This window comes from Molossus molossus, unplaced genomic scaffold, assembly GCF_014108415.1.
Source record: "Molossus molossus isolate mMolMol1 unplaced genomic scaffold, mMolMol1.p scaffold_m16_p_6, whole genome shotgun sequence".
Lineage (NCBI taxonomy): Eukaryota > Metazoa > Chordata > Mammalia > Chiroptera > Molossidae > Molossus > Molossus molossus.
The window spans coordinates 96,491,181-96,750,858 of NW_023425399.1; the positions used below are offsets into that span (position 1 = coordinate 96,491,181).

General features: G+C 49.5%; 2 protein-coding genes across 4 annotated transcripts; both read right to left on the minus strand.

Moving 5' to 3' along the window:
* Positions 1-10,939: 10,939 nt before the first annotated feature.
* On the minus strand, positions 10,940-160,012 carry LOXHD1 (lipoxygenase homology domains 1). Of its 2 annotated transcripts, XM_036245259.1 has the most exons (41): positions 159,883-160,012; positions 153,938-154,052; positions 140,408-140,488; positions 138,529-138,713; positions 121,172-121,270; positions 114,485-114,633; positions 106,614-106,737; positions 104,151-104,401; positions 102,906-103,041; positions 102,187-102,347; positions 101,232-101,318; positions 100,666-100,801; positions 92,921-93,075; positions 91,305-91,465; positions 86,154-86,230; positions 85,095-85,291; positions 82,316-82,508; positions 78,027-78,187; positions 75,263-75,746; positions 74,659-74,810; positions 73,203-73,336; positions 66,157-66,323; positions 63,528-63,632; positions 58,429-58,557; positions 57,179-57,343; positions 54,279-54,460; positions 49,742-49,858; positions 48,883-49,045; positions 45,775-45,929; positions 43,791-44,000; positions 43,549-43,684; positions 41,682-41,890; positions 40,646-40,831; positions 37,869-37,996; positions 34,582-34,699; positions 33,507-33,681; positions 31,796-31,981; positions 25,128-25,298; positions 18,675-18,807; positions 17,232-17,390; positions 10,940-11,517 (listed from the first exon to the last, which is right to left on the minus strand). In XM_036245259.1, exons 1-41 carry the CDS (start codon positions 160,010-160,012, stop codon positions 11,037-11,039), a joined length of 6,843 nt encoding a protein of 2,280 aa, XP_036101152.1. In that variant the 3' UTR covers positions 10,940-11,036. The 2 variants fall into 2 exon arrangements, with proteins under 2 accessions (XP_036101152.1, XP_036101153.1); XM_036245260.1 differs by lacking the exon at positions 40,646-40,831.
* Positions 160,013-182,103: 22,091 nt separating this feature from the next.
* ST8SIA5 (ST8 alpha-N-acetyl-neuraminide alpha-2,8-sialyltransferase 5) lies at positions 182,104-225,391 on the minus strand. 2 transcript variants are annotated; one of them, XM_036245090.1, is made up of 8 exons: positions 225,256-225,386; positions 215,962-216,069; positions 201,395-201,487; positions 192,364-192,450; positions 188,790-188,934; positions 184,821-184,933; positions 183,969-184,061; positions 182,104-182,880 (listed from the first exon to the last, which is right to left on the minus strand). In XM_036245090.1, the coding sequence occupies exons 1-8, from the start codon at positions 225,384-225,386 to the stop codon at positions 182,412-182,414; spliced, it is 1,239 nt and encodes a 412-aa protein (XP_036100983.1). In that variant the 3' UTR covers positions 182,104-182,411. The 2 variants fall into 2 exon arrangements, with proteins under 2 accessions (XP_036100983.1, XP_036100984.1); XM_036245091.1 differs by lacking the exon at positions 215,962-216,069 and having other exon boundaries at positions 225,256-225,391.
* Positions 225,392-259,678: the final 34,287 nt, after the last annotated feature.

The following is a 259,678-nucleotide window of genomic DNA, read 5'->3' on the forward strand; positions in this document are numbered from 1 at the left end:
TTGAGTTTCTTGTTTTGGTGCCTGACCGAACCAACCAACGACAGCCCAAACCTTCCCGTCTTTATGAGAGAAAAGGGAAAAGGAATCAAAAGTGAAAAAAAAAAAAAAAAAAGCCAAATCCTGTTTACGATGTAAAAAGGATGATTTTTTTTCACCCAGGTTGGGAGGTGGTGGTGGGGCAGGGGGGTGTCCTTGTTTTGTTTTCTGTTTTGGCTTTTCCCTTTGCTTTGGTTTTTCTCATGTTTACAATGCACGGAGCATGGCAGGGGGCATCTGGGAGAGGGAAAGACTAGAGGAGCAGCGGGTGGGGGTCTTAGATGGGCTTTGAGGGGCTCGGTTGGGGTCAGGAAGGGAGGTTGAGTAGGCAAGAGGAGAATTCTGTCTTGAAGGAGGAATCCTCCGTTCCGGAGCCCATCCACCTCGCTCCAGCCATCCCCCTGGTTCCACACTGAATGGGGGGTGGGGGCAGCCTTCAACTAAAGTTGCCACCAGGTTCCTCAGAGCCAGGATGCCCTTGCTCATGCCACCTCCTTTTCAGCTGTGCTCCTGCCCTGTCACAAAGAGACAATTTGGCCACTGCCTCCCTATGCAAAAAATGAACCAGATGATGAGGATAAGATGGCATAGGGGATGGAGAGCTAGTCTTGGCTGAAGGGCTCTCAGCTAGCACTCAAGGGCTGAGGCCAAATACTGCGGACCTTGAACTTCCTCTGGGATGGCTCAGATCTTGATGGAGTCCTTTGGAGATGGCCCTGGCCCTGAGACCCTGTTGGCTGGGTTTGGGAGGCACTGTGTACATAGCCTCTGGCTCTTTCTCTGCCTCTTTGATAACCTTGGGCAAGTCCCTTTCTTTCTCTGTGCCTCAGTTTCCTTCTCCTTAGAGTGAGGAGAAACAACAGTGCATCCCTATTTCCACTTCCTCTACCTCACCTAGCTGTTGTGAGGATTAGCACTATCTGCCCAGCACATCCACGCTCTCCTGGGAACCTCCTTGGGGTTTAGGGATGGGGGTGGTGGGAGAGACAGACTTGGGAGTTTCGGGTGACATCACACAGTGTGTCTTTCTGCACCACACCACAGTTTTTCGGAACCTCAACAGGAACAGAGAGATGGGAGAACAGAGGGATGGAGATGGGAAGAGGTACCAAATTCCACCAAATCCACCAATCCCAGTCCAACTTTCTTTATCTACAGGTGGAAAACACCAGCTCAGCTAGAATTCTGCTCTCTTCCTTTTCCCCTGCCCCTTCTCTCCTTCATTTGCACTGCTCTCAAAGCCCCCCCCCCCCCCAGTCTCAATGCTATTCTATCGATATGGGAAGACTAGGGGGGGGACAGGATATTTATCACATATATGAAGAAATTCTGGAAGGTTAAGAAAATTGAAGTCTGCATTGCTACTACAAAGGGTAAAACCAGGAGGCAGATTTTGGCTTGAGGTAGAACCTTCTGGCACAGCTGGAGAGATGGCCGCTCTGAACCCCTGCAGGCAGAGTGGGGGAGCTGGCTTCTGGTGGGAGGGCCACACAAGGATCTTAGACGGAGGCAATCGTTCCTGAGTGCCTGTCAATGCAGGTGCTGGGACAGGCACTAGCAGAGAAGACAATATTCCTGCTTTGAGGAGCTTGCACTGTAGCTGAGGAGCTAAGACACAAAGACTAGTCAAAGATGGCGAATAGTCTAATTCAGGGTTAATGGCAATGAGCTTGGCCTTGTCCTTTCGGTGATTCCAGTGAGTAAACTGTGTCTCTGGGGCTCAAGGCTGGAGACCCCACCAGTGTGGAAAGTACTTCTGAGTCAGGATTCCGGGGAAAGCTAGTTACCAGTTGCCCTGGGAATTTGGGAATTCTCCTCACCTTGCTTTGACCCACAGGTATCGAGGGTGGTCTAGGTCACTCCCCTCTTAGTTTGGGGCTCTTGTTCTTCTTTCTAAGGCTGGTTTGAAAGCTAGCAGGCAGAGGGAGTCAGTAGGGAGGCCAGATGGAGTGAGGCTGGCGTCCTGGGTTGCAGCCTCGACTCCTCACCCACAAAGCAGGTAGTGCTGGAATCCTGCCTATGCCCCGGCTTCGGCTCCCTCAGCTGCAACCCAAGGAGGCTGGTCGGAATGGATGCTTGCTCAATTTCCCTCCAACACCACGTGCTCTGATCTCCCTAACAGCGATACATCGCTCCAGTCACTAGAGCTGTGTGCCAACTGAGCTGTCGAAATGACTCGCTGTGGGCACCCATGCCATCTGCTTTAGAGGCTGAGAGTGGGATGTAGTCTCCTCCTCCTCCGGGTCATCTGCAGGCGCCTTGCGTGCCCCAGGCTAACTTCAGGCGGTGGGTGGGACCACCTGGAGAGAAGAGGTCAGCCCCTGGCTTTGGGGGTAGAGCCCGAGGCCCCCTTCCCCTCCCCATCTCTTTGGGGCCCTCTTACTCTGCAGGTGGGCGCAGGAGGTGAGGCGGACCCAGGCACCTCGCAGCTCCTTTAGCGGGGCAGCGGTCCAGCTGAGGGAGGACAGGGCGGCTGTGCTTCTGCTCCCTCGAGACCCCCTCCCCCATTGTCCGGGAGCCGGGAAGAGCGGAGAAGAGGCAGGCTCAGGCCTCAGCATCTCTCACCCACCATCTCCAGGAGGGGAGACCCCCTGTCCTTCTCCTGCTCAACTCAAGGGACTCAGACCCTTTCCTGACTGAGACGCAATGAGTGCCTTCTGAGGCGAGAGCTGCCCCAGGACCAAGCTGGGCCTCCTAGCCGCAGGCAGCCCCGGCTGCCCTGGGCCCACGAGGACACCGATCACGAGACCAACGCCACAAGCCCGGCCTGGTGGGCGGAGGGCGGGGCACAGGGCTCCTCCTCTCGCCGGACCGTGGGCCCTGCCGCCCGTGCCCACCACCTGTGGCAGGACTCTAGCTCCTCTTCTGCAAATGTTCCCAGCCTCCGTGCAAGTATTCTTAACTCTTTACGCCTAATGAACAAGCACAGTTTTTTCAATGGTGAAGAAAAAGCACCAGATTTTTTTTTTTTCCTGAAGAAATCCCCAAGCCCCCCGCCGGCCGGCGGGACACACACTCCCGCGTGGGGCTGTAGCAACGTCCGTCCGTCAGGTTCCCCCCTCGTGTTTCATCTCCTGCGCGTGCGTAGAGCAAATGCTAGAGCGATTTCAGCTGATAGAAAAACAAAAATGAAAAAAAAAAAAACACAAAAAACAAAAAACATGGCACGTTGCTAGTTTACAGGGTTTTGTGAGTTTAAATGCCTTATATTTAACAATCATAATTTATGACTAACTTGTAGATATTGTGGGTTCTTATTTAATTATTTTTATAGTTGTTTTGCATTTTTAATTATAATTTATTTATTTAGAAAGGATACTAATTTTTTTTATTACTCCTATTACCTCATTTTGGCGTTGTTTCTGGGAGTGGAATGCTTTGCATGCATTGGTACGATGACAAACAACTACGAATACAAAAAAAAATTTAAATTCCGCGAACTTTATTTCGTCCAAACTATCAGGGTGTGTGATTGCAAGCTGTCCTACTGTGGTGCTGGCCTCTTTGGATACATTCCATACGAAATGCAAACCTTTGATTCTGTATGCTGTGATCTAGTGAAAAACTCCAATATAGTGACTGTATTTAGCACATATATAAATATAATTTGCACTCGTCAGCAGACTGGGGTAATCCTTTCACTTGCTACCCTTACCCCCCTAACCCCGCTCCCCATCCCTAACCTGTTTTTCTTCTTCCTTTGCCCTTCCCACAACCTCAGCCCATCCTGCCTCCAGCATCTGAGGAGGTTCTGGGGCACTGGATGTCACTCTCTCCACCTGGGCTCCAAATCTCCCTGGTTCCAGAATGTTCCCTTCAGACAGGACCAGCAGGAGCCTCATTTATTAGAACGAGCCCTGACCACGGGATTAGGACGCTTGGGTATTCAGACCAGCTCTATTGCAAACTTCCCTGAGACCTTGAGTAAGTCACTGGGCCTCCCGGTGGCCCAGTTTTCTGGGCTGGGGGGCGGGAAGTGAGCTGGAGGGTCTCTAGGGTCCCTTGGACTCAGAGAGACTTTAACACAGATTGGGTGGGAGACCACCAAGCTGTGCTATCTCACCCTCGCAGGAGAGAAGAAAGGAAGGAAGAAAAGAGAGGAAAGAAAAGAGAAGAGAGTCGACAGAATATATCCGTGGATTTGCTCAAAGGAGACATCCGGAGAGTTTCTATCCTTTTACAGGCAGCACCCTGGGGTGACAGGGAGACAGGACAGGTGGATTCATCCCTGGACACGGGGCATGTGCTTTCCGTGTCTTGTTAGTTATGGGGGTGGGGTAAGCACCAAACCATGGTGTTTGCTATTGGCACCCCATCCTGTCACCTCTTGGAGACTTTGTTGCTGAGGCATCACCCTTGACAACAGATTGGGAGCGGATTTTAGACTCATGGTTTGTCCTCCCCAGCATCTCCTCTTTCACTCTCTGCCGCTGCCCCACGCCCGTGGGCCAGGGGGCTGCTGTGGAGGATGGGCTGCGGGCTCCAGTCTCAGCACCCCCAGGAGTGCTAAGGGAGGGTTTGCGAAGTAGTGGCCTCAAAGCCTGGCACAGCTGTGAGTTCAGATGCCTTTGAGCTAAAAGGAGAGAGGGGAGGTCCATGCCCCTAAAAGAGCCTCTGAGCGGGCTCAGACCCTGGCCCGAGTGGGAGGAGCAGTCCTTTCTGTGTGTCTGCCTCTCCCCTCCTCCCCTCCTTTCCGGCCCAGCTTTTCCTCTCGCCTCTTGACATCACTGCCTTTGCCTGGTGGAGAAGTCCACCCTCCACATGAGGCCCCCTGGGATGGTGCTGATGGGGGAGGAAGTGGATGCCCAATTCCACACTGCCTGGCCAGGCTTGGAGAAGTGGCTGGGCCGTGCATGGTCCCTAAGCCCCAACTTTGCTCCAGCCGGACTCTGGGACTCATTCCCTGGGCTTCCTGCCTGCTGCCTGCCCAGCTTCCCTTTCTGCCTCCGCCCTGGAGCCTTGTTCTCCTGCTTTCCTTGGAGATGGCCTGTGGAGTCACCCTCCGGGGTGCACAGCCACCCACTGCGGGGCCTGGCAGACACTGCCCTCTTGGCAAGGCTCCTGGACAGACATGCCTTATGCTGCTCTGCAGGGTCAGAGTGGGAAGGAGCCCTTTGCCCTGGCTGGCCTGTGCCTCCACCCCTCCTCACCCCTCCCCCACCCCTCCCCCACCCCTCCCCTGGCCTTGGCTGCAGCTCATTTATCAGCTGTGGAGCCAGCCGCACCTGGCCCCCCAGGGGGTAATTTGGTTGCTCCTGGTAAGTGAAAGGATTATCCTCAGTGTTGATTGTCCTTTTTTGTAATCCTCCTGCTGTTCTGTTCTGTTGTGCTGTGCAACATTTTGCTACATAGACTATTTTATAGCAGAAAGCTAGAAGAATATTTATTATGAATATTAAAGCAATAGTGCATCAATGAAAAGGCGGAGACATTAGGAATTGTGTAAATGCTTAGATTCACTTTTGGTGGATTTTTTGTACTTTATTTATAACTAATAAAAATGAACTGCATTGCTAACTACACCTCAGTCGTGCAAGGTGCTTATTTCTGGGCAGCCCCGGCGTGTAGGAGAAAGCCTCTCAGACCTCTGTCTTTGTCCAAGATCAGGGGTGGTGGGAGGTATCACTCCCCTCTGGTTTTTCTCATCCTCTCTCTGTCTTTCACCTGCTTCTCGTCTCCCTTCTCCCCCTCCTCTCCCCTTCTTCTTCTTCCTCCTCCTCCACCTCCTCCTACTTCTCCTGTCTCATGGATTATCTTCTTCAACCACTTTAGCTCCCAAAGAATCTATTTGTGTTGTGAACCAAACATCTAATCAATCTGTCTCCTAAACTTTATTTGAAGGGAAAGTTCCCATTTTTTAATCAATTTTCAAATGTAACCTCTTGTGTTTTTGACTGGAGGGCACCTCAGTTTCCCTGTAGGGGAGAAAGAATTCGATTTTTGACAGTTGGCATGGCTTTCTTATTCCACTGGAAGAGTTCAACTCAGACACTCAGCACTGAGTCTGCTCTCCGTGTGGGGTCAGTGCGTGGAAAGATGGCCTTCCTTCCTAAACTGCAAACAGAACGCACATCAGGGAGCTATTTATGAAAGTAACAGACTTTATTTCAAACTGCTCTTTAAATCAGAGCAGTTTGAGGTTTACAGAAAAATCAGCAAAAAGTACAGGTTCTAATACAGTTGCTCGCCACCACCGGTTTCTCCGGTTTTCACGTCTTGCCTTCCTGTGGCTCGTGGTTACAACTGAGCCACCGAAATCGGCACATTGTTAACTAACGTCCATGGTTTACATTAGCTTAATGAATATTTAAGTCCCTAGTTTTTGCTCAAGGGACATGACCCCGAATGCTCTGTCACTTTCCACATATTTCCATCTGTGTCCCCTGGTCCATGGATCGGGCTCACCGGCCCTGGCCCCAGTGCTAACCAGCGTGTGGATGTGGGAAAACACGCTGCCCCTCCCTGGCTTCCAACGTGAGAATGTGGACGGCACACAAGGCTCCGCCAGTTTCTCCATTCCCCAGGTCTTTATGCACAGACCCACCCCCTCTGTTATCCTTATGTAGTTACTCTCTGTTCACACAGTGGAGGTTCCCTAGGAGGAAAGGCCAGAGCTATTTTGGGGGCTGGGGAAATGGTTCTCTTTCCTTGGATTTTGTCTTACCCCCCTACATGGGCAAATGTAGCCTTCTTAATCTCTACCCCCACCCCCACTTTCCCATTGCAGTGCCCCGGAAACATGCAGGCTCATCCTGGGGGTAGGCTGCTGACACCTCATCCCCATGAAGATCCCCAGGGGGTTAAGGAGGAATAGAGTTGTCTGTATTAGTCAGGGCTCTCCGGGGAGACAGAACCAATAGGAGATGACAGATAGATAGATAGATAGATAGATAGATAGATAGATACAGAGATCGCTACCGCTACCGCTACCGCTACCTCTCTATCTCTATCTGGAGATTTATCAAGAGAAAGAATTAGCTCCTGTGATTATGGATATGGAGGACCTGGAGGCCCAGGAAAGCTGGTGTGTAATTCAGTTGGATTCCAAAGGCCTGGGGACCAGGGGAGCCGATGGTGTACGTCTCAGTCCAAGGGCGGGAGGAGACCGATGTCCCGCTCAAGCAGGCAGGCAGATAGGGGAGCAGCCCTCCCTCCCACTCTCTTCTCTCCAGGCCCTCAGTGGATGCGACGAGGCCCGCTCACGTCAGGGAGGGGGTCCGCTTATTGAGCCCACCGGTTCAAGTGCTCTTCTCACCTGGAAATGCTGTCATAGACACACCTCGAAACGATGCTTAATCGGGGCTCCCAGTGGCCAAAGTGACACGCAAAATTAACCATCACACGATCCTCACCTCACCCTAGGCCCATGGCGGCCTGGAGGCTGGAAGTACAGAACCCGTCTTCCCTGCAGCTCATGATCGACACCACCTCCCCCACCATCTAGGTGCTACCACTCCACTCCCTGTTGCACTCTGAAACGCTCTTTATCCTGTAGAAGGGCACTCACTCAAAGCCCGTCTGTCCCCAACCCCCTCCTCTCCTGCAGGCTCTGTTCATTCCCTTCTCTGAGGCCCAGCTTCCCCATCTGTCCCTGAAGCCCTCACCTTGTCCTTGCTCAGAGTGTTTGGGTGCCTGCGAGCGGTGGGGGCCTGAAGCTACGCTCTGCCAAGGGACAGGGCACAGGGCTCCACAGGCAGAGGGGCACCCACAGTACTTCTGACCTCCTCTAGAGTGACCCCACATCATCAAATTCTTAAAGGTTGTATCTGAACTGGCTGAATTTGCTTCTATCAAAATCTTGGACGAAAGGGGTGTGCAGTCAGAGCTGAGAAAATGACAAGGGGAGGCTTTTGTTTAACCTACTTCAGAGCAAAGTGTTTTTTAGACTGTGGTGCAACAGTTTGTACGTAAATAGCTCGTGCTGATTGCAAAGGAGTTTGCATCCTTTCTTTGCTGTAGACCCCTGGAGACACTTATTGGGAAGTCCTTGGTTAGCGGTTACTCGAAAGCAACACAATCAAGGTTTTTTCCAAATATTCTGTCATGTGGACTTGTCTCTAAATCAGGTGAGGACAAATGGAGCTGACAGAGAGCTGTCACTCCAGAGGCCATTATATAGGAAGGTGTCTCTGCCCACGGCAGCAGCTGTCCGTGCTGGGGGCGTCCAGGGAGGACTGAGCAGCTCTGGTGGGGACGGCAGGAGGGAAAGGAGGACCTGGGGAGGAGGACACCACTCCTTCCTTCACCCTGGGCCCGAGTGGGGGACTCGAGGAGAGGTGACATTCCAATAGCACCTGCCCATGGCCGAGGGCCCAGCAATGACCAGGGGCTCTGTCCGCAGCAGGGGCATTGGGGTGAGATGGGGTGAGGGGGGATCTTCGCGAGAGGAGATTGATCACCTTCACCATGGCTGGCTGTTGGGCCTCAGCCCCGGAATTCAGGTTGTTGGGGTACAGAGCTTTGGGGGGGCTTTGGTAGAAGAACATCTTTCTGCCAGGGGAGAAAGAGGGAGGCAAGCACGTGCCCTGGTGAGGGAGGCCGGCTCTCAGGTGCCCTGGTGAGGGAGGCAAGCACGTGCCCTGGTGAGGGAGGCTGGCTCTCAGGTGCCCGCCCTGCCTCTGCACAAGCCCGGGGCTGAGTGTCTCCTTCAAGTGTAGCCCCGGGCTCCTTGCTTGCTTCTCCCAATCCCAGCTTTGCTTTCGGTCCTGTCAAGAGGGTGTTTCCCTAGTGTGCCTGCAAGGAAGAGATGGGAATTGAAAGGCTGCACCCTGACCAAGGGCTGCTGGGGTGACATTTGGAGGGAGGCCCCCTCCCGGGGGCTCCATGGGCAGGCCTGGGGTAACAGTCTTTCCCTACCCTTCTCCCCGGTGACCTTGCAGTGGTTCTCCCCCCTTTGCCCACAGCCTCTGCACAGCCTGGGTGGAGAAAGGACGACTCTAGGGTCCTAAACAATACACCCTGCCACGGGCCCCAGCACCCCCTTGGGAAAGGCATTGCCCAGCCCTAAGTAGAGATGTGGAGATGGGACTGGACAGATGTTGAGTCCTCCAGGACTCCAGCCCTGCCTGTCGCTTCTCCCTCACCATGCACATCTCGGAACCTCCGCAGAGTGCTCAGTGTCGGAGGCCCTCTCTGCTCCTGCTGTGAGGCAGGGAGTTCGGACTAGCATGGGGCTCACAGCACGGTGGGTGGAGGGGCGGATGGTGTGAGGAGACATCAAGCAGAGGGAACAGCCCCAGCTGTGGTACCGCAGAGGGTCGTGCGCGTCACAGCTGGAGGGTCACATGCTGGGCGTGGAGCTGTGGGCAACTTGCCCATGATGGAAATGGCCCAGGTCCCGGGAACTTGGGGAACCAGGCAGTGGGTGTCTCAGATCTGAAAGAAGACAGAGTGGAGGGTGGCAGGACTGAGAAGGAACCCACACAGTGAAGGGAGAGGAAGGGTCTAAACACCCACCAGTCCAGAAGGAGAGACGCCCACCATAGCAGTACCGAGGGGACTCGGTTCTGAGTGTGACATTTTGGAATTTATATTGGAGCCAGACATTTAAATTACAGAATCGAGATAGACTTTGTGACGTTAAGGGGTTGTTGGACTTCTACGACCTGAGGGAGTCTGGAAGAGCTGCAAGCTTGCCTACATTTTCATCCAGGGACAGAGGGAGAACCAGTCCACAGAAAAAGGTACAATAAAGCTGTTTGATGATGACTTCTCCCAGCACAGCTCAGCCCCCTTGAGTTCTGCTTGTTCAACATGATGGGCACACTCACTCCTCAATGTGAGTGTGGGACAGCACCTGTCTGTCTATTAACCCATTTAGCCCTCAGGATAACCTACGTGGTAGGTACCACCACAGATGAGGAAACTGAGGCCCGAGAGAGGAAACCACGTGCCCACGCTCTCCCAGAGGTGAACGCTGGAGCCTGTGCTTTCAACCTTGGTGGCTCTCCAAGAGTCCCCTGAACCCCCCAAAGCTTGCCTCAGCCATGAAGCCTTGCTAAGAATTTCCACCTGTACGGGCTGGAGGGCACAGGGACACAGCAGGGCGGCGGAAACCTTACTGGGGTGCCCTCCTATAGAAGACTTGGGCTCAGGCCCCCCACTGTAGGAAAATCAGAAGTGGGGTGCTCGGTTCTGCTGCACTCCTGCTGTGCAATGTCCGATCCCTTTGTGGCTGTCAGTCAGGAGTGGGGTGGGGCCAGTGCACGAGTGTGGGGTTCTCCTGCGCCTCTTCATCAAGGTCATGGCCCCCTTGAGGGCAGCTCTCAGTCCATGTTGCCCACTGAGAGCCATAGGCGACAGGTGCTAAATAACCCCAGGCCCCCTTCTCCCTCCCAGCCAGAGCGCAGCAGTGACCAGGCTGCTCCAGGCTCCGCCCGCCTCGCCAGGGCGACCGGCGGGCACTTGGCAATGCTTTCTCTGGGAAGTGACGGAGAGAATCACATACATCCTCACAGGCTCATAAATCCCCCTGGCAAAAATACTTCCTCCTGATGTTTTTCTCCGTTTGCGATGGATTTACTGAAACTGGGGAAGAGAGTGCATTTTTAGGGAGCAGATGTCAAAATGAGTTCTTTGCAGGGTGTGGTTGGTAATAATTTAATTAGCCCAGCTTTTTTTTGCGGGGGGGGGGGGAGTGTTAATTAGTTTTTGCTTAAAATACACTGTCTTGATGGCCTCTTCTTTCCCACTTCTGTCCCTTGGGTGAAGCCCAAATTCCCATCCACACCCGGCAACAGTCAGCCTGGTCACCACTGTTATTGGAAAAGAAAATGCAAAGAGTTATGACACATGTTGATTGATTCCTGGAGGCCCAGGAGACTGGGGAGGGGCAGGACCCCATCGTCGTCACCCAGAGTGGCCTCCAAAAAACCGTGAAGTTCTGGTCCAGTCTCAGCTCCAGGAGGCTTCGGGGAGAGACTGCCGAAAGCCAGAGTGGGGGTAGGAAGGTGTGGTTGGGAGCCGCTGGGTGAGAGGTTGGAGGGAGGGCCCTCAGCCCCTCAGACAGAAGGGAAGAGCTCTCTCCAGGTGAGCCCATCTCCCCGCTTCTTGTCCAGCCACCTGCCACAGCTGAAGATGGTGGCCACGCCCGTGCTGGTGTTGGTGACCTCCACCTTGTCCACCAGCCAGCCCGAGCAGTAGCCGCTGCTGTCGTGCTCCACGCGCACCTTGCGCAGCTCGCCCAGGTCCAGCGTCTCCAGGAAGAAGTGGTCGGTGCTGCCTCGCTCGAACAGGTTGCGCATCTTCTGCTTTAGCTCCCGCTTGCCCGTGTCCCCGTTCGACCCAAAGATGGTCACAAAGACGTTGGCGTCCGTGCCTGCCCCTGGCTCGTAGCCCGTTGTCACGATGACCTCGTACTTGACCGGCACCAGGCTCTGGATCTTGCTGGCAAAGCTCTCGGTTGTCTTGGTGACTTCGAATACCTTGAAGTACTTCCTCTTCCTCTTGAGGGGGATGAGCATGTCACAGTTAAAGAAGTACCTGGGGGGGGGGGGGAGTGGGGAAGCTCAGTGCACACCAGCCAAGCTCACACCCTCCCCCAGGACCCCTGCCCATCCATAAATGATTCCTTCCCAGGAGACAGGATATTGGGGCTGGAAACATCTGCATTAAAATATGGAGGGAGTCTTGTTCCTCTTAAATTCACAGAGTAGCATCTTCCAGCTGCCTTTTTCTTTTTTCCTTTAATTTCCCCTCTCACACTCTATCTGATCCACCAGCCAATTCCAATGAGCTGCTCTTTAAAACAGAACCAGAGCCAGCTCACCTGGACGTAGGCGGTCTGTCTGCCCTGCTGCCCTCGGTCCAAGTCACCGCTCTCTGCCACCTGGAATGTATCAGCCTCCCGACCAGTCCCCCTGTTTCTTGTTCCCTGTGATCAGCTCTCTGTGCAGCAGCCCAGTGACCCGTGGAGATAATAGGCCCAAGAACGCCATTCTTCTGCTCAGAACTCCCCCGTGGCTTCCTGGGTTTCATAAAAATCACCACTTTACAAAGGCCGGCAAGACCCCCTTGATCTGACCCGCCAGTGACTGCCTCTCTGACCTGTCACCTGCCCCCCTCCTCTAAGCTCACCGACACCAGCCATGCTGACCCCTCGCTCCCTCAAAGGGCCTGATGAATGTTTGTACCTGGTGCTGTCACCTCAGGGGCAGCTGCGGGATTCAGAGTGACAATCCTTGGCGAAGTGAAGTGTGAATGTGGCTGTGGAATGTGCTCCCAAATACCTCACACTTGGCTGAGTTAAACTGTGAGAGATTGAGTATCTGTGAGTGTGTGAGTGTTGTGTGTGTATGTGTATGTGAGTGTATGAGTGTGTGTATGTGTGAGTATGTGTGTGTGAGCATGTGCGAGTATGTATGTGTGTGTGTATATGTGTGAGCGTGTATGTGTGAATGTATGTGTGTATATATGTGTGAGCATGTGAGTGTGTATATGTGTGAGTGTGTATATATGTGTGTGTGTAAGTGTGTGTATGTTTGAGTGTGTGTATATATGTGTGAGCATGTGAGTGTGTATATGTGTGTGTGTATATATGTGTGAGTGTGTATATATGTGTGTGAGTGTGTGTGTGTATGTTTGAGTGTGTGTATGTGTGAGCATGTGAGTGTGTATATGTGTGAGTGTGTATATATGTGTAAGTGTATGTGTGTGTATATATGTGTGAGTGTGAGTGTGTGTGTGTGTGTGTGTGAGTGTGTGTGTGTACATGATCATGATCTGCAGAGTGCGAGGGTTAAGAGAAAGTGCTCTACTGAAGAAGCCACCACAAGCAGAAGCCAAGTTCAGGGCCCAGAGACACGGACTTGGACAAAAAGCTCCTCCCTAACACCACCCCAACCCCACACTCCTCAAGTTTGGCAGTGAGTCCAGTAATTACCAAGGAGGAAGTCAGAGGGCAGGGCAGAAAAACACTGCCCAGGGTGTCAGGAGGGCTGGAGTCGGCCTGAGTCCTGCCACCTGTGTGACCTTGGGCAAGTCACACCCCCTGCCCGGACCTTGACTTTCCCACTGGCAACACTCAGGTTTGGGTTGAACTGCTCTGGCTTCTTCTCGCTCCCGGAAGGAAACAGTTCTGGACTGGATAATGACTTCAGGGTTGCAGCCCTGAGAGGGCGTGCCCAGTGGTAGGAAATCAAACCCATTTTATTCCTTTTAATCTTCACCCGAGGATATATTTTTATTGATTTTAGAGAGGGAGGAAGAGAGAGATGTGAATAAGAAACATCGATGTGAAAAAGAAACATCGATCAGTTGCCTCCTGTATGCATCACGACCAGAGATAGAACCTGCAACCTAGGTGTGTGCCGTGACCAGGCGTCTAACCCCAAACCTTTTGTTGTCCGGGATGACACTCCAGCCAACGGAGTCACCAGGCCAGGGCGAAAATCAAACCCATTTTAGATGAGAATCCAGAACAGCAAAAAGACTTGGTTTTCTTTAAACGTACTAAATGCCAGGGCTTTGCATTCTTGCATCTCATTAACTCCCACAACAGCGCAGAGTCTCAGGCATTGTCCTCTCATTTCACTGACAGGGACACTTGGGCTTGGAGAAGAGAAGACACTGCTCAAGGTGACCCAGAGCCGGCCTGCCTGGCCGCTGAAGAAACAGCTATTTAAAGACTCTTCTCAGGACATCGTTCTGGTTGGAGCTCTGCCCTCCCCCACTTACCTTGATAAATCTGGATCGTTGTTGGGAAGCACACTCTCTTAGTGGGTGAGGCACTGGCATTCTTTTAAAATGCATTTCTTTATGCATATGCTCACTAATATACATAATTCTATATAAATGCACAAATCACGTGATCTGAAGCATGCTTTTCTAAATTCATTCCTTTTTGCTTGGCGCTAACTCCTTTCTTCTACCTCATCTCCACTCCAGCATCCCACGGTCACCTCGGATAACCTGTCACAATTGCGAGTGGATCTTGCCAAATTCCCTCCTGCGTCACCCACCCCTGCACAGACCCACACCCACAGACGCACGTGGGCCATCGGGGTCCCCTCCACCAAATGGGAGCGTGCGGTCCACGTTTCTCCATAGCTTGCTCTGCCCTCTCAGCAGTCCTTCCTGGGACTTGCTCCAAGTCATCTGGTACGCATTTAATTCGTTATTTTTAATGGCTGAAAACTATTCCCTGGTGTCGCTATGAGGAGATGTTTTCTAATAGACATGATTGTAGGATCACCAAGTCGTGGGACCCCAGGGCTTTGTGGAGTCAAGACTCTAGTCGGGGTAGGACACGCGCCGGGTTGTTCCCGCTGAAAGTGGGGGAAGGCCCTCGGCAAGAGCAAAGGCAAAGGGAGAGAACGAACACAAAGGGAACCGAGTACATGAAAAATGACACAGAATATGATCTCACGTTTGGGAACAGTGGGGGTGTGAGATATTAGAAAAACGCCAGAGAGAATGGGGTCACCAGACGCTCACGGTGGCTGCCTCTGATGGGTAGGGCTTTAGGAATCTTTACTTTTGTACACCTTTTTGTGTTATTTGAATGTTTATAATGATTGGGATATTGGGATAGAACCATAAAGCTGTTGGGGTCTTATAAAGAGACACACAAGCCTCTCTGTGTATCCTTCCAGTGAAATCCTGAGGATGTTAGTGACGAAGGAGGACTGGTTAGGCCCTGGCTGGTTCGGCTCAGCGGCTGGAGTGTCGGCCCTCAGACCGAAGGGTTGCAGGTTCAATCCCTGGCCCACTGGGGCTGTGGGAGGCAACTGGTCGATATGTCTCTCTCACATCCATGTTTCTCTCTCTCTCTCTCTCCCTCCCCCTCTCCCCCCTTCCCTCCCTTCCACTCTATCTAAAAAGTCAATGGAAAATTATCCTTGGGTGAGGATTAACCAAAGAAAATAGAACCGGTCAGTGAAGTAATGCACAGTGCTACTGTCAGATTGAAAATTTGAGATGATCGTGTTCACAAGATCTTGAGATTCGGTTCATTTGCAATTTGTGGGAAGCCAAATATTATGGTTAATGCGGTTATGGTTAATGCAACGGCCGGGAAGGAACTGTGTATCCAGGGCTCTGTAGTGGTTTTTATACGGCAGAATGCCGGTACGTTCTAGAACGGCGACGTGGCAATTGTCATAAGGATTAAACATGCCCGCACGACGTGATATTTCTGGGGGAGAAATACGTGCCACCAACCACAGGTCTGAGACCTGCACAGGCAGTGGGCTGGAGCAAGACTTCTGGGAGCCCCCGGCATAGAAAGGTGATAGGTTATTGCCCCACAACAGCTCTAGTATCCGGGGGTCTGGATTCTCTGCACCCCCTGGCCCTTGGGAAGAGCCCTACCCAAAGACCTCCGTTTGTCCTCATCCAGCCTGAGGAAAATGGACGAAAGGCCACACTCACGACAGTGAAGGAAAAGAGGCTTCCCTGGGGGCGCAGCCTCCTGCTGGATGAGAAATCCCACATCTCGGCCCCAGGACACTGACACAGGAAGTTCATGGGCTCGGCCTCCACTTCCCTTCCTCCCAAGACTGGAAGCTGCAGGGCTGCTGAGTCTTTGGTTGTCTCTCGTTCACAGCCAACATGGTCCATCTAAAGCTAACTCAAGTGATGACTGCTTTGTTACTGTATCATCGAGCAGTATTTTGATAATTTGGGGGTTTTGCAGAGGAGCAGAATCAGCAGCCTCTGTCCCTGTGGCTGGCAGGCAGTAACCTCTGCAGGAGGAGCTTCGACCGGACCCTGGTTTGCTGGGTGAGTCAGTGGCTCTTCTGGGCCTCTGTGTCCCAGCTCCCAAGTCCTCACTGGACCGCTCCAGCACCATGCCAGTGACTCCTACAGGGTCTATTATACCCCAGCTGGCCCTTCTCTAAAAGAGCAAGAAACACCATGGCAGCCCCAGAGGGAAGCGACTGTAGCCTGAACCGTATCCCCTCACATGTTGAAGCCCTAACCCCCAACGTGATGGTCTTTGGAGATGGGGCCTTAGGAAGAGAATTAGGCTTAGACGAGATCATGAGAGTGGGGACCCCAGGATGGGATTAGCACCCCTAAAAGAAGAGAAAGAGACACCAGAGCTCACTCTCTCTCTCTGCCAAGTAAGGACACAGCAAGCCAGGAAGAGAGGCCTCATCAGAACCCAAAGACGCCAGCACCCTGGCCCCGGCCTGCAGCCTCCAGACTGGGAGAAAACAGTGTCTGTGGTCTGAGCCACCCGAACTACTTGGTTATGGCCGACAGTTCAGAAGTCAGAACCCTTTCTCTCCTGCCCAGTTCCTGAAGGGGACACTTGGCCAGAGCGGGCCCATTCCAGGGGCCGCAGGCCGCAGGTTGAGCTCGGACAGGCATTGCTTTGAGAAGCTGGGGCTCCTGAAGGCTGGAGCCTGCGGCCGAGGCACCTGCCTGGGTCGGGCAGGCCTGCACCTGGCCCTGCTTCTGCCTGGTGTGCTTACAGTGAAGGCAGGGCCGGCCTCAGAAGTCAACACAAAGGGTCTTGAGGGACCAGTCTTGTGGGGGCATCTGGCATGAACTGTGACCTCGGCTCTCACTCCTCAGACCCCCCGCCCCCCCCAGGCCAACGGTGCCCTCCGCTTCCCCTCCTCCTCCCCGCTTCCTTTGCAGTCCTTCCTGCCTTCCAGAGCTTCAGGCTCTTTCTGGCTTCCAGTGTGGTTACCAAGTGGCTTTAATTAGACAAACTGATAACTGTGGATGGTTACCCAGGTAACTAAGACTCTTAATCCTCCCAAAATGCCTGAGTCCCCAGGAAGTCCCTGGTGGGGGAAACACAAATCTCCTTATCTAGGGTCCTCAGAGGCAGGTGTGCCAGGACAATACCCCAGCTGTCTCTGGTCCCTCCCCTGTCCACACGGATGGCAGCCTTACACTCCGGCCGGGAAGCAGCAGGCTTCAAAGCTGTATTTCTTTGTCATGATGCAGCGATGGGAGGGGAGGGGAAGGAAATTCTCTGCTGTCTGGCACTGTCTGACTTGCTCGGCATTCTTCCAAAGCGTCCGTGGAATAAAAAGCGGGAGCACCTATGGTCATTTGGTCTAGTCCCCTGCCCCGGGAAAGGCCTATGGTTCAGATCACTCCAGACCAGTACCCCCGCCTCCTGAGCCTCCTGAATGAGACGGCCTCAGCCTCGAAGGGGACGCCTGCCTGTGCTGTGTGGTCTTGCCCGAGGTCCAGCCTCAGCCTTCTGCGGGGGGAGGGCGGAGGCACATACGTACACATTGCCATACTCCATCTCGGTGATGGTGACGGTCTTGACGTGCCAAACCAGCTCTCTCTTGGGGATGAACCGGTCCTCCCTGGTGAGGTGGCCCACGCAGATGGCCGCAAGGTCCCCCAAGAAGACGCTGTCAAACTCAAATGTGTCTGTGGTTCCCCTGCAGGACGAAAAGATGTGGCCAATGAGAGCTCCCCTGCTCAGTGACGAAGGGAAGCATTTATTGAGCACCTACTGTATCCAGGCTCTGGTCTGAGGGAGAGGGAGAGAATGGCAAGAAGACCATCGCTGCTGTTAGACAGTCCTGCCTGCTGCCTGGTCCTGGCACCAGTGGGTGGTAACAATGAATGGAGCTGAGAGATGGGTGGGGGCCTGGTCCTGGGGCAGAGGGGCGGTGGGATGGGAGAGGCAGGGAAGAGTCCTCTGAGGGTCCTGACTTGATAAAGCCACGGGATGGGAAGGGTGGGGCGGGGGTGCTGGCTTGGCCGGAGGTTGGGTTTGGTGAGGGAAATGCATTGGGAAGGAGGCGGGGTGCAGCAGTCTGTGGTGGTCTGTAAGTGCCAATCGAAGGAGTCCGGACTTCGTCCTGACGTGGAGGGGCTTTAAATAAAAGGCATAGTGGGTTATGGGAGGGAGAGACTTATTTCAGTAATTTCAGAGAGAATGGGAGATGAAGTGGGCAACTGAGCAGTTCAGAGGTGACGCTGAGGTAGGGGAGGAGGTGAGATTCTCCAGGTGTGTCTGCCACCCAGGGGTGCTAGGTAGAGGCCCCTTCACATGAGACCCAATTTTGATTTTCCTATAAAGAATCTTCGAGGCTCTCTCTTCCCCTCCTCTTTCTAACTAGAACTTAATTCTTTGCTGTCTTCTATGATTCTTTTGCAATTTTATGGGCAGTGTCTTCCTTTTCCACTGGCCTGTGAGTTCCTTGTCTGCATGGACATGGGATAAAAAATGCTGGCAGTGATTCTGGGGCTCGCTGCAGAGTGGGATCCCTTTAATTAATCAAATAATTAACTAATTGTTGTTATAGCTTTCCATTCATTTTTTAAAAAATGGGAACATATTTGATATATGTTGTGTAAATTTAAGGTGTACGACACGCTAATTTGATAACATATATTGTACAATGATGGCCACTATAATTAGCACCTCAATCACGTTATGTAATTGTCCTTTCCTTTTAGTGGTTGGAATAATTATGTTCTAGTCTCTTATGGTGGGTGCTCTTTAAATCCCAGCCCCTCCTAGCTTTCCCTTTATAAATCTCCTGTTTCATCCCTGGGAGCTCCCATGGGGTCAGCACATAGTAGGTACTCAATAAGCAGTGGCAGTTTAAGCCCATTAACATGCTTATGGCCCCCAGCAGGGCTGTTGATCCTTGGGGTCCCTCTCTTACCCACCCCACCCACACCCATTACCCCATGGGCACCCCTCTTCCTACTTCCTGAACGCCCGCTGTCTAGAAGAATTTTCCACAAGAAACTCCTTGGATCGGTTCTTCCTGCCCTCCAGGATGAGCCAGACGTTCTCCCTGGTTTCGCCTCCATTGCCCGTTTCTATGACGATCTCGTAGGCTGCAGTGGAGAAGGGGGGACAGGGTCAGCAGAGGGGAAGCAGCACCCACATCAGGGCAGGAGTCTGATGGCTGCTCCCTCCAGGTCCTACCCTCGATCTTAGACCAAGCCTGGGGTGGGGGTGGGGGTGGGGGTGGGGGGCAGGTTAAAATGGCCACAATTGAGGCACTATAAATAGAACCTGTCTTGAATGGGGGCTAGAATGGGGGTCCCAAAGAGGCGGCAGCCTCTTTGCCTGGGGAAGATAGTAGCCGCTGGGAGTGAAGAGCCCCGGCTGCCTCCAGGAAGCTGGTCTCCACAGGTGCTGGGGCCGGGCTCTCAGGGATGGGGGAGCCCCTGACATGCAAGGCAAGATTATATGAAAGAATAGGGAGGAGAGCCGGGGCCCAGCGACAGAAAGGGCCTGGAAAGCCTCAGGCAGGCAACTGTAGCAGAGCAGAGCCCTGGCAGGTGGCTCAGATGGCTGGAGCATCATTCCCGGGCAGGGCACATATCTAGGTTGCAGGTTCAATCCCTGGTCAGGTGCTCAGGGGAGGCAACTGGTCGATGTTTCTCTCCCACATTTATGTTTCTCTCTCGCTCTCACTCTCTCTCTCCCCCTTTCTCTAAAAATCAATGAACACATCTTTGACTGAAGATTAAAAAAAAAAACTCTAGAAGAGCTTCAACTCTCTCTAGCACGCAGTCCCCATCCCCACCTTGTCTTGTCTCAGTGTTCACTCTGGTGGCTGGCTCAGCCTCACAGCCTCCCCCAACTTCAAACGTCTGCGTTCATTCATGCGACATTGGTTAGACGGGTGCCAAGTGTCAGGACTGAGAGAGACTCTGGGTGATGCTGGAACTCAATTTCTAGCCCCCTAGAAATGATAGAATGCAGTAACCCTGCCACCGAGGGCCAAAGCACCACGGGGCGAGAGGAAAACCTGCCTCCTTGTTACCTTCCTTATGGCCTAGAACTTTCTCCCTTGCTCACAGCCACTCTGCCTCCCTCTGTGCTATTCCCTGAGCACTGAGGTACACTGCTTCCTGAGAACTCTGCAGCGATGCTTCTGTCTGCCCTGCTTCCCCGCCCCCACCCATCCACCCACGTTGGTTTGGATCACTGCCTCACCTGCTTCTGTTTCTTTCTTTTCTTTTTTTTTTTTTTATCCTCACCCGAGGACATTTTTCCATTTTTTTGTTCAGGTAGAGTGGGGGGTGGGGAGAGAGGAACAGAGAGAGAGAGAAACATCGATGTGAAAGGGACACATCGAGTGGCTGCCACCCGCACAACCGACCAGGGCCGGGGACAAACTGCAACCGAGGTACATGCCCTTAGCGGGAACCGAACCCGGGTCTCTCAGGACCGCAGGCCGACGCTCTAACCACTGAGCAAAACCGGCCAGGGCTGCTTCTGTTTCTTACTCAGATGTCACCACCTCACTGAGGTCTGCCCCAACCACCACCATTAACATTGCAACCCAGTTCCGCCAGCACTCCTGGCTTGCTTTACCTATTATTTTCTCTTGTCCCTGTCACCTGGTACCTTCTAACATGCTGTGTGATTCACTTCTTATTTTATTGTTTCTTGAATCCCCCCTCCCACCTGAATGCAAGCTCCATGAGGTCAGGGGTCTTCATTTTGCTCACTGATGGATCCCACGTGCCCAGAACAGTGCCCAGCCCAGAGGCACTCGATAAATATTTGCTGAGTGGATGGAATGAATTATTGGGCTAATGAATAGGAATCTTCATGAAGGAGACGGCATTTCATCTTGGGCTTGAAGAGCCATGACTATTATCCGCAGAAGTGGAGGAATGTTCTAGGCAGAGGGAGAAGCTTAAGAAGATACTGAGGGGTATGACAGGGGCTTGAAGTCCATGTGATCCAGACCAGGTCCCCAGGGGCCAGGCCCGGGGTGGAGCTGACACACAGGAGGACACAGTAAATATCTGTCTGGAGTGTCCCTACACATGTAGCTCTCACTGCAGTAAGTTAGTCAGTGAGGATTTGGGGTTCTGGATCCAAAGAGATAGCTCTATTTCTGTGCCTTTATCTCAGAGATAAAGACAATTTGAAGGCACGCTATGCCTGCTGCTCAATGGAATGTCCATCTCTGCCTCAGCAACCCTTTGCCTTTGTGGCTTTTCTCAAGGAGAATCTCTGTTACTGGAACAAATAGAATGAGTCTGAGCACAGAGTCAGGTAGCCCACAGTGGGACGGGACGTCCAGAGAGCAAGTAGCACCTGGGAAGGGCGGGGCCTGCAGAGCCCAGCCTAGGACAGTGAGAAATGTAAAGTGGCTGAGCCACCACAGGGCGGAGAGTGACAGAAGGCGAGGTGTGTTCTGCACCCCAGTGGGTCCTGGTGTTGGTAAGGACATGGTTTGGAGCTGGAAGCTCGAGGAATCTCCACGCTCACTATGACGACCTCAAGGAGGAGATGTGAGAGATGACGCAGACAGAGGGATGTGGACTGTAACACACTCTTTTCTGAGGCTCCTGAGGGTAAGGGACAGAAGCAAGGTGTGCAAGCGAGGGCATTTAGGTAGATTAGCAACAAATACTGCTGGTCACATCATCGGTCTTTTGAGAAGACGTTTCAACTAACACATTTCCACCTTGCCCTCTTTCCCAGTTCATTGGTGGCTTGATACCGTGTGGAGGCATGACTCTCAACTGTGTTGACAGGTTGCTGGGAGCAAGCAGAGGCGACGGAGGAGGGTCGGGGGCCTGAAAGGACAGGGCAGGTAGGAGTGGTGAGCCCAGCGCAGTAGGGGTCAATGTAAGGCTCACTGGAGAGCCAGCAGACCCACAGGCCAAGCCCAGGTGGAGAAGGGCAGCCCCCATGTGAGGCGCCAGCATGAAGGGCCCACCAGCAAAGCTCCCCTGAGCTCAGGAGTCATGAATGGGGCTCAAGTGGCAGGAGAGGAAGGAGAGAGCAGACCACCCCTGACCCTAGCCTGTACTGTGGGCATGGCAGCTGCAGAGGAGATGGACAGGCAACCCAGGATACCAAGAGGAGCCAATATCATATCCTGTCAGCAGGTGCTGAATAAACAGGTGTGTCTTGAGGCAGGACCCGTGATGCTGTGGAGGAGGGCCTGGACGAGGACAGCTGGCCTTCTGGCCGGCACCTGGGACTTCCTGCTCCCGATCCGTCCCCACCTCGTGTTGGCAGGACCCCTCTCTACTCTGGAGCTGCTACCATGTGGTTTGGATGCGGCTGAGAGTCCCCACCTGGCCAGTCAGAACCTTCCTCTGGGGGCTGCTCTTCCCTTCCATGGAGGCTGTTGAGCTAGAAGGCTGTGGGGTGGGGTGGCCCGCAGCCACCTGCCCACAACGTGGAGAAGGAAACAGCTGAGAGGAAAACGGGGGTGGAGACACGGAAAACGTACTGAAATCACGCAGCCTCGAGACTTCTAGGTTCCGGGAACCCGTACACACCCTTTGTGCTGGAGCCAACTTAGCGTTAGGGTCAGACACGTGTGACCGAGAGTCCTGGCCACTGCTAAGGTTTTCTGTCGGACCTCACTGGGATTGCCCAAGAGTGGACGCTTCAAGAACACGGACGTGAAGATGGGTTTTCCCGCAGGGCTGCCTGGTGAAGGGTGAGTCCTTCAACGCCAGGGAGCTGGCCATCGGGCTGGACTGCACTGGGCTGATGGAACAGGCTAGAGGCTTCATGAGAGGGGGAAGGGAAATGGGGAGCTGCAAAGAAGGACGCATTGGCCCTGCTGGAGGATGTTCCAGCGGGAGATCTTTCTTGTCCTCACAGGTGTGTGTGAGTGCTCGTGTGTGTGCATGCATGGACATGTGTACATGCAGGTATGTGCACACATGAGCACGTGATCCTGCTGTCCAGGCTTTACCCTGTATCAACTACGATAGAATCCTGGGGGCAGGACCTGGGCGTCAGCATCATTTAGAGATTCCAGTGGTTTTCAGCTTCAGCTGCACATTAGGATCAAGTGCAAAGAGCCGGGAGCAGCTTCCTGAACTGCTCACGAGAACTGGAGGTGAGGCAGGAAGCAGGAGGGTCAATGAGGCAGGAAAAGCGATCAGTCTGGAGTGCCAGCCAGGCTCTGGAGTGACAAGAACCCCTGCGGTGGTTCAGAGTCCTGGGCTAGGAGTCGGATCTCCTGGGTCATCCTAGCTACGCATGGCTGTAGGGGTGTCACGTCACCGCTCTGGTGGCTTGTTTTTCTTACCCACGGGAGAGACGTGTGCCTGGTTCACGAGGAGGGAGTGGGACAGCAAACCTGACCAGAACCAGGGTGTGCAGTGCTTCCCACATATGAAGCTCTGTCCCAGCACAAGAGGGTGTTTGCTGTCACAAGCTGAGTGCCCAGAGGTGCCCCTGGGTCACAGACACCAGACGTAAATGCCACAAGGGCAGGGTCTCTGTGTTATTCATTGGTGTGTCCCCAGAACTCAGAATAGGCTGTGGCACTTAGCAGGTGCTCAGTAAATATTGGCCAAATGGGTAAACAAGGTAGCTGAGCATTGGCTGTTTGGCTCCAGCTGTATCCTTGGTTCTCCCCAGCATGAGCTTTCATCTGAGGACAAAGCTGTGGCTGTGTGTCCCGTGATGGGCAGTGTAAGAGGGTCACTCTGCCCTCTTCTGGCTCCTGGTAAAGACAGACAAATGGGGTGTCTCCTGGGCTCTGGGTTCCTGCCCTCCCATCTCCAGTTCACACACACGCGCTGTCTACCCTTTGCAATCTCCCTGCCAACCCAAATCCCACACGTCTTAGCAGCTGTTAGGCAGGAAATCTGTGATGGAGACTCAGTGATTATGCTCCAAAGCTCACAAATCTCTCCTCCCCTGAATGCCAAAAGCCCAAGGGGCCTCTGTTGCTCATCTTGGCACTGTGTATGGGGCTTAAGTGTGCCTGTTGCATAAGGGGCTTAAGTTTCTCCTTCTAACAAGAGTGTGAAGCTCTAAGGAAAAGGAGTGCACCTTTTTCCATTCACTGAGCACTAACTAGCTGCACACCTGTGAGGTCCCAAAGCCTACAGAGCTGCAGAGGGCTGCAGACATGAGTGATTCTGGCCCTGACTTCTAGGAGCTTACGGTTGTGCAGGGAGACTAACACGTGAACCAGGAGTTGTAAGCAGTGTGTCACTCACAACATCTAAATTAAAACCAGGCACTCAGCAATGCCCCAGTAAGTGTAATTACAGAAGCTGGGAGTTCGCCCTCTAAATTAGTGCAGATAACTTGACATATGGGTGCTTGGCCCTCGTTTGAATACTCCCAGGGACATCAGGGCTCAGTACCTCAGCTAATTTCGTCATCCGGTAGTTTGGATGGCATGGTAAAGATGGGCAGCTGGTGTTCCACCGAAGATCCATGTTTCCCTTCCACCGTGTAGTGTTTGCCAGGGACTACATTTCCCAGGTGCCCTTGCATGAGGTGGAGCCACATGACTAGTTCTCACCAACAGAAAGTAAGTCATTGAGTTAGAGAAGGTAGGGGAGTAAGCCTTCTCGTTTCCCTTCTGCAAGAAATGTGGGAGCCCCATGTTGAAAATGGCAGAGACACAGAGGAAAAGAGCTTGAGTCCCTGAATCACTGTGTGGAAGACTTCCTGCCAAACACCAACACTGGACTGTTACACCAGTGAGAAATAAATTTTGTTGTGTTAAGCCACTGAGATTTGGGTTTATTTCTTACTGCAGCCAGTGTTACCTTAATAACTACGGTTGGAAAATCCTTTCTTTACATTGGGCTCTGCCTTTGATAAGCCTTCTTTGCTCTTTTGGACTCAGACACTGGCATCTGTATTGAAGAAACACCTCCCTAGCTCCTGATGGCCATCCCCCTGATGGAGCAATCGCTCTTCTCCTTTAAACATCCCCCGAGGAAGGGACCAAAGAGAAAGTGGCTGATGGAGATGCTGGCTCATCCCACACGTTCTGTTTCCAGGGAGGCTGGATTTGGCAGCTGTTGCCATAGGCATCAACTGGATGGAGTCCATGATATAAAAATAAACCACAGAGAGTTTCACACAAACTTCCCAGCCTAGCCCTGAGGACAGGGTGAACTTGTCCCCAGTGGGTTTTCCCCCTACCTAATTAGTCCCTGAGATTTAGGGCCATGATCTGGTACTAGTGTCTTAGCTGCTCCAGGTTCACCAAGCAACATTTAGGGTTTATGTGCATACCTCCCCAACAGTATTTCCCACATTGGATATCTGATTCCCCTCCAGCTGTAACAGTCTCCTGTTTAGATTTGTCAACATCACTTCCCATCTCCCTCCTAAGCTAATTCTCATTTAGCTGAAGATTCATCCCAGGCATCACAGCAAGGCTGAGCCCACCGGTGTCGCCACGTACTGGTCTCCTCCAGCTCATCACGGATCTCGTTGTTGGCACAGGCAAAGTCGCGGACTGTCTGTCCGTCGCCCTCACTCTTGGAGAGCCAGCAGTCACACTGGAAGCGGAAGGTCTCGTCGCGGGAGTTGTCCTTCACATCAACGTAGTTTAGGTGCCAGCCGGAAAACAGCCCTGTGGGAAGGTGATCGTGGGACTATGAATGTGCTCTCCCTCCCCTCACAGATTCTCACTCCCCCAGCCCTCTGGTGTGTGGCCCTGGACAGGTTCTCTGTCCTCTCTGGGCCTTGGTCTCTTTGTTGATGAAATGAGGGGTTGGGTTAGATGATCTCTGAGAGCTTCTGTAGCCCAGAGAATATAATTCTCCTGAAAAAAAAAAATCCTTAACTTGGGGTTCACAAACCCTCAGAGGATTTGAGTATGGGATTTAAGCAGTCCATGGGCCCCAAGAAATTGTGTTATAATTATACAGGGACATTTTACCAGGGATAGGGATCATTGCTTTATCAGATTCAGAATGGAGTCTCTAACCCAAGAGATAGACCTTTGGAGTTCATAAAGTTGAAGGATGAATCCTTTGACTTCTTCTTTTTTTTTTTTTTTGTCATTTTCTTTTTAAAAATTTAAAAATCTTCATTGTTGAAAGTATTACAGATGTCCCCTGCTTTCCCCCCATTGATCCCCTCTACCCGCTCCAATCCCCCAACTTCTTGACACCAGTATCCACCTTGCTCACACCCATTACCCTTACAGATTCAGTTCAGGCATCTTCTCCTCCAGTACGCATTCCTCAACGTTCCCTCATTGCCCACTCGGCCTGTACCAGGTGTCCTCCTTGCTTCCATAGCATCCTGAAGCTGCCTTGGCCATGCCCTCACCACTCTGTTTACATGTGTCTGTTCCCCTAGATCATGAGCTCTTGAGGGCAGGGCCCAGGTCTTATTTGTTTTTGTTTCCCCAGTGCCCAGCATAGCAACTGGCCTGCAGCAGTTGCTTAATGAATTCCAAATGAGTATGTTGTGATTTTGAGAATATTTGCTGTTTGACAACCACAGGAGGGATCAGAGCTGCTATTTCTTTAGGGTATGTTGCTAAACCTGACACAGCTTGCTCTAATGTCAAGTAACCACCTGCTTCCTTTGTAATGGGCCAGGATTCCTTTAGAAGTGTTCCCCTCAAATTATCGCCATCACACATGGATCGATGTGCATTTCTTTGGGAGCTGCATGCTGTCTGCACTAGGCACTGGTTCCGTTACTCTCAGCACTTTGATGTCCTTGAGAACTCAAAGGGCCAAAGGACCACACATGGGGAGAATCCCAGGGGTGTAACAGGTTCTGAAGATGATTATTTCTGAGGCCCCTTATATTTCTATGAACTTATATTACTCAAAAGAAAACATATACATCCGTTTTGTGGTAAAAAAAAATCGTTATTTCAGGACAGTTTTCATTTCAGAGGATGCAAGAAGAGTGAGATGAATTAGAAAATAAACACTCTTGTGTTACAATTTGTTCAGTATTATAAGAGCTATCTGGGTAACTAAAATTAAGGAGAAGAATTAGTCATTTATCTTAATTTTCCTCTGTGAACTATATTTCATAGTAATCAAATAGCCCGGGAGACCATTTTTATTAACAGAATTCTAGCTGATAAGTGGATAAGAAGGGACAATTAGAAAATCAACATTTGTAACCCTAATAGATCATCACTGGATGAAGCCATTAGATGAAAACGTGTCAGGGAACTTTACAATGGAGAAACCAGGCTGACAGTCCTCGAATCTCCCATGTGAGTATCAATAAGAATGTAACATGAAATATACAGGTCCCATTTTAATATACTTCTGACACCACCTTTAAAGTATCCTTGCCAAAGAAAGTTGAACCTGAATCTAATCAAGCCTTGAGAGCTAGCTTCCATATTGTAGAAAATATAGGGAAAAAAGAGGCAGCAACACCACAAAGAAGCAAACAGACAGGTCCAGAATGTGGAAATTCTATAGCTCATTGGATCCAATTCCTTCAAGTTAATGGCACAGAAAAATAAAGGGAGTTGGCACCAACTCTGCACTAAAAGAGACTAAGGAGAAACAACAACAAAATTTAGTGTGTGGACCTTGTTTGCATCATAATTCAAATGAAGCCAAAATTTTTATGTTACCAAGAAAATTTTCATATGGAGTGAAAATTGGATAACAAAGAAATCATTGTTAAGTGTGATAATGGCATTCTGATTTCATAAGAAAATGTCCATGTTTAAAAGAGAAACACACTAACTATGTTTGGGATAAAATGACATGAGGTTTAGAAGTTGATTTTTTACCTTCCAGCAACTAAAAGGAAACTAAGAAAGAAAAATAAAGAATAAAAAGGGTAAAGCAAGTATGACAAATCACAACGGTTGAATCTATGTGATGGGTACATGGCTCATTATACTATTCCCTTCACTTTTGTGCATGTTTAAAATTTTTTATAGAAAATAATTATTGGATAAACAAAAATGATAGAAAGGTAGATTCAGGGAGAGATTGTTATGCCATTAACTAAGCATCTGTAAGCTGACTTACACAGTAATTTTTCAGGATCCACAGCTTTTTTGTATGTGAAAAACTCTCAAACAAAATATATTTGTCCTCATAAATATCTATGCAAGGGAAGCATAATGTAGCTTGAATATTTTAAAACTAAATACAAAAAAAAATGTGCCATAGAGAGTACTTAAGGACATGTTTAGCTGCCTTAGCTTACATTAACATTTAAACTTCCATTCCTGGAGGAGAAAGTTACTATAAAGAGGGAGTTAGGCACAGAACTTGGACCTCCTGTCCCTTGCCTGATCCTAATATCCCAATCACCTGAGTTTAATGAGGATACAGAAATATTCTTTTCCCTGCTAGTGATACAGTCCTCCTTTCAGATTCAGTCTGGTTGAAGGGAGGAGGCCCATTTCTCTGCCTACGAAGGGAAGAGAATAATACAAATGCCTTGGGATTTCTTTAAGTCAAAGGGTCATTATGAGGCCAACGCAACCCCTTAGTCTTGGGCTATAGCGCAAGAGAGGAATCAAGGTCTTTGAAGAGCCTGGCACCTAAAACACTGTGTGTATAGCTGTCCATGGTGCTGAACTACCTTTTTTTTTCCCCTTCTTTTTAAAAAAATCCTCATCTGAGGACATTTTTGCATTTATCTTCAAATAGAGCAGGAGAGAGAGATGGAGGAAGAGAGAGAGAAACATCGATGTGAAAAACACATCGAGGGCTGCCACCCACACGACCCCAACTGGGGCCAGGGACAAACTGCAACTGAGGTATATGCCTTTAGTGGAAACCGAACCTGGGACTCTCCGAGACTCTCTGGTCCTCAGGCCCAAGCTCTAACCATTGAACCAAACCGGCCAGGGCTGAACTACCTCTTTTCATTCAGGGTTTTGACAGTCAGTGATGAGACAGAAAGAACTGACTATTGGTTGTTTTGCATAGAAGAAAAATACATCAAGAAGGATTGAGGAAAAAAAAAAAGAGAACTCTTGGACATGGACAACAGTATGGTGATTGTGGGGGGTGGGGGTCAAGGGCAGGGTGGAGGTGAAAGAGGGCATAGAAGGGATAAATAGTGATGAAAAATTAAATAAATAATAAAAATAAAAATAAAGGAGAGAGAGGAAGGGGGGGAGAGAGAGAGAGAGAGAGAACTGAGAAAGTATAGCTATGCACACAAGTGTCAGAGACTGGTAGCCAATATTAGAGGGCCTAGTCAGGACCCCGAAGTTTATGGCCAGGACTCATTTTTTGAAAGTACTAAGGTACAAGGAAACACTCTGAGTATGAAGAAATGTAAGTTCTCTGTGACTGAGTCATAAAAAGACAGAAATGGATCTGAGGAACTGAAACAGGGATATAAATAAATTCTATTAAAACTATATTAAGTCCCTACTATATCACAAGCAGTGTGATAGGCATTCAGGAAAGAACAATGAAGAAGACAATGGTACTTGGGGAGCTGATAGTCAAGTAAATGGGACAAAGAATATGCATGTAGTTAGAAATATGTGACTGTTCTGGGAAGGGTTCTAGTTAGGAAAGGAAACAGGAAGAGTTTTCAGTAAGAATGTAAGGACAGAGAGAGTTTGCTAATCATAAGCAGGGAGATTTAATCATTCTGGGGTGCATGCTGGGACTTGGGTCACAGGCAGAGGTCCAAGTACCTGGAATTATATGAAAGTCCAGAGCTATGACAGGAGCTACTCTATGATGATTTTAGTTTTAGATTCTTCTTAGTTTTTCTGTTTAGAGGAATATAGCTGGTTTCTGAGCCCCAGTGACCACTGAACTGCCAGGGGTATGGAGGCCCAGCTGAAAAGTTAAAGAAATGAATTTGTCACCTTGAGAATTATAACTCTGGGCCACCTGGTATCACTGGACTTTAAGCAGTTGCAGTTAACCCTGCTGACATTAGGCTCTCTGATGGGACTACATTCTGATTTGGTGTGTTTTACCTTGGCCCAGTGGCCTTGAATGCTTTTCTATCCAGCAGCAAGTCCCGAGACAGAGTCTTTCTGTATGGCTTCTCTGCTCTCAAGAGTACTAATATTGTGTTGGAGTGCACTGGTAGCCTGATAGAGAGTTGGAAGTCCATGGATACAATATGCTTCTTTCTGATGATGGCAAGGGCCCAATTCCTGGGAATATACTTCCTATGTAATGACTTGCCTCTGATGTGGTCACTGCAACAGGAGACTGTATGCATGGCTATTAGAGTAGGCAGACCTCATCCCCACCCCACCCCCCATTAATCTGATCAGGCAAATCCTTCTCATAAGGCTTGTGGTGACACAAACCATGGTGCTCAGTGTTTTTACTGAGCCACTGGCCGCCCATTTAAACACTGCAGTGATGGTCTTGACTGAGTGATCCATTCATTGAGTGTTATGGGCAGAGGCTCATCCTGATCTTGTGAATTATGTGCAGCAGAAGATGGTCTTAATGATTATGACTCTTGTTATTATGTCAGACTTTCAACCACCACCATCTTCTACTAGTCCTAAGATCATCATAATGGATGAGAAGAGGGTGGGGAAGAATTCAGGGGTCTTGCTTTGTTTCCTTCTTGGGAAAGAGGAGAGATTCATTATGGGTATTTTTACAATGTTCTGCAGCATTTTTCCCCCCATAATGACACAAGAGTGGACAAGTGAGGAAGAAGTATCCCGTCCACTACACCCTTTTCTAGATAAAACACCTCTACACACCCTTATAACAATCATATATGGGGGACACAGTGAACAGAGGTAAAAGAATCTGCACTCATCTCCTCATCTTTTTTGACCCACTGGCACATGGCTCGGTGAGGGTACAGATGGGATGGCAGAGTGGGCTGGCACACAGCATGGTGTACCAGAATGGGCACAGATCTGGCCTCAGGAGACCTGGATTCATCTTGGTTGTGTCCTTTCCTTGATGTGTGGTCCTGAGTACGACATTCAAACCTCACAGGGCCTCAATATTTATTGGTTGTTCAAAAGAGAGATAACAAGGTGCTTTTGCTGTAGTGATTCACAAAGATAGAAGGATCAAATGTTTTTATCTTTAATACCTAACAGAGCATCAGATATGTAGTGACCATTGGAAATGTTTGCTAAATGAATGACCAAATGGACACACTGAGATTTGAAAACTGTGGAGGGCTATGCAAATATTTGTCATTTTGTTGCTTTGAAGACTGGATATTTTCTCTGTGTCGAATTTGAGCTTATTCTCTGTTATGGAAAATATTTAACTGTTTAACCCATGTTAAAGCAAAATAGCCTAGCTCCTTTAGGAAAAGAGGTTTCAAAGTGCCATGTTGGGTTTCATCAGTCACTGCAATAGACATATTGGTCCCCAGTAGGGACTTGGAAGAAGTGAGGACAAACCAAGTCAGGATGGCTCTGGGCCACTTGTGGGAGAGACTCAGAAATACTGGAGACGGCTTTGATCAGATAGCTTTGCAGAAACTAGTTTCAATGGTGGACGGGGGCAGGGGTGAGTTAGAACAGTAAGAATTAAGAAAGAGTATGTTCAAGGAGGTGAAATTTAGTATTTAACAACTCTTCTCTAATAAATGGAATAGAACCTAAAGGCCCAACTCCAGAAAGAAATGGTCAGTGTGGCCTGAAAACAATAAGGATGACCAAAGAGATGTTGAGACAATGAACTTCCTCACACATAGATATGGCAAAATTCCCTTAGGTACTTCGAAGTTCAAAATAAATTTCTCACTCGGCTTGTATCCTATTCCACCATTTATATTTATGAGCAAATTTGATTAATTTTAGACTTGCTATTGTAAATAAGCAAGCATAATCCTTTATTGAAAATCCATGGGAAGTGAATTTGGTGATGTAGCCTTTTTCTTTTTTCTTAATTTTATCTGAACTAGGAAGACAGTGCTCCAATGTCACAGGAAATTAAGAACCACGCATCACCCTGGGAGAAAGCAGAAGGAATTAAGGTTCATCTCTAAAATCTGTCTAGAAACATTGGCTCTTTTAACTGATGGAAGCATCAAAATGGTGGCAATTAACCTTTTTCAGTTGCCTGCCACCCTGAGGTAGCAGAGTCAACATGCTCTAGGGAGGTGGAGAGGGGCTCAGGTGGAGACCTGCCCCCCCAGCACCTGATCCTGAGGTACCTTTGCTGTCATGCCAGACCCTCAGCTTGCAGAGGTGGCCCAGGCTCAGCATGTCAGAGAAGTTGAATATGTCCGTGTTGTTCCGCTCAAACTTGTTCCAGTTGCCCGACTGCTTCAGGGCCAGGGTTCCGCTGTCCCCATTCTCCCCGAAGATGATGATGAACACGTTGGCATCGGTGCCCGCACCTGGGAGTGCACAAAATGAGGGTTCTGGGTGCTGGCCTCTCCGACATGCCGCCCTCTTGCTCTGGCCTCCATCCTCGGAGGAGCCAGGTGTGCAGACGGCACGTTCAGAGTCAGAGGCCGGGGTGAGGTCGGAAAGAGCTGGTTAGTGTCCTGGAACTCGTGGGTCTCCTACTCTAGCTTTCACTTATCTCTGTGCTTTGCACACGCTGGCGGGCTAACTGCAGTCGTGATTAGCAAGTGTGAGTGGTTTACGCCCACACTTACAAGGCATGCCATGTAGACTGGCCTGACAGTTAAAAATCCAGGCTCTCTCTTACACACTGTGGGTTCAGAGGAAATGAGTTTCTTGTTCCCCAGGTCTACCTTCGATTGACATACTGCACTAAAGTTCATATCATTTGCTTAAGCCAAATAGAGGCATTGACCTCAGTTCAAAAGAAAATGCTTCTGGAAAAGATACCCTGTGGAGCTTTTTTAATATACACCCTGTGGTTATCAATAAACTTACCAATTATTCTCTGAGTGTGCATCATGAGGGGATAGAGGGGCATGACAACCTGTGGATACTTGGAACTTTATGCAAAAACCCTGAAGTCTCCTCTGTGCGGAGGAAAGAAAGAAGGGAGGTGCCCCAAACAAACTTTACTGGTTGTACTGACCCATCAGTTATGCCTGAGATTTTACCATGAGAGCTTTATTTCTTTGGCTAAATACTTATCTGTTGAAAATGTAAACTACCAGGGCCCACAAGTTCATCCTGAAGTAGTACTTTGCAATCAGTGTAAATGAGTTTGCCAGATTCCTTGCTAAGCTCCTGGAGAACGGGCTTGGTATAGGGGAGGGGAGGTAGGAGGCCTGCCTCCATGATGACAGCGTGTTCCCTCTCAGCTCCAGGCCTTGCAAACACTAGTGCTTTTGCTTAGAAGGCCTTCCCTTTGGTGTACCCCTACTCCAGTGGCTCCCATTTGTCTTTCTGGACTAGACTGTGGCGCCACCTCTGGGAAGCCCTCCATGACCCTTGTCTCTGGTCCCCATGTAGGTAAGGTGCCTTCCTCTGAGTTGCCCAGCATATGTGCGGAAGAACTTCACTGTCATTGCTCCATGAGGCTGTCAGACCCACCAGGGCCCAGGGTCATATCTCCATCTAAGACCTTAGGCTAAAGCCGGCACACAGAAGGTGGTTGCCAAGCGCAGGGATGCATAGCACCGGGGTGAGGGGCATTAGGAGGGGCAGCAGGAAGACAGATGACCTTCCAGTCAAGCTTCATTTTCAAAAGTGCTGACCACACTATTTGATAATGTTCTCCCCCACTTCTCCGAGGGAGGAGGAAGAGTCAGTTTAGCCACTGGGAGGAATACTTCTGTCCAGACAGAAAGTAACACACTGTGGAAAGGACTTGGACTAATTTTTGGAAGGCCATCTGAAAAAAAGTGATTTGACCAGAGCCCAGGGCCTGAGCCAGAACTTGTGAAGGGGCAAGAGTAGTGGGAGGTGGGAGTGGGAGATGGGGGTACCCCGACTCACCCAGGATGTCACTGGTCTTAACTGAGACGGTGTAGGAAGTCGTCTCCATCATCTCTTCCCCATTGATGACGGCACACATTTCACACACCAGGGTCTTCTTGCCCTTCCGCTGGGACAGCCAGTCTCCATAGTAGAACATGGTCAGGTCTCCAGAGTTCATGTTCTTCAGGAGGATCTGGGTGAGAGGACCCAGTGTGGGAATGCTTGCCACCTGCTAATGCAGCCCCCTTGGCTGAAACCCAAGGACCCAGAATCCTAGTCTTGAGACGAGTTCTTCTGACTTAGACTCAGGCATGTGGAAAGGGCCTCTCCAAGATAAAGACCCGGCCCTGTGTGCCTTGCACGGGTTCTGAAACCCCCACCATGACCTCTCTAGTTTAAGAATTTGAAAATAGGCAATTTATCCAAACACGTTTCCAAGACTGTGCACAAGAAATGTTCGCTGAATGAAAGACAGAAAACGGACCGACCAAACTGTCAGCCACAAACACCTGGGAATAGTGTACTGAAGGTGGCCAGCTTGTCCTTGGCATGGGCACCGTATTGTTGGCTCAAGAAAAACCTGCTAATGGCTGAAGAGGGGTGTAGGAGCCTGAGGGGTCTCAGGATAGAAGGCCTCTGGTGGACAGGGGAGGAGAGGACTGATTTGGGGCCGTAGAGGTCCAAGGTGGAGACAGAGGCAGCCACCTAACTAAGTGATCGAGGGGACACCAAGAGCTCCCTTGCTGTGCTGCTTAGAGCTCCCACCATTGAGTCTCTCGCTGTCCCAGCTCCTGCTGCTCCTCTTCCCCCTCCCAACTCACTTCCTCCAAGAAGCCCGCACCAAGTGTCTGCACGCCACAGCGCATGCCGCGCTCTCTGGCAGTGGATTTGCTTTTGACTGGACGCACGTAAATAAAACTATGTTCTTGGATTAATTCAGATCAAAGGGGTCCATTGGATTATACAGGCCGGGATTGTGTAATAACCCTCTCAGGTGACGTCTGCACTTTAATAAGGTCCACTGACAACCCAAAAGAACAGGAAGAAGGGGTGGGCGAGGGTGGGAGGGAGAGGGCGGGTGCCGACGGTTTACCCTCTCCAAGAACCACTCAGGCCGGCTGCCCAGGCCGTCGATTCGGATCCGCATCTTGGTGAAAGGAGCAATGTCCAGGATCTCCATGAGGAAGGTGTCATTCTGCTCCCGCTCGAACCTGGGGGTGGAGAGCAGGGGCATGAGAAAGGGGAGCTGGCCATGGCGAGGGGCTCAGGTTGTGCCAGATTCGGGGAAGGGAGGGAACAGGTTTTACTCGGCCCCTCTCTCAGTTCCCACGGACTCCCCAGTAGCCTGTCTCTTGCACCCAAGATGTGTTCCCAAAATATGGGTTAAGTGAGTTTGACTGGTAGAAATGGTCCTGAACCAAGACTGGCCAGTTCTGGGTCTTCAGCTCATTCTGCTGGTCACCTGAGCAACCTGGCGTCTCTTGGGACTTGGTTTCCTCGGCTGTGGTCTGGGGAGAACGACGTGAGCCCTGCAATCTCACAGGAGTGTCACAGGACCAACGGATGTGAACTCAACTTGAAACATGAGGAATTACCTGCCTGCACAGCTTTACGGGGTGCCATGGACAGCGGTGCAGGGTGTGCCCTGCGCGACTCCCCACGGCGCCATTCACGTTTTTAAAACATGCAATTTGCACGACCTGAAGGCAGAGGCCCTGGGGTGGCGGGGAAGTAGAAAGCAGCATTGCTGTTGTTGCGATGACTATTTTTCTGCTGAGTGACCTCATCATCTCAGGGATGCTCTGTCCTGTTCCTCACTAATCTTCCCACAGTGCTGCACACATAATGCGACCGTCGGAGCCGACCGATCCCTGCTGCTGCTGCTAGGCCCCGGGGGCGTGCAGGGGCACCGAGGGTATGACACCGCACGGCAATTGTCATGCCTTCTTGAATACAAGGCGTGTTTTTATTTATTTATTTGTTTGTTTGTTATTTATTTATTTTTTATCTTCAGATAGAGTGGGAGATAGAGGAGGAGGAAGAGAGAGAGAGAGAGAAATGTTGATGTGAGAGAGACACACTGACTGGCTGCCACCCACACAACCCAACCAGGGCCGGGGACAAACCGCAACTGAGGTCCGTGCCCTTAGTGGGAACCGAACCCGAGACTCTCTGGTCCGCGGGCTGACGCTCTAACCACTGAAACAAACCGGCCAGAGCAAGATGTGTTTTTAAAAGCAGGGGCCACAGCCAGTGGGTGCTGGGACTGCAAGTGCCACAGACCACTTGCTAACCACTCCTGCTCTTGAAGGCAGTGGGGGAAGGGCCGTGCAGCTTATGTTCGTGAGGTAACACTCATGTGCATTTTATGATGATTAAAAGTAAAAATGTTTTCCCAAAAGTCCGCCCTAAATCCGTCCTGCTCCAACTGAAGCCCAGTCTGCCTGTCCCCCTGGCCATGTGGAAACTGAAGGAGGTGTTCACGAAGTCCCTTGTCAAGCCCATGTCATACACTGGAGATTCCTCTCTAGTTGTCTTTCTTCACACTGGATTCCCTGCCAGGCGTACAACGTTGCAGATCAAAGGAACGTCAGACTCCTTGGCTTGTATTTCTCTTTAATTTTCACTCTTTGAATTTAGCCAAGTGTCTCCATTGTATGGTGGGGCAGGTGACGGAAAAGGGAGAAACAAGCTTGCCTTCTAGAAGATGGAAGAGTGGATCACTTTGCCTACACACCCCTCTCTAGAGACCAAACCCCCACTACACCAGGCTGCACCTCTCCTCGGGGTAAAAGGCCCGCACCCAGCGGGAAAGCCCCCCATTGGCCCTTCATCCTGCTCCAGCTCACCAGACACATGTTTCTGCTGCCCCAGACCCCCAAGGCACCTCAGCTGGTGCACAGTGGACTCGAACACTGAGGCGCTGCCAGCTGGAGAGATGGTCAGCCTCTGGTCCACACTCCCTAGGGCCTAAAATTCTGCGACACTGTTGCCCTCCCAGCCTAAGGCTTTGGCCCTGGTCAGCCTCAGGCTCTCTCAGTCCCAGGGAATATGTAACTTACGTGTGAGAGGGTGTTGGGCACTTTCTCCAGCATAGCCTTTGACAGGGGTGGGGAACAAGAGAAAAGCAGACTAGAAAGGGAATGAGGGACAGCAAAGGCCATGCTCCCAGATGTCACCTCTTCAGCTGCTGAGTACAGAGGCTCCTCTGAGCAGATGAGCAGGGAGACCCGGGACACTTCTGAGCAGCTCTGTCCTTCTGAGCAGAGGCTCCCGAGAGTCACGGTGCATAGCACTATCGACTCGTCTGCAGCCTTATGGTGAACATTTTCTAGTGACAGACGGGTGGATGGAAGGGAGGGAGGGAGAGGGAGTAAGGGAGGAAGGAAGGGAGGGAGGGAGGAAGGAAGGAAGGAAGGAAGGAAGGAAGGAAGGAAGGAAGGAAGGAAGGAAGGAAGGGGGAGGAAGGACGGAAGAGGGAGGAAGGAAGGAAAAGAGGAAGAAAGGGAGGGAGGGAGAGAGAGGGAGGGAGTAAGGGAGGGAAAGAAGGAAAGAAGAGCCCTGGCCAGTTTGGCTCAGCGGTTAGAGCATCGGCCTGCGGTCCGGAGAGACCTGGGTTCGGTTCCCACTAAGGGCACGTACTTCGGTTGCAGTTTGTCCCCGGCCCTGGTTGGTCATGCGGGTGGCAGCCACTTGATGTGTCCCTTCACGTCGATGTTTCCCTCTCTCTCTCTCCCTTCCTCTCTCTCCCTCCCACTCTATCTGTACAAAAAATGGAAAAATATCCTCAGGTGAGGATAAAAAAAAAAAAAGAAGGAAAGAAGGAAGGAAGGAAGGAAGGGGGAGGAAGGAAGAGGAAGGAAGGAAGGAAGGAAGGAAGGAAGGAAGGAAGGAAGGAAGGAAGGAAGGGAGGATGGAAGGAAAGAAGGAAGGAAGGAAGGAGGAGGGAGGAAGGAAGGGAGAGGAAGGAAGGAAGGAAAGGAGGGAGGGAGGGAGGGAGGGAGGGAGGGAGGGAGGGAGGAAGGAAGGAAGGAAGAGGGAGGGAGGAAGGGAGGGAGGAAGGAAGGAAAAGAAAAGGAAAGAAAGGGAAAGGAAGGGAGGATGGAAGAACAGGTGGGCTATGGGATGAAGTAATCAAGAAAGACTTCCTGGAAGAGGTAGATTTGAGATGGACTTTGAAAGAGAAAGGTCTTGAAACATAGGAGAGTGAATGAAGGGCATTCCAGGAGAGGGGAATCATGGGGACAAAGGTGTGGAGGCTGGCAGGCCCCAAGGTATGAGGGGAGGGTGAGGGAAGCCATCTGGTTGAAGGCAGGGTGGGGACAGAAGGTGGGGAACTGGGTGTGCAGAGGGGAAGGGGCAGAGGTGGCCCCTGGATACCTGGCCTTCTTTTTGTCCAGCTTCATTTCCTCTGTGCTGCCATTGATGCCGTAGAGGGTCATAAAGATGTTGGAGTCGGTGCCACCACCAACCACGTCGCCTGTCCACACTGTCATTTCATAGATCTCCTGCCATGAGAGGGTTGCAGGTCCTGAGCTTTGGCCTCACCCACCCCCTCCCGACTTGCCTCTTTCTCACCAGGGCAAGCTCTGTGGCTCTGAATAGAGTTCCCCCTCCCCAATTAACTGAGTGACTGGGGAGCAAGAGTCAGGCTTTGTCATTCTATGTCCCCCACTGTGCCCAGTCTAGTACTGGAGGGAATGCCATTTCATATACAGAACACGTGATTGGCAGGAACACGGCTGAGAGTCCCAGCATGAACAGACTCCTTGTGAATCAAATATGCATGCTAGCAGCACATGGCGACAGGACAGTGGCTTTGGAAACCATCCAGGGCTCTGTTTGATTCCCAGATGTACCACCTGCTAGCTGTTGGGCATGGGCAGATGCTGCCCCTTGCCAGCCTCTGCTTTGTCCACCGTGAAAGGGGGACAAACAGTTTGCAGAGTTGAGAGAGCTGCAGACATCGAGCCTGCCACATGGTTTGGCCTCAGGAGGCAGCAGCAGCTCGGGGTGACTGTCTCTCTTTCATGCTGCAGCCAACAGACACCCTGCGCGAGGGTGAGCAAGGAATTCGTCAGGGGTGCTGTTTCAGGGAGCTCAGCCTCCGTTCGCCTGTGAAGTGCAACAATCAACGATTCCATCTGATTTTCGCTTTAGCTCGTCCTTTGCCTGAGGTTTGCTCCAAAGAGGATATATTCCCTTCGTCTCCACCAGAGGGGAAGGGAGCAGCCTGCTCTTTGCGGGACCCTCCCTGAAGCCCCTGCCTTGGTTCTTCCTCTAAGAGGCAGCCTCGTGGCAGAAGGGGACATCATTACCCATGATCTGGGGTGTCTTACTCCATTCCTTCTCACCAGGTGCCCAAGGAGTAGCAATTAAGCCCTGCAGGTTCAGGAGGGGCTTGCACACATGGCTGAGACAATCCCAGGCCACACACCTCCTTTGCACAACCCTGGCCCTTCCCCTCCCACGCGGCTGCCATGGTACTCTCCCCTGTGCAGGTGGCTGGCACCCGCTAACCAAAAGCTTTAGAACTCAGAACCCAAGTTACTCATCACAGTGATCGTGCCACCAGTGTTGTGCCTGTGGGATGCCCTGCGCTTGTCGAGCAGCAGCCAGGACCTTTGCCATGATTAGAAGTGCAAGATTAGAAGCAGTGTTTCCAGGCCTGGCCCAGAGGATGGGTTTGCAGAGGGAGTAATTGAGAGCCCTTGCTTTACCAGGAAAATCCACTTAAACCATCTAACGAGGGCACGGCGCTGTTGAGAACGAAAGCAGGAGCCTGCTGCTCCTTTGCTCTTGTTCAGACAGGCATGAAACACAGAATGGTCAAAATGAACGCTTCGCGGTGCCACGGGGTCTGGCGCCTCGGGCTGCTCCCTCCAGACTCCTGTGTTCTCTGTGCCCATATTTCTCTCCTTTACGTGGACACGTCTCTTTTTACATCACAGGTGTGTTTCCAGAAAGAAACACAGAAACAGGGCTGTCATGATTCTGGTCTGATACCAGACGTCCCGCGGAGATGGCCATCCCAGAGAATCCTGGGGTTCTTTGAAAAGTGACAAACCCATGTGCTTTTGTAACACGGGTAACCAGGATGTGGGTCTGGATTTCCATGGACTAAAAAGCTCAGAGGGAGATGCAGCTGCACTGAGTGAGGTGTGCATGTGTGCCGGGGGGAGGGGGTGCACACATAGCACACCCACCCACATGCATGCTGGGAACTGGGTCAGGACAGAGGTCCCTGCATGAATTGTGTGCTCACCCACACAGACCGTCTGGCCACAGATGGAGATGTCTGGGGAGGGGCGGGAGGCTGTCTATGTTGTAGAAAGTTCTGTTCTCTGGCTCTCAAGCAGGGGAGGGGCAGGCATCCGCTCTCCTGCCTGGTGAGGTTTTCACAGCCCACAACTCAGCCCTTCCTTCTGTTTCCAGAGACAATGTAACAGCGCACACTCAGGCCCAGGGCCCTTTCTTCTCACCTTTGTGAAAAGCTTCTGACTTAAATCTAGTAGCCCATTGGTTTGGATTCAGGAACAGAGATAAGGACTAAAGCCTTCTGTTGACCCCACAGCTTTTCAGCTGCCCAGCACCGACCTGTGAGTTTCTATATGTCATCCCAGGTCATTTGGCCACTTAGAGGTGGAGCCAGGACAGGAGCCCAGAGCTCCTGCCTTCCAGCCTTTACCTAAGGAGGGTCTTGTGCAGACAGCTCTCACTACACTCTGAGACCCAGAGGCTTACAGAATCCCAAATGCCATCTGTGCCCATCACTGTCCTACTGGTGTTGATGGAGCATACTTGGAGAATAACTACTCTGAGCATCTAGGTAGAGCTGTTACTTTGCAAAGCTCATTGTGGACTGTTCATGATTGCATTAAGATCTTACGTGGAAAACATTATTTTCATGAGCTATATGAGAAGACCAAGGCCCAGAGAGGCCAAATGACTTACCCAAGGTCACACAGCGTCAGACCAGAAGAGACTCGAGCCTCCTGGCTCCAAGCAAAGCACCTCAAGCTGGTATACCAGGCTGCAGATCCAGCTAATGCCCAGTGGTGTTTCCTGCTTCCCTCACATCCATCTCCCTACTGCTCCTCCACCCCAACTTGCACTCCTCTTGCTGTGCAATGCACACACACAGGCCCCCTCTATACCTTCACCCCGATGTTCACCACCGTAGCATCCAGGAGGTCAAAGACCCGGGAGGTGACGCCATCTCCTCGATCCTTGGCGAGCCAGCAATTGCAGCGCAATGTGTACTTGGTGCCCAGGGTGGGCACGGCCAAACTCAGCTCGTCCACCAGCCAGCAGCTCTCAGGGGAGGCCCCGTCATGGCCCAGCTGCACAGGGACACATCGGGGCCGTGAGTATCTGGGCACTACTGGGAAGAGAGCCCTCCTTGACCTGCTCAGCATCCCCTCACCATTCTTCAGCGTCCTCCCTCAGTGCTTACTTCCAATGTGCTCTGGACTCCCCGATCCAAGGTTTTACAGATATCATTAAGGTCTGTAGGCAGACGTCTTTGAGTTAATAAAATGATTATTCTGGGTGGGCCTGACCTAATCAGATGAGCCCCTTTAAAAGAGGGTCTAGATGGCAGGGATGGAAGAAGTCAGAGAGATCTGAAGCAGAAGATGTCTTCTATTATTGGCCTGGAAGAAATGGGCTGCCACGTTTTGGAGGTTCACATGGCAGCAAATGTGGGCAGTCTCTGGGAACTGGAGGCCATGGTCCTGTAGCCACAAGGAAATAGATTTCACCAACCACCAGTTGAGAACAGGATCTCAAGCCTCAGCTGATACCACGGCCCTGGCAGCAACTTGATTTCGGCCCAGTAGCATATTGGGAGGAGGAACCAGCTAATTCACCTCTGGATTCTTGACCCAGGAAAATTTGAGATAATACATTTGTGTGCCCTTAAGTTACTAAGTTTATAGTCATTGGTTATATAGCAATAGAAAACTAATACACAAGGTATCCCCATTGGGTGGATGGAAAACTGGGACCTGGAGTGTTGGGTGACTTACCCAAGGTGATGGCAGAGGCCAGGAGGTCTTCCCCTGGCCTGCTCTGAGACGGGGCTCAGGTCAGTTGCTCTGTCCACCCTCTACTCCCCCTCCCACCTGTGTACAGGCCAGTTCCTTCCTCCCCTGGAGGTGGTCACCCTCCCAAGGCCCCAGGGGCCAGCACCTCTATTTTCTTGATGACGCCTACATCCAAGCCTCCGACGTAGAACTCCTCCACGGAGCCGCAGCTGAAGCCCTTCTTCCCTCGGGGATAGTCCAGCCAGATGCGGTTACTGACCTCGTCGTCCTCCCCGATGAGGATGATGAAGGCCCGGCTGTCGGTGGCTGCATCCTTATCCTTCCCAGTGGTGACCGACACATAGTAGGGAACAACTGCAAGAGATCAGGGGGCCCAGCCTCATAACAGGCCAGGTGAACCAGAACAGGCTCGTAGACTTGGAAATGAGACTTGGAGACTGTCTCCCTGCCTCCTAGACATTGTATTAGGGAGCATTCCAGACTGGCCTACTCTCCAAGGAATGAGGGAGTTGGTAACTCCCAGTGAAGATCAAAGAGTGTCCTTGCAGCTAGTGTGGGTCATATGTAAGCAGATGTTGTTGGGAACATTTCTTTTAAAGGGTCTGACTCAACAGCGAGGAGCACTCTTTTGCTCTTTCCCCTTCTATTCATTCTGCTTGGGTGTGGATGTGATGGCTGGAGCTCCAGCAGTCATCTCGGAACCATGGGCAACCTTTAAGATGGAAGCCACCTGTGAGGTTGCCAGAGTGATTAAGTTGAAAGGAGCCTAGGTTCCTGACGTCATTGGCGTTGTCATATCAGTACCAACTGCCTACCTTGAACTTCTTTGTGAGAGAAAAGAGAAATCCCTCAATTGTTTAAGTCACTGTCTCCAGGTTTCTGTCACTTGCAGTTACTAACTGATACAAGTTGGAAACCCTTCTCCTGGCTCATCTTCCTCAATAGCCTGGAAGCACTTCCCTGTCATAGTGGGTTATGGGTTATGCGATCTGTATCTCTTTGAAAAGTTTCCAAATTAGACCTTCCTGGCTGGAGTTACCTGCATTGTTTTCTGGACCTGCCATGACCTTGTTTCATCTTTATGAAGAGAGCCCTTTTGGTCTTTCCACAGTTGGTCACAGCACTTAATTAAGGAGAGGCACTTTCTTGTGGTCCCTGTCCCTTACTCTCATAAAGAGAAGGTAGACTATAAAATGATTGACACCCTCTGCCCAATCCCATAGACCCACCATGTGGTCTCCTGGAACAGTGGTGACACGCTCTATATGTAAGAGAACTGAACAGAAAGGCAGGGCGCATTTAAATGTCCAATAGACAAATATAGAACTGCCTTATCTCAAAAATCTGGTTGGAAAAAGGAATTTGTTAAGGGATTACATACTGTTTTATGGAGGAGGGGAAAACAGAAGCCAGAGTGATTTGTTTAAGGCCCCATGTATTATTGTCAGAACCAGAAATGAAACTCAAGTATCCAAAAAACCAGCTCAGACTTCCTCCCCCACCCCCACCACGTCACGCCTCCAGTTTGCACAGCGAGTCCTGCGGGTGACGCTCTCCTCACACTCCGCCGCTCAGCTCTGTTGGAGGCTTGTCCTAGGTCCCCTGGGCTGACCTATGTCCTGAGAGTCTGGGTAAGGGCACAGTCTTCGACGATACCCTCCTGGTGGTGGGTCAGTGGATTAAGGACATCATCACTCTACCTTCTCGTAGCCTTTGTTTCCCCATCTGTACAGCGGGCTCATCCCCGGCCCCTCACCTCTCGGGGTTGTTATGGGGGTGGAAATAGGCAACGGGTGTGAAAACTGTGTGTGAATCATAAGTCGTCAGACAGTAAGTCAGACACCTTCACCAAGGAGACCACCTTCAGCACCAAGTCTGCGCACCACGTGGGGTTGTCAGGGCTGAGCTTGTAGAAAGTCAGACATCGGTGGGCTAACGCATGGCCTGTCCGAGGACGTCGTACACGCACTTCCACGTGCCTGTCTGTCCTGAGAGCCCTCTGCTTGGCTTACCCCGGCCCTCCTGCACGTAGTTGGCCATGGGCCCGGTCACCGTGGCGATGTCCACATCGGCCATCTTGGAGCTCAGGGCGATCTCCCAGAAGTCAGCGGGGCTGCTGCAGTTGCTGCTCCGGTCCCCGGTGTACTCCTGGCGGGAGAGCATGACCCAGGCCCGCGCCACCTCCGCCTTCCGCCCGTGGTCCCCGGTGAGGACGGTGAGGGTGCCGAGCCAGCCCCCGCTGCCTTTCACGCACCTTCTCGTAAAAGAGCCGCTCCAGCCGGCCGTCCTCCTTCTTCAGGGACAGCCAGCGCCCACACAGGAACAGGAACTCGTCCTCGTTGGTGTCGTTCCAGATCTCCACCTTCTCCACGTACCAGTCTGCGTACCACTTGGTGTTGTCGTGGCGGAGCTTAATCTTGTAGATGACGCCCAGGTCGGCGGCCTCAATGATGAAGGTGTCAGCCTGGAGAGTCCAGATGTGGGGACTTGGGTGGGGGCGCTCCCCACCTCTACCCACTCCAGCCCCATCCATCCACACCTTCCATCCCCCTCAGCTGTTGAGCTCAGCAGACCTTCCTGGCTGGGGAGCCCTCCGGGCCCGAATGTCTGATGCGGTACGTTTGGTATTCCAAGGCTTACGTGCACAATGGCCCTGGATTGCAGTCCAGTTTCTTTGGGAGAAGCCCTGTGCGTGTTTGGAAGATGGACTCTGATGAGCTAGCTGTGTGAGTGGGGGTGGGACAGAAGAAGGTGCTGCACCCTGTCCTGGTAACTGCACATCCTTGGTTATGTGGAGAATGTTGGAGGCCGGAGGGTAAGAGCTGGGAAGAGGTAGACTCCTTCTGCATGATGGGAGCAGCTGACACTTCCACAGGGAAGCTGGAGGCAGATGGAGGAGCCAGCCAGCTGGGCTGCAGGCTCTGGCAGAGGTAAGGCTGAGGAGAGGGCAGGGGACAACATCAGGAGTGTGGGTTCAGGAGGGTTTCGTGTAGGGTGTGACCAAAGGCCCTCCTCTGTGTCCCTGGTTATACCTTCAGTAAAGTGACATTGCACTCTTGGGTCATGGATTCTTTGGGGATTGTTCAGTGAGATGTGCAGGTCCTAGGCCTTGGGTAAAGTTCACTCAAAACACAAGTTGAATGTGGCAGGTGGGGGCCGGGGAGGAGGAGGTGGAACAGGTAACCTTGAGTGACACCCACTTTTCTTCTGAAAGATGTGCTGAGTCATTGTGCTGAGCACTGGGAACCCAGAGATAAATACTGCAGGATGCCCTCTGCTCCTCCCTGCGACAGCCCAGGTGGAGGAAGTAGCCACCTGTGGCAGGACTAGAGGCGGGGCTGGGAGATCCTCCAGGTGGTGGCATTAAGCTGAAGATGGGGGCTGGGCCTTCCAGGCAGCCTGGGCAGGTCAGTCTTCGGGCTGAGGAATCGCAGGTGAATGGTGCATGGCTGAGGGCGGGTGTGGACTCACGCAGGCCCTGGGCCCTGGAAAGTGACTGAGTTCATCAGAGCAAAACTGGTGGGAAGGGACCTCTGGACAGATTTCTTCCTTTTTGTAAAACCACATAACGTCAGAGCTGGTAGGGCTGTGGACACGTAACGTCAGAGCTGGTAGGGCCGTAGACACGTTGGGCTGCGTGGTTTCAAGCCTTTCTTTAGCTGCAGGGCACTGTGCCTAACAGAGGGCTGGCTTGGCCCCCAACAGAGGCCAGGTCACATGGAGCAGCCTGTCTGCTCCCCCACCTCCGTGGTTCCCAAGGACCTTGTGCCGCCCAGCTCTCTGCACACTGTTAGACCGGTTCCATCAGAGCCATCTCACAGCTGCGGGAAGTGAGGCCAGAAAGATTCGACCAGATGAAGAGTTGATGGCAGAGCCAGCCTGCAGGCCCCAGCTTAGGCCTCTGTGGATGTAGCCTCACTGCTCTGCACGCCCCACTCACGCCCCGCCCACAGTGGGCTGGGTTTTCTGAAGATGACCTAGTCCCTTACAGCCAGCGGTCCAGGGCGCAAACAGACCTCTTGGCTTGCTTGAGCCCCACCTGCGCCCCATATGCTGCAGGACCCAGGTCTGGGAGAGAGGACCGGCCCTTTGCAGGGGGAAGGGCAAGGGTGAATGTCTGCATGAGGGTGCATGACACCCTCAGAATTCTCAGACAGCCTCGGGGACCAAGAAGAGCGGGCCCCCAGATATCTGGCCCCAGGGAGAAGAGGGGGGTCAACTCCGTGTGCCCCTCCTACCGTTCCTTTCTCGAACTTGTTGGTGCGGTTCTCTGACTTGCCGAGGTATCGCTCCCCAGTGTCCCCCAGGTCCCCATAGATGGTGATGTAGACCTTGGCATCCGTTCCTGCCCCGGGAACATTTCCTGTGACGATCTGCACTGAGTACAGCACAACTGGGTGGGCACATGGAAAGACAGACAGACAAAGGGAAGAAAAGAATGGCACTGCTTTAGGTCTGGGAGGTATCAGGCTTCCAGCCCGGGCCTCAAGGAGGAGTGAGTGTTTCCCTATTACTTGCTCAATTATGCACGTTCTGCTACAGTTTCGCTTGGATTCACCGGTGGGAAGTTCACCCATCTGATCTGGACACAGGAGGCCTCTAAGACCCGAAGGATGGTGGCTTCTCCCAGCGCCTCCCAGACCCCCCACCCAGCCACTTATGGTTTCCTGGGGGAATGACTCCGGAAACGCCCGACCTGTGTGCACCTCGTAGTCACAGCCTCCGTGTTCTTGTAAGGCCCTGGAAAGGGGATTCCCTTCCCTGCCGTGACTGGGACGGACTTTCTTACCAACCTTGCAAGTGGGCTCAGAAGCACCTCTAATTAAATTTAGCAAAGTAAGGTGATGTGAATTGCTTGTACCCATGGTTATGGAGCACCTCCGCACCCACACGTGGTTCCTATTACTTTCTTTCTTTCCCCTGGATTCCACAGCATCCCCTGCTCTCCTCCTGCCTCTCTGATGCTCCTTCTGGAGCAGCTTCATGGCTCCTGATCTTTTGCCCTGGCCCCCAGGCTGCTGTCGCCTGTTCCGTCCACTTCCTTCAGCTCTCGCCCTGCAAGTCCTATTCGTTCCCTGGGTCTGTATCTCCAACGCAGTGGAAGACCCACACCTCTGTCACCTGGGGGACACATCCACCCGGACTAGACCACAGTCACAAACTCACATTTGAACCTGAGATCCACCCTTCCCGCACCCCTTTCCAACACCCCCCCCCCCCAGCACTCTGCTCTCCGAACCTCCCAGGCGCCCTGTGAGACTCGCTCTCCGAGGCTGTTCCCATGGGCAGGAACCAGGACTGGTCACACTGCCCGCCCCCCCCCCGCCCACCTCACTCAGCTCGTGCAGAACCCCCTCAGCACTTCACGTACTGCATTACACACAAAATCTTCTCTTTGGTGTTTAGAAGAGTCAACGTTACCCAAGCCTGTCTGGTTAATACTGACATGAGTGACAGTGGGGGTTTGGTCACAGTGTAGACATAACTGCGGACTGTCCTCCCCTCCCTCCACCCCAGTTTTTCTCTCCATCTGTTTCCCAGTTGTGCCTTCAGCCTTGCTCCACACCTGGGCAGGACCTTTTCTAGGTGCCCTTGTCCCAGAGTGGGTGCCCTGTCCACAAGAACTGTGATTAAATGGCCTTCCTGTTCCTCCTCTTCCACCCCCACTGGGCTCTCTGGTCTTTTGGGAATTAGGGAAACTGATTCAGCTTCTGGGAGTCGAGCAATGCGGCTGCAGTCAGATCTGACTATTTCTGGATCCTCCTCCCTCCCCGTCCCACCCAGGCCACACAGCTCTCCAGGGGAAGATGTTTCCCTAGAAACACGACCGAGCGCGGAGCAGATCTGTGGCATGTTTTCCGGGGCGTCCTCTGGGGTCCAAGCACAAAAGGGAATTATCCCCCAGATTTAATGACAAAGAAAATTCAGAGAAAAGGATATGAATAGGAAAAGGCACGTTGTTGAGGTAGCACTTGTTTTTATCTCTAAGCAGTGGCAACGCAGATGAAAGAAAATGTTAGAGCTATTTTCTATCCTCCTGGCTCCATATGGGGTCTAGTTTTTTCCAAGAAGGCAGTGTAACAAATACAAACTGGATTTCCAAGGTTTTGAAGCATCTCTAATTTCTAATCGAAGATAAAATATAAAAGTATTCCTTTGTGTGTCATCAGTGATAGGAAATCTGTTTTTGCAGGCGAATTTGATTTAAAAAATTTTTTTCTTTATTGATTTTCAGAGAGAGAGGAAGGGAGAGGGAGAGAAAGAGAGAAACATCGATCAGCTGCCTCCTGCATGCCTCCCACTGGGGATTTGGCCCACAACCTGGGCATGTGCCCTGACCAGGAATTGAACTGGCGACCTATTGGTGCATGGGTGGACGCTCAACCACTGAGCCACACTGGGGGTAGACATGGACAATGGCATTGCTGGTCTAACCAGTAGTTCTCAACCTTCCTAATGCCACAACCCTTTAATACAGTTCCTCATGCTGTGGTGACCCCCAACCATAAAATTATTTTTGTTGCTACCTCATAACTGTAATTTTGCTACTGTTATGTCTTAGGCGACCAGTGAAAGTGTCGTTCGACCACCAAAGGTATCGTGACCCACAGGTTGAGAACCGCAGAGGCGTGACTCTGTCCATGTGGTCCGGGAAGAATGCGTGTGCGTGCGTGTGTGCGTGCGTGCGTGCGTGTGTGTGCGTGTGTGTGTAGAAAGGAAGGAGAAAGGAAAACAGGATTCAGTGGGCTAATCAGAGAGGGAGGAAGAGAACCAGAAAAGGGTGGCACAACAGCGAATGAAGAAGTAGAGTGTGAAACCATAGCCATGAGGAATGGGCAAAGTTAGCTGGCACAAGCAGAAAAGAAACCCACGACCTTGCACGCTCTGAAGCTGCACCCAGCCCCTGAAAACAAATGCACAACAGCTCCACTTACAGGTTAATCCAAGGTGCTTCGGGAGGGCATCTTTGGTTGGAGCACCTGGATCTAGCAAGAGCAGAGAGGACCAGCCTCGCAGATTGCAGCCAAATAAACCAAGAGAAAAGAGGGAACCAGGACCAGGATAATCCAGGTGCAGGAAAAACACGTATCTGGATGTATCATCACACTGTCGGACCAAGAGACGATTTGAGTACAAACCTTGCAGTGAGACAGCCGAGACTGAAGAATAGCCCTGCCATTTATTAGCTGTGTGAACTTCGGCAGGTTATGTAAACTCTGGGAGACCAGTTGCCCCCTCCATGGAAGGAAGATAATAATAGACTTCCTCCTGGGTGCCAAGGCTCTGCCTGGCCCAGGGTAGGTGCCCTACAAGGGAGGTGATGAGGGCGACTGCACCACACTTACTGTCCAGCGGCGCCTCCACTTCCCTGTAGATCTGCCTCAAGGTCCCATCTTTCATGTATTTCTCAGTGAAGATGTCAAAAGGGACCAGTTCTCGAACAGTCTTCTTGTCATCCTCCGAGGTGGCAAGCCATCGATCACAAGCGAAAGTTATGGTCTCTGTACCCTGGGGTGAGGAGGCGAGAGAAAAATTAGCCCTTAATGTGGAAACTGCCAACTTCAGTGGTTCATCAACATGTCAATACTCATGGGGACCAAGGACAAGGGTCATGGAGCCCCATAAATAATGCAAAAGCCAGAGCCCTGTCCCAATTCTAGCAGATCAAGTCTTATACAACAATATCAGGGGTTGGTTCTTGAGGGCCGGGGTTCCCAAAGTCACTTAAAAATAGATATCTGAACCCTGTCCCGGAGACTCAGATTCAAAGGGGAAGGGGAAGGAACCTGTATTTTTACATTTCTCCCAAGTCACTCATATCACAGCCATGGCTGAAGGCTGCCTCCTAGGTTTAGAATTCTGTAGTTGCTGGCTGTTTTCCAAGTTGTTCAGGTGGATTTCTTCCTGCGGGTTGACCTTGAGTACCAGGAAGGGCATGCTTGGTCACCCACTAGTGGTATGGACTTGGGGTGGGGAGCAGAGACATGGCTGCCCAGACCCTCCTCCTTGACCCCTAAACCAGGTTCTAAAAGATTCTGCCCAGGACCTGCACTAGTTTCTGCACTCTGAGTGAACTGGGGGAACTTGACTCAGAAGGTTTTATCTTGACTTAATAAGGCTGCATGTTCTTATAATGAATCTGCCTTGACTCTCTTCTGGAAAGGGGGTAAAAGAAACAGCCGGACAGACCCATCCGAAACTCACATCTTTATCTGGGAGGAGCCTGCGGATTTCCACGTAGGCGCAGTGCCACCCGGGATTTATGCCCGTGTTATCGTGGCCAATCCGAATTTTTTCAATGATGTCTCCCACGTCTTCTAACTTTGGAAAGGAGAAAACACATCAGATGTTGGTAGACAGGTCGGAGAAAGTACAACTTGAGCAAATCCTTCCACCTCAGGGCTTCACCTTTGAGTCCTTTTGAACTTCCAGGGGTCACTTTCTCCCGATATGTCCCACTGTCCGGCCAAGCCAGCCTCTACACATGCTATGTTCATGCTTCCCTCCCCCTCCCCCCACTTAACATCAGCCTAGTTTCAGTTCACTCGCCTCCATTCGATCAACCCCTGGGAGGCTGTCCCCTCTTTTCATGACAGAGCCCACCTCTCTGCCTTTCATTATGTATCATGTAGCAGCTCATTTCCTGCTTGAGAACTTAACTTGGGTATCAGAAGATGAGTTCTGTTCTGCCCATGCCCTGCCTTGCCAGCCTGACCTTCTCCTTGGCCCCACAAGAGACCCCTTCACTTCTAGCCACTCCTATATCCCTCAAATTCCAGTCCCTCAAATGTGACATTTTCTTGCCACAGGGCCTTTGCACATGCTTCCCCTCTCCTTTCCTCTTCCTTACCTAAGCCAGTGTCTGCTCCACCTTGTTATTCAGGTCTCAGCTCAAGGATCACCTCCTCAGGAAACCCCCTGACCCCCTTAAGAAAGTCAGATCCCTTCATGATGGGCTCTTATAGCACCCTATAGACTGCCCCCGACCCAGAGCGCTTCTCACAGTTGGAAGTGTGGATTTATTTCCTCCACCACTGAAAGCCACAAGGGCAGGCTCCCCAAAACCTAGAAAACAGCCTGGGTACTAAATACGTATTGACTGGAAAGATGAAAGAATGACTATTTCCTCATCTGCAAAATGGATATGATAAAGTCAGCCAGGTCCTCTGACACGCAGTGTTGAACTTTAACCACGTTAGTGTGCGTGAAAGTCCCACTGACCATTGACACGTGTGGGCCATAGTGAGCTCCTGACAGGCAGGAGCTGTCATCTCTCCGCTCTCCCTCCTGGAGCCTACGGTCGAGGGCACGAGGGAAGGACTCAGTCAGGAATGAGCGATGCTTCTCTTGGAGCCTTCTAAAGAAGCAGTGAGGGCAGGGCAAGGTCACAAGGCAAGGTCACGAGGCAAGGTCACGAGGCAAGACCATCCAGTCAGCTGGCCCCTGCCTCTCTGGCTGGCTCTCTGCCACGCTGCCTCCCCAGGACCCCAGGAGCCTGTGGGGTCTCTCCCGGCTCTCATCTGTCATGTTCCCCTCTGAAATGGTGCTGCACGTGTCCACCCACATCCTGCCCCCTCCTTACGCGCATCTGGGCAATAACAGGACAGGAAATCGATGAGGAAATCAACACAAAGGGAAAATACCCAGGTGTCCTGGCTCACGGTTGGTCCATGGAATCCCTGCCTGGTAATTGGGGGTGTCGAGGGGAGTGTGTGTGTGCAGACTGGAGTTTCCTGGCGGCCCCTCTGGAGCTGCCTGCCTGGCCGGCTCCACCAAGTTCTCAGTGCCACCAGGAAATGCCATCGTCAGCTCTGGGGGAGAGTGGCATCTGAATGATCGATCATTCATCAAGTGTGAAGCCTCTGTAACCCAGAAGTGACCTCTGGGGGAACTGGTACAGCCTCCAACCAGGTTTCCTGCTTCCTCCTACACCTGCCCCAGCTGATGCCTCGGGGAGTCCTGTCACCCCACCCCATCCTTCCCAGCTGTGACCCCAGCTCTGCCACCTGTGAGCTGCGTGATCTGAGGCAACCCACCTGACCTTCCAGGTCTCAACTTCCTCCTCTATAAAATGGGGGGACTAATGTCAGCTGAAGGAAGGGGCAGGGCAGGGTAACCCCTTGAGGTCACTTCCAGGTCTAAGATCGCAGCCACGGTTCTTTTGTAAACCATCCTGTCCTTCTAGGTGACCAGCTCAGCGCGTCCTGGGAACCGTGGATTGCCAGGGTGCTCCAGCAGCTGGTGCTTCTGCTGCCCTGCGTCACAGCCCAGCTCCCCACTGGCCAACTCGCCAGCGTCATCAGGGAGGTGGAGTCTCTTGCGTGCCCCCGAGGGGCTTTCTGAATCATTAAACAAACACCAGTGATGTCAATGCTACGGACATTTTTAAAGGAGGGTCTTGTTCTTTCCTGGCAGGAGAAACACAGGCTATGGGTGAAATCCTTGGCTCACAGAATCTCCACTTGAGGACACTGAGCTGCCCGGCAGAACCAGGGAGTGGAGACTTGTCTGCTTCTCCCTCTGTCCAGGTTCTTCCTCCTCCCTGTCCCGTCTGTCCCGTCTCTGAGGCTGAGATGTGTGAACCACGGCTTCAATGGCCCTTCTATAGCCTTAATCATCCAGCCACTCAGTCAGTCACACAGGCCGCGCCAGGGAGGCCATCTCAACCACGACCCCTCAGAGAGCAAGGAGGGGGCCACTGACCAGACAGTGGGCCTCAGGAGTGACTCAGACGGCGTCAGAATCAGAAGGGACGCCAGCATTCTCCCAAGAGGTGAAAGAGTTAAGCAGAGAAGGCTCGGGAACTGAGCAGCTTGAGTCTAAGCCCCGGCTCTGAGGCTCTGACGTTCTACGATTATGACACCTTAACCTCCCTGTGCTGTTTCAGGGTAAACTGGGTCATCAGCCCACCGAGCTCTTGCAATGGTGATGAGGATTCATCAAGCTGACACACATCAAGCTGTAGAACAGGGATGGCACGTGGGAAGTGCTCCATCCATGCGAGCTGACCTGGCTCTTTCCCCAGCCAAGTCCCGTGTCTTAGGATGAGGCCACAGAGAGGGTGTGGGGGGCTCGCTCATAAGCTAGTGGCTAATCTGAAGCCGGAACTAGAACACAGGTTTCTGGGCTCACAACCCAGTGCTCATCCTCTTCTCTGAAGATCAGTCAGAAAAGAGAAAGGGAGAGAAAGGGACACAAAGCTTTTTCATGTGTTTCCAAGTTCCCATAGTCCCCTAACACCCAGAGAGGTTTGAGAGAAAAAAGTAAAAAGATAGCAACAAATGATGGGCAAATTACAGCTGCCTGCTAGTGAGGACTCCTTGATAAGACTCCCGGAAGTCACACTGAGGTGTCATCACAGCCCGGCCTCTGATGGCATCAGGCATGGGTGACTCACGCACCACGTCTCGGATGGATGAGATGTGGCTTTGTGTGGATAGATGAATCACTTTTGAATTTTTCTTGTTAAAGGATTCCACCAAGGTTGCAACCTTCCCACAAGTATTGTCTGCTTCCAGAGAAGGTGGGGAGTAGGGAGTCCCCGGCACGGACACTGGCCAGGGAAGGAGGTTAGGGTTCTGGACTTGTTTCCTATCAGAAAATCAGGGCCACATCTCCAAAGGTCCCCACTGCCCAGAGAGTCCAGGCTCCTGAGACTCAGCTCTTCTCCCTCAGAGTCGTCCCCTTTAAGTCCTGCCTCATCTAGCCCTCTACGCTAGTCACATCCCTCTCCTGTCCCCTTTGGTCAAACCTCAAACCACACGTGGTGTATATTTTCACCCGTGGTCCTTGGCCACCATGTTCTCCTGGCTTTGGATACCTCCCCTCCTTGTCCCTGCTGATGCCCACTTTCATGACCAGCTCAAAGCTGCCACGTCCAGGGAGCCTCTCCCTTCTCTGAACACCCACAGCAGGCTCATTTGGCGCCACCATGTACCCTCAGCCCCATGGGCTAATGCCCTGCAGAGGCTAAGAGCCCATAGTCTGAGCCAGTCCCCTGGGTTGGAATCCTGCTTCCTCTATTCCTTAGTTGTGTGATTTTATGTAAGTTACTAAACTCTCTGTGCGTCAATCTCTCCATCTTTAAACAGGGATAATCACAGCACAGAACTCTTATGAGGCTTGCGTGAATACAGGGAAAACCCTACAGCAGTGCCTTCTTAGCCACAGGAGCAGTTATGATGATCACCAGACTCTCTCATTAGCTTTGTGTGGCACTCAGGGGTCCCCCAGACCCTCACAGGCAGAGTCTGGGTTCCCTCTTCTCTTAACTCTCCCACCCAGTCTAACACACAGTGGGTGCGCAGGGGAGGCACTGAGCTGAAGTGTACAAGATACCAGGGTGCTTTGACCTACGTCCATATTGAACGTCAACCAACCAGGGCCCCGAGAAGCACACGGAGTGTTCTGTATCGGGTTGTTGGGCCACAGCTTGGCGGATGAGTGGGAGACTCAGGTGTGTGACGGGCGAGTCTGGAAGGCAGCTCTCCCCACGGATGCATGGATGTTGTTGTTGGCAGCACTGGAGATGGCCCTACACCAGTTCTGGAGGGACAAGACGGGGCTCACCCTCGTCCTGATTTCTCGGGTGGACTGAGCCCCAGAGCAGTCGATCAGCTGCCATGTTCCTCACTGGTGAGAACGTGTCTGCCTCTGATGCAGGGCTCATTCTCCTTGCTGCTCTTCTGGGCCCCCCGCCCCCCCGGGTCCTGGCTCCTGGCAGCCTGCTGAGCCCACTTACCTCCATAATGAAGCGGGAGGCGGACTTCCTCTCAAAGAACATCTTCTGCTCCCTCTTATTGGTGCACAGGTATTTCTGCTCGGTGCACACGCCATCGCAGCCATAGATGACGATGAAGATGTTGGCGTCTGTCCCGGCGGCAAAGATATCGCTGGTGTAGAGGGTGATCTCATAAGGGACAACTGGGGGTGGGGGACGAAGGGGAAGTCAGAGGGGATGTGAGAATAGAAAACAAACATGGCCGAGGCCAAGGTCACAGCACCGCCGCCCAGACTGCTCCCCAGGGACCCGGGCCTTCACGCGGTTACCTCACACAGTGAGGTAAACTTGTTTTGTGACATTTTAATTTGTCACTTTTGTATGTAAATGCGTATACTTACTACGGGTCATAATTAAAAAATTGAAAACTTGGAGAACAGTTCAAGAGGAAATTCACACTCTCCTGTGATCCTGACCCTCTAAAGAAGTCACTTTAGAAATCACCTTCTCACAGGTGGCCACAACCATGTCCAGGGGAGAAATCTGCAGTTCATTTCTTATCATTGTTACCTTGCTATAGACTGTAGTGATAATATCTGTAATAATAACAGTTGTCACTCACTGAGTACTTGCCATGTGCCAGACTCCATACCAACATTCTCCATTCCGAGTGCCCCTATGGAGGGGGGTTGTACTCAGGTTTACAAAGGAGAAAACCAAGGTTCAGAGAGGTGAAGTAACTACCCCCAGGTCATCACATAGCCGGTTGGTGTGGAACTTGAACTTGAACCCAGACATGTCTGACCCTATCTCCTGTGTGGCCAACCTCTGCAGGTGCTGTTGCCATGACCTGGAGGTAGGGGGAGCGGCCTGTGCAGGTGACCGCTGGTCCCACGGGGGCCCGATCAGGGCCCTCTCCAGTGGGTTTAGGGGAAGAGAGTCCCAACTCTTCTAGGCCCTCTGGCAATAATGGAGGTGCCCTCTGCAGCCCAGGGCCCTTTCTTTTTATTCCTCTGGGGTTTCTTCGTGGCGTACAGCCTGTGAGGCCTTGAGAAGCGAAGCTGGCAATGGATTTGAGTTTTCCTGAGACTGGTTGGCAATGGGAGAAGCCCTGGAAACAGCCCACCCTTCACCCTCATTGTCCTGGGCCTGGGCTCCGATTTGCTCCCTGGTTTCTAGTTCTGCATCTGCCGTTGAGTCGCTGTGTGTCCTTGGGCAAGTGGCTATCCTTCTCTGGGCTTGTTTCTTTGCCTATAAAGTGAGGAGGTTTAACTACATCTGTAGTTTTCAGTTTCTTTAGCTGCAGGATTCTTATAACTACAGTTATCAAGAATGTTCAGGAAAAAAACCTTGACTTTTTAAAGCTAAGGTGCTCTCTGATGGCCTGAATTGGGGGGCGGAGGGCTGTCCCTTCTCAGCCCTTGCCCCCCACCCACCAGCTGCCCTCAGACACTTACTTCAGCTACCTGGGGTTCCTAGAATATAGGGTGAAGACTACGGTTCCTCCCAGCCCTGACACTGCACGATGCTGACATTCAGGGCTCCCTGCCGTGCCCCACCTCCCCCACGAAGCCTGTACGTTCAGACATTTCAATAGCCCCCTTCCTCATTTATACGCCCCTACCATGTGGTTCCACGTGTTTGGGAAGACTTGAGAACGGCCTTGATTCCTTCTAGGCCCCTGATGATGATGGCTGGGCTGTTTCCACCATTCCTGAACCACAGCCCCCGCCCGCCCCTGGAGCTCCCGGCTTTGGGGCCCCAGGAAGGACATTACTTCTCAGGGAAGCAGGTTCGAGGCAGCAGACCCCTCCTCACTGTGCGCACCCCGGGGAGAGCTGCACTTCGAAGGTGCCTCCATCGCCCATCAGTCCGGAGGCCAAGTCCTTCCTGCCCTCCCCACCCCCTTTTGACACATATGAATGTAAGACAAAGGCAGATGGATTCGTTTTAGGTTTGAGCTGTAAAGAGCAAGGCCTGTCCCAGGGCATGAAGGGAGAATCGAGTGTTTCTGTCCTGAAGGTTCCCACCCAACACCGCCGCTCTGTGTGCGCCCGTCAGGCGCGTGTCCGTCCTAGTCTGCAGGCCAGTCCTGGGGGCAGAGGCCGGATCTAGAATTTGTTTTATATCTGCAAGGGCTTTACTAGAAGAAAATGTCACTCTCTCTTAGGCTTTGGACTGATAAGTATTTTGATGATCTGGTCATTGCCAGTTTAATTGCTGTAGGCAAAAAAAAAAAAAAAAAATTCTGTTGATCATTGATTTGTACTAAGTATGAGTTGCTTGGGGGAAATATTTTGATACAGCTAATAATTGGCTAAAAAAAATGGTACTCTCTGGGTTTAGTTCAGAATTTAGCATATTCAGTCAGATTTTTATAGTTTGGTTGACTTCAGTCTGAGTTTCAGTACATAGTATTTACCTATGTGTATAGAAACAATTATTCTTTTTCCTCTGGCTGCTAAAAAGATTACATTTACTTCATTTTCAACTTGTCCCCCAATTTGTCCACTGCTACAGCAGTGATTCCTCTGGCACGCAATGACTGGAATGGGGACAGGAGATGGGGCTGATAATGATATCTCACAGTTAGACTTTATCTTTCTTCCTTTTGGGGTCTTAACAGCCATCTTGCTTTAATACATCTGTTTTGCAGATGGGGAAACTGAGCCTCAGAGAGGCCAGGCTTGCTGCCTATTGTCACCAGCTAGTTTAGAATAAGTCTCATGTTTTCTTCCCCGAATCCAGGGTTCAGCCCACTGCCTGCACAGGACTCAGGAATTTGGAAAAGAAGCAAGAGACCCAAGTCTCCACGGTCAGCCTGGCCACGAGTGGACGCTAGAGGAGGGATTGGAACTGAGTTGCGGTGGAGGGTGGTAGGAGCTGGAAATAGGGCCAGCCTTGCCGTGTACGGTTCCTACATGGCGTGTACAGCCTCGTTTGAAGCTCCTCGTGGAAGAGGTCCCTGACGATGGCCCCGTCGTCTTCATTCTTGGACAGCCAGCGGCCACAGGGGAATGTCATGCACTTTCCAAGGCATGGGGCATCCACCTCTACCCATTCTACAAACCAGCCTGGAGCCTTGCCTGGAGGGAGAGGAGACACAGAACCGGTCAAGGACTTCTGCAGGGGGCTTCCTGGGGGTAATGTCAGGGACTTTAAGCATCCTTCCCTACTCAACAGCTGATGCCTACAGCTCTGCCATGAGCATGTCATCCCTTTTGCTTACAGCTCTGCTAAAATGATCCCTGTGAAAACATGCACCCAGCTCACGCTGCTGTCAGTGAAATCAGCAAGCGCAAAGGAGCGTAAAGAAGAGGGGCCAGGAGAGCAGAGTCTGAGGGGAGGGAAGCAAGGACACGGTCTGGAGTGGAAGGTGCTCCAAACAGGAAGCCCAGAGTCCTCGTGTTAACAAGGACTTTATAATTCTACCCCGTGACAGGGATGACACTCTCAGCTCCCTGGCCTCGTTTTGTGATTCATGAATGGAAGGGAAATCAGTGAAGGATCAATGTTCCTCCTGGGAAAGGTGTGCTCAAGCTTAATGAAGGCGATGGAAGCCAGGCAGAGAGCACTGTCCCTTAGACCCAGTGCCAGGAGGAGAGCCTTCTTCTGTGGGTTTAGAAGACATGGTTTGAAGACCAAGTAAATGAGTCCATTTTACTCATTTACTTGGGCACATCCTTTGGCAGTAGTGTCAGTGGTTTCTAGAAAGGATTGGTTAGATCAGTGGTTCTCAAAGTGGGGTTCCCAGACCAGCAGCCTCAGCATCACTTGGACCCCATCCAGACCTACTGAATCAAAGACTCTGGGGATGGGGCCTAGAAATCTATGTTTTAATAAGTCCCCCAGGTGGTTTCGATATATACTCAAATTTGAGAACCACTGAGCTAGATCAAGGACTCTCAAATCTGACTGTACATTAAAATTACCGGGGGTGGGGGTTTAAGAAAGGCTTTTAAAACCACCAGTATCCAGGCCCCACCCCAGATCAATTGGATCAGAATCTCTGCATGCAGCTAGGGTTCCACTGAGCTGAAGGGATTTAGGAAGTTGCGTCTGTGGAAGGCAGATGACATTCAAGTTTCCCCCAGGTTCTTTCCCAGACACCCAATGGGACCTGTCTGCGGTCCTCACATTCTCAGCAGGGACAGAGGGGAGGAAGTCACACCTGTGTTGTCATGGCCGAGCCTGACTTTCCATAGATCTCCCAGGTCCAGGGTCTCCACGGTGAAGATATCAATGCTGTCCCTCTCAAACTTGTCGCTGTTGGTCTTGGAGGATTTCAGGAGGGTCATTCCTGCCAACCAGATGACCTCAATGTGAATGGATGGCCCCGAGACCTTTCAAACCTAGTCTGCCCACCCCTCTCAGTCTTTCCTCATAATGACCAAACTTTATGAATTTTCATCAGTTTTAGACTGTGCAATTACCATCCACTGGGCACTTTGGCATATATTATTTTGGTGTCTTTATTGAGCTTCACAATAACCCTCTGAGTATGTATTTTTACTTCCAGTTTGTATCTAAAGAAAGGAGACACACCAAGAGGCCGAGTGCCTTATCCAAGATCGTCCAGGAGGAAGTGGTGGGGCCCAAGGTCAGCGTCTGCTCTCCTTCCATACCTGGTATGTTTCTAACATGGGGAGGAGCCAGTGACAGAGCCACCCTCCCCGGGCTCCCCGGGGAAATGGAGGCCTCCTAAAGGAGGGGCCTATGGAAGAAATGGCTTCCAATGCTCCCCTCAACTGGTCATCTTACATATGCAGTCTGTCCTGGGACCTTGGCTGTGGCATCAGTCTGAAATTTGATGTGGTCTCAATGTCATTGCCATCCCTTACCCTTGTGAGTCCCAGCTCTGAGCCCACTCCAGGTAGAAAATCTTCTGATGCTCATGGACTCATTACAGACAGTGCACAAAAATCAGACAGACCTTGGTTCAATGGCTGGCCTTGCCACTTAACATCTGAGTGGTCTTGGGCAAATTACTTAATTCTCTGAGGCTTGGTTTCCTCAGATGTCAAAAGGGGTGGTCTTGGTGCCTTTCTACTGAGCTGTGAGAATTTCGTAAGATGAAGGCTGCTGAGTGCTCAGGAACGCCCCTGACACAGAAATCCCTTGGCAAACACAAGTAGTTGTTAAAGATCCTCAATTCCACGGCCCATGGTTCAGTAACTATCACAATGACATACATCTTATAAGTTATGACCTAATTCATTCCTTATAGATGATCTAACTTATTAAGTAATAATAAATCTTTATGAGGTCATTTTGTCTCAAATATTTTACATGTTCAATTTTTTTAAAACTTATCTTTATTGTTGAATGTATTACAGATGTCCCCCATTTTTCTCCATTGACCCCCTCCTCACTGCTCCCAACCCCTCCTGCCTTCCCCACACTATTGTCTTTGTTCATTGGTTATGCATATATACTTATAAGTTATTTGGTTTATCTCTTCCCACCCCTCCCCCCTTCCCTTTGAGGTTCCTCAATCTAACAACCAATTTGTATTTAATCCCTTCACCTTTTGTGCCCATCCCCCTACCCCCCATCTGGTAATCAACAAAAAGTTCTCTGTACCTATGAGTCTGTTTCTATTCTACTTGTTCATTTTGTTTGTAGATTCAATTATTGATGGATATGTATTTATTGTCATTTTATTGTTCGTATTTTTCTTCTTCTCCTCCTCCTCCTCTTCTTCCTCCATTATATATCCATCAATAGAGTAATCTTGGTTGTAGGTTCTTGCTTTTCATCACTCTGAATATTTCTTGCCACTCCCTTCTGGCCTGCAAAGTTTCTTTTGAGAAATCAGCTGACAGTCTAATGGGAGCTTCTTGTAGGTAACTAACTGCTTTTCCCTTGCTGCTTTTAAGATTCTCTCTTTGTCTTTAACCTTTTGCATTTTCATTATGATGTGTCTTTGTGTGGGCCTCTTTGGGTTCAACTTGTCAGGGACTCTCTGTGCTTCCTGGACTTGTAGGTCTGTTTCCTTCACCAAGTTAGAGAAGTTTTCTGCCATTATTGTTTCAAATAGGTTTCAATTTCTGTTCTCTCTCTTCTCTTTCTGGTATCCTCAAGATGTGAATGTTGGCACACTTGAAGTTGTCCCAGAGGCTCCTTACACTATCCTCATTTTTTTGGATTCTTTTTTCTTTTTGCTGTTCTGATTGAGTGTTTTTTGCTTCCTTATATTCCAAATTGACGGTTTGCTTCTTGGATTTACCTACTCTACTATCAATTCCCTATAAATTATTTTTTATTTCAGTTAGTGCATCCTTCATTTTTGACTGGTTATTTTTTATGCTCTTGAGGTCCTCACTAAGTTCCTTGAGCATCCTTATAACCAGTATTTTGAATTCTACATCTGTTAGATTGCTTATCTCTGTATCATTTAGTTTTTTTCTTGGAGTTTTGTTCTTCTCTTTCATTTGGGACACATTTCTTTATCTCCTCATTTTGACTGTCTCCCTATGTTTTTTTCTATGTATTAAGTAGAGTTGCTACGTCTCCTTGGCTTCCTAGGGTAGCCTATTGTAGTAGGTATCTGGTAGGGACCAGTGGCACAGCCTCACTGGTCACCCAGCTGGGCCCTCGAGGTGCACCCCCATGTGGACTGTACACCCTTCTGTTTTAATTGAGTCTTGAGGTCCCTTCATTATTCAATGATGCTTGGCAGAAGACTCTGGACCCGCAGGGTTTTGAGCAAATACATGATGCTTTCTTGAGGGACCGATTCTCTCTGAACTCACACAGAATGGCTGGACAGGTAGCCCAAGTGGATGGCTGACCCCAGCACAAAGTGTCACCTTCTCTGAGTACCTGGGCAGAGTCTCCTGAATGACTCTAAACTCCCTGAGCATCTCATATTAAGAGTAGCCTGGAACCCCACTGTTTGTGAGGTTGAGAAGTGCCGGGATTTTCCTTACTGGGGTGGAGTTAGAGTTAGAATTTCTGCTACCATTAGAACAGAAGGAGAAAACTGGCAGACGACACGTAGAAGGGATCACTCTCTGTCTGGATTGGGAAAGCCTCTTATGCTTTTATTTTTTATCCTCACCCAAGGACACTTTTGCATTTATCTTCAGATAGAGCGGGAGGAACAGAGGGGGGAAGAGAGAGAAACATCGACATGAGAGAGACACATCGACTGGTTGCCACCCACATGACCCCGACTGGGGCCGGGGACAAACTGCAACCAAGGTACGTGCCCTTAGCAGGAACCGAACCCAGGCCTCTCTGGTCCGCGGGCTGACGCTCTAACTGCTGTGCCAAGTCAGCCAGGGCTCTTAACTATGCTTTTAAAAGACAAATAGAGAGATGTCCCCAGGAAGAACACAGGAAATGGTAAAAATTTTAAGACCTGGAAGATGACTGACCAGAGGATCGGTCACCATTGCCTGAGGTGAGGACACAGAAAAGAAGATGACTCACCTGGCTTCCACATTGCCCAGGGCTGTCAAGGCGGCAAGGGGGCTGTCTGCCGCTGGATGCAGCGGGACAGCCTTAGTAAGGCCTAGGAAGAATTTCCAAAGTAAACAGTACTCACAACCCAGGTAGACAAGTCCCCTCACGCAGAGATTTTTAAGAAAAAAGCAACTGCCTTTCTTGGATGAGGCCACTTGCATGCAACCTGTCATGAGTCGGAGACATGCAAGAATACGCAACAGGAAAGGATACTCTCTTCTGGGAAAACTGGATATTTACATGTGAAAGAATTGATCTGGGCCCTGATTTTACACCATACACAAACACAGATTAAAAATGGATTAAAGACTTGAACATAAGCCCTGAAACAAACTGTAAAACTCTAGGAAGAAAACATAGGGCAAAAGCTTCATGACATGAGCGTTGGCAATGATTTCATGGTATGACACCATAAGCAGACAACAGAAACTAAATGAACAAGTGAGACTACATCAAGCTAAAAAGTTCCTACACAGCAAAAGAAATGATCAACAGAGTGAAAAGGCCACCTACAGAATGGGAGAAAATATTTGCAAACCATGTATAAGGGGTTAATCTCCAAAATATATAAGAAACTCCTACAACCCAATAACAAAAGACGAATAACCCAATTTAAAAAATAGGCTAAGGACTTAAATAAACATTTCTCCAAAGAAGACATACAAAGGCCAACAGTATATGAAAAAGTGCTCATTGTCACTAATCATTAGGGAAATGAAAATCAAAACCACAATATCACCTCACACCTGTCAGGATGGCTGCTATCAAAAAAGCAAAAGACAAGTGTTGGTGAGGATGTGGAGAAATTGGAACCATTGCATACAGTTGATGGGAATGCAAAATGGTACAGTTGTTATGGAAAACAGTATAATAGTTTCTTAAAAATTTAAAAGTATAACTACCATATGGTCCAGCAATCCCTTTTCTGAGTATAGATCCAAAATAATTGAAATCAGGATAATAAAAAGATATTCACACTGCCATGTTCATTGCAGCACTGTTCACAATAGCTAAGATGTGGGGGGAAACTTAAATGTCCATTGACAGATGAATGGAGAAAGAGACTGTGGTATATACATACAATGGAATACTATTCAGCCTTTAAAAAGGACAATCTGCAATATCATAGATGGTCTTTGAGGACATTATGTTAAGTGAAATAAGTCAGACATAGAAAGACAAATACAGCATAATTCAACTTCCATGAGGTATCCCATATAGTTAAATTCATAAAATCAAAGACTGGACTGGTGGTTATCAGAAGCTGGGGAGGGGCAATGGGAATTATTAATCAACAGGCATAAAGTTTCAGTTTAGTGAGATTAATAAGCTCTGGAGATCTATACAACACATACCTTTAGCCAACAATAATGTACACATAAAATTTACGAGAATAGATCTCATGTTAAGTGTTCTTCCCAAGATAAAATACAGTAAGACAATAAAGGGGAATTCTTAAAGTGATGTATTTTTTGTTTTGTTTTTATCCTCACCTGAGGACATTTTTCCATTTTTTATTCAGGTAGAGAGAGAGAGAGAGAGAGAGAGAGAGAGAGAGAAACATCAACATGAAAGGGACACATAGAGTGGTTGCCACCCGCACGACCAACCTGGGTTTCTTGGGACTGCCGGCCAATGCTTTAACCGCTGAGCCAAACTGGCCAGGGCAAAGTGATGTTTTTTCAAGAGAGAGAGAGTGGGATGGGGAGACAAGCAGGATTTCCTTGGAACATGCTGCTGAGTGTTCTAGTCCCCCTGGGGACAACGTGGGCAAACCCCAGACCTACATTATTTTCTTACCAGTGTTGTCGTTTGTGCCAAAGAGTGTGATAAAGACATTGGCATCTGTGCCTGCGTTCTTCTTGTCCCCAGTCTTTATGGTCACTTGGAATGTGGTAGATTTATCTGCAGGAGAAGAGTGTGGAGAAATGAGTGGCACATTGCTCCTCCCATGCAAGGAGAGAGAAAACATACTGTGTTTCTATGTTCATGCTGACCGTTCCTACGAATTGCTTTACTGGCAGGGTGCACTGCTCTGCAGTTGCCTTTAGTATGGAAACTTCCTGAGGCAAAGATGAGGTCTCCCCTACCTCCAACCCACACAGGAAGCGCTCAACCAATAGAGTTGTAGGATGCTTAAGGGAGACTTGGGGTGACTGTGAAGGTCAGGGGCTCATCATCCAAGAACACTAGTCTGATTCCTCCAGGTCTGGAAGACTTTTAGTGATTTGAGTTTCAAGGAAGGGAGTATAAGCATCATAGAACTCTTGAAAGTTCATTATTTCTCTTGACAAAAATATATTGAGAGCCTCTAATGTGCCTGGAAGGGAGAACACAAGGCCAAGTCAGAACCAGGTACAACTTAACTTAACTTTCCTTTCCTTTCCTTTCCTTTCCTTTCCTTTCCTTTCCTTTCCTTCCTTTCCTTTTCCTTTCCTTTCCTTTCCTTTCCTTTTCCTTTCCTTTCCTTTCCTTTCCTTTCCTTTCCTTTCCTTTCCTTTCCTTTCCTTTTTTCCTTTCCTTTCCTTTCCTTTTCCTTTCCTTCTTCCCTTCCCTTCCCTTCCCTTCCCTTCCCTTCCCTTCCCTTCCCTTCCCTTCCCTTCCCTTCCCTTTCCATTTCTTTCCATTTCATTTCTTTCCATTCCTCTCCATTCCATTCCATTCCATTCCATTCTATTCCATTCCATTCCTCTCCATTCCATTCCATTCCATTCCATTCCATTCCATTCCATTCCATTCCATTTCTTTCCATTCCATTTCTCTCCATTCCATTCCATTCCATTCCATTCCATTCCAGTCCATTCCATTCCATTCCATTCTATTCCATTTTTCCATTCCATTCCTTTCCATTCCATTCCATTTCTTTCCATTCCATTCCTCTCCATTCCATTCCATTCCATTCCATTCCATTCTATTCCATTTCTTTCCATTCCATTCCTTTCCATTCCATTCCATTCCTCTCCATTCCATTCCTCTCCATTCCATTCATTTCCATTCCATTCCTCTCCATTCCATTCCTCTCCATTCCATTCCATTCCATTACATTTTTCCCCATTCCTTTCCATTCCATTTCATTCCATTACTCTCCTCTCCTCTCCTCTCCTCTCCTCTCCTCTCCTCTCCTCTCCTCTCCTCTCCTCTCCTCTCCTCTCCTCTCCTCTCCTCTCCTCTCCTCTCCTCTCCTCTCTATTCCTCTCCATTCCATTCTATTTCTTTCCATTCCTTTCCATTCCATTCCATTCCTCTCCATTCCATTTCCATTCCATTCCATTTTTTCCCATTCCTTTCCATTCCATTCCTTTCCATTCCATTTCTTTCCATTCCATTTCTTTCCATTCCATTCCTTTCCATTCCATTCCATTCCTCTCCATTCCATTTCCATTCCATTCCATTTTTTCCCATTCCTTTCCATTCCATTCCTTTCCATTCCATTTCTTTCCATTCCATTTCTTTCCATTCCATTTCCATTCCATTCCATTTTTTCCCATTCCTTTCCATTCCATTCCTTTCCATTCCATTTCTTTCCATTCCATTTCTTTCCATTCCATTCCATTCCATTCCATTCCATTCCATTCCATTCCATTCCATTCCATTCCTCTCCATTTCATTCCATTCCTCTCCTCTCCTCTCCTCTCCTCTCCTCTCCTCTCCTCTCCTCTCCTCTCCTCTCCTCTCCTCTCCTCTCCATTCCATTCCATTTCTTTCCATTCCATTTCTCTCCATTCCATTCCATTCCATTCCATTCCATTCCATTCCATTCCATTCCATTCCATTCCATTCCATTTCTTTCCATTCCATTCCATTCCATTCGATTACATTTCTCTCCATTCCATTCCATTCCATTCCATTCCATTCCATTCCATTCCATTCCATTCCATTCCATTCCATTCCATTTCTTTCCATTCCATTCCATTCGATTACATTTCTTTCCATTCCATTCCTCTCCATCCCATTCCATTCCATTCCCATTCCATTCCTTTCCATTCCATTCCATTTCTTTCCATTCCATTCCTCTTCATTCCATTCCATTTCTTCTCCTCTCCTCTCCTCTCCTCTCCTCTCCTCTCCTCTCCTCTCCTCTCCTCTCCTCTCCTCTCCTCTCCATTCCATACCTTTCCTTTCCATACCTTTCCTTTCCATCCCATCCCATTCCATCCCTTTCCTTCCCTTCCCTTCCCTTTTCTTTCCTTGTACTGTACACTGTACTGTATATACCCAGCCTATGGTAGACATGTAGGAACATGCTCACCCACCTCCCCGTTCTTGCCATGGAGGAATGAGAGGGAAGTGCAGATAGAATGCCAGAGGAAGAAGTATCCAGAACTCCTGGGGGAGGGAAGGAAGATGGAGACCTAGGATGGGAAAGAGGCAGAGGGAAGGGATGCGGGGGTGGGGGTTGGGGGGAGAAGTCAGCCCTAGCTGAGGAAACCTTTCTGCTCCAGGCCCATGTTGTCGAGGGCGTTGTTTTCAGCACCACCCCCACCCTCCTCGTCCTCCGGCGGCAGCACATAGGACTCATCCACTGACAACAGCTCCCTGGACAGCTGGCCATCATCCTCCTCCACGGCCAGCCAGCGTTGGCATGGGAAGTAGTACCTGTGGGATGGGGAATGAGGAGAGGTTGGGAATATCTCCTTGGAAAGGCCTGTGATGGAGTAGTCATGGGCTGAGAAATTAGAGGCCCTTGGGGGACCCAAATGCTCCCTTGTCTGCCCTCCGTGACATTGCCCCCATCCTCCCTAGCCTGGCAATCACGCCTTCAGAGTCACTTGCCTTGAGCAGAGAGCAAATGTGGGGACGAGTCTCCAGACGAGCCATTGAAAATGGCTGTGTGACAGAGTCTGGAGCACAGCAGACCCTCAGTCGGGGTCATACTGGAGGGACCTAGAACAGGGGCTGCTGGGGACTGTTCCAACCCTTGCTGGAGCTAATCTATCAGGCAGAACTACTTTAGCAGAGAGGGCTGCACAATACATAAGAAGGTGCTCAATACGTAAGTGGTGAATTTGAATGGAATGACACAATTTTGCTTATAAAAGGTGTGGAGTGTGGCTAAGGAACTGGAGAGTTGGAGTCTGAGGTAGGGAGGACCACGTCGGACTCCTCAGTGCAGAGGCCAGGCCTAGGGCAATGCAGGAGCCGGGAGGGAAGGGAAGGCAGACCAGGCCCGAGAGAGGCAGCGGACCAGAGTAATTAAGGACTCGCTTCCAGAGCCAGCCTGGGTTCGAATCCTGACTCTGCCACTTATAGTCATGTGACTGAACGAGTTTCTTCACCTCTCTGCTGGAGTTGCCAGATTTAACCAATAAAATCACAGGATCCCCAGTTACATTTGAATTTTAGATAAGCAACGAATAATGTTTTAGTGTAAGTATGTCTAATTCAATATTGGGACATACTTATACTAAAACATTAGTCATTGCTTATCTGAAAGACTGAGGTTCAGAGTGACTTCCCCAAGACCACACACGCCAAGAGTAGGAGAGAAAGGCACTAACCCTAACACATCTACCTCCTACCTCTTCACAGCTTTCCACAAAGGTGGAGTCTGAGCCCCCGCACTTAGCATGACATGTGTTTGCTGAGCTAATGAATGACTCAGTACATCAGGCATAACTGTTACTCATTAGTTGATTTAATAAGTATTTATGGTGTGCCTATTGTGTGCCAGGCACTCTTCTAAGTGCTGGGGAGGACACAGCAATAAACAAAACATGACGTCCCTACCTTACGCACAGACCTTCTGTTCTATTGTGGGGAGAGGAACAATGACCAAATACAGCAGTTTATTGGAGGTCAGATGATAAGTGATGGGGAGAAAAACAAGCAGAGGAAGAGGAAGAAAAGGTCCAGGGGTGGGAGTGGGGCTCCCTGAGCAGGTGACAGCGGAGCAGAGACCTGCGTGGAGAAAGCATGAGGGTGAGCCGTTGGGGAAAGCAGCACCAGGCAGAGGGGCCGCACGTGACAAGGCCGTGAAGTGGGACCATGTCTGGTGAGCTCAAGGCAAAGCCAGGAGTGAGCAAGAGGGGGATCGGGACTGAGGGATAAGAAGGGGACATGAGGCAGCCACCAGAAGGGCTCTGGGTCTTTCCCTGAGCGAAATGGGAAACTCAGCAGGTGGTTGAGTGGAGAGGGGACATGACCCTGAGGGCTGAACTGCTGCAGATAATGGGAGGACCCAGGTGAGGCAGAGGGACCAGTCATGAGGCTTTGACCAGGGGGTGTAAAGATGGGAGATGGGATCTGACTCACACTCCTCTGAAGGAAGAGGGTGGGGTGTAAGGGTCAGAGAGGGTCAAGAACATCCAATTTTCGTGGAGGGAGATGACTGGGTCCAGGGCAGCAGCTGTATAAAGTCAATGTCACACAGACACCACAGAAATACAAAATATTGTTAACAACTACTATGAACAATTATATGGCAACAAAGTCGACAATCTAAGCGAAATGGACAAATTTCTAGAAACACATAGTCTCCCAAAACTGGACTGGGAAGAGATAGAAAACTTGAGCAGACCAATAACAACTAAGGAAATTGAAGAGGTAATCAAGACTCTCCCAAACAAACAAAAGCCCAGACCCCGATGGCTTCACGGGGGAGTTTTACCGAACTTTCAAGAAAGAACTAATACCCATTCTCCTCAAACTATTTCAAAAAATTCAAGAAGAAGAAAGACTTCCAAACTCGTTTTATGAGGCCAGCATAATTCTAATTCCAAAACCAGAAAAAGACACTACAAAGAAAGAAAACTACAGACCAATATCCCTGATGAACATAGATGCCAAAATCCTGAACAAGATACTAGCAAATCGAATCCAGCAATACATCAAAAAAATTATTCACCATGACTAAGTGGGATTCATCCCAGGGATGCAAGGCTGGTACAATATTCGCAAATCAATAAATGTGATACACCACATAAATAAAATGAAGAATAAAAACCACATGATCATATCAATAGATGCTGAAAAAGCCTTCGACAAAATCCAGCATCCATTTCTGATAAAAATGCTCAGTAATGTGGGAATAGAGGGATTATATCTTGACATAATAAAGGCCATATATGAAAGACCTACAGCCAACATCATACTCAATGGGCAAAACTAAAAGCATTTCCCTTAAGAACAGGAACAAGACAAGGATGCCCACTTTCTCCACTCTTATTTAACATAGTACTGGAAATCTTAGCCACAGCAATCAGACAGGAAGAAAAAATAAAAGGAATGCAAATTGGAAAGGAGGAAGTAAAACTCTCATTATTTGCAGATGACATGATACTATACATAGAAAACCCTAAAGACTCCATCAAAAATCTACTAGACTTAATAAATGAATTTGGGAAAGTAGCAGGATACAAAATTAACATCAAGAAATTGACGGCATTCTTTTACACCAATGATGAACTCACAGAAAGAGAAACTAAGAAAACAATCCCATTTACCATTGTGGCAAAAAAATTAAGATACCTATGAATAAACTTAACCAAAGAAATAAAAGACCTATTCGCAGAAAACTATAGGTCATTGAAAAAAGAAATAGAGGAAGATATAAAAATGTGGAAGCACATACCTTGTTCATGGATTGGAAGAATTAACATCATTAAAATGTCTATACTACCCAAAGCAATCTATAGATTCAATGCAATCCCCATTAAAATACCAACGACATACTTCACAGAACTAGAACAAATACTTCAAAAGTTCATATGGAACCAAAAACACCTCAAATAGCCACAGCAAAAGAAGAACAAAGTTGGAGGGATCACATTACCAGATTTCAGGTTATACTACAAAGCCACTGTAATCAAAACAACTTGGTACTGGCACAAGAACAGGCATATAGACCAGTGGAACAGAACAGAGAACCCAGAAATGGACCCAAGGCAATATGCTCAATTAATATTTGACAAAGGTGGCAAGAGCATACAGTGGAGTAAAGACAGCCTCTTTAATAAATGGTGTTGGGAAAATTGGACAGCTACATGCAAAAAATGAAACTAGACTTTCAACTTACACCATACCCAAGAATAAACTCAAAATGGATAAAAGACTTAAATGTGTCCCGCGAATCCATAAAAATCCTAGAAGAAAATGTAGGCAACAAAATTTCAGACATCATACACAGCAGAATTTTCACTGATACATCACCTAAGGCAACAGAAACAAAAGAGAAAATGAACACGTTGGACTACATCAAAACTCAAAAGCTTCTGCACAGCAAAAGATACAAACATCAAAATGGAAAGGCAACCCACTGTATGGGAGAGCATAATTGCCAATGATATATCAGATAAGGGGTTAATTTCCAATATATATATAGAGAGAGAGTGCTCATACAACTCAACAAAAGGAAGACAAAGAAACCAATTAAAAAATGGGCAGAGGAACTAGACACCTCTCCAAACAGGACATACAAATGGCTAAGAGACATATGAAGAAATGCTCAACATCACTAATCATCAGAGAGATGCAAATTAAAACAACAATGAGGTATCACCTCACACCTGTCAGAATGGCTGCCATCAACAAATCATCAAACAGCAAGTGTTGGTGAGGGTGTGGAGAAAAGGGGACTCTAGTACACTGCTGGTGGGAATGCAGACTGGTGCAGCCACTATAGAAAACAATAGGGTGTTACCTCAAAAAATTAAAAATTGAACTGCCATTTGACCCAGTGATCCCACTTCTAGGAATATACCCTAAGAAGCCTGAAAAACCAATCAGAAAGAATATATGTACCCCCATGTTTGTAGCAGCACTATTTACAATAGCTAAGATCTGGAAACAGCCCAAATGCCCATCAGTAGACGAATAAATAAAGAAGCTGTGGTACATATACACAATGGAGTACTACGCAGCTCTAAGAAAGAAAGATCTCTTATCTTTTGAGACGACATGGAGGAACCTGGAGAGTATTATCCTAAGCGAAACAAGCCAAACAGAGAAAGACAAATATCATATGATCTCACTTATTTGTGGAATATAATGAACATAACAGTCTGAGGAATGGGGTAGTCCCAGAGACGTGGAAGTGGGGTACAGAATGACAATCCCCAGAAGAGGGGGTGGTAGGGGAGAGATAAACCACAGAACTTACATGCATGTGTGCATGAACAATGGACATGGACAACAAATCTGGGGACAGGGCGGGGAGGGAAGGGAAGGGGGGGCATCAGTGGGGGGAAAAGGAGAAACATCTGTAACAAAAATAAATAAATTAAATAAATAAATAAAGTCAATGTCACTTATCCTGAGTTAATCAAGGTCACAGGTGGCCTCCAACACTGTCAAGGAAGATGGTGCCTCTATAACAGAGAGAGGAGATACTACTCTGTGTTGCCTTGAACTTCCATAATTTTGTCGGCTCCCAGAGCAGCCTTTGCTCAGAGCCCCTCTTGGCTGTGAATGGTTGGAGCTGGCTCATCCCAGAGCCCTTAGTGTTGCTTCAATACCAAGGGAACCAAGATACGTAAACACACAACACCACAAGAAAGGATGGCGAGGAAGAGGAGCAGATAAGGGAAGGAAGGAAAAAGAGAAAGGATGGGAGGAAGAGAGATAAATAATAAGGAGGTTCCATTCACAAGAGTAATAAAAATATAAAATACTTGGTTGTAAACTTCACAGGAGTGTGTAGCAGCTGTGTGCAGAATATTGTAAAGCGTTAGTGAGAAGCCTAAAGGAGCTCTTGGGTAAATGGAAATGTGTACCTTGGGGGTAGCACTTAGTATTCCAAATATGCTGTTCTCCACACATACGTTTAATGGCATGACAATCGAAATTCCAATAGGAGTTTTTCAAATCACTTAATGTCTTAATTTGAAAAGAATAGCTAATATTGTTAAAGGAAAATGAAAGTGGCCAACTAGTGACAGATATTAGGACTAGATTATAGAGCTACAATAATTTTAAAATTGTGGGGCTGGCCCAGAAATGCTAAATCAATAGAACAGACTTAACTGACCCTAATTGAGCTGCAGGGGCAAGTAGCGGCATTCACGGTTCTTCCCTGGACTTAGGTTTTTCCTTTTCAACTTTATCCTTTTCAACGTAAATGCCTGCCTTGGATTTTCAGAACATCTTGACAAGTAAGCTGGGCTGGCATCATTACGCCCATTTATTAGAAGATCAAATAAAAGCCCAAGAGGATGAAACAACTTGTCCATGGTGACCTGGCGAGTTTCTGGTCAGGACCCTAGATCCCAGCCATGGGGTTGTCTTATGGCTCTTTGGCACCATCACAATGACCTCATGGAAATCCATGACATCAGATCATGTGTGAGCTTTGCCTCAGTATCCCCATCTGGAGCAATCTCTGGGCTGGTGGGGCAGGATGGAGATGAGAGACGGGCTGAGCCTCAGCACCCCTGCCCTGCACAGAGGGGAGCCCAAGAAGAGGGCCGGCTCCAGGAGACACCAGGCTTTGGCCAATAGGTTGCTTAATTCAACAAATATATATATATTGGGTGCCCATTACATTCCAGGCCTCATGGCAGGTCCTGGGCAGCTCCACAACCCACTTAGAATCATCCTTGCCTTCCCCTCTGCCTCCCACCCCTACCACATCTCAGGGTCTTCTTTCACATCTATTGCCCTTTGGCCCCTTTGGCCCAAGAGGCAATGTGGCCTAATGGTAGAAATACAGTATAGCAGATTCATCACTGATGGTCTGGAGTTCTGGTCCTGGTTCTGGCACAATTTGGGGTTGTAGTTTTACTTTCCTTGGGAGTGATTCCTTCACCTATCGGGAGGACAGTACCCTCTTCCCAAACTAGGTCATGGTAGGCGTCAGCAAACTGTGGGCCAAATCTGCCAACCACCTGCTTCTGTACATCCCATACGCTGAGCACAGATCTTACATTTTTAAATGGCTGGGGAAAAGTCTAAAGAACAATAATATTCTGTGACATGTGACAGTTACATGGAACTCAAGTGTCCATCAGGTTTCACTGGAGCACAGTGCAGTCGCTCCCTTAGGTCTCATCTATAGCTGCTTTCCTTCTGCACAGGTCAAGTGGAGTTGTCATGACAGAGACCAAAAGGCCCCCAAGCCTGAGATATTTACTATCTGGCCTTCACAGAAAAAGTTTGCTGATCCCTGGTCTCGGACATTAGAACGATGTACTGGAAGTCCCCTTACACGTGGAGAGACGGATGGGTGACTAAGTCTGGGCACGGAGAGTGGGCCAGTGAAGTCTGGCAGGGAAGCAAAGCCCACCCTTCTGAGTTGATGGACCTGCAGAACTGGCTTGGATGTTCCACCAGACTTTACCTGACAGGGCACGGAGCTCCGGGGGCTGCCAATGACAGGAAAGGGGGAGGGCGTGCCCACCTCGCCAGTTATGTGGGCCGAGCCTCCCTTACAGCTCACCCCACATCCACCCTCAGGCTCACAGCCACCCCACCTCAGCCCTCATTCCAAGACCATCTTCGTGGCAGACTCATCTGCCCTCCTTCCCCGCCAGCCCCACTCACGTGGTCTCGCTGTTCATGTCGGTGACGTCCACTCTCTCCAGGAACCACCCTGATTTGTTGCCTGCGTTGTCGTGGCGAATCCGAATCTTGGTCAGGGCCCCCAGGTCGATGGCATTGACGGTGAAGGTGTCTGTCTGGGAGGGGCCAGAGTAGCACTCAGAGGAGTGGTACCTTCCCAGGAGCTGAGGCTGCTGTGCGATCCCAACTGGCTAGGGGCACCCAGATTTGTGTTGTGGGATGTGTGTGTATGTGTGGGGGGTGTTGCTCAGGTTTGTGCTGTGTGTGCACATGTGTACATACACTCCTTCAACCACAGATTTTAATTAAGTACCTGCTATGAGCCAAAGTGTAAGTCCAAAGTGATTTACAGAAACAGAAGTACTGGACTTGCTCGCGGTTGAGGAGGGAAGACAGAATGTGTCCGAGTGTATGTACAGGCACTGGACGAAACAGGAAACAGACACGAATGGAGAAGTGAACGGGATCTCTTAGCTACAACTTTCTAAACTCATTAATCCCGAGTCATAGTGGCTCTAATTTTTCCAGGAAAGTACTGAAACAGAAGAAACCATGATCCTCAAGCCATGGGACGGGGTTTTGAAACAAACACCAGAGGCCTCTGTAATAAATCAGGCGATGAGGCCAGGAGTATTTTAATGAATTTAGTCTCTTTCTCTCTTCCTCTGTGTTGACGAGGGAACCCGGCTTTAGGATAAGGGCAGGAATGGGAAAGGTGAGATGAAGGACAGTCTTCTAGCCTGAGGACATTGTGCAGTTTCTAAGGACAAAGATGACAGCTGTGTTTTCCAAGCGTTTCCCCCTACACTAGGAGCGGGAGTTGGGAGCATTGCTTTCAATGCTCAAAGCTTTTGGGGCTTCACTGACTCAGGATCAGATTTCTCAGCCTGTCTTTCCACACCCCCATTCTCCCCACCCCTTGGGTTGGTTTCATCAAGCTTCCCAGAAGCAGAGCTCACCGTGGCTCAGCACTGACCACAGCCCAGCTGGAAGACTCGCTGTCCTCACACTGCCTTCCACATGTGTACCCCCACGTCAATGTCATGAGGTCCTGTCGTTGGAGAAGCCCTCTCACGGCCATCGTTGGTCCTCCACACCCACTGCGTTCATCCACCAAGGCCATTTCCTTCCCACCGACTTTTCCCCAAAGCGCCATCTTGTGGTCACGCTTCCTCCCTGAACCCTACTCCACCCACTAGGTCCTGGGTGTCTGCTACCTCTACTCTTTCTGGTGAGTTCCCGCGAGCTTCATGGAGCTGGACCCCCACCCAGGCCTTCTTATGCCCCCACCGAACAGAAGGAACACTTCCACGAATAAAGCTGGTTGGATGGAATAAAGCTCGCTGCTGGACACAGGAGTCATTGTGGGAGCCACCAGAAAGTTCTCTCTGTCTGAGTCCCAACCACCCTCCCAATGGCCAGAAAGCCCAAACCCTACCTGTCCCGGCTGAAACTTGCTGGACTTGTCAGAATTCTTCAGGGGACGCTCGCCTGTGTCCCCGTACTCGCCGTAGATGGTCAGGAAGACGTTGGCACCGGTGCCAGCCTTGGCTACATTCCCTGTGATAACCTGGACCTGGTAGGTGTTGGCTGGAGACAGAGGACGATGCAGCATTGAGGACCCCCAGGCCTCTGAGTGGTCCTGAGGCTCAGTCTCCCAGATTCAGGTAGATGGTGGAAGCTGGAAGTATCTACAGATACCTCCACGCTACTAACCTGGAACTGAATTGGCCCCTCCTCTCCATAAAGCCCAAGAGGTTGTGAGTCTTGGGAAAATGCACCCTCAGCAGCCCTCCCTTATGTCCTCAACACAGTTCTATCAGGGCTCTCCCTGAACCATGCACTCCTCCGGAGAGCCTGGGACAAAGGCAATGCTAACCCCAGACAGGGAACTGTCCATGGTGACAAGGCACGCGTAAGGAGAGCTATTTGGGAACCGTGATGCGTGCCCACCTATGGGCTTCCGCGCGAAAGGAGAGCTAGGCACCTCCCCTCTCCCTGGGCTCCCTTCAAGGGACTGTCTGACCCCTGCTCAGGCTTACGTTCAGGACCTGACCGGCCAGAGGGCGCCAGCTCCACGACAATTTCACTGTCCTCCTTGCCTCGCGCCAGCCAGCGGTTAACAGCAAACTTGTACTGCTCAATCACCTCCTGCATCCCCGGCCCGAACTCCTCCTCTTCCTCCTCCTCCTCCTCGCTCTCCTCCTCCTCCTCCTCTTCCGACGAGGACTCCTCCGACGAGGACTCCTCCTCATCCCCCTCACCCTCCTCGTCGCTGCTCTTCTTCTTATTCTGCTTCTTCTTCAACTTCCTCTGCAGCTTGGCCTTCAGCCGCTCCTTCTTGAGCAGCTGCTGCAGCTTGTCCTTCTCCTTCTTCTTCCGGGCCTCCTCCTCCGGGGTAAGCTCCACCTCCTGCACCAGCAGGTGCCGCAGCCACACCATGTCCACGAACCAGCCGGGCGAGAAGCCCTCGTCCGTGTGCCCCAGCCGGATCTTGAAGATCTCCCCCACGTCAACCGCCTCCAGCTGTGCAAAGTGCAGGGCAGTGGCTGGGGTGGCCCCTACGTCCTCCCCACACCCCCCACAGAGCCAGGCATGGCTTGTGTGCAGAGTCATGGATGGAGAGGCTCGGAGCCTCCAAGCCCACCAGCTCCCGCTCTCCTACACACCCAGCCTTGGTTTCTGGGCCCACCTTCCAGGACCTCTTGCTAACCCCACCCTCTACCCAAATGCATTTCCTTCTAGACCCCTGTGATGGTCAAGGCGACCTACCTGCTTCTTTTCTTCCTTCCATCTTCTCTCTCTCTTTCTCTCTCCCTCCCCCCAAAACACATCACACTAGCCAGCACATCACACTCTCTCTATTATTCCTGTTTTCACATCTTTACTCGTGCAGTTCCTTCACCCAGAGCGCCTTATTCCACCCTCCACCTCTCACGACAACCTCTTCATTCACACTCGTGAGCTCAATGATTACTTTCTTGTTCATCGGTGCTTTCCTGGGACCTCTTTCCTAAAAATTTTCAGCATTAATCATATATAACTTTTGTTATAAGCAAAAAAAAAAAAAAAAAGTGTTATTTTTGGAAAAACAAAAATCTCCCCCATGCTCCCAGAGGCCCCAGGAGAGCTCAGGGGGAGCCCAGAGCTCAGCTGAGGTCCTGGCCTGGCTGGCCTCTCTGTCCACAGGAGCTGGTCTCTGCCCACTCGAGTGGGAAGGCCTCGGAGCAGGGACTGTATGTTCCAGCTTCTCTTCCCCTCTCAAAGGGCAGTGTGGACCAGCTTCGCTTCTCCTCAGGGGTCAGGTCCTAGGCCTTCCATCAGCCATTCAGTTCTAAGCCTTACAGCAGAGCTCAGGGGGGCTCACATGGAGCCCCTGACAGTTGGGCCAGTCTGTTAGCATCCTGCCGACAGGTCCCGCTGGGTGTTTGACACTCCTCAAAGCCCAGTCTCACTAGTTCTCCTAATTATGTGCTGGGGACACTGAGGTCCAGGGCTGTCCCATGAGTTGCTCAGTGTCCCACAGCTGGAGTCCAGACCTAAATGAGAATGCAGGTCTTCTGATTCTCTGTTCATGAAGCAATAGTGCGGCCAAAACCACCTTTGTGAGAAAACTGGCAGCCCACGTGGAGCCCAGGATCCTCGGGAAAGAGGAATTTCTTCTTCTCGGAGACTTAGAGGCCCTGGACCTGCAGACTCCCTTCCTCAGTACATCGGATCTCCCGCCCCGTGTTTTCCGGGTCGCAGCATCCCCACTAGGCCCAGCACAGGCTCAAAGGGCGGTGTGGATGAGCCAACAACCTGTGGCCAACCTGCCCAGGGAGGCCCTTGCTGCCCCTCCCCCACCTGTCTGCCCTGTGCGAATGCATCTGCCACATCCAGCCGGTCGCTGGGCATCCAGAAGGTGTGCTGCTCTGTGACATCTCCATGACTGGTCAGCTTTCCAAACATGTTCCCTGACATTGGCTATTTTGATCCTTCCAGGGCCGTGAAGCAGGCAGGACAGGTATTATAGAGCTGGGTTTGAACCGGTGGAGAATCTGAGGCTCAGAGAGGTACAAGGCTAGGGCCTCCACCTCCTCAGCAGCGTGTGGGGGTGGGCCGCAATGAGGCCCCACCCAGCACTGGCGTTCTGTACACCTGCAACCCTGGCCCAGCTCAGCCCGGCCCTGGGCACTGGGTTAGGACTTTGGCTGAGGGCCCAGCCGCTTGTAACACACAGAGCACCAGCCTGAACCTGCTCCCTACACACGCACACACACACTCGCGAGTGCATGCGCATTCGTGTCCCGTATCAAACATTCATGTGTCCTCCAATGGGCACCAGCCTGCATCCCCCTTTCCTGCCAACAATATGCCCGTATTCTCGTTTCTTTTCTCCTCTCCTCAAAGGGGAGTGTTGAGGCCCAGGGCACTCATAGCATAACCCAGAGACCCCAAGGCCTCCTGTGTCCTGCCTGGGAAGCCGGGCCCTGCCCTCAGGCCGACAGAGCTGCAGCGCCGGAGGCCACGGGGCTGGGAGGGGATGCACTAACCAGGGGCCCAGTGCCATATTCTGCTAAATTAGATTTATCTACTCCAGCGGTTCTCAGAATTGGCAGCATATTAGTATCACTAGTAGGGCTTGTCGAAGCATCCCCAGACATTTCTCACTTAACCAATCAGGGTATGGACCAAATTTTTTTTAATGCGCCTCAGGTGATTCTAATAAAAAGCCAGAGAACCACTGATCTACTCCAATCCCCTCAATTCCGGGCGTTTGCTGGGCCCTCTGTTGACACCCCCACTGCCTCCCCTCCAACACACCTGGAATATGTCCTTGGATGCCCGCTCAAACACCTTCGAGCGGCTGGAGAGGAAGAGCACCTCCGTCTTGCCCTTCTCGCCGTAGATCTGTACGTAGACTCGGGCAGTGGTGTTTGCGCCGCCCACATCTCCCGTCCACACCTCAACCTCGTAGTGGACCACTGGGTGGGCATGCGGGGGAGAAGCGGGACATTGAGTGGTCATTACAATCGCAGTGATAGTCACACAAACGTTTCTCAAGCCTGTTCCATGTGTCTGGTGCTTCATGGGCATTATCTCGTCTAATTCTCTCAATATCGTGCGTAAGTATGAACACCCCCAGTTTACAGGTGAACAGACTGAGGCATAGAGGACCTGAGTAGGTGGCGGGAATGGCAAGGCCAAGCACTCAGACTCCAAAACCCAGTCAGCCACTGCGCCACACGAGTCCTCTGGAACCAGGAAGGCAGTTGATACCCCAGCGGGCATTCGCCACTGTGTGGCCCCCCCACCTGGGCAGATGCCACGGGGCAGAAAGAAGCCAAGGCCAGCTTCTTGTCTCTTGTTTTTAGTAAAGCACAAGGGGTTGAAATTATAATTTTTATTTAAATATATGTACCTCTCAAATGATACCAACAGATACATGTGCAGAGAGAGAAAGAGAGAGAGACAGAGAGTTGTCTGTATTTTGAAGAAATACTTGATCAAACCCTGCAGGGGTAGAACCTGTTTTCTGTCAAAGGCCATTTGGATGTTTACAACATCATTGGCAGGCCATGCAAAATGATCAACTTAGAAATTAGCCTGCTATATATTTGGTCAGGCTAATTTGCGTGAAGTTAGCTGGTATTGATTTAATGGGCTTTATATGGCCCACAGGCTGGACGGTCCCCACCCCTGTGAGAGGGTGGAATGTGTTACAGGTGCGCACCACTAGAGGGCACTTCCTACTGGAGAGTGAAATACCTTCCAGAACGAGGAGGCCATATTTTTTCAAAGTGACTATTATAAGACTTGCCCTCTCCGCAATGATGTTTGAAGACTTTTATTTTCAACAAGATGAGGATCTCATTACCATAGCAATGTGAGAAACCGGGGGCTGAAAAACAGAAGGACTAGCTGCGAGTCCGAGGAAGTTAAACTAGAAATGCCGGGCTCAGCTGGGAGTGAGGGTGGGCTATGGACAACAGGGGATACATTCTGGAGGGCAAGGACCCCCAACCTCATTCCGTCCCTCAGTTCTCAGGACAATAGGCAGCCAGGATGATACAGAATTAGGATGGATGAAAATGGGCAATCAGAGAACAAGAACCAGCTATAGGAAACTAACATGTGGTCGCCGAACTGAAATACTCCACAGCGAGGATAAAGTCAAGGGCAGCTCTGCAGAATGAGAAGGGAATTTCCCAAGAACAAAGTGACAAGTGATAGAAAGGTAAGAAAATCAGAGGGAGTCCAATATCTTACTAAGGGTTCAGTCCTAATGAAAACAGAGGAAACAGAGAGTTGGCCATTGTCAAAGACAGAACACAAAAAGGTCTCCCAGCTGAGAAATGCTTCTGGATTGAAGAAGCCCGTGAGTTCCAAGAACAATGGGTGAAACGAAAATCACAAAAGGCAGTGAAGACATCGTGAACTTTCAGAATGCCAAAGATAAAAAGAGGATCCTACAAGCTTTTAGTGAGGAGAAAAGGCAAAACAAAAGGTTTGAATCACAGAATGGCATCAGACTTCTCAATTGCAACAGAGAGAGCTGGAAGATAGAAAAATCCCTTCTAAACTCTAAGGGAAGATGAGTTCAACTCAGAATGCTATAGCAAGCCAAACTATTGATCAATTATGAGAATAGACTAAAGACATTTGCAGACCTACAAGGTCTCAACATTTCTCTTTCATGCACCTTTTCTCGGGAGCGACCAGTGAAGAATGTGTTCCACTGAAATGTGGAAATAAACCAAAGACGAGGAAGACATGAAATCCAGGAAATGGGGCATCCAAAAAAAGAGGAATTTCCAAAAATATGGCAAAAAAGGAGTTCCGAAAGGACAGCTTTGTAGCAGCCTCGAGAGCGGGACAAAAGTTCCTAAAGAAATGTCTTAAGACAGGAACTGGGGGAGAAGGAGGTAGAGAGGAAATCAACAGAATTCCTGTTGGGTTTGGACATGTGCACGCATTTTTACTTCTATTAGAGACATGGAGATAAGATGATGTTATGGGAGAACTGTGTCTCCCCAAATTCATATGTTGAAACCCTAGTCCTTAGTATCTCAGAATGTGACTGTGTTTGGAGATAGGCCTTTAAAGAGGTGATTAAGTTAAAATGGGGCTGTTAGGGTAGAGTCCGATCCAATAAGACTGGCGTCTTTACGAGAGGAGACTAGGACACAGACATGCCCGTGCACAGAGGAAAGACCATGTGGACTCGTAGTGAGAAGGCAGCCATCCGCAAGGCAAGGAGAAAGCTTCACAAGAAACCCAACCTCTGCACACCTGCTGGTGGACTGCCAGCCTCTGGAACTATGAGGAAACAACTTTCTGTTGTTTAAGCCACCTTGTCTGCAGTATTTTGTTATGACAGTCCTAGAACACTTACATAAATAAGTGGGTTTATAGATGGGCAAATAGAAATACAGATGAGTATATAGAAAACCATGCAAGGGAAAAAAATGAGGCTATCACTAACTCCAGGAAAAACAGAAAGTTGTACAAAAGATGAAAAGCAATCATTGTATAGTAGGTATTGCAGCAGTGGATAATGTGTGCATAGTCATAATAATGTAAAATTGAACGCTGATTTAATTTTAGTGAAGGTTGGAAGGAAGAGACGTGTGTAGGTGCACACTCACACACTTGCACATACACATGTGTTAAAAGAGCTAAATGCTCCTTTTCCACAGTAGGAAGTCAATCGTTAATGTCAATGACTGAAAAATTAAGAAGTTGATAAGCAGATTGTTTAAAATATGGAGATAAATTTCAGAAGAAAAAGCTAAAGTAATTTAAAAGTTGTTACCTCTGGCCCTGGCCAGCCTGGCTCAGCAGTTAGAGCGTCAGCCCATGGACCAGAGAGACCTGGGTTTGGTTCCCAGTAGGGGCACATGCCTCTGTTGCGGTTTGTCCCTGGCCCCGGTTGGGGTCGTGTAGGTGGCAACCACTCGATGTGTCTCTCTCACATTGATGTTTCTCTCTCTCTTTCCCTCCATCTCTCCCTCCCACTCTATCTGAAGATAAATGCAAAAATGTCCTCAGGTGAGGATTTAAAAAAAAAAGTTGTTACCTCTGAAGAAGGGGGTGGGTAGCGGGAAGAGAACTACAGCTTTTGTCCTTTTATGTTAACTGTACCTGCATTACTCTGTTGGAAAGCAAGTTCTAATTCATAAAAAGAGGGAAGGAGCTGACTCTTCACGCTAGTAGGTACCATTACAAAAGTACATGACATGCACTCAGGGAACCTTCAGGTTAGCTGGGGACAGAAAATGCACACACGAAAAGACAAGGTTTCTGGAAGAGAAAGAGGTGAGTTTGTGTTGGGGTTCCTTCTCAGGGACGCTTCCTGTGGCAGTGAGCCCTGGGCAGCTGTCTCAGGCAGATATAGAAAGGCAGAGGTGAGGAAAGTGACATTCTCTGTGCCAGGTTTTGGTCCCACGGTCTCCCTAACCCTGTAGATAACCCTTGTGTCTCTGAGCCCCACCGTAATCTGTGGCTCCTGCATTATGTACAATGGGTGGCCAGATCACCTGGAACTTCACCTTCATTCACAGATGTCACCACGCTGTTCACAAAGGTCCCCCGCCCCATGCCATTTTATGTCACAGCTCTTACTTGGCACTGTAGCATATATCTGTCGTTTGTCTCCCCCAGTGGAATGTAAAATCCAGGGCGACAGGATCTTATCTGTTTTGCTCATGCTGCCCACACAGAGCCCAGGGCAGTGCTGGCTCAGAGAAACAGTCGATACATATTTATTGAATAAATGAAGAGTAAAGCTTTATATCCTCAGCCAGTCTTCCCGGGGAGGACATGGACTATGTCCTCTTGTACACAGGGCTGAGAATGTACATGTTTTATACGGTATTTGCTGCCTTTAGCCCAGAACAAAATGCTTCATCCTTTGAGTCCTCAGTTTCCCCATCGGCACAAGGAGCCCTTCCTCCCTCCCGGAAACATGGCACCAGAGGCCATTGGAAGCCCCCATTTTCTCCCCTCAGCCCCCCCCCTTGGAGACAAGACTTAAGTTGCCCCATAGTCCCTCCTCCGTCCCCACTACCCCACCCCACAGTGTTGATATCCCACCCCTGCCAAACCCATACATTTCTGGATCTCCACGACCTCGCTGGGATAGAGCTCCGCCTGCAGGCGCCCGTCCGCCTGGTTCTTGTCCAGCCAGCGGTTGGCAGGGAAGGTGTACTGTTTGCCTTGGCGGGGCACACGGATCTGCACACTGCCCAGGAACCAGCTGGCATTCATGCCCGTGCCGTCATGCCCAATCACCAGCCGGCTGATCTGGAAGGAAACCCGGGCTGTGGGTGAGCAAGGAGCCGGTGCCTAGAAACCTCCATGCCTCTATCCCTACCTCCCCAAACACCTGTGCAGGCTGTGACTCAGCCCCGCCTCCAGCTCCTCACTGCCATCAGCCAGCAGGGGGCTAGGGCACCACCTCTCCTGCCCGGAGTCTCTGTGTGCCTTCCTCTTCAGTCCAGCTCACCCCCCCCCCCCGGGGAAGTTGTGAGAAGCAAGTGGGGAACAGGTGTGGCATGAACTCCCCAAGCTCCAGTATCCTTAGTAACGTCAGGCGGGTATTTTATATGCACTTAATAATGATGTGTTGGCTTCACAAGAAAGCAAACTTTCAAAATGTTAGCCTTCTGCATCTGGTAGCCGTATTACTGATGTGGCTTTGCTTTGTTTTAAACAATACACTGTTGCATGTATTTCTGCATTTCTTCTCTGACACATCTCTCTGATACGTGACAGAATATGTGCACAGCCTCTCAGGGTGCCGTCATTTTGTGTCTAATTTCTCCCTCCCTCTTGGACCTGGGCAACATTGTTCTCTCTCCACTGACACTCAGGACTTCACTTGCTTTACTATTTTACATTGTGATTGTAACATCTTTGCCCACAGGCAACATAGATGGTGTAGGTGATCACGTTACCATCCTTATATATACTTGGCTCTTCAGTGTTCAAACTGCTTTTATGTTTGTTTGAAATGTTGTTTACTGGGGATTCTAACATCAGATGGAGTTATCAGATAGCCTTCGAGGTCCCTCCCAGCCCCCCACCACCCCCAGATTCTCCCTGTGATGGTTTGGAGGGGTGATGCTAGCCCTGAGTCCTGTGCCAAAACACCGGATTTAGACAATCGTCAGTGTTGATCCTGAGCTCGCTGTTATGAGTGCTCAGTGCCTCTTTGCAGCCAGTAGTGAAAACATCATCAGCACTGAGTGCAGGTAGCTGGGTCCCCTGGAATCACTGGAAGGAAACCAACGATGTCTGCAAACAGCCTGAGAGCCTTTTGGGTGCATGCCAAGGGACATGGAGAGCTTCACTGTCTTTCAGTGGTGCTGGGACTGGGACAGTCCTAGGGAGGGACTGCAAGAGAGTAAAGACAGGGACAGGTGTCTTCTACCTGATGTGACAGAAGGCTCCTTAAGGCCAAGGACTGTCTTTCAATTCCACGCGAGGCACCTGACTTGAAGTAATTGTTGACATGGAGCACTAGTCAGTAACAGCTAGTGTTTATTGAGCATTTACTATATGCATGTGGGTATAATTTACACTCGGGAGGTAAGTGGAAACCTTGGGCCTCAGATCAAGGCAGTGGGCAGCCAGAGCCCATACCCCCACATCTTGGTCACACTGCTTGCGGAGGGGGTTTCAAAAATACAAGGATGGGCTCAAACACCTTCCTCCTCCCCTCGGATGTCCAGTTTGTCTTCCGGCTGCTGCCAGAAATCCTAAGTAAAGGGACGAGCATTTCACTCTACAACTATTAATTCAACTTAAAATGTAAATACATTTTGATAAAAAAATCTTGATTGAAGCTCATTATCTTTAAGATATATATGACTGCCCTGGCCTGTTCGGCTCAGCGGTTAGAGCGTTGGCCCGCAGAACAAAGAGTCCCGGGTTCAATTCCGGTCAAGGGCACGTGCCTCGGTTGCAGTTTGGTCCCCGGCCCTGGTCGGGGTTTTGAGGGAGGCAACCAATCGATGTGTCTCTCTCATGACATCGATGTTTCTCTCCCTCCCACTCTATCTGAAGGTAAATGGAAAAAGTATCTTCGGGTGAGGATTTAAAAGATATACATGACTGACATGAGCTCTTTCCCCAGAGTGAATTTTGATGGAGCACTTAGAATAGGGTGAGGTTCCCCAGGGTGGGCAGGAAAGGTGAGGTCGCAGATGAGAAGCTTGTCACCAACTGAGTTTCCACAAGCCACACCCTGAGAGGGGCAGGTGATAAGGCAAAGTCCAGCTCAGAGAGTCCTAGAAACGTTTCCAATCCTAGGTCCGGGGAGTTAGGCCTGTGCTTCTCCAGATGAAGCCCTCAGACCCCTTGCAGCAGGGCCACTGGAGCCCTGACAGAGCGACTCTCAGGTCCCCTCTCCTAAGGCAGCGTCTCTCAGGGTGGCCTGGAGTGTGCACAGAACCACGCTTCCTGGGCATAACACAAGCACACTCAGGTTTGCACCTGGGCAATGTTTTCAGCCCCTTTCCAGTTCTCCTTCTCCTCTTCCTTCCTGCACACCAGTGTCCCCTTCTCCAGGGTCTGGAACCCAGGCTCCCTGCTCCTGGCTATAGAGGTAAAGGAAATGCAGGGTCTACAGCCACTAAACACACTCATCCCATCCCCAGGGAGACTCTGGAAGCTTAACCACTGTGCACACATCTCCTGCTGCTCTGGTCACAGCTGAAAAACAATGTACCTCGATAACCCCACGTGGGCCATTTTTCTTCAAAATTAGTTCATCTATATGTACATGAGTGGTGTGTGTGTGTATGTGTGTGTGTGTACCCATGTGTAGATAGATGTGTGCAGGGGAACGGGTGACATGATGTCCCAGGTCCCAGGAAGGAGACTTACAGTTCCAATGTTCAGGGTCTCGAGGGTAAACTCGTCCACCCGGCCACGTTCAAAATAGTCCTTCAGGTTGTTGTCCGAGACAAGAAGATTTTGCTTGATGGTGTCAGACTTATCCCCATAGAGCTTGATGTAGACTATGGCATCTGTGCTGGCCCCGGGGACGTCCCCCGTCTTCAGGCTGATGTGGTAGCGGTAGTCTGAGCAGCCCGAGGCAGGGGACAGGAAGGGGGGGTTAGTGCAGGGCTGGCAGGAAGCAGTGGGGAGCAGGGCGGTGGTCTGCAACCAGGGGTGCACTCCTGCTCTCTCTACGTAGCCCTGGGACTTGGGACAGGGCTCCTCCGTCCCTGTGGGGTCCCCTCACCTACAACATCGGAATCCTACCTGCTCGGCCCGCCCCACCAAGTGTGAACGTGCTAGGAAGAGGAAAGCATGCATACTAACATGTAAGAGACAAAGGACTGAAAGCAATTTCTCCTCTGATGGCGGAGGAATCTGAGGCAAAGGGAGCACCGGCCTTTGCCAACAGTGTTTAGTGCATTCTGTACACAGTACTGTTGCTGAGTCTTCTGACCTTGGCTGTATGAGTGAGGATTCGGAGCCTCAGAAGCTTATGTGTTTGGCTCAAGATGTCAACAGCTGGTCGACGGCCAGCAGAAGCAAAGCCTAATGTGGACCTAAAGCCCTTGAGTGGAACCCTGTGCTGCTGTGACTCCATTTTATCACCCAGAAAGTTTGCATCATCTGTGCACAAGGGAGGACAAAGCATCTAGGAAAAGAATTTTAGCTTTAGCGTTATTGCTTCTGTTACTCTAATCAGCAGAGATCCAAATGCATTCAGGGCCCCATGCCCACGGCCACAGAGTCTGTGTGCCAGTACAGACACACAAGAGATTTCCAGACCCTCCCTCAGAGCCTCTTCCTCTCCACCCTCCCCGGCGCTGCCTCCGTGGGGTGACGTGAAGAGCGCATGCGTTCTCCAGGGAGTGCTTCTGTGTAGCCAAGGGAGGGCACCTGTTGTGCCCAGGACCCAGCCATCGCCTGGTCACCAGGACAACTTACTCTTCAGTGTTGCATTGCTGTCACTGGGCAGCAGCTCTCGGACCAACTGCCCATCGTCCTTATCTTTGTCCAGCCACCTGGTGGGCAGAGGAAGGATTGTGAGCTCTTTGAGTGGGGCAGGCAGACAACCCACCATCACGCAATTTGTGCAGAGTCACACAAAGAAAAATGGTTCCACTAGAGCTCAGAACAAAGGACCCCAACCCAGACTGGGGAAGGGGAACCGCCCAGAGGAGGTGATATTTGGCTCAGATTGGAAGGGTGACAAGGAATGAACCGGGGGAAGGGGAGGTGCATTGCAGAAGGACAGCATAGTCTGGGGTAAGCTGGCTGAAGGCCAGTGTGGATGGAATGCAGTGAGTCAGGGGTGGGCACTGGCAGATGGGCCTGTAGAGGTGGAAGGGTCACCCAATGTGGGACCTTGGCAATCATGGTAAACAAGTTTGTCCCAAATGCCACGAACACCTGGGACATTGTTATCATCAGAACAACCACCTTTTTCCCTAAGAGCCCACCTTGTGTGTGGCACTGTGCTAAGGGCTCTGGGGTGGGGAGGAGACAAGGAGATGCACTATGATAAATAAGACACAACCCAGCCCTTAGAGGACCTCCAGTCTAGTTAAGAAGACAGGATAGACTGGCCAAGGCATTGAACACCAAGATGGGGATGGATGTTAGATCAAAGTAGGTACAACAGGAATTTAGAGAATGGAGAAAGGGTCATAGTGAAGGGGCTTTGATCAAAGGATGAGTGTGATTTGCCGACAAGGAGGAGCTGGTGTGGACCCTGCAGGGCTGGGGCTGGATAGCTGTGACTCATCAGTCTGTCGCAGTGGGCGACGGATGCAGCTCTCTGCCGGGTATTCACCAGCAGTCACTGAACAAATCCACCTGAAAAGCACCGTTCCCACTGAGCACAGACACCCAGCCTGAGAAACCAGATGCTCTACAACTCAGGTTGTCTCAGCCCCAGTACTCGAGAGGGTCTGTGATACGGGGTGATGGGCAGACACCTTTGTTGTTCTCCAGGGCAATGAGGAAATCAAGACCCTTGCACCTTGACCAGGGTGTCTCCACTTGCCTACGCCTTGGCGCTTGTTTTTGCAGCCCACCCGAGAGGGGGCAATTCCTGAGCCACAGGAGTATCTAAGGGAGCCCAGGCACTGTCTCCTCCCCTGCCCTCTTGACACGGAGCTGAGGCAGACCTAACACAGTCCACTCATCCAGTGGACTGCCCCTCCCTGGGGTCAGTGCAGGCAGCACGGTGGTTGTCTCATCCCTTCTCTCCTTCTCCCCTCCGTCCCCAAGCCCATGACCTCACATTCCCGTGGACCTCGCTGTCAGCTGGTCGTTAGCTAGCATTAAAATGTTAGCTGACCAGCAAGTTGATACATTTCCCACAGGCTTTGGTGCCGTGAATCTAGAACACCAAAAAACATTTGCTATTCCAAGACGTGAAGATCTAGTTGGGGAATTCTAGGCATTGAGGACGCACTGGAGGGAAAGGGGGGGATACTTGAGAGCAGGAGACTGCTGGCCACAGACCCTCAGATCAACCCGTCAGGAGTCTCCCCCTCCGTCTGTGCTGCTGAGGTCTGGCTGGCATCTCCCACAGACAAGGGGACTGCAGAGAAGGGCGTGAAGCAGCCCCCGGGCACACATTCCCAGGGATGGAAAGGATGGAAAACCAGTCAGCCCTCGGCCACTGGCCATCCCACCTCTCTCCAGTCTCTCCACCACCTGTCCGCCCCCAGGCCTTCCCCAGCGGTAAAAGGAAGCTGTGACTTGTCATTTCAGTTTCCACCTAAATACGTGCAGGGTATTAATAGGTATTTCCAAACACAGCCTTTTCTTTCAGCGTCAAACAATTCAGCCCAGTTTCAGAGCGAGGTGCTGCTAAATGGACAAGCCAGTCTGCTGGTGGTTTTGAGACTCTTTCCCAGGGCTCCCAAGAATGTGCAAGTATGCACATATCTGTGCGCACACACACACACACACACACACACACTTGCCATAGCTAAAACACTTACCACTCCCTGATCCTGGCAGGGAGATTTTGATAAATTTTCCCCTTCTCCCAGCAGCTAGAATAATAAATAGCTCAGGTGCAAAAGAAGCAGTGTGTGAGCTCGGGCTCTTCGAAGTCCTCCTCCAAATGCCATCTCCACATGCCTCAGCAAGACATAAGAAAGCATTTTCTAAAAGATGCATGGAATATTTGGGGCCAGGAAGAGCTCTGGGGTGTTTGGGGGCCTCGGCTCCCATTCTGCCCTGCAGTCAACATCATCAGCATCGCCTTCAGCAGACTTGGCTCTTCCACAGGGCCACCCTCTCTCACCCTCACCATCACCATAAGACACTGCTGGCTCAGAAGGCACAGAAGACCAGCTCAGTGAGGAGATTTTCCCAAAGTCACACAGCAGGTGGGTGGGTAGACTCTTGGTCCCAAGCTCCCCCTGCACCCTGCGTGTGGCAGTCTGGACACCACAACTTTGACCCCGCTCCCTTTCCAGGTTCCCCCTCCTCTTCTTGATCTGTCCCAGGGCTTAGTCCGCACCGTTATCTTTATCCACATTCTTCCTAAAGGATCCCATCCATTTCTCTGGCTTTAAATTTTATCTCTAAGCTCATTTCCTGAATTTATTTCTCAAGACCGACTGCCTACTCAACTCACAGGCACCTCAAACTTCACACACGCCACCTAGCCCTCGAGTCCAGGCCATCCCCAGCTCTCAACCCTTCCTTTCTAGACTCCCCTTTTCAGTAGAGAGCACGCCACCTACCCACTTGCCAGAGGCAGAGACCTGGGTCCTCCAAGTCCTCCCTGTCAGCAAGTCCTGTGAACTCTGCCTGCAGAACACACCTCGGTGCAGCTCCTCTTCCCCACCGTCACTGCCGCCACCAAGGGCCAGGCTGCCATGGTGAGGGTTGAATTGTGCTCCCCCAAGTACATTGAAGTCTTAGCTCCTGGTACCTCAGACTATGACCATATTTGGAAATAGTGCCTTTACAGAGGCAATCAAGGTAAAATGAGGTCCTTCGGCAGGCCCTAACCTAAAATGACAGGTGTCCTTATGAAAAGGAGAAGTTTGGACAGAGACGGGTGTGTGCAGAGGGAAGACAACGTGAAGAGACACAGGGAGAAGATGGCCATGGCACGTCTGTGGCCATCAGAAGCCAGGAGACAGGCCCAGGGCAGAAGCTGCTCGGGGCTCCTTCATGGAACACGGCCCTGCTGACCCCCGGATTTCGGGCTTCTGCTTCCAGAACTGTGAGAAGACAATTCCGTTCTTTCAGCCACTCAGCGTCTGGTGCACTGTTACTGCGGCCCTGGCAAAACGACAGACCCCTGCGGACCCTCACAGCCCTCTACTGGTCTCCCTGTCTCCTCACTGGACCGCTACAGCCTGTTCTCCACCCACACCCCACAGGGAACTTCCTACAATGGAAGATCCCACCAAGCCATTCCGACGCTGGCCTCTGTCCACCTCTGGCCACACCTGGTGGCCCTCTCCTTTGTCCACCTGCTTTGGTCTGGCTGCAGGTCTAGAACCCTCAAGCTCTTTCCCCTGACACTCTTCTTTCTGTTCCTCCGGGAGTCAGTCTAGATGTCCCTTCTGTAGACGGACCTCACCCAGCACCCCATCTCGCCCACCCCGTCTCAGTGTGGCCGCTCCCACCAGCCTCCGCCACCGCTGTGCGCTCCCTTCATCCCATTTGCCACCGTGTGTAATTGTGGTGGTTTTATTCAAACGCTTAATGTTCAGTTTAGTTTAGTTTATGTTTTAGGCTATAAACGTCATGAGAACAGGAAGCGAGTGTATAGTAAATGCTTAATAAATATCTTTCTAGTCAATGGGAATGAAACAACGAATGCTGTTCTATCCAGCATCCCAGACAGGCAGCCTCCAGGCTCAACAGGGCGCACACTAGTCAGTGATGGACCGAAGCGAGGCCAGAACGCTCCCACCCCATCCTTCTTCTCGCTCCTTCGCCACGTGTCAAGGCAGCCCTCAACAGCCCCTTCGGTCCCATGCCCCGTGCCACTCCTCCAGCCTGGGTGACCCACCCTCCCTTCCCACCCTCCACTGACCCTCTGACCCTCTGACCTTCCTTCCAGGCCCAGGTCCAGTTCTGCCTCTTCCTGGAAGCCTTCCCTGGTCTCCCCAACCCTTCCACCTGCTTGGGGCTGCTACATCATTACTTATCTTTTTAATGTAATCCCTTGTAATACTAACAGTGGCTACACTTTGAAGACTCTAGAGACCTTTGTGATGGACACAAAAGTTTCACATGGCTGGGAAACTGCTCTTCCTGGGCTCGTGGGGCGGTAAGCAGTTCAGCTGTAGCAAATGCGTGTCTGCGTGCATGTGTGTACACCTGAGTGCATTTGTGTGCGTGGACAGAGAACGAGGAACACGTTCACGGCTGGGCTGTCTTAGCGCAACCACCGTCGGGAAGCCGGGGCTGACCCTAATGAGGTGAGTTTGGGCACAAGCACCTCATCCACAGGGGCAGGACTAGCCTGGACCCGGGATCTGCAGACCCCAGCAGTGGGAAGCCTCAAATTAAGCACACGGCGTACACCTCCCCGACGGCGCGGCAGGTGAATGTGGGTGGCCGACGTGACAGCACACGCCTGTTGCTCCTCGTGTTAAAATGTCTCTGTCAGGAACTTCTGGGAGCCCAGACTAGCTGTGAAAAATTCCCAGTGCTAAAGGGAAAGACAGAAAAGGAACTTGACCTCGCTAGGGAGCTGGGGAAAGGAAAGGAAAACAAAGGAAGGTCTTGAAAGATAGTAACAAGGAGGAGATGTGATTGGAAGGCTATCCAAGTAACAAACACCTTTGACTCCAGAGTTTGGTTCGGCGTGTAAGTAAGGCACCTCTCAGTTAAATCCTGAAAGTGTCACACTTGATCGTGAAAAACACGCTGACATTCTGGGACTTGAACACAGAGTAGCGCACACAGGGACGCCGCGGGGCACCCCCTGGGGGTGGGGCGGGCCAGCAGCAGCAGCAGGGCCGGCTCTCTTTTCCACCAGCGACATCCTTAAACCACCATTGTACTCCCTGGTCCTGGCCGTAGGCCCGCGTCTTCCCGAAACGGGGCCCTGGGCTGGGAAAACGAGAGGCAGGCAGGACTGTGTACCTGAGACACGGGAACTCCATGTTGTCACTCTCCGGCTGCCCCTCCTCTCTCAGCAGCACCCGGTCCAGGAACCAGCCGCTGCCCCCGCTGGTGCCGTCGTGCCTGATCCGCACCCGCCGCACCTTCCGCATGGTGACGGACTCGATGGTGAACTCGTCGGCCTTCAAAGGGGGAGGACAGCAGGGCCAGCTGGAAGGGGCTCCCCTGGGACCCAACACCAAGGGAAGACACAGGCCCAGGATTCAGCCAAGCCCGAGCCCCAGCTTCTCCCACGGGAGTGTCATTCATTGCCACATTCCCAACAACTGAGATTCGTGTTTTTTGGATAAACAATGACCATTCCCTAAGATCCCCCAAAGGCAGACCCCACCCCCACCCCTGGAGGAAGAACCTGGGAAGCTGTTACAAGGCACTATCCGGCGGTTATGAATTAATTCCTTGGCTGGCCTCCTCAGGCTCCCTGCTTTAGGGGGACACTGGCCCCCTTTAAGAAGGGGGGTGATTGGAATCGGCAGGGGAGGGGAAGCCAGTGGTCTTGTGAATGTACACGTTTTGCCTGCCAATGAGGCAGCAGAAATACAGTAGGGGCTAGAGAGGTGCCCAGCCTACCTGAACGCACCTGGGGGTTTCCAGGGACAGGGACGTGGAGGGTGGGATTGATGGGCAAAGGAGTCTGAAGGAAAAGACTCGAAAAGTGTGGACAGAGACCTACACCCACATCAAGGCCTTGCCCTGCCCTGGCCAAGAAGAGAGCAGCAGAGGAAGGAGAGGACAGACTCATGTGACAATAGTCTGCAAATCCCCTTCACCTGGCAAGTGACCTTGAGCCTCACGTTAGGGCAACGACTTCCCTGTGTGCCTACTGTGTGCTCCGGGCCAGGTCTGCTGGCGGCCGTGTGCCGGCGGTCCCCAGTCCTCACGGCAGCCCGCCCCAGCCAGGCCTCCCTCCCCACAGTTCCGAAGTGAAGAAACTGAGGCTCAGGGAATGACTGGCCCCAGGCTGGGTTTGCCTCCAGATCTTCCTGCCCCGTTGCCTCACAGTCTCCCTGTAAACCCACTTGATGGCTAAAAACAACAGAGGGAAATGCCCAATACGTGTGTAATGAGGCTGGGAGCGGAATCCAGTTCCTCCACCCCACGTTTAGTGTCTCTCCTGGTTTCTTTGTCAAAAAACAAAAAAGGCGCCCCCAGTGGTCACACCTAGTGGAGGATGCAAAGTTCCCACGCTGGCCTCGGATGCCCCAGCTCTGCACCAGCCTGTGTCCTCTAGCCCACAGGTGAGATGCCCCGCCTCCTTCCCTGCCTGCCCACCCCTGAGGACAGACAGGTGTGGTTCCTACCTCCCCAGTGTCCTCCTGCTCTGCCCTCTTCTCAAAGCTCAGAGGTGGGGAGGGGACAAGACCCCTCTAAGGTGGTTCTGTAGCTCCCAGCTGGATAGGCCTGGGAGCCCACCGAGTGTCAGGCATGCTAGTTCCCCATTCCCCTCACCCAGAGCAAGCCTCTGCTGGCTCAGTACCAGCCGTCAGCTCTACGTAACAGCAGGGAAGAGCGGGGAGTAGGGATTGGGTGGGGTTGGGGTGCAGGTGGGGTGGGGGTGGCACATTGCTGCAACTTACATTGCCTTTCTCAAACATGTTGTCGTTGTTCCTGCAGTTGTACAGCAGCCGCTCCCCCGTGTCCCCCACGTCGCCAAAAAGGCAGAGATAGACGTTGGCACCTGTTCCCGCACCTGGAAGATCTCCCGTGCACACGGTCACACGGTACCGGACCACTGGCGGGCAGAAAGAGGGACACCACTGGCTGACAGCCCCCTGCTCCCCAGCACTGGCCTCCTCCTCTCCCCTCAGCTCTCATCGGGCTGACCTTGCTCCTTCCCAGCTACACAAATCCCACCTCATACCACCCAAGTGCCTGCAAATCTGCAAATCCCTTGTCCCAGACAGACCAGAGGTTCCCATTCTAGTCGTCATTAGAATTCTCCAGGGAAATGTATACAAATTCAGATTCTTGAGCCCCACTCCAGACCTCTCAAGTCTTAGTTTCCCGAGGGGGGACTCCTAAAACTGCATTGTTTACAAGCTGCCCCAGGGGACTGGAGTTGTCAGTGTTTGGGGACCACAGGTCTAATGCAAACATTTTGGCATTTGATTTCATCCAACCCAGTAGGCTCTTCTGCCTTAGGTTTTTCTCCCATTCATGCATGTCCTGTCCTCCTAAGTAAGATGACTTGACTTTGTGAACCAGAACTGAGCCTCTCCTTATCTTTGGGACCCTCCAGAGCTAAGGACATGCCAGGAAGACAAGCGGAGAGAAAGGGCACAACACGCAGCCACCATGGGACGGGCAGCAGCTTCTTCCTCTGCTGAAAATGCACCATGAAGGAGGCGCCCCTGCATCTTGGCAAATCACAGCCTTTCTGTCCTTTTCACTTTAAATAAACTGGAAAGTGAAATCCACTCCCTCATTCATTCATTCATTCATTCATTCACTCACTCCGTAGCTGTTTGCTGAAGCCCAGTTGGTGTGAGGCACCATAATAAGTATAAAAATTCAGCGGTGAGCAAGACAGACAGACTCCTGCCCCCATGGAGCTTACGTGGGAGTGGAGAGGAGAGAAGCACAGTAAAATCACAAACAGATTATGAACAGGAACGTTTCTGAGTGACGTCTGTCACAAAGATCATGTCATGGGGTGATGCCACAGAGTGCGGTGGGAGTGGGGAGCAGTGCGGGGAGGGGGTGAAGATGATTCAGAGGTGCAGGAAAGCTTGGTGCAAGGAAATAACATCAGACTGGGGATGTTGCAATGGCAGCGATGGGGTCAGCCACGGGGAGCTCTGAGAGTGACCGTGCTGGTGAGTGCGAGGCCCCGGTGTCGGAGGAGCAGAGGAAGGGCCAGTGTGGCTGGAGCAGAGGGACTGGGAGTGGGACGAGACGAGGCCCAGAGGTGGACAGGGCCAGACATGTTATGTGTGACAAGTCAGGGTAAGAAGTGTGGCTTTCTTGGTTTGTTCTTGTTTTTTTGTTTTTGTCATGCACCAGGAAACCTTTAGAGGGATGTAAGCAAGGCAGTAACTTGATCTGATCTATGCTTTAAAGAGCATTCTGGCTGCTGTGTGGAAAGTGGATTGTGGGGGAAGAAGGAGCGAATCAGTCAGCAGAATAATTCCAATAGCCTAGAAAAGAGAGGAGGGTGCCTAGGACGAGGGATGCAGTGAAGATGGAGATAAGTCCGTAGATTAGAGATACGTTTTCAAGGTAGAACCAACAGTACCTGGTGATGGATTGAACAGGTGACTGAGAGACAGAGAAGAATCAGGGATGATTCCTAGGTTTTTGGTTTGGGCAAAAAGTTAAACAAAGAGTTACCATAGAGCCAGTGATTCCACTCATGGGTATATATCCAAGAGAACTGGAAATATGTGTCCACACAAAAACATGTACTGAATGCTGAATGTTCATGGCAGCATTGCTCATAATAGCCAGAAAGTGAAAACAACCCAAATGTCTAGCAATAGTGGTATATCCACATAATAAAATATTCTTCAACAATAAAGAGAAGTGAAGTACTGACATACTTCAATGTAAGTGAACCTTGAAAACTGTCAAAGTCAACAGTGGTATATCCACACAATAAAATATTATTCAACAATAAAGAGATATACATATACACAATGGAGTACTATGCAGCTATAAGAAAGAAAGATCTCTTATCCTTTGAGACAACTTGGAAGGACCTGGAGAGTATTATGCTAAGCGAAACAAGCCAAGCAGAGAAAGACAAATATCACATGATCTCATTTATTTGTGGAATATAATGAACAAAACAAGCTGATGAACAAAATAGACCCAGAGACATAGAAGTAGAGTATAGATTGACAAACCTCAGAAGAGGGGTCAGGAGTAGGGAAGAGATAAACCACAGAACTTATATGCATGTATGCCTAACCATGGACATAGACAACAAAGCTGGGGATGGGGTAGGGAGGATTGGGAGGAGAGTGTCAATGGGGGAAAAAGGAGAAACATCTGTAACAAAAATAAATTAATTTAAAAATTAAAAGAACAATAAAAAGAAATGTGAATGGACCTTGAAAACATGCCAGATGAAAGAAACCAGACACAAGAGGTTACACTTTATCTGATTCCATTTAAATGAAATGTCCAGATTAGGCAAATCTATAGAGACAAAAAAAAAATAGATTATTGGTTGTCATAGACTGGGGAGTGGGGTGGGGAAATAAGTGTGGCTGCCAATGGGAACAGAGTTTCTTGAGGAGGGGGGCAAAAAAATGTTCTGAAATTTGATAATGCTAGTGGGTGCATGATTCTATTACCATGCTAAGAGCCACTGAATTATACACTTAAATGGGTGAATTGCATTGTACATAAATTACACCTCAACAAAGCTGTAGTTTTTAAAAAGGGACATACTCATTGGTGGTCCGTCAAAAATGAAGATAAAGTACATCCAGAATAAAACAACACAGCAGGAAGTTTAATTCAATGTACAAGTGGTTCTTTCTCAGCATTATGCACACTTTTAAGTGGCGACACAAAGACAGCTGAAAAGAAATCTGACCACCAAATATAGGATCTACGAAGATACAGTGTCTTCACTTGTTAGAAAAAAGCGAAGTGAACCGCATGAGCTGGAGTAAAACAGGGGCACAGAGGGACGGAACCAGCCTCACTTTTGTCTTAATTTTGATGAAAGTCAGTTTTGCCTTTTTAGCTGCAACTTTTAGGCAATTCCCAGAAGCAAACTGCTGAGGGAATGTAGAAACCCCTTTGCCCGTGGACTCCTGCCCTCTTCATTCAGAGCTCTGAGGTCCACTCTGTTGGAAGTTCTCAGGGGTCCTGAGCCTCTGTAAGGGGTCCCTCCCAGCCCACCAGCCACTGGTCCTAAGCTCCTCACTGCCAAGAAGTCTGTGGACAAGGAAAAATCATTATATTGTTAGCCATCAGCAGTAAAAGGCTTGAAACAGATGGGTAAGTACCAGAGACTCTTGTACTTTAATTGAAAAATTACAGCTCAGCCTGATTAGCAAGAAGCGATGACACTCGGCACTCCAGTCCGAGCCTCTTGCCCACTCGTCAGGGCTATGCACTCGCTCTGCACGGGAGAATGCTGATCTCATTGCTTTTACCACGTCCCGTGGCTCCTGGGGACAGCAAGGTGGAGATAAACTGTGAGCCTGTGTGTTTTGTCCTCACCTCCCTGCCCGTGTTCACCAGTCCAGAGCCTCTTGGTTCTCAGACACGGCATTCCTTGCTTTCTTCACTGGCCCTTATTTTTTAAGTAAACCAGGAACACACAATTTCAAACTTAGAGAATTGGTTTTTACTCATGGTCCATGAGTCCAAGAGTCCACTTAAGGAATTCCCAGGAAGTCCTGCACATTGTCCCTTACACCCTGGTGTCAACTGGGGAGGTGGGGTGTTGCCACCAGCTCTATTTACTGTTCCAGAGAAGCATCCAGACCAAGGAAGGAGATCTATGTTCCTAGAGGTGAGTGAGGACAGAGTGTGTTCCAAGCACAAGACAAGAATATGTGGATCGGAAAGAGCAGTGGAGAAATCCAAGCGGGTATGGGCACCAAGGTACTGCTACGGACCCGGAAGGCACCAAGCATGCCTGGCAAACCCCTACCCCATGAAGACTGAGCTCAGACGCCACTTCATCTACCAGGTTTCTCCCGACTTCCTGGCCAGGGAGCTTGTCCCACCGCTGTGTCTCCACAGCATTCGTTCACCAAGTCCTGCCAAATGGTCCTTGAATCTATCTTCTCCTCTCCAGTCTACCTGATTCCTGCCAATTTCAGGACCTCTTGTTTTCTTATTTTTCAATTTTTGTTACAGATGTTTCTTCTTCCTCCCCACCTAGACACCCCGAGGACCTCTTTTTAAAAAATTTTTTTCTTTGTTGATTTTTTTTTAGAGAGAGAGGAAATGAGAAGGAGAGAGAGGTTGAAACATCATCGAGAGAGAACATCAATTGGCCGCCTCCTGCATGCCCCCCACTGGGGATCGGGCCCACAGCCTGGGCATGTACCCTGACCGGGAATCGAACTGGCGACCTCTTGGTGCATGGGTCGACACTCAACCACTGAGCCACACAGGCTGGGCTCAGGACCTCCTTTTCTCTCCCCTGGATGACTGCTTATAGGTTTGCCCCTAAAATCCACCCTCCACACACTCACAGGTGGGTTAGTACCTGACAGACCAGGAGAAACGTGGGGAGGAAGGCGCTGGAAGGAGGTCAAGGGTGAGATGGAGTGTCAGCAAGGTCAAGAGAAGGCTGGGAGGGCAGGATGTTGGGTCAGAGGCAGGGTCACCGAGTTCAGAGGAGGATCAGCTATGTGGGGTGACCCTGAGTGAGGTACTGGGGAATGGCTGGTTCAGGGGGAGAAAGGTTAAGGTCAACCCAGTGGGTAAGGACCAGGACGGGGATGAAAGAAGGAGGACAAAGGCCCTGACGTTTTGATATGTGTAAAAATTACTTGGTCTGCTTGATAAAAACAGGCTATCAGGGAGTCTAATCAGCATATCTTCAGTTGGGCCCAGGAATCCTCATTTTAACAAACACCCGAGGCAATTTTGATATATAGTGGGCCCTTAACCACCCTTTGAGAGATACTATTTATTATAGGCTGGCTGAATTGTGTTCCCCTCCAAACCGGTATGTTGAAGTCCTAAACTAAGAATGTGTCTTTGAAAAGTAGGGCCTTTAAAGTGTAATTAACATAAAATAAAGTGAAATGGGTGGGTCCTAATGCAATAGCACCCACACAGAGGAAAGGCCATGTAAGGACACAGCGCGGAGGTGGCCATCTGCAAGGCAAGAAGAGAGGCCTGACCTGCCAACACCTCGATCTTGGCCCTCCAGCCTCCAGAACTGTGAGAAAATACTGTTCGGTCGTTGAAGCCGCCAGTCTGCAGCATTCTGTTATGGCAGCCTGAGCAGGTTAATGCACCATCCTAGAACAATGGCAGGAGTTAGGCGCCTGGAGAATGACCAAGGGACACATTGTACCACCTTCAGCAGAAGAGGAAAGTGACCAGAGGCCCACAGAAGATGGATCTGAGCGGGGGCAGAGGCAGCATTGTGAGCTGGCCCGACCCTCGAGCCTGAACGAGCAGAGAGTCAGAATGCCCCTCCCGCTGGCCCCAGAGTGCTGAGGAGGGAACACGGGGTTTTGGTGGCAGTGGGGTCATGCTTTGGTCCAGGCACATAGGAAGAAACGGTAAAGAACATTCCAATCATGCCCTGGCTGGTTTGGCTCAGCGGTTAGAGCGTCGGCCTGCGGTCTGGAGAGACCTGGGTTCGGTTCCCGCTAAGGGCATGTACCTCGGTTGCAGTTTGTCCCCGGCCCTGGTTGGTCGTGTGGGTGGCAGCCACTCGATGTGTCCCTTTCACATCAATGTTTCTCTCTCTCTCTCTCCCTCCTGCTCTATCTGAACAAAGAATGAAAAAGTGTCCTCGGGTGAGGATAAAAAAAAAAAAAAAAAAGAACATTCCAATCATTCTAAGTCAAAATGGCAGATTTCTCTCTGGGGAATAAAAAACACTTCACTAAAATGACAATATATAGACTCTTTAAAAATTTTAAGCCAACACATAGGGTTCCACCAATAAGGCGAGGGGAGGGGACCAGCACACACAACAGCAGCAACATTTTGGAGGCTGGAGCACAGCTAGAACAGTGACTCATGCCTCTCACCACAGTGATGCCTCCCAGCAGCACCAGCACCACCTAAAAATTTGCTAAATGAACACATTCCCAGGTCCCACCCAGACCCCCTGACGCGGAAGCTCTGCCGGAGGGGCCCAGTTCTCTGTGTCTTCATGAGCCCTTCGGTGATCACGCATGCTGAAGTTTGAGGGTCCCTGACTGAACAAGCAGAGAGAACTCATTGGGGCTGTCAGCTGCAAAATCTGAGAAGCAACCCCACGGAAAAGCCCAGGAATGACGGCACCAGGTGCCTGGAAATGGAGAGTGAGGGACCAAAAGCAGACAATTGGCTAGATGGGTTTAGAAAGCAGTTAGGTCCCAAGACCCCTCCCCAACTGTCTATATCTGTGGGCTAATTCTGGCACACAAAGGGGACAGAGCGGGTAAGAGCAGGCGTATTTTGGACTTGGTGGGCTATGTATTACATAAAGTCCCATTGGGGGGCAGAATCATGTATTATTTACAGAGAGATGATTGCCTTGTTTCTAAGAAAATACTACTGAACGTGAAAAGGCAGGGTACAGCCACTGACCAAGGAGGCAAGAGACCTTGTTCTCCAACTCTGTCTCTAACCAACTGAGAATCGGGGCAAGAACTTCTGTTTCCTTATCTGCATCAGGCTGTCTTAAGGCCCTTGAACACAAATATTCGATAGCCATATATTTTAATTAGAAATGAAGAAGAACCATAAAATAGTGTTAACTGCAAGCGTTGCCTAATTAGACTAACAGACTGGCTAATCTCTTTTTAGATATTGGCTGCTTGCGGTTTCTGGTTTTGAGTATTTAACTGTTCAAATCATTTCAACGAGTATATACAGAGCTTCTACTGATGTGTAAACGCCTGAGAAGCGACACTATGGAAATCTTTCTAAGGGCTCCTAGAATTATGAGTGACATCATTGTCTACATATTCTCAACTCTAATTTTGCAATATTACTTTACTACTAAACAAATTAAGGACTACCACAAGGATAACAAATAGGTTAATTATATTAAGTGCCAATTTTGATCCATTGTTAATGTCTGCTTGGAGTGCTATGAAGCTCATTTCAGACTCAATGGCAGAGAATGCTGTGATCGCTCAGTAATGTCTGCCAAGGACAGGGCATTCGCTCTGTGTTCAGCAACACTCTGCTACTCTAACCTAGAGGCAAAAAGATCTCCCTTTACCCCTTTGAATGGACTCTAGATTAAAAGCTTCGTTCCTCTCCTACTAGCCTTAAATAGAAATAGAGCAGCCAAGCATGGCTACCAGATCCAGCCTTCCATTTTGGGGAAGCATCTTATGCATAATTTGAAGAGGATGTTTCTTTTCATTTCCGGGATTCTCTAGAGAAATATTGTTCGGTGCAGATTCTTCTCATCTCTGCATAACCATGTTAAGGCCCATGAATCTCTCCCTCTATCCCCCACACTCATCACCACAGAGCTCTGGTATCATCCCTTGGAGATGACTCCTTCAAGATGATCTTGAGGCTGGACCTCTAAACTCACCCTGACATTCACAGGGAGCCTGGTGATGCACAGTGGACAAGACTATCAGCTCATTGGCCAGACCCCCATTGGCACACCAAGTAGATGTCCCACTGCCTCCCCCAGGACAGAGAGCTGGTGAACACGTACTGCCCATTATCCTCCGTGCAGATGGCCCCTCTGCGGTCATTTCCCTCACGATCTCATTGTCATCTTCATTGGCATCCAGCCAGCGATTGCAGATGAAGTTATATTTGTCCTTGGTCAGAGTGTTCATCAAGGTCATCTGGAATGAAGTCCAGGAGTGAGCAAATGGGTATACCAAAGATCTTCATCCATGCCCGGTGGTCCTCGTTCTGCTGTCTGATCTCAACATGGCCAAGGCCGTTCCCTAGAGATGACTCTTGTGGAAGATGGAATGCCAGACGAACACTTATCCCCCTGGTCCCGAGACCCACACTTGCCTGGCAGCCGGGTGCTGGGGCAGAATGCAAGTCAGGACTAAACACTGGAGCATTTTCTTAGTCTACTTTGGAGGTCCCCTCCCCATCAGGATGTCCCTGTGTCCTGTGTCCAAATTCATGTCTCACTGTAACCCTTTCCTACCCTCACTCCAAACAGATACAAAGCAAAACTTAGGTGACAGGTTCATGAGAAAGGGATCATTCTGGCTCCTCTCCCAACCACCTCCCAACCCCCAAGATGGTGCATCTCACCTTTTCTAAATGCCATCCAGAGCCAGGACTCTGCCTATCATGCCATGCCCGAATCTTGTAAAACCTGCCGAGATCCGGAAGCTCAAACTATGGTGAGAAATAACAAGGTCTGAGTGGGTGTAACCAAGTTAAATGTGTTTATCCTCCTAACTGTCACCCTGCTAGGAGGGTACCTGCTTTGGGCTATTTCTTTAGCAATGAGAATGGGTTTGCTTCAAGCCACCCTCATATACTGTATCCTCTTATGCCCTTATGAGGGCGAGACAGCCATGTAGAGCCAGGGTTCAGTCAGAGCTGCTGAAACTGAACAAAAATAACTGACCCACAGTAGGACCCAGACTAAAGAAAATCTTCCAAGCAATAAACTTCCAGGAACAAAATCCATATGGCAGCCCTGCAAATTAGTACATGCCCACCGCCCCAGAGCTCTGCTGGGCGTTGAAACAGACAAAAAGATCAATACAGCAGCCATGCCCTTACCCTAGGGGCTTGCAGTCTAGCCAGGAAGACAAATACAGAAAGAGCGATGAACTGAGTGGTATAATAGAGGAACCGGTGGGGTGCTCTGAGAAGTGAGCAGCAAATTACAAATTATTCTTACCTAAAGGTCAGAGCCACGCTTCTGTTGGCGAAACAAGCCTTGCTCTAGTTATATACATACTGGAAATTTAAAGCTAAATTCCCGGATGCTCACGACCATTCCATACTTGCGTTTCCCCCCAGGCTTGGTTCTGAACTGTCGGCTTCAGACGAAGGGCCAGAGTCAAACCATACCCCATTTAATACATTACCTACAGATCAAATGTGGCACTCCCTGTAGGGACCTAAAGTCTCCATTGTGCCTTTTTGTCGTCAAACTCATCCAACCCTGGCTCAGAAAACCAGAATCCTATGACAAATACTCTTCCGCCCCTTCTGCCTCCCTCCCTCCCACCCGGTCACACTTCTCTCCTACCCTAAACTTCTCAATTATGCCCGGTCTTAACCACATGTCGTTGGGGTTCAGGAGAAGCTCATCCGTCCGCCCCTTCTTCCCATAAATCTGGATGTAGATGGGAGAATTGGTACCAGCTTTCTTTAAGTCAGTCGTCCAGACCCACAAGGACCAAGAGAATTCTGCAGAAACAGGTCAAGTTGCACCAAAAACTTCAGTAAGTAAAGATATTTTCATGGTATCCATGGGGAAGAGGAGCAAATCAACGGCGATCAGGACTGAAGCATAGGTTATACATGGGTGTGCCCCATTCTCAGAAGCCCATTATAACAAGTGCCAATTTAAAAAAGACAAGGATCCCTTGCTATTTGAAAGAGGGTGCTCATGCTCCTTTCAATGGAGAAAGCATATTAGTGTGTTCTACACAGGGAGAAGGGTTGACTCCACCCACCCTATGCCCAGTGCATTCTGAATGCACTGTGTTGAGCCATTCAGCTTAACATATAGCTCATCAGGGCAGCTTATTCAACTTGGGGACATTGGAGTAGCACTTGGTGCCAGGTGTGTGGCCTCAACCTTGGAGAACTAAGCTTCCTGGGGAGACCTTTCTCTTCCTTCCCAGAGGAGAATTGAGAAGCTGGAGTGAACCCTCTTCAAGCTTTTGCCCAGTGGAGTCTGACATCCCGGCCTTTCCTGGCCCTTTCTTGGAGGCCACCAGGCTCTGGGCCCTTTCCACCTACTCTTCAGCCTCTTCTTCCTGAGAGACACCATCTCGTAGAGCTGCCTCTCGATCAGCCCATCCATCTTCTTCGCATCCAGCCAGTTGCTGCAAGGGAAGGTCTGCTGGATGCCCGTGAAGGGGCACAGAATCACCACCTGGGGGAGCAGACCACAAGTTGGGGCCACCTTGTAATGCTCAGTAGCCTCCTCAGCCCCAAGTTAAGTGTCATTAGGACCCTCAAGGGATGGCACCTTCCTCCCACTGCCTGTCTCGTTAAATTTTAGGTCAAGAAATACCTCCTCTGAGAAGTCTTCCCAAACAGGTATCATCCATCCTCCAATCTACCAGCCCAAGTCTCAAACCTTTTCCTCTGTACTCAATAAACGTTATATTTCTTTCTGCACATTGTAAAATCTCAATCTGAACCAAACTAACCAGGATGTTAGATTAATTCCCTAGATTTGTCTTGTGGGAAAAAAGTTCAATCATATGAACGGTAATTAATATCTGGAATTTAATATGAAAACTAACTGCCCTTTTCTGGACTTGGGCCTCATTCAACCTTCTCTCCTATACCCCGCCCTCCCCGCCCCCCAGCCCCCGCCATCTGAACCCACTCTCCAAACTCATGGGTTCAGAACATGCAAGTCTATCTAGCCCAGGCTGCTCACATTATAGATGTTCAAAGGAAAGTTCCTGGAACACTGTAAAATCTTCTATCAGCGTGTACTTAGACAAAATTCATAACAGTGTATGCTTTTTTGGGGGAGAGAGAGAATTGTATGACTGGGGAAGGACACAGAGGAGTTTCAAGAGCATTGGGAGTATTCAATTTCTTAAGTTGGGTGGTAGACAAAATTGACTTTAAAAAAAATAATTCTCTAGATCTCACTTTTGTTATAAATATTTTTAAAGCATTAACATCCACAATACAAACATATACTTCAAAATACTCATTGATTGAGAAATTTATAAACTGAAGCAAAATACTACACCAAGAATCCGGATGGTCTACAATCCAGAGCACATCTGGATCCCTACTCTGTGTCTGGCCTTTGGATGCATGTACAGATCAGCCCCCATTCAGCAAGACAAGGTGGATGGGCATGTAACCATCCAAAGTGTCCAATGAAAGGGATTGCCCATGTGCCCTGTTACTGATCCAAAAAACATAGGAAGCAGGAAGCAGGTTGAAGTTTATGTATGAAAGTTAAAGAAGAGAGGGGTTGAATCAGGGAAGGGTCCTCCCAGGAGCATCCCTTACCTTCTCACAGTACCAGCCTTTGTTGACGCCAACATTGCCATGTCCGATGGAGACCCGACTCAGGGGGCTGAGCAGGACAGCCAGCTCGATGTGGAAGATGTCTGTGCGGCCACGGCCAAACACACCGCCCTCCAGAAAGATTTTCCCACTGTTCTTATTCCCTCGGGCCCCGTACATAACCAAGTAGATTTTGGATTTGGTTCCAGCCCCCTGCAAGTCCCCAGTGAAGATGGTGACAATGTATGAGGTAGCTGGTGTGGAAACAAGAAGGGGAAGAAGAGGGTTCAGTGACAGCTGATTGCAATGCTGTGCCCACTGTCCCCCTACCTGGCCACTACCTCCCGAGGTCTCCCTCTTCCATACACCCTCAATCCCCTTGTCCCCTTCCCACAGATAATGTCCTCTCAACCTCACTTCATCTTTTCCAGAGCTTGTGTGTCAGTGTATCTGCGTCTAGGAATAAATGACAGGTATTATTACAGGAAGGTGCAGCCCTAATCACAGGAAACTAACAAAGAGGAGGAACTTGGGTTAGCTAAGAATAGTACTTGTTATTAATGTTAATTAGCATGTGCATATTATTAATAGCTGCTGGATAAATTCTGTTATGTCTAATTTAATTATAAGAGTCAACTCCATTTATAGAGATTTATATTCAGGGCTATCTGATTCATTTAGTTTGCTCTTTTGCTCATAACTTAAAAATATAACTTTCAATAGAGGGCACTGATGTCCTCTTTCCCTTGCTGACATGGGGGGATGAGGGAGGACTGAGGGAGGAAGAAAACACTGTGGGGCTTTGGTGGGTCAGGAGGCAATATGAGGACGTGGAGTTCTGGGGAGGAGCCACAAGGGAAGATTGGACTCTGAGATGGGACAGAGTAAGGGAAAACACTAAAGACAGACAATTGAACAGGAAGCCCTGGTGAGGTCTAGTCTCATTTGTTCATTCTGTCCCAGAGTCTAAGGCAATGGCACATTTGTCCTTGTTAATTCCCCCCACCTATCCCCTGACCCTACCCTACCCCCACCACCTTCACCCCTTGGCCCCATAGAAATAAAAATCCCAACCTCTTTGGGAGCTAGCAGTGCAACTACATAGACGCATCATTCATTCATACATTTACACCTTCTTTTGTTCGACAAACATGTATTGAGTGCTTATGATATGCCAGGTATTGGGAGAATATGAGGATACAAAGGAGTGGCCGCTGCCCTAAAAGAGTGAGTCTCCAGCTCTCTTCTCCAAAACACACAGACAGAGGGTGTTCTCACGTGAAACATACTCCCGTGACCTCCGTTCCCGGCCTCTGGCGGCCATTTCTCCCTTTACTGCTGAAGGCAAACAGTGGTCTCATGGTTAAAGGGGTTATCCGTTCTACTGTGTGTTTTTAAGTAAATAACTTGTGAGCTCTAGTTACGAAGGACTTGTGCCACACGAACACAGGTCAGGCCAAGGTGCCCCGCGCGGGAGCAGAGGAGCGTTTGTGTCCTGAATGATCGGAACCAGGGTCTGCCCAGATGTCTGCAACAGGAGAAGGAAGGGACTGTCCTGTCAAGAGGAGGTAGGGAGGGTTCAGAGGAAGTGACCGGAAGCGGGAAACACAAAGAAGAGAAATGGCATTATAGGCTGAGAAGAAGACATGTTCCAAAGATCGAGAGAGAGAAGGAATCAGGGAGAGGAGAGAGAAGGCGTGTGGACGAGGTGGGGGAGGGAGGAGGGGGTGTAGGAACAGGAAAGAGGGAAAGGTGTGCAGATGAAGTGGGGTTGGGGTGTGTAGAAGTGGAGGAAGGTAGAGAACGGGAGCCCAACTGTAGAGCCATTTGTATGTTGCACCCCAAAACCTGGGCTTATCCTCTGGGCAGTGGGAGCCCGGAGAGGCTCTGCCACAGAGCATAGTCTCAGATGTGCAGTCATTAACACAGACTTTTCCATGCTGGGATTTGTAGGTTTTCTGTAGAATTCACACAGCATAGAGATTTCGGAGGCAGACCTGATCCAGTTTGAGACCTTGGACAGGTCTTTTAACTCCTAAGTGACTCAGTTTCCTCATCTGTGAAATGGGAACAGTAACAGCTCCTATATTATGGGTCATTGTGAGGATTAAAGGAGGTGGAATTGGTCAGACACCTAGCAGAGGGTTGGCATATAGTAAGCACGCAATATTAGGAGTTAAGAGTAAACCAATGTCCTCATGAATGCCCACATGTACCAGGAGTTCCAGCTTCGTCTCATGGATGACTCCTATTGCCCTGGGCAGTGAGTGTCTGCTCAGGGGCATCTCCCTGTCCCCTCAGGCATCAGCAGAGCCCCAGACTGCAGCTCAGAGAAACAGAACTTTCAAGAGGAGGAGGAACGTTGTCTGAAGACACAGTTGGCTCCCACTTGATTGCAGGCCTCCAGGCCCACAGGTGGGAACACTGAACTATTAGCCAATGGGGCCTCCTTTTCTTTGGTTCTACCTGTGGTCTCAGCTCCGCTCACTAAGATATCCCTTTGGATTTTGCCATCGTCTTCATCCAAGGCCAGCCAGCGGTTAAGAGGGAAGTCATATTTTCTTTTGTTCCCAATATCTTCAATGATAATCTGAGGAAGAATGGTAAGTGTCACTGAGGTGCACCTGGCGGCCCAATCCAAATCCTCCATCCCTTGGCATTCTCTAAAAATACACTGTTATCTTCTTAGTGGCCCATGGAAAACTCATCACCAGGACACACCTGCTGCCCAGAAAACCTTGCAAAACATTGAGAGTCACACAGGAATGCCTGGCAATTACTCCCTCCTTACTGAGCCCCTGTTCCCTCCTCTGCTGCAGATCACTTTTAGAAATTGAATGCAAGACACTTGGCAGGGTGTGCCCTGTGAGACTGGGGTGTGAGAACTGGAGGCCTGCATCTGCAGACAGCAAGATCATCACCTTCCTAACCCGATGAAGGTTGGGATTTTAACCTTGGTGAGAAGCAGAGTCTGCGCGGAGGGTACTGTAAGCCTCAAATCGGTACCCAGAATCCCAGGATCTGGTGATCAGGTCAGAAAATGTCAGCCACTGACAGTGAGGCTGCTGGAACTGGCCATCTAGGGGGCTTCCTGGGGGACTCGCATGTGAGCTGGGTTGGCAGGGTGAGATAAGGTGTCTTCTAGAGATTACCAAGGAGCTGAAGGGCCCTCCCAGAATGTTCAGGTGAAAACTTCCTCTCACATAAGCAGAATTGTCAATAACTAGAATGCGCCCTGCGGTCATAGCATTGTGCAGGCAGAAGATCGGGTGACAGACAGGAGTTGGAAAGTAAAAATGTCTGCCCAGGTGTTCCCAAGACTGCCCGAGAAAGGGGGCTCAGATTTTCAATGAAACCTCACTTGCTAAGATCCCAGGCCTGCAGCGTGGAAACAGGGCACACCCCGGGGTGCCTGAAGGCATCTCACCTTGCTTTAATTCAGTGTTCGGCAAAGAACGTTTTGGGCTAAGTGCTGGGCTCCTGTGGACACCACCCACCAGAGAGGGGCCAGGGGCCTGAGTCAGGGACTGGAAGCAGCCATCCCACCAGGCTTCTCCCCCCAGACACGTCAGCTTTCAGGCCTTGGTTTATAATTAGTCCGTTGTGAGTTTGGTTGGTGTGAGTCACCCTCCAGAGCCTGCTGATTTGATTGAATGTCTGTGCTTTGAAAGCCGAGGGCCTGGAGATCAGTGTGCACTGCCCAGAGGGGTTCTGCCATGGATGTGCAGCCCTCCCAACTCATCAGTCTGCACATTTTCAGGGCTGTCATCTCCCAGTATGGAGGGGAGACTGGGGATACACTGACAACGGCCTGAGCCAGATTTAAGCCTGTTTCCTAAGCCCCTCACTGACTCTCACAGAGTTGGAAAAGCAAGGTAAAGAAAGACAGAGCTTAGTTTATCAGAGAAGCTGTCAAGTCTACTAATAAACCTAGCTAAACCGATCCGCCACCTCTGTCTTCAGATGTTCACAGACTAGTGTACCCGCCAAGGTTTGAAGAGCAAGGGCAATGCCCTCACAGCTCACAGAGATGTCATCATAAAGGGCCTTCTGTGGCCTGGTTTCAGTTGGACATTCCTGACTTGAGAAGTTTAGCTACTCTGAGAAATGAAATGGGTACCACCAAATGCCTCTGTAAGGCAAGACCAGCTTGCATAGCTGGACCACAAAGGAACGAGACATTTGAATGAATATTCAAATAACAACCAAGACTCTGAAAAATAGACTTTCCAAAGTACCAAAAAACAAAGAAAGGCCAAGGGAGCACATACCGGCTTAAAGACTGATGCAGAAAGTATGGAAGTCCATGAACAGTTCTAGAAATTTTTCAGATGCATATTGAAATAGGGGACAGTTATTTACGACTTCTTTTGGTCCCAAAGTCTGCAAGATGAGGCTGGAGGAAGCCGCTCCTGGAGGGTGGAGCACTTTGGAACATATCTGGTAGCACATGGTGATGGGTGCAGTGGGAAGAGGCAGAGAAGTGAGGTGAGCAGGGAACTGGGGCAGCGCTCAGGTATCGAGACTATAGGGAGAAGGGGGCAGGGGGTTCTCCCAAGGCCATTCTGGCCTCTGCTGGTATGGTCATGGCCCAGCCTGTTGCGTAAGGGGGTGTTGTTACCAAGGGTCCCTTCTAAGCAGCTTCCCACTTCTGCTCACAAGCTGCCCAGATGCCTCTGGTTTGCATGGAGTTCCTTCTAAGAATTTAAGACATGCTTTTGCTAACAGAATGAAATGGTGGTGTTCCCTCCAGACCACTGCTTCATTGATTCTATTATTATGGCAGAAACAATTGCAAAATAAGACAGGGGAGACAGAAGCACCCTTTACCATGAATGATAGAGGTGCACACCTGGAGTGTGTGTGTGTGTGTGTGTGTGTGTGTGTGTGTGTGTGACAGACAGACGGAAGAAATGATCTAATTAAAAAAACAAGAGATATTTTCTCCCGGAGGAATATGCTCTACCTGCAGACAACAGACCAGCCCACAGACAGGGCTGGCCCTTCCGCAAGGCAAGAGGGGGTCCAGGGATCATGAACCCCTGGAGGAGAGATGGCAGCAGAGAAGGGTCCTGTCCATGGTGACGCTGTGGATTCTGCAGCAACAGGAACACAGCAGAGTCACAGCAAGACCACAAAATAGAAAAAGCCACGAAGGACAAACTATCTCTGAACGAGAGGAACAGAAGATGGAGCTGCTAAGCAGGGGTCACTTCTTTCCAGATGGTTCACAGAGACGTCCAAACAAACCCGGGGCCTCAGGGCCTTGGGGCCCTCCCCGGTGGGGTAAACACGTCTCCAATACATGAAGTTTGTCTTGGAGTCAAAAAGTTTTCAGTTGCTGCAGAATGTTAACTATGGTTCACAGCAGCTCTCCCTCCTCGATTCTGGAAAATAACTTCCACCAATTTTACATAAATACCCTGACTGGGGCGGAGGCCCATTCTGTGCAGAAGGAATGAACCCCTCCCCCACACAGAGCAATGGGTTGTAAGAGGGTCTCCTCTCTCCCAGCCACGTGCCAAGGCATCTAAGACGAGAAACCTGAGTGACCCACAGTGTACCCTCCATGCACCAGTCATGGGGACGGGAAAGGAATGTAAAACGAGTCTGTTTTCAAGTTTTCACTTTCCCCTTTAACAATGCAGATATGTTCTCCAGTAAGCAACGATCGCCACCTTCCAAGGACCGCTACTGAACTGTGGTCACCTTGCGGAGCTCTAAGACCAGGGAGCAAGGGACAGGTAAGTTCTGACACGGAAAGGGAGGAAGGTCTGAAACTTATAAATCCACTTTGAAATAAATCTCAGCATCCAAGAGTTACCAGAAGAGACCTGGGCTCGTGGAAGAGTGGAGGACCATTCTGTGGGGGGAAACTGAGGCCAACAAAGGAAGGTGGGATCTTCTCCTCCCTGTCACAAGGCTGCCCTTCCCCATATGCTTCATGTTTGACTCGTCACACTGAAATACTGTCACGCAATATGTAACATACTGTAAATACAAGTAACTCTAAGTGACAACATTTGGTGACATCCCTAATACTCTCACCTTTTCTTCTTCTCCTCTAAACCCACCGGACACCCCCTCCATCCCTGCCCCTGCTACCCACCTTCATGGCCCAGTCCAACGGATTCTCCCTGAAGTCTCTCTGATCCCCAGTGAGACACGGCTCACCTCCAGGTGCTCAAGACTCTTATCTCATCCTGCTTTGCCTTAAAGTTGGGTGATTCTGCATTCTGATCCTTAAACTGGACACTTGTGGGACCTCCGAGGACAGACTGTTTACCCAAAGCTAGACTTTCCATGAGATGTTGGAATATAAGGTACAGTAATAACCTGCCCTGCAGTAAGTAAGCAGTGATTTAAGGACTTGTCTTATCTCTTTTAGAAGGAGGACCATGTTTATTGTAACAGCTGCAGTTGGTAGCTCAGGGCCTAGGATGTAATAGTCACTAAATGTTTGTTGAATGTCGAGTATTATTGGTGACATGAGGGCACATTGGGCTTCTCAAGGTCCTGGCAATCCACTCCGTGAGCCTCTCCCTCCTCTTCCTATCAGAACCAGTGGTGCTGGCTGAACTTACCCCCCCCACCTCATGCACCAGGCCATCCACCCAATCCTGGACCTCCTAGCAAATGATGCATTAGACAAATCCAGACTGGGAGTCCAGAGGCCCTGGGGTGGGTACCAGTCCTGCTACGGAAAAGCTGTGGGGCCCCGAGCGAGCCTCTTTGTTGAAGCCGATGGGCCAAGGACCGGCCACTGGCGGCATCGTGTCCCATCTTGCGACTGAGGGTCTCTTGAAGTGGTTGTTGAACTGAACTGACTGTTTGAGTCGATCACAATTGTTGGGCCAACCAGATGTGGAAACCAAAGCCATGTGCAAAGTCTGGGGGAGGGAGGGAGGATGTCGGCCCGGGGAGGGGCCCGAGAGTGGGGAAGGCATGTGTCGGTCACACCGAGGCCCATCAGCCCAGGCTGGGAAACACACACGGGCAATTGACTAGACAGAGGAGGAGGGAGACGACCGATGAAGGGGTTAACTATCCTGGCTTTTAGATTTATCCCACCAAAGCCTGAAACACAAATACCAAAGGAGAGGTTGTCATGTGAAGTCCAGCCGGACAACCTTGGGAACAGGAGCACTTTCTGTCCTCGTGTCAAACCTGGAAACGCACTTAATTTAATGGCCCCTTTCATGGGTGTCCCGGGGACCTGAGGGCAAGCAGATCAGCGTGAACCAGGGGGAGGGGCAGCCTGGAGACTGGTCGGGGAGGCAGGCGCTTAGGGCTGGCTGTCCCCCACACAGTCAGACAGTGGCCAGAGGTGGCCCTGACCTCCCCCAGGCCCTGGTTTCAGCTCCTGCCCACCCTGCCTGGGACCTACAATGCTCATTCCTCCTTTCTCATTACAATTTTCCCCTCAGGAAAATATCTAATAAATCCAAGCACACTGACCTATAAAATGCTTGAATTATTTTTATGCCTTATCCCCAGGGAGCATTTTGGTTTGTTTAAGTTAAAGAAATATAAGCTGTTAGAATATTTTCAGAAAAGCCAGTAGACCTTTGAGAGGAATATCCCCCTTGGCTTTGGGGGGACAGATGGGGACCTGCCTACCAGGCCCTGAACTCACCCATGTTCATAATACGGTCCCAAATCGAATAACCAATCTTACACCGAAAGTAGCCTGCTTGGCCTTTGGGTTTAAAATAGCACCTGTACAACAAACAACAATAAGGGACAAAGAAAGGAAGAAGAGGCGGAGGAAGAAAATATTATTCCAAAGAATCAGAGCAGAAAAAAAGCAAAAGGCTGTGTGGGGGAGGGGAGGGGAGGATGAATGAACCAACATAGGCCCTACTCCTAGACATTTTCTGGCAAGACTTTGGAATTATAAACATGAAGAAAAATTCCTGCAAGCATCCTGGCCCCAAAACAAAAAACAAAACACAAAACAGGTTGTCCAGAAAGAAACAAAAGTCTGCTTGACCTCAATGTCAAATTTCAGAAGGCAATGGAACAAGATTTACAACGCTTCAGAGGACAAAAATGTTCCCACCCACGCATTTCACACTTTGCCAAGCTGCGCTTTCGTCTGAGCATGAAGATAACAAAGGGTCCTGTTCTGCTGTGTGAACCTGCCTCCTTCATGAAGCTTCATGAGCTCAAGGGGTGAGTGGGCCCATGTGGCCAAGAAAGAACCTGACCTCGTGAAGTGCAGCTGCAATGATGGTGTCAAGGTCACACCTGGAAGTCGGATGCACTTTGCTACTCCTTCCACTGAACCTTGTCTTTTCACTCAGACTGTCTTCCTCCCCAGGGTGAAGGAACTGGGCTTCCAGGTACCTGCTCTGTGCCCTATCCTGGCTGAGGTCACAAATCGGACCTGCCTCCTCTCCCGCCTCTGCCCCACTGAACAAAAAAACTCCCTGAAGACACACCTGCGTCTGTGCATCGGCTGTTTGGGGTCTGGACTCCTGCCCCATTTTTTCTCCAATCCAACCAGCATCTGGCCTCTGGAATCCTGTACAGTAGAATGGCTACTCTAAGGGCCAGACAAGCCTTCCCCTTCTCAAAGGAAACTTGATCATTCTCTTCTTCATTGATACTGTGCCCTGCCCCATACCAAGGGCTGAGGGGGTGCCCTCAAGGAACTTTCAGGCTAGTTATGGAGAGAATTGTAGCAGACATTCTAGGATGTTCACACAACACCCCTGCCAGTAACCTTCTTCATATCTTATTTCTACCGTAAAGATGGAAAGCTAGGCCCTTGATGTCCCAGTTTCCATGGCAGCCAGGGTGGCCATGTGACATATTTTTGGACAATAAAATGCAGCTAAAATTTCCAAGGTGAGTTTTGCTTCTCTCATAATAAGGAAAGGCTTGCAGGTACAAAGCCTTTTTCCCCTGTGGTCTCCCCTTCTCGTCCTGCCTGGAACACAGACAGGATGGCTAGAGGTTCAGCAGCCATCATCTGACCATGAGGCAACAAGTTGGAAGATGAAAGCCACAGTGCTGACAATGGTGATGCTGCAAGAGAGCAGGTGTCTCAGAAAGGAAGTAGCTGCACCAGCCCTGATCTGACCACATCTGGTTTCATGTGAGATGAGAAAAGTAAGCCCTTAATTGTTTAACACTGCACTTCAACTTTCTGATACTTACAGCCAAATACATTCCTAACTGATACAAGAAGATAAATGAAGCCCAGCTGGTGTGGCTCACTGGTTGACCCATGCACCAAGAGGTCGCTGGTTTGATTCCTGGTCAGGGCACATGTCCAGGTTGTGGGCCCAATCCCCAGTGGGGGGCATACAGGAGGCGGCCAATCATTGTTCTCTCTCATTGATATTTCTCTCTCTCTCTCTCCTTTTCTCTCTATAAAATCAATAAAGAAAGAAAAAATATATATTAAAAAAAAAGATAAACGAAGTTAAGTAATAACAAAACTTCAACTATCAGACAGCTTCTATAGTGAAATTGTTATAAAGTTGAGGATTTTTTGTTTCAAGAATTAAGACCTTTTTCAAAAATAGATTATACATTAACCTTTTTTCTATCATTCTGTGATGAGTTGAAATATATCGATAGCCTCATGACTAAAGAAAATATATGCATTTTCTAAATGACGGCAAAATTCCATCAATGTTTAATATTCTTTTGGTTTTTTATATCTTCTACGATTCCCCATTACAATTCTCAATAGTCCTACCTATTAGAGTGCCTCTCTCTGCCTCTGATTTCCTGCTATAGGTTTAAATGCAGGTAGCAATTTTGCTAGAAAGGGTTATAAGTACGCACTGTGCTGTGAGTGAGTCTGAGGGGCCGTTCCTGCAAAACAAAAGCAGAGCAACGTACAGCCAGGGGCGTGAGCTGTCCTTACAAACGTGGGACCAGATACGTGTCAGCTTCCCAGAAGCCTTTGTGTCATCTTCTTGATTTGTAACTTTGTCCTGAGTAGGTGAAATTACGAAGGAACTGAGATTCAGAAATTTGAAGTATAAAGCAACAGCCCAGAATAAGTCACAAGAAAGCCTATGATTAGGGTCAAAGGAATGCTCTAGGTAGCAGGGTTATGAACATGCGTGGGAGGGAGAGGTTCTGGCGGGCCAGAGTCAGGGAAAGCTTCATGGCAGAGCCCCGAAGGGTGAGCTGGGCTCCCGAGGAAGGTGATCACCTGGGCAAAGTCTTGGCGGTATGGCTGGCCAGCAGGCTTCGGCGGAAGAGCAGAGGCAGACAGACCGTGAGAGGGAAGTCAGGGCTGAAATAGAACCCTGAGAAGAGCCAGCGTTCCCCCTCCCAGGGCACAGGGACCACACACAGGCAGCTGAACCCACCTTGCACAGGAACCAACCCGAAGACCCCCCCTTGTTGTTGTGGCCAACACTGATCTTTATCAGCTGCCCCAGGTCAGGGGCATCCATTGCGAACTTGTCTTCAGCTCCCTTTTCAAAGTTGTTCTTTTCGCTCTCCAGCCTGCGCTCCCCTGCATGCACAGACACGCAAGAAAATTACAAAGGAGACCAGAGGAGGAGGAAGAACCGACTCCAAGCCGTGATGGTCCATCTGCTGAAAGATGGCCTCAAAAGCCGAGGGGAGGAGGTTTCATAGCGGGAGGGACAGGTGATATGTGGGCCTGTTCTGTACTTCCACCCAATTTTGCTATGAAGCCAAAGCTGCTCTGAAAACAGTTAATTTTTAAACAAAAAGTCAACAAGAGTAACTTCATTGTAAGATCTATGGGCTCCTTAAACCAGCCAGGCAGAGGCTTGCCTGGTGTGTGGCTGGTGCCAGAAGCCGTACTGAGTTTCTGCCTCAGTCTGGAGTGCCCCTCCTAGTAAACCGACGAGCACCCAACCCCTAGACCTGACGCCCCACCTTGCTTGTACCAGCGGCTTGTCCTGAACTGGGAGCATAGCCATGGTAGTGGGTGTACATGCCGTGGCTGGACCCTGACAGCAGCCAGCAGACTCCTTGTCCGGAAAACACCCGTGAGAACTATCACCATGGAGTTTTTTCTCCCGTAGTCCTTGCCACAATCTAAGAAGGAGGAATTAGTAACTGCCTTGCAGATGAAGAAACGGAGACTTAGAGCAGTCAAAGGCCTTGCCAGAAGTCACACGGGTAAGTTAGGGCTCATTCTAACTTGTTCTTCCTGCTTGGCGATTTTCCGTCATGATGTTCCCAGTCGAAGGTCACGAGAACCCCTCCAGTCCCATCTGAGCACCGACTTTCTGCTGATGCCTTTCTGCTTTCCTTCTTTTCTAAAATCTAGTTCCTTAAATCTTTCTAAATTGTAAATCACAACAATTCAAACATATAGAAAATAATATGGCATCCATGTACTTACCACCCATATTTAAGAGTTAATACAGATGTTAACATTTTGTCTAATTTGCTTAGACCTTTCTCTCTTTTTAAAATTTTTTCTTTTTTTAAAAAATTCTCACCTGAGGACATTTTTTCCCCCATTTATCTTCAGATAGAGTGGGAGGGAGGAAGGGGGAGAAAGAGAGAGAGAGAATGAGAGAGAGAAAGAGAGAGAGAGAGACATCAATGTGAGAGGGACACATCGACTGGTTGCCTCCCACACAACCCCGACCAGGGCTGGGGTCTGAACTGCAACCGAGGTACGTGCCCTTGACCAGAATCGAACCCACCACTCTTTGGTCTGCGGGCCGATGCTCTAACTGCTGAGCAAAACTGGCCAGGGCTCTTTTTCAAAGGAAATAAATTATGACAGATTTCAAATCTCACTTTTCACACCCCCTCAAATAAACACTATCTTCGGTTGGTATACATTGTTCCCATATATTGTTGTTTGCACATGTATGTACCCATAAAGAAAATACACTGTTTTTGCATGTTTTAGAATTTTACATAAATACATCCTAGTGCACATCTCTGTCACGAGTTCCTCCTCTGTGCCCTGGGGATGATAAATAACAGCACCATCTCACAGGGTCTACTGCGGGGATTAATGAATTGATACAAGTGAAGCACTGAGAGTAAGCACTCTGTTAGTGACTGGAGTTGTCGCCAGAGCTCCTGTTGTCATCCTCAGATCATGATCATCACTTACCCTTGTGCAACTTACTTCTGTTCAGCTAATATTATGTTTTTGAGGTTACCCTGTTGATGCTAGAAACTTTGGTTCATTAGTCCAATGACTAGTGATTGAATGAAGCAAACACTATTATGTAGGCATTCCCATAGTGATGGACATTTAAGTTGTTTCTAGTTTTTTGCTACTGTAAATAGCACTGACATGGATTCTTTCATCCCTACCTTCTGCTGCACATTTGCAAAAATGGTTCTGAGTAGACACCTACAAACAGAGTTGCTGGGTCCTGGAATGCACACATCTTCAACCTATTAGATACTGCAAAATTGTCCTCCAAAATGGTTGAACTATATCAGTTTCCACCAGCAATGCATGAGAGTTCCTATTCTCCACAATTATTATTAACATACATATCTTCAAAATTTGTTTAACTGTGTGTACAATAGTATCTCATTGGGGTTTTAATTTGCATTCCCTTGATTATTTCGAGAGATTGAACATATATGTGTGTGTATGTAGTTCATAAATATATGTACATATATGAAAGATTGGCATATATATCATTTAGATCTTGCTCTTCTGTAATTTTTTTGTTCATATACTTTATTGTCTTTCTATTGTCTTTCCTTTGTCTGGTGTCTTTCGTCATGCAAACACTTTCCCTGTTTTAATGGAATTTATTAATATTTTCCTTTATTAGTTTTGCTTTTAGTGAATAGTTCAAGAAACTCCATCCTGAATTAAGATTTAAAAAGACACTCTTTTAGAGTTTCTTCTAAAAATTTCACAGAGTTGTTGTTTTACATTTAAGTCTTTAGCCCATCTGGAAGTTATTTTTGTGTACGGTGAAAGGTAAAAAGATCTAATTTTATCTTTTGCTATATGGTGAGGCAATTGTCCACACACCCGTACTTGACAATTTCATCCTTTCCCACGACTTATAATGCTGGCTCTATATGTGTTCCAGACTCTTTATTCTGTTCCATTGGTTTATTTGTTTATCCTCTTCCCATATCACACTGTTCCAGTTTTTAGAGACCTACAATGTCTTGATATCTGGCAAGGTAAATATCCCCATATTGTTAATATACTTTACAATGTTCAAAATTGTCTTGGCAATACATAGCCCTTTAAGAACATGAACTTTATTAGCTGCTTAAGCTGTAGGCTATTGCCCTTTGGAAGTGTGATTAAAATAGCACTGCAGCCCTGGCCGGTTTGGCTCAGCGGTTGGAGCGTCGGCCTGCGGTCCTGAGAGACCCGGGTTCGGTTTCCGCTAAGGGTGCGTACCTCGGTTGCAGTTTGTCCCTGGCCCTGGTCGGTTGTGCGGGTGGCAGCCACTCGATGTGTCCCTTCACATCGATGTTTCTCTCTCTCTCTGTTCCTCTCTCTCCCTCCCACTCTACCTGAACAAAAAATGGAAAAATGTCCTTGGGTGAGGATTAAAAAAATAATAAATAAATAAAATAAAATAAAATAAAATAGCACTGCATTTATAGAATAATCTGAGAAAATTTGACTTTTTAATCAAATTGAATCTTTTCTCATGCATGAGCATAATATATTTTTCCATTTGTTTAAGTATTCTTGTATATAGTTAAATAAAATTTTCTATTTTTTTCCAGAAAACTCTTTTGTTAATTATTCTTAGGTAAATTGTAATTACTATTATAAATTACATATTTTTAAGTTAAATGTCTGATTTTTTATTAATTTTCGTATATCAATCTGATATCAGCACCTTTATTAAACTTTCTCATTGGTTCAAATGATTTGTAAATTATCCAGGATTTTGTTAATGATTATTATTATTATTAATGTTTGTTTGTAAATGGAGTAAGAGGCTGCAGTTTCTTCTAATTTTATTGACTTATAATCAAAGACTGTGGTCTCTATGATATTGACTTATTTGAGCTTGTTAAGACTTACTTTGTGGTTTAGATCATTACGTGCTTGGGAAGAAAGTATGTTCTCTACCAGCTGGGTGCAGGGATCCACATACTGTCATCAAATCAAGCCTTATTAAAATAAGGCTTAAAATCTTCTGTGTATAGTTAAAATCTTCTGCATCCATACTAAGTTTGTATCCACTTAACTTATCAATTATTGAGTATTGTGCTAGAATCTCCCACTAGGATTTATTTCTCAAGTTTCTCCAAGAATTTTAATTTTTGCTTCACATAGTTTTGGACTATGTTGCAAGGTTTATGCAAGTTCAGAATTATTATATCTTCCACATTTATTAATTTTGCCATTGCCTAATATACTTCTATATTTAACAAAGCATTTTTCCTTAAAGATTAATCTGATGGATAGGAATATAACTACTCCAGCTTCTTTCCCGTTGCTGATATGTTCCTGGAATACTTTATTTATCTTATTTACTCTCAGCCCCTCTGTATCACATATCTAAGCTGGGTTTTATTCACTTTTATTTAATATGATAATACATATCCTTTAACTGATGTATTTAGTTTATTTATACTTATTGTGATTATTTGTACATTTATCTTACTTTTTTGCTTTTAACCATGCTTTTTTAAAAAAAATTTCTCTTATCTCATTTCCTGTCTTCTATTGGATGGATTGAGTTTTTATTCCTTTCACACCCTCTACTGGTTTAGAAATTATACATTTCTACTCTGGGTGGTTAATTTTATAATTTTAATATGCATACTTAATATTAAACTCTAAAGTTAATATCTCCGCTGTCCTAGGGATGGGAGAGTGGGTTGGGACCAAGAACCTTGTTATGTTTTAACTCTCCTTATCCACTTTCCTTCTCAAAGATTATTATTTTTCAGTATTTTGGGTCCACATTTTCTCATGCCCTGATAAAAGTCTTTATTTTTATCACTTTGTATAGTCAATGCTTGCTTAGATTTGTCACATGATTATCAATTTTTTGGCTCACTTTTGTTTCTCGCATCCCATCCTTTCTTTGGGTACAATTTCCTTTTTCTTAAAGCATATTATTTAGTGGCGGTTTAAGCACAGGTCTAGGAGTGGTAAAGCCCGTTTCTCTTTGTTCACATGGAAATTCCTTAATTATGCCCTCACTGTGGAGCTATAACCTAGATGGGTACAGAATTCTAGGTTGATATATATTCTTGCTCAGAACATTGAAGATATTATTCAATGAATTTATGTCCTCTTTTAGGTTGATGACAGAAATTTTCTATAAATCTAATTTTTTAATAAAAGGTAATCTGCCAAACCTGGTTACTTTTAAGATCTTTCTCTTTGCCTTTGGCTTCACCACATGGATCTAATTGTGGATGTTTTTATGTATCCTGTTTAATGACTCATTTTCTTACTTTAACCTGAAGATTCATATCTTTGCTCATTTTTGAATTTTCAACCATTATCTCTTCAAATATTTCCTCTCACCTGTTATATATTCTCTGTTTCTGGAACCCCTGCTTAACATGTATCAGAATGCATTCTTCCCTCCACGTCTCATGACCTCTCTTTTATATTTCCCAACCCTTTCCTCTCTGCTACATCTAAATATTTTGCTTACATTTATCTTATAGTTTACAAATTCTCTATTCAATAGTTTCTAATTTGCTGGGTAAGCCATTCATTATGCATTTATATTTACTAACTATATTTTTATTTCTTATATTTCTGTTTGCTATATTTTTCATGGTGTCTGTTATTTTCTTCAATTGTATCTTTCATATTGATAGTCAGTTTAAAATACTTAAGTTATAGCCTTTTTCAGGCCACTCTATTATCTGAAATTTAGCAGGGAGGAGGTTAATCTCATTGTTTTTGTGTCTCTTAATGCTTAGCCACGTTGAATTGTGTCCATAAGTGTTTTGTAGTTTTAGAAACTGAACTCATCTTCAGTACTTTATCTGTGGGAATCTCAATTCTTCTGCTAAACACCCAAGGGTATTACTAGCATGGAACCAATTTTCTGTATTTGGGGGAGAGGAAGTCCTCGAAGTACACTTGTAGTGTGAAATCAAACCTCAAGCCCACATGTGGTGCAAGCCTAGGGTATCAATTTCTTAGCAATTGTCTTTTTATCTAGAACTCTTGCAGAGATAAGTTTACTGTGCTGATGAACACATTTTTTCCTGGTGTGTGTGTGTATTTTTGTTTACTGAAGATGTTCCTATGAACCTTCAAGACTCCTGGCTTTATGTGTGGCTCTAATTTTGTATAGCTTGCCTCACGAAGGGCTAATATTTCCTTTTCTGACCTCAAATGAGTATAAACCCCATCCTGTAGACTGTCAAATGTGAAGCTCCCTCCTTCCAAGAGCCAAGGCATCAATTCATAGCTAATACTTTGGTTTTGAGTTCCCTCTTCATTTTCAGCACCCGGAGACTTCTCTTTTTTTCTTATATGCTCAGCAATGCATTTTGAATTTTTTAATATATTGTGTCCAAAATTTACACGTCTCAGTAGCTTTACTGACTCCTATGTTCTTCCATTAAATTGGCATTAGCTGTTTCAGTTCTGCTGACCTGAATTTCCTCCCAACACCTGTAGCTGTGTCTGTGTCCTCAGTTCCTGTTCCATCTATGAAGCCAAGTCTAATTCTATGCCTGACCCCATTCTGGTCTATCCCAAATGACTGCATTGAATCAGCCCATGCCACATTCCAAAATCTAACTCAAGATGGACATGGAGCTTAGGTAGACAAAAAGGTGAGAATGAGTTTCTTAATGATGTGAAGCTTGGATCTGTTCTAGGATGCAGGACAATTTCAAATCAAGCCAAAAGCCAAGCACACCTTATTCTGAAAACACAACACACACATAAATTTTATAAGATGAGCACCTTGTTGCCCAGGGAAGCCCACGACAAACCACATCGCAAAAAGAGAGTCTTGAACAGAGGAATCTGGAGAGACTAGGGCTGCCTTCCTTTGCAAGAAGGGTAGGAAACAGTCCACCTAAAAAAGAATCCTGGATCTGTGAAGGAAGAATTTCAAACTCATTACCTGTATCTCCATATTCTCCAAAGATATTGATGAAGACATCAGCGTCGGTTCCTGCGCCAATGACATCACCAGTGTACACCTTAATTTCATACCTGTTACCTGAGAATAAGGACAGAGAAAGCCTCAGCTGAGTAGGATCCTGAGGGAAAAGAACAGAGGCCCCAAAGTAACTCCCACACCATCCGTCCTCCCCTCCAGAATGCATGAACTGCCATGATCACTGTCAACAACTGAGCAAGAAACACGTTTTCTGACATTGGTGCCAAATGGTCATTGCTATATATAAGTATATCAAAACAACACATTGTGCACCTTAAACTTATACACTGTTATATGTCAATCATATCTCAATAAAGCTTAAAAAACAGTCAAATGGTCATTTCTAAATTGAATGCATGGCATAAATGAGAGGTAGAGGGGACTTCTGTTTTTATCTACTAACATGTTGCCTTGGGATGCATGAATCAGCCCAAATCCAAGGTGCCACACTGAACCATCCCAGCATATCTCCCCTGGGTATTGAAATGCTTCTTACTGGGTCCCCGCGTCTACTCTGCCTTCTCCAATCTGTTCTCCGTACTTCATCACAGTGTAAACATTCACTGAGGAAAATGGATTTTGCCAATGAGAACTGTCAAAGCCATAACTAATGCAAAGACTAGAGGCACCAATAGTAGCCAGTCAATTCACACTTACGGGTTACCTAATTTAAAGACCTGTATCTGCTTCTTGTATCTTTGCTCCATTCATTGAACACCCAAATGCCTCAGCCTTCGCCTCGGCCTCAAGGAGGATAGAACTCAACGTAAATTTGACAACATGCTGAGCCCTGCCCAGATGGCCCCAGCTGGAGCCCGCCTTGGGATGGGGAGCAGAGGGCAGGGGTTGCTGTGTGGTATGGGAAGGGAGACTCCTCTAGTTTTCCTTTGGGTGCCAACCATTCCAAGGCCCGAGGCAACCTTTCCTGCCCTGCAATGGCTTTCTATTTCTTATGTAGCAGAATCTTTCGTTCGGATATCTTCGGCCCAGTCTATGAAGTTGACGAACATCAGAGCTGTTTTCACGGAGGCCCAGAGTCTTGGCCCCTCCACTCACCTTCTCCCTGGCCTTCCCTGATGTCCCAGCGCCCAAGGGTCTGTCTCCTCTGCACTCCTTGGCTCTACCATGCTGTCTGTGTCCATGATTTCCAAGTTCACCATCTACTGCTTTCTGCTATTTGCTGTTTCCCTCAGGTAAGTCTTCTAAGTTACTCGAGAATACATCAGAGGACCCACAGAGGACACACACCACCTACGCGGCCCTGAAGGCTGGTTTTTGACCTGCTGAGACCCCTAAACCAGGAGGGAACAATGTCTTCTCTTTCCTCAATCCTCACTTAATGAGAACCATCATGGGGAAGACCCTCCAATTCTTGTCCGCAGCTGAAGGCTTTAGTAGGTTAGTCCCTGTCAGATTCCCATCCCCTCTTGATTCACCACAAAGACCCCTCTGAAACAGCAGACAGAACCAGGGACTTCGGACGAGGCCAGACTCAGGCAACCCCAAGGTCAGTGGCTAGAAATTTGAGCCACACTCTGGCTCCCTGGGGAGCTTGTTAACAAGACAGATTTCCAGGTCTCCTCCCAGAGATTAGGAGACATGTGGTTGTAAAGGACCAGGACAACCCTGACCATGTCCAGCTGATCCTGCTCTTCATCATCTTCCAAGTTGCAGAGGCCTCCCACTGGGTCAAGTGGGGGGCGGGGATTGATTATTTCCTCCCCCTGCCAGCAGGAACTCTGAGAACCATTTGTTTTTGTTCACATCCTTTCTCAGGACCAGGCCAGGGCTCACTTCTCACAGAGGCAAGACCTCTCTGCAGGGCCACAAGATGCCCAGGGCCCCTTAGCCAGTGATGCCACAGTGGGGTGGGGATCAGAGGAGTCTCTGAAGGTGATTGGCCAGTCAGAACATCAGTCAGTCAGAAGGGCCACTAGGACTCCAGAGGGCACAGTGGAGCAGAAGAAAGAATCAAGGGGCTGGGAGGCATTTATAGAAGGAGTATCAGACATTCGGAATCATTCCAGGAGGCAGAATTCAAATTAGCAGGTTGAATGATAAAGAAGGACATTTTAGCTCACAAAAAGTAACATTTCTAGTGGCTAAGACTACCTGACAAGGAACGGGAGGCCCTTGGGAAGTGAGTTCCCATCCTTAGAGACACCTAGGCAGTCATGATATGCCAAGCACACGGGCGGACAGCCACTGTCAGGGATGCCGTGGAGAAAACACCAGACGTGAGAGAACGAGAACACGAAGGGCCCCTTTCCATCTGCGATCCCACGACGTCTGGCCAGGAAAGGCAGCTCTGCAGACTGTGGAGGGGAGCCAGGAGATGAAGGGGCATCTCGGAAGGCAGGGGAGGTACCCACGCCTGTGCAGGCAAGGCCTGGCGGCAGGAGCCCACACAGGGCTTTCGGGACACGTGGCCTCCCTGTTCCAGGAAAGTACCGAGCGCGGGGCCAATGTGAGGCAAGGTGGGGCGCGGAGCCTCGGCATCAAGAGGCAGAGGGAGCTGGGTGGGGCGGAGCGTCCAGGCCGTTCTGGCTGCGGCCAGGCCCAGGCATCAGGAAGCCGGGTGAACACAGGGCAGGGGGAAGTTGATTCTGGCACAAGGGTGGACTGTCTTCTAACCTCTGAGAACGTTCCATGGCAAAATGGGGCCCACGCAGTTGGCTGAGTAGAGAGCAGGATCCCCACGTGTCCGATAACCTTCGGTCTCACTGGGGCGGGGCACACCTCACCACTGCTCTGCAGAAGGTCCCTCCTGTGTGTTTTGCATTTCCTTTTCCAAGCAGAACCCCAGACTATCTGATTTGCCGTTTTCCAAACCAGGCCTAGCGCCCCGTGCCCATGCTGAATTGTAATCGAGTGCATGTACCGACGGAAGAACACACTGAATGAAAGTCGGGCTTCCTTCTCTCTCGGCTGGCGAACGGTCAGTGCAGTGGGTCACACCTTCCCCCCAAGGGTCGCGTGAGCCCCGGGATTTCCCGTGATCAGCATGGCCATGAGTGAAAGCCTGCGATTCCCCTGGCAGGTGTATTTGGATATGTAGAATCCAGCCCTGAGATCTGGTGCTCGGTGAGAGGAGAAAATGCCCACACAGGAAGCCTGGCTGTCCTCCTGCTAACGGGAACTGGGTCATAACAGGGAGACGCGAAGGGTCAGTAAAAATCCCTGCCCTGCCCTGAGGTCAGAAGGGAGAAAATGATGAGGAAAAAGGGTTGAAAGAGGATGGCCAGGGCTGACCTGCCTTCTAGGGCAAATAATACTGAACACGCACAGAGGCCTCGCAGCTCCCAGGGCACGAGCGTGTCCTTGTCATCTGATCCGCACCGTGGCCACATGAGACAGGCGGGCGGGCACTGTGGATATTCTCATTTACAGATGAGGAAACAGAGGCTCCGAGGGCAAGGTGGCTTGCCCGAGGTCACGCAACTGCTAAATGATGCAAGAGGGGCTCAAAGCCAGGTCTCTTGTCTCCAAATCCAGGGCTCTTTCCAGGACACCTCATGGCCTCTCGGGCTCTATGCCAGGGGTCAGCAAGCGTTTCCTGTGAAGTGCCAGATAGTAAATATTTTAGGCCTACAGGCCACTTGGTCTCTGCCTCAGCTACTCCACGCTACCGCTGTATCACCGAAGCAGCCATCCACAATCTGCATAAAAGCGCATGGGCACAACTCTGTCCCAATAAAACGTTACGGACACAGACATTTAAATTCCATATAACTTTCCTGCGTCATGAAATATTATTCTTGCTTTGATTGTTTTCAACCTTTGAACAATGTAAACCTTTTCTCAGCTCGAGGTCCACATAAAGACAGGTGGCGGGCGGTGTTCGGCCCACAGGCCCTGGTCAGCCAGCCCCGCCCTAAGCTGGCCTGTGCTCTCAGGCGCTGGCCTGTGTGTTTCCAGGCGGAGGACTGTGGGCAGCCCGGCGCCTGTGGCCTGGAATCGGAGCAGAGCTGCCTGGTGCAGGGGTGGTCAGCAGCTGCCGCAGGGTCATCATGGCACATCCTAACCACTAGCTAAGCAGCTCAAGGCTCCCAAGATTGGAGAACTAGTGCCCTTTCTCTGTCCAGGTGGAGGGGAGGAGAAGGAGCATGTCCTGTGCCTGGCGTGGGCAGGCTGGGCCAGCTTTCCCTGCCTCCACGAGGTTGTGTGCCTGTGCTGAGCCTGAGGTCACTCTGAGTCCAGCACGAAGGGGACCTGGGCTGGGGTTTCCTGCAGGTGGCGACAAATAGAAGCACCAGCTCCTCAACGTCAGGCATTGTGTCTCCAAAACATTGTCTCCCTGAGAGCAAGCAAGGAGCACAGCCGGGAAGAGGAGAGGTCACGTTGGAGGAGGAGCTAGCAAGGATCCTCACCCTTCCCGAGCAAGCATGGGAGAACCGGGGCCTAGTCATGGGTCACAGCGAGGTCGGCCTATGGTTTACGCATCTGCATATTATCTGTTATACATTCTCCCCAGAACTGATTTTTCTCTGGCCTTTTGGCGGGACTAGCATTAGCCCACCCCGGGCCTCTGCACAAACGAGAAAAGAGGATCCCCTCCTCAAGACACTTGACTGCCATCTGTTGGGTAACTGTCGCAACGAACGCAGAAGTCCACAGCCACCTCCTCACAGACGCCAGCAGCGCACAGCCTGCCGCAGCCTTCTTCTACCCGAGGTCGGTGCGAGCTCTGAGAGCCCGAACCAATCTGAGCATTGATCTGCAAAGTCCACAGTAAGGGCTACACACCGAGGATTAAGTTCCTCACAGGGTGCCTTCCAACACACAGAATGAGGCTGTGCTGGTGGAGTTAGTTGCAGCCTAAGGACGGATTGTCTGCCTCGAGGCCACAGCAGACGGGACTGTGTCCTTCTCGCCCTGCCCAGGGGGTGCACAAGCTCAGCCTTACCCTTTCTTTTTCTCTGCCGCCCCCGGCAGAGGCACAGGCTCCTCCTACCGAACAGGAAATCTGTCCCCACTGGGCCAGCCGGAAGCTGTCTGCAGGGGCTTCCAGAAAAGGCAGGCAATGGCAGGCCTCGCTGCCTCCTGCGTCTGGTGCGCCAGCCGCCCCCACTGCCTCCCCTGCACTGTCTGGAACAGTCAGCGCACAGCAGCGACAAGACACATCCCCAACGAGCCACCTCGGGGGCGGAAGGCGGCACCGCCACGAGGGGGCTGGAACCCCCAGATCACGGTGCCGCGTGCACAGCTGAGCCGGCTGAGCTGTTCATCGTGTTCATGACAACAGAAGTCAAGCCAATGCTCCGTCACTAAGCCCCCGTCCCGCTTGCCGAGGAGGGGCCACCCCACACCCACCGTCATTTGGGCCTCAGAGGAAGGAGCTCACAAGTCTGGGCTTTTTCTGGAAGCAGAGAATCATGAATGAACTGGCGGTGAACTGACTCACAGACTCTCTTTCCCTTGCCTTTCACCCATTCTCAGATCCTGTGTAATTAGATCGTGGCTTTAATGATTTTGGCAGGTGAGCAGTGAGGAGGAGGGTTGGAAGGAGGAGGACGAGTTTACACCCCTCCCCAATCTCCCCTGGCTCACACCCTGACACCCATCACTTCTGCTCCCTGAGAGCCAGACACAGAGAAGTGAGACATCACAGGTGCTACATGGGAGGAGAAATTCAGTGGGGCTGAGCTGGGCACTGAGGGCAGAGGGAAATGGTCTCCCCCAGCCAGGGGAGACTACCTAAGCCTCCCAGGTATGGAGAGGGGTGCTGAGAGGAGCCCACGGATGAGCACCAACGCTACATGCAAGGAGCTGGGTCACAGCCACTGACCAATGACCTTTCCTCCATACTGCTCCCAAAGGCCTCCTCATCTTCCCCCCAGGTCCAGAGGCCCGGATCTCTCACCCAGATTCACCCTACTCTTCACATAGGATTGGAATGTTTCTGCTTTCTCAACCTGGCTGCCCTTGCACATCCACTTATCAAAATAATAATGCTCAGCCCCTCCTCCAATGCATTGCCAAGCCCATGGTTACTGAGGACGTCCTATGGGCTGGTCACGCCTATTATCTCATTTAATCCTCAGCATGACAGGCCCTGTGGCTCCTAATGTCACCCCTTACTGACGAGGCAATGAGAGTAGGTGAAGAAAGTTAACCGAGTCCCCACAGTTAGAAAGGGTGAAGCCCAGAGTAGGATTCAAGGGACTGGACAAGAAGGTTCCCTCCTGGCTGTCACTTCACCCACCTTGCCACGGTCTGGGTCTACCCGAACCCCTTCCAACCCTGTAGTGCTCGACCCCAGAACTCCTGGTGTCTGTGTCATTTACTCGGCACTTCACATATGCTCAAACAAGCCACAGGCTGACCTCATGAGCCTGGTTACACAACAACATTAAAACATGACTTTGTCATTCAATAGTTGCTCATGGGAGGTAATCAAGAAAAAACACTCTACTCCTTGATCACCTCCATATAAATATATAGCCCTGGCCGGTTTGGTTCAGCGGTTAGAGCGTTGGCCCGCAAACCAATAAGTTGTAGGTTTGATTCTGGTCAAGGTCATATACCAAGGTTGCAGTTTGGTCCCCGGCCCTGGTCAGTGCAGAAGGCAACCAGGCGATGTTGCTCTCTCACATTGATGTTTCTCTCTCTCTCACTCCCTCCCCCCACTCTATCTAGATAAATAGAAAAATATCCCGGGTGAGGATTAAAATATGTATTTTTTATATTTTCCTAAGAAACTGCTCAAGGTAAGCCTGATGTTCTCGGGTGCTAAGACATAGCAGGGAGGTGATAAGCTTTCACTCCTGTCAGCTCATCACGCTCAGCCCCTCCTCCAGTGCATTGCCAAGCCCACGAGCTATTTCTGCAGGCCCCTCAGTCACTCCCCTGGGCTCCCACACCTGCAGTTCTGCAGAAGAGCCTTCCCTTCCATCTGCACCCCTGTGTCCTTGGGCCCATTTCTCCCCTGTCCAGCCCAGGTTACACTCCACTGCTGGAGTTTATCCTCCAAAGCACGTCTCACGAGCTCACGGAGGAGCAGAGCGTCGTGCCACCTTCCTGGGGGCAGGCGAGTGGTATGTATCCAAAGCCTTAACATTCTGCAAACCCCTTGCACCAGCAGTTCAATCTCTGTGTGTAACAACTAGTTTCGACTAAGAAATAATTGTGTTGATAGATTACCTATGATCACAGCATTGTTAATAACAGAAGAAAATTAAGAACAACCTAAAACTATCCAAAATGACGGGTTGCTGGGGTGAATTATGATATTCACTCCTTTATGGAATACCATGTGGTCATTTAAAATAATGGGTTAGAAGATTATTCAATGCTCTAATGTAGTGTTAAGCGAAAAAACCCAGTCACAAAGTTGACAATAATACAATACCTATTAAAATCAATATGCAGTGTCTAATACCTTCATGCACACCCCCCCCCCCTAAAAAAAAAGGGACAGGAAGGAAATTCACCAAAATGTGAACAGATGTGTCTCCCAGGCTCGCTTATACAGTGACTAAATTAAGGCTCTGGGTTTACTCTTGGCTCCATCACTTATATGCAAATTACTTAACCTCTCTGTGTCTCAGTTTCCTTTATAAAATGGAAATAATAATAATAATACTTCCCTCCAGGGGTTGTTGTGAAGATTAGATAGATGATAGACAGGTAGGTAGGTAGATAGATAGATAGATAGATAGATAGATAGATAGATAGATAGAGAATGGTGTCTGACATGGATTATGTGTTGCATAAAAATGAGCTATTATCATCTTGGGAGATGGGATTACAGACGTTTTTATTATTATTATTATTGCTTATTTGTACTTTTTTTTTTTTTTTACAACAGCCATATTTTTCCTTGTAATTGAAAACGGAAGACTGATGTCACTGAAAGTCAGCGCTTGGACAAATCAAGCTCTGTAGTCCCGAAGAAGCCGCTGGGACTCTTGCTAGCCTACCAGGCACACCGGAGACAACCCATGTACACAACAGACGCTCTCACACCCTCAAGCCGGCTTTGGCACCGGGAACCCCTGAGCTAGTCAAAGTGGCTATAAGGCTGGAGGGAGGGCTGATGCTGAATAGAGGAAGAGAAAAAAAGACACACGGGCCACCAGTCCCAGGCAGGTGGGAACCCCTTTTGTGACTCTCACTGGGCTCACTCTGGCCAACATTTAGAGCTCAGGGGAGGAGCCCAGTAGAAAACCCTAGGTGGCTATGGATACCAACAGCTGAATCAGGACCAAGGCAATGTCTATACTATAAATTCAAATTTTCATCATGTAAAAGTAGCATATAAAAGTGCTGTTTCACTCTGGCCGGTTTGGCTCAGAGGTGAGATCGTCGGCCTGTGGACCAGAGAGACCCAGGTTCAGTTCCCACTAAGGGCATGTTCCTTGGTTGCAGTTTGTCCCTGGCCCTGTTTGGGTCGTGCGGGTGGCGGTCACTCGATGTGTCCCATTTACAGCAATGTTTCTCTCTCACTTTTTCTCTCTCCCTCTTCTCTCTCTCTTTTTCTCCCCCTTCCTCTCTCTTTCTCCCACTCTATCTGAACAAAAAATGGAAAAAAATGTCCTCGGCTGAGGATAAAAACAAAAAAGTGCTGTTTCCACAAATAGAAAAAAAGCAAAGATTATTATAAACCCTTATTTGAAAATCAAAACAAGTATAGGGCAAATATACAATTTCATGCATTCCCCAGAGGTCTTGGCTGCTGGGTTAAGAGAACATGACTGGCAGAGGTCCCAGCGGGCCTACGGCCTGTGGGAATGACATACTGTGCATCAGAGCCCTCTGTTCCCCAAGTACCCTCATTCTGTTGGAAAGCTTAGCAAACTCCTCAACCATGAAGTCTTACCTTGAGCATCACCTCCTCTATGAAGCCCTCCTGATCCCCCTTCCTCTATACTTTATTGGCTTCCACTGGTCATCCCTCACTTAGAACATTCTATCCCTTTGCACTGTGATTTCTTATTGGCCTGACTCTCTCCCCTTTGTAATCTAGGCTCCTACATATTTACCCTGAGCACAGGGTCTGTTGCAGAGAAGATTCCCAATGAACACCCATTGGGTCACTGAATGGCATTGGAGGAGCATGACCTGGTATCTTGAGCCCAGGAGACCAAGAGCAGGTCACTTAACTTCCCTGGGCTTCCATTTTCTCCTCTATAAAATGGAGCCGGGGTAGATAAGGTCCCTTTTGGTCCCCAAACTCTCTGATACTCTTCACTGGGGCCTCATTCAAAGCAGTTCTCTTCTTCCCACTCTTTCCGGAGATGATTTTCCGCAGTGCTACGTGGGAGCAGACGGGGTGGGTGGGAAGCTGCTGTGAAGTTCAGAGGAGGAGACGCTGCAGGGCTGGCCTCGCTCCTCCCACCCTGAAGTCCTCACCACTCTGGGTCCGTGGGCCCAGGATCACCTCGTAGGGTTTGAAGAAACAATGATTCCTAGGAGCAGCCATAGCAACCAGAGCTCGGAGAGCCCTGGATAATATTTGAGCTGGTTAAAAGGAAATATCAGGGGGAGGAAGGAGTATTGGGAAGAAAGGTGCTTCCTGCAGGCTTCCACTGCAACCAAGGTCATAAGGTCATGAGCCTATTCCCAGATGGCTAGATAAGGCTGCCAGATTCCGGAGGCAGATCCTGGCCCTGAGGGGCACCAAAGTCCTTTCTGATTCCAAGAGGCCAGAATCCTGAGTCTGTGCATCTGAGTCAGAGCAAGCCTGAGTGCAGGGGGAGAAGACAGGAAAACATCATAATAGCAATAACAGCAACAACCACCGTGATACTAGCATCATTTACTGAGCACTTACTCCATGCCTGAACCTGCACCATGTTCTTTACGTTTATTGCCCCAGTTAATCAGCTCAACTACTTGATGAGTGGGAATTAATGTCATCCCCATTCTACAGAGGAGGAAATAGAGGCAAAGAGTTTAGGGCATTGGCTCATGCTTGCATAACTGGTAGAGTGGCAGAGTCGGGATTTGACCACAGAGAATAAGGGTCCAGAGACTGAGCTCATAGGCAGGAGGTGAGCATTATGCCAAAGAATAGAAAGTATGGAGGTGAGGGGATGGAATGGGGAAGGTGTATCCACAGCATAAGGAAGGGCATCAAAAGACAATCTCGCCCGGCCGGTGTGGCTCAGTGGTTGAGTGTTGACCCATGCACCAAGAGGTCACTGGTTTGATTCTCAGTCAGGGCACATGCCCAGGTTGTGGGCCGGGTCCCCAGTGGGGGTGTGCAGGGGGCAGCCAATCAGTGTTCCCTCTCATTGATGTTTCTATCTCTCTCTCTTTCCCTTTCCCTTCCTCTCTCTCTAAAAATCAATAAAGAAAAAAAAGTTAAAAAAAACACAAAAATCTCTTCTCATCCTTTAGAGAAGGGCTAGCCCCAGACCCATCCTGTTCTATTTGGTTGTGAAGGTAAACACTCTACTAATCCTCAAAAGACCCAAGAGACCAGTTAGTGCACCCACTCTATTGAGGAAGAAACTGAGGCTGAGAGAGGAACTGAGATCTGAGAACTTGGGGTATATAGTCCCATGTGCTTTGTGACCCAGAGAGTTATACTTTTAAATTGATGCTTTAATTACTCACTGGTATCATCCAGTAGAACCTGGGATCAGGTGAGGCCCTGTTGGTTTACTTGGCCGAGCTCTCGCGATGGGAGATTTTGCATTAGTCACCCAGGATGCTTACCATTTGCATTTGCTTTTGCAGCACGCAGGCCTCTGCAGGCCTGCAATCCACGGCAAGCAGTGCAGTTTGCACGTGCCCCTTATACATTCACCACAATCCCTTTCTTGTGCCATCCTTTCTTCAAATGCACCCTGGGCACTGTGCCCAACATGGTCTTGCTAGGACCGGGTACACACCTGGAGCTGTGTGATAATCATTGTGAGCACAGCACGGGCTGCAATGAAATTATAACCCAGTGACCCGAGGAAGTAACCAGGAGCGGGAATAATGATCGTGCTGGACAAACACAATCCCATTCCCACCCATTCCCCGGGCTCCGGGCAGCTTTTGGCCCCAACACTGACTATACCATTTGGTAAAGTTCTCTTTTCTCCAACAACCAGCCCCTCAGTTTCTTTGGAGCATCACATAAAACTGGCTGCAGCCGTATTTATTATTAATCCACCAAAGAAGATAAATGCTTCCTAGAGAAAAAAGCTTATCCCTAAGGAGGCCTAGGGAGCAGGTCCCAGCTGGAAGCAGGTCCCAGCTGGCAGGGGAGGGAACAGGCTCCACCACAGACTGGGCCCTTCTGAGAGCAAAGGCCGTCTCCGCTGTGGGCAGAGTCTGGCTCTGAAGCGCTGATGAGCTGTTGTGCCTGGGAACTGACAGCCCTGGGGTGTGAACAGCCCCCAGGCCAGCTGGAACTCAGCGCTTGGCTTCAGAAGCCTGTCTCACTGCCAAGTTGGCAGAGCTTTCCCCGAGCAATGTGCTGCGGGCTCAGTACTAATCTAAGCCACGTGGTCATCAGTGCTTTTCAAGGTGGGAGGGTTTGTGGGTTGGCGCTGGGATGGGGACAATTACTTGGCCAGAAGGCAGGAAATGACATCATATCAGCAGTGAGAAGGCCAGGCAGAGTCTTCCACAATAAGGTTTAACCCACACCTCCCACCCCGGTGACAGCCCCTGGCCCAAGCTCCTTCAAGACCCAACACTGGGTCATTTCAAGTCTACCCAGAGAGATCACACCATCTTATCCTGCCTTGTCTAACTCCAATATCACCCCCACCTTCTCCCTCCTAGCCCCTCATCCTTCAATATACCCCCTACCCAGCCTCAAGAACGTGCCCTGAGCCTCCCTAGGGCCAGAGAGGGACGGGTGGTCCTGTGATCTGAGTGCGTATCAATTGCACCTAGGTGCTTTGCCCCGTGAACGTCACATCAAAAGTGACAACATCAAGATAGGGTGCGTGAAATCAGTGTGCAGGAGACACCTGGAGCCAGGCAAGAGCGATGAGGAGATGCTTAGCTAGCAGAACTCCAGAGAAGGCTAGTGCAGGGACTCAGAGAACATCGGGCACAACCTTCTGGCAGGATGAGGCGCAGCCGGAGAGGATGAGTAACTTACCAAAGACACAGGGATCGAGGGGCGAGACTAGAAATCAGCTCCCCTCCCCTGACTTGAGCTTGTTCCATTCAGCTGCCTGCTGGTCTTCAGAAGTGAGTGTGTGTACCCGTGGCCTCCACCACACACACAAGCCTGTTTCTGACCAATCTTCACCCAAGTCCCTAAGGCCCAAAGACCAAGTTGGCAGGTACCAGTGAAAGTATTACCCTCAGAGGAAACTGCACTGGCTGGGGAGACCAGAGAGACACATACAAAGTCATTAGCACCCTAAAGGCAAATAGTGGTCCCTGAGATCTGGCCTTTCTCAGCCATGTATCCATCTCAAAACACTGGAGCTACAACCCACCCCATCAGCCACGGTGACTCATTCTGTAGGTGATTCAGCCAGCGCGAGTCTGAATCTCAGGGGGCAGGATGAAGGTTCCTCCTCTCTGCCCAGAAGATTCCTTGCACGTGCCTGAGTACAGTCAGCACAGGGGCCCCGCGGAGGGTCACTGCACAGCTGTGGATGGCACAGACTTCAGTTTCTCCAGTTGGCAAGGGCGGGGAAGCCGAGGCGAGGACGCAGGTGAGACTTTCCGGAGAGGCTGGGCTTTAAACCCAGAGGGTTTGGGCGGCATGGAGAAAACTGAATGAGGAGATTTTTTAAAAAAGCCGAGGAGAGGAAGAGCCGCTGGCCCTGCCATTTCCTCTGACCCAGGCGTATGTGTGAATGGAGGTTCTCTCTAACAGGCTTGACACAGAAATCTGGGAGCAAGGAGAACCCACCCAGGCAGCGGTCAGGCAGGCCCCTGGGGCTCCGCGGAGAGCCCTACTGGGTCCTTGCTGGGCTTGATGGGACAAGGCCTGAACCCCAGAAACCAACGTCAGTGATCTGGCTTCTGCTCCACCACCTGGGAGCAGGTGGGGAGAGGGCGTTTCACCGTGTCCCTTGGACCTCAGTTCCAGTTCCTATTGGGTCCCTTGAACCCCTCGTGGTTTATTAGTACTGGAGGGAACAGCTCAGGGCCACCACCTGCCAGACCCTGGAGCCAACACGATCTGAGCAAACAGGCTGAGGAATGGGAGCTGCTGGCCTGAGAGGGAGAGAGGTGGTCTGTGCATGCTCATCTCAATCTCTGTCGCTGGTGCCAAGTGGGGATAAAAATAGAACTTACTTCCTAGCAGTGCTCTGAATTTAAAGTAAGGTACTAATTGTAGAGTGTAAGCACATGAAGACACAGGCTACAGAAGTATTTTGTCCAAAGGTCAAGTAGCTAGTAAATAGCACTGTTGGGATTTGAACCCAGGACTCTATGAGTTGAGATATGCAGCTCTGAACCGTGATGCTCTCTACCCTCTTTATGGGAACCTAGTATTATCGCAATCTGTGTCCTCTGCTGCACGGCGAGCCCCCTGAGGGCAAGGACCATGTCCTTAACCCAGACACAGCCTCTGAGAGCAGCTCAGGGGGCATCACCGACGGCAGCTGTTAGTGATGATGCATCAACTCGAGGCCCGGAGACTGTGCTTAGATGCTGGCCGGGGGCTGCCTTCAGTGTGGAGATGTTAATGCAGCTCCTCTGCTCCTCTGGGTTCTGGGTTGTCAGGAGGGTGAGCCATGTCAGGCAGGATGGAAGAAATCCTCCAGGAAGGAAGTCGGGCATTCATGATAATGGAGGGAATGCCAAGAGGCAGATGGCAGGAGAGAAAATTCACTACACTTCTGGAGCGGTTTGATAGCCAAGAATGTGTTTCCAGGGACAACCAATGCAGTTCTGCTGGAAAAGTGGCTACCAACCTTCCCCAGGCCCCAGAAAGCGCCAGGGCCCCTGATACCCACTGTAAGAGGGAGACAAGCAGGGGGACGGCTGCTAACTCCCTGTTAATGTGCACACATGTCTGGGAGTCTGGAGCAGGAAGCGTGATGTCTGCCTGGGCCTTTCCATTGAAATGTGGGGAGGAAGCCAGCCAGCCAAGAAGGGGACACCCTCTCCTGCTGACTCACGTGGGGCTAAGTCAGGAGAATCCAGGAGGCTTCTCCAGCAGCCTAACGTCCTTGGCAAGAACAGAGGCCTTGGGGTACAGGCAGCATTTTCATCTTTTCTTCCAAGTAAATAAGAGCCCTTTGGCTACAAAGTCAGTATGGTATATTGTCACTGTTCAAAACAGTTCATGAAAATTCTGGATGCGTTCAAAGAGGCGGGACGTCAAGAAACCCTGAATAACCAAAACCATCTTTAAAAAGAAGAATCAAGTTGGAGGTCTCCCACTTCCCAATTTCAAAACTTCCTACAAAGCTGCAATAACCAAATGGTGTGGCACTGGCACAGGGCAGACACTGAGACCAGGGAATGACAGAGCCCAGAAACAGACCCTCACACGGCCAAATGATTTCCAACAAGGGTGCCAAGGCCATTCGATGGGTAAAGGACAGTCTTTTCAACAAATGATTCTGAGGAAACTGGATATCTACATGCAAAAGAATTAAATTGAAACTTTACCTTCTATCATATAAAAAAAAAAAAAAGATCACAAAATGGATGAACAGCCTAGACATAAGAGCTAAAACTAAAACATTCAAGGAGAAAACTCTTGTCGTGGGCCAGTTTGCACACCCCTGGCGGGATGCTGGATGTTTATGGTGATATAGAAGGGATAGAAACAGAATGAGTATTCATTTTAATATGTACTAATGTCCACCTGATATTTATAGCGAATGATAACAGTTTTTTTATTATCGTGATATCAACATTCTTTTAGAATAAGCATACAAGTTAATATAAGTTGCAAAAAGTAAGTTAAAGAAGAATAAGTAAATAATAAGGGAAGTGGTACTTACATAAGGCAAAAATTTTGAAGGTAGAACATAAGTGTCTGGTGTATGGGGACCCCCAATGGATTGAGGGGCTACACCAACCTGGCTCCCTGGGCCACAACAACAGATCCCCAAGGCCAGACAGTCCAGCCCAAAGAAAACTCAAAGGCCAAGAGTTTGAGTTGATCCTGGTGCCAGGGGTAGTAATTTTACCAGTCAGTTGAGAACAACTAAGAAACTGAACTTGGTTCCAGGATCCTCCATCCACACAACTGGGATTTAATCAACTTCTACCACCCTTTTTGAAAAACCCCTCATCCCTACCTTCTCCCCAGTGGGCTCCATGAAAGAAGAGAGGATCTTGACCAGGCCAATGGTCTCAAGATGCTAGAAATATATTGGGAGCCTCCCCAAAAAGCTACATTTAAAGAGAAGCCTAGAGAGGAAAAAGTAATCTCCCTGGCAAACTGAGGCAGGTGCTGTGAGTGAAAAGTAATCTCCCCGGCAAACTGAGGCAGGGGCCGTGAGTGAGGGTGACGTCCGGTGCCCAGGGCTCGCCTTCTGTACCAGGCGGGCAGGCTCCCTACATGCCTGTGTCTCTAAGTAGGATACTTGAGATTCCCTGTGGAGGAACCATCTAGAAACCTGATCAAGGCCCAGTCCCCTCCACCCCACCGCTATCTGCTGATCATCTCGGTCAAAGGGTCAGTCGGTCAGCCTAGAGCACCTACCTTCCCTGAGGAGCACGATGAAGACATTTTCCAGCTGACTTCAGCCAGAACTTCGGGAAATGGCCTTTGGAGGTGAGGAGAGGGAACAAGGCCACCAAAGGAGTCACCCTCCCTTGGGGGGCATGAAAGGGGTGGAATATACACTGGAACATCCCTTTTCCTCTCTCCTTCTATGACTGCCCACATCCCATGCTCTGACAATATTTTCACCTATCAAACCGCATGGATAAAGAAATAATTATCTTCCCCATTTTGATCATCAAACATCTGTAGTAGCGATCAAAAACCAAGTTTATATAGTTCCAGGTGAAAAGCAAAGAAATGTAACCTTTTGTTTATCAATGCAATCATTTGAAGACTTCAAGATCCCATTTTTCATCCCTTCTTTCAGAATTCTATCTGGAAATACTACAAATTCAGTGTCACCCAGCCTGGGAAGGGGCGGGAGACCCAGCATCGGCAGGTGTCTTTGTCTTCCCTTTAAGAAGCTAGGAAACAAAACCCTGAACGGTTCTTGTGGAAAATTGAAGAACCAGAGTTACATCCACCCTTTCTCAATGGTGATTTTTCAGAATTCTCTTCCTAACAGCCCATTCCTCCAAACTATTTTTGCATAGAAAAGACTAGAAATGAGTGCACACAAATATCACCTGTTTTTCCAGGTGATGGAATTACAGTTATTTTTTTTATATATTTGTGTGTCTCTCTTTTCTCATTTTTCTGCAATGATCAAATTTCGCTTTTATAATAAAAGATCGATCATATGTCATTTTTAAATAAAAGAATTTTAAAAATTGCAAGTTATTATGATGGGAATAAAGGGGGACAAGGCAAGTGTTGAAAGTTGGCTGGGAGACGGGAGATCAGAGGCAGACAGAGAAACTGAGGGCGGAAGCCCACTGGGACAGAGGCTCTGTCTGTCTCTGCCCAGCTGGCTTGCAAGGGAGGGTGGAACTTGGAGACCAAGGGTATACGCTGGAAGGGATGTGTCAGCCTTTTGTTGTGACCTTGGGAAAGTCACTTCCGGCTGCCAAGTGCCTTTCTCTCCGATGGCCCATGAGTCTATGTGACCAGGGTATTATGACAAAGGTACCCATGTGTGCTATTCTCTTTTTGGAAAAGCATGTTCAATAATGGGGTGAGGTGAGATCAGAGCGTTAAAGGACAAAGGTGAGATAAAATAGGACATGGAATACAGTGTGTGTTTTTACATGCTTGTTCCCCTGCCTCCTGTTGAGCTAAGATGACTGCATTGAAGGCCTTTGGTCAGACATGCACTCGAAATCAGATGTTTCACTCATAACAATCAGGAGTCGGGGCAGCATGCTGGCACGCTGGAAGGGGCGAGTTCTGGTTCCCACCCACCATGCCGCGGCTGTGACCCACCTTGCCTGGGCATCAGAAGGCAGGTGAGGGAGTAGGAAGGCAGGGAATGCTGCCTTGAACTCAGAGGACCTCGGCAGATACCCGTCAACAAGACTTGTTGAAAACACGGGATGTGATCGGGGCTGCTTCCACCCCTCCATCATGCCTCTAGGTCCTCTTACACGTCCCCACTTCCCATGTAAGCTTGCTCTTGGGAAAACCACAAGGAAGACAGGAGGCTTCACCTGGGCCCTGGCCAACAGGGAGCCCCTGGAGGGTGGCAAGGGGGGATAGGACTGCCCAGACAAGACAGAGATGTGGGTGAGCCCAGCCCTAGCAAGGAGGGACAGCGGGCAGCCGGCCCGGCACTGACCTCTGGGCACGTCCATGGGGTTGAAGCTGGCCAGCAGGTCACGGCACCACTGGCGGTCGCCTTCCACCTTGCTCAGCCAGTTGTTGCAGTTGAAGAAGTAACGGAGGTGAGGCCGCTTCGTGTCGGTCAAAATCACGCGCTCTAGGAACCAGCTGGAGTTCAAGCCTGTGTTGTCATGCTCAATCCTGGGCAGAAGCAGAGCCGCCCTGTCACTGCAGCCCAAAGACCGGCACTTCCCTTCCAGCCTAGAACACCCAAATGTTTACTCCGAAGAAAGGTTTACTCGTGTTGTAGTTGTTACTTCACCTCTGGAACCCAGGTTTCCCATCTACCAAAAGGGGTAACTTGCAAGGTGGGTGTGCGTATTCGTGACTGTTACGTTGTCGCGTCCCCCGCAGGGAATGTGGCCTTCCATAAAAACCCTAGATTGCCCAGGCTTCCTCTTGAGCTCCCCCTCTCTGACTCCTGGACCCCAGATCCTCTCCTCAGTCCCACCACCCAGAGGTCCCCGCAGAGCCATCCAGGCTGGTGTGGTCCCGTAGAGACCTCACGAGCCGCACGTGTGACCGACACGTGTAGTTTCATATTTTCTGGTAGTCACACTGAAAAGGACACTGGTAAAAATTAATTTAATCATTTATTCGATTTAATCCATTTATCATTTTTACACGTAACCATGTACAATTTATTAATGAGATACTTCAGATTCTTCTTCTTGTGCTATGTTTGCCCAGCTCTGGTGGCTTTCCTACGCACCGCCAATGTGGACAGACACACTTCCTGTGCTCGTAGCCACCTGTGCAGGACTGCATCAAGCCAGACTCCCCAAAACGGGCCCCCACCAACTCCTCTCACTTCCCACAGTGCCCCTCACCCCACTCTCCTCTCCCAGGTCAGTTTCCTCCCCAGGACTCGACCCCTGGATGACCCCACTTTGCCCTGAGCATCTCATCCCTGCCCATGACGGTGAGACCTTCTCCTTATAGGTCTTAATGGGACGAGCACAGCTCCAGCCGACGCGCAACCCCAACAGATGAATCACACACATAGGGTCGCCTCTGCCTGGCACATAGTAGGACCTCAACTTAGTGGTCGCCCTTCCCCACACACCAGCACCCTCTTCCCGACCCTCCCCGTAAGAGCCCCTTCCCCACACAACCATCCCTCACGTGTCCCCTGTTTTCCCGGTACAGAGAGTGCATGGCCCTGCGTCTTCTGGTGGGAGGAATAACACTCAGGGCTGAACTGAGGCGGCATCTGACTCCTGTTCAGGCCTCACATGGGCTTGAGCTGGGAGGGAGGTGAGTGCGGGCGGGGTGTCCAAAGGGGACAAGCAGGCTGAGAACAGCCCCTCGCATCTCATTCCCGAGACCAGACAGGGCACTCTGTCGGAGGTGTCCTGCTGCGGCTCGAACCCTCCTGCTGCCACTCGGCGTCCTGGCCTCCCTGACACTCACCGAGTGCTCACTGTGACCCAGCGACTGTTCCACGTACAAGTCACCGAGCCCCCCCCCACCGTCACAGACGAGGAAACTGAGGCTGGGAGAGGGAGCCTGTCCGAAGCCCCACAGCTAGTCAAGGGCAGAGAAATCGGAACTGAGGCGGGAGCCTCGGTCCTGCTCCTCCACGGTGCTGGTGCCGCTCGGAGCGTCCTCCCAATTTGTGAAAATTGTCTCAACGTGTCTTCACTCAGAGCACCGAAACTCTAATGGGGAAGTTTAGAAACTGTGACTCAGGGTGGGAGGAAAACATTTAGGCCTTTGGTCACCCCTCAAACGACACCAGGAGAGTAACCCACACCCAGAAGGTGTCCATAGTGGGGTAAGTTCCTAATTGACTTGCCCCCACCTCATCCCAGCCCAGCTGGGGGCCCCCTCACCTGATTTTGTAGATGAGGCCTACATTGTTGGTCCTCACGCGGAACACATCGATGTTGGCTTTCTCAAAGGCAGATTTGCTCCTGCAATGAACACGTACATAGCACAGATCAGCGCTTGGCTCACAGGCCCGGGAGGGAAGCCAAGGGCTGGCATCCCCCTTCTTCCTCCAACGTCCCACTCCTGGGACGTGCTACAAGCAACCGATCCCATTCGGAGATTCCTTTCTGATGTGATTTGCAGAGGCAGGGGGCGAGGACTGCTGGTATTCATTCCTGGCTCATACCCAGGTTCTTGCAATCCTTGTCATTTACCACTAGGGGCAGCACCGCGGGCAATATTAGCCCCATGTCACAAACACCTAAACTGCTAGTTGATTGTGGTGTTGGGACCAGAACCTGGCTTTCCAAGGTCATGATCCAGTGCCCCCTGGCTGCTCTGGGTTGGGACAGTGGAGGAGGAAGGAAGGTGTGACGAATGCCTGGTGCTCTCCGGTCTGCAGGCCTCCTGGCCTCTCCTTTCTTGCCTCGCTCTTGCTGGGAGAGTTGCAATGGCAGCCCCAAGTGGATGCAGACCTTGGGTGGGGGACCACGGTCCTGCCATTCCAACAAGAAAGGAAGTGCTCAACCCAAATCAGCAAGCAGGGAAGTGGGGCGTCAAGGAAACGTGTGTCTGGCCTCCTGCAGGCAGTGTGACCAGAAGCAAATACACCTGCGGCGGTCCACAGTGAGGTGCCAGGCGAGTCCAGCCTCGGGAGCATCCTAGATTCGACCAGCTGAGACACAGGAGGGCTGGCAGCCTCGCCGCAAGTCCTCCAGGAGTGAGAGCCTGGACCTCACGTGGACACCTGCTCCGTCTTCTGTGCGGGCCAGGACCCGCCGTTCCAGCCGGGCCTGCTCACAGCTCTCCCTGCCCCCACAGCGATGTCTCCACGAGGCTGAGAGCTGGAGGCCGCCCTCGGTGCTCCCAGCCGGGATCTTGCAACGGCACAGCACGTGGGAAAAGAGAAGTGCAGAGACGTACGCCTGTTCATCGGCCATCAGTGTGTTTCTAAATGAAGAGGGAGGTCAAGGGTCTTCTCCCCAAGGCAACAAGGCTCACACTCTCTCAGTAACACAAGGCATTTAAGGTTCTACAGACTCAGAAGCTGTGGCTCTGGAACGAGACCCACCTTGGCAAACACTCTGCCCTGGGAGAAGTTTCCTTACGGCGGTGGGCACACCAGAGACCTGGGCCCGCCTAATACAGCTCATGAGATCCGGTGCAAATGGACACTGAGGGGACCGTGTCTGGGAAAAGAGGCCCCAAAGGTGCAGTCTGGGCCCCGAGGGGAGGAGGAGAGAGTGGCAGAACCTTCTCGGTTTCGCCGGAGTGCAAGGGCCCACTCCCAGGCTTGCTGAGTGTACCTGTCAGAATCTCACATCCAGAGTGAATAATGACACACCCGTATTTGGTCTGAGTTGAAACAGTGGTTAAATGACTTGGAAAACAGGTGAACGTCAATCCTGTGCATCAGAATTATGTGACTAGGACACAAAGAAATGAGTAAGAGGTATTTTCGGTTTCAATATATGAGACAAGAAAATTGATTTTCAGAATAAATAGACAAGAGTCTTTACCTCAGATAAATACCCTTCAAAACAATCTCCCTGGGGAGCTATATGATGGAATATTATACAGCCATTATAATCCTGTTATAAAAGAAGATTTCATGAAACAGAAACAAGTTTCTGATAGAGGCTTAAAAAAAGGTGGGTTAGGAATAGAATGTACATATAATAAGTGAAATAAGCCAATCAGAGAAAGACAAGTACCATATGATCTCACTTATTTGTGGAATATAATGAACAAAAAAGCTGATGAACAAAATAGTCCGAGGGACATAGAAAGGACTATGGTTCAGAAGATGGCGGCGGGCAGGACCGGAGGGAGGGTGAGTGTGTGAGAGAGTGAGCGAGTGTGGGAGAGCGTGTGAGTGGACGTGAAGGTGGACGACCAAACCCGAGCAGTGCAGAGACATGGAGCAGAAGGTTCCTGTGCTGTGGATGGAGCAGCCGGCTACCATGGTGAGTGGCCCTTCAGGGCGCTTCTCCCTGCACCGTGGGGAGGTCCCCCCATTTCGGAAGATCCTGGGTCTTCCCTGGAAGGAGGCAGTGGGAGTGGCTAGGGCCCAGCAACCTGAGCCCACCAGCACACCTGGTACCATCAGACCAGTGGACACTCTGTGTCAACACAGACCAGTGCACAGTAGTGGAACTGCCAAGGTGCCGGTTGCAGAAGCTGCAGAGAGCCAGGAGCCCAGCACTATCCCTCACAGTAGCAGCCCGATCAGAGTCAAGATATACCCCCAGCAACAGAGGCTGGGAAGCATCCATCCATCCCCAGGCAACAGAAGCACAGACCAGCAACTGAGACCCATCCCCAAAATCCACAGCAAAAGCTGAGCAGGAGTTGAGCCCCATGGGGCAGCAGCACTCCCCAGTCACCAGCAGTGGTACCTGGGGCTCCACAGAGACCTGTGCGGTCCAGCAGTTCACAAGAGCAGTGGGAAGCCAGAGCCTGAGAGGGACTGGTGGGATCCAGCTGCCTGCCCGCGGGACCTGCAGGGTGCAGGGGCACCAGAGAGGCCTGTGCGACCCAGCAGGGACTGTGCGATCCAGTTACCTGTGGGACCTGCAGGGTGCGAAGGCACCAGAGAGGCCTGTGTGACCCTGCTGCTCACAAGATAGGCATAGAGGATGTGAAAATAGAGGCAGAGTGAATGGAAGCTACACAGACAATCTCTCAGGACCAAACTGGAATTACAACTAAAATAAAGACAAATCCTCAGAAAAAAGTAACAGAATAGCAGCAGGACAGGACCATATAACCAGGGACACTGGTTGAAATCTATGGAGGCACGAGAGGGTGGTAGGCTGGGAGCCCACAGACAGCAGCAGTCTTAGCTGTGAGCAGAGCTCTTGGGAAATAAAGACCAAGCCCGCTCCACAGCGCAGAGAGCCAGGACAGAGTGCTAAAATAGCCACAGCTGCTCACCTGGGGCTACAGCAAAGGGAGGGCAGACTGGGCTGGAACTCTGTGGGGACACCTGGGATTTGGAGGGCACTCAGAGTTTTTGCTGAGTTGTGGCCACAGAGGACAGTGGCCAGTGTGCTCCTTTCCAGAGCTGGGGGGAAAAGTAACAGCCCCCACCTGGGAGGTTCAGCCTTTCCCAGGTGAGGCAAAGAAATGCAAATTGAGGCTCATTAACAACCAGCATCTATCCCACCCTCTAGAAATCCTCTTATGCAGAACACGAGGGCTACATTCCAAGGCACTGGGTAACTGAGACTACTTGCCTCCAGGAACAAGCTAGAGGATAACTGAACCTTTCCTGGGCTTGCAAATCTACCCCGGAAAGTAAGACTTGACACAGGTGTTTAACATGAGCCCACCCAGGCTCATCCGAACCCAATAGAGGGAGCCACAAAGAGCAGAACACCAACACCCACAGGGAAAATTTGGCAGGCTCCAAAACCCACTGAGATAGCCAAAATGGTGAAACAAAGAAACAAATCCCAAATGAAAGAACAAGAGAACTTTATTGAAGATGCGATAAATGGAATGCAATTAAGCAAATTATCAGAGGTAGAGTTCAGAGCCATGATCTTGAGGAAGCTCAACAGCATGAGTAAGGACATCAGCACCATGGGCAAAGATATAGAAACATTGAAAACCAACCAAGTGGAAATAAAGAATGACATAGCAGAAATAAAGAACACATTGGAAGGACTAACCAGCAGAGTAGAGGAAGCTGAGGACCAGATCAGTGAGTTAGAAGACAGGGTAGAAAAAAATCAACCAATCAGAAAACCAAAAGGAAAAAACAATTTTAAAACAGGAAGATAGCTTAAGAGAACTGTGGGACAACTGGAAACATAATAACATTCACATCATAAGAGTCCCTGAAGAGGAAAAAAATGGACAAGGGTTAGAGAATATATTTGAAGAAATAGTGACAAAACTTTTCTAACTTGCTGAAGGAAGAAGGCATTCAAGTTCAAGAAGCACAGAGAGCCCCAAGTAAGAAGAACCCAAACAGGCCCACACCAAGACACATAGTAATTAAAATGCCAAAAATTAAAGACAAAGAGAGAATCCTAACGGCAGCAAGATATAGGCAACAGGTTACCTACAAAGGAAACTCCATAAGGCTCTCAGCTGACTTCTCAACAGAAACATTACAGGCCAGAAGGGAATGGCATGAAGTAATCAAGGTCATGAAAAACAAGAATCTGAATCCAAGACTACTCTAGCCAGCAAGGCTATTATTCAAAATAGAAGGTCAAATAAAGAGCTTTCCAGAAAAAAAAAATGGCTACGGGAATATATTAACACCAAACCAGCAATGCAAGATATGCTAAAGGGACTGCTGTAATTAGTAGAAGAAATAAGAAGAAAAATATAACCACACTAAACAAAAATGGCAATAAATAAATACATATCAATTATCACCTTATATGTGAATGGGTTGAATGCTCCGATAAAAAGACACAGAGTAGCTGACTGAATAAGAAAGCATGACTCACATATATGTTGTTTACAAGAGACCAACCTCACAACAAAATACTCACTTAGGTTGAAAGCGAAGGGATGGAAAAAAAAACTCCTTCAAGCAAATGGAAAGAAAAAATACCTGGGGTAGCAATACTCATATCTGATAAAGTACATTTCAAAATGAAGGCCATAACTAGAGACAAAGAAGGCCACTACATAATATTGAAAGGATTTATCCAACAGGAAGATATAACCTTGGTAAACATATATGCACCCAATATAGGAGCACCAACATATATTAAAAATCTTTTGGAGAACTTCAAAGGAGAACTCGACAGCAATACAATCATAGCAGGGGACTTCAATAACCCGCTGACATCACTGAATAGATCTTCTAGACAAAAAATTAACAAGGTAACACAGACTCTAAATGTAGTGCTAGATCAAATGAATTTAATAGATATCTACAGAGAATTACACCCCAAAACTGCAGAATTCACATTCTTCTCAAGTGCACATGGGACATTCTCAAACATAGACCACATGATAGGGCACAAAGCAAGTCTCTGCAAGTTCAAGAAGATTGAAATCATATCAAGCATCTTCTCAGATCACAATGGCATGAAATTAGAAATCAATTGCAACAAGAACATGCAAAGACATTTGAAAACATGAAGGCTAAATAGCATGTTATTGAATAATGAATGGATTACCATAGAAATCAAGGAAGAAATTAAAAACTTCCTGGAAATCAATGAAAATGAACACACAACAACACAAAATCTATGGGATGCAGCGAAAGCAGTTCTGAGAGGGAAGTTCATAGAACTACAGGCCTACCTCAAGAAACAAGGAAAATTTCTAATAGACTATCTAACCTCACAACTTAACGAACTAGAAAGCAAACACAAAGAAAACCCCAGAGCAAGTAGAAGGAAGGAAATAGTAAAGATCAGAGCAGAAATAAATGACATAGAGACCAAAAAAAAAAAAAAAATCAACTCAAAAGATCAATGAAACAAAGAGCTGGTTCTTTGAAAAGATAAACAAGATTGATGGACCCTTAGCTAGACTCACCAAGAAACAAAGAGAGGGAACTCAAATACACAAAATCAGAAATGAAAGAGGAGAAATAATAACTGACAATACAGAAATACAAAGGATCGTTAACAAATATTATGAACAATTATACGGCAACAAATTTGACAATCTAAGAGAAATGGACAGATTTCTAGAAACACATAGTCTCCCAAAACTGAACCGGGAAGAAATAGAAAATTTGAACAGAGCAATAACAACAAAAGATATTGAAGATGTAATCAAGACTCTCCCAGCAAACAAAAGCCCAGGCCCGGACAGCTTTATGGGGAAATTTTACCTTACATTTAATGAAGAACTAATACCCATTCTCATCAAACTATTTTTAAAAATTCAAGAAGAATAAAAACTTCCAAACTCATTTTATGATGCCAGCATAATTCTAATTCCAAAACCAGAAAAAGACACTGCAAAGAAAGAAAACTGCAAACCAATATCCCTGATGAACATAGATGCCAAAATCCTGAACAAGATACTAGCAAATCGAATCCAGCAATACATCAAAAAAATTATTCACCATGACCAAGTGGGATTCATTCCAGGGATGCAAGGCGGGTACAATATTCGCAGATCAATAAATGTGATACACCACATAAACAAAATGAAAGATAAAAATCAAATGATCGTATCAATAGATGCTGAAAAAGCATTCAACAAAATCCAGCACCACTTCTGATAAAAACGCTCAGCAATCTACGAATAGAGGGATCATATCGCGACATAATAAAGGCCATATATGAAAGACCTACAGCCAACATCATACTCAATGGACAAAAACTAAAAGATTTCCCTTAAGAACTAGAACAAGACAAGGATGCCCACTTTCACCACTCTTATTTAACATGGTACTGGAAGTCTCAGCCACAGCAATCAGACAGGAAGAAAAATAAAAGGGATCCAAATTGGAAAGGAGGAAGTGAAACGGTCATTATTCGCAGATGACATGATACTATATGTAGAAAACCCCAAAGACTCCATCAAAAATCTACTAGACTTAATAAATGACATGCAAATGGCTAATAGACATATGAAGAAATACTCAACATCACTAATCATCAGAGAGATGCAAATTAAATGAACTTGGCAAAGTAGCAGGATACAAAATTAACGTCAAGAAATCGATAGCATTCTTATACATCAATGATGAACTCACAGAAAGGGAAACTAAAAAAACAATCCCGTTTACCATCACAGCAAAAAAATTAGGATACCTAGGAATAAACTTAACCAAAGAGATAAGGACCTATTTGCAGAAAACTTTAGGTCATTGAAAAAAGAAAGAGAGGAAGATATAAAAAAGTGGAAGCACATACCTTGTTCATAGATTGGAAGAATTAACATCATTAAAATGTGCATACTACCCAAAGCAATCTATAGATTCAATGCAATCCCCATTAAAATACCAACGACATACTTCACATAACTAGAACAAATACTTCAAAGTTCATATGGAACCAAAAAAGACCCCGAATAGCCACAGCAATCTTGAAAAAGAAGAACAAAGTTGGAGGGATCACATTACCAGATTTCAGATTATACTACAAAGCCACTGTAATCAAAACAGCCTGGTACTGGCACAAGAACATGCAGATAGATCAATGGAACAGAATAGAGAACCCAGAAATGGACCCAAGACAATATGCTTAATTAATATTTGACAAAGGTGGCAAGAACATACAGTAGAGTAAAGACAGTCTCTTTAATAAATGGTGTTGGGAAATTTGGACAGCTACATGCAAAAAAGTAAAACTAGACCATCAACTTACACCATACACAAGAATAAACTCAAAATGGATAAAAGACTTAAATGTGACTCATGAATCCATAAAAATCCTAGAAGAAAATGTAGGCAACAAAATTTCAGACATCATACACAGCAGAATTTTCACTGATACATCACCTAAGGCAAGAGAAACAAAGGAAAAATGAACACGTGGGGCTACCTCAAACTAAAAGGCTTCTGCACAGCAAAAGAAACAACCACCAAAATGGAAAGGCAACCCACTCTATGGGAGAGCATAATTGCCAACGATACATCAGATAAGGGGTTAATTTCCAATATATATGGAGTGCTCATACAATTCAAGAAAAAAAAGACAAAGAACCCAATTTAAAAATGGGCAAATGAACTAAATACATACCTCTCCAAACAGGACATGCAAATGGCTAAGAGACATATGAAGAAATACTCAACATCACTAATCATCAGAGAGATGCAAATTAAAACAACAATGAGGTATCACCTCACACCTGTCAGAATGGCCGCCATCAACAAATCATCAAACAACAAGTGTTGGCGAGGGTGTGGGGAAAAGGGGACTCCAGTACACTGCTGGTGGGAATGCAGACTGGAGCAGCCACTATGGAAAACAATATGGTGTTACCTCAAAAAATTAAAAATTGAACTGCCATTTGATCCAGTGATCCCGCTTTTAGGAATATACCCTAAGAAGCCTGAAACACCAATTAGAAAGAATATATGTATCCCCATGTTTGTAGCAGCACTATTTACAATAGCTAAGATCTGGAAACAGCCCAAATATCCATCAGTAGACGAATGGATAAGAAAGCTGTGGTACATATACACAATGGAGTACTATGCAGCTGTAAGAAAGAAAGATCTCTTATCCTTTGAGTCGACATGGAGGGACCTGGAAAGTATTATCCTAAGTGAAACAAGCCAAACAGAGAAAGACAAGTATCATATGATCTCACTTATTTGTGGAATATAATGAACATAACAGTCTGAGGAATGGGGTAGTCCCAGAGACATGGAAGTGGGGTACAGACTGACAATAACCAGAAGAGGGGGTGGAGGGGAGAGATAAACCACAGAACTTATATGCATGTATGCATGAACAATGGACATGGACAGCAAAACTGGGGACAGGCGGGGAGGGAGGGGATGGGTGGAATCTGGGGGAAAAGGAGAAACATCTGTAACAAAAATAAAAAATTAATTTTTTTTAAAAAAGGAAGGAGTATGGTTCAAACTGACAAACCTCAGAGGTGGGGGAGGGGGATGAGATAAACCAAAGAATTTATATGCACGTATGAGTAACCACTGGACATAGACAACCATGCTTGGCTGGGAGTGGGGGGGAGGGTGTCTGGGGAAGAAAAGGAGAAACATCTGTAACAAAAATAAATTAATTAAAACTAAAAAAAATAAATAAAATAAGATAAAACACAACCCCCCCCCCCAAAAAAAAGAAATCCAAAGAACTTATATGCACGTATGTGTAACCAATGGACATAGACAACAATGCTGGCGGCGGGGATGGTGGGATTGGGAAGAGGGTGTTTAGCGGGAGAAAAGGAGAAACATCTGTAACAAAAAATAAATTAATTTTGTAAAAAAGAATAGAATGTACAAACAGAACAACCAATACAAACAGGGCACCAACTTCATTTAAAAACTATAACGACTGGGAGATTCCCACAGAAACATCGTTTCCAGATGGGAAGACTGAGTGTTGGTTATCTGCTCTGGTCCGTATAGTTTCCTGTTTTCCCAAGGGCGCGCGTCTCGGTTTCGTAACTACGGAGCACGGCCCTGTCTCAGCAGCCCCTCCACCCGCACGCAGCAACCTGTGGCTAAGTCTCTGGAATGAGTTTGAGGATTTGCTGGTGCATGAAATTTGGGAAACAGCCAATGCTGATGGTACGGGGGAAAGGAGGCTGATTTGGAAAGGAAAAGATGAGGTGTAGATTGGAAGGAAAGCAGACGGCTTTCTGGGGTGCCTCTGACAAGCATTCCTAGGAAAGGGGGCTCCGTGCCTTCGGAAAGGCCTGTACACCGACCACGGGAGCGCAGGTTCATACATTCCAGTGGGTTTGTTAACTAGTTGGCCATGGTGCTTTCCAGTCACTGGGAAAGCGCATTTTACACAGCAAGATGGAAGCAGGGAGACCAGGAGAGAGGCCGAGGATGGGCCTCCGCACTGTCTCAGGACCACACTGCAGCATCCAGGGGACCGTGGGGACAGAGCGGTCGTCCAGTGTTTACGGCATGGAGACCAACATTGTCTTGGCAGACAAGGGGAAAGCCTTCTGCATCCCCAGGGTCTCTCTCTTGCAAGGAGGGAGAGGAAAGGACTCAGAGGCAGGGCTGTACAGACCCTCCTCTTGGGAAGGGGCAGGATAATCCTTAACAAGTCCCAGCTTCAACCCACAGATTCCGAAATTCCTGCTTCTGCTAAATCAGAATGCAAGTGCTGGGGGTGGGGGGGAGTGAAAATAGCAAAGGACAAAGGATCCCCGGTCATAGGAAACATTCAAAATACAGACTTCTTCACATCTCCTGCTCGGAGACTGTGGCTTCTCCATGACTCCTGGTCAATCTGCAAATGAAGGTTAATGCAGAACACACCCCGGTCCCCCCCCACCCCGGCCAGGTTGCACGGAGCATTTTAGCCACCCACCGGGCAGAGCCAGCAGGCTAAAATGCCAGGCATTCTCTGACACTCTCAACGGTGAATTCTCAACCGGAGAACCGTGTTCCAGAAGATACATGAGATCCCATCCTTTTGCCATATTCTGAAATTATGACCCAGTGTTGGGGGTGGTCCTGGGTGATGGAGAAGGGAACCCCCGAGCCACAGCTGTTGGCATTTAACTGGTGTGGGGATCGGGGTGCAGGTCAGCTTATGGGGGAATTGAAATGATCACATCATTTGGTGCCACCAACAGGCACCAAAGTTCTTCTTGCAACAGGAGTTATTTTGCGTTGGAAAAAAAAACAAAACCTAATAAGCCATTTGGGAATTGGAAGGTGAAAAATCCCGGGGCCTCGGGGAAAAGGCACAGAGCAGGAGCTGAGGGGAGAGAGGAGAGGATGGGGGAGAAGCAGGAGAGAAAGACAGGTGACGGACATGGCCGCAGGTTGTCGAGCAGAGTCAGGGAGAAATCTCAGGAAAGGTGGTGGCTTAATTTTGAGACTTAGGGGCCTGCTATTCCATTTTAAGTTGTTTACTTTGCTGCAGTGGGAACTCTCTCTGGTGCCCCAGCTATCAGTGAAATCTAATTCACTCCAAAATGCCTTGTAGTCTCTGTGTGTGTAACCTTGGTTCCAGTTGACACGTGGCTTTGTTTTGAGGTGAGACTGTGTATTGAGGAGGGAACAGCAGCAGTGAGATGAGAGATTTGGGGACCAGTGGGCATTCTGAGCAGGCCCCAGGGAGCAGTAGGGGTGAGGACTGGCTGAGCTAACTGCATCTCCGTCTCACAGAGCACAGTGACCTTCGTGGGCATCTGCATCTGGGTTTCATGGGGACCTGGAGTCCTCGGAAGGCAATGCTCCCTCCCAGGCCAGAGGTTTCCATCTTGAGTGGAAAGGGTTGTAGTGAGGATTGTTTCTATGCAATTCTCTTTGCAGACATTTTCTCGGGTCTTGCAGCAGCCTGACTCTGGTCTCCTCCCTCCCCAAGTATCTGCTCACCAGGGTCAAATTCATCTTTCTTGGACACATAGTAAGTTGAGCCTCCACTGATCAGCTTTCAAGCAAGGCCTTCTGCAGTCTGCCCTCCCCTGCCTTTCTGACCTGCCTCCTCTCTGCCCTCCCCATTTCCAGGGGCTCCATTCCTGCCTCCGCACGCCTGCGTCGCCCCTGAGGCCTCCATACTTTACAAGCTGTTCCCCTTCTAAAGCACCCTCTTTCTGCACCTCTCTAATCTGAGTCCTCTTCACCATGCGAGGCCCAGGTTACGTATCCTCCCCTGTCAAGTCCCACTCTAGCCGCGCTGATCCCACACCATTCACTGAGCTCTGACAATTTCCAAAGAACTGGGGCAGACGCTGGAGACACAAAGCAGACCTCTCCTCGTCCTCCGGCCCCTGACATCTCTCCAGGCGTCACCTCTCGCCTCGCACACGGCCGATACTGCGAAGCGTGTCTGCACCCCTAGAACCACCACTGCCACGGGCTCCTACAGAGCCCTCGGGACTGGCCCGATGAGAGTCCCGGCCAGACCCGCTTTCCTGCTTCCCTGCTTGGAGCGTGATACAGACGTGGGAGAGACCCCGTCAGCAGACCTGCAGGGTAACTGGGGGTGGGGGTTGTTGATTCCTGTTCGTGGGGCTAGGCCCAGGGAGGCTGGCTGCCCACGTGTGGTTGCAGCCGAGCCCCGAGGCCTGCTGGCTGTGCCGGCTCACTCACGCGCCAGACCCTTGACCATGAGCATTTCTCCTTCCCACTGAGAAGACAGGCTGGAGCTGGGACTCCCAGTGACAAAGCTTCACACCAGGTGATAAAAGGTGACCCGAGGGCCCTTCCTGAGAGGATATTTTGACAAACGGGGAGAAGGAAGAGTTTGAGGATACTGGATGCATGAAAGAAGCAAAGACAGTGAGGAACCTCCAAAAAGAAAGAAAATGGTGGTTTTTGTTTAGAAAACCCAGGCTGGGGACTCTAAACACCAATTTGACTGTCTCCCCAAGGTCTAGTAGCTTCTCCCTAGAGGCGTGCCCCCTGGAAGGTCAATGGCAAAGAGGATGGACATTTCATGTATTCTCTTTACCGTGCCCACGTCCACAAGCAGGTCACTCTGCAGGGCAAGCAGTGCGAGAAGGCGGGTACCCTGTTCTGCAGAGACGGACAAGACAGGATGTTACACCAACCTCGACGCTGCAGCCTTTACACCGTAGCCACATCCGGGGGCCTGTTCCGCCTGCTAAGCCCAGAATTCGGGGAGGCCCTAGCCTGTAGACCCAACCTCTCCACACTTTCCTCGCCACCCATGGAGGTGCCAAGCCATAAACCTCAGAGGTCACAACCTGGAGCCCCAGGAGGCCTTCAGGGGGCCTCCCACACACCTGCCAGGGCCACAGGGCCATGTGCTCAAGGAATATGTCTACATCAAGAACCTGGGTTTGAGGATCAGCTTTTTCACCAGTCAGCTCTGTGGCTTAGAGCTGCTCCCTGCTCCTCCCTGGGCCTCCATGAGTGGTTGGATTAGAATTAGTGGTTTTCCAATCTCTCTTGCCTATGGAGCTCTTGGCACAAATAGTATCTGACTCAGAAACGTGGTGGGTAAAACAACCACAAGTCAAACTGCTAGGCGGAAGGAAGGATGGGGTAAGCCCAGGACCAGGTGATCAGTCCCCTGTGCCATTCAGCACAGACTGAACACCAGCTGCCCAGACCATCCGTGATGCCCCTAGACATCTATGGAATCCAGTGATTCTAAGTGTACTGTGTATGTCTGTGCGTGCATGTGTGTGGTGGGGGGAGAGGATCAAAGAGAAGAGAGAACAGCCCCTGCTCTCGGTGGGTTACAGTAATGAAATGGAGGACTCAGGCACACACGTGAGCGCGTGCACGCGTACACACACACACACACACACACACACACACAGGAGTGATGCATGTGCTGACTTGAGTGGCAGGCAGGTTTAATACGATGTCAGCCTATGGGTGAGATGTAGGTGCAGAGCATTTAAGCTCAAGGCTCCCTCATGTGCATGGTCTTGTGCCCTCTTCCCAAAAGCTCTGAGTTTTGTAAAAGTGGGGTTATCAATTTCAGATGTTCTATGAGGAAGCCAAGGCCTCACATGCAAGAGATTTGGCCAAAGTTACATGGCAACTAAGTGGTAAAACTGGACCCAGACCCAGGCTTCTTAATCCCGAGTGTTCACTCTCCTGCATTAAGGGACAGCTAGTACGAATTCTTGGGAATTCTATGATCCAGAGTAGGCACTATGGTACACGAAAGACCGGGAGAAGAGCTAAGGAAGGTTGGCAGGAAATCACCGGGAGAGACCTGGCTAACACATGATCTGTCATTAGCAGAGGCCCGTACCACTTAACATGCCTGTGGACACACCTGTCTTCTCCACTGGGTTCCAGAATCACACCAACCTTACTACTGGCCCAGGCCCCAGGCTGGGTGGGTACTCACTTGCTGGTGAGATGGAGCTTGGGAGAGAGCCCGTGCTCTCCAAAAATGGTGATGAAGACATTGGCGTCTGTCCCTGCACCACGAACATCCCCCGTGGCTGTGACCACCTCGTACACTGGGGGAAGGAAGAAGACAGATGGCAGGCTCAGAAAAACACCCCGAATCTATGTGGGCTTGAAGAAGCCACAGATCCTGCCCAGCCGCAAAGGACTCTATGAACTGCCACAACCTGCAATCTTTGGAGCCAGGGTCAGACCCACAACAAGTCCTATTGGGAGACCAAAGCTTCCCACTTAATGCTGCACACTCATTTTTCAGGCAAGGCAGGGGGACAAGCCCAGGTCACACATTATACAGTGTCAATACCAGAGTCCAGCCCAAGGTCTCCAGATGCCCAGCCTGTGGTCTTTCCAGCACAGCTCATGGATGCTCTCCTAGACAAGACCTTCAGAGCCTACCCCCAGCTCTCTCCTTCCTCTTTGCCCTTTGCACGATGCAGTTGACTCGCCAGCCCTCACCTCCCATTGCCTCCTGGGCATTGTCATTAATCTCAGGATACTTCATCCCAGGGCTGGGTGGTGTGGAGCTTTGCCAAGGGGGTGTCTCTTTGGCAGGGGCACTGATGTCTCCTCTCTTTGTCCCCTTGAGGCTTGTTCTGTTTGCTGTGGATGCCATTTCTTTTAATGCCCCAGGTTCTAATAAAGGTCCACATCAAGACACCACGAGGGGGAGAAAGGAAGCAGTACATTTGAGTGACTCTCTTGTAATCACCAGAGCCTTAATTCTTCACAGTCTACTACACAGGGGATCCTGATCTGCAAACAAGTCCTGGAGCCCTCCCTGCGACAACTCTGGGACCTGAAGGGTTGCCCGCGTGGCGTACATATACACAAGGGCATTTCCAAGCCAAGTGCCCACAGGAGAAATGACCAGCATGGTAAGAATTCTAGAATCAATTACATGAGAGAAGTTATAGGGGCCTGGAGATGCTTGGTGTGGAGAAAGGAGAGCCTGGAGGGATAGGAGATGGATGAAGAAATTACCTCAATAGTTGATTTAAGGGTACATAGCTATTTCTTAAATAGTACACTATTAAAAAATTGATAAATTGAACTTAACTAAAATTAAGACCATCATGAGAATAAAAAGGCAAGCCACAGACTAGAAGATACTTGAAATATAGCCAACAAAGGACTTATACTCAGAAGATACAAAGAATTCACACGAATCTAGAAGAAAAGGGGACCACATGATTTTTTAATGGGCAATAATTTGTTTAAAACATAAACATATACTTACCATGTGACCCAGATATTCTGCTTTTAGGTATTTACCCAAGAGAACTTAAAACATGTCTACACAGCCCTCGCTGGTTTGGCTCAGCGGTTAGAGCATCGGCCTGAGGTCCAGAGAGACCCAAGTTCAGTTCCCGCTAAAGGTATGTACCTTAGTTGCAGTTTGTCCCCGGCCCTGGTTGGGTCGTGTGGGTGGCAACCACTCAATGTGTTCCTTTCACGTTGATGTTTCTCTCTCTCTCTTCCTCTCTCTCCCTCCCACTCTATCTGAACAAAAAAATGAAAGAAAAAAAAATGTCTACACAAATACCTGCACACAAATGTTCACAGCAGCTTTATTCATAAACCCTAAACTGGAAACAACCAAAATGTCCATCAACAGTCAATGAATAAGCAAATGATGGTATATCCATACAATGAAATACTACTCAGCAATAAAAAGGAATGAACTTCTGACACAATGAATGCAATATGGATGAATTTCAAGCATGTTATGCTGAACAAAAATGTCAGACACAAAACACTACACTCTATGACATTTATATGAAACTCTGGAAAAGACCAATATAATCTATTATAACAAAAAGCAGAATATGATTTTCTGGGGTTGGGAATAGAGGAAGTGGCTGAGAAGGGGCATGAGGACATTTGGGGGATAATTTAAATGTTTTATATGTAGATTGTGCTAATGGTTGTACAGATGTATACATGTACAACTGTACATGTGCTCATCAAATAGCCCATTTAAAATAGATGCACTTCTTATAGATCAATGGAACAAAACAGAGAACCCAGAAATTGACCCAAGTCATTATGCTCAATTAATATTCAACAAAGATGGCAAGAGCATACAGTGGAGTAAAGACAGCCTCTTCAATAAATAGTGTTGGGAAAATTGGACAGCTACATGTAAAAAAATGAAGCTAGACCACCAACTTACACCATACATAAGAATAAACTCAAAATAGATAAAAGACTTAAATGTGACTCGTGAATCCATAAAAATCCTAGAAAAAAATATAGGCAACAAAATTTCAGACACCATACACAGCAGAATTTTCACTGATACAATGCCTAAGGCAAGAAAAACAACGGAAAAATGAATACGTGAGACTACATCAAACTAAAAAGCTTCTGTACAGCAAAAGAAACAAGCATTATAATGGAAAGAGAACCCGCTTTATGGGAGAGCATCATTGCCAATGATACATCAGAAAAGGGACTAATTTCCCAAATATATAGAGTTCTTATACAACTCAACAAAAAGAAGATAAAGAACCCAATTTAAAAATGGGCAGAGGACCTAAATAGACACCTCTCCAAACAGGACATGCAAATGGCCAATGAAAAAATGCTCAATGTCACTAATCATCACAGAGATGCAAATTAAAACAAATATGAGGTATCACCTTACACCTGCCAAAATGGCTGCCATCAATAAATCACCAAACGACAAGTGTTGGCGAGGGTGTGGAGAAAAGGGGACTCTAGTACACTGCTGGTGGGAATGCAGACTGGTACAGCCACTATGAAAATCTATATGGTGTTTCCTCAAAAAATTAAAAATAAACTGCCATTTGACCCAGTGATCTCACTTCTAGGAATATACCCTAAGAAGCCTGAAACACCAATCAGAAAGAATATATGCACCCCCATGTTCATAGCAGCACTATTTACAATTGCTAAGATCTGGAAACAGCCCAAGTGTCCATCAGTAGATGAGTGGATAAAAAAGCTGTGGTACAGCCCTGTCCGGTTTGGCTCAGCGGTTAGAGCATCGGCCCGTGGACCACAGAGTCCTGGTTCGGTTCCCACTAAGGGCACGTACTTCAGTTGTGGTTTGTCCCTGGCCCCAGTTGGGATCATGTAGGTGGCAACAACTTGAGGTGTCTCTCTCATGTTGATGTTTCTCTCTCTCTCTTCCTCCCTCTCTCCCTCCCACTCTACCTGAAAATAAATGCAAAAAATGTCCTCAGGTGAGGATTAAAAAAAACCAAAACTGTGGTACATATACACAATGGAATACTATGCAGCTGTAAGAAGGAAAGATCTCTTATCCTTTGAGACGACATGGAGGGACCTGGAGAGTATCATCCTAAACAAAACAAGCCAATCAGAGAAAGACAAATATCACATGATCTCACTTATTTGTGGAATATAATGAACAAAACAAGCTGAGGAACAAAATAGACCCAGAGACATGGAAGTAGGGTGCAGACTGACAAACCTCAGAAGATGTGGATGGCGGGGGAGGGAAAAGATAAACCATAGAACTTATATGCATGTCTGCGTAAACAAGGACATAGACAATAATGCGGTGGGGAGTGTTGGGAGGAGGGGTCAATGGGGGGGGGGAGGAGAAACACCTGTAACAAAAATAAATAAACATTTAAAAAATAAATAAATAAAATAGATGCACTTCATTATGAAGTAAAATATATTTCAAAAAGTTGGAAAATAGACAAAAGACTTAAACAGACACGTCATAAAAGAGGATACCCAAATGGCCAGTAAACATATGGGAAAGGACTCAGCATATTGCTCATCAGAGAAATGCAAATTAAAATTACAATGAGCTGCTACTGTATACCCACTAGAATGGCTAAAATTAAGAGGCCGACAGTACTAAGTATTGGCAAGAATGTGGAGCCACTGGCACTCTCACACATTGCTGGTGAGGGTTTAATTGTTACCAGCCTTGGGAGCGAAATATAATATCCACCCCATGGCCCAGTAATTCTACTTCCAATTATCCAAGAGAAATTAGTGCATGTGTCCATCCAAAGATGTATATAAGATCTGTAGCAGCTTTTAATAGCTGAAAACTGGAAATAACAAGAGTCCATCAACAATAGAATGTTTAAGTCAATGGTGATGCATTTATAAAATGCAATCGTACACAATGACAAAAAAGGGAACAAACTATATAACATGTCACAACAAGGATAAATCTCTGAGATATAATGTTGAGTGAGAGAGAAACTAGACACACACAAAAAGTATACTGCATGATTCCATTTATATGAAGTTCAAGAACAGAAACGACGAATCTATGCTGATAGAATCAGGAGAGCTGTTGCCTCTGGGAAGGAGAGTGAAGGAGTTTCTAGAGGTTGGAAGTGTTCTGGGTCCTGTTCTGAGTGGTGCTTACACAAGCACACACATATGTAAAAATTTTTACATTGCACCATTATGAGTTTTGTGCTGCATATACATTATTTATCAATTTTAAAGTTTTAATTAAAAATTTAGATAGCTGACGAACTATCTTATGGAAGAGAAATATATTGTGGAAAACACAAATTCTGTTTGACTCCAAAGGGGAGACCCCAACCCATAAGGTCCCCTCATCCCCACAAAGAACCGCCAGCAGCAACATTGAGCTGCTCCTGGCACAGAGCCTGATTAGTGGGAGATGCTCAACAAGTAACTGCCTGGATGAATGAATGAGCAACTAAATGAATGAAACAAACAATGAAATGTGAACTATGGAACTAAGTGGACCAGTATTTAAATCCCAGTAAATCTACTATTACTGGCTATGTGGTTTCAACCAGATTTCTTACTAAAGCCTCAATTTCCTCATCTCTGAAATAGGGATAACTTCTTCCTTGAAAGATTATGGTAAGGGTTAAGTAAAATAAAACAAAGTTTTCAATGGTCATATTCATTGACTTAGCATTGCCACTTCTGGGAACTGATCTTGCACACTCTGCGGCTGGATGAAAGACATGCATTTCATGGGTAGTAGACTTATCATCGTCACAATCACCTTCACCACCACCACCATCATCACCATCACTGTCATCACATCCTCACCACTATCACATCATTATCGTCACCACCACCACCATCTCCATTGTTGTCATTTCAGCATCAATATCCTCCTCCTCATCAACTACATTTCCAAGGAGGCTGCCTTGGGAAATCGTATCCCAACATGCTCTGGGCAAGCCCTGTCTGGGAGGTAGGAGAGAGGAGGGTGCCGGGGCTGGAAGCTTGCACAGGATGGGCTCTGAGGGCCCTTTGGAGCTCAGATTCTGGTATGAGTCATGCTCTTCTCATGGGTCCTGACTGAGAGAGGACACATGCACCTTCTCTGGTTTATCTGGCAGGAAGGTGGAGCATTTCAAAGCAGCTCCCATGCACCCCAGGAGATGGAAAGAACAGGCTCCGGGGTCCAGAGACACTGCCTTCTCCATATAGCTTCTCTTTGAAAAAGCCTGAAGACCCTAACTCCATTGACCACAGTGGCAGAAGCTCCCAATGCCCGCTGGGCATGCGATGAGGGGTCAGCCTCCTCCCGCAACACCCCTTCCCAGCCTGGTCAGATCAGGTTCTGCCTAAAGCAGGCCATACTGCAGAGACCAAGCTGGAACATGGCTCTGGGGATGTGTATGACCTGGACAGCTGGGCACTGTGGTTCTAGTGTATTCTGTGCCACTGAGGCTGTGACGGAGGGCAGGTCGCCTGTCCTCTCGGGCGGTGGGGCCAGTGTAGGGCCTGCCTCATCTACGCCAAGGGCTGCAGCATAGGTGCAACAGGATAATCCCTGAGAAAGGGGCCGGTCTGGAACCTCCAGTTCCACAAAGCTCAGCCAAGCTCCCATGCACCCCATGCCTGCCTCACCCCCCGCCAGGGGCCCCGCACCTCTGGCCTTGTAGTACTCGTGCTCCAGCTCCTCCTCGTCGCCCTCCGAGTCGTAGGTCCTCAGCTCCTCCTCGTACAGGGCGATGAAGTCAATGTCTTTCTTTCTCCTCTTTTTCTTTTGGGGCATCATTTTGCCGCCTGCTCTTTTCTGGCACTCGCTAGCTCACTGTGCCCACCTCCCTGCACCTCCTTGGACCCGCAACCCTCTCCCACTGAGCTCCCGTGCCCACGTCTGGCAGGGCCCGAGCCCACGCTTGGGTCCCCCTGCCCGCAATGCTGTTCCTGTTCCCCTGGTTTCTTTGGCCTCTGAGCTGGACCTCCGTGCCTTCTCTCTGCCCTTCCTGTCCCTGGCCCCTTTCTGTGCCACCTCTGGCTGGCCACCTCCTCCTGCACCTGCCCCGGGGTTCTCCTTGGGACTCATCACTTATTCATGGGGACTGAGAGCAGGCTGTTCGTCCTCCCAGCCCCCTCTCCACGCTTCATGGAGAATCAGGTGACATCGAGCCCTTGGCATCAGTTTCTCCCCAGGCCTCCCAGCAAGGGCGCCCCCTGGAACCGCTCCAGATCCCCCCCGAAGGCAGATGGTGGTCTCCCCCAAGGGAGACTGCCCCCAGCCTCACAGGCTTCAAGGGCCATGAACCATGTCCCTGGGCCTGGGACCTTCCTGAGGAGGTGAGGGCCCCAGGTCAGCCAAGCTGCCGGGACTCAGAGGTACCGTTTCTCTCCATTATTCATGACCTCTGATCGTCTTACGGAGCAGGCAAGGTTCCTCCTTCTCGTTCTTGCTCTCTGCTTCCATCTCAAGACTGCTGCCTCTGGAAGTGGCCATTCAGCCAGGGAACACCTGCTGCCCTTCAGAGATGCTGCTCTGACCAGCCCTCGGACCACCCACAAACACACAGTGAAGTGGGTTACAGCATAGCCAGGCCAGAGCCACGTTCACTGGGGAAGCCCGCGGCCACCTAGGTGGCCCCACAATGCCCAGGCAGGGCAGGCCAGATAAACCAGCACCTGTGTGCACAAGGGCTCGCCATCTGGCCTGTCGCCCCCTGCGCTCACGTGAGACAGTCAAGACCCCCAGAGCCCACTGCGGACACCAGCCTCGCTGGGCCCTGGCCCTCTCCTCCCGCAGCCTCTTTTGGGGGACTCTGAGTCAGAGCAAGAAAACGGAGCCCAGAGGCCCCTCTCCACCCTCGATCAGCAAAGAAAGTTTCCTTCAGGGTCACTAGACTCCCTGGCCTATTTTACTTTATTCAGATTTTATTAAGGTGCTTAATTAGGACTTTAAGATTTCTCACAACCCAAGTTGTAAGATTTCCATGTAAACCATGAAATAGTGGAAAATTTGAATCCACTAGCAACTCTCATCCCTCTGTCCTGGCTGTGTGGGGTCATTGGAGGAAGCTGGGCCCGACCCACCTCTGGCTGTGTGGCCGGGACGGGCCTGCCTCCCAGCCCGAAAGGGGATCTGGCCGACCCGGGAAAGCACTGGGCTCTTGGGGAAAGTGCTCAGGAAGTGGAAGCCTCTGGCCACAGCAGGGGCTTAGGAAACGCTTCTGACTTCTAAAGGGTATTTCCTATTTTGTGTGGGGGGAGGGGCTGATGGTGTTATCATCTCAGATTGTTTCAGAAGCCCTCCTTCAGGTCCCATGTGCTAGGACAGCCCCCTGTGCCCTCTTTCCTCCTGGGACCCAGCCCACAATAGCATATACGAGGCCACAAGTGAACAGACTGAAACATCTGCAGCCTCCCGATTTCCCGGGAGGCCTGTCTTGTAAGGCCTGGTACTTGCGCCCTCCCCCTGCTTCTCCCAGCAGAAGCTCTCTGGGGCGGGATCGCCGCTCTAGGTTCAAGGTAAGGCTCCCTGCACCACACAGAGTGCTTCCATATGCCTCTATTCAGTGAATGAGTGAATGAATGAATGAGTGAATGAATGGATGAATGAACCAATGACTCAATGAACGAACGCATGTGTGAGCAAAGTGTGGGCAGATCTCTAAAGCAGCCATCAAAACAAAGCTCACTGTGTCCACAAGGGAAAGAATATGGGCTGAAAAGACAGCACACTTTAAATAGTATAATGGCGAAGTAAATGTTCCAGAACCAATAAACCAATATCATCCTGAGTACACTGGCCTGGAGAAGGGGACCGTTGGAGAGTCCAGGTGTGCTACCTTCAGAAACACGAACTGCTGTTCCATACAGTGAGCACCAGACCAACCTGTGTGGCCAAAAGCGCATTCTTACAACCATGCATATTGATCACAGAAAGGAAGGTTTCAACCCAATCCAGGAAGAAGGAGGGCAGTGAGTGCTGCCTGGGGTGACCGTGGCTGTGGGGGGACAGGGTTGTGAAGGCTGGATGGCATCCCTTTTCAGCCTGCAGCAGGGGCACATCAGCGGTCCTTCTTGTTTGGACCTGACAGCCCTCCATCTGGTAGCTGGGAATTTCTAAGGTGCTGAATGGCAGGTGCAGGGGGACAGTGAAGCAACCACGACAGGTCACCCAGCCAGGGGCCACTGTAATGGGCCAGCTCCAGGCTCTGCTGCAAAACCCAGACCAGAGTGAAAGGGACTGTCCTCAGACCACTGGGAACAGAGAGGCGGGCAGGAGAGTCTCGGCCAGCTGTGCCTGGGCCCCCACCTGAGGCGGAATTCAGAAAGGAGGCGGGAGCTGGTCTGCAACAACCAGACTCTTCCCAGGTTCCCCCTTGTCACCTCCTTGTCCTACCACCTCTCTGCCAGGAGCTGAGCCCACTACTGCACCCTGAGTTCCTTAGCCTAGGACCTGGCCACCACCTCCCCTTCCCTGCTCCGGGTCTCCTCCCCTCATAGATGCTCTCTGTCAAGGTCAGTGTTTCCTAAAGGGGTTGCCAAGACCACCTGGATTGCACTCTGCAGAACTCATCAAAATGCCTTTCTTTTGTCGTCACCCCCACCCTGTTCTAGACCTACTGAAGGTGAAATTTGGAATCGATGTTTTCAACAACCCTTTGTCTTCCCCGGGGGGCGGGTTATGGACTAAATTGGAAGCCATAGATGCCTGTACCCTTGCAGGTGGACTTGCTAACTTGATCAGCTCACCTGGGCTAAGGGGAGAGAATCAGCAAGCTTCCATCCAGAGCAACACATTGGAGTCACCAGGAGAGATTTTAAACACCGATGCCTGGGAAGGTCCAAGAGGGTGGTGACGTAGGAGGGTGCTGAACCCACCTCTCCCATGAGCAAAATCAAATACACATGTATATAGGCAGCAAACACTCCTTCCAGACAACCAAGCGCTGAATGAACAGCTTTTGACAGCAAACAAGAGAAGGGACCAAGCAGAGGAGGCTGGGAAGCTGAGGAGCTGCGGGAACCCTCCGGGGCAGGGGCAGCCTGCCAGCGCCCTTGTTAGCTCCCCTCCACTGTGACAGGGCTGGAGGGAGCTCTTTTGGGGTGTTCCCACCTACCTGCAGGGGCATCCTAGAGCTGTCCCAGCCACAGAGCCTAGAGCCTTTTGCCTCCCAACGAAGAGCAGGCAGAAACAACTGGTGTCACCACAGCCTCCTGGGCTCCCTGCTGAGGCGGCTCCTGCCCGCTCAGCACGCTAGAGCCCTAGGCGCCAGTGACTTCCCCAAACTACCCATCGAGAGTGAACACAGAGGTCTGTTCTGCACGGGGCCACTTTCCGTACAACAAACAGAGAGAGACTGTATACAGAAGGCGGGGAGCCAAGGGAGCTCTCTGGGGACCATGGGACTTCTCCAGGGTCAGAGGGGCTGGTGGGCACCATTGGTTAGGTCCCCCTCCACAGGTGGTCCGGCTCTAGCAAGGTCACTACAGTGTGTTCCCAGACACATCACCGAGCCCTTTCTAGCCCCGAACAAAGGGAGCAGGTAGGATCAATGGGGCCTTACTACAGGCTCCTGGAGTCCCCACCTGGAGCTGCTTGGGCCTGGTGGGCCAGTGCCCTGGATGCCTTGGGCACCCACTCGGCTGCTACCCACCTGCCAAATACACATGGTGGACACAGTCTACACAGAGCCCACTTCTACATAAGGCCACTTCTCCAAGACTGGAAGAGACAGCTCTTTGGTCTCGTTCATCTAACAACGTGGAAAGTAAAACAAAATGAAAAGATAGAAGAATATCTCTCAAATAAAGGAACAAGAAAAATTGGCCCTGGCTGAGTAGCTCAGTTGGTTAGAGGGTTGTCCAGATATGCCAAGGTTGTGGGTTCAATCCTGGTCAGGGCACATAGGAGAGTCAACCAATGAATGCATAAATAGTGAACAAAAAACAAATCAATGTTTCTCTCTCTCCCTTTCTATCTCTCTCTAAAAATCAATAAAAAAATAAAACTTAAATAAAAAAATTTAAATCCTTGGGCGGGGGGCAACTAAGGAAATAAAACTAGGTAATGTGACTGATAAAAAATTCAAAGAAATAGTCATAAGGATGCTCACCAAACTGGAGAGTGGAATAGAGGGTCTTAGGGAGGACTTCTACAGAGTTAGAATGTATAAGGAAGAACCAAGCTGACCTGAAGAATACAATAATGAAATGAAAAACACATTAAAAGGAATCAATAGTAGATTAGCTAACAGAGAAGAAAGGATTAGGAACCCAGAAGACAGACTAGTGGAAATCAAACAATCAGAATGGCAGAAAGCAAAAAGAATTTTAGCCCTGGCAGGTTTGGCCCATAGACCAAAGTCACAGGTTCGACTCTAGTCAAGGGTGTGTACCTCAGTTGCAGTTCGTCCTTGGCCCTGGTGGAGGTCATGAGGGAGGCAACCAGTCGATGTGTCCCTCTCACATTGATGTCTCTCTCTCTCCCCGCCCCCTTTCCCACTCTATCTGAAGATAAATAGAAAAATATCCTCAGGTAAGGACTGAAAAAAAAAGAAAAAAAAATTTTTTTAATAACGAGGATAGTCTAAGGGACCTCTGGGATAACATCAAGTGCTCAAACGTTCACATCATAGGGATGCCAGAGGAGATGGAGAGAAAGGAACAGGAACTTGATGTAAAGAAGTAATGGCTACAACCTTTCTAACCTGGGAAAGGAAACAGACTTCTAGGTCCAGGAAGCAGAGCTCCAAACAAGATGAACCCAAAGGGACCCACACCAAGACCTATTGTCTTTCAAATGGTAAAAGCTAAAGATAAGGAAACAATCCTGAAGGAAGCAAGAAAAGAAAAGAAAACGAGTTACAAATTACTACAAAGGTAACCCTGGAAGTCTATCGGCAACTTTACAGCCAGAGGGAGAGGCCTGAGACCTTTAAAGTCTAAAAGAAAGAAACCCACAAGCTAGAATAACTTCCCCAGCAAGGTTATCACTCAGAATTGAAGGAGAGAGTTTCCTTGATAATCAAAAACAAAAGGACTTCATCACCATTAAATCAGCTTTGTAAGAAATGTTAAAGGGTCCTCTTTAAGGAGACAAGGAAAGACCATAACCAGATATAAGAAAATAGGAGAAAGGAGAAAACTCTACAGGTAAAGCCAAGTATTTAATAAATACAGCAAATCAGACATTTTAAAAAGCTATTATAACAGTTAAAAGGGAAAAAAAAGTATCAGATGCAACTCAAGCTACAATAAGTAGTTAGGAGATACACAACACAGATCTAAACTGTGACATTAATAACATAAAAAGTGGAGCAGGCAGTAAAAATGTAGTCCTCCTGGGATATATTCAAACTTAACAGCTATCAGATCAAAATAGATTGCTATGAATAATGATGTACACAAACCTCATGGTAACCACAAACCAAGAACCTACAAAAAACATACAGAGAGCAAAGAGAAAGGAACCCAAACAAAACACTAAAGAAAAACAACAAGCCACAGAGGAAGAGATCAAGAGAAGAACAGAACAGAGGAAAACAACCTATAAAAACAACCCCAAAATGGCTATACGGACACACTTATCAATAATTACTTTAAATGCACATGGATCGAATGCTCCAATAAAGAGACAGAGGGGGCCGAATGGATTAAGGAAAATGACCCATCTACTTGCTGCCTACAAGAGACTCACTTCAAGTCAAAAGACAACGGGGACAGAAAGTGACAGGATGGAAAAAACACTCCATGCAAATAGAGATGAAAAGAGAGCTAGAGTAGCAATGCTTATATCAGACAAAATAGACTGTAAAACAAGACAAAAATGTAAAGAAGGACATTACATAATTATAGAAGGTCAATCCAAACAATCATAAATATCTACACACCCAACATAGGAGCACCTAACTATATAGAGCAGTTAATTAGTGGACATAAAGGGAGAAATCACAGTAATACAATAATAGTATTGAATATTAGGCTGTGGGGTAATAGGATGTAGAGAAAAGAGAACCCTCTTACACTGTTGCTGGGATTGTGAATCAGTGCAGCCACTATTCAAAACAGTATGGAAATTTCTCAAAGAATTAAAAATAGAGCTGCCACATGATCCAACAAGTCTACATCTGGGGATTTACCCAAAGAAAACAAAAACACTAATTCGAAAAGACATATGCACCCCTATGTTCATTGCAGCATTACTAGCAATAGATAAAATATGGAAGCAACCCAGATGTCTGTCAATAGACGCGCGGATAAAGAAGATGCTGTACATATATACAATGAAATGTTATTCAGCAACAAAAAAGAAGGCAGTCTTGCCATTTGTGACAAGGATGGACGAAGAAGGGATTGTGCTAAGTAAAATAAATCAGACAGAGAAAGACGAATACCATATGTTTCACTTATATGTGAAATCTAAAAACACAAAATAAACAAAACCAAACCAAAAATGACCTATAGATACAGAGATCAAGCTGATGGTTGCCAAAGAAGGTGGGAAATGGGAATAAATATTATTTTTCCCATTTCAATACATATAAAAATGCATATAAAAGTATTAAAATAAGCTAGGTTAAAAGAAAAGTTCACATAATGGAAAAAATAAAAGAAATAAATGTTAAGTCTATTAAGATATTCTCCCGCACCCCTCCACCCCCCAAAATGCTGGTGCCTGGGTCCCACCCCCAGAGATGCTTCTTCGCTGGGTCTGGGGTGGAGCCTGGGCACAGAGAGTTTTCCAAGCTCCCAGCGGACGCAGGACATCCGAGCAGCAGCTGGCACTCACATCCCTGGGGAAGCTTTGTTCTTTGGAGCCACCCAGGTTCCCACCAGGGGCAGGCACTGTGGTGTTAAACATCCTCACCCAGAAAAGGTCAACTTCACCTCCTCCCGTTTTGCGGAGGAACAACCCTAAAGGCAGCGCCAAGACTGAAAGAGTAGGAGTGAAGTTTAATTGTGGGTGACGCACGCCCCCTGCTGGCATCATGTGGTTTGACCTTTGTTGTTCACTATTGAGGTTCTTCAGGAGACTTTCATGACTGGGAAATACTAGGGAAATAATCATTTTTCATGAGGATCCGTTCAGAGAAAATAAAATAAAGTGTTTATTTTGTATGAGGGACCTTTCCGAGGGAAAAAAACAATAAAACGTTCATTGGAATGTTTTTTTTAAAAATTGAAATAAAAATATTTTTAGAGACCCCCATGGTATTAGAAAACGATGATGAAGAAAGCAGGGTCTGGAACAGGTGTAACAGGGACATGGGGCGGCTGCAGCTGTCCAGCAGTGGAGAAGAGTTTGGCACTTTCTTATAACGCTAACCAGGCAGTTAGCAAACAACCCAGAAATTCCCCTCTTAGGCCTTGAAAACGTATGTCCACACCAGATCTGCAGATGAGTGTTCAGAGAGCTTTATTCATAATGGGAAAAATCCAGAAACAACTCAGATGCCCATCAGCTGGCCGAGAGTACTCAGCCTCAACAGGGAGGAAGTGGTGACACATGCTACATGACATGGATGGGTGATGCACATCCCCTTGTTACCCATCTCCTAAAAACCGAATGACCAATTTCTTAGCCCCATTCACAAGTCTCCCCAAAATCTGGTGTTGTCTGCTACTCCACCCAGGTCCCAGTCCCTTGCACTCCAACCCCAGCCCACCTGACCACACTCACCAAATGCTTTCATTTCCTGCTGACCTTCATGTTCGGGTCCATGCCCCCTTCTCTGGCTGGCAAATTCCAATGTGTAATCCAAGATCTGGTGACTGCTCGCTTCCCGCTTGTTCTGACCTGGTCAAGGCACACATCTGTGACCCCTTCTCTACCTGGGACATGGGGCAAGCAGGGCTGTGGCTGCGATAAAAAGCACCTTTATTTTTGCTGGGCATGGACAAGACTTCCCTTGACACCAGATAAAATCTGGCACAAACCCCGACTTCCGTGATCCCTGTAAGGTCACTCTAAGTGACAAACACTGTCTCAGGTCAGCACTAGAACTGCACAGTCCACCACGGCGGCCCACGTTCAGTGTCTGTGAAACTCAGGCTGCTCATCCTCCTCCCAGCCAGGCTGAGCTACGTCTGAGGGGAGGGGCTGTCACCTTCCGCCGTGCTCACCTCCTCCCTCTCTGAGGCTGCGGCCTGACCCAGCCCACTGCAGGGCTGGGCTCGTGGATGCGTGCGGCCCAATCTTCCACGGAACCGTTGCAGGTTTGCTCCCAGGCTTCCCTCTGCCCCTGCGCCCTGGACAGGGCCATGGCCCTCCTTTGGGTGGACTGTCCCCGATCCCACCTCAGCTTCTACTCCAGCAGTGCCCCCCAGACTCCCACTGCCAAGGTGCCTCGCTCTGGCAGGCCACCCTCACCAAAGGAAAATCCCTTTTTAAATGACCTCTGGCTGACACATGCCTGCCACCAGGACTCTGCGGGAACTTCCCCAACTCCGCTGACTCAGCTGCCTCGGGACACTTGAGCTTCCCTGGCAAGAGTGGGGCGCCGGTGCTCTGTGCCCCAACTGCACACTCACTGGGTGGTCCCATGGAAGCCCCTCGCACTAAGCCTGGGGTCTGAGGTAGCACTGACGCCACTCCCACCCCTCTGCCCTGAGGGTGGGGCTCACAGGTCTCTACGCTGGAAATCCTGTTTTAAAAATCAACTATTCTATCAAGTCTCCACCACTTTTTTATAGTCTTTGATCTGCATGAAGTGCCCAAGAACGTCCCCAAAAGTGTGTGCGTGGTCCAGCGCCTCCTCTGGGAAGCAGTATCCTTGCAGCTCTGGGCCTTGACCGAACCTCCAGCTTGGTAGTGTCTGATCTCTGCCACTGAGCAATCCCATGCTCACAGCAGGGCTGTCTCAGCCTGTGTCTCTGTGAGAAAGTGTCACCCTGGACACCTGCCCTGCCTCCCTGGCGGCCATTCTGAACACCTCTGCATCTGCTCCTTTGTCCACATACTCTGTCTCTTGGGAGCTCTCAACTCTGCCCCCGCTGCTCCTTCCCCCCACACCCTGTCCTGTCCTGTCACCCTCAGTGACCTCTGAACTGGACCCCAGAGATTTCATACTCCACATCAAAGCCAGGGGAAGCTTTCTCAATGTAAATCTAATTGGGTCCTTGTCCTCCTTAAATTCCCTCAAGGGCTACCTGATTCTATTAGAATAAAAATGAAGATGGTTAATGAAGCCCAGCTGGCGTGGCTCAGTGGATTAAACATCGTCCTATGGACTGAGAAGTCCTGGTTCCATTCCTGGTCAGGGCACATGCCTGGGTTTTGGGCTCAATCCTGGGTAGGTGGCATGCAGAGGCAGCCGACTGATGTTTTCTCTCACATCAATGTTTCTATCTCTCTCTCCCTTCCTCTCTCTCTAAAAAAAATATAAACATATTTTTAAAAAAGTGTCAATCAAGGCCCACCCCTTTCCACAGGGTGTTGCCCCTGTCCCGCGATCCAGACCTATTGCCCACCCTATTCTTTCCCTGGGGTGCCAGGTTCTCTCCCCAGACAGAGCCCTCTGCCTGGGCTCGCTTCCCCACAACTTGACCCCTGCCTGTCACTTCGTTAACCCTTCCTCACCCTTCTGCTCCCCTCCATTGTCCCTTCCCCAGGGGAATGCTCTTCGGGGTTCAGCCTCAGGTCAGCCACACTTATGTGCTCCTCTGTAGCACAGTCTATAATTTTTTTATTTTTATCCTCACCTGAGGACATTTTTCCATTTTTTGAGTAGGAGGGAGAGAGAGAGAGAGAGAGAAACATTGATGTGAGAGAGACACATCGAGTGGCTGCCACCCACACAACCTAACCAGGGCCGGGGACAAACTGCAACCAAGGTACGTGCCCTTAGCGGGAACTGAACCCGGGTCTCTCTGGACCGCAGGCTGATGCTTTAACTGCTGAGCCAAACCGGCCAGGGCGCAAAGTCTATAAATAAACGTTGCGCTGTGAAATTTTTTGTATTACCTCTATCCCTTTGGTCAGACTCTGTGTCTCATGAATGCAGAGATGTCATGTACTTTGCTCATCCTTGTATTCCCAAAGAGCAGCCTGGCTCAAAGTAGGGCTCAAGAAAGACTTGTAGAGAGGAGGAGATATATACAGTGGAATATTACACAGTGAAGAAAAAGAATGAAATCTTGCCATTTGCAACAACATGGATAGATCTAGAGGGTATTATGCTAAATGAAATAAGTCAGGCAGAGAAAAACAAACACCATACGGTTTCACTTAAATTTGGGATCTAAAAACAAAACAAAAACAAATTCCTAGAAATAGAGACCAAAGGGATGGTTACCAGAAGGGAAGGGGTGGAGGATGGGTGAAAAGGCAAAGGGGAATATGGTCAATAATATTGTGACAAGTTTTACATAGTGACAGAAGATTACTAGAATTAGTGAGGTGATCACATTGTAGAGTATAAAAGTGTCAAATCACTATATTGTACACCTGAAACTAATATTACTAACATAATGTTATATACCAACTATACTCAAATTAAAATATAAATTAAGATTAAAAAAAAAAAGAAATACTTGTTAAATGAAGTGGCTAGTAGTGTGCACATGATAAGTGTTTATTGAATAAATAAATAGACTACATTCAACTTCTGTCCCCTTGCTCATTAATTCATTCATTCAAACATATATATTGAATGCCTCGGCCAGGTAGCTCAGTTTCTTAGAGCACCACCCCAATGCACCAAGGTTGCAGGTTTGATCTTCAGTCAGGGCACATACAAGAAGCAACCAGTGAGGGTGCAAATAAGTGGAACAACACATCTAAGTCTCTCTCTCTCTCTCTCTCTCTCTCTCTATCTCTCTCTCTCTCCCTCAAATCAATTAAATTTTAAATTTTAATTTAAAAAATATGTATTGAAGTCCTACTTCCCTGACCCTCAGCTCTTTTTCTTACTATGACAGACTAGAATACAGAGCCCAGGTCTCGGGTGGACCCTCAAACAGTATCCTCAGGTTCCACGGTTGCTTGCTCGAGTGTTTGGTTTTACAGCCGTAATCAGGAAGTGTAAAGGCCTTGCAGCTGGTACCAAAATTCCTGCAGGCAGAAGGTGACTGGGGCCCAGGCCCAGCGGGAGACCAAGTTCACGGAGAATGCCTAACTGCTCCCAAGAGAAGATGCAGAAATGTGTTCCCCACAGAGATGGAGTTGGGGAGAGGAGAACTGGGAGGCAAAGATGGGAGAGGAAGAGGAGGAGGAAGAGGGATGGGCTGAGGCTGGGGCCACATGGAGTGTGCATATTGGGAGGTTGGCCAGTGGATGGGCAGTCCAAGGACGCGTGAGCCAGGGACTCCCAATGTTTCAGAAGCCTGTTTGGAAGTGGCTTCCATCTCTCTCCTGTCTCCTCTCACACACTCTGGCCCACATTCTATGACCTTTCATATCAAGAGAGGGTCGTGCTGAACACCTGGGAGATCAACAGGGACAGGCTCAAAAGCCGGAGTCTGGGGCAGAGGGTCACGAGAACGTCTCCGGGAATTTGCAGAAATCGCGGGAAGGCTTTGGACGTCCCCAGGACGCAGACATGAGGAACCTAAGCCGCCTTAGCTGCTTCTCCTAGGCCAGGCAGGCCCCCGCCAGGGCAGTGCATGCATGAAGTCCAAAAAATAGTTTTTTAATATAATCCCATTTTAAATAGGAGATTGGCATTGAAATAATTTTTTAAAAAATAATAAAAAGAAAATAATTAGTGCTCAGATGCCCTTGATGGGACTCTGGACCTGGCAGAGCGACCTTGCTCAGAGAGAGGCAGGACTGATGTGTTTCCAGGTAGGAGCACACCTCAAGCCCCACCTGCTCCGTAGCCCTCCAGCCCCAGGGCCAGGGGCCCCTCCTCCTCCCACAGCAGCCGGGGGTCCTCCGTCAGGTCCCCCTGCTCCCCGTGGACTGAGAGTTCAGCGCTCCACCCGCCTTGGCCTGGATCTGGTCCCCGAGCCCTTCCGGCGAGCCCACCTGCGCCCAGAGTGGCTGTGCGCTCTCCCCAGGCCCAGGCAGCCCCCCACGTCGGGCTCAGCTGCCTGAGTCAGGCCTGTCCGGCCCGATCCCCAAACACGTACACACACATGGCCTCGGCCAGAGTCTTTGCAGGATGAGTCATTTGACTGGTTTTATTGGGTGGAAACTGAGGGCCTTTCAAACACAGTGGCAGATGCAAAGTACCCTGATCATGTTCTGAGGTTCAGAATCGCTCACAGACAACCACACACAAGCTGGAGTCCAGCTGCAGGAGTTTGTGGGAGCCCCTGTTCCCAGAACCACATTGCATGAAAACAGGATGATGGCTGCGCCACCCCCCCACTCCTGGGGGGGTACACATCATCCTCTCCAGGGCCAGCAGCAAATCACCAGAGCAAGAGAGGCATCTTCCAAGCACTGCTCCACGCACAGGCCGAGTGTCCCCATGTCCCACGGCGACATCCGTCTTTCTCTTCTCCACCAGGAAAGGCTCCTGGGACACAGCTCAGTGTGACACGGGGAGGGGAGGCCGAGGAGCACGTGAAGACATGAAGGTCATGGTCACATGGCCACTTTGTCTTCACCCACAGGAGGCCACTCAGGGATGAGTTGCTGCCACAACCCCTCAGGGACAAACTCCGCTGGCTGCCGTTGCATGAGCCCCTTGCAGGGAGCTGCCATGAAGCCTGGCTGAAGCCACGGGCAGCCGTGGGCCGTGGGCACGTGGCTGTGGGCAAAGGTCTCCCCTGTCCCTCTGCTGACCCCATTTTGGGAGCGAGGTGGCAGGGGATTGGCTCCAACTGTGCCACCGAACAACCCATCGGATGCTCACTGAGCTAAAGGGTTCATTTTTTAAAAATACATATACATATATTTCACAGTTCAAACAACACGGCTTTGAAGAAAAGCTATGGCTTTCCGAAGGGGGTGTCACTGGGTCCAGAAAGGGAATCTGTAAGCCACCAAGCCTTAGCTGCACCCCTAAAGTGTCTGTGCAGAGCGTGGGCGTCCCAGGAGGAACAGCTCCCCCCCAAACAACTGAGTGGAGGAGCACGCTGAGAAGCCAGTGACCGCGGGGGCCGAGGGTCCTGCTGGAGAGGGCCCAGGACGGCTAGCTCCCAGGTGGGCCGGCAGGAGCTGCCACCTGGGATCCCACCAGCCTCCCCCCACACAGCCACAGCACCAGGGGGCTGGTATCACAGGCCCGATGCCAACTCCCTCCACACTCCGGCGTTGCTCAGGCCTGTGGCCTTCAGTGACTCCCCAAGTACATCTGTCTCCCCTCCCATCCCCCAGGCATGGCCACCCCATCTGCTGGCTCTGCGTGCCCAGGACTTTGGGCCTAGAGAGAAATGAACACCCAACAGGCCCTTCCACATAGACACTGGGCAGGGCCTGAGGCCTTATCAGCCCGACCACCCCACAGGGAAGAAGGCAGAAGGCCCTCAGGTGCTGCAGCAGGACATGGCCACCTCCCCTGCCCCATGGAAGCTCAGGCACCACACTGGAGCTCCGTCACCAATGCCGTGTGACCGGGGACCTCGGTCAAGCAGGGACACCGCTATCTGTCCACCCTCCTCTGAGGGACACAGGGAGGCCTGGGAGAAAAGGGATGGTGAAGGCAGACGTGTTCACCCATAGGGGGAAAAAGTTTTATTCTTCAATTCACAAATAAACCCAGGCCCGAGTCACTGCAGAGCCAGCCTGGCCCCAGCTGAGATCCTGACCCCCTCCCCCGTGCAGCAAGACCCCACAGGCCGAAGCAGAGGGGCAGAGACAGGTTGCCACAGCCATGGACCGGACCATCGGCCACACTTCAGGATTCCCCGTAAGGTGGGGAGGTGGAAGAGGTGCATCTCGCCTCCTGCTCTCCTTTTGTCGGGGGACGGGTAGCAGGAGAGCATCCCCAGGTCAGAGAGCAAATGTAGGTCCCAAAGACTTTGCCCATCTCCTTCATCCTCACCATCAGACAAGGAACTGTGTCAGCTACTCCATCTTCAAGGTAACAGACTAAGCTTTTAAGCACCAAGATTTCTATGAACGTGTGTTAAGTGTTTGGGGTGGAAATAGTTATAAAGAGGGCAGGACGCTTCTCCCTCCTTGCCGCAGCGTGCTGAGTGCCGTGTGGGGGTTCCATACGTAGGCTTGGGGTGAACATTTCAGGGTGAACTGATTTGATACGCTGCGCTGCTCTTGGGTTATTATGCCTTTTGTTTGCCCCTCCGGTAAACAGCCTCAGATCACTTGGCATTTCCTTTTCAATACCATTACTTTCAGGCTGCTCTGCTCTGTCTAGCCCCTGTTACCAATCTCTTAGTTTGCTTGGTAATGAGAAGCCAGAACCAAGTTCACTAGAATCGAAGTGAAAATTAAAGTGGATTTGCTGTTCGCGAAACGTTTGGTCTTTGCTACAGAGCTTTATGGCATTGATTTCAGGGGCTCAGAATTAATTTTCCTTCGCTGAGTCCCAGGCTCCCTGGGGGCGGAGTGAACCCGCCAGGCACGTGGTCCTGGGAAGTGAGGTGTGCTTGGATTTTGTTTCAAGAAAATAGCAATCTTTTCCTCCTCTAACAAGTCAAGATGTCCAAGGGTCTTGTAAAATGTGACACTGAATGTGGGATTTGGAGCCACCACAGGGACCAGGTTCCACACTGCTGGGGGCATCTTCGGGGGCGGGAAGGACCTGCTTCGAGCTGGAGGGAGAAGAGGTTGAGGCCGAAACCAGGTATTAACTCCCTGATTTCAATTCGGAGCCTTTTCCAAAGGAAGGGGGGGGGAGCACGCCGTAGGTGTGAGCCCCGCCCATTGCTGTGGGACCCTGCTCCCTCCTCTCCACCTTCCATGTTGGTTTTCCATGGCGGGGGGTGGCGAACCCTGGCCAGGCTTTGGCCCTCTGTGGGCCAGGACCCCCTGTGGATTCGAATGTGCACACAAGGTTGAGCACAACAGTTCTAGAGGAAATAAAACGTTTACCTCCAAAGATGAGCAAGTCATTTAGTGGAAGGAAATGAGTTGTTTGGTTGCCAAGGGAACCATCCCCCGTCTGGAAAGAGCGACAGTTACTGATTTCTGGCTTTTGTGCCAAGAGCCTAGTCACGGTAGTATACATTTCTCCCTCCCTCTCTCTCTCTCTCTCTCTCTCTCTCTCTCTCTCTCTCTCTCTCTTTAATGAAGAGACTACGCAGGGGAAATATCTGAAGACTTAGAAAAGATGGTCAGTGCTGCTGCCTGTCAGGACACAGTCTGGCCAGGACAGCTGAGCCCCACCGGCAGAGCAAGACCAGTTTGCTCTGACCCTCAGCAAAGGTGCCAAAGTGCCAGGAGCCAGGGACCCACCGAGGACCCAGCACAACTGCTCCGGGCAAAAACCAAATCCGAATTCTATTACAGGGACACAGAAGACAGGTCACGTCACTTGGAACAGCTCGTATCTAAGTGATTCTGCATGTAACAAGCCAGTCACAGAAAGACAGATACTGTATGAGTCCCCTTCCAGGGGGAACCTAGAGGGGTCAGACTCCCGGACACAGAGGCAGAATGGTGGTTTCCGGGGCCTGGGGGAGGGGAAACGGGGACGGGTCTGTTCATAGGTGTGGAGTTTGGGTTCTGCAAGATGGAAGCTTCTGGAGACTGACGCACAGCAATATGAATATACCGAACACCACCAAACTGCACGCTTAAACACGGTTCATATTTAAGATGGTAAATTTATGTTATGTGCGTTTTACCACAATTAAAAAGGAAAAAACAGAAATATTTGGTAGCATTGAGGCCGAAACATATTTTGTCAATGTTACAGGTGTCTGCGCAGTTCATTTTCACTGCTACTTTAGTAGTGGGCTGGGTCCTCTGTTTATAGCTACAGGACATGCAGCGCGGGACAGAGGGCCAGGGTCTTGTTGGCACGTCTTTCCTCACTTACGACTCCAGTCTGCATTTCAAGCCATACCTCGGCTCTCACCTGGCGGCCGCCGCTGAACCACCGGCGGTGGTGTCAGGACCCCCTGGCATTACCCTCCCTCCCCAGGCTCTGAGTACAGGGGTGGGGTGGGCGTTAACAAGCACCCAGGGGATTCCATACAGGTGATCTACAGGCCACGCTTTGAAGTACATATCGCTTTATCAGGATGCCTTATGGGATGTGATCAGCCCCCACACATTAGCCTGGCTTGGCCAGGTCTCCAAAGAACAGAAGGCATGCCCTAGCCATTGGCACACCCCTAGCTTGGCCTCGCCTGACCCTGAACCACAAGCAGCCTCCTGGAGGACGGGCGGCCTGGTGCAGGGAGAGGCCAGGGTGTGTGCTGAGCTCAGAGTGGCACCATCCCCGACCCGCCAAGGGAGAGCCCCAGGTCCTGGCCTTCCACTGGGCCCCTGGAGCAGACGTTTTGCAAAACTCCACTCATCTGTTTCTCAGCCAATAAACACATGTTCCACTTGTTTTGGTGGCACTGTTGATAAATCCCTCATTATCAGCCTGCACCTCAACATAGCGACACAAGAGCCTGACAAATCTGTATGGTTTTGAGGAGGGAAGGAAAAGGGAAAAAGCAAGAGAGAGAAATGTCATTCCCTTCTTTAGTGTAAACTAGAGAAGAGGGCTGGTTAGCAGGTAAGAGGCAGATGAGCAAAACTATAATGGGGAGAAACAAAGAGAGAACAAGGCTGCGTGATGGCGCCAACAAGCCAGCACGACAGACATGTTGGCCTCTGGGCCCCGTGCTTCCCAAGGACAGATGGGGCGTCTACACAGCTCAGTGATTCCCACATAGATGGTGCTAAGCAAAAACACCATCAACAGAGGACTCTCTTAGGCTGACAATTTCTCAGGGTGTTACTCAGTTTATTAGCAGGGTTTCCAGAACCCTGGAGCCCACTAGGTAACCAGAGACCCCGTTGCTATAGTAAACACCTGGCGCTGTGCTGGGGACACCAACAGGAGGCAGATAAGGAGGCTTCCACTGGGGAAGGGACAGAACTTCGGCCAAGGACACGGGATGCCTGTGCCATGTGCTATGAGGATGTCCTAACAGAAGTCAGTGATGATGGGGGCAGAAGCACAGGGGAGGCAGGGCCCAGCCCACAGAGGGGAGGATGCAGGGATCACAACCTAAGATCATCTGCAAAAGTGACAGAGTGTGGGGCCAATCCAGGCATTTCCAACAGCTGTCCAAAGGCACAGGGCCTGGACGCGTTGGGGGGGGGGGGGGAGGTGGCAGGAGCGTCTCTGGAAAGTGAGTGAGCCAGCCTGGAACGTGCCCTGCATGTCTGGGCAAGGAATGTGGACTATACGGTACAGGCAGAAAATGGGCTCCACCAAAGGTATTTCCAGAGGTAATTCTCTGGAAGCAGAAGATCAGTCAGAAGGGCCTGCGTTTAGGGCAGAAGGGATGTAGGTAGGGAATAAATTCAAGGGATATTACGAGTCACAATTGACATGGTTTGGAGAACAAATAGACACAGATGATGAAGGAGAAGGAGGAGCAAAGGGTGACCTAGATTTGGGGCCGAGTGTCCGGCAGTGCGGTAGAGCCATTCACCAGGCAACAACTGGGGAAGGGAGGAGGCAGAGGGCCCTGTGCCCACCGGGTGTCTAGTTTGTGCTGGGCACTGTGCTAGGCATCATGCAACACTATTTCCCTTAGCCCTTGCCACTCCTGGTGAAGCCGGTGACCTGGCCTCGTTCCTCTGAGCTTCCAGGGCCTTCAGCAGCTCCTCTGAAATCACCCAGCTAGTAAGTGGCAGGAGGTGACGTGGGGTCCAGATTGCCCTTTTAACTGTACCAGTTGAGGAGATGCTGAGGTCTGAGATGTCATGCAGGTGTCACAGTGAGCATGTTTCTGATGCTCGGGAGAGGCCTGGCCTGCAGGGAAGGGGGTTGAGATGCAAGGACAGAGGAGACATGAGGGTGAACAGATGAGATCTCAGAAGGAACATTCCCAGAAAGAGAAGAGAGCCCTGAGGGGGCGCCCCAGAGGCATCCACAACGGGAACCTGAGCAGGAGCCTTTAGGGAGAGAGGAGGCCAGTGGGGGGTAGGGAGTGGTTCCTTAGGAACTAAAGGAGGAGAAAACTCAAAGAGGCCACCCCTGTCACATGTCACATGGATGTCGAGGATGAGGCCTGAGAAGTAACCACTGCTTTGGTAACTACCATCTTTCTCCTGCCAACCTTCACAATTCAGGATGAACTCAGGCATGTCCTTGTCCTCTTCTCTTGATAACTGTCCCCAAGCCGAGATAGGACCGCACTCAGCTCCGCTCTAGCGTGCGCCTATAGGACTCTTGGTTCAGGTCTGGACACACCCACCAGACCTTCCCCGCCAGGAGGGCAGCGGCTACGTTTTGCTCATCACCACTCGAGTTCCCCAGCATCTGGTACACAATGAGCGCTCAACAAATACTGGTTGAGCAGCTGGCTGAAGCCAGTCCTGTGCTCACCCTCAGCTGCCAGAAAGACCTGTCCCTGCCTCCTCCCCATGCTCAGCACAGTCAAGGGCGATGGGCTCTCTGGCGCCCCAGGTGACAAGCAGGCAGAGTTGCCCTGGCAGCGTCGCCGATGGTCTCAGAAACGGCGTCTGACTTTGAGCCACCTTCCTTTTCGCTTGGCTAAGCGCCAAGTCATTCACTTGTTTTCGCTGCCTCCCAACCCTGGGGCAGTGGGTTCAGCGTAAAGGAAGATGTGATTTTAGCATCAATTTCCTCTAAATAGAGATTTAACTGGTAGTCTGCTCTGCAGGTGGGATAGTGACAGGGCTGGGGGGGGGGGGCGGTGGCTTCCCGAGTCAATGCCCAGGTGTCCCTGAGCCTCTGAAAAATGTCTTTCCTACAAACACTGGCTGCAGGAGAAAGAGTGTGGCCTGGAAGTCAGGAGATGGGGTGAATCCCAATTGAGGCACTAGCTGACTGCATGGCCTTGGGCAAGTCACTAGCCTTGCTGTCATTTACTGTGTACCCTTCCTGGGCATCTGTGCTCACTTGCAAAATGTGAAGGTAGCCTCAGCTCCTCCAGTGCCAGAGGGAGGGCGGAGGAAAGGGGCACCTACAAGCAGAGACTGGCTTCCAGGCCCATGACAGCCTCTCAGAGCATCTGTCCCCAGAGTAGGGCCCAGTACATGCCGGGCACATTGCTTCTTGTTCCAGCCCTAGTGACACTGGTTGGGAAGCAGCTAGGACAGAGGTTTGGATGACAGACTTTGGGGTTCTACAGGCCTGGGTGCAGCTTCCTCCACTGGGTGCCCGACCATAGGCAAGTCACTGAATCGCTCCGGGCCTCAGTCTCCTCACCTGTCCAGTGGGAATCTTCTTACCAAAGGGGGTCCTGTGACAACTACAGGAGATAATGCAAAGAAAGTGCTCGGTCTTGGGCATGAGACAATGAGAACACAGTAAATCTCAGCGATTACAATCATAAATGTTTATGGCTTAGACGCATACATCATGAATGCCTCAAAAAAATTAGAGTATAGAGACCCTAGAGATCTAAGCCTCTAGTTGGAGATGAGGAAAGTGACATCCCCTGAGATCCACAGGCAGAAATAGGATCATGAGCCATGAAACCCAGCTCCTACCTGGGGTGAATCCTCATGCTCCTTACTCAGCTCCTACAAGGGCCCCTGCTGGGCAGACACCAGCCCACCGTGCTCTCGGTGTGAGGACTTGTGTGACTCTCCAAGGCTCCAGCTCCCAAACACTGCCCCAGCTGGAACATGCCTCCGGGGGAGGGTCTGTCCACAGCAGGCACTCGGTAGAGCCCCAGGAATGACTTGACCCAGATCGCCTCCCCATCTGGGCCTGTTTCCTCTACGTGGGACGTAATGGTCTATAAGAACCTTCCAGTTCTGACATCCATGGTTTTAAGAACTGGACTCAGTTAACTACAAACAAGTGGCTGGAAACCTCAGTTAACCAGAATCTTGCCCAGAAGCTCCTTCCTTGGGAGACATGGGCAGAACCTAAAAGGCATAGCCACACACTGTCCTTGGGCAGGTTTTCCTCGTTTACCAAGGACTTGGACCTACCTTACCTCCTTGGCTGCTTCCCTGCTGTGCAGAAAAGCAGACTGAGGCTCAGAGCAGCCTGAAGTTTTTTCAGAACTCAGAACAAAGGTGGAAGGTCAGCATCTAGAACAGCATTGTGCATGGAACATAACTCCGTAACGACCCACCAACAAGAAGCACAAGCCAAGATGAAGAGAGCCCTGGATCGTAAGCCTGAGGCCCAGGACTGCACCTGCGCTCTCCTCTGTCTCTCTCGGGCTGGGCCTGTTGCTTTGCCTGTAAAATGAAGGGATCACATGAAAGGTCCTGCTCCCTGCTGTGCTCTCACAGATCCTCCTCCTCCTCCTCCTCCTCCTCCTCCTCCTTCTCCTCCGAGCACCAGCATGTGGGGCTGGAATTTGCTTATGGTCTGCCTTCCAGCCCTGGAAGACAGAGATACCACCTATAAAGGCATAACTCAGATACTGCGGGTTTGGTTCCAGACCACTGCAATAAAAGTGAGCCATAATCTTTTTCTGGTGGAGGACCTTGCCTTCAATGTGTAAAAAACGCAACATCTGTGAAGTGTACTAAAACAAGGCGTGTCCGTATTTGTCATCATGTCCAAGCCCAAACCCAGATCAAAGTGAAACAGACTATGGAAATGTTTACAGGAGGAAGGGTAGAAAGGAAGAAGGAAAGGAGGGAGGGAGGGAGGGAGGGGGAAAGGGGACTGAAGTCCCCCCAGGACTAACATTCTCTGATTCCACAAAGCTAAGTTCTAAGGCAATTTATCAGGCATGGCCACATTCACGGTGGAAACAACCCGGGGGGAAGCAAAGGGAAGGAATTCCAGATGTGAAATGGCATGTGACCCCTTCCGGCCTAGACACAGCTAACGTCCCAAAGCGCAGGCCCTGTGGGCCCACGTGCGTGAGGGCTGCCAGGCTGCGGCTCGTGGGAAGTCCCGCCTGTACAGTAGCTCCCTCAGCGGCGCTGGTGTCAGAGGCCGTGACCATAAGCTCACCAGTTACTTGCTTCAGCCTGGAGCCTACGGTTCCTGTTCGCAAGGCAGTGTAGCAGGGATCTGCAGGATTCAGGAACGTAAAGAAGAAGGAATCTTATAAATAACACCTGGTCAAAACAGAGCTGAAAATAAGGAGCCAGGGGAGGAAGCAAACCACTGGGCACTTATGAGGCGATAACAGTGGCTTAAAACTTGAGTGCAGATGGCTGGTCTGGTTTATTTCCTTCTCATCAAAAGATCAAATGCAGGATTGAACCTGTGTGTGTGTGTGTGTGTGTGTGTGTGTGTGTGTTTGAACTGACGGTGTCTCTGCGAAAGCCTAACACGCAGGCCTTGCCTTAGCTCTCACGGGTCACTTCCTGGACTCGGTCAGCTGGTGTAACCTTGGCTGATAAGTCTTTGGACCTCTCTGAACCACTCTGTCTTCACAGGAAGGTCTGGCAGCTCAGCTGGCTTCTGAACTCTGAGGTTCTCGACAGTAAATCAGGGCTGAGGCCTTGGAATAAAACTCAGGAACCAAAAAGTCTGAATTAAATCTTGCTGTACTCACGAATCTGGTCTCCAGTCCCCCTCTTTTCTGCTCTCCGTAGGGCCTTCCTTTAGCTGTGACAAGGCTGCGGCCGCTTGTGCTCCCTTTCTAAGATGCTAAAATTGAGTGGAGCCCTGGCCAGTTTGGCTCAGCGGTTAGAGTGCTGGCCCACGGACCAAAGAGTCTCGGGTTCGATTCTGGTCAAGGGCAGGTATCTTGGTTGCGGTTCATCCCTGGTCCTGGTCGGGGGTCTGATGGGAGGCGACCAGTCGATGTGTCCCTCTCATGTCAATTTTCTCTGTCTCTCTCTCTCTCTTTCCCTCCCTCCCACTCTATCTGAAGATAAAATAGAAAAATATCCTCAGGTGAGGATTAAAAAAACTAATAAAATTGAGTGGAAATGTGCTTTATTCACTTGCAATCCCCAGGGCCAGGACGTTGAGGTGTGACCCAGCAGCATGCCACCGTAGGCAGGGCAGAGACACAGGGCCCAGCCTGAGACCCAGCGTGCCCAGCGCGGAGCTGACTCTGCCCTGAACCCCACCCCTGCCTCTGGGCCCACAGGTCCCAAGCATGAAGCTGAACCACTGAGGGAGTGACAGCCTGTCAGCCAGGCCTTCACGGTGCCCTGCCCGGCACGGAGGGAAAGGAGGTGCAAGGTTCCGGGGGGCGGGCGGGCAGCCAGCGTGCCCTCAGCAGCAGCTGCAGGTGCCCGTGTGCACGCGGAGGACGCCTCGGCTGTGCAGGTGCAGGAAGTTGAAGATCTCGGAGGGCATGGCGTGAAAGCCCGGGCGGGGCTTGACGTTGTCGTAGTAGTGATGAGTGATGTAGAGGCCCGAAGGGTTCATGGGGAAGGCCCAGAAGCCGAACAGGTGCACCTCCTCACAGAGCTCCAGCGCCGCGGTGGCCAGGATGAGGCCGGTGCTGATGCGCTTGGCTCGCACGCCCAGGCTGAGCCAGTAGCGCGACACGTTGACCAGGTACTGCGGGTGGAAGTAGTAGACGGCCTGCTGCGACTGGAAGTCGTCCAGCACGTACTTGACGCGGATGGACACGTCGGTGTTGCGCGTGTTGTAGAAGGCCGGCAGCAGCACCGACGCGTTCTCGTAGACCTGCAGCACGCGGTAGAAGGGCCGCCGCCACTTCTCCAGCTTGTGGAACCTGGGCCGGGGCGCAGAGGAGGGGTCAGCACCCACTCCCGGGGCCCGGGCCCTGGCCTCCCCACCCCTGCACCCTGGGTCTTTTTCAAAGGATAGAGAGGTCTCCCAGGCCATCCTTGCGTCTTTTCATCTCAGCAAATGGATGTCTAGCCTTCCCTGGGGACCGTTATATTTCTGTAAGTGGGTGCAGGAGAGGAGAGCCTGAGCCCAACGGCACGACTCCGTGGTGTGTGGCTGCAAGGGGAGGGCGCTGCTGAACTCAAATGGATGAGGCTGGCCTGGACGCTTTCCCGAGAGCCCTCGGGAATCACCTGGACCATCTTCCCTAAGATCCCCGATGGATACCAGACCCGCTGCCTGTCCTCTTGGCCTCTGCCCCACCCCCACCCCAGCAAGCCCTTTCCCTAACATGAAACAGTCCTCAGGGTTGGCTCATCTCACACCTGCCTAACTTCGCTCTGCTGTCTGTGTTTCTGGGCCTCTGACCCCATTTAATATCTCCCCCTCCTCTTACCCTTCACCTCACCTGGATGGCCAGTGACTATGCTGGAGTTGGAGTGTTAACACATTAACCCCCTCCCCCAGGCCTCCCAGACAGACAGATCCCAGGAGGGAGCCAGGCAGGGGGTTGAGGTCTTTGCAGGAGGCTTCTCCTGGGGTTGCCTGGGTGCGCTGGATAGGAGCTGCCCTCCCCATCACACACTGGGAACTGTCTGACCCACTGCTAGGTGAGGACAGTGGAGACCAGCACTGTCCGAAAGAAATGAATGCAGGCCACAAATAGCATTTTAAATGTTCTAGTAAGCACATTTAAATAAGTAGAAAAATGGGTGCAATTAATTTTTATAACATATTTTATTTAACCTGATATACTCAAAATGCTATCATTTCAACACATACTCAATAGAAAAAGGTCATGAGATAGGGTCCACCCTCTTTTTCATATTACATCTTGGAAGTCGGGCATGTGTTTTATACTTACTGTTAGCACATCTCAGCCTAGTCTGGCCACACTGCAGTGCCCAGTTGCCACATGTGACTCGTGGCTACCGTATGGGACAGCACAGGTCTGGAAAGAGGGCTACTGACCTCTCTGTGATGATGCTGGGGTTCACAGTGACCACGTCCGTCTTCACCCCCACATCCACGGTGTACTTCTCTGAGATGGGGGGTAGGTTGCACCTGTAGAAGAGAGGAGGACGCCCGATGGCATGTGGTCAGTCACTTCAGATGGGGCTGGGGAGTGGGCACGGGCAAGGGGGAGGAAGGGACGGTAGTCGCGTGAGAGAAGGATGTGGAGGTGGCCAGCTAGGTCGAATCTTTGTTTCTGGGCATGGAGGACCCAACTCAACCACTTCCCCCACCAACCCTGAACAGCCCAATAACTGACTCTGCCACCCATGAGAGCCCAGTGCAGCCTCAGCCCACGTCTCATTGCTTTACGCTCTTATTTTCAACCCATCTTCTTTATCCGAACTGAAGATGTAAGTGGGGATCCCCAGAGATAAGAGGGGGCTCTACATAAGGAAGAAAAATACAAGGACCAGTCTCTAGCTTAGGCCAAACTAGGGTCAAGTTCAAATTGGTGTCAGCTACAAGGCTACCCTGGTTCCAAGCTCTGCTTCCGGAAGAGTAGAACCCAACCAGGAAGGTGGCCGCCCAGATGGCCTCACCAACAATCTACACGGGGCCCCAGTGAGTCCTCAGTAGCTTCACATCTGTTACGCCATTTGCTTCCATTATGCAGATGTGGAGACTGAGGACCTGAGAGGTTGGAACACGTGCCCAAAGGAACAGCACTGGAGAGGAGAAGGGACAATCCAGAGCAGGAGGGTCTAAGGGGTGGAGAGCAGGGGACTGATCATGTAAAGGGCAGCACAAGGGAGGGCACGAAGGGGCTGTGGGCAGAAGTGGCAGGTGCAGACAGAGTGATCCTTTTACCGGAAGACAAAGTCGGCGCTGTTGATCTCCCTCCCGCAGCGGCTGTTCTTGAGGATGCCTCCGTTGCCCACCACTGCACACTTCTTAAACTGCGACCGGTAGTAGGGCATGTCCTGGGGAGAGGGGGTCACAGCCTTCACTGGGTGCTCTCACCTCCATACCCAAGTCCACCTCAACTCCTCATGGTCCCATGAGTCAGCTTTGTAGGGAACATTAGAGAAAGGTGGTTATTCCACTTTGCAGATGAGAAAAGAGGTCAAAAGATGTGTTCTCAGTTCCACTGGCAATTACTAATGAGCTGGGACTGGCAGCCTGGTCTCCAGAGCCTTTTTCAATAAGCCCTGCGATGCTCCAGGTTTCCAGAGTGAAGAGAGGACAGCTCATAGCAAGCCCTGCTCGCCTTTGGTTTGCCCCACGTTTGGAGCTCGGCTCTTTATGTCTGCTCGTATACGTAGTTTCGTGATGAATGCAGATGTGCTGGGGATGATGGCAGCAGAGGTGAGGGCAGGGCCACCCTGGGGCCAGAGCCCGAAACCTCACCCCTTTCAGCTCAGGACAAGGTGCAGAGCCTCCCTCTGCTTCACGAGGAGGACAAGTCCTGGGACAGAGCGGTCGTATAGACTGGGACAGATTCTAGGACTTGGCAGCTGCAGGGACAAGAGACTGGGGTTGAGCAAGCAAGGCCACGTCAGGGGAACAGTAAGAGGCTAGGACACCCAGGGTCTCTGCAAAGAAAGAGCTCTGAGCACAGGGGAGCCTAGGACTTACCCTGAGTAGTGACGACATTCACAGGAGCACTGGGAGTGAGCATCTCACAGCGCTTTGACCTTGTACCTCCACTGGGTGGGGGGAGGGGTTTACCTTGGTCTGGATACTGGCTGCCCACAAAGCTCCCTGGGCATGCTTTCCAGGGGACCACAGGCAAAGTGGCAGGAAAAAGCAAATACTGGCCTGAGACTTAGGAGACCTGCTTCTGTCATGTCCCCACTCGAGGCCATAATTCCCTTGTGGGCCACCTGAGACAGGGGTCACTGGTCAGGCACAGGGCAGGTCACAGACCTGGAGTCAAGGGTAGGGTGAGCAAACATCCCAGCTGCCCAGGACTGGCAGACATTGCCCAGGATGCAGAACTTACATTTGGTCAAACTGGGAAAGTCTGGGCAAACCAGGATTGGGCCCCCGAGTCATAAGTCCCAAGTTCAATCTTGGTTTTGCCCCATAATGAGGTGAGGGAACCATGGACACGTTTCTTGAGCTCTCAGTGACTCGGTTTTGTAAATTTTATAAAATGTGTCATACATTAAAATGTTGTAATTTGTGGAATTAGGATGGTGATGTGTGTTCTATGCCACTCCATATGATGTAAAGCAGTTTCTCACCTTGGCACTATTGATATTCCTTATTGTGGGGCTCACCTGTGCACTGCAGCATCCCTAGCCTCGCCCCACTAGATGCCAAGAGTAGCCTGTAGTCAACCAGAAATATCTCCAGGCATTGCCAAATCCCCTAATCATCCCCCACTTGAGAACCACTGGTGTCAATGAAAAACCTACTCAGTGCAGAGCCCGGCCCTGAGGGTCTCAGCAAGGGGACCAGGTTGGATGGTCCCAAAGGTCTCGTCATTCTCTGACACCAGGAGGCTGCTGGGCAGCTGTCCTCCCAGCATGCACCAGCTGGCAGCTCTGCAGGAGCACGGCCCCGTCAGCACCTTGGGCTTCCGTTGGGACCAATTTCCAGGCAGGATGGTGGAAAATCACACTACAACATGATCATCGGGAATGAGACCAACCCAAGAGATGCAGCAGCGGCTGTGGGAGCTTGTCCTTTCTTGTGGCCCATTTTCCCTGGAGGGACAGGCCCAGAGGGCCAAGATGAGGGAACCAGGGCGTCCCACGACCAGGGTGGGAAACTACACCGTTTGATTTTTATCAGAAAACACCAAGTCATCTTTGGAGAGACCATTGAAGGCTTTTTATGTTTGTTTGTTTTTTTAAATATGTTTTTATTGATTTTTTAGAGAGAGAGGAAGGGAGAGAGAGAGAGAAACATCAATGTGAGAGAGAACATTGATGGGCTGCCTCCTGCACGCCCCCCATGGGGATCAAGCCCACAACCTGGGCATGTGCCCTGACCAGGAATTGAACCAGGAACTCTCAGTCCATAGGATGACGCTCAACCCACTGAGCCACACCGGCTGGACAAGGCTTTTTATGTTCTATGTCAGTGTTTCCCAAACTTCTGTAAATCAAAAACTACCTGTGGGGAGGGACTTTCTGAAAACATGAGCTCCTGTCATAGAATCGGAATCTTCAGGGTGGGGGCAGGAGACCAAGAAGCTCTATTTTTTACAAACTCAAAGAGAAATGGGGGACATTCAGGAAATATTTCTCCACCACATGCTCTAGTTCAGGGGGTCATAAATCACGGCCCACGACCACATCTGACCCATTACCTACTTCTGCACAGCCCGCAAGCTAAAAATGGATTTTATATTTTGTAACAGTTGGAGAAAAATCTAGAGAAAAATAGCTTGTGAGACGTAAAAACTGTATAAGCAAACGTCAGCGTCTAGGAGGAGCTGCAGCATGCTGGGCGCACTCTCTTGTTCACTCACATCGATGGCTACTCTGTGCAAGAACCACAAAAGTGAGTAGTCATAACAGACCACGGAGCCTGCAGAACCGGAAACATTTCCTTTCTGGCCCTTTCCGAAGAACACTCGGCAATCCAGACTCTCATCCCCGGGGCCTCAGCGGTCCATACCCATGGCCCTCCTTGGGCCCATATGTCATAACCAAGCTGCGTGTCACCCACTGGCATTACCTGCACGAGGTGCAAGTTCACCTGCTGTCAACCTCGAGCTCCAGGCCTTGCAAGACCCACACCGTCAGGACGGCTCACACCCCCGTCCTCCATCCAGCACTGTGATGTAAGAGAGTATGTTTGACACCTCCAGCTCCTCTGGGTTACCCACAATGACCAATCTTACCAGGACACTCCGCTGTGAGTGACAATGCAGGGAAACCCTGAGCTTTGTTTCATCGGCATTCCCCCCGAGAAACAGAGCAGCCCAGGCCCTCAGATTTCATCCAGAAAGACCTGAACATGCCCCAAATCAGTATTTCTATAAACTAGACCCATGAAGTTCTGCCCTGAGCATGGCACTCTCCAGGAGGTGGTAGTGACATGTCCCACGGAACCTTCCTCCTCTTTCGATGGTAACCGTCAGAATCCGCTGAAAATGCAGGCTTGGGCCCTTTCTCTGAGAGTCTGACGCAGCAAGCAGGCCAGAAGAGGGGGCACGTACCTAAGCTTCCATGATCTGAGCAGTTCGCTTGCATAGGTCACTCATTCTGTGGTCCCCAGGGAGCCACCGTGCTGGCCCTGGATGAACGGCTACCTCCAGATCTCTTGTATTGGAATGAAAAAATAAATGCCTATCTTCTTTAAGTCTCTGATATTTTAGATTTGCTGTTATAAGCAGCCGAACCTATTCCTGGTCAAAACCCCAATGTTTCAGACAGGCAGACTGAAACTTTGAAAAACTAAACGACTTCCGAAGGGTCATCCAACACCAGACAGCTCTTCCAACGCTGTGCTGTGTGTTGGCTGGTGATTTCTTGTGCACACACAACCCTTGCATGGATGTTTTTGCTCTTGTGCCTCCCTCGAGTGGGGGACAAGTGCCTACCTTCAGGATGTCCTCTACAAGCCATGCAACAACCCAAATTTACAACCACCTTCTTGCCAAAAGTCACCCAAATAATAGCCAGTTGGCATTCACTGTGCCAGAGAGAAGCCGCCAGGAATCCCAGAAGACATTCTACGGAGCCTAAGGCCAAGCAGGGCCAGGACCACTGTGTGCAGAGGGCACAGCGGAGTAGTGCCCAACCGCATGGGCTTGGCCACAGAGGGCCAGGCTGGACTGACTCCACCGCCCCACCCAGACTACCCCGCCCAGAGCAGCACCTTGGGAAACATGCGGAAGATCTCCTGGTTGATGTGGTAGATGCCGCTGGAGTCCACCTCATACTTGAGCTTCGTCCCCAGGGGCGTGTTCTTCTGGGTGGTGAAGAGGAAGGAGGGGGCATTGCAGCACCTGGACAGAGTGGACCTGCCAGGCAGGAGACAGGCGGGAGAGACTGATGACACAGGACAAAGCAGAGCCTCTTGAGGAACAGGAGCGTCATGAAACTGAGGCCCTGGGGGAGACCAGGGAGCACCGTTTGCTCCCATCTACCCCTTCCCACCCCACACCTCTGCTCATGCTGTCCCCTCCCCCTTCAGTACTCTTCCCAGTGCCTGCACCTCTCAGATGGGAGCCAGGCTACTCTGTCGCCCTGTCCCCACTGACCACACTGGCTCTGCAGGGTCCCGCCCACTTCATCATTTGCCAACTGCCTCCCCACTTGAATGAAAGCCCCTGGATGGCAGGGACCTTGCCTCTCCGGATCCTGCCTGTCAGTCACACAGGCGTTTGCCAACCAAGGCGCATAAATCATTCCTCCTTTGAACATTCATCAAGATCTGCGAGGCATTCTGCTACTTCCCGGAAGCAGGCTAAAGGACACGGAAACTGAGCCCTAATGGAAACCCAGGGATGCGGAGCTCTTCCTTAGGTTATTGGCCCCCATATCAGACTCCAGACAAGGTGTGTAACCTGTATGATGGGGTCAGAAAGCCAAGAGACACACAGTCAACAGAGATGTGCTATTTCAATCATTTAGAAACTGCTTTGGGAATAGGGGAGGGTCAGAAATCTGCAGTGGTGGGTTGGCACTCGCTGACTTCCTGCAGAAAATGGAACCTGGCTGCCAAAACAAGTTCTCAGGAGTTCATTATTTAGTTTTAAAAGAAGAAGAAGAACCCTGTGGTTCTCACTCACAAAAACATTCAAATATGAGCTCTCGAAAGGGTTAGCACTGAGATGAGACAAGCAGGCTTAAAACAAACACCCTCCAAGGGAGAATGTGGCTGATGAGGCCAGCTTGGGAGTCAGCCAGCAGAGAAGCTGTTTGTTCTCTTCTCTGCGGCTGGCATTCCACTGGCTGTACCTTCTCCCAGGCCTGGTGATGGGGTCAAATCCTGGGCATATCTTGCTCCCCCTGCCCTGGCTGCAGAGGGGCTGAGCTTGACCAAAGAGGCAAGTTGCTGTCCACGCACACTGAGGACTTCAGGCCCACGAGGACACGCTTTCTCCTAAAACAGCAGCAGTGGGCTGAGGACACCTTGGCCTTCTTCCCCTGACACTGGGACCAGGCACAGTCACATCCGGTGTTCAGGCAGCCACGGGAGGAACAAACACCTTCTCCGTGGAGCCTGGCTGATGACCATCAACTAAACTTGAGGAGGAGCTTTCGCACCCAAGGCCCCGGATGGAAACTTGGCTTGCCAACGTGGGTTCTAGTTTCTGCTCTGTCCTCATCAGCTGTTGGGCTTCAGACAGGTTTCTTCCCCTCGCTGGGCCTCGGTTTTCTTATCTGTAGGATACAGGGCTGGCTCTTCTGACCCTCTAATTCTGTGACGCCAGGTTGCGAAAGCCAGGAAGGTTATGCAAATACTTTTTTATGACTTTATCTCTTTGGGACTTTACTGGGGAGTTCAGCTGGCTGCTGGTTATGGAGAACATTCTTTCCTATGGAGGATTGGGTTTCAGAATGTGACTGAGGCTTCCCTCAGGGAAGACCAGAGGACTGGCCAGGCAGGGACCACGGGTCAGCGTGACAAATCAGCATCTGGTCCGTTTATCTTTGTTGGTCCGGAAACTCGATCTTGTCAGCCCACTGCAGAGTACCCCATTGCAGGAGACTGACTTAAACTAACCAAACTCATGAGTGCCTGATGTATAACCCAGAATGCCAATGTATCTGCTTTGTAAGCAGTGGGGTAAGGGAAGGCCTCTGTTACAGGATTCCTTTCCTGTAACTGGAATGCTCATGCCTGTCTTCTACCACATTCTCCCCACCCCACCCCACTTCACTGAGCCAGATTCCTATGAACCTGAATTGAGAATCTCATTATTGTTCCATGAGCTTATAATAAGAGCAAAGAGAAGTAATGTCTGACCTTGAAGGTTTTTCCTTTTAGAGCATGGCCAGACCTGATGTCACCTCCCTTTCCCACACCCGAAACCACTCCCCCACCCCCACCCAGAAGGGTCTCAGCTCCCCCAGAGTCTTTCCCCTGGAAACTGCTGGCTGATCCCAGCCAAAGGACCTTATGCTACGCTCTGTTTTTCTCCTGCCACATTATCTTCCTGTTGTTTATTGTTATTGTTGTTGTTATTCCTTAAATTGTGAATCCCACTGATAAGGCTTCTGCCACTCTCAGCCTGGACAGCATCCTTTTGCATCTCCCTGGCCTCATCCTGCCACTCCCTCATTGCTCCCGGGCCTCACCCGCCCTGAGGGGCGGGGCATCTGCCTGTGTAGTGCCCACAGCAACACTTCTTTCTAAGGCGTGGGCTTGGGACAGCACTTACAGCCTAGACCTTGGACCTGCTTCCCCTTCTTCCTGTAACTGGCTCAAGTTCATGCTCTACTTCTACAATAGGCGGATCTCTGCAACCGACGGTCAGGCCTCAGCTGGGTTCTGCAGTCTCACAGAAGCCTCTGGTGCAGGGCTGCGGGCACCTGCTTTTCAAGTGTGATCACTTTCAACATCCACATTTCTGAAAACATGTCACCTAAACTACTACTCAGTCTCTAGATGACCTGGAATTGCAGCAAACAGGAACAAATGTCTTAGAAAGCAAATACAAAATACTTAGTGTTATTTGCTTTGCTCAGCCTCCCGTGTAGGATCCCTCCATCCTGATGGCCCCTCAGAATGTTTAAACTACGACCCGAGTTGCCGAAATGCAGTTTCTACACCCATTTCCACAATCCTATCAACACTATTTAAGAAGTTCTACCTGCTCTAAGGTACTACCATAAACTCACAGATTTTAAAGGTGGAAAGGATCCCTACGGTTAACCATTAATCAAAAAGAATGTTTGGACTTTCTTAGCTGCTTAGCTCTCAAAGACTGGAAAACTTTAAGACACAGCTTGTATCTCTCTGGGAGCTTATGATCTGTCAATAATGGTTAGAGAGCAATGAGAAAATAATCTGCAGCAGCAATTGAATGTCCAGTATAGGCTACAAGAGCTTGGAAAGGGAGGGGCTGCCGGGTTGGAGCAGCTGCCCCAGGAGTGAGGCTGGAAACGGAGCGAGGCTGTGGAAGGTGCTTAATGCGCCTTCACACACAGGCCTGCTGGGGCCCTCCTGCAACTGCTTCGCCTTTACGAGTCTCAGTCAACCTCGGTTTTACTGGAGATGACACCACTGACCTTGCAGGGCTGCTGCAGGGGTGAGAGTGAGGAGGACAGCACCCAGCAGGTGCCTGCCTCAGCCTGCCAGAACCTCCCCACTGCCCGGACGCCAAAGGGCCCTCAGGGCCAGCTCCAGGCAGACGCCCTGGGGCTGGGCCTTGCAGGACAAAGAGGATCTGCGGAGGTGGCAGGGAGAGAACCCCGGGGCAGGACCGACGAGGCATAGGTACTTGAACTGGTTGGCTTCAGAGATGTTCATCGCCCACTTGCACATCTGCAGGCTCCTCCACCTGTCGAACAGCTCCGACTGCTTCACCCTTGGGGAGTAGAAGACAGGAGAGTCCGTGAAAGGGCCAGGCTAGACCAAGTGTCGTCATTCCCAAACATGCTCCCTTTCTGCCCCCTGTCTGCTGAATCCTGGGCTGGTCCTTTGTATTAACTGCATTTTCTTATTTTCTCTATTCTTGATGCCCTGGCACTGGGGACCGTGCTAATTCCTAGAGATGGCAAAGAAAAAGAAACACCCTCCTACAAGCACACCTTTCATATGCACACCGACCAATCAGAGCCCGCACCTGCAACCCCCTCCTCTAGCAACCCAGCCATGAGCTCACTGCCCTAATCATTCCAGGGCCACATGTCAGACCACGAGGGGCAGTCCCTATGCTGCAGAGCCCACCAGAATCATTCCAACTAGCCAAGCCTAAACCTGTCTACCCCACCTCGCCCGTTCCTTCCTGTGAGAACCACGTGACGGCTCTACCCCAGGTTTCCCCTCATCCCTTCTGCCTCCTACTGACCCTGGTGCTTCCCGTGTGGCCGCATGGCACACTGTGCCTCCTGTTTCTACGGATCTGGGGGCATAAGAACTTCTTCCTTCACAATATCATTTCTGTGTCTATGTGTCTTACCATACCTGATTAAAACAAACCCAGGGTGCATTTTAAAACATTCTTCCTCCCGTGCCCACCCCCAAGGACCCGCCTGATGTCCCAGGAACATCTGTCTGTAGAGGGTGAGAGACTGCTTCCCTCGGGGAATGTCTGTTCATCACTCACACTGTGCTTAGCACACGGTTGGGCTCATAGCAGGGCATGCCCTTCTCTCTCTCCTCTCCAAGGGCAGATCACAGTTTCCAGATGATATAAGGGAAGAGATGAGAAACCTGAGACGTGTTTCTTTTGTCTGAACAACCATCTGCAAGGCTTTACACTCATCGGTTTTTAAACATCTCAGCTTGTGATACCCTGAGGTGCTCTCTGGAAAGGGGATGTCTAAATCACGTGGATTCTGCCTTTGACTGAAACTGGCAAAAAGCATTAGATCATGGAACCCTTTTTCCACTGAGCAGCACATCAGACTGGAGTTTCTCAGGAAGGCTGAGAAATACTGCATGGACCGTAAGTTCTTTAAAGCAGAGCCGTGACTTCTCTCTCCTGACCACATGGCCCCCATCCCTGCGCCTGCCCCCCGCCGCTGTTCAGGGTCACCTGGCTGTGGACCAGTTCAGAAGCTGGCTGGTCTTGGGCGTGGTACAGAGAGCAGCCCTATAAAGGTCATTCTGGTTTGCTCAAGAATGGGGAAGTGACCCGCACCCAAGGGCTGGTGTTATCAAAGAACTACTGTAACTGTGGTTCTTACTCTGGGGTCCACTGAAGGGCTTGCAGGGGTGGGGAACCTTTTTTCCGCCAAGGGCCATTTGGACATTTCTAACATCATTTCAGGACCATACAAAATTATCAACTTAAAAACTAGCCTGCTATATTTGGTCAGTGATTAGGCTGTGATGTTAGCTGGTGTTGAGTCTGAGGGCCTCATACAGCCCGAGGGCCTGACGTTCCCCACCCCTGGAAGGGAACCCATGAGCCCTCTGAATCGCAGGCAAAATCTCTTGTCTCTCCACCTATGGGCACATCTTGGGGAGAATCAGAAGCTTTCATCAGCTTCCCAAAGGGGTCCATGATTCAAAAACTAAAGGCAAATTCTCACTTAACTGTAAGCATAAACAAACAAACAAAACAGCAGGTTCATTCTACAGAGCTGTTTGCCTGTGGTTAATGGCAGAGGGATATACAGTTGTTCCCAAACAGGGCAGGCCTCGCCGACAGAGGGGATGTGACAGGTGCGGGGAGGGTGATCGCAGGAACAGCCACATAGGATAGCAGCAGAGTACATGAATTTGGGAAGCAGAGGGGGACTTGGGCTTCAGACCCTTCAAGCACCTCCTAACTATGGGGCCTGCTTGGCAGCTTTAAAGAGCTGGAAGCCCCTCCCCTCATCCCGCCCCTTCCTTCTGGCTTTCCCAAACCTCCACAGCAGCTCTCGTCTCTCAAGCTCACGTGACCTCAGAGGAGCCGTGTCATTCTGCAGTGGCACCCTGGCTCGCACGTGGCTTCCCTCCCCACTTCCTGCAACACAGAGCCCCCGGAGCAGACCCCGCACTGCCAGGGCCTCACAGATGCACAGCGATGGCAACACTGCAGGTGGGGCCCAGGTTCAGCTGTCACCATTGTCGGAGCCCCAGTCCCTGGGCTTCCAATGTCCTTGTCACACACCGGACCAAGGTTGGGGTGTGAACACCCAGCCTTGAATCCTGGCTCCATTCCCAACTTGCAATGTGACCTCGGATAAGTCATGTAATCCCTCTGAGACCCAGCTGCTTTATTTGTAAGATGGATACAATAACCTCTGCCCTGCCCATCTCAAAGGTTGTCGGAAAGACCCAATAAGGTAATACTAATAAAAACAGTTTATAAATTGCTTTACAAATGCACAGATCATCTTTAAAGATAGTGCGTTAATCCCAGGCACTTACCTCCTCTCTCCCGATACCACTAACATTCCAGAAAAATAAAAAAGGTGTAAGCCTACCAGGAAACAGAATAATGGGAGTAATTGAAAAATAAATTTTAAAAAAGAAAATATTTGATTTTTTGGTATGTTATAAGTATGGGCATTATTTCTTCTATTTTTTGTTTTTATTATTTATCTTATACTGCTCTTTGCCATAATTTCTTCAAGATATAAGCCTGTATATCTAATTAAACGTTTTCATATTAACCACTATGTGTGCCTATATACAAAAATAAGTAAAATAAAGTAAAAATACTGCTTTAAAAAAAAAAAGACCTCAGAGAGAACTATCAGAGGGACAGAATAGAACTTAAAAATATTCTACTTGGTGTTCACAGAGATATTCAAGAGATCGTGACATCCTTAAAATAAGAACAAACTGCCCGGAAAACAAAGAAAGGGCTCTGGGGGGAAAGTTCATTAGATGAGCTAGAAGACAAAGCCAAGAAATTTCCTCAGAAAGCAAAGGCAAAGGGCAAAGAGAGCAAGAAATGCGATGAAAACGTACGAGTGCTGGAGGAGCTGCCGAGAAAAGCCAGTATACAACTCTCAGATGTACTAAAAGCACGAAACAGAGAAAAATGGAGTGGAGGAAATACAAGTAAATCTAAGAGAAGGTTCGAGAATTTGGACAAGAGCCCCAGTTTTAGAGGTCGCAGTGAGCATCCTGGGCACACCATGGGGACATTCCAGGACTGTCATGATCTGAAGACAGGTCACCTCCAGGGGAACAACTAGTATCATGCTCATGTGGCGTGGATGCTGGCAGGTGACAGCCAAGGTCTTCAACATTCTAGGGGAAAATGACTTCCACCTAAAATACCAGCCTCTCCAAACCAACCATCAAGTATAAGGGAAGAATTATGTAATTTAGACACAGAAAGAGTCAAAAGTTTATCTCCCACCCATGGTTTTGAGGAGTTTGCTTAAAAAGGGGTAGAAGCAAAATGAAGGAGTAAACCACAAAAGAAGCAGTTATTGGGTGTTATCCAAGGTGAGTCCAACCTAAGGAGGCAGAGAAGGAAGTCCTGGGAAGATGATATGTGACCTACCAGAAGGGCAGCCTGTCCAGGTTGGAGCAGGGGTTGAAGAGAAACCCTGGGGGAATGCCTGGTTAACTGGGAGGGTGGGGTATAACAGAGACCAGAGTTCAATGAGGAAAAGATAACTAGAAGCTTCAGGAAAAAAATTGGGGGCAAGGGGGTGAGGTATACAAGAAAGGAGATAGAATCACTATTGTTTGATCTTCAAATTTTAGAATCAACCTATGGAGAAGACTCCAAAAAAGGCTTGCTATGGTTACAAACAGAATGTACATGTTACCAGCCTTGACGTTTTACAGGTAAACTCATGGATGACTGAAGGCAGAGGCTGGAACTAAAAAGTAGGGATAATTTTAACAACCTCATGTCACAAAGTACTGCATCAAGAGATACTGCCAATAGTTAGTAGAATAAGAAACAAATTACTTTGGTAATGTATAGATAGGAAGAACTGAAAATAGCAATAGTCTTCAACCTGGAACAAAGGGGAGGGGTTTGGGAGTGGGGTAAGGGGGCTGGATCCTCACCCACTGTGCAAATGGGGTAAGTCAGGAGACAGTAGCATGCACATAATACTGAGAGTATGGAGGTGATTACCAGCAGAAACTGTCAAGAGTTGGAAGGAACAGGGCAGGAGGGAGGGTGTAGGGCAAGGGACTGTCCCTTTTTATCATTATAAGCTTTCGTATTCTACTTGATTTTTCTCACCATGTGCTAGAGATTGTACTAATAATGAGATGATAATGGTCATCTTATTATCCTTCTTTTTCCTCCCCTTTCTTCCATGGCCTCCACGTTTCCACCCTGGTTGCATCCACTTTTTCATCCATTCATTCACTTAATGGACGCGTCCTGAGCCCATGCAGGGTCAGACCCCCCTCTCCCGTCTCAGTGAGGGTCCCCACTGAAAGGTGGGGAGGAGCGGCAGGTGAGGTGCGACCCTCTGGGTGTGAACACAGGCAGTAGCTGATTTAAAAATAAAGAGGCTCTAGAATGACTAAATTCAAACCTAAATATTTTTGACAAGTACAGGGACAGTGCGTTTTCGTAACAAATCATCGTAGCGCAATTCCTCACGCAGCTGACATTGTCAGGGAACGAGGCATTGTCCATGTGGGAATTTTCCAGCTCACTGAATCTGACCACGGACAGGAGCAACGTTGGAGAGAATCGTTCCCAGATGAATCACACATGTCCCTATCTCCTCAGACAGAACTCCAGCTGACATTCCTGTGCCCGAAGGGCCCTGGAGCACATCCATCCAAACCACTCCGTTCAGAGATGAGGATTTAGCCTTTTCCCCATGACTCACGGTCTCCACCATAAGCAGGGCGCACGGCTCTGGGCTGGAGCACAGCAAAGCCCACAGGTTCCCAGGTGGTGTCAGAACCACTCAGATCAGTGGCTGGGCTCAGCCCTGGAGGGCCCACTGACCCTCCCCTGGAGGACTCAGGAAAGGAGGCCCTAGGCTCCCTGCTCCCTGATGTCCCACCAGGCTCACATGCTGATGCCCCATGAACAGCCCGACCTCTCCTCTCAGACCCCCAGTACCACCAGTGCCCACACAGTCAGGGCCTGCGGACCACAGAGAGGACAGCTGCCATGGAGACACAGGGCGGTGCCAGGCCCAGAGGGCACCAGCTGGGATAGTTGCTCAGAGCAGGTGTCCCAAAGGCAGAGGTGAAAACTAGAGCCAAACGTGCAGAGGACCAAATGCCACCACCGTAAATCATGGCAAGAGACAAGGGTGGGCACAGATCATAGGGAAATATTAGGCTCCCAGTACACTCCCCCAACATTTGTGATGCAGGCTTGGAACAAAGGGCCCTGGTGACTTCTAATTTGGTCCCTAAATGGAAGGAACTATAGGGACTATTATGAGCCGAGTAGTGTCTCCCTCAAAATTCATGTTAAAGCCCTAACCCCCAACATTTCAGAATGTGACTACATTTGGAGATAGTCTTTGAAGAGGTAGTTAAGTTAAAATGACATCACCAGGTGGGCCCTAATCCACTGTGACGGATGTCCTCATAAGAGGAAGTGTGGACACGGTCACACAAAGGGACAGCCGTGTGAAGCCAGAGGGAAGACAATCATCTAAAAGCCAAAGAGAGAGACTCCAGCCCTGCTGACATCTTGATCTCAGACTCCCAGCCCACAGAACTCTGAGAAAATGAAGTTCTGGTGTTCGAGCCAACCAGCCTGCGGTCCCTCGTGATGGGGGCCCCAGCAAACCAGCACAGGGACCAACACCAACATATAAGACTGTGGTTAGAGAAATGGGAAGTGACAGAAGGAGGCCAATAGATGGGACCTGTCAGGTCTTCCTGTGCAGACCTTGAAGTAACCACGAAGACACTGTCCGTATTCTAGAATTTGAAAATGAGTGATTGACCCTTTGAAAACGCTCTGGTGTTCTCTCCACGAGAGCGCGTGGCTTCCACGGTGTGGGAGTGCTGAAGGGCAGAGTCTCTGAATTTTAGGAAAAGATCAAGGCTCTCTGCTCACGAACTTATGGATTCAGCTCCCAACTGAGGTCCGGGCACCCACCTTTGCCACTAAATCCCAACTCCTCGGTGGAGTAGATCAAACATTAATCACGTCATACCCCTCACCACCTGCTTAAAACCCTCCCCAGCGCCCTCGGATAAAGATACAATCTGAAACCAGCTCACGCGGTCCAGCCCCTGCCTGCCCCTCTAGCAACACCGCTTCCGTTGCCCGCTCTCACGCTGCCATGCAAGCTGCCGGCCCTGCACAGCCTGGGACGCAGCGGGCTCCTTCCTGGCACAAGCCTTCGTACAAACCGTTCTGGGTCGGGAACCCCCCTGGCCTGCTGACTCCTGTCCCCCGCAGACCAGAGCACCAGCGTCACCTCCTCAGAGAAGCCTTGCCTGACAACCCCTCCCCAAGCCCGGATCAAGTTCCCCGTCGCCCCCTGGTCTCCCTAAGGCAGTCCGTTATCCCAGTCCCTTCCCCCGCTGGGCTGTGAGCTCCTGGGGGCAGGAACCACAGAGTGTGCTCAGCCCAGGCTGGGTGGGATTGACCAGAGGGTGAACTGCTACACGTTTATCCCTAGAGAGCACATATGCCCCTTGCTTCGTAGAGACCACAAGCACAGCTGATCCCAGCTGGACGTCTGGTCTCATCTTGGAAACTTCCTGCAGCTACAGTTTCCAGTCTGAATGACAGCCCAGGAGAGCTGTTGCTGGTGCTCCTGGTGGTTCCAGAGGGAGAGAAAGGGGAGGGAAGGAGAGAGAGAAGGCACAGGAACACTTACTGAGCACCTACTGTGTGCTCCTATGTGTGTGACTGCTGGGCTACCACCTCATGCAGGTTATTTCAGCTAGTCTGTGGCAACCCTTAAAAGCGAGATGGGCGTGTTCCCATTCTAGGAGGTAAAAGGCTTCAGAGAGGTTAAGTCATTTATATAAAGGTGCAGAGCTGGTAAGGCACAGCATTGGCTTTGGATCCCAGGTCTGCCTGACCCCAAAGCCATGTTCATTTTATGACCCACAATACCTGGAGACCATGCCAAGTGGCTAAGGAGATGGCTCCTGTCTGTGGGCCGGACAGCAGTCCAGGGGTCATGTCAGGGGCCTGTGAGTCTACATGGACACCCAGCACGGTCTGCCCCAATAAACTACATTTCTTCTGTATCCAGATATAACTGCTTTCAAATTAACATACATCCTGTCATGAGCAACACAACACCAATTCCTCTAAGTGGGTTTACTGAATTCCCGGCACTCCTAGAGGGAGGAAAAGCTGGGGTGGGCACACGCACACGCTAACATGTTCAGCATGTGCCCGGCCAGTGTGGCTCAGTGGCTGAGCATCGACCCATGCACCAGGAGGTCACTGGTTTGATTCTCGGTCGGGCACATGCCCAGACTGTGGGCCCCATCCCCTGTGGGGGCATGCAGGAGGCGGCCAATCAGTGTTCTCTCTTATCAATGTTTCTGTCTGTCTCTCCCTCTCCCTTCCTCTCTCTCTCAAATCAATAAAGAAAAAAAAAAACAGTTAAAAAAATAAAAATAAGTCCTGGCTGGTTTGGCTGAGCAGTTAGAGCGTCGGCCTGCGGACCAGAGAGTCCTGGGTTCGGTTCCCACTAAGGGCATGTACCTCAGTTGCGGTTTGTCCCTGGCCCTGGTTGGGGTCGTGTGGGTGGCAACCACTTGTAGTGTCTCTCTCACATCGATGTTTCTCTCTCTCTTCCCCATCTCTCCCTCCTGCCTATCTGAAAATAAATGCAAAAAATATCCTCCAGTGAGGATAAATAAAAATAAAAATAAAATGTTCAGCATGTAATGCCCTTTTTCTCACATAGGTTGTAAAAGAGCCGTGGGTGATATATTGCTGAGTGGGGAGGAGAGAGCTCAGTTTTTTGCCATTTATGTTAAAAAAAAAAAAAAGCAAGAAGGAAAAAGGTAAAAATATATATACATAGGTGCTGGGTTTTGCACAGACTTTCCAGAAGGGAGCATGAGGATTCAGGGGTTGCCTCTGAGGAGAACCAGGGAGCTGTAAACCTTTTTGTACCTCTTGAATGTTGTATGGTTTAAATAAAAAATAAGCCCTGGCTTGTTTGGCTCGGTAGTTAGAGTGTCGGCCCGTGGACCAAAGAATTAATTGCAGGTTCGATTCCGGTCAAAGGCATGTACCTTGGTTGTGGTTTGTCCCTGGTCGGGTTCATGCTGGAGGCAGCCAATCGATGTGTCTCTCTCACATTGATGTTTCTCTCTCTCTCATCCTCCCTCCCTCCATCCCTCCCACTCTATCTGAAGGTAAATGGAAAAATATACTTGGGTGAGGATTTAAATAAAATCCTCATAGCAAAAGGTTTAAAAGACCATAACAAAAAAGTGATGCTTAACCCTCGGCACAAAGGACTAACTTTCAAGTGAGATGCTCCTGTGCCCTGTTCTATTTCTACACTTGAGGAGCTGGAGATGATAATCTCGGAGACTAGTAATTGAGCTGGGGACTGAACAGCCAAGTCACCACAGCGCCCTTGCAAACCTGGGTTTTTTTCATAAAACACAATCAGAGTAAAAAACTGTCTAACAATACATTCCCATTGTCCCTGGCCACTTCATTACAATAAAGCATAGTCTCCCTCCCTTGGAGAGCATATACACTTATAAACCCTTAGGTAAAAAATAAAATAAAATAAAACACAATCATTGCTGCAAAAGGCCCTCCAGGGCTCCCAGTGCCAGGGCTCTGGGAAGTAGACCGAATTCCTGTTCTGCCGGATCCACTGCAGATCCTGTCTCCTTCTGCCCAAATCCCCGCCCTGCCCCCCGGCCCTGCCCCACCCCCGCATGCACCGCACACCCACCACCGTCCCAGCCACACTCACATGGACAGCACCTTCACCTCCAAGATCTCGTTCCTCAGCTCCTGACATCTTGTGGAGTTATATTCTAAAGGGCCCTCGTAAAATTCAAAGTACCTGGGAATCAACAGGGACAGAGGTTATTACGCAGAGAAGCTGGCTTGACTTTCAGGGGCCTTATTTTCAGGGACCCCTGTTGGTAAGGTGGGGGTGTCTGTCCTGGTCAAATAAATAGAGCAAACCAGCTCCACCCAGCAGATGACCTGGTGGAAGGTTCCGCGACCACTGGGCCTCCAGCTTGATCACTGGGTGAGTGATTACTCACGGCACCCCACTACCCTGGCAGTGTAAGCGGTTATGGGAACATGACCCCATGTCGGCAAATCATGACGTTCAGAAGCAGGTTTGGTTCCAAGTCGGTGGCTGCGAAGAAGAAAGGGAGGAGGGTGCTCCGCACGGTCCTGCTCTGGCTCTTCCTGTGACCGCTCAGTGAAGGAGGCGGCCCTGGGGTCAGGCGGCCAGGCTGCCTTCAGCCCGTCCTGCCCTCTCCTGCCCCTTCTCCTCCTCCTGGGGAAGTGTCACGACAGCCACCGCATAGCTGAGACCCACCGCTCTTCCCCCTGCACAGGCATTTCCATGAGCTCACTTGATTCTCACGCTCACATTGTGACTCCGTGAGACTGGCACTTCTTTCTCCCCATTCGGCAGCTGGGGAAATTGAGGCTCAACAGATGGAGTTCCAGCTCCCACTGTCAGTGTAGGTCAGGGCTGGGCTTGGTCTGGATCCCACTGCAGAGGAGCTCAAGCCCTTCCAACACCAGCTGGCTCCAGGCATGTCAGAGTCACCCGAGGGCCCCTTCGGCAGCTTCAAGCAGAATAACAAGTCCAACTGCAACCAATGCTTGCTGGGCCCAGCACCCGACACGGAGGCATCCATGTGACCTTTACAACTAGCCTATGAGGCAAGTGGTCGTCAGAAGCATCAGAACGGGCTCTGGGAGTGAACTCACTTGCCCAGAGTCGTGTAGAGAGCAGGTGGCAGAGCTGCAACACGACCCTGTACGTTGACTCGGGCTGCTCTTGTCCACTCACCTGCAAGGACAGCTGTTGTCCCACAGCCACTGGGTGAGAAGACCTTCAAGGCCTCCTCTTCTCACGCCCGGGAAGGAAGAGCATCGCCCGATTAGGGGTGGGAGTGGGCGATGAGTTGTGGGGGGATATAAAACACAGTAGTTCATTGCTGGGCCCAATGAAGAAGGCAGGGTGGGGCCCAGGGCAGAAGCCAGGTGCTCCCTCTCCTCGTGGCCTCTGTCTAGAGGTTGTTCAGAAGAGACTGGACAGATTAAGCTGGGAGACTGGACTCTCTAAATGGAGAGTCAGTGGCCTCACACCCTGGAGAATCAGAAGTAGTGGAGGCGCCCCTAGGCTGCCCCTGGGCCCTGCAACCCACGAGTGAGGATTTAAAATAAAGACATTCCTCGGAACCTCCCCAAGGGTGCCAGCAGTCACTGCACGTGTCCTCAGGAGTCTAACTTACATGTGCAAACTTATGTACGAGATGCTTTAGAGATGCTAAATCATCTTACCCAATAAATCGGCCTCTGTTAAAAATAAGTGTATGCTGAACAACTTTTAATTTCATATTTAATACTTTTTAAAGTATTCTGTTTATAAATATTTATTTTTAATGTTACTAAAATTTAATAATTATTTTAAAAGTATAACTATATATTTAAGTAATTTAAAAGGTTAGAACAAAATATTTGTGTTTTTAAAACTTTTAAATATAATTGTGTAGTTAATATTTTAAAATATTATACTCATAATATGTTCTTAGTAATTATAACAATAGTTCATTTAAAAGTACTATACATATATATTTAAGTAATTTAAAATAATATTTTAAAACATGTTATACAACAAATTGGCTCCTATTTACAAAATAAGTCGGCTCCTTGTTCTCGTGTCATAGAAGAATGGAGGCCGAGTTCATGAGAATTAGGCCTTGGGGATCCTCAACATATTACTTTTTCTCTGTTTCCTTGGTGTTTCTGAATTCCTTCCTGTGTTGTTGATGCCTGGCAAACTCAGTTTGATCATTCAGAACACGGTTCAAATGCTCCCACTTCCAATGTTCCCAACCCTCACTTCCAGGGTCCCTCTGTACACTGTCATTTAATTAGAACAAATAACTTTGTATTAAAATAGTCCCTTTCTCCTTCCATTGTGTGAGCATGGCAGCTCTGTCTTTGTTATCTCTGTACCTTCAGTACTGCAGAGGCAGGAGAGCAAAGAACTACATTTCCCAGACTACCTTGCAGCTAGGGTTCTGGACGAAGTTTAGGTTCAACCAATCAGAAGCACTTGCATGGGACTGTCACTGGAGAAGAATGACAAGGCTCAAGCACGGCTTTGCTGGTGCGGAACGTGGCAAAGGTGGCATGGCTCTTGGAAACTAGTGGTGGCAGCGCTTTCATGATTATATCGGAGGCAGCAGCTTTCATGGTGGCCTCATTTCACAATGTAACTCGGGGAGGCATTTCTGGAAGCCCTGCCTGGTGTCTGTCTTCTGTCTTTCCAACGATTCTGAGCTAGTTTGTACTCTTGATAAATCCCCTTCTGCTTGAATTAGTTAAAAGGGATTCTGTTATCTGCAACTAAGAACAAAGGGTCAGCCCGGGGCCACAAAAAATGCCCACGACCTTGGCTCTAACTCATGTCAGTTTCCAGTCACACCACAGCAAGTGAGGTCTGGTGTCTTATCACAAAGATCACCATCTGCAACCAGAGCCAGTGGAACCAACCCTTTGGAATCCACTGGGTCATCTGAAGCCATGATCTCAGGCTGCTACCAGAAAAGCTCCAGATTCAAATGGTGCAGGAGCTCATTAGGAGGAGACCCATCCCAGAGTGCCTTGGGAGTCGGGAGCCTTGTGGGCACATCTTGGATATGCCTCTAGACCAGCTCTGTGGCTTAGAGTACATTGCTTCCCCTCTCTGGGCCTCTGCTTTCTCCTTAAAACAATTTGTTTGAACTGGGTGATATCTAAAGGCCCGCCCAGCACTAAAATTCGATAGATAGGTTCCCTCAATATTTCCCACTCACTAACCAAGGCAGATCAACACTATGGATTAACGGTCCACATAAAGAAGGAAGTTAAAACAATCAGCACCTCCCTGCCATCAGCTAGTCTCTCCACTGCCTCCTGGAGGCCGTCCTGCCTCACTGCCTGCAGCTTCCACTCGGGTTCCCTTTCTCAACACCATTCCTATAAGGAAACAGGCAGGACAATGATCCCCAATGGCCCTGGCCAGGTGTTTAGTGGCTGCCAGGTGGAGATGCTTTCGGAACTGGGTTCATATCCCTTCTCTGCCCCTCACTGGCCACCCTAGGCCCATCACTTTTCTGAACCTTGGTTTCCTCATCTGTCAAATCAGCAGTTAAAAAAATGCAGCATGTGCCCTGACCGGTTTGGCTCAGCAACGGAGCGTTGGCCCGCGGACCAATGAGACCCAGGTTCGATTCCGGCCAAGGACACGTACCTCAGTTGTGGTTCGTCCCCAGCCCTGGTTGGGGTCATGCAGGAGGCAACCAGTCGATGAGTGTCTCTCACGTCGATGTTTCTCTCTCTCTCCCTCTCTCCCCTCTCACTCTGTCTGAAGATAAATAGAAAAATATCCTTGGGTGAGGATTTAGAAAAAAAATGCAGCACATGTATAACAGGGTTAAGATAGATATTGATGATAATTTCAGGAAAAGCAGTGCCAGGCAGGCACACAGGAAGTACCCAAGAAATGCTTACTCCCTCTCCCCCCTTTTCCTGCTTAAAGGGCAAGAGCTGAGAGCAGATGCCCAGGGAGTCGGACACTTGCTTACAGTCCCTCCGCTGGTTGATGGCAGAGCTGAGTCAGGGATGAATAACTCAGGAAGTTTCTCCACCGTCTGGATCCTCCTTCTGCTATTAGTGAACCTCTCTCCTGCCACCCTGTGAATAAAGCCCAAGCTGAGTTCTGCGTGGACGTGGGGAGGTCTTTGATCACCCATCTCTGCTGCAGATTCCATGGGCTAACTGTGTTTCTGCTGCTTTGATGTCTGGGGACTTGTGGACTCTGGAGAGACCTAAAGGTCCCGGGAGGTAGTAAAGAACTAACTCAAGAGCCTGTGAACACACCTATCATATGCAAACCCACCCCACCACAATCTCTCTCACACTCAGGGCTACTGTCCCAGATGCCCTGAAAACACTCCAGGCGGTACCTAAGTCAAAGCCAACAAAACTGCTCCATGCCTGGGTCTAAAGCCTCAATTTTCTCATCTGGAAAATGGAACTGATAGAACTAAGAGCCCTTGCTCCCTTCTCCATCCTACCTGGCCTTGCTTGGAGGGGTTGGCTGTACTGTTCCATCAGTCTCTAAAGATGACTGACTTGAGGAAATGAAGTTTCCAGAAGCAATGCCACCCTAGATCACCTCTGACCTGCTTCTGACAACGTGCCCAAGGACGGCATGCTGGAGGGAGCCATGGAAATCCTTGCTTGGTCTGGATATTGACCATTGTGCAGATAGAAAAAAATGAGGTTTAATTTGTTGTTGTTGTTAATCCTCGCCAGAGGATATTTTTCCACTGATCTTTTAGAGAGTGTGGAAGGGAGGGAGGGAGAGAGAGAGAGAGAGAGAGAGAGAGAAACATCAATGTAGGAGAGATACATCAATTGGATGCCTTTCACACAACCCCAATCGGGACCGGGGATCAAACCTGCAACCAGGCATGTGCCCTTGACTGGAATCGAACCCAACACCCTGTGGTTCAAGGGCCAATGCTCTAATCATTGAGCCAAATTGGCCAGGGCAAGGCTTAAATTTTTGTGTGTAATGACACAGGAAGAGGCTCACATGATAATATTGAGTGGAAAATGCCGAGTTACAAAACTATGATCTCCAAAAACAATTACATGTACCTATGTGAATGCATGGGGATAGGGAGGGACTGCAACAGAATATTAATAGTGGGTTTCTCCCCACTATTAAGTGATTTTAAAAACACTTTCCAATAATGGGGTTATGACTGTTTTATTATTGAGAATCACTAGTAAATGCCCTTTTGTCCTAGGTCTCCCTCAAAACAGCTCTAGCTTCCCCTTAACCTTCTAGAAGGTTTTGAGAAGCACTTTCAACAACCTTCATAACTCCACTCGCCTCTCAAGGTGAGTTCGTGACGGTCTCTTCTTTCAGTTCTGGAAAGACGATCTCTGTGCAGCTCAAAGGAGAGGGGACCCTGGCATCACATTTGGGAACGTCACCGGTATAAATAGTCCCAGTCGGTCAGATCAGAAGCCCAGCTCATCTCAGATGCCACATGGCTTCTGGCAGCCACGTCTGATGCTGGTGCCAGGCTGCATCTGTCCTGCTCCCTGTCTCTGTGCCCTCAAGGCTGTGGAGGGCAAGGCTGCACAGCGCTGGCTGCCTGATCCGCAGGCGATGGCCCCCACTCAGTGAGCAGACAGATGCAGAAGGCAGAGGCAGCCCTGGTGGCCCGAACATTAGTTCCCCTCCTCCCACCCAGACTTGGGCTCCAGCTTCACCGGCTAAGGAGGCCTCATTCCAGCAGGCCCAGGGTCTGGTGTGCTGACAGTCTAGCTCTGTCATTCTGTCGGCCTTTCCCCACAAGCCTGCCTCAAGAGGGCTCCCCTGTTGGCCTGATTCCCCCTCCAGAGCTTCTTCAGGACCATGGGGTCTCCCTTGGGGGCCACAGTACTCTGAGCCCCAGCAACTACTGGCTGGTAGAGGATGAGGCCCCTGCATTCAAATTTCTATCTACCATCCCCCTTCCTCGCAGACGCTGACTGTCCAAGGGAACACAGGCCCAGGGAGCACACTGTTAGGCCTCCACCAGCCCCGGGGCAGGGCCGCTGTCAGCTCAGCAATCTACACTCCTGGCTCCTGTCAAGCCTGGTGCAGAGTCTCCAACAACCACAGAGTGTTTATTCCCCTCTGGGTAGGGAACCCAAGTGGGTGTGGCTCCTCTGCACAAATTAGGGAAAAGCACCTTTGTTCTCCAGGTGAATCAGCCATGTGCCTGGTACAAAGCTCAAGTGAGAGTGAGCTGGATTCTGCCCCACTTGGCCGCTTGGCTGGGCCTTTCCGTGCAGTGCCCGCCCTGCACCGCCGTGTGCGTGGGTCTTTCTGTGCAGTGCCCGCCCTGCACCGCCGTATGCTGGGCATTTCCGTGCAGTGCCCGCCCTGCACCGCCGTATGTGTGGGTCTTTCTGTGCAGTGCCCGCCCTGCACCGCCGTGTGCGTGGGTCTTTCTGTGCAGTGCCCGCCCTGCACCGCCGTATGCTGGGCCTTTCCGTGCAGTGCCCGCCCTGCACCGCTGTATGTGTGGGTCTTTCTGTGCAGTGCCCGCCCTGCACCGCTGTATGTGTGGGTCTTTCTGTGCAGTGCCCGCCCTGCACCGCCGTATGTGTGGGTATTTCTGTGCAGTGCCCGCCCTGCACTGCCGTATGCGTGGGCCTTTCCGTGCAGTGCCCGCCCTGCACAGCCGTATGCTGGGCCTTTCCGTGCAGTGCCCACCCTGCACCGCCGTATGCTGGGCCTTTCTGTGCAGTGCCCGCCCTGCACCGCCGTATGCTGGGCCTTTCTGTGCAGTGCCCGCCCTGCACCGCCGTATGCTGGGCCTTTCCGTGCAGTGCCCGCCCTGCACCGCCGTATGCGTGGGCCTTTCCGTGCAGTGCCCGCCCTGCACCGCCGTATGCGTGGGCCTTTCCGTGCAGTGCCCGCCCTGCACCGCCGTATGTGTGGGTATTTCTGTGCAGTGCCCGCCCTGCACTGCCGTATGCGTGGGCCTTTCCGTGCAGTGCCCGCCCTGCACAGCCGTATGCTGGGCCTTTCCGTGCAGTGCCCGCCCTGCACCGCCGTATGCTGGGCCTTTCTGTGCAGTGCCCGCCCTGCACCGCCGTATGCTGGGCCTTTCCGTGCAGTGCCCGCCCTGCACCGCCGTATGCTGGGCCTTTCCGTGCAGTGCCCGCCCTGCACCGCCGTATGCGTGGGCCTTTCCGTGCAGTGCCCGCCCTGCACCGCCGTATGCGTGGGCCTTTCCGTGCAGTGCCCGCCCTGCACCGCCGTATGCGTGGGCCTTTCCGTGCAGCGCCCGCCCTGCACCGCCGTATGCGTGGGCCTGTCCGTGCAGCGCCCGCCCTGCACCCGCCGTATGCGTGGGCCTTTCCGTGCAGTGCCCGCCCTGCACCGCCGTATGCGTGGGCCTTTCCGTGCAGCGCCCGCCCTGCACCGCCGTATGCGTGGGCCTTTCCGTGCAGCGCCCGCCCTGCACCGCCGTATGCGTGGGCCTTTCCGTGCAGCGCCCGCCCTGCACCGCCGTATGCGTGGGCCTTTCCGTGCAGCGCCCGCCCTGCACCGCCGTATGCGTGGGCCTTTCCGTGCAGCCGCCCGCCCTGCACCGCCCGTATGCGTGGGCCTTTCCGTGCAGCGCCCGCCCTGCACCGCCGTATGCGTGGGCCTTTCCGTGCAGCGCCCGCCCTGCACCGCCGTATGCGTGGGCCTTTCCGTGCAGCGCCCACCCTGCACCGCCGTATGTGTGGATGTTTCTGTGCAGCGCCCATTCTGCACCCCTGTATGTGTGGGTGTTTCCGTGCAGTGCCCGCCCTGCACAGCCGTATGCGTGGGTATTTCCGTGCAGTGCCCACCCTGCACAGTCGTATGCGTGGGTTTTTCCGTGCAGTGCCCACCCTGCACCGCCGTATGTGTGGGTGTTTCTGTGCAGTGCCCGCCCTGCACAATTGTATGTGGCCGCCTGATAGAAACCCTTAATTTTGTCTCATTTAATCCTCCCAACTGCCCTACGAGACAGGCATTATTTCCCCCATTTTATACCCACGACTCAGCCTGCAAGAGGTAAAGTAAGTTGCCCACCATTATTTGGCTATTAAATGATGGCACAGAAAGGGAACCTCAGGTTCCAGAGCCCAGAACTCAAGTCTGACACTGACAAGCCAGAGCCACGTCACTGGGGTTTTCTCAGTGAGCAGCCCCCCAGCCCAAGGCCCACAGCCCCCTTCAGTGAGCTCTGTGTTATTTCTAGAACCAGAGCAGCTACTGCCTGGAGACAGCGTACTACCCGCCAGGGCAAATGCACAGAATTCAGTTGGAAAATTGCAGCCCGACAACTCCAAGGACCAGAGTGTCTTCCCAAATTGGTACAGAGAGAGGCAAGAAGGGCTTGGCTGTCAACAACCGCAGGTCACAGCTGCCAGGAGACAGTGCCCCTCCCGGCGGTGGAGAGACCTGGCTCGGATCCGGGCCTGGACCATGGCCTTGTCTGAGCCACAGTTTCCTCATCTGTCCACAGGAATCCCCTGAGCTGTTTGGAGACATCAGAACTGAAAACGAAAGAGCCTGATGTTCTGAGTGCAACCCTTGACAGCCTTGTGACTATCCTGTCCCGGTGTGAGCCTCACTGAAGTGTCCCACCTGGCACGGGGTGGGACCTGGGGGTCAGGACAAAGCCTAATGTGACACTCCTCTCTCCCCCAACCAGCAATTCTGTAGGGCCCCAGGCCATGTGTCTAGCACATTCCTACAAGATCACATATTTGGTGGTCTTATTTTGGGGACCAGGGAGCCCTGCAAAATTCAGCTCATCAGCGGGAGCCCCTGGATGTCTGGTCAACCTTCCTTGTGCACATTGTCCTACTGCTCCTGGGGCTTCACCGCCGTCCCCGCAGGTGCCCGAGCCATGAGCTGCATCCTAGTGGCCTCTTCCTAGATGATCTCACCAGGCTCGTCACTTCGACTTCCGCAGCAGGTGTCCTCTCCATCTGGTGCCAGGGACATGATCTGGTCCTCTCTCTCCCCTGGATTAGTCTCTGTCTGGAAGACTCTTCCTTGTTGTGTCTTCCCAGTCACTGCAGACCAAAGGTCGGCTTCCTTTGGCAGCCTCCCCTGCCCTCCGTCATGGTCATTGATGAATGGGGTATGGGTACGCGTGGCTCCATGGAACGGAAAAGGGGGACAGCCTCGGGGGCCTTCTCTTCTGAGTGCCCCCTAAACTGGTTATTGGGTGGATGCCTGGTCCTCCCAGCCCCACCCAGACCCTTTTCCTTTCTGTCTCCATTTCTTTCCATCCTCACTCCCTTCTGCAGCCTCCTGCCTTCGCCAGGTGACGGGTATAAAATTCTTAAAGAGGGTCTCGGATGCCGGAAGCATGGGAGCCATGAGGAAAGAGAGGGGGAGAATGTCTGATGGCTGCTGAAGGGAGCAACAGATGGTTCGGGGAGCTGACGTGGGATGAGGAAGGGATGGGGCCCCGACAGGCACCGGTGATCATCAGATCGGGAAACGCAGCCCCCAAGAGGAAGCCTCCCCTACCCAGCTGTGAGTCAGGGGTGAAGCGTGGGCCAGCCTCCACCTGGGAGATCCACTCAGGGGACCCCACCAACGACTGATCAAAGTGGGGGTTTTATGGAAGAAGAAACTGAGGCAGAGGAAGGTTCACATAAGGGGTTATTTGCCCAGGAGAATCAATTCAGACTCAACCACGCGCCACAATGATCAGGGGCCCAGGGAGCTGGAGGAATGACACCCGAGGACTGTCAGGATGCCAACAGCCTGCCTGCCCAGGCAGCCCACAGGTGCTCGGGAGGGAAGGGGAGAGCTGTGCCACCTCTGTGGTCTCTCCAGCACCCAGCCCAGGACACTCTGCCAAGCCTGATCCTCTGGTTCTTCCCAGCTGGAAGGAGCCCAAGAGAGCGCTGTCCCTTTACTTAGGTGTTAATTTTGTCCTTTTCCACAGAAGTAAGAAGGCTTGTGTGAAGCCAGCCTGCACGCACAATACAGGTGGACAGACCCACTGCCGCCCGGCCCCCAACAGCATCACCGCATCTGGGGGTCCACCATGGACAGTTCCTTCCCTTGGGGTAACCTTGCCAGCAAGGGCTCCTTTTCCAGGAGCAGGTTGGAAGGGAGTCTACTTTGGGGCTAATAATCAGGAAATACTAAGCCCAGGGACTGGGGTAGGGGGTGACACACAGAGATAAAAAGTGGGAAAGAGGAGAGGGGAAATGGGGTCCTACAGACCACCCTCCTATGGCGCTAATGACAACAGTCATGATAGGAAGGGAATGTGTGGGTAATTACCCACTTGAGTCAACATGGCCATTTTATTAGTCTAACAGCCAGGCCTGAGGACAGGGCTAGACAGAATGAGAGGACTTGGGAGGGAACGCTAAGGAGCCAACCCAACCCTGGATGACTGTCCACAGCCCAGAAGGCAGAATTCCTCTGTCCAGCGTGACCTGTTAGTGCTGGGACCCCAGAGTCACACTGCATGGGGTGTGCTCCAGCTCCTCTGCACACCACCCGCAAGTGGTGACTTGGTTTCCCCATCTATCAAGGGGGGTAATGATGGTAGCCACCCCAGAGGTTTGAGGGTGAGTATTCAATGCAGGAAGACGCCTTGGCCGTGGGTATTGCCAAGTCTCACCCCTTCACGGAAGCACTCTGACTGCACCGAGCTCCTGGAGCACCGGCCATCTGGCTCACACAACTTCTACCTAATTATAGACTATCTTGAAACAATTAGGCAACAATTTAATACAGCACAATAAAGTGCTAAACTGAATTCCATCAAGCTCCTTCCTGTTTGGAAATACGCCTATTCTAAGCCCGGTGCCGGGCAGTGCACACCAGACACATACACAGATCTCAGCCCCGAGAGAAGGGTTCTGGCCCCGGTGCTCGACGCTCAGCTTGGGGCTCGCTATTTTCTCCTGTGGCTGGTGCTATCCTTCCACTAGGAAGCCCCTGTACCCCAATTTGAAGCCTAGCTGCATAGGAAAAATGCCATCCCAGCTCCGCAGAGAGAAGTACCCCTTAAGTTGTCTTTGCTCGCCACCTCCTGCCACCCTATCCCAGACCAGGAGGGCCAAGGCAGAGTCTGGGAGAAGGGGCCGATGAGGCCAGCTAGCTAGGACACTTGTGGGCTGCTCTGAAGTTGGGGGGCCCACAAGACCCCACGTGCACAGGGGTCCAGCCCAGATCTCCGGGCCCGGAGGCTCTTCGCGGTTAGGAATGCGAGTCAACGCAGAAGGGTTTATGTGCACTGGCCAGAGTTCTCTGTATGTGTCATGATAGAAATAGCCCTGTGCAGGCACATCTGACAGAATGTCGAGTGAAAGGGGCTATCGGGAAGGCTTCAGGGAGGAGGTGGGGTGGGAGGACCGGGACTTGGATGTGGAGCAGGGTGCAGTTGGAAGAAGCTGAGTGAAGCCATTCGTGCTGTGGCTATGGGCCAGGCTGAGACCGTGCCTGGGGGCTCCTGCCTCAGCTACCCTCAGCCCCCGTGACTGGGGTCTTTTCCCTGGGATGTCCTGAGGCAGGGGGTGCAATGCTGCTTACCCAGCAGGACCAAGACCACCAAGAGCACTGCTGCCTTCCACTGCCCTCTGAGTGGTCACTGGGCAAGCGGGCAGCTGGCCAGGCCAGAGGGGTCAAAGCACTCAGCTGGCCAGGGAGGACAATGCTCCCCCTCCCTTCCCCTTCCCCTCCCCATCTACTTTTCCCAGAACTGTAAAGCTCTGTGGGGGGAGGGGTGTGTGGGAGGACGGGTGTGTGGAGGGTTTCTCAGTCAGTTACTGCAGAAGTATATAAACTACTTTCATGCCCCCTCTCCTTCTACAACCCCTCCCCCACCCCGTCTCCCTTTTCCCTCCCTGCCACACAGAACTCTCAGACCCCCCTACTCCCTGCTCTTCTCAAGAGAAAATTCTCTGACCATTCCGAACTGTGAATGGGTCTATGATTCCAAAGGGTATTCCCTGTCTGGAGATTAATTTTCAAAGACAGTGCCAGGGGAGGACAAGGTTTAATCCAAAGGAATAAATCTCTAAGGGAGAATTCAGTGGCATTGAAGTTTGCTCTTTTACCAATAGACTTTACCAGGTCCCTGCTTCATTCCTTCTTTTATTCAAGTAACACTTATTGAGCACCTACTGCCTGGCATGTGCCACACTGGGTGCTGAGAACTCAGATGGAGGCCCAGTCGCTGTCTAGTGGGGAGACGGAAACACGAACACATAATGGGAACATGATGAGACCTGCCAAAGAGCTTCCTGCTTCTTCAAAGCACCCATTTAAATAGAAGCACTAGCTGATTAAAAATTATTCCTATCTACTCATTAAAGCAGTTCCCCGAGAAGCTCATTGGACAACATTTATAGACTTAGACTTGAAATTCATAAAGCTATATGTCAATGTGTGTTTCATAACTCGCCCACTTTCTAGTTCGGGCTGGCCCTTCCCCAGCTTGTGTCCAAAGAGAACATAAATGTCCTTTGTGATCCACTTTCCAGGTGGGTCTTTGGGACGTGCTCCTTCTCTTGTGGCTCCTGGTTACTGGGTCATTTCTACGATTTATGGGTCATTTGCTTTCTTGCCCTTCTTTATCCTCTGGTTATATAATAATGGTACCTTCTGACTTCCCTTCCAACTGTGTTGATAATGAATGACGCAGGTTGTACCATACTTCAACACATCACACAACTACACACAGCAAAACATGGCACGTGCTGAGTTACTAGTAGGTGAATGATATCACCACCTCGTCGCTGCTCTGGCACGGAGGGCGAGCCCCGGGATGACGGACCCCACTCCGCAGAGCCCTTGCCATGGCGACCCAGTCCCGCCCTCCCCGAGCCCTGCCAGTCCGCTGCTGGGGCCCTGCCCCTCTGAGGAGGGCGGACGCTGCTCCCACACCAGGTCAGTTCTCACAGATGTGGGTAATGTGGGGGTCAACCAAAAATCCGGGTCTGAGGTTGGAACTGTCCCAGAAAAACTTGGGATGTGTGGTCACTACATTTCTAAGGGGGTCCTTGGCCAAATGATGGCTCTCAGGAAGGAACTCACTTCAGTTGGTGACAACGTAGAATAAAGGTGCGTTAGTCCTCAAACCAAACTGAGACGGCCAGGCTCTCTGACCCGGAGGGAGCCCCGGACAGGAGGGGGAGGCTGACCCAGTCACTGAGAGAGGAAGGGAGAGACAGGGGAGGGACGGGAGGCCGGTGGTAGAAAGAAGGGACGTGGAGGAGGAGAGAGGCAGAAAATAGGGACAGAAAAAGAAATGTGGTCCACGAAAGGGTGGCAGGAAGAAAGGGAGAAAATGGATGTGATGAGAGAGGCAGACAAATTAGAGACATACGGCAGAAAGAGGGAGGAGAGAGAGAAACTGCCGGCCGTTGGCAATTAGAAATAGTACTTGTGCAGTGGCCTCAGCCACTGCCCAGGGTCAGCTTCCCAGAATGGCCCCCTCCTCCTTGAGCTCTGTCCTGAGCCCCCCAGGGAGGCAGAGGCTTGCTGACTGATCTAGGCCACGCCCCATGTGGGTGGGCGGGCCACACAGCACAAGGGCCAACACTGGAGCCTCAATACTTGGAAGGGGCAACTCTGGACTCCTCACTGTCCCTGGGTGACATCCAGGGGCTGGGGGCTGGCCAGAGCTTCCAGCACACACTTGTAGAAAGAACTGAGCTCCTAAAAGGCCAGAATAAGACCCTGATCCCAGTTCATGGCCTGCAGCCTCCACACCCTGAGGCCTGTCTGCAGACACCTCCCCAAATGACTTATTTTATATTGGAACTATCTATTTTCTTTTCCAAAGCATTGAACAAAGTCATACGTATTAGGGGTCCAAGATAAACATACTACTTCTCTGTAGGGTCAGTTTCATGTTTTGGTGTCAATATTAACAGCAACAGGCCTCTTTCCCAGGGAAACAGATTGAGAGGTAGCCTGTACTTAGAACTGCAAAAATGAAGAAATAAAGCTATTTAACCAGCCCCTGGAAACCCTTGGCTGGCAGGTTCCGGCCACACCCAGCTCCAAGCAGAGAGGGCATCCTGCCTTGTCAGAGAAAAGTCCCCGCAATGCCCTCCCTGCGGTGAGTGCAGCCCGCCCGAGAACACTCCATTTTCATTCATTCAGCAAACAATCACTGAACTCCCACTGCCGAGCATGCGCAGGGCCCTTAATCACTAATTTTAGCTCCAAACGCAACAACAGATCAAGAAGAAATAACCACGTGATGGTACGAATGTCAAATCTCAGTGCCATCTTGATGGAAACAGTCCTTCCCCAGCCAAGGTCATCCTCCCTGGTGGGCAGAGTAGGAGCAGCCTTAGCAGCGGGATTTCAGGGGAGCAGGGAGCCCATGGCTGACACCCACCCCTGATGCCACCCCCACACAGCTATACACACTTGCAGGCTGATATCCAAAGTCCTTGCAGCAGGTATAGAGCCGATGCCCCACCCTCACATGGAGGCTTGAGACCCAGGCTAACCCTCTCCAACCCTCCCCTAACAGAGGGGGGCCGGTGACTCCCTACTTTGTTGTGGTTGGACCCTAGCCCTCACCCCTCATGTCAAAGGAGACAAGTCAAGATCCCAAAATGCAGTGAGCTTTGAGCCACTGTGCTGAGCTGGCTTCTTCCCTGGGCAGCTCTGGGGATGAGCCACGGGGCGGGGGCTGTAGGATCACCCTAGGACAGCCTTCCCCCTCCCTGTTTATTCGCCCGGGTCTGTACCTGGAGCTGGAGTCACTGCCGCTGGGTGACTCTGGGTCGTCCGTGACATTAAAGAGCCCCGTCCAATTGGCCAGCTGGTCGTCACTCTGCCAACCAAACTGGAGGCCTCTGGCAAGAGAACGAGGCAGTTGGTACTCATGCTCAGGTGCTGGGTTAAGCCTGCCTACCAGAGAGCCACATAGTGTCGTGTGCCAAGTGACACATCGCCTTGATCTCACACTTAGTGGAGACGAGGGTGATGTCCAACCATGAGGATGATGATAATGAACCTTTGCAGTATTCTCCGCTTGTCTATCCAACCCTCATTGCACCTTTACTGGCAGAGCTGAGGTTATACATGGGACACACAGGGAAACTGAGGCTTAGCCCAATCAAGGTCACAGTGTCCTCCTACCTCCCATGTGGTGTGTCCCTCAGTCCCTGCCTCTAGAGACTTACACCAGAAGAGCTCTCGATTGCCAGCACTGTCCTCAGAGGCCAGACACACTGCAGAGCTTTTAATGAAATCTAGGTTTCCAACACGGAAGGACACGCCTCTGAGTTTAACACAACGGACTAAAAACACATGGTTATCTCTGCTCCCTCCCCAAGTCTGGCTGAAATGATAGCGAAGGAGTAAATAAGGACATGAGCTTGGGGACAGAGATGGAAGGGGGCTAGCGACAACATTTGGGGAGATGAAAAGCAAGTGGGTAATTGCCTTAGACCAGAGAGAGTGGAATCCTGACTGTTTGTAAGAAGAAAATCTATTTGCCTTGCACAGCTCAGGAAGTTAGGGATGGTCCCGTAGTACCCTCGCTTCCCCTTAACAACTCATCACCTTTGCTCTCCTTGGACCATTTAGACTGTAACACACCCTGGCTGAAACATCCAATAGAAATCCAACCAGACATTAATACTTCATGTTCCCACAAAGTACTTCGCTTCCAGCAGGGCAAAGCCAGGCCTCCAGGGGAATGGGTAAAGCAGACTGAGGTGGACGCCCTGCCTGCCAGGGTAGGTGCCCTGAGCTTCGGCCCCTGCTGCCACATGGGAAGGCAGGTCCCCACAACAAAATGCCACTCCGTTCAGTTTCCCAAAAGATGCTGGAAAGTCAGACTTTTACTCTCCCACATGTTCAATGCTGACCATTCATTCAAACTTGAAACACAGTGCAGACCAAATGCCCCTTGCAGCCTGGGACCCCCACTGGCAGCCCCTGTTGATATCATCTTGCTTGATCCTGACCTCGGTCTGAAAAGGAAGACAAAGTGGGCCTCAGGCATCATCATAGCTGAGGAAACTGAGGCAGACAGTGGGAAGTGACTTCTCAGCCAGCTCGAGGCCGGGAACCCAGGAGTCCTGAGTTCCAGTCAGTTCTTTGGCTACCACAGCTCTGGCTCCGGTCCCAGGGGTCAGCTGCACACAGCATGCCTTGGGGTCGTCCAGGTCAGCGACCTCAGCCTTCGGCTCATGCACAAGAGACATGCTCACCACTGCAAAGGGCACGCAGAGGGGGCGCCCAGGTGAGAGCCCCAGGGAGCTCTGCCCATCACCGTCCCTTTCCCTCCCACTCCACAGAGCAGGTTACAGAAACGCAAATGACTGCGCTGGTGTTATTACAAGAATAACCTTGAGTTGGCTCTATTTGAAAAACATAAAAGTAAAAGGAGAAAATCATCCACAAAACATCGGTACTTAACTTTCCTGAGAGGATAATCTATTGCATTATTCATTTGTCTTTTCCTTCCCCCACTCCAAGAAGGTAGCTTGAGTTTTTTCTCTCTTACTGTTGGGGAGGGGGGTTGCTGAAAGAAGTCTAGGCCATTCTCGGGAGAAGCAGGAGAGCCCTGGCGCCCGGGAGGGCTGGGTGAATATGGTGAGCCCACAGCTGGGCAGAAAACTCCTCAGGCCCAGGAAGTCCCCCTGCTGTGGTGGCTTGGGGTTCGTTCCCTAGGTCTCCCTTTAAGTGGACAGCAGGACCCAGAAAGACTGGAGCTTAGGGACCTCAGGAGGCTGGATCCAGGGCTCTAGAAGCCTCCAGAGAGCACTGAGCAGATTGGCTGAGGCTGGGGTGGCCTGGGGAGTCCCCTCAATCTTTGTTCCCAGGAGCCTCCATGACCTTCGCACGAACCTGAGGGGGGCGGAAGCCTCCTGGACCTTAGACTACATTTCCCACCAGCTGGATGAGGTGCAGCCTTTTTTTAATCAAAGGAAAATGAGGCAATGAGCCATTTCCTTCCGACCAAGCTTGCGAAATCAAATGCATGAACGCTCTTCTGTGATTGATCAGCAGGTGTACCTCACAGCGAACCGAGGATCTCTCCTTGATCCATTCACGTTCTTTTAATTTTATTATAAATGTGTAAACATCACATATTTATTGTGTTGTCTTATTCTGTATTTATGGCACAGCCACGCCAGACTGGGTGCTGGGGTTCAACAGGGAACAAACTGACCAGAGCCCCGCCCCAATGACACTTTGTTTCTACCAGAGGGACACCGATGTATCCCCAGGGCCACGCGCCATGCAAAGGGTCGGATGGTGGACACGCTGTGGGAAAAGTGAAGGGGGACGGGGGAGAGGAGTGTGGGGTGGGTGAGGGGTGCTACTCCACAGAGGGTGGTCTTCTTCCTGAGAAGGGGACGTCCCAGCAGGACACGAGGGGGTGCTGCGGGAGCAGGTGCCCCGGGGACGAACGCTCCGGCAGAGGACAGGGCCAGCAACAGCCCTGGGGCAGGTGTGTGCGGCTTATTCTGGGGCTGGCAAGGTGGTCCCTGCAGTTGGGGCTGCGGGAGTCAGGGCCAGGTGGCAGGTGCTGTAGCATCAGTTCAAGGAAGCAGCGCCACCCTTCTGTAGTCCCTCAAAACCTTCTAGAAGGGAGGTGGGCCTCATCTCTTGAGGAGCAAAGACCTCAGCTGGGGCACCCGGGAGTCTGTGAGTGCTGGGCCCTTCCTGGGGCGCCCATATGGCTCTCCTCCACCTCCCACAGTCCTCGGCTCTCCCAGGTCAGAGTGGAGGGTGGTCAGGAGACACCTCTCCGAGACGGTGCTGGGACCTTCCCGCCCAGACTGAAGGGAACGGTCTGCCCGCCGGGAAGTCTTCTCAGTGGGATGAAGGGGAGTAACTGTCCGTCCGCGTCCCCCTGGCCTGGCCCGCTCCTGACTCACTAGTGACTCACGCTATTTCCCTGTGAAGCAGCAGATGCTAACGTTCCCCCAGAAGAACCTCAGGGGGAAAGGGGAGTGGGTTCACCCCCAGGATTCTTCTGGGGGCCCTGCACTGGGGACAACAGAAAGGATGCTGCGGGGGAGAACATCCCGAGGGAGGAGAGGAATGGGGGCCTTCCTCAGGCTGCCCCCCAGCCTCTCCACCCTCAGAGGGGAAAGGAGGAGAGACAGAGGCCTGGCCTCCTTGAGAGTCCCCAGGCCCGGGACCCAGGGTGCTGGTGAGCAGACAAGCCTCCCCCCCCCCCCATTCTAAGGCCATCCATGGTGCTGCAGAAGCCTCTGGCTAAGAAGTGGCTGGGCAGAGCCCAGGGGAGTCCAAGTGCTGGCAGTGCCAAGGCAGAGGCAGGGGAGGGTGTGCACGGAGTACCCGGGCATGGGAGGGGTCCCGAGAGAGAGACCAGACAAGCAGGCACTGCTCTGGGGCCACCTGTCCACCCCCAGCCTCTGAGGAGCCTGCCCGCCCTGCCAGGCCAACCTCCAAACAGCCCTGCCCCTTGGCCTGACGGTCCAGACCTCCACTGCCTGCCCAACCTCCCCTGGGGGCCAGAGCCACACGACTGGGCACCCAACTCCTACGAAGATGTCAGGCCCCTCCAGCTCCTCTTTGTTAAATATTCGGTCAACATGGACTTCAAGGAGGAGTACACGCCAGCCTTCCGGCTCTCCCCTGGTCTCAGGCCCCAACTGTGATGCTACCTGGCTACTCGCCACCCTGATTACTGTCTCCTCTGAAACCTACAAGATGTATAGTCTGTGCCACACAATTACGAATGTATTTTACATTGTCGTACGTATTTTTTATTTTTGTCTCTTTCAGTGTTCTGGAAAGTCCTTAAGGACTTGAATCATACCTAATAATTCTTTAGTAACATCTCCTCTCCCTCAACACAAAGCTGAATGGGTATTTCAGGGACGTTCCTTGATGGTTAGAAAAAGTTTGGGACTCCCTTTTTATGCATCCATTCATTCAACAACTAATGTCAGGCACTGTGCTAGGTCTTGGGCATTCAGAGATGAATAAAACATCTCTTAAAAGGGTCATGCATAAGCTGTGTGACTTATACTAGTTCCTTACCCTCTCTGAGTAAGTATTAAATGAGGATGATTATATCTTAACAGGACTCTTGTGAGGATTAAATGATATAATCCTCATTTGGGATTATCTGCTTAGGTCAGAGCCTGGCTCATGAATCCTTAGTGAATGTTAATTATTATTATTATTATTATTATTATTATTATCATCATCTGATGAATCCATCACCTGTATTTGTGTGTGTGTGCAGAAATCTCTACACATAGGGTTAAGAGAATTACTGGGTAAGAGATTATCAGATGAGAAATGAATGAGCCTGGGTAAATCAGGAGAAGCTGGATCCTTTAAGAGGTAAAAATTTCCAGAAAGTATAAATGTCAAAAAGAAGAAGACCAGAGAGAGGGATGGGCAAGGGAGCAGAGTGAGAAGGAAGCTCTGTGGGCCTGGAACGGGACGGGAAGGTAACATCCACACCTGCTGTAGGCTGGGCGCAGCAGGCAGGGCCAGGATGAGACGAGGCAAGCAAGGCGCCCAGGACACCAAGTTGAGGGTGGTCCCACTCTCAGACCGTGAGAGGACAGGGTCGACGCCCAAGAAGGAGCCTCTTGGTGTCCTCCTTGCCTCACCCTAGTCCCAGCCCTGCAGCAGGCACTCAGTAAGAACTTGCTCTGACTAGCAAACTAGTTGTTCGGGCAGCACAGGACAGACCCGTCAGCACAGGCGGCCGTCAGCTCAGCTCTTTCTTCCTCTCTGGGGCACCTGCACCTGCACCTCCACCCCGCTAGGCACCATCCTTCCAGACCTTCCCCTGCACTGATCCTTTGTCCCATGGTCCCCATCTCCTGGTGCTGTGCCTGTCTCTCAGGGCGGTGGAACCAAAGTCTCTGTCCCTGGGTAAGGAGACAGTTGGCTCAGCGGTTGACAGCACTTTGAATATACACTTTGGATACAGCACAAAGTCAGGCTGTACTTTTCCTTGACCCAGTTTCTTATCCTGAAGTCTCAGGCCTGCACCAGCCACATGCAGGTAGCCCAGATCGACACCCTTGAGGTGCGGGAGAGAGGAAAGCTGGAAGGAAGAGTGTATAGGAGAGTCCTCTCTGTAGAGGCAGGACAAAAGAGCCCAGCCTCAGCTCCTGTGCCCTGTGCAGTCACACGGAAAGCAAGAGGACAGCGCTGGGCAGAATGTGCTGAGTCCAGACAGCACAGGCACTGTGAACTCAGAACCGGCTGGGCACTGAAGGAGAAGCAGGATTTGGCCTGGCAGAGAGGCAGCTGGGAGGGCACGGCAGTGGGACACCGGGTGGTAAAGGCACAGAGTCAGGACAGCTGTGATGTGGGTGAGAGAGCGCTGGCTGACGGGCGATGCTCTCCTTTAAGAGAGGGGCTTCAGGCACAGACTGACCAGAGGGCGTGAGACTTTTGTTTGGGGAGGGGAGGCGATGGAGACTTCCAAGGACTTCTATTTCTGGCAAAATGGCAGATGGCAAACCCTCTGTGGCAGGTGCCCCTTCAGGAGTGAAGCATTTGTTCCTCACCTGCTGGGGGTGCAGGGAGCTGGCGGCCCCCAGCTCTGGGCCCCTCTGGGAATCTCCTGTAAGGAGAGTCCACTTGGCCAAGGTCACACCCTCTTCCAGAGGCAGCCCGCATCCAATGACTGAAAACAACACAGAGGGCTAAAGGCCTGGCCTCGGCACCTCCAGGCTACACTCCAGGGCCCCCTGTGGGGTGACCAGGGCCTGCTCTGGGACTGCATGGCTGCTTGGTCTCCCTTCTTCACGTGTGGGTCCCAAAAACACATCTTACTGAACATGCCACTCTAATCTCCGGTCCCCTGCTTTCCAGGGAACCCTCTCCGCAACATCTCCCACTAAAAAAACACTTAAGATTAAAATGTGTATAAAATGCCTTCTTAAATGGATGCATAATCTGACAAGGAAAGAAGAAGTAGATGAGTTCTAAAGCCAGTAGCTGCCCCGGGCATCTGCCAATCCGCATAATTCATGCTTCCCTATAATGGCCATTATATTATTACAACAAGCAAGTGCTACCCAAACAGAAGCTGTCTCCCTATATTAGACAAAATGTCTCAAAGCATTACTAGAAATAAAGAAAATCACTACATTATAAAAGATTCAGTTCATGAGGAAGACAATATATCTAAAATCTGATAATATCGCTTCAATATGCATAAGGTAAAAATTGATAGGAGAAATCGATAAATCCACTATCATGGACAAAGATTTTATCACACATCTATTAGAAATTGATAGATCAATCAGAACCAAAAAAAAAACCCCAGGATACAGATGATTGAAAAATAGAAAACCACTTGATTGAACAGACATGTAAGAATACTGCACTTAATAATGAGAAAAATCACATTTTTTCAAGTACATACATACATAATACCTACAAAAATCAACCACAAAGCAAATCTCAACAAAGTTCAAGGTATCAGCATCAGAAATACCATGTTGTCCTACAATGCATTTGAGCTCAACATTCAAAAGGACAAAAAAAAAAAAAGTACTTGGAAATTTTAGAACACCTTTAAATTTATGAGTGAAAAAAAAATGAATGATAATAGGAAGTAAAAAAACACTTGGAATTCAAAATAATGGAAGTATTTCTGGCAGTTACTCTGTGTATGACCTTGAACAATTACTTGACCTCGCTGTGCCTTAGCTGCTTCAACATAAAATGAGAACAATAATAGTGTCTATGACTTGTTACAATTCAGTATTATGCTATACACAAAGCACCAGGACCTGGCACAGAGTAATGCAATACAATTCTGAGTTGTTATCATCATCATCCCCTTACTTAAGGGCTATAAGTAGAGATGTATTTAGAGGAAACTGTATAAACTTAAAAGTTGACATTAGAAAATAACAAAGACTGCAAATTAAAGAGATAAGCATCCAACTTTAGCAGTTAGAACAAGAACCTGGTTTGGGTCCGGGTGGCTCCACAAAGGACTAACCAGTTGTTAGGCCAAGCACTGCAGTGTGGGTAGGGTCAGACACGGGAGAAGTGAGAGGAGCTGGTGCCACATCTCTGCACCTTTGCTGCTGCCTTCTTTAGTTCTGGATGTTCAAGGACCCACTTAGGTTCCACCTCCTCCAGGAAGCCTTCCCTGACTACTTCAGCCCAGGGGTGCCTCCCTCCTCAGCCATTTTAATATTTACTTCATAACTGTCTCATTTGTGGTCATTTTGTTGCCCCAAACAAAACTCAATCCCCCTGAACACCAGGAGCACATCATTCTGGCTCCCTTCCAGAATCAGGCATATACAAGTTTTGCTTGTTTGATTGAATTAACCAAGTCCCTGGAGTAAGGCGGGGGTGAGGGATCTGAGACTTAGGGGTCCCCCTCTCTGTGAGGGAGGATGGGAAGCAACTGGCATGCTGCTGAACTCCGGGCAGCTAGCCCATCCACCCACCCAGGGCCGGGGAGGGCTTGCCAGAGCAGCAGTTGTAGTTGAGCTGACATTTGCCATGGTCATGGATATTCTCCCACGTTTGACAAGGCAGCAGGGATCCCTGCAGCCCCTGCGGTTCTGGATAGGCGCCAGCAGGGGGCAGGAACCCAGCGCCACCCTGCTGAGGAAGGAGTGCAGCAGGGGAAGGCTGCAGCAGGCCGTTTGGGGCCCAGTGTCCTTGCATAGGGACATGGGGGGGGGGGGGGAGGCAGTAACCAAAAGAGGAAGCAGGCCCAATGGGCTCCAGCAAGCTAGGAGGGTCTCTGAAAATGTCCTTTAAAGCCGCCAGCACCACGCTCATCAACTGCCTTCCACCAGGGGAGAACACTCTCTGGGAAAGGCAGGAGCAGTAGCTGCCTGGAAGTAAATGTCCAGGACATGGGGCTTCATATTCCCCAGCCCTGGTACATGGAAGGGGAATGGACTACTGGCTTTCCTACTTCTGAGCGCCAGACCCGCAGCAACCCTCTCCCACTCCAACGTGCAGCCCAGATTGGGGGCCACAGATGACTGATGTGAAACCCAAAGGATGAAAGAGAACAACTGTTTTATTATCTGGAAGTTCAGAGAAGAGATAGGATGTTTACATAGCTAGAGAGGCATTTTGTTTTCTATCGGCCTGGGGGAGGGGCGGTGAAAGTAGGGAGGCACTGGCGACAAAGGAAAAAACCTCCAGCCCAAAGGAGAGGTGGGCTTTTTGCACTGGAGGTTCTGTGTGGGCGGAGCTATCGTAGGGCCAAGCACATCCCAGGCCCTGACACCAGGCAGAGTAACCCGAAGCGTTTCTCCTCAGCCTGCAGAGCGGGCAGAAGGGACTGAGGCTGGGCCCCAGCTTCCGAGGGACAACTCCTACTGCTGTTTCTCTTAATGGAGTTTGGTGGAGGGGTGGGGTGGGGTGGGATAGGGTGGGGTAGGAGCAGAGCTCAACCGAGGGAGGGTTAACTTCAGCTGCAGCTCCAACCTTCTGTGTAAGGATGAGAAAGGACCGTAGGTTTCAGAAGGGATCCGGTTGTGAGTTTCACAGACCCCAGGTTTGTAAATTCACTATCCCTGTCGCGTCGTCTCGGCCCACTATCACCCTACCTATCCCGACGCTCCTGGGGAGGGGGAGATGCTTTTTCTCCCCAGGGTCCCCACAAGTTCAGTACTCGCAAGGCAATCCACTCTGGTTTTGAGCCTCCCACTCCCGGGAGCCTCCCCTCCAAACAAATGGCCACGGCACTGTAGATTTGGGGGACACCAATCTGGCCCCTGAGGCCACTTGGGGCATTCAAATGGATTTATTATCAGCCTGGCCACTGAGAATTCTAATCTGTCCCCCATTTTCCACAACAGAACAAAGTTGTTGGGCCCCTCCGGCCCGCGCCGGGCAGGCGCTCTCTTCTGGCTGGGAGGAGAGATGCGCTTCAGAGCACCGCGGTGACCAAACCTAACGCGGCGGTGCTCGGGACTGAGTGCGGACCCCAGCGTCGCTCACCCCGGGGGCGCCCGGGTGGACGCTGCAGACGCCACCTGGGGCTCACCCACGGGCTCCATGCCCTCCCACCCGCACTCGGACTTTCTCACCTCTTGATGTAGTTCCTGCCATACAGGATCTGTTGCAGCAAAGTCACCAAGGCGAAGGCGCAGATGAAGATGAAGAGCAAAGTTCGGTTCCCCAACAAATCCCTGTTCGCCGAAGGGTCCGCGTAGCGCATCCTGGCGGCCGCCTGCACGCGGCGGGGCGTGGAAGGCGCTGGGCGCCTGGGGGCCCCGCAATCACGTGCGGGGCTCCGGGGCCCCAGGCGGCACACGACCGACTAGGCGGTCAGGCGGATGGGCACTTCTTGGGGCAAAGTTTCCGGCTGGCACGGCCGACGTAAGGGGCATCCAAGCACTAGGGCGGCGGGCAGGGCAGGGCTGGCTGCAGGGAGCTCGGCTGCGGCCCCGGGCCTTCCCTCCGATGCCTTCACCTCCAAGCGCCAGTGCCCGGCATCTGCCGATTTCCCCGAGAGGGGCAATGCCAGGTGCCCCAAGCGCCGGCCCGCCCCACTTGCGGAGGTGGCAGCCAATGAAGAGCGGGGCCCGGGCGCGGTCCGCCCGTGTGCCCGGAGCGGCGCGCACCGCCCCCTCTGGTCGGCCGGGATCGCGGGAGCGCAGCGCGGTGCTCTGCCTCAGCGGGCCAGGTCCGACCCCTGGGCCCGCAGCGCGAGAGCGCGAAGGCTGGCCTGCAGTTCTGCGGGTGGGAGGTGGGGGACGAAACGCCGGGACAGTCTGGCTGCCTGGCGGTGGGGAGGGGGAGGGGTGGGTCGGAAAACGCCGGGTTTGAATCGTGGAATTAAAGAAGGGGGCTGGAAAGGGAAGCCGCGGCTGCAGAGCTGGGCTTGCTGGAGGGGAACATTTGCATGCGGCGCGCTGGGCACTGAGTCACCGCCGTGGCTGCGTCCTCGCGCTCTCGGGGAGATTTCTCCGGAGAATGCGGAGCAAGGTCAGCCGGGCAGCCCTTCAAGGACGGCGCACGCCGCTCCTGCATGCTGATGGCCCAAAACGCCTAACTCCTGTGGGAAGGAAATTCAGGGGCTCCCGGCCTCCTCGCTCTCTCCAACTGCAGCTCTTGGCGGTTCGTCAAAGACCTTGTTGTCACCGAGACACTGGGACCTTGTCTCATCCCCGGAACCACTCGTAAATCTTAGGTCAGGCAGCTGGCCGCCTTCGAGTACCACAGTCCCCCAAAGCTTTAGTAAGTCACTAAGTAGAAAGGTTTGTGCTTCAAGAGTGCACACCAGGGAAAACAAACACAGAAATGCAATGCCAAGTCGTGCCTCTTCAGAAATCCTAACCCCTAAATGCCTCCCCTTTCCTCCCACACCCTCCTCCCCACGCCGCCGGGCGCCAAGCGACAGCCCTGTCATCCTGACACCGCAGTCTCTGGCGCCTGGGGAGTCACGTGCCGCGGTGTCTCTACTGAGCCCTAGCTGGATGATTCTAGGGCGCCCCTTCCCAGGACCCTCCAGCTACCACGGGAGATTCCATAGTCAGGTCAGGGATTCAACTCCGAACTTGACCAAAACTCCAGGAGCGGCAAGAAAAAGAACTTTGGTGAAGTGCCCAGATTCCAATGCGCTGGCCTTGGCATTTAACAGTTTCCTCTTGAACTAGAAAGACCAAACACTGCATGGTTCAATCATGATTAGGGTTCCACCCATAACTTGCAATTCGTGTGAATTCACAAGATGGAAATGGATCCTGTACTATCCATAAAGAGTTTATGTATCAAATAAATGTTACCCGTGAGCTCACAGATAGGATTTTTAACTGATGGAATAAAACAAACGTTTAGATGTCCCATTATTATAAGAAACCTGATATTTGTTTGGTGTCTTACACATCAAACAGTGTTAGCTCTTGCATATACTAGTTAACTGGTGCCTCCTAGCCTCTGGCTAACCCATTTTATAGTGGAAAGGATCAAGGCTCATCCAGCCCGGTGTGGCTCAGCGGCTGAACTTCCACCAGTGCACCAAGAGGTCACTGGCTCAATTCCAGATCAGGGCACATGCCCAGGTTGTGGACTCAATGGGGGGGAGAGAGGCATGCAGAAGGCAGCCAATTGATGTTCTCTCTCATCAATGTTTCTATCTCTCTTTCCTTCTCCTTTCCTCTCTCTCTAAAAATCAGTAAACAAACAAAAATAATAATATAATGATACAAAAAAGAAAAAGGATCAAAGCTCTAGTTGCCCAAAGTAGCTCAGCTAGCAAGAAATCTTTAGAGTCAGAGATGTGGCTCTTTCTTCCATACATGCAGGCAGGTCTGGCCTCATGGGAGTGGGACCAGTGCCTACTCTTCGCCCCCACTCTTGCCTTAATGTTTCACTCTTGCTGTCTCCCCATTCACAGTCAGTTTTGAACAAGGAGGCCCCACACTCACTTTGCACTGAAAAGACCAAACACTGAATGGTTCAATCTCATGATTAGAGTTCCACCCATAACTTGCAATTCATGTGAATTCACAGGGTGAAAATGGACCCTGTACTATCCATAAAGAGTTATGTGTGAGTCCCACACACAGATTCAAGTTGACAGAATTTCAACTTTTTACCTATCTCCCCCCTCAGCTGCAGAGTTCATGAGGTCCCATCATCCAGGCAAGATACCCTTGTTTCTTTTCTTATCCTTCTTATTCTCCACCCCATCGGGTACCCAATCTGATAGCTGTCTTTGGATGCATACTTCCTTAGAAAAAAAATATATTTTAAAGTAATAAATCCAGCCCTGGCCAGTTTGGCTCAGTGGTAGAGCGTCAGCCCGTGGACCAATGAGTTGTGGGTTTGATTCCAGCCAAGGGCACGTACCTTGGTTGCAGTTCGCTCTGGCCCTGGTTGGGTCTTGAGGGAGGCAGTCAGTCGATGTGTCCCTTTCACGTTGATGTTTCTCTCTCCCTTTCTCTCCCTCTCTTTCCCTCCTACTCTATCTGAAGATAAAAAGAAAAATATCCTCAGGTGAGGATTAAAAAAATAATAAAGTAATAAATCCAGGTTATTCTAAAAATGTACAGCTTGTGTTTTTATAAGCTGAGCATGCCCATGTAACCAAAACAAAGACTAAGAAACAAAAACATTACCAGCCCCCTCGCCACACCGAACTCTCTCCTTTTCCAATCACCATGGACTCCAGAGGAACCACTATTTGCTGTCTAACTCCAAACAGCAATGCTTCCTGTTCTTGTATTTTATACAAATGGAATCATACATTACATATACTTGTGTGTCTGACTTCTTTTGTTCCCCATCCATTGTGAGATTCACCCACATGTTATGTGTGGTAGGCAGAGTTCTAAGATGGCCCCCAAGACTCCATCAGCCTCTGTTGTACACACACCTTCTCCAAGTTAGTCAGTCGAACATTAATCTCGGTCCTGCTGTAAAGGCATTTTGCAGATGAAATTAAGGCCTAAATTAGTTTTTAAGGAGATTGTTCTCAATGGACCTGATCACACGAGCCCTGGGCTTCTCCTGGTGAAAGAGATTTGAAGAATGAGAAGGATGGACACGAGGAAGTTCTTCATTGCTGGCTTCACAGACAGAGGGCTCTACATGGCAAGAGATGCTGCCGGCCTCCAGGAGCCTAAATCGGCCCCTGGCTCACAGCCAGCAAGGAAATGAGAGCCAGTCCTCCAATCACAAGAAAGACCCTGAATGCTGTCAACAACCTGAATGAACTGGAAGAAAAGTGTGGATGAAAAAGGGCCACACACTAAACCTGACACGCTCAGGGGAGGCCTGTGTGGTGGTCTTACAAACTCAGAGAGAAAAGAACCACATAGGATGGTCAGAACATAAAAATTCCTAACTGAAAGCCTGTCATGGCAGTAGTCACCCCTAGGCCTGTAGCATCCTTGACAAAGGCCAATCTTTCTTTTAAGTGAGCCTTTCTGTTGTCTTTTTGCCCCTAAGATAGCATACCCTTGGAACATCAGAGTAATTTTCTTTTCCAGACCCTTCAGCGCACAACCACCACACCAGAGCGGGAGACCACAGAACTCCTGTTATCTTGTTCCCCCAAATACCATCTCTATGTGCTGTAAATGTTCGTTGTTAACTATCCTATACTCACCCATGTAAAATTAGTATTTGTCTCTCCATTTTACTCTTTATCCACTCTCAGAGACTTTCTCCCACCTCCCTAATCTACCACCAGTGGATTTCATGTAACCCCTTACATCTCCGCCTTTGACTCTAAAGTATAAAACACACGTGCACAAAAGTCCCTGAGGTGGCACTAAAGGTTAAGCATTGAGATAATCTGGCTGAGGATAAGAGCTGAGATAACTCAGGAATGGGGAAAAAAAATGAGTTGCTGGTTTTTCATTTCAGCTTTTCAATTGGAACTACTTACTGTGAGTCTGAACAAAACTTTTTCCTGGATAAATGAAAGTCTGAACTTGTTCAGCTTCGAAGATAAGGGGCATTTTACTCCTCCCAGCGTGGACTTCAGGTTATCTTAGGTGACTAAGAATCTATTTGGAGATATTTGAGGGTACCCCTCAAAATGAACAGTGCCCCATAGGGAATTCCAACACAACTATAATTAAATAATTGACTCATCCAGGGACACGCACATGAAGGGTGGTTACCTAGCGCTCCAAGTCCTCAGGGTTGTATTAGATAGCTAGGGAGAGAAACTGAAACATGTAAGAGGATTTGAGCGATGCCAGAGGTGACTGTCCCTTGAAGCTCAACCCATTGCAGGAAACGCCAACCCATTACACAGTATCCCTAGAAATTTGTTCAGACTCTGCAGATCTAAAAATAATACTAAAATTAACATGGGAAATCATGCCCCCAAGGCCAAAAGACCCCAGATCCCAGGCCTCCATTACTACCCCTGCAGATGTGTACATAGGGAGCCTTTACTTGCAAGTACTTACAGAAATGGGAAGATTTAACTAAAATATCACTCTTTTATTTTTCTTTTTTCTTTTTTTTTTGTCCTTGCCTGAGGACATTTTCTTGCATTTATATTCAGATAGAGGGGGAAGGAGAGAGGAGGGAAGAGAGAGAAACATCAATGTGAGAGAGACACATTGCCGGTTGCCACCCATCGAAACCCAATCAGGACTGGGGACAAACTGCAACCGGGGTACACGCCCCCAGCGGGAATCAAACCCAGGACTCTCCGGTCCACAGACCAACGCTCTAACCACTGAGCCAAAACAGCCAGGGCTAAAATGTCACTCTTTTGACACCAAAATGAATGTGTTTTTGTATGCACAATTAGAAAAAGCCTGCTCTAAAGTTAAATTGAATGAATGGGAATGTAAGCTTCAAGGAGAAGCAGTTAATAAGAAATTCTAGAGCCTGTTTATGAACTAAAAAAGGTTTCCAATGCTGCTCAGTGCCAACCACATTTTTTCCTCTTCTCCAGCTGTACCCTTTATTTTATAATCCAGACTTACTCTCCTTTTCTTCTCCTCTTTTTCTCTTTCCTATATCTCCACTACTGCAGCTCTCTACTGACCTAGGGGATACTCAGAATAGAAAACCAGACCAGGATAGACTAGAGAAAAAAAACACACACACAGAGAAATCCAGGCAGCTCTCTTTGGAGAAAAGCGGATCTCAGGCAGAGGAGAACCAGCAACTGTATATGTTCCTTGGACTTGGACTAGAACAGAACTAAGAAAGCTATCTAAAGTTTTCCTGCCCTGGCTGGTTTGGCTCAGCGGTTAGAGCGTTGGCCTGTGGTCCAGAGAGACCCGGGTTCGGTTTCCGCTAAGGGCATGTACTGCGGTTGCAGTTTGTCCCCGGCCCTGGTTGGGTTGTGCGGGAGGCAGCCACTCAATGTGTCCCTTTCACTAAGATGTTTCTCTCTCTTTCTCTCTATCCCTCCCACTCTATCTGAACAAAAAATGGAAAAATGTCCTCGGGTGAGGATAAAAAATAAAAATAAAGTTTCCCTGATCCTCTTCAGGACCCTGATGGGTTCACAAAAGAATTTAAGCAGAACAATTGATCCTGGCTATTCTGACCTATTCCAATTAATACACCTACTGGTTTCTGAGAGAAAAGCAACAGAATGGATAAATAAGGTTCACTGGGAAACTTCTGTAGAGGACTTATTTTTTCTTCTTCTTTATTGATTTTTAAAAAGAGAGAAAGAGAGAGGGAGAGAGAGATAGATACATGGATGAGAGAGAACATTGATTGGCTGCCTCCTGCATGCCCCCCACTGGGGTTGGGCCCACAACCTGGGCATGTGCCCGGACCAGGAATCAAACCGGCGACCTCTTGGTGCATGGGTCGCCGCTCAACCACTGAGCCACACCGGACAGGCCTGTAGAGGACTTTTTAAAACAGAGAGAAAGAGACCAACTAGGAAAAATGCACGAAATTAGCCCACTAGCTTTACCAAGCCATACCCAAGGTTTTCCCCTGGAGAAAGGGTTGGACCAAGATCCAGCAATGCAAAAGAAAGCCTGATGAACCAGTGCTTGTTTTCTTTGAACATCTTGGAAAAAAAAATCAAACAATACTATCTGAGATCTGTCTCCAGACAGTTTTAAGGGCCATCAAAATGATCCCTTATTAAATTTGGCATTTTTGGAAGGACTAGATGAAGAGCTTATAATTTTGATTAAACTGGCCAACCATGCATACCAATGAACTGACAATTCTGAATGATCAACTGTCTAAAACTATTCAAAAGAAAGAAAAATAAAAGTTCAGTTTTTAATTTTTTGAGGTAACACCATATTGTTTTCCATAGTGGCTGCACCAGTCTGCATTCCCACCAGCAGTGTACTAGAGTCCCCTTTACTCCACACCCTCGCCAACACTTGTTTGATGATTTGTTGATGGCGGCCATTCTGACAGGTGTGAGGTGATACCTCATTGTTGTTTTAATTTGCATCTCTCTGATGATTAGTGATGTTGAGCATTTCTTCATGTCTCTTGGCCATTTGTATGTCCTGTTTGGAGAAGTGTCTATTCAGCTCCTCTGCCCATTTTTTAATTGGGTTCTTTGTCTTCCTTTTGTTGAGTTATATGAGTACTCTATATATTTTGGAAACTAACCCCTTATCTGATGTATCATGGCAATGATGTTCTCCCATTTAGTGGGTTGCCTTTCCATTTTGATGGTTGTTTCTTTTGATGTGCAGAAGCTTTTGAGTTTGATGTAGTCCCATGTGTTCATTTTCTCATTTGTTTCTGTTGCCTTAGGTGATGTATCAGTGAAAATTCTGCTGCCTATGATGTCTGAAATTTTGTTGCCTACATTTTCTTCTAGAATTTTTATGGATTCACAGGTCGCATTTAAGTCTTTTATCCATTTTGAGTTTATTTTTGTATATGGTGTAAGTTGATGGTCTAGTTTCATTTTTTTGCATGTAGCTGTCCGATTTTCCCAACAACATTTATTAAAGAGGCTGTCTTTACTCCACTGTATGTTCTTGCCACCTTTGTCAAATATTAATTGAGCATTTTGCCTTGGGTCCATTTCTGGGTTCTCTATTCTGTTCCACTGGTCTATATGCCTGTTCTTGTGCTAGTACCAGGCTGTTTTGATTACAGTAGCTTTGTAGTATAACCTGATATCTGGTATTGTGATCCCACCTGCTTTGTCCTTCTTTTTCAAGATTGCTGTTGCTATTCGGGGTCTTTTTTACCCAGTTATCCCACTTCTAGGAATATACCCTAAGAAGCCTGAAACACCAATCATGAAGAATATATGTACCCCCATGTTCATAGCAGCACTATTTACAATAGTTAAGATCTGGAAACAGCTCAAGTGTCCATCAGTAGATGAATGGATTAAAAAACTGTGGTACATATATACAATGGAGTACTATGCAGCTGTAAGAAAGAAAGATCTCTTATCCTTTGAGATGACCTGGAGGGACCTGGAAAGTATTATCCTAAGTGAAACAAACAAAGCAGAAAAAGACAAATACCACATGATCTCACTTATTTATGGAATATAATGCACATAACAGTCTGAGGAATAGGGTAGACCCAGAGATGTGGAAGTGGGGTACAGACTGACAATCCACAGAAGAAGGGTAGGAGTGGGGAGGGAAGAGATAAACCAGAACTTATATGCATGTGTGCATAACCAATGGACATGGACAACAAAGCTGGGGATGGGGTGGGGGGGATGGGGAGGAGGGTGTCAATGGGGTAAAATAGGAGAAACATCTGTAACAAAAATAAAATAAAAAAATAAAAAAATAAAGAAAAAGATAAAGCTGCCAAAATCATGTATTTACAGCCCCAGCAATTAAGCAAACAGATCAGACCTCCCCCAAGGTCTCCTGGACAAGGAGAGAAGGGGCCCTGGCCAGTTTGACTCAGCAGTTAGAGCATCGGCCTGTGGTCTAGAGAGACCCGGGTTCAGTTCCCGCTAAGGGTGCGTACCTCGGTTGCAGTTTGTACCCAGCCCTGGTTGGGCTGTGCGGGTGGCAGCCACTCGATGTGTCCCTTTCACCTCTCTCTCTCTCTCTCTCTCTCTCTTTCTCTCTTTCTCTCTCCTTCCCACTCGATCTGAACAAAAAATAGAAAAATGTCCTCGGGTGAGGATAAAAAAAAAAAAAGGTGAGAAGGGAATCTGTTTCTACTATAGAAAGTCAGGTCACTTTAAGGGTTGTAGAAAAGAGAAATGGGATTTAGAAAAAGTAAAACAAAAGCAAGCACAGGGCTGCTCTGAGGACTATGAAAGGGCATTTCCCCTTCTCCTTACTAATACTTCAGGAGAAATTGAAATTACATAAAAGGGACAATTACTAAGGCCCTTATAGATACAGAGGTTCCTTAAATCTGTTTTTAACCCTACTCAACTAAGTTGCTTCTTCCTCGGAGTCAAGCGTCTGTACAAATGATAGGGATATCTAATCAACCAGTGTCTGTTTCTAAAGCAGAACCTATTCCTTTCCAACTAGGAAATGTTACAGGGCAAGATATGTTTTTAATAGTCAAATCTGCCCCAATTCACCTAATAGGAAAAGACTTTCTTGAAACCAGTGCTGCCCACCCTTTTCCTAGAAGGGTGAAATGTGTTAAGAACTAAATGAATCAGATATTAAACCAGTTGGGAAAAGGATGATTTTAAAGGAACCTCCAGAGATAAAACTAATCTTGAGACTGACTGAACGTTTGTTACAGGACGTTCCAATGCAAATTTGGTCCCTTTCCATTCACCAATATCCTTTATGCACAAGCTGGAATTAAGCCCATTATACAAAGTTATATTTAAAATGGGGCTTATAAGTCCATGTATGGGCCCCTGAAATTCTCCTATCCTTCTAGTAGAGAAACCCAGTGGGAAAGGATGGAGATTTGAGCAAGATCTCATAGCTATAAATAAGACAGTTATTCCCAGACATCCTGTGGTTCCAAATCCACACACCCTATGTTCTTGTGGACTGCCAATATTTTTTAGTGATAGATATATGTAATGCCTTTTTCAATATTCCTGTTTTTGTTTTTTTAAAAAAAGGATAGTCAATACCTCTTTGTTTTCATCTGAGAAGATCAGGAGTTTCCTTGGACAGTAATGCCCCAGGGATACATAAAGAATCCAATCCATTTCTCTTAGATACCAGAGACTGATTTCAATGAGGTTGAATTTCCTAGAAATTCCACTCTAATCCAATATGTAAATAATTTACTTTTATGCTCTAGGACTTACTAGGCTTCCAAGAGGACACAACTTACTTATTATAACAGTGAACCATGAAGGGACATAGGTCTCAGAGGACAATCCCAAGAAAAAACACCTTGGTTACCTAATATCTAAAGATGGGCTACAATGAACTCTGAAAACTCAGAGGAATCATATCCTTTCTGCTTCTAAAAACAAACAGCTTCTAGGGTTCCTGGGCCTGACTGGATACTGTCACAACTGGATTCCAAAGTGTCCATTAATGGCCGATCGACCTGATCCAATTCAGTGGAACCCAGAAGGGAAACAAGCTATAAAACCTCTAAAGAAAGAATTGTCTAAAGCTCCCGCTCGGGGACACCTTCATTATAAAATCTTATTTCTTATGCATGGAAATAAAGGAAATGCTTTAGGAGTTTTAACTCGAAAACATAGAGATTTTCATAAACCTATAGGATATTATAGTCAACAATCAGACAAAGTAGCCAAAGGGATGACATGGCAGCCATCTCTCCTACAACCATTTTATGCAAATAAACAGAAGGGATAGTTATGGGAGCACACTTTCTGGTTCCACCTGAAACTGAAGACTGTTTCCCTGGCTGAGCCCAAACACCGCAGCTGCATCTCTGGGGTAGAGAGGAGCAGACGGAGAGGAGTGAAGCAGAGTGGGGCGCCTAGCTGAGGAGGGGCCTGGCTCCGGGGTCCCTCGCGGCTTGCTGCTTTCAAACTGCATCACCATGGAGCTGCTTGCACTGAATGACGTTTCCTTCCTCACCTCCCCCCGAACTGGGGATTCCTGTTGGCATTGAATTCGCTCCAATGACCACTGGTGGGCATTATTAACTTGAGAAACAAGGTAAAGATGTTGGGTATAAAAAGAGGCACAAAAATGGAAAGGTTGCCACAAAAGCTCAGCAAGCGATCCAAGGAGTGTACAAGGGAGACCTTCTATAGCCTGTTCACTACGACATCAGGGTTTTGTAGAAGTATTACTTTTAAGTTTCTCAAGTAATACACAATCTATTCTCTTTGTAAGACATTAAAATTTGTAGATGCGGGTTAATACAAATTGTTTAAAAAGGAAGAGCTAGTTATGGGCCCTCCTTTATTTATGTTCCTCTTTCTGTTGACTCTCCACCAAACTCCCATCACACTCAATACTTCTGTCAGTCGGCTGACTCTTGCTTTCTGCGCCCAATATTACTTTAATTTGATTGAAGAGTCTTAACCCAGCCTGGCCGATGTGGCTCAGTGGATTGAGTGCTGTCCCGTGGACTGAGAGGTCTGGGTTCAATTCCTGGTCAGGGCATATGCCTGGGTTTTGGGCTCGATCCCCAATAGGAGGCGTGCAGGAAGTAGCTGATCAATGTTCCATTCTCACATTGATGTTTCTCTCTCTCTCTAAAAATCAATAAAAATATTTTTTTTAAAAAAGTCTTAACCCAGCAAGTCAGCTACCTTCTTTGCAGAATGAAGACATCCACAATTGTGTTTTGCTTACTGACCACCTTGTTCCTAGAAATGAGCTACATAAAACTCCGAATGATAAGCTGACTTTGGTTGGTTTACACATGGATCTTATCTTAAAGATGCACAGAGACATTACTGAGCTGGATAGACAATAACTTCCGTGGTGGACATAACTGAAGGTTCTTATTTACCTGAACAAGATCTGCCCAACAAGCTGAATTAATTGCTCTAACTTGAGCTTGTCAATCGGCCAAATAAAGAGCCAATATTTACACTGATAGTAGCTATGCCTTTGGTATCCACAAGTTTGGATGCTGTGGAAGCAGTGAGGTGTAGTAAATGTTATACTAGATGCAAAATATAAAAAAGTAAGACAGACAGCAAAACGTGGATCATGATAGCTTACAGGTTAGAAATTATCCAGAGTGGTTTTTCTCCCCTTAATGAAGGCCCATAAGACCTGACTGCCTCCCATTTACCTGCCTTTCTCTTTTGAGAAAAATTTGAACTTGACTTCCATCCCAGGTTACCCCATCCCCAATGGTCCATTGTTCAGCAGGACAAATGCGGACACCACGACTTCCTAGGAATGAGCCTTCCTAGCACCATGCGATCACAATATCCAACCAAAAGGTAGGTCATCAATGCATCCCTCGGACTGACTTATGACCAAAGGGGGACGTGTGGATGAAACAGGGGCCACATACTAAACCTCTGGGGAGGCCTGCATGGCAGGTCTTACAATCTCAGAAGCCAAAGTAACCACATAGGATGGTCTGAACATAAAAATTCCTAACTGAAAACAAGGAAGAAGATGGCCATGTGACAGGATTGATGCATCTACAAGCCAAGGAACACCAAGGATTGACAGCAAACACCAGAAGCCAGGAAGAGGTGAGGAAGATTTCCCCTCCATGTTTCAGAGGAGGTATGTCCTGGCCAACACTTTGATTTTTGACTCCTAGCCTCAGGAACTATGAGACAATAAATTTCTGTTGTTGTAAGCCAAAAAACAAAAACAAGTCATGGTGGTGGTCATTTCTTGGGCGTGAAGTTTCCTTGATGTAAATAAATCTTATTTTAAGTAAGCCTCTCTATTGTCTTTTTTCATCTAAAAAAACATAGCCTTGGAAGATCAGCAGAATCTATTTTAGACCCTCTCAGAGTACACTCATTGCACCAGAGCACAAGGCCGTAGAACCCCGCCCCCCCATTATCTTGTGCCTGCATACCATCTCTACGTGCTGTAAATGCTGTTAACTATCCTATACCCACCAGTGTAAGAGGTATCTGTCTCTCTGTTTTATTCTTTGTCCAATCTCAAAGATTTTCCCACATTGCTTTCTCCTGCCTCCCTAACCTACCACAGTGGATTTCATGTAACACCCCTTACACCTCCTTCTTTGATTCTAATATATAAAATAAGCTGCAAAACTGCCATTCTTTGGAGCATTCTGCTTCCTGGAAATTATCATCAGTTTGACTCACATAAACTCATAAAAAGTCTCTACATGTTTGGACGTTTCATACTTCGATAGGATCCTGAGCTCCAGCCACCTACACCTTAACTTCAGCCTGTTTGGCCCTCGGCAGAGAACCAGCTACATCGTGCTCAGATTTAGGACCTACACACCTGCGAGCTGGAACGTCTGTTTTATTTTCAGCCCTAAGCTTGTAGTTTGTGGCACTTTGTTTCATAGAGATAGAACGTTAGTGTGTTTGTTATGGTTAAGATAGTTTATGGATACAGTTTTATTGCTGTATTGTGTGCCTCTGTTGGACCGCACATAACCTTTCTCTCTATTCTACTGCTGATGGACACTTGAGGAGTTGCTGCATGAACTTCCAGTGCACGTCTTTGGTGAATGTATACATGCACCTGTGTTGGGTATTGGTATTTAGAAGTGAAATTTCTGGGTCACAGAATGTGCATATGTTCAGCTTTAGTGACTACTGCCAAACAGTTTTCCAAAATATGTTATTTTTTCAGACTTGCCATGACCTCATAAGGAACTGGTCCCCACCCTCACCAACGCTACCATTAACTGGCTAATCCAATAGCAAGCCAAGAACCAAAATAGTCCAGGGAAAGTAACAGCATCATAGCCCGGCAGTGACTCTCCTCGACGGCCAGGTCACCTGCATGAGTGAGCGGCGAAGACGGGTGCTGGCTTGTGGCGGTCTCCTATGCAAATGGATGCATTGGGATCACCCGCTACTCTGCAAACGCTCAGCACTGTCCAGTGCACCTCTGCTGACACTGCCCTTCTAATCCTGATGGTGTTTTAAATCTGTCTCACAGCAAGCCAAAGAAGCATCTTTAACACACACACAACACAAGCACCTGTGGTGGGTGAGACACCGAAGATTTTGAAACATGGAGGTCTGCAGTCCCCGCTGTTGCTATTAATATAGATCTGAGTTCCGTTTTAAGCCGAAAGCATATTCTGATTGTAGAATTGCAGCAAACACTCAGAAAGCCTTGCAAACAAATGAGTAAACACATGCATAAGCGATCCTGACGCCAGAGTCAGCGAGCACCATTTTTACATCCTAATTGCCAGAAATGGGGACAGCTGTGTCATTGTTCACACACACACTCGCTCACAATTAAGCCGAGAACAAATGTCAACACTGGCACAATCTGCTAAATTACTGATAACTGATGGGCACTGCTCATGCTGTGAGCATTGTCTCAACATAAAATGGAAAGAGCCCTTTTTAGCAAAGACCTTCGAGGTGTGTACTGGTTTAAGAAAGCCAGGTTTTGTGTCAGATGGCCAGATTATGTAAGTGACATTCCACCCACATGTTCAAGGAGTCTGTGATAAGTATATCGTGCTGTTCTTGTGCCTCTTTATATTTGTGTTAACAAGGCAAGCTTCAAGAGGCTGATTTCTGGTTTGGGGAAAACTCTGTGATGAGGGGGTCTTGTGGCCACTAACAGAAATGCCCACTGATAACCCCACAGCCAGGGTTCACCATGGCTCGGTCAACTGCAGACATCGGGCTCTACTTCATCAGCCTTGTTTTTGATAAGTTATTATTACAGAATAGAACCATAATTTAAACCCCTTGTTGAATTTCCTTAAGAAGTACGAGTTGTGTTCTAAATAACATTAAATAATCTTGAACGTAGATGAAATCACCTTTTGGCCTTCACATCTCCAGCCTGAGAAACATCCTCCTCTGTATTTTTTTTGCCTTTAAAATAATTTCGATATATTTATTTAATTTTTTTTCTTTACTTTTCCCAGTGTAGTTGACATTTCAATATTATCTTATATTAGTTTCACATCCTCCTCTGTCCTAGCACCACCTTCCAGGTATCCCCCCCCCCCCCCCATCTGCCCCAATGTATCCATGTTGCTTCAAAGGACAGAGATATCATTATCATCATCATCATCATCATCATCATTATCAATCCATAATGATTTATGCATCCAATGCATTGCAGTGCAAAAAGATTCCTGTCCCCCACAGGTATGTCAGACTCCCACAGATAGCCAGAAACAGTGACACGGTTTACAATAAGGTCACTCAGAACACATTTAGATGGCACGGTGGCCAAAATAAACCTGGAATTTCCTTTGCTCACTTAAAAGGCCGAGCCCTGAGTTGGAAACAGTGGGATCAGGCTCTACCTTTTGAGGAAGAATACTGGCGAATTCAGCCGAGAGAATATTTGTCATTTCCAGTCCTTTGCAGACCCCTGGGCATGTTCTGTTGGTGGTCTGTACAATGCTAGCATTTCAAAAAAATGCCCTATAGCCCTGGCCGGTTTGGCTCAGCAGTTAGAGTGTCGGCCTGCGGTCCAGAGAGACCCGGGTTCAGTTCCCGCTAAGGGCACGTATCTCGGTTGCAGTTTGTCCCCGGACCTGGTTGGGTCATGCGGGTGGCAACCACTCGATGTGTCCCTTTCACGTCGATGTTTCTCTCTTTCTCTCTTCCTCTCTCTCCCTCCCACTCTATCTGAACAAAGTGTAAAAAGGGTGTCCTCGGGTGAGGATAAAAAAAAAAAAAAGAATGCCCTATAAATGTAGCTGCTTAGAAGTGCCTGATGCTCCTGGGGTACCCGGGAAGAGAAGGGATGAGTGTCCAGTACGATCGTCCACATCTATAGCCCCAGGGGAGATTCCCAGTGCTAACGCCATGGCCACAGCAAAGCACGCGTCATTTCACTCAAAGAACCCACCGCCCTAGTCTCTCAATGAAAGCTCCAGGCATTCAGCTGACGCAGTGGGAGTGTCAACTGTGTGCTAGGTATTAAGCAATATGCCAAGGAAATGAGGACCAGCAATTCATAGTCTGTACCCTTAATGGAGTTTGCAGGGCAGTGAAGAAGACAGACAGACAATACCCTAGAGCAGGATAAGTACTCCTCTCACCCAAATCGGGGGTGGCAGGGTGGGGAGGTGGTCAGGGGATAGCAGGGTAAGGAAGGTGAGCTGGATTGTGACTGGTAAGGACAGTCAGGCAGGTGAAAGAGTGGGTGAGGTGCGCTGGGCTGAGGGGGCACTGTGGGCAAAGGCTGGCAGTGGGAGGCGCAGGCAGCGTCGTCTGCTCAGTGTGGCCGAAGAGAGAGAGGTGGCTGGTGGGTGGGCAGGAGCCAGAGCATAGGGAGCTGGGATTTTATCCATGGCACCATTGCAAAATGTTAAGTAGGGAAAGGATACAAGCAGATCTGCATTTTAGATGAACCAATCTGCAGGCTGGTGGGGAAGAGTTTGAGGGAGAAATGACTGAAAAAGCATGGATATGACAGCTTATCTTTCTTGTCCCTGAGAGCATCAGACCCTTCCCTTCTGCCACAGCCCCCCCCCCCCGCCCCCCATCTCATTATTGTACCAACTAGAGAATGAACTCTGTCTCCCAGGGGAGAGACAAGGGGGAGAGGCAGAGATCGCTACCTTATGAAACCTGCCACCTTATTAAGTGCTTCGTCATCCAATGCACTTGGTATTCATGGGAACCCAGGGCTAGTCCGCTGAGGACTGGTAGCCGATGAGCTTGTCTCTGGCACACATTATTTTGTGCCACTTTCTGGGGTTCCCTCTGCTCCACAGGTTCCTGGTACAAAAACACTCTTTTCTCCCTCCCTTTAAAAATCCTGCTGTTGAGAAAAGTCCCGACAGCTTTCATGTACATTCCAGTGTTCCCTATGGAAAGACATTTAACTGAAGCATCATCTGTGCCCACAAGAAAGGTCATGTCACCCGACCAGTGTGGCTCAGTGGATTTAGCGTTGTCCCATGGACTGAGAGGTCCCGGTTTGATTCCCAGTCAGGGTACCTGCCTGGGTTGCGGGCTTGATCCCCACTAGGGGGCGTGCAGGAGGCAGCCAATGGATGTTTCTGTCTCACATCAATGATTCTATCTCTCTCTCTAAAAAGTGAATAAAAACATAAAAAAGAAAAAAAAGAAAAAGAAAGGTCCTGTCCATTAGAACTGCTCTCAGAGCGGTATAAAGAAACCTACAGGTGACTATCCCCTTAACCACAGCTTCTCACATTTTCAATGCAGTCTAACGAGGAGTGGTTATCTAGAGCAACACATACTTGATGTTATCATAGGAATGAGTGGAAATAGGATTATTTTAAAGAAAATTTCTGGTCATTTAACAATGTCAATGTTTATATATGAAAAATAAGAGGACTGGTGTATTCTGCCTGAACACCCATCAGTCGTAAATGTAGTCACCAACATGCCCAAATTGTCATTACTTACAGGCCAAGTAGACAGTGCTGTGCCCCAGGGGTCAGCAAACTTTTTCTGAAAGGACCAGATGGTGAATTCTGCCGGCTTTGGGGACCGTGCTGTTTCTGCTGCGTACGACTCTGCTGTTGCAGTGTGAACACACAATGCAGAAGTGAACGGGTGTGAGCAGAGCTGGCCCGCAGGCTGCAGTTTGCTCTCCCTGGTCCACACCATGTGATATGCAGAGCCCCGTGCAAAAAGTCCTGCCCCACTGACCTAAATAGCCCCAGTAAAAGTCAGTCCCTGGGTTCAGGCAGTATGTCTACAAAGGCCTGATAAATTGTAATATGTTAATCCATTATCCACCTTCGACGTGCGAGCATAGATTCATTTACCTTAGAGATGCAGCCTGGAGATCACAGGATGACACTTCCACGCACAAAGTGTCCTCTGTTTGACCAGCTGTCTCATAATACATGCCCCTGGCCACAGGGGACTACTGAGCATAAGTGGGTGTGTTCCTTGTGTCCACAATTTTTGTGTCCTGAAGATCAAAGTCAATTAAAGTCTTTTGATTAAAGTAACAGGAACTGTAGAGAAATTTATTTTCCCACATATCAGGAAAACTAGAGGTGGGGTGGGTCCCACAATGGACTAATTAGTATTTTTAGAACCCAGGTTCTTTGCATCCCCCACCTTGCCACGTAAAGTATAGGCTCCTGCCCTGGCTGGGTGGCTCAGTTGGTTGGAGTGTCATCTTGTACACCAAAAAGTTGTGGGTTCGATCCCCAGTTGGGACATGTACAGGAGGCAATGGATTGATGTTTCTCTTTCACCTCTCTCTCTCTCTCTCTAAAATCAATAAACATATCCTTGGCTAAGGATTAAAAATAAACAAAATAAAATATAGGCGTCTAACAGCCTTCTCAGCACAGTGGGCAGAGCATCAGTCTCATAATCTGAAGGGCCCGAATTAAAATGTGGGCTTCTATCTAAGAGCAGCTGTCCTCGTGGTCATATGATGGCTGCCAGCAGTCACTGGGACAATGGCAGGAGGAGTTGTGGAGTTGTGGTGGGGGGGACCAATAATAATCTCGAGAGGGATATCAGGCACTGATTGGCTTATGCCTGGGTCCCTGCACCAATCACTGACGAGAGGATGGCATTATCACTGTTGGCTAAGTCTGCTAAGACTCCGTCCCGGGAGCTGGGGTCATTTCCAGGAACCATATTGCCGCTCCCCAGATGGAGACAGAACAGATGCTGGAGAGTCAACCGCCATGTCCGCCATCATCAAGGGCAGCACTTTCCCCCACACCTTTCCCCTTTGCTCCTTTTAACAGAGCACGGAGGCTGCGATCGAGTAGCGCTGATGACAGAGAAACGAGAAAGTGGGGAGGTGTGCCCTTCGGCATCCCAGAAACATTGCAGAACCATGTTCAGGGTCACCATGGTCCTGTCTCCTGCCTGTACCCCCAGACACACACACACACACCCCAAGCTCATTAAGAAGCCAGGCAACAGGTCAGCCGATTTACAAGTGTAGAAACAGATTGATTGTTATCTGAAAGCCAAGGTGTTTGGCTGCAAAGTCTGTGACAGGCTGCAGAGGGCGCTGGCTGTGTCCTGGAGTGAGGGGGGTGCTGTAGAATGGTCGGAAGATCTCAGGACCGGGGGTGAGCGGGAGCCATGCTTTAGGACACAGCACTGTGAGCTCAGCAGGGACCTTCTCTAACTCACTGATGGCCTCACATGCATACTGGGAAGTATAATACCATCTCTCCAAGTAGGAGTCTGAATGTTAAATGTAAAAATGTAAGAGCATGTATAATTATAAAGTTATACGTGTTTAAGGTAAACAGCATTACTTACTATGGTCTGAGATGGAGGGAGTGATTTCACAAACAGTGAGTCTCAACAAATTGATGACGGTGGTCAGGGGTCCTGCGTGGCTTGCGCCTGCCCCTGTGCCCGGGCTGAGTGTTGGCCATGACTCTCCAGCACCCCCACAGGACCCCAGATGAGGATCAGCCCCCTCACTGTCCTCCCACCAAAACTCACATACCGAGTCTCACCATCTGATCTCCTTAACACATGTTGGCAGCTAGCCTTCAGGAAGTCTCAAGGTTCACTGCCTGAGGTGACCTGTTGGTCTGACGCTCACCGAAGGAAGTATGGACTAGAGGAAAGAGCACAGTTCTAAAAGTCCGAAACCTAAATTCTAGGTCTGACTCTGCCGCTCACTGGCCATCCGAATTCAGTCTTGATTAACCTATTGGCAACCTTAGACTTTTAGCCTATAGAATAAGGAAGATGTGGTTTTAAAAACTTTTCCAGCATAAAAAATTTGGCTTCAAAGCAGAAGGGAGCCCTGTGTCTCTGTCCTCCCCTCCTGCCCCTTCTTGGCCTAACTGGCAGCTGGGAGGTACCATCTCAGAATGTAAGGACTTGAGAACCACTGGGTTAATGATCCCCCAAGGTCCTGTTAATCTTTAAAATTCTCGAACTCAGCCCTGGCCAGTTTGGCTCAGTGATTAGAGTGTCAGCTCGTGGACCGAAGGGTCAAGGGTTCAATTCTCGGTCAAGGGCACGTACTTGGGTTGTAGGTTCAATTCCTGGCCCTGGTTGGGGTCATGTGGGAGGCAACCAATCGATGTATTTCTCTCTCTCTCTTTCTCCCTTCCACTCTATCTAAAAAACAATCAGTGGAAAATATCCTCAGGCGAGGATTAACAAAAACAACAACAACAAAATTCTCTAACTCAGTCTTTACTTCTGTGATAATGATGTCATGCTAATATGGAGACTCTTTTGTATTTGAGGAGGAATTCTCACAGCTATATAATCATGTAAAGGTGGAATTTCAGGCACCATGCATGTGAAAGAGGTAGCTGGGAGACTCCCTGAATCCCCTAAAATCACCCCACTTGAGTTATCCATTCAACTTTCACGTAGGGCCTTAATGTCAGGAAGTGGTTAATGGCATTTTTCACAGTGGTGAGTGACCTCTTGGCTCTTTGACTTGGAGCCTGTCAAAGGGTGGGTTCCCATCAGATCCTTGGTTAACCATGAGGCCCAAGGAGGACAAGGAAAGGCCACTGTGTCTTTCATGGGGAGAGTATGAATTAGAATCAGGTTCAGCTCTGAGGGACAGAAATCCCTCAAATGACAAGATTTAATAGATACACTTTTTTCCCCCCTCTGTTATATAACAGATATTCTAAGGGAAGCAATCTAAGGGCTGGGGAGGTGGCTCCATTTGAAAAAGTCTTTGACGATCTGGGCTCATTACTCTAATATTCCAAGAATGCAGCTCTTGTCCTCATGTTCCAAGGTAGAAACCAGAGCTCCAGCCATCACAGCTAAAGCCCAGTTAACAAGATGGAGGAAGAGATGAAGAAAGGTGGGTCTTTCTTCCTTTAAGAACACTCCCCAAAGTCTCACCTAACAGTTCTGCTCACATCTCACTGGCCAGCCTAAGTCATGCAGTCAGTCTAGATTCAAGGGAAGCTGGAGAGAATAGTCGTCTAGCTGGGCAGGAGAGGAAGGACCTGTGACCAATGGTGGTTTCTATGTCAGGAGCTAGTCAGCCATAGAAAGGGTCAGCAATTCTCCGAATTTCAGTTCTGGGATCCGTACATTGCCCCAGACTCTTGGGAATTGTACCTGGATAGCTTCAGTTTCTTCGAGGTAATTTTAATGTCATTTGAATAGATGCAGATGAGAGTTGCATATGTAATAGTATGAGTATGAACTTGGACTCCAGAACTGCATGCTTCCAAGTTCCAATTTTCTTGTTGACCTTTTAAAAGTGTAACATATGTACAAAACATGGTGTGTACCTCCATGAATTATCACAAAGTGAAGACACCCATGTAACTACCACTAAGGAAAAAAGAAACTACCATCCCCCAGAACCTGCCTGGTGCTCCCCCCACGCCAATGTGCCCACGTGAAATCCTTTCCTGTCGTCTGTTCTTCCCAACCCGGCCCTACCTCATCCCCTCTTCTGCTCAGCTCACTTCCCAGGCCTCCCCTCTTTCTGACGTGGTTTTACCTTCGGGCGCAGAGAACACAGCATGACCTTGGAGCTAGACTCACCAAGAGCCAGATCCCAGCTCCTCTGCTCACCAGCTTTGTGAATCTGGGCGAGAGATGTCGCCTAATACTAACCCCAAGCGGTGTCCTGAAGGTCAAACCTGCTGGTTCCTGTCCTTCCCACCAGAACCTGCGGCATGCTAGGCACTGGGGGCGACACTCATTCTTCACATTTCCCAGACTGGCCCCACGATGCCCACAGAGATGAAGGCCTTGCCCAGCATCACCCAGCGTGGCAGCAGCAGAGCACAGAACCAGACCGTGGGCTCCGAGGCTGGGCCAGTGTGTGACTGGAGCGGTACCCTCCTGGCCCAGAGGTGCGGAGCCCCGGGAGGCAATCCGGACCTGCCCACGGTCCCCTGGCCATCCAGACATGTGTTTGGCCCAGGGCCACCTGGTTCTTTAAGAGCTTCACTGTCATCCTCACTAGCACTTGTCTTGGCCTCATCAGTTTTCCTAAACATACACAGATGTCAACCTTATGCCACTTGCTCATAAAAACAGCTCCCTCAGCAGGATTGGGTTTCAGTGGTGTCTAATAATAACTGCAGACCAAAGGAGTAAATAGCTGGCCATGCAGAGAGGGTGGGGCCTCCAGGAGCAGACAGATTGTGAGCAGCCAGAGCCAAGGCGACGCCTGCAGCCGGGGCAGGGAGAGGTCCCAGAGCTGGCAAACGGGGCTCCTGGCAGGACGAGGAGGGCAGCGAACCATGGTCGGGCCCCATGCTGGCCAGGCTGGGGCCGTTCGTGCCATCATCAACAAATACTATCAGACAGTGGCCCGGGTACAGGTCCTGAGTGATACACGGGCTCAGAGGAAAACTCCTCCCCTTCCTGAGGTGTTCAGACATTTAATTAGAGGGGTTTGGGTCTTATCTTATGTTAGAAACAAGACTGACAAGCTGGTAACCCGAGGAGAGGAGGCCTAGGGACGTATCCAGAGTGACGTCTGGGGGACAAGGGTGAGAGCCTTCCCCGGGAGGCGGCCTGGCCAAGCCCTGTGGTATCTCCTTGCCCATCTGGAAGCCTCTCCTCACTTCTGCCCTCCTAATCTGCTCTGTCACAGGCCCCCTTACCTTGTCCTCGAAGCTCTGAGACAGCGACATCTACAGTACGGAGCACGGGCCGGGCTCTCAGAGTGTTCGCTCATTCCCTCTGCAGTGTCACGAGGAAGGAACTACCGCTATGCCCATGCACATGAGGACGCCGAAGCCCAAGGGGTTGGGTGACTTGTCTGAGGTGACGCATCGTAAGGTGGAAATGGGATCTGAATCCAGGGCACCTGGCTCTGGAGCCCACCTTCTTCTGCTTCAGCCACAGTCCAGCGCACGCTGTGGGGTGCTGGCTCCCTAGACCCCCGTCTTCCATGCTCCAAAGCCCAGGGCCCAGGGGCAGGGCTGGTACACTCCTGGTGGCCAGACCTCAGCTCCTTCCCCTGCTACAAGGCTGCCATCACCACTGTCCCTTCCTCTCCTCGCCCTGGTCCGTAAACTCATTGTCTGGTCCTGCTGCTCACTGCCTTCCCCGCGACCTGCGTGCTGGGGGTTAGGAGGCGCAGCCACCACACAGCCTTCATCCCCTCTGCTTGCCTTCTGGTGCCCAGTGCGGGCAGGGAGAAGAGTGAGCGTGGCCAAGAGCGTGGGCCTGGAGTGACGTGCGTGGGCCTCGAGTGACGTGCATGGGCCTGGAGTGACGTGCCTGGGTCTAACGCCAGCCCAGCCAGTTCCCAGGGTTATCCCCGCAGGGAAGTTTCCTGGCCTTTCTGAGCCTCAGTTTCTCTATGAAATAGGCTAATAAAAGAAACCACCTTCCAGAGTTCCGATGAGGAGTGAGGTCGGGTGCACCAATGACTGCAAAGGGCTGCATAGGAAGCAGGTAGGAGATGTTAGCACTTACAGGGCTCGCGCCTTGTCAAGCAAACTCTAAAACCATAAACTCAGAAGTTTCATTTTCTAACCTCAATGCCGTTTTCCACTCTTGAAGACCTTTCGCCCCCCCACCAGGCCACTCCACTGCGTCTGCCCCAAGGGCCGGAGCCCCCACTCTGCGGTGTGTCGGCCACCTCCAGGTTTCTCGGGGGATGGCCCTAACGCTGTACCCGCCTGGCCAGTCCACAGCCACGCATGACTCTCCATCGCTTCTACTTGCAGGCTGTCCCCGCTGTCGGAGCACCGCCGACAGGCACACTGCAGACACGTGGCCTCCAGCCCCCTGGCCCCACACTGGCTTCCGCTCCCTCGCATGCCTCGTGGCAATTATTCCAAGTGTTCAGTCACTTTCCTGAAACACTCTTCCCACCCTTGTTCCTGGCAGGAAGTCTTGCCTCCGTCCTCCCTCTCATCTGTCTTTAGACTCCTCTCGCATTCCTCTGAAGCTGTTCCAGCTCCGACCAGGGGGTGACTGTCGCCCTGGCAGGAGCGGCCAGCTCTTCCTGACGCCCACGATACATCGGCACGGAGCTGAGCGCACGCAGCAGAAATAAACCGATGAGAGCTGAGGTGCTAATAGCTAACAGCTTGATCTGTACGCTCTCCTGGGATGGTTTGTCTTCAACCAGAGCCTTCGACACGTCACTCGAAGGAGGCACCTCGGGGGGCATCGGAGGCCCCGAGCAGGCTGACGGGCTGTACGGGAGACAGCAGACCCCCCAGCAGCCCTCCGGCCCTTCCCCACAGCAGCCGATGGGCCTCGAACGGAGACCAGCCCCCCTGAAAAAAGCCCAGAATCATTTATTCGGCTCTGTCAGCCCCACCCCTCGCCGCCACTTCTACTAGTCCCCACGAGCACAGGGCCACCGGCCACGGGCACACCATCTGCCTCCAGACAGCGGAAGTGACTGGAGATCGAATGCCAGCAATTCTCCACGTTAAGGGGGTGGTGTCCGTATTCTCATGCAAATGTCCGCTTTGCCTTCCTGGCTGCTTGTGAGGAACAGTCTGGGTGTGGACGTCCCTGGGTTTAGGGAGGATGGAGGTAGACCACCCCTTCTTCAGTAAGTGGAGAGGAAGAGAGAGAAAGGCTGCCATTCAGAGCCACCCCTGGCCCCCTGCAGAGCTGGGCGTGGGGTGCTGCTCCCAGGGCTCCCTCGGGTCTCGGGGCCCCCGCAGCACCCACCCTCCTGTGCTGCCGTGGGGCTGGTGAGGGCCGAGAAGTCACTCAGGAGCGAGGGGTTCCTTCGCGTGAAGAGTCTGACTTCGAGGTTGCTATAAAAAGGAGAAAAAATAACAGATGTGCCTCGTCGTCAGTCTTCATGCTCCCTGTTTCCTTTGTCACATACGTCTTGCAAGAGCTACTCATTTTCACATTCTCCTCAGTCACTTCCTCCCTCCAACGTGAATTCCTTAAAATAACCACCACCACTCCAGGCCGGCCTCGAAGCCATGCAGAGCAGAGCGGGGACTGCACCCCGAGGAAGCCTCAGGTGACCCCTTGCCGCCCCCCCCCCCATGGACTCCGCAGCTTGTGGGCACAGCTCGGTCTTTCCCTCTGCAGCCAAGGTGGCGCTGAGTGTGGAGGCTGGGGGCCGCCTCCCACTGTGGAGGCTGGGAAGACACTGGAAACTTGCCTGAGAATAAGGTGGGTTAGGAGAACGAGAGAGAGAACACGGGCCACACCTTATTCTACAGATGACTCAGACCCAGAGGGGGCACGCAACTTGCCTGTGGCCACACAGCACTCTGACAGCATATATACTGGACCGGGACCCAGGTCCTACCTCTGGTCCGGTGCTGTTCCAAGGCCAAATGGCCTCTTCCACGTTCGGTCCTGCCTCCTAAACTCTCTCCTCTCCATCCCTCGCCACTTAGGCTTGCCGGCGGCTTAGTTAGCTTACTGCTTATGTCCCGCTGGTCAAAAGCGGTAGACGCGGACTGTTCTGCCAGCCTCCTGCCAGCCCCACAGCCGGCTCCGCACGCTGCCACCAGCCTTCTCAACGCTGATCTCACGTGCTGTTTAAAATCAATCACTCTCCGCTGCTCACTCCTCAGCAAGGGTTATCACCATCCCACTCTACCTCTTTCTATGGCTCCCGACTTCATTCACAGGTATTTATTAGGCACCTGCTATGTGCCACGCATGGTTCCAGGAGCTCAGAATACAGCAATAAGCCTTCCCGACTTGGTTCAATTGTCACCTCTCCTGAAGTCTTCCCTTGCTCCACTCCCTCATGCCACCTGCAGGGTGAACTCATTGCCTCCTCCCAGGGGTGCAAGTCCCTGCACCTGACCAGACTGCGAGATGGCTGAGAACATTGCTCTGCTTCATTGCTATAGCAGGGAAGCTATGTTCAGTCAATGTTTGCTGAGTGTGGTGGCTAATTCTGTGTGACAATTTGGCTAAGCCACAGTACTCAGATATTTGGTCAATGCTATTTTAGATGTTTCAGTGAAGAAATTTTTTTTAAGATATTTTTTCTTTCTTTTTTTTTTAAAATCCTCACTCGAGGACATTTCTCCATTTTTCTTTAGATATAATGGAAGGGGGGAGAGAGAGAGAGAAACATCAATGTGAGAGAGACACATCAACTGGCTGCCTCTCGCACGACCCTGACCAGGGCCAGGGACAAAGCACAACTGAGGTACATGCCCTTGGCTGGAATCGAACCTGCAACTCATCGGTCCACGAGTCAGTGCTCTAACTGCTGAGCCAAACTGTCCAGGGCTTTATTGATTTTAGAGAGAGAGGAAGGGAGAGGGGGAGATAGATAGAAACATGGATGAGAGAGAACACTGACTGGCCGCCTCCTGCATGCTCCACACTGGGGATTGGGTCCACCACCGCCCTGACCGGGAATCAAACCAGCGACCTCTTGGTGCATGGGTTGACACTCAACCAGTGAGCCACAGCAGCCAGGCTCGGTGAAGGAATTTTTATTTATTTATTTATTTATTTATTTATTTATTTATTTATTTATTTAAAATCCTCACCCGAGGATATTTTTCCATTTATGTTCAGATAGAGTGGGAGAGAGAAAGAGGGAGAGAGAAACATCAACTCAAGAGAGACACACTGATTGGTTGCCTCCTGCACAACCCCAACCAGGGCTGGGGACTGAACTTCAACCAAGGTACATGACTTTGACCGGAATTGAACCCACGTCTCTTTGGTCCGCGGGCCGACACTCTAACCGTTGAGCCAAACCGGCCAGGGCTCAGTGAAGAAATTTTTTTAAAAACATGAGATTAACATTTAAGTCAGTAGACTTTGAATATAGCAGATTACTCTTCATAATGTGGGTGGGCATCATCCAATCAGCTGGAGGACCTCAGAGAAAAATGGCTGACCTCCCAAGGAAAGGAAATTCTGCCTCCAGTGCCTTCAAAGCTGGAGCTGCAACATTAGCTCTTCCCTGGGTCTCCAGCCTGCCAGCCTCCCTGCAGAGTTTGAACTTGCCAACCCCCACAATCGCCAGAGCCAATTCCTTACATTGTCTCCCCCTCTTCCTCTTTCTCTCTCTCTACACATACACGCACCCCTTAGTTCAATCAAGATGACACACAAAATCAACCATCACATTTACATACAGTATGATTTACCCTTTTAGTTATACAGTCCTATGAGATTTAACGGAAGCGGAGTTGTGTAACCACCATGAAAATTAAAATAAAGTTCTCCAAATTCCAAATGTCCCTCTGTAGTCCATCCTTCTGCCAGCCCCATCCCCTGGTAATTATTGATCTGCTTTCTTCCCATGTAGTTTGCCCTTTCCAGAATGTCACGTAAATGGCATTATATGTTATATAACCTTTTGAGTCCAGTTTCTTTCACTTAACAATGCATTTGAGATTCACCCACGTTATTGTGTACATCAGCATTTCCTTTTCATTGCTAAATATTCCACTGTACAGATGTATCACAGTTTATTTATCCATTCCCCAGAAGAAAGACACTTCTATTGGTTCAAGTTCAGGGTAATTACGAATAAAGATGCTGTTAACTATTTATGCGTACGTTTCAGTGGGAATACAAATGTCATTTCTCTTATGTATGTGCCTAGAAGTGGGACCGCTGGGTCACACTTTAAGTGTGTGTTTAAGGTTATGAGAAACGTCCAAACTGTTTTCCAGAGTGGCTGTAGCATTTTTGCATCTCCCTCTAGTAATGGATGAGTGTTGAACCTGCCAGCACGGTACTGCCATTTTCTCTCTGGTGATTCTAACACACGTACAACGTCTCGCTGCAGCTTTAACTTGAATTTTTAATGACTAATGATGTTGATCATCTTTTCATCTGATCATTCTCCACCCATAGCTATTCTTTGGTGGAATTTCTATTCAAAGTATTTAGCCCATTTAATAACTGAGTGTTTTTTTGTTTTTCTTATTCTTGGTTATATAGACACACATACATTGAAACATTTTTCTAGATATGTGTGTTTTTTTGGAAATATTTTCTCTCATTCTGTAACTCATATTTTCATTTTTTTCAAGTGTGTTTTAAAAACAGAACTTTATTTTGATGAAGCTCAATGTATCTTTTTTCTTACTGAATGTTTATGGTGTCAATCCTTGCCTAACACAGATCATAAATATATTTTCCCTGTTTTCTTCTATAAGTTTCAGTTTTAGGTATGATATTTAGGTCTATGATTCATTTTTTCTTATCCAATATTCTTTCCTCTAGAGGCAACTACTGATAGTAATTTTTCAAGATGATGAAGTTTAAAGTATGTGCTTGTGTACACTGTCTTTTAAAAAGTACTTTATTTTTCAGAGCAGTATTAGGGTCACAGCAAAAGTGAGCAGAAAGTACAGAAACTTCTTCCAATATCAACAATTCCCACTGGAACCTTCTATGAGTTTTGACAAATGTATAACATCGTATATCCCCCATTACAGTATCATACAGAGTAGTGTCACTGCCCTGGAAATCCCATGCTCTGCCTATTCATTCCCCACCCCTAACCCCTGGCAACCACTGATCTTTCTACTGTCTCCATAGTTTTGCTCTTTCCAGAATGTCATATAGTTGGAATCATACAGTATGCAGCCTTTTCAGACTGGTTTCTTTCATGTAGTAATACACATCCAAAGCTCCTTCCTGTCTTTTCATGGCTGGACAGCTCATTTCATTTTAGTGCTGAATAATATTTCTTTGTCTGAATGTACCACCGTTTCAGTATCCATTCACCTACTTAAGGACATCTTGGTTGCTTCCAAGTTTTGGCAAATCACCACTAAAGCTGCTATAAACATCCACGTGCAGGTTTTTGTGTGGACCTGCTTCCAACTCCTTTAGATTTGTAAATACCAGGGAACATGATTGCTGGATTGTATGGTAAGAGTATGTTTAATTTTGTAAGAAATCCAAAACTGTCTTGAAAGTGGCTGTACCGCCCTGGCCAGTTTGGCTCAGTGGTTAGAGCATTGGCCCATGGACCAGAGAGTCCTGGGTTCGCTTCCCGCTAAGGGCACGTACCTTGGCTGCAGTTTGTCCCTGGCCCTCGTTGGGGTCGGGTGGGTGGCAGCCAGTCGATGTGTCTCTCTCACATTGATGCTTCTCTCTCTCCCTTCCTCCCTCTCTCCTTCCTGCTCTATCTGAAGGTAAATGCAAAAATGTCCTTGGGTGAGGATAAAAAAAGAAAAGAAAGTGGCTATACCTGCAGTGAATAAGAGTTCCTGTTGCTCCACCTCCTTGGCAGCATTGAGTGTGTCTTGGATTTTGACCATTTTAATAGGTTATTTTAATTTGCAATTCCATGACACATGATGTTGAAAATCTTTTTGTATGTTTATTTGACATCTCTATATCTTCTTGGATGAGGTGTTTGTCCAGGTCTTTAGCCTATTTTTAAAAATTAGTTGTTTTCTTATTGTTGAGTTTCTAAGAATATTTTGCATATCTAGATAACAATCCTGTATCAGATGTCTTTTGCAAATATTTTCTTCCAGTCTGTCTTCTCTTTTCATGTTCTCAGCAGTGTCTTTCACAGAGCAGAGGTTTTTTATTTTAATGAAATCCAGTTAATCAGTGATTTCTTTCATGAATTATACCTTGGGTGTTGTGTGTTATAAATCATCATACCCAAGGTCATTCAGATTTTCACCTATGTTATCTTCTAGTGAATTTATAATTCATTTTGGTCTGTGTAAGGTTGTACCTATTTCTCCAAGAAATCATAAAGACCTTGAGGGAAGCATGCTTTTGTCAAAATCTCTGTTCTCCCCACAGCACCTTGCATACAGTAGATGCTCAATAAAATAATGGCTAAACAGGCCAGTTTACCCCCAGCTGAAAATGAAGCTTCCATAACCAGAGTACACCACATTGTTCTGGCCCCAGCACACATGGGCCCACAGTCCTCTCTGTACACACTCAGGTAGAGAGACAAGAGACTGCTGCAAGATGCAACACCTCCGTCTTCTTTCTGTACACCTACCCTCCTTTTCCTATGACCGTGACCCCCTCAGTGGCCTCCGTGGTTTCCTTATCTTTGTGCTCGGCAGCTATCCGAGAAAGAAAGAAAGCATTCATAAATGCTTAAAGCTTATTCACACTAATGCTTGTCAGTTTCTTTTATGTCAGGAAAGGATTTTTTCTCTTGTAACAAAGACATGAGGGGCATTAATAAGTAGATGAAGACGGTCTTAAGGGGACCCTGCTCTGAAATCACGCCACGCCTAACACTAGTTCTGAGGGAGTGTGGGGCAAGGTCTGGGTCTGCACCCCGAGAAACACGGGAGTGTGCGTGTGTGAGAGAGAGGGAACAAGCCAGCCATCAGGTAACAATCCTATTAACAGTCACTAATTAGAGTGTTTACAGAGAGGAGAAAAAATTTAATGTTAGCTGTCAATGTAAAAATAATGTTAATTGCAGTGATTTAGAAGAACTGCTTGTCATTTCTAGCAGATTAGGGCACAGTATGGTAAGTACATGAGTCAGGGATGTCCAGACCCCTCTTCAAAACCACATTTCACCTGGGCTGCGCCTCTTCACCTACTTACAAGGTTTAATTTGAGAGAAAACGTTTTACCAAAGATGAAGGAGAGAGAACAGGGCCAGGGGCAAGGGGGGAAAGAATTTGCAAACCATGGACATGAAAAATCAAGTCTAGGTTAGATAAACTTGCGACTCTGATTAAACCTTTTTCTGCAACTCTGAAAAAGCAGCACAATAAGAGGGAAATCGTTTGACCAGATACTAAAACACATTATAAAGCCTCAATCATTAGAACAGGATGGTAGTGATACTTGAATGGATAGATTACTAATGGGACAGAATAGACAGTATAAAATAGACCTCAATGTGTACAGAACTGGGCAAACAGCGAAGGTGGCTAGGACGATAAACAGCTGCTCTGAATTATGAAATGCTCGACAGGAAGACAAAGGAGAAATCTCCCGAATTATTGAAGGAGGTAGGCTCTGAATTGGGACCTTACTCTCTCCCCTTCGACCCATGATTTTGGGTCTGCCTGAGCCAAAATAAAATACAGCACTCACTATAATCGTATGTTCCTTTCTAAACCAGATAATTTGGGACAGCAGGCCAAGTTCCTGCTTCACTAAACCTCTGTCACCAAAAAGCTCTTCAAAGTCACCGCCCCCAAACTGTGCCCTCCTGCATCAGGCTCCATGTCCCTCCCACTGCAGTGCCAGCTGTTTTTGGGCAGCGGTGCTGGGTGCTGAGGATTCTCAGAGGTCAGAGGCCCGGGGAGACATTAAAGCAGAAAGCAGCCGTGTGTGTGGCTACTGCTGCGCTTGGCTCCTGGCCCCTGAATTCTGATTGGCCTGGGATGTGTCTTGGGCATCACAATTTTAAAAACTCCCCCAGTATTCCAATTTTGCAGCTAAGGATGAGAACGACCGCTTTAAATTGTATCTTTCTTTCCATTAACTTTGGTAAATCATTCCTTCATGATGCGTGAGTAAATAAGAGCATGACAAGTAAAAGTACTTTTAAGCTACGGTGCTGCCAAAATGTTTTCCGTTAGTGTCAGCAGAACCATCAGGGTGAGGACAGCAGGATGAATGTGGTCTCAGTCTCTGGGGGTGCTCACGTTTGTGCTGGGGAGCAGGGTGAGGCCTTCTGTGGCAAATGTTGATTTCAGGTTGACCTACCTCCTCTGTGTTTTTTCTAACAGCTCTACTGCTGCAAAATACATAAGTCACCGGTCTCCCCTGAGTGTTCTTATGCGAGCAGGTTTCACGAGCAAAGAAGCATCCCTGCTGCCCAGCCCGAGTCTGAGACTTGTTACCTTCTCTGCCTCCCTCTCCACAACCCTCTGTCCAGAAGACACGGGGAGTTAGTGAATGGCCATTTCTGTATCTCTGTTAAACACACTGCTTAGCTGTTTACATTGCCTTATGAGTCACCTTTAAAAAATAGTTTTTGTAGCCAACGTTGTAATATGTTGGAATTTTCTACCCTTTTTATTAGTTTAAACATGGTTTATTTTAAAACTCAAGCACTTTATTTTGATTCATTACTTCACATACCAATGTTTTTATAGTTTTATCATAATAGACTTTAGTACCAATACTCTCTTTACCCATTAACTACAAATAAACTAGCCCAATTATACACTGAATTTTGTAAGTTTCTATCTTGCTTACTAAATACCTGTGGTTTAAAAAAAACTACACATGCTAAATGAAGACTTCAGATTTAAATTTTATAAAATCCATTCTCCTAGTAATAAACGTTCCCCGATTTTTCACTTTATCAGTTGTCCCTCAATGTTCCCTATGATCCTAAGTGGCCCTGGGTCATGGCTAAAGCTGAAGATTTGGGTTGTGGGGGGAGGGGCCTCAAGGAGAAAGGAGGAACAGGCCTGCTATGGCCTTGTTTATGTCCCCCCCAAAATGCATATGTTGACACCTAAATCCCCAGTAATGGTATTGGGAGGTGGGGTCCTTGGGAAGTGATTAAGTCATGAGGGTGCAGCCCCCATGAATGGAATCAGAGCTCCCTCTTTTCACCGCAAGGACAGAATGAGAAGTCAGCAGTCTGCAGTCCGAAAGCTGGTCATCCCCAGGACCCACCATGCTGGCACCTGATCTCTGAGGTCCAGCCTCCAGAACTGAGAAGAACGTTTCTGTTGTTTGTAAGCCGCCGTCTGTGGTACTTGGTTACACCAGCCCGCACTACTGAGACACCTTCAGAGACCTCTTAGGGCCCAGGGGTCAGTTTTGAGATTGCGTCTGTGTTCCTTACTTGTGCAGCTTTATATTTTATTCTCCCGAACAGGACCAAACAACCTGCTCAGCAGGGACCAGTGCAGTTCCTTCCCAGGTGCTCCCATTAAAACTCGGCACTGTCCTGGGTCCAGGGTAGGCTATCAGTGAATGACTCTTAACTCAGGAGTCTTTACCATGAAGCTGAAGAAGCTTAAGCTCCAGGGCCCCTTTAAGGGCCACACAAGGGCCCTAGTAATCTGTTCCCCTGGCTGTATGTATTTGTAAAATTTGCAGATAATGCAACATATGCAATTATAAAAGCACATGATTTTTTAAAATCGGGACAATGAAACACTGAATGTATAAGAATTCCTGGGGTTTGCAAGTACAAATCTGTAGTTTATACTAAAAACAGTGGGGACATCTGTTGGTGAACTTGCATGCTTCATGCATCCCAGCTCTCAGCAGTAACAGCATTCTGATCAACTTCTCCAGAAAACTGAATTAGCTCTCTGTTCTCTCCATAGGAAACATTACAAAATAGTGAAGAGCATGTGATAAATATATGAAATGGAAGAAATAGGTCATTTAATCTTCTATAAAATGGTGTTCCATTTGATTTTCTGGCATATGAAGGTCAATTTGCTAAGGGGAGGGTGATGGCTGTATCAGGTTAATATTATATTAACACAGTTTGCAGTTAGTTAAGCTAAATGCATAGAGATATAATCCCACTGATGGTAAACATGTCAATACTCTCACAGTTTCAATTATGATGAGTTTGTTTTTCAAAAAGATTATTATTAAAGGTAGCATTTTTTTCAGGTGAAAAAACAAGATGTAAAAAGTTATCACTCGAACAATCACATTTTCTAACATTGTTAGGAATGTGAATGTTTTTGAGGACAATGGTCTCAGTGAAATAAAATTAGAATGCCACTATTGCCTCCCCTCCCCCCATTAAGAAAATGCCTTTAAGGAACTAATCATATCGCTAGGGTTTTATTATTATTATTATTATTGTTTTTACTTAAGACACAGATGGGATGCTTCTGAGTTGAGTCATCACTTGATGACATAAAAGGATGAACTCTGAGGAAAGGGCAGACGGGAGAAAAGGCTCGTGGGCTCTCACATCCTGGGCAAGAGGAGGTCCAAGCAGCGAGGAGAAGAGTGTGGACCAGGGAAGCTGGGATAAGCCAAGATCAACGCTGCCCAATTTGGCCCCTACGTAGCTCCCCTGGGGAAAGGCAGTGGTCCTTTCTTCACTTCTCATCTTATTCACTTAAAAGTATTCCACATGTCCAGGAAATAAAGCTATAAATAGTGTTTGGGAAGAAAATTGACATTAAATATTATTATTGGAAATAAAATCTGCTGCTTCTGCTTCAGACAAAGGTGGAATAACAGGAGTCAGATTTACTCTTTTACCTGAAACAATGAACAAAGCATATGAAAGAATCGTTCTCAAGACATTGCACATTTGGCAGTGAAGGAAGCCATCCCAGAGAAATGGGAAAACAAAGCAGACGAGCCATATGATTGACCCATCTTTTCCTTCTCCAGAGATTTTCAGGCCACAGGGCAAGGAGTGGGAATGGGGGAGGAGGCCAACAGTCTCCTTCAAAAGTTGGAGAGAGTCCAGTCCAACATGAAAGGAGCTTGGAAGCTGTCATTCCCACCCTAAAAAACAAAACAAAACAAAACAAAAACTAAACAAACTGAAAACAACTCTTCTTAGATCCAGCAGATAATTAATAACACAGTGCAAGCCACTGCCCCAAATATTGGAGAGATGAACAGGCAGATACAGCTAACCAGAATAGAAGCGCAAGAGCAGAAACCTTTGAAGGAACCAGGGCTGGGTTCTTTTACCAAGTGTATCGTGTCTGGCTTTTAACAAAACACTACAAGGCATACTAAATCACAAAAACCAGTTTGAGGAGATAGAGTAAGCATCAGAACAAGCAAGACTTTATATACAGCAGAAATCCTGAAATTATCAGACTGAGATTTAAAACAACTATCATTAATGAGGTAAGGGTTCTAATGAAAAAAAAAAAAAAAGCGGACAGTGGGAAATATAAGCAGAAAGAGTAAAAACTGTAAGAAAGATGCCTGGCTGGTGTGGCTCAGTGGATTGAGCATCAGTCCCATGGACTGGGAGGACCCAGTTTGATTCTGATCTGGGCACATACCCGGGTTGTGGGCTCGATTCCCAGTGGAGGGGGAGCATTCAAGAGGCAGCCAATTGATGTTTCTCTCCCACACTGATATTTCTATCTCTGGCTCCCTTCTTCTCTCTCTAAAAAAATCAATAAAAACGTATTTTAAAAAAACTGTAAGAAAGAATTGGGAAGAAATGCTAGAAATAAAAAACACTGTCACAAAAGTGAACAGTGCCTTTTATGGGCTCGTCAATGGACTAGACATGGTTGAAGAAAGGATCAGTGAACTTGAACAAA

Bases quoted from the DNA above. Each gene is read 5' to 3' on its own strand.
- LOXHD1 (XM_036245259.1), bottom strand. From the start codon at position 160,012: ATGATGCCCCAAAAGAAAAAGAGGAGAAAGAAAGACATTGACTTCATC. The intron at 102,348-102,905 runs GTAGGTGGAAAG...CTGTTTCTGCAG, and splicing joins CAGGAAGAAGAGGCTGAAGA to AATTCTCTTGGTCCTTGTGG. The intron at 101,319-102,186 runs GTAGGAGAGAAG...TTCTCACCATAG, and splicing joins GCATAATTGAGAAGTTTAGG to TTTGAGCTTCCGGATCTCGG.
- ST8SIA5 (XM_036245090.1), bottom strand. From the start codon at position 225,386: ATGCGCTACGCGGACCCTTCGGCGAACAGGGATTTGTTGGGGAACCGA. The intron at 216,070-225,255 runs GTGAGAAAGTCC...TTCTCTTGCCAG, and splicing joins GGCAGGAACTACATCAAGAG to AGGCCTCCAGTTTGGTTGGC. The intron at 184,934-188,789 runs GTGCTGCTCTGG...CCCTCTCCCCAG, and splicing joins TCTTCCGCATGTTTCCCAAG to GACATGCCCTACTACCGGTC.